Source organism: Mixophyes fleayi, chromosome 4 (genome assembly GCF_038048845.1).
Source record: "Mixophyes fleayi isolate aMixFle1 chromosome 4, aMixFle1.hap1, whole genome shotgun sequence".
Classification (NCBI taxonomy): Eukaryota; Metazoa; Chordata; class Amphibia; order Anura; family Limnodynastidae; genus Mixophyes; species Mixophyes fleayi.
In genome coordinates, this window is record NC_134405.1 from 50,245,552 (window position 1) to 50,457,412 (window position 211,861).

The 211,861-nt window shown below is 40.8% G+C and overlaps 5 protein-coding genes and 1 long non-coding RNA gene across 17 annotated transcripts; 2 read left to right on the plus strand and 4 right to left on the minus strand.

The window, feature by feature from the left end:
• Window positions 1–18,286: 18,286 nt before the first annotated feature.
• On the minus strand, window positions 18,287–73,727 carry LOC142151373 (lectin BRA-3-like). Of its 3 annotated transcripts, XM_075206942.1 has the most exons (11): window positions 73,632–73,726; window positions 72,746–72,827; window positions 71,677–71,766; window positions 64,748–64,852; window positions 62,133–62,201; window positions 60,086–60,196; window positions 48,923–48,964; window positions 47,019–47,042; window positions 36,820–36,962; window positions 27,628–27,734; window positions 18,287–18,628 (listed from the first exon to the last, which is right to left on the minus strand). In XM_075206942.1, exons 2-11 carry the CDS (start codon window positions 72,753–72,755, stop codon window positions 18,493–18,495), a joined length of 837 nt encoding a protein of 278 aa, XP_075063043.1. In that variant the 5' UTR covers window positions 72,756–72,827; window positions 73,632–73,726; the 3' UTR covers window positions 18,287–18,492. The 3 variants fall into 3 exon arrangements, with proteins under 3 accessions (XP_075063043.1, XP_075063046.1, XP_075063044.1); XM_075206945.1 differs by lacking the exon at window positions 64,748–64,852 and having other exon boundaries at window positions 73,632–73,727; XM_075206943.1 differs by lacking the exon at window positions 47,019–47,042.
• A 177-nt stretch (window positions 73,728–73,904) lies between these two features.
• Window positions 73,905–119,579, plus strand: LOC142151374 (CD209 antigen-like protein C). 4 transcript variants are annotated; one of them, XM_075206948.1, is made up of 10 exons: window positions 73,909–74,019; window positions 84,967–85,027; window positions 87,153–87,346; window positions 110,884–110,988; window positions 114,550–114,636; window positions 114,780–114,842; window positions 115,977–116,051; window positions 117,491–117,636; window positions 117,871–117,971; window positions 119,234–119,579. In XM_075206948.1, the coding sequence occupies exons 4-10, from the start codon at window positions 110,928–110,930 to the stop codon at window positions 119,355–119,357; spliced, it is 657 nt and encodes a 218-aa protein (XP_075063049.1). In that variant the 5' UTR covers window positions 73,909–74,019; window positions 84,967–85,027; window positions 87,153–87,346; window positions 110,884–110,927; the 3' UTR covers window positions 119,358–119,579. The 4 variants fall into 4 exon arrangements, with proteins under 4 accessions (XP_075063048.1, XP_075063049.1, XP_075063050.1 ...); XM_075206947.1 differs by lacking the exon at window positions 87,153–87,346 and having other exon boundaries at window positions 73,905–74,019; XM_075206949.1 differs by lacking the exon at window positions 84,967–85,027 and having other exon boundaries at window positions 73,909–74,015.
• Window positions 79,867–105,750, minus strand: LOC142151372 (uncharacterized). Of its 2 annotated transcripts, XM_075206940.1 has the most exons (6): window positions 105,592–105,750; window positions 98,473–98,625; window positions 87,919–88,017; window positions 85,733–85,795; window positions 81,326–81,388; window positions 79,867–81,233 (listed from the first exon to the last, which is right to left on the minus strand). In XM_075206940.1, exons 1-6 carry the CDS (start codon window positions 105,725–105,727, stop codon window positions 80,809–80,811), a joined length of 939 nt encoding a protein of 312 aa, XP_075063041.1. In that variant the 5' UTR covers window positions 105,728–105,750; the 3' UTR covers window positions 79,867–80,808. The 2 variants fall into 2 exon arrangements, with proteins under 2 accessions (XP_075063041.1, XP_075063042.1); XM_075206941.1 differs by lacking the exon at window positions 81,326–81,388.
• A 1,638-nt stretch (window positions 119,580–121,217) lies between the features above and the next one.
• LOC142151375 (patatin-like phospholipase domain-containing protein 6) lies at window positions 121,218–161,527 on the minus strand. 6 transcript variants are annotated; one of them, XM_075206950.1, is made up of 35 exons: window positions 161,289–161,518; window positions 160,361–160,408; window positions 158,508–158,607; window positions 155,583–155,635; window positions 154,951–154,991; window positions 154,743–154,877; window positions 153,595–153,754; window positions 151,336–151,416; window positions 148,081–148,209; window positions 147,233–147,313; window positions 147,009–147,081; window positions 146,839–146,928; window positions 145,505–145,578; window positions 145,234–145,320; window positions 145,077–145,154; window positions 144,680–144,882; window positions 143,715–143,846; window positions 133,649–133,772; window positions 133,290–133,403; window positions 130,286–130,361; window positions 129,584–129,694; window positions 129,431–129,494; window positions 129,112–129,280; window positions 128,376–128,558; window positions 127,884–128,002; window positions 127,616–127,772; window positions 127,286–127,402; window positions 127,145–127,214; window positions 126,946–127,062; window positions 125,934–126,082; window positions 124,253–124,405; window positions 122,329–122,439; window positions 122,080–122,173; window positions 121,755–121,816; window positions 121,218–121,664 (listed from the first exon to the last, which is right to left on the minus strand). In XM_075206950.1, the coding sequence occupies exons 2-35, from the start codon at window positions 160,397–160,399 to the stop codon at window positions 121,608–121,610; spliced, it is 3,603 nt and encodes a 1,200-aa protein (XP_075063051.1). In that variant the 5' UTR covers window positions 160,400–160,408; window positions 161,289–161,518; the 3' UTR covers window positions 121,218–121,607. The 6 variants fall into 6 exon arrangements, with proteins under 6 accessions (XP_075063051.1, XP_075063052.1, XP_075063053.1 ...); XM_075206951.1 differs by having other exon boundaries at window positions 161,270–161,518; XM_075206952.1 differs by lacking the exons at window positions 121,218–121,664; window positions 121,755–121,816 and having other exon boundaries at window positions 122,173–122,439; window positions 161,289–161,521.
• Window positions 135,409–143,444, plus strand: LOC142151376 (uncharacterized). The gene is made up of 2 exons (XR_012691185.1): window positions 135,409–137,495; window positions 141,843–143,444. It is a non-coding gene; the product is annotated as an uncharacterized LOC142151376 (long non-coding RNA).
• Window positions 161,528–163,524: 1,997 nt separating the features above from the next.
• Window positions 163,525–179,564, minus strand: MCOLN1 (mucolipin TRP cation channel 1). Its single transcript, XM_075206957.1, has 14 exons — window positions 179,351–179,564; window positions 175,445–175,641; window positions 172,682–172,849; window positions 172,026–172,176; window positions 171,383–171,452; window positions 170,842–170,938; window positions 170,525–170,624; window positions 170,024–170,130; window positions 169,690–169,839; window positions 169,283–169,384; window positions 166,851–166,973; window positions 166,519–166,725; window positions 166,308–166,441; window positions 163,525–164,752 (listed from the first exon to the last, which is right to left on the minus strand). Exons 1-14 carry the CDS (start codon window positions 179,406–179,408, stop codon window positions 164,707–164,709), a joined length of 1,710 nt encoding a protein of 569 aa, XP_075063058.1. The 5' UTR covers window positions 179,409–179,564; the 3' UTR covers window positions 163,525–164,706.
• Window positions 179,565–211,861: the final 32,297 nt, after the last annotated feature.

The window sequence follows — 211,861 nt, forward strand, 5'->3', positions numbered from 1 at the left end:
CACACTGCTCCCGTTAATCACATCACACTGCTTACATTACATACGTATGCATCACATTTCTATCTCTGTTGATAACATGACCATAAATCCCACCCCACAAGCTCGCTGCCTAGGTGTAATCCTTGATTCACGCCTATACTTTGTTCCCCACATTGACTCTATATCTAAATCATGTTACATACATCTAAAGAACATTTCCAGAATCCGCACATATCTCACACAAGACACTGCTAAAACCTTAATTCATGCACTAATCATCTCCCGCATTGACTATTGCAATTCCCTCCTTACTGGTCTTCCCAAAAACAGACTCAAACCCCTAAAATCTATTTTGCATGCTGCGGCAAGACTGATTTTCCTTGCAAATAGCTATTCCTCTGTTGAATCACTCTGTATGTCTCTACACTGGCTGCCTGTCTTCTACCGAATCCAATATAAAATACTTTTACTAACCTACAAGGCCATCAACAAAGCTGCACCAACATACATCTCCTCTCTTGTCTCAAAATATCTCCCAACTCGGCAACTCCGTTCTGCAAAAGATCTGCGTCTCTCATCCACCCTCATTACATCCTCCCATTCCCGGTTACAGGACTTTTTTCGGGTTGCACCCACTCTATGGAACTCTCTCCCTCGCACAATAAGACTCGCCTCTGGTCTACAAAATTTCAAGCGTTCTCTCCAAACCTACCTATTCAGACAAGCTTATAATATTCCTCAACCACCCTCTTAACCTCACTACCTTTAGCCTGTTACACAATTTCACACAAGACAACTACCCCTGACCAACATTGTTGTGTGACAGGATCATTTAGCTTATGAGTCACCTTGCCTTTGCAGTCTGGCTGGGCCAAGATGCAAAATGTATACTTAACCTCATGTGTCAATCTACCATTGTCCCATAGATTGTAAGCTTGCGAGCAGGGCCTTCTCACCTCTTTGTCTGTTTTACCCAGTTTGTTTATTAGTTTATTATGTTTATCCCCAATTGTAAAGCGCTACGGAATATGTTGGCGCTATATAAATAAATGATGATGATAAATGATGATGATGATCACCTCCAAGCTCTGCATTATCTATCACACCTATCAATATGAATCATTCAGAATCCATTACAATCCTTCCTATGCTTTCCATGTATATATATTCATTATGTTGAGTCATTGGTGACTTTTGGAATGCGGGGGAGGAGTAAGAGAGGGGGGAAGTCCATCAGGAAGAGAAACAGTTGTGTGTTTTTTCTGGATTACTTAGATGTCTGTGAAAGTATCCCTGTACAGGACATTGATATGTAAATTGAGAGAGTATGTGTCCAGGCAACATCTGGTATTTACAATGAGAGGCAATATAGAGGAATCCTCAACACATAACTTCCAAGATTTAGAATACCAAAGTAAGCACTGTCCTGTTCTGTCCAAACCCCACCCCTCATCCTCCCCAAACTCTGCCCTCAAATGTGTGTATGTGTGCAAACTCCACCCACTTTCCCATATTTCCCACCCCTTTGCGGTCCTGCAAATCGGGACAGTCCCGCCAAAATACGGACAGTTGGAAGGTATGTTAACAACCCTTAAAAAGAAAAATTGAACAGAATAAACTGCAGTTATGCACTTATGACTACCAGGTGGTCTGCAGAATGATAAACTGTAACTAATGCATTTCCAGTACATAAACTGTTTTTTATTAAAAAAAAAAAAAAAATCAATGCAATACATATATTCATTAGTGATGCTTGATGGCATTCCTGAAAAAAATAATAATAATTATCTTGATATTAAATTGATAATTACAGTCATGATGATTTGACACAATATCTGTTCTTTGAACTGCAACTACTAATATTTGTTCCAGAGATTTCAGCTGGCAAGAAGAGACGAGAGAAGATTATACTGCTCCTAGTAATTCTTCTAATCCCCTTGTTCCTTATTTTGATTGGATTCACAAGTCTACTATTTATTTATTTATAGTGAATGTTTCATTATACAGTTCAAATCCTCAAAATATGTTAATATATGTATAAACTCCTGTGAACAATGTCTGTGTAAGCAATGAGTTCTGATGTTCTCATCTCACTATTCATTAGCAAAACTTATGTATTATAAGGCCCTCCTTACTGTCATTTATTGGTGATATTAAAAGTCTATGGGCTAGATTTACTAAACTGCGGGTTTGAAAAAGTGGGGATGTTGCCTATAGCAACCAATCAGATTCTAGCTTTCATTTATTTAGTACCTTCTACAAAATGACAGATAGAACTGATTGGTTGCTATAGGCAACATTCCCACTTTTTCAAACCTGTAGCTTAGTAAATCTAACCCTAGGAGTTTTAAGACCTACAGAATCTCCTCCTTCCATTATGCGATCCTAAAACTTTTTGGCTGATTTATGACATCCTTATAATTAACAAAAGACAATACATATGCATTCAATTGCATTGATTGAGATAAGACAGAAACAACCATTAATAATGGTGTAAAACACACTATAGATAAAATTTCCCTACACAACAGACTTTTATGCACCATACACACAGATATGTCGCACTCCATGCACACATACACTCAGTGGTCAGTTTATTAGGTACCCCTTGCTAGTAATGGGTATGACTCCTCCGCATTAATTATTTGTGGCATGGATTGAACAAGTGCTGGAAACATTCCTTAGAGATCCTGGCCCTTATTGATAGCATCACGCAGTTGTTGCATATTTGCCAGCTGCACATTCATGCTGCAAATGTCCTGTTTCACCACATCTCAAAGGTGCTCTTTTGGACTGTGGAGCCATTGGAGCACACTAAACTCATTGTCATGTTCGTGGAACCAGCTTGAAATGACGTGTGCTTTGTGACATGACGTGTTATCCTGCTGGACGTAGCCATTAGAAGATGTGTAGACTTTGATCATAAAGGGATGCACATTGTCAGAAACAATACTCGGATACTCGCTTGGTATTAGAGGACCTACAGTGTTCCAAAAAACTTTCCTCACTCTATTACACCACCAATACCAGCCCGCACCATTGGCACAAGACATTATGGATTCATGGGTTCTTCTTCATGCCAAATTCTGACCCTACCATTTGCATGTTGCAGCAGAAATTAAGATTCATCAGACTAGGCAACTTTTTTCCAATCTTCAACTGTTCATCTTTCGTGAGCTTCTGACCACTGTAGCCTTTGGTTTCCTGTGCTTAGCTGACAGCAGGTTCACCTAGTGTGGTTTTCTGCTGCTGCAGCCCATCCATGTGCTGTATGTTCAGATATGCTCTTATGCGTGCCAGTGTTGTAACACGTGGTTATTAGAGTTACAGTAACCTTCCTGGCAGCTTGAACCAATCTGCCCATTCTCCTCTGACCTATCTCTGGCACCAACAATCATTCCATGGTCTAAGTCTCTTAGACCACATTTCTTCCTCATTCTGATGTTTGGTGAAAACAACACTGAACCTCTGGACTATGTCTACATCCTTTCATGTATTAAGTCTCGTATGATAATGGTTAATTTAATAACGTATTTTGTAATGTATTATGGATGTTTTATGGATATTTTTGTATTGTATACTACAATACAAAACCATTTGGTCCTGATTCATTAGCGGACGTATACTGTGCGCAACTTGCATAACGCGTTATACGCAAATAAACGCATGAAAGATCAGTTACGTTGCGAAAGCTAGTGTTGAGATTACTTTTTTAAACATTATTTTGTATATTTATTGTTCGTTTTCACATATAGATTATGATTATTATTAGTATTATTAATAATATCACTATCACAACACAATAGTGACACAGAAATCTAGTGCACAGTTTATTTTTTATAGTTTAGAAGTTTAGTAATATATATTTGTTAACTTTTTTAACATATTTAAAAATAATTTTTAGATGAATTTGCAGAGATGAATCTACCTGAGTTTCGTTTCTATCTGGATCACACTATCATGTAGAGGACCAATAATGAGTGTGTTATTTTTGTCCGGAAAAATAATATTTACACTTGTGTCTGTGTTGAATTTAAATGTGTCTTGGGGACATTACAGGTCCCACCATGGCTGTGCAGCCATGGAGTATGCTTGTGCTTTTAGTAATGCTCATACTTAATTAGTTAATGGCAACCTGGCCATTCTAGGACCTGTAGTGCACCATGAACACATTACTTTAATGTCTTTCAGGTACTTTCATCACACCTTAAAAATAGGTATTATACCCTAAAACAAAATAAGACAAAACATATCTTGAAAATGATATTTAAACAAAAGGCTGGGTAATATCCTGCAATAACAATTGTGTGGGGAGTTATAACAGACACAAGCAGCTTACCAAAATAAAGGTCATGAAAACAAATTTTACTAATATAAACAGATAAGAGATACACAGCCAAGCCACAAAACTTACATGCAATGAAGCATGTGAAAAATTATTCAACAGACACATAACATTTACAAATAGAGAAGCATTATTATCGCTTATAAAAGATTCAGTTAAGTTTAGACCTAAATAAAAAAAAAACCATAAGACAGAGCATAGCTCTCATAAACAACAAACATGTCAAATATTTGGATGATAACTATTATATATGATACATAATCAACCACAGTAATTTCCCAACATTTGAAAAAAAAATATTTTTTTTTTTTATTGTATTACATAACTAAAAAAAAAAGTAAAAAATGTTTTGCTCTGTGAGAAGTGTATGCAGGTGTATGGTCTATATAGTAATTTTGTGACCAGGGGACCAAGAGTGGAGTTTCACAGTAGCTTTTAAAGGCACTGCCGCTGTTAACTTTTGGGACTTAGACATGACCCCGAGCTTGTTCGCATGTTGCGCATGGATTGAATGAAAATGCTGTGCACAACAAAGTATTCTCACGTATCCTGAGGTAAACACCTACTTTAAATTGTTCACAGAGATATCCGACCATCATATGCCCCTTTTTACTTCACAGGACCTAGGGTGTCGTAAGTGGTGTTTACGCACGTATATGCTGTTCTTTTGAGTAATTGTTCTTTTCGTATCTTACTTTTTTCTAACTAAAGTCCCGTTTCTGGACAAGTGCAGTGTTGTCTTGCGTGCGATATGCAAGAGTTTGACAGATACGTTCCTTAATGAATCAGGCCCATTGTCAGTAAGCTTACTCTTTCACAAAATTCACTTCAAAAGCGACAAGCATGAACCTCAGTTGGTTTAGTCCTCAACATTCTGTTTTAAATCCACTTGAGATCAAACAAGGCCCTACGGAAATACTTTTATGGTGTACGCACAGGATACCTGTAACACTACACCAGGAAGTTACAAAACTAAAAATTCTTTGTATGAGTGCTCACTGATGTACATAGCAGCTGTCTTGAACCAGAACACAGATATAGTAAAGAGAAGTTTTACAATGTATGTGAGGTAGCCACAAACAAAAGTATTGATTTTATTAGCTCTTGTGGCTGCTGCCTGGCACTGAGTGCTGCTGTTTGGCTTTCTGTTTTTTTGCATTCCTAATTTTTTCCCCAGTGTTAATTAACTAGATGTATTTAATATATCAGTAGAATAACAATTATCATGACATAATTATTATACCTTACCATATCTGGTTAAAAGACATCTGCCATTCACCTTCCCAAATGATCAATTTGTGTAAAACTTTGTGTTGTGACTTTGTGTGTGGTATCCATACATGCTACAATATTACAGCCAGTATCAGGTAAAAGTGTGTGTCCAGTGTATTTAGGCTAAAAATGACCATAGTACCTAATATTGATCCTCTTGTAATCAAAAGAAATTGTGGTTGAAAGCTGACCCGTCCTGTCCTCTTCCAACTGCACTAACAGATTGCAAAGGAGCAAGAAGTGACCTGAATGCTGGGGCCAAATGGCCAAGCCTTGTCCAATTTGATCACTAACCGATGGCCTAATTGAATGATAATCCTGTCGCTCATCCAGTTACTCCTATGATTCGTGTCTATTACCTCATGTACTTTAACATTATCTGCACATATGGACTTACCTATCAGGACCCCACTGATAATTGTAGCCCGATCTGAATTCAGTTAATATTGACCCACTACTTCTTCCCCAGGTTCCAAAATGACTGAGGAACTGTCCCAATTGAATTATAATGGTAAGAACCCTCCATGACTGTATGTCAGGCAAATCAATATCTGGCTACTTCTTCAAATGCAGTTTAATCATTGATTATTGTGCATACAGGAGTTGAACGCCCTTGTACCTGATCACAATATTTAAGGCCATCAGCCGGCAGAGACTGAAGTAGTGAGCATATCTGGACAAAGAAGATATCACATTATTGATATGGATGCCACGGTATCAACTAACAAGAGTATCCCCTCTTTAGGTAGGATTGCCAGCTCCTTCAGTTTCTTCCAGCAACTGGAATACATGACACAATTGGATGAGGGGAGACCAATGTCTTTAAGTGATTTTGATTTTGTTTGCATCTGCACATATTATTGTATTGGGTATATAAAAAAGGGCTAGGAACCACTATATTCATATAACCAACTTTACAGTATTCAGTAAAAAAAGAGATGTAGGTAAACACAAGGGAGGTACAAAAAGATCTATCCAGGTTATTTAGGAGCTGCTATCAGTGTCTTCCTATAGACATCTTAGGGCATATTCAGTTAGCATACGCGCGGCTGCATAGGTCCCGATATCGCAAAATTGCGGATTTCCATCCACACCCCATAGGGTTGCGAGTGGAAATCCGCGATGTTGCGGTATCATAATGACACTTTACATGCGCAGTCGCATGTAAATGCGGGCGCGAATGCTAATTGAAAATGAGTCTCTTGCCTCACTACCAGCGAGATGACAGCATTTCTTCAGTGTCACACTTCTTTCAGCACACACCTCAACTGAATGCTTTCTGCATTCAGCAGCGGCTTTGTAGAGGTAATTATCACTGGCAGCAAGATTGAAGATACTGGTAGTGACCGGAGTGTGTATTGAATGCCTTCTTCCATTCATCTCCCTCTCTGATGCGGATGAGGTTGTATGCTCCACGGAGATCGATTTTGGTGAAGACGGTGGCACCTCTTAACTGATCGAATAGCACTGAGATGAGAGGGGGAGGATAGGTGTTCTTGACTGTAATTTGATTAAAGCCCCGGTAGTCAATGCAAGGCCGCAGTCCACCATCTTTTTTTGACACAAAGTAGCATCCTGCACCTACAGGAGATTTGGATGGCCTGATGAACCCATTCTCAAGATTTTCCTCAATAAAAACTTGCATGGCCTTGGTCTCGGGACCAGAGAGAGAGTACAAGCGCCCCTTAGGTAACTTGGAACCAGGAATCAGCTCGATAGCACAGTCGAAGTCTCGATGCGGTGGTAAAGTGTCAGCAGCCTTTTTAGAGAACACATCCCAGTACTCATGATATTGTGAGGGAAGTTACTCCGGAATAGACTGGATCACACGCAGAGGCAGAGTCAAGCAAGACTGTGTACAATAAGAGCTCCACTGGACAATTTCTCCTTTTGCCCAATCCACAACAGGATTATGACGGGAAAGCCACGGATGGCCCAGAATCAGCAGGACTGATGGACAGTCGATAAGGAAGAGGGTTATGGCCTCGGAATGGAGAGCTCCTATGTTCAGTTGTAGCGATGGAGTCTCCCAAACAATTTTACCTCCAGGCAATGGACTACCATCTAGGCCACAAACTGTAACTGCAGAACGAAGCTTCACCATAGGAATCCCAGCAGAACGGGCAAACCAGATGTCAAGGAAGTTGCCTGCAGCTCCACTATCAATGAAGGCTGAGAGGGCCACGGAACAAATACCGAAAGCAACTTGTGTGGGAATAAGGACAGCATTCTTTTGGGAAACAATTTGGGAGCCTAAGTGGACCTTTCCCAGACATGCTTCTTTTTCAGGTTTGTATGGACAAGAGCAGGAGCAGTGGCCTTTATTACCACAATAAAGACATAGACCTTGCGACCGTCTCTTGTCTCTTTTCTCAGGAGGGAGGCGAAACGCCCCTGACTGCGTAGGTTTCTCAACATCCGTGGAAGCTGGAATAAATGCAGATGAAAAAGAAGATGACTTTTTCTCTGTCCTCCTCTCCTTGATTCTCCTGTCAATTTTAATAGTGAAGTGCGTAAGACTCTCCAACGAGGAGGGGGAAGGATACTGCACAAGTGAATCCTTTATCTCCTCTGACAGTCCTAGTCGAAATTGGCAGCGCAATGCTGGGTCATTCCACTCACTGTCAGGCGACCATCTGCGGAATTCAGCGCAGTAGTCTTCTGCCAGACGCTGGCCTTGCTTTAAGGCCCGTAGATGAGCCTCAGCAGAGGCAACTCGATCTGGATCATCATAGAGGAGACCTAATGCGTTGAAGAAAGCTTCCAACGATTGCATGATAGGACTCGACTGTGGTAGGGTGAAAGCCCAGGACTGGGGGTCACCCTGCAGAAGGGAGATGACAATTCCAACTCTCTGCTGTTCTCAACCAGAAGACCGAGGTTTCAGCCGAAAATAGAGTTTGCAGCTCTCTTTAAAATTCCGGAACAGGGCTTTATCTCCGGAGAACCGGTCCGGCAAATTTAACTTGGGTTCATCAACAGACCCGGGAATGGGCAGTGTAGTCTGGGAGTCCTCCTCATGAGAGGACAACCGCTGGGACAATCCCCGGACCATTTGGTACAGGGTCTCAACATGACCCACTAGGGCTTGGAAAGGAGACAATTTGGTTCTGCTTTCTTCCATCCCAACTTCGTCTCCGGGACGTCTGTTTTTTGGCCGGTTATGATGTTAGGAACCCCTCTAGCCGGTACAGCACAACCCGGAGTCTGCTCTGCCAGTCAGGTGTTCACTGGAGCCCCAAGTGGTGGGGACAGACTTGGCCGCAGACTAGCAGAGGGTCGTGAAGTGCGTACCAACTAGGGAGAACCCAGGAAAGCGGAGTGAAGTCCAGGCAAGGGTCGAGGGCCGGCAGCAGACAGGGAATCCAATACACAAGCTGAGGTCAAGGGTCAAAGGCACGGTAGCAAGGTCTAGATACAGGCAGGAAGGTCAGGGTCACGAGCAAACAAACAGGCAGGGTCCAAATCCATGCAAGGGGTCATACACGGGAAATCCAATAGAGTGTCCACGGGACAGGGACAGGACCAAAAGCAGGTACCAGGATAAAGCAGGTCAGCAGGACTGTGGCAGAAAAGCTATAACCGGCAGGGAGGCTAAGCCCTCCCTGCCCTATATACTACCACTGACCAATGTCAAGCAGAGGAACTAGCAGCTGACCAGACCCAGGGGGAGAATAATTATAATACTGTGTTTCCTATACTCTGCGCACGCGCCCGACTGCCCCTAATGCCGGGACGCGGCGCTACCTCCACAGCGCATTCCGGTCGTTGCCTAGGCACGGCCGGGGAGAAACAGGAAGTGACATCCCGGTCATCATGGAGACGGCCGGGACACTTCCTGTCGGGCAGAGAGAGTCGCGGCTCATAACAGTAAGAAGTAGTTATGGTTAAAGCAATATTTAGTTTTTCTGCACTGTGCTCAGGGAAGGATTCTGTGGAACTGGGTATAAATAGCCAGATAACACCCAGGACTAAATTCACATATTCTTCTACCCTAGAGAAATTGTTCTATGTCACACCATACACCCACCCCTCCATTGCTGTAGGTCTCTGTGGACCTAGTTTCCACAACTTTCCATGTTTAAAAGTAAAGAATATGGAAATGCTTTCAAACTTATTCCACTTTAATGAAATGTAGTAATAAGAAAATAGTAAATTATTAATGCCCAACATAAAAATAATAATAATGGCATACAAAGTGAGTACAGTGCTGCCCTTGCAACACTAACGCCATTTGCGTGGGCTTATATGACTTTTCCATAAACCCATTCCTGCATATATCCTTCTCATACTTGGACTACTGCAATGCACTCTATTTGGGTCTCCTAGAAAATTAACTCCACCACTTGCAGCTGGTACAATATGCAATAGCCAGACTATTAACTAACCAGCCTCTTTCCTGAAACATAACAGCTGTTCTCTATTCCTATCACTGGCTCCCTGTAAGATGGCGAATCTGTTTCAAGATTGATTTATGGACATTCAAAGCCCTACAACTGGGTCCTATACAATTTTGGTCCTGGGTACTTGAAGCAGCTTCTGATTCCCTACACTCTCACTTGCTCATTTCGATTCATAGATGAAGGACTACCAACAATTCCTAGAATCCCCTATTATCCATTTGAAGCTCGAGCTTCTAGCCTTGCGGCTCCTAACTTCTGGAACTCACTGCCTTCTATAGTCCGCCAGGCCCCCAATCTAGAATTCTTCAAAAACCGACTAAAGACCTTACCTGTTTACTCAAGCATTTCACTAATGATCCCTCAGTTTTTAAAGACCCAAATGCCTACTTCTCTTTTCTGTGCTCTTCTTTATCCCTTATAGATTTATAATGTATTATGTGTTTTTTTAATCATCAAATGTAAAGTGTTGTCAGTCCTATTGGGAGAAAAACCCTCTATAAATGCAATTATCATTATTATTATTATTATTATTATTATTATTATTATTATTATCATTATTATTATTCTATTATTATTGCTTCCATTATTCTTTCACAAAGAAATGATTTAATGCAAACCGGTAAACTTCAGAAGCCATCGCTGCTTTACTTTCCATTAAGGGCTTTTTAGCTCAGATACCACAGCACCCATATCCCTCCCATAACCCTTCTTTTTAGAACTAGACAATTCCTCAGCTGAAATAGGAGCAATTTTATCTTAATGTAACAACTCTGAAAAATCATCCGTCTGGCTCTTTTTCTAAATAATGTATTTCTGCAGCGACAAATTATGCTATTGGTAAAGAGGAGCTTCCAGCTGTCAAACTCACATTAAAACAGTGGAGGCATCTGTTGGAAGGACACTTTATACGGACCACAAGAATGTGCAATACCTCCAATGCCCACAATGTCTGAACCATGAGAAACATGCTGGGCACCTTTCTCAGATTGGTTTTATTATGCACCTTCTTGTTCATTTTACACTCCCACGTTGTTGATCTTATGTCTACCTTTATGTTCTCTGTATGTATTAAACAAGGCATACCTTTGTGAATGATTAACTGTGAATTAAACTACTCTCTTGAAACCAAATTTCCAAATTTGCTGAACATTTGGAGATAAGGATGACCTTGAAAATTATGTGTCCTAATTATTGGTGGTCAGGTCTTTGAAAGGGAATTGTAAAATATGTTACAGCTTATTTCACCTGTGCATTAAACAAGGTCTCTCATCGGTCTCCTGCAGGACCGCTAATGACTCTACCTATTCCATGTGAAATCTAGGTGCACATCTTGGTGGACTTCATCACTAATCTATCACTTTCTAAAGACTTTTCAAATATGTGAGTCATAGCAGACATATTTTAAAATGTTTACTTATGCCCCTATGGAAGGTATTTTCTTTTGCCTACTAATAAATTCTGAGTTTCCCCTGTACCATCATCTTACCTCTAGTGCTGTGGTGGGTTGTCATGATACTGAGGAACCTTCAGGCTATTACCCACACTAACTAGTGAAATATATCTGGGTTAATTGAGCAATGACTAATTTATCTGAACTGTGCCTATTAGGTGACCTGTCAGTCTATCCCCCACACACATTATCATGTAATAGGTATTTTCATGCCCAAGCAACTATCTTATACTTGAAATATGATGATTTATTAAACAACAATGATCACCAAATGGATAAAGCACATTTGCAGAACTGGTCAAATTACAGTGTGCATCCTAAGACAGCATTCAGAGGAACAACACCAAACACAAAGAGCACAGAGTTTCCAAGCCACCCAGGATAATCGCTTGTTGGTCCAAGCTATTAGAGCAAGTTTGATTCTCCTGCTGCCAGCCTGGCAATGATCCCCTCAATAAGGGCCACAAATAAGGGGATATATCTATGGAGATTTGTAAAAGTTGCAGCGCTTCATTGGTCCAAGGTAATGGGCTCCAACACTAGCTTCAGATAGTCCATATCTTCCAACTAGTCCTGATTTCGTTCATCTTGAGGCCAACAGGCACTGCCTTCTCTGGATCCCATGGTATGAGTGCTGGGTAACCCATGGGAATCCAATTATTCAGTTGTCAGGATTGGTTAATCTTATGCAGTGCTATTTTCCTGCCTCACGTACTCCAGGACCCCCCTGCTTGGGGATGGTTCAGGATAATCTCATAAATCTCCTTTACTTTCAATCCTCTAAGTGTCTGAATATCAGACAGGCAAAAGGGTCACTCACTGTTTTTCAATGTACTACTCACCTACTAACCTGGCACCAAAAACGGCAAAGCTGACTCCTTAGATCCAAGTTGCATCTTAGCCATCATTCCCATCACTCCTATAAGTCTTCCCTGGGGGAAAACGAATATGTCGCCCAGTCGTGGTCTATATTGTTACTCTGGGCACATACATCATGATGCGCTAGACATGTGTTAGGAAAACCCTAAAGGTTATTTCTCTGAGTTACTGGTGGCCTTTACTTTGACAAGACATTAAGGACTTTGTTTCAGCATATGCCATCTATGCCCAGAATAAAGTTCCTCGTCAAAATGCTCTTGGTCCTCTAATACCATTACGTGTTCCAGACAAACCCTGGACCCACCTTTTGATGGACTTTATTACTGTTAGGACTCTGTCCTTATTCTGTATCAGGTCTGCAGTACCTCTGTGTCACCAGAGGTGCTGCTGTTATGACTTTGGACATTTTCTCCTCACCTGCAGGAGTTAATCTTATTCCCCTGTCGGATCACATGCTTCCCTATTTATTCCTGCCCCTCACCATGCACCTTGCTGGTCATTGTTCGTTGTTTGCTTTATTATGTGCCCTGGACATTCTGCTCACCATTGTTTGTTCCTGTCTAACTTTAGCTCTAGCTTCTATCATTATTCCAAACTCACACTTTACCTGGATTTCTTCAGCATCTTGTTTGCAGCATTTGCCTATATCTAGTAATCTATTGCATTGTAAATTTGTTCTTGCAAATTAGCTGTTATCCAGTTTATGTTCAGAGGCTATTTTTTCTATTCAGCCACACCCGGATTCTGTTATATTTGGACTGTGTTCTGATAATAATCTGTTATTTTTGGATTGTGTTGGTTTATTGCATTGCTCTATCATGTTCTGCAACTGAGTGTCTGTGCTTCGATATATCTTTCACCTATTCTGGACTACTTTGCCATCATTGCAAATACCCAGTTAATCATTACAATTACAGATCTCCACAAAGGGGGTGCAATACCATGTGAATGTAGGGGGAAGTTTTTCCAAGGTGGCTCATTTCATTCACATCAATGGCACATTGACTTATTTGTTAATTAAACTAAACTCAAATCTATTGTCAATTCTTACATTTTTTCAAATGTAATAAAGAATTCTACACTTTCACAGATCTCCAACCAGTGATGTAATTCCTAATAATCCTTAAAGAATGATCTGTCCATTGGAGAGATTCTGAGAGAGTATCAGTTCCTGAGCCCTTTGCAAGAGGTGAACTTTCTAACTTAATGTGTTCTCTATTTTCATGCAAATCTATTACAATACCTTACAGAAGAATGCAGAGTGATCTCCATGTTCACCAGGCTAAATGGTGATGCTCTTGAATAGTCCACTAGGCGTATTGATAAATACAGCTTAGTATTTTAAAGTGATGGGTCTTCTACGCAGGTATTAATTCAGAATTCTGGACATAGCCTGTAACTGCTGTCCATAGGAATATTCTATCCTGCTGCCCTCACTAGATGATGAGCGATTATCAAGAAGCAGACAAAGCTCTTGTAGTCTAACCCATTGCAGACTATTGTTGATGCCTTCTTTCTTGGGGGCTGCAGTCACTGCCCAGCCCAAAGTCTCTGAGACAACTACCCTGCCTGATGTCTCTGAGATAACTCCCCTGCCCAAAGTTCCTGGAAAGACTCCCCTGCCCAAGCTCTCTGAGAAGACTCCCCTTCATGAGGTCTCTGAGATGATTCATCTGACCAAGGTCTCTGAGACAACTCCGCTATGCGAGATCTCTGAGACCAATTCCCTGGTTTCTGAACCGACCGCCTTGCCCATGGTCTGAAACTACCACCTTGATTGAGGTATGCTGCCCCCCCCCCTGGTCTCTTTGCCTGAGGCCAAATTTGTTGCCCTGGTCTTGGCCTCAGAACAAATCAGCTGTCCTGGAATCTGGGCCTTAGGAGGCATTCATCTTTCCATGCTGTGCAGCGTTCCTGCACAGCTCTGTGGCATGATCCAGTTATTCTATCATCCCTGGCCCATCAGGGCCTCAGAGCTTTAGTTACATATCTCCACGATCAACACATTACCTTATCCAGAAGGAATTACATCCTATAGCTTTGTTTGTTCCTCTTTCCGCTATTCTTCTTTTGCATTTTTCCTCAATACATAGCTCCTCCCTATTTCACGATACCTATGTCTCAACAACCTTAGTCATATGTTCAGAACTCCCAGAACTGTGTATTATGGCCCCTGGCATTTGGGGTGCACTGTATCCTTGGTCCCAGCAGTCTGTGGACTTAGTAGTTGTAATACCTTACTCCAATCAAAGGTCCTGCTGTATTTTGAATTTCTGCTGTTCCAACAATGCAGCAGTTAATCAATTCTGCTGCATTCCTCTGCAATTAACAAGCAACACCAGTTGCCTGGCCAATTAATTCACCACACAAGAAAGCTTACTATACAATCCTACAGTCACCGAATCTAGTGTTTCTGACCCCATGGAGCACTATCTAAGTCACCAAGCCGCACTATTCACTCGTATGCCAGCTGAGCAGAGACCAAGTCGTCTAATGTCCCACAGCTTTTGGCAGGTTTACAAGGTAAGAATGTCCATTGAGACTTGACGATCCATACCGAGAAAAGACCACAGAAGCCATATTCCCAGTCAGTCTGTCCCTAAGAAGAATGCCTAGCAAATGGTTGAATTCCTTCTTTTAAACTCAACCTCATTCCCACAGTGGTCTGGCCTTGATGGGGCTGGTTGTAGATAATAATTTCCTACTGGATTGGTCACCGGCTTATCGGTGGATGGCCACTGAGCCTCCCTAGAGGGTCCTCAGGCTGGAGCAGGAACCCTTTGGAGAGTGGCTCTAGGAACTGTAGCTAATTTTGGAGAGCAAATAGCAACCATTTGCCAGTCAATAAAAGTTAATTCGATGAAGTCTCTGTCCAAATCTCAGTAAACCCTTGAGTATCATTTTGATTGAAAGTGGTCTAACTGCTTCTCAGCTCAACATTCTTCACCGCTAGCAGATGTAGCCCCACAAAGTCTTTAGCCAGTGGCTGGCGCAACTGCTCAGGGTGCCTCCGGGTAATTGGGTGCCCTGATAACCCCAGGTGAAAATAGCTCTCTTAAGGGACATGTTGAGGAACCTACTTAGCAACATTTAACACCATGTTTCCCAATACATATAAATTCAATTTCACAATACCTGGTAATTCATATGATTATATACACACTAGTTAATACAGGCCTGGCGGAGAGGGGATGCCAAGTGAGATTAACATTTATTTGTGATGCCCAGCCCTCTGCTTTTGCCACATTCCTCCCCCTTCTTAAATCCGGTAAGAGTCCAGTTTTCCTGCTGTTGGGCAAGCGGCAATATCTGAGCCAGGTTGTTATGACTGCCTTTGTTTTGTATCTGGCAGCAGTATCTATAATCCATCAGAGGTGCTGTTGCTGTCCTGCTCCTGAACACTGCAACATGCCTGAAGGAATTAATCTCCTTGTCTGATGCTAATTAGGACTGCACCTGTTGCACTGCTTTAAGTACCTGCCTCTAGTTGTGCTCTGAGCAGTTCAACCATTTGTTCCTGGCTGCTGCTAACCTGCTCCTGTGCTATTTGGTTTTTACCTGCTGGACTGAACTTCTGTGTATGACCCCTGCCTGTACCTTGGACCTTGCCTGCTTGCCTGAGACCCCGAATCATTTGCCTGTACCTTGGACCACGCTGTTTTGCCTGTTGCCCTGACTTTTTGGACAGACTTCTGGACCTCGCCTATTTGTTTGATCTCTGCCTGGCTATTTGGATTTGTTTGTCTGGTCTCTATTTGATCCCTGGACTCTGTCTGCTTTCCTGGACAGCCTTGTGCCTTCTGGACTGGGGTAAACGTATTATACTTGTTCCTGCCATTTTACTATAGTCTCTTTTGGAACCTGTTATCCGTGGATTTGAGTTATCTTTGTTAATATATTTATCTGAATAAAGACACTTTGCCTTACACTTCCGTTGCACTTTGTGAATGCACTGGGATTCATAACACAGGTGAGGTGCGTGGAGGGAGATACAAGTCTTCCATCGACATTGCCATGGTCTCAGTCATTTTGTTGGAGATAATAAATTTGTAATCTTGCAAAGCCAGGCTTAACTTTAGTAATAGTACTTTTTCTCCTGCGGTCTGGTGTAGCCAGTTTAGGGGATTATGATCTGTCACCACGTAAAACTCTCTCCTAAGTCTGGTTGGAGTGTATGGGATGGAACTTTCTTGATGGTAGCGATGGAGCTATAATGGGGCACAATAATGGGTATCAAACCTGTAGTAATACCCAGCCATCTCTAGAAAGTCTTGTACTTGTTTTTGGTTGGAGGAAAGAGGCCACAATACCAACAAGCCAAGTTGCTCCTGTTGTTTGACAGTGCAGCCAACTGTCCAGACACCTTGAACATCTATAATCTGAAGAACAAGGTCTCAGTAAAGAAAGTACTTCATTGCTTAAGCAATTGCTTAGGCCTATGACTCACTGTGTGGAGAATGCAGTACTGCAACCCAGAGTTCATGGTTCGAGTCTCTCAGTACCAGATTCCTCCTCCGTATTGGTAGCTGGTGTAGGAAACCTTGTACCCACAGCAGAAAAGTGAAAACAACATTTTGGCAAAATATTGGGACCTCAACCTGTGGCCCCTGCGTACACAGAGAGTGACTTTGATGCTTTGTGAGACACCTGGTAACCTTTAGACAAGCACACGAAAAGAGTTTCCCCAGCACAATGCTATATCCAGCAACTGATCTGCTATTTCTACTGTAGATAAAAATGCAAAAGTCTCAGTTACACACATTTGCAAATGTATGTTCAAGCCACCCACCTCTCCACGGTGCTTTTGCTAACAGGGTGGTCCTAACTCTAAACAATGAGAGTCCCATATATTTAGGCCATACATATGTGTTTTTAAATTTTAAAAATGACTTTTGTTCAAAGGGACATTTTCATATTTTAGCAGAGATTATGTTGGCAAAGTCGTTCCAAAACAATTTGGACATGTCTTCAATAAGATTTTGTAAATACACCGATATGTCATCTAAATAGGCCATTATGAACTGGTCATCTAAATAGACCATTATGAACTGATCAAGTAGATCACTAATTACATTTTTTTGAAGAACTGAAAGGTAGCAGGGGCACTGCAGAGTCCAAAAAGCATGACACAGTATAAGCTTAATTATTTGGGCTTGTGTGTGGGACCCCCGTTTTGTCACAGTTCATTAATTTTGCTCAACTTGTATTTTGAAGGACTTTGAATGGTTTCTGAAGTTCACCATATGCATTCAGGAGCTGAGAACATGTATGTAATTTGTCACAGCCTTTAGTATATCTCTAAAGATCTGCCAGGTCTCTTTTCTCCCTCAATTTACCATCATCTCAAACAAGAGGAAAATAGGCAATGTTCAAGGGAGGATGTTTATTAACACACTACACAATTCTCACAATATACTTAGAGTAACATTTTATTTTACAGTAATATAATTGCAATATTTTGGGCATTTTATAGAGAACCAGTTTGACTAGAAATATCTAAAATATTTAAATGCATTCAAAATTCAACTCTTGTAACAATTATTGTAAGCCTTGTAACAATTAATTTCAGTAAGGATTCAAGATCTCATTCAGTCTATGTAACATGGTAATTGTCAGTTTATTTTACCATGAATCAAATGGTACAATATTCCGAATGCCCCAAAGATTACTAAATGAAAACAGCTTGAAAAGAAAGAATGACCCCACTACTTTACCTTATGGACTTTTATCTAAGGACTAAAAAGATCTTTTTAACACTGGGTTATAGGATAACTCCTAAGATTAGGCAAGATTATGCAGTAACACTTCCCTCCCCAAAGTAGATGAAAGGTTGGTTGTTCGGAAACTCCACCGTTGATCAGAAACTCAAAGCTCCTCACTTCCGGTAAATGTGCTTCCAATACCTGAGGCTGTTGTTCAATCATTATTCTGAACACTTAGGTTTAGGGAGTAATTAAATTCCAAATTTTCCTGGATGAGTATCTAACAAATTGCAAGAGTACTGGACACTGAACCTGTCATTCAGATAGCTGAGGGCCGAAGGGTCTTACCATACTCATGGGTGAAGATGTTCTTTAACAAAAAAGAGCCATGTTGGTATTGCTATACCAAATCAATTAGGTTTTCAGAGTTGATAGTGGGTGTAAATCTGATATACATAAACATTAAGTGCCCAGTTTTTTCTCGCATATGGCAATAAGTTTCCAAGTGCAGGGTACATCATTCCATTGTCCAGAATTCTGCATGAGTCCACAGTTTTCATTTCCGTCATAATTATTTGGTTCATCCGTCATCCAGTAGCTGCAGGAAAAAAGACAAATCACTAATTTTATAATAACCATGTCAAATCCTTTGTCACTAATTTGTGGGGTTTGCCATTTCTCATCTGTATATTAGGGGTGTCATCAGGCACTTTTTTTGGGTATAATAGTGTCCACTTCTGTGGTATACAGACAATTACACTAACCAGCACTGGCACTACGTTAGCTAGAAAAACATTATTTTCAAATTTTTATCAAAATTTAAGCTCTCATTTGAACATAAAGAGCCTTCAGTTTTCATTAGTTCCCCCACACATCGCTGCTTCAAAAATCACTGAAACGCACTACTTAGGAGGCTAAAATAGACCTAAAGATCAGTTAAATTACATAAAAATAGGGGAAATCTATTAGATCAGTGATGGGCAACCTAATACACTTCAGTGGTCGCACAGTGCGGACCTCTAACCTTCAAAAAGGCCGCACATTACCCTTAATTTCAGTAATAAGTTATACATTTAATCATAGAAAGAGACACCTATCAGTTATAACAAATCAGCAGGCTTTTTTTTTTTTTTTAACTTAAAAGGTTTTTATTAAGTCTTTAGTAAAAGAATATGTAACAAACATGGCAGTTACAACAGAGTACAGTGCATAATGTAGATCCAATAAATCAGTCAGAACTGCCCATAAACAAACAATCAAAAAAGAAACAACAAACAATAACACAGGAAACATTCAAATACACATAAGACAATGGTTCAGATTTACTAAGCTGCGGGTTTGAAAAAGTGGGGATGTTGCCTATAGCAACCAATCAGATTCTAGCTTTCATTTATTTAGTACCTTCTGCAAAATGATAGCTAGAATCTGATTGGTTACTATAGGCAACATCCCCACTTTTTCAAACCCGCAGCTTAGTAAATCTAGCCCAAAGACATCAAGGGGGAGGGGGAGGGAGACAGACAGGGGGGCAAGAGTCGGAGACTGGCCGTATTAAACCCAATCAACCATAAAAATACATTTTGAAAACAGGACATCTACCCTCCAGCATGGGAGAGTTAGGTGGCAGACACAGGTCTATACCCTAAGAAAAATTCGTACCATGTGAACCATTTAACCAGGGGTGAGGAAGCCCTTGAGGTGAAGTTAAACCCTATGGTTTCCATCTCATAGCTGTGTTGTACTTTGCTGATGATTTTGGTAAGAGATGGAGCCAATGGGGATTTCCAGCTTTGAGCTTTTGCGGCTCTGGCTGAGATGAGAATGTGCCCAGCCACATAGTGATCATGATGCTGAAGAAGAGGGGGATATAGGTGTAAAAGCGCCATAGCCGGGGATGGGGATAAATCATCCTTAGTGACCTTAGTAATTAGTTGGAAAATTTCAACCCAAAGTGGTTGTAGCTTAGGACAGTTCCAAAAAACGTGTATAAGCGTACCAATTTCCCCACAATTTCTCCAACAGTATTTGGTTTCTGACGGCCAGATTTTATGTAGTTTGTCTGGCGTGAGATACACCCTGTGAACCATTTTAATAAGCATTTCTAAATGGTTAATACACTCTGACATTTTGTATATATTCTTATAGATTTTCGCCCAGACCTCTGGCGATATATCCAAGTCAAGATCTCTCTCCCAGATCCCCTGCACCGAGAGATCTGTTCTGTCCACAGGAACCATCAAGAGTCGGTACCAAACTGAGATGCCTCCCGCATGAGAAATGAGAGAGAGAGACGACACAATACCAGGGGGAGCCGGTTTCAAGGCTGGTGGGAATGAGGGGTGAGAGTGCGCCCAATGTCTAATTTGGAGGTACTTGTAAAAGTCGCGGGCTGGGACATCATATCTCTCCTGAATTTGGGAAAAAGAGAGAAGTGAACCTCCCTCCATAAGGTCCCGCACCCGACTAGCCCCCTGCCTATTCCAAAAGCCAAGGCGCAGGTCTGGAATCAGTTGAGACAGTGCAATTGTAGAAAGACTAGAGGAAGGGAGATTAAATTCTGGCAGAAGAGTCAGCATCTTATCCAAGACAGAGAGAGAGTCTCTAACACTTCTCAGGGCTTGGGAAGGGATTGGTCTACTTGGCTTATCTAACCATAGCAGGTCTAGTAGTGGGAATGGGGAAAAACTATGTTGCTCAAAGTCAACCCAAGGCTTCCTTAACTGGGGAGGGGCATGCCAATCCCTAAGCTGGTCTAGGATAGCCGCAGACTGATATATTTCTAGCTTAGGGGCAGCTAGTCCACCTTTTACTTTAGCTCTAAACATCTTATCTCTTGATAGTTTGGGACGTCTATTGCTCCAGATAAATTTAAACGCAATAGAATAAAAAAAATTAAGCAAAGACATAGGCACCAGATAAGGAATACAACGGAATAAGTATAGTATCTTTGGAAGGAGCATCATCTTTACGGCTGCTACTCTCCCCACCCAGGAAACCTCAAAGTTAATCCAGGATTCTGAGAGTTTATCGAACAAGCCTAACAGTTGTTTGGTAATTAAGTTGTATAGTCAGGTTATGGTCAGACGGTATACATATGCCTAAGTAAGTTATGGAGAGGGAACACCTATGAAATTTATATGTAGACTTAAGGAGCTTCAAAGCATCTTGTGTGAGGGCCTCCCCTAAAGCTTCCGATTTGGTAGTATTAAGCTTATAATAAGATACCGCTGCGTAGTCTTGTAAAATGCAGGATAGGGCGGGTAAGGAAGACTCAGGGTTTGAAACAAACAAAAGGACATCGTCAGCAAACAAACAGATTTTATGCTGTTGAGAACCAATGACTGTCCCCACCACATTTTGATCCATTCTAACTTTAGCCGCCAGGGGTTCCATAGCAAGAACAAAAATCAGGGGGGATAATGGACAGCCTTGCCTGGTACCATTGCTAATCTGAAAGGCAGAGGAGAGGAACCCATTACTGAAGACTCTAGCAGATGGAGTAGTTTACAAGGTAGCTATAGCTTGAAGAAAGGAGCCCCCAAAACCAAATTTATTGAGAACAGCTATCATATACTTCCAGTGGATTCTATCGAATGCTTTTTCAGCGTCCAAGGAGAGAAACAAGAGGGGAACAGAGCCAGCTGAGCGCGTCTCTATAATGTTCAGAACTCTCCTCGTATTGTCTGGAGCCTGTCTACCCGGAATGAAACCTACCTGATCCATATGGATTAATTGTGGGAGGATAGGGTTTAAACGGTTAGCAATCAGTTTAGCAAAAATTTTGAGATCTAAGTTAAGGAGCGCTATAGGCCGATAATTAGGACATTGTGTGGGGTCTTTCCCCGGCTTTGGGATGGTGATAATCTGCACCTCTAACATTTCTGCAGGTAGGAACGTATCCTTAGTAGCCGAGTTAAATAGGCTAGTTAGTACCGGGGACAGTTCAAACTGGAAAGAGGAGTAGAAGTCTAGTGTAAATCCATCGGGGCCTGGGGCCTTCCCTTTCTTCATGGATTTTATAGCAGAGTGGACTTCGTCCTCTGTCCAGTCCGAACATAGTGCCTCAGCCTCCTCCGGCGGCAAAGCTGGGAGCGAAATAGAGGCCAGAAAATCATTAATAGTCTCCTGGGAGGGCTGAGTCAAGGTTACATCCGTCTTTAGATTGTATAAACCTTCATAATAAGAAGCGAACCTATTAGCTATAGAAAGAGGATTAGATATTTGGGTACCCTGTGCATTACAAATGGATTTGATTCTATTTATAGCATTCTTCCCACGCAGTTTACGGGCAAGTAGTTTACTAGCTCTATTCCCCAAGGTGTAGAATTTTTGGTTGAGCTTAGCTATTGCATTGTTTATTTGGAGATCAGCAGGCATTTTAAACAAATGTTACAAGATATAATAAACAAATTTGACAATAAAGTAGGAAGGAGCTGGGGGCTGCAGGTGAAGCATCTGAGGGCTGCATCTGGCCCTAGAGCCACCTATTGCCCATCACTGTATTGGATTCTCTCTTGTCTCCTAAAAGTCTCTCCTGATTAAAAAATAGTGAAAAATCAAAGTAAACAAGAAAAATATCCCTATTTTTGTTCCTATAATTTCCTAAGACCTTTATTAAAAGTACAAATATTTAATATCACTATATTTTTAATAGCCAAATGAATACATATCGGGGTAATTTTATGTGATATGTAAATGTAACTCTGGGACAAAATAAGAAAATGTACTTCATTGTCATTTTGTTAGTTCCTCCTTAGATGCAGTAACAGACTTAAAACAAAATTGATCTATTTCAATAGGTTACTTAAATATCTATATGTCCTGGACAAAACTGACACAGAGTGAAAGTAGTCATAGAGCCATAAACCACCTTCAGTCTTGAAGGATAGACGTCTGGCCCCATTGTGTGGGTCTCCTTTATATTACTACAGTTAGCACACAGGCATGTTTTACATTTGAAAAATGTAATTTAATACATTGCAGCTTATATTAAGTTTTTTTTAGAGTTTTAGCCTGAGGAAAATACACAGTTAAAAGCTAACGTAAGATATCTTATAAGAATAATAAAAACAACAACCTGAAACAATGGAAAATAGTACATACCACTTTTGTTATAATTGTTATTAAATGGACTATCTCTCTTTCGTTGATGGTTGTTGGGAGTCTCTCCTGTTGAACCCCCTAGATGAGGACCACTGATGAAATATGACAAACACAGGGCAGGCCTGATCTGCAGTGTATTAGCCGGTGGTAGCCAGGTTCACGATACTGACTACCCCGACAGTGACTACAATGATGTGGGAAATACGAACACTGATAACCCGACATTAAACAAAAATCAATTTACCATTACACAGATGCACTCATTTCATGATCGGATCTGTTGCCGACTGTTGTAAATGACGTCAATTCAAAACGCGACTCTTCTTAAAGCGCCAATCCACAGTCCCAGCTGTCATTCATCTAATGTAAGTATTATTTTGTAGGGGTTAGGGAGAGGGATTAGGATTAGTGGTTAGGGTTGGGTGTTAGGGTTAGGGATTAGGGTTAGTGGTTATGGTCACCTCTGATGAAACCGCCCATATTGGAGGCAGAGAAACGCATCAGTTAGACGTGGAAGGGCTGTTTTGAATATACCAGCTGTTGCCGAGATCCTCCGTATATACACGCTACAAACATTTCACTGCAGTGATCGGAGTTTGGACAGTATGACTTTTTCCATGGCCGTGGGTTTCATCGCTCTATAGCAACATATGAAGATTTTTTGCATAGAACTATTTAGTTCCAGCAAGGTACCGTTTCTTACATCTATGGACTATGAAAATATTCTTTTTGCTCTTTATGTGCTAGGAGCATGACAGCTCCAATAGATTTTTCTTCCATTTGATGTTTGGATGCACACGGGATCTGGATTACGCTGAATACCAATTAAACTCTTGTGAGAGCAATACCGGTGGACTACTCTCTAGAAAGTGTTTATATCAGCTGATTTCTGATGATCTACCATTGTGGAACTTAAGTATAATTATACACTATATGTCGGTTCTGTACAGCGGTTTTTGGAGCACCTTTAACATCTCTTTGGGCTCTATTTTTTAGCTCTTTACCACGTTAATGTATTAATTTTACTTACAGTATTTTATGTTATGTTTTAATAAATTTGATATAATATACACACCAGCGCTGCCATTCTTTTATTTGCTGGTTATGGTTAGGGGTTAAGGTTATAGTTAACCATACCGTTACAAGCCGGGTTCATGTATTACCACTTTAATATCAGTTGCTTTTTTAATTGATGTCATTTACAACAGTCGGGAAGATATCCGGTCGTGAAATAAGTGCATCTGTGTAATGCTAAGTCAATGTCGGGTTATGAGTGTTCAGATTTCTCACATCGATCTACTCACTGTCGGGTTAGTCAGTGTCGTTAAAGCGCACTACACCCGTATTAGCATGTTACATATGCTGCATCATAACATAGCGTTATAACATCGCTTCAGCCAGACAACATAATGACATGAAAGCCCCAAAATGTAAATACAACTTGATGCTGGGACTTGTCAATCTATCAGCCTGTTAAAGTGGTACAGGGCTAAACCCTATATGCGGCGGCCTACTCTGCAGATCAGGGGGTAAATGTATCAAGCTGAGAGTTTTCCGGCGGGTTTGAAAAACCAATCAGATTCTAGCTATCATTTATTTAGTGCATTCTACAAAACGACAGCTAGAATCTGATTGGTTGCTACAGGCAACATCCCCACTTTTCAAACCCGCCGGAAAACTCTCAGCTTGATACATTTACCCCCAGGTCCTCAATTTCATCATGGATCCTGCAGTGCACAGGAAGTATGTCCCCATATACAGACTTCCACTAAAGACTTCCTGCTGAAGAAGATAAAGTCTATTTACTTTGCTGATTGAAAAAAAAAAAAAAAATATTACTAAAATAATAAAAAGAATTACAAGGTTAATGATATCACTGATAACCGCACAGAGCATTCAAACATTATATCAGTTATCACACATCGGCATCAACAATTACATCAGCAATCACAATGATTATGGCAATACACTAAATATAAAATGCACAATAAATAAAAACAATAGTTCAATATAAAAATATGTATTGTTACTGTAAGACATGGCAAGCAAAATACCAAATAATATAGTCTATATACCTTATGAGAAATTATTAAATCATTAGTGCATACTGCACAGAAATGAACCACCTGACAAACATAATAAGATACAGACTAAAAAAATGGAAACATGTACAGAATTTACTACATGAATAATACTTCATACATTCAGTACTCGAGGCGCACATTTTAACATCTCAATCTGCATCCATGTTAAGGTGAGTACCATCAGATTTATAAGATGTATTTTGGTGCAGCACACACTATGTATAATGATTATTTATTATTCAATTTACTGCTTGTAAATCTTTACAGTGACATAATGTACTATTTTGGGTGCACAGTACTGTATCAGTGGTAGGTATATTATTATTTACTGAACGTTATTGCATTCTAATACCATGTTTGATCAATGTTATAATCATTCATTTAATTTAGGACTTTATGTAATGTACAGTAGTTCAGGTTGTGTCCATCTTTAAACAGCAAAAAAAGCCTCTGATTGACATTAAGATGTTTCAAAGGTTTGTGATATTGAGACCACTTCTGATTGGCTGCCCATCTATCAAGTAGGTGGGCTTAATGGACATTAACTCATTTGGCAACGGGAGCTTCTCAGGAACAGTCCGCTTCCTGTACGTGGGTTTTTTCCATATGGATTACGTCAGATCCAGACAAGAAGATTCAAGGTAAGTATTTAACATTATATTATGGCCACAATAATATTATAAATAATAATGGGGCAGAAATAGTTATATATTTCTATTGGTAATTGGCACAGTACTACTGTTATATTACTAAGAGAGCACAGTATTGCTTTGATATTACTAAGGGGACACAGTATTACTTTTTTATTACTAAGGGGGCACAGTATTACTTTTATATTACTAAGAGGGCACAGTACTACTTCTATAATACTAAGGGGGCACAGTACTACTTCTATATCACTAAGGGAGCAGAGTACTACTGGGATACTACTAAGGGGGCACCAGAAATATTTTAAGGGATAAAATTGCCTTATTATCCTAAGGGAGACAAAACTTGTAGTGCCCATTCTTGTGGAACTACAAGGGAAGTATGCACTGGTGCACCAGTGCATGCTGGGGAGACAAGAATGGACACTACATCTTAACCTTTTTACCCAAGGGTATCAGTAGGGGCCCAGTGCTATTTAGCATTGGGCTGAACATCTCTAGGTGTGGGGGCCAGATCGGTTGGTCACCCAGCTCCTAAAGGACCAGACCTGATTCTGAATAACATAGGAAGGGGAGGGAGGGTTAAACAGCATGTGATTTGAGTTATCTCACCTTTCACAGCCACCTCGTTTTCGGTGGTTTTGCAAACTTCAGCATGATAAAATTCACTCTTTGGGGCATATTCAATTAGCTTTCCGGTTCGCGGTAACGCGCGTTACCGCGAAAAGAACGCGATTTTGCCGGTATTACGGTACCGCATTAACGCGGATTTTCATACGCAACCCTATGGGCTGCGAATGAAAATCCACGTTATTGCAGTAACGTGGATTAAGTTTCGCGGCTCTTCCGGCGCAATCCCGCGGACCGGAAAGCTAATTGAATATGCCCCTTTGTGTTTTTGAAATAGGTTTTACCTATAGTGAATCTGGTGGCCTAAAAACTGCCAAGAAAATCACTGAAAAACCTTACTTATTAAGTTCCACCTTAGTGTTCTTTTAACAATTTCCTGTGTCTTGTAGCCTCTGAGAAAACCTTAGTGTAACACAAATACAATATATAATATTAATATAACAAAACCTTGCTGAGGATCATAGTCACTGCATTAAAATGCATAATTTCATTTATTACACTGGCCATTTGGGATGGGTATTAGAGGTTTTGGATAGCACGGTGGCTAAGTGGTTAGCACTTCTGCCTTACAGCACTGAGGTCATGAGTTCAATTCCCGACCATGGTCTTATCTGTGAGAAGTTTGTATGCTCTCCCCATGTTTGCGTGGGTTTCCTCCAGGTGCATCGGTTTCCTCCCACACTCCAAAAACACACTGGTAGGTTAATTGGCTGCTAACAAAATTCACCCTAGTCTGTTTCTCTGTCTGCCTGTCTATGTGTTAGGGAATTTAGATTGTAAGCTCCAATGGGGCAGGGACTGATGTGAGTGAGTACAGTGCTGTGGAATTAGTGGCGCTATATAAATAAATGGTAATAATAATAAAATAATAATCAATATACTCAGGCATAGGGATGTTAGATTGATTTGGCTATGGACTTTACAACAGTAAAATAGGTCCATGTTATGAGGATTATATTGGTAGCTACCTTCTGGATTCAACATATTATGAACAATTTCAGATTGTCTATGTTAATTAGGTTTTGACATGTCGATTTTACATAAAGTTTTCTTATATTAAACCATATTTACCTCATGGAGCAAATTTCTGTAATATGTGAAAAAGTTTTAACTTTGCAGCAAAAAAAACTTACGTGTATGATAATGATGTTCCATCTGCCCATCTAAACACACCTTCTGTATCCTCATCAGTCAGACCAATCCAACAAGATGTGTCATTTCTTTTCATGTTCAAGAATTCCTATGAAAACATAATTAGCTGTGTTTATGGTAAAAGGTAATGTTGAAGAGGCATTGTCTGCAAGGATATGGATTAGTGTTGTCTACTCTTGCAGGAGACACGCCTACAGTAGTGGGGAGATATAGAAGAAACAAAGATGTCTAGCATTCTGGGGCCCAGTGTTCACATTCTCTCCTCAGAGGAAATTTGCCAAAATTTGGGAACATTTGATTACAATTTTAGTTACTATGGTTCCCTATTTGGCTCCTTGCAACTGGGGTCTTGCAACTGGGGCTTACATCATCCAGCCCCCAATCTGGCGCCGAGGAACGTGAGAAGATGACGAGTGAAGAGAAGGTGTTAGTGGGGGTTGAAGCAATGGAGACGGAGACACACTCAGAAATGGTGCTGGAAGGGCCAACAAATGTTGGAAAAGTTAACGTGGAGGATGGAGATGTTCAAGAAGAATGTACTGCAGTTAAAAGAGAAAAGTCAATGAGCCCAAGAGAGATGGAGATGATGGTAAAAGTACTGGACCAGTACGACTACGACTGTCAAAAGCGAAAGTACAGAAAAGTTTATAATAGAAAGGAAGTGATAATGCTAAAACTACTGCGATTACTGAAGTAAAAACTTGGAAAGAAAATAAATAAATTCCAAGTCCAGAAGAGGTGGTCGGACCTTAAAAATAAAGAGGCTAGGAGACTGGAGCGAATTCGTAGAAACATCAAAAAAAGTGAGTAGCACGTGTAGTCGTTTGGTGTACCTTAAAGGACTTTATGTATTTCATTCTACTGTCACATGAACCAATGCAAACGCATGATTATTGTTTTGTCAGAAGGAAGAATTAACGGTGAGAAGGCCACTGTAGATAACACTGATGTAATAACACCTGTTATCAAACAAGAAAAAACAAATGTGCCAGAGGGACCACAACACAAACTGATCTCGTGTAGTGTGCAAGGTGAGCACATTTCAGGTGTTGGATTAAAACTTTTAGTAACTTTATTACAGATATAGAAGTGAAATGGTAAACATTTTGTATTTTCTTGTTTCATAGATACCATCGTCATATCAGATGAAAGTTCGAAGGAAGAAAAAAATGTTGCCAAGTTCAACGAATATTTTAAAGAAATGAAAGGAAATATTGCCAACATCAAGATAAAAATTAAAAACCTTGATAATACTTTTGATGACATGTATATGCTGTTTGCAACTGTTGTGCCACAAACCAGTAGCACCCTTTAAGTGTAATACTATTTTTTTTTCACGTGTCATATTGTACTATACAAATTTTATCATTTATTTTTTTTACCTGCAATAAAACTGTTGCATTAACACTGTATGGTTTATTCAGGGTATTTGACAAATATTAGTTTATAAAGTTTATAAAGGTTAAATGTGAATAGATTGCCAACATAGATGCAAAGGGTAATAGCACACGAGCTTTATACACATGTAATGGTCTGCAGCCAGACAGGTGCAATACACATCTATACAAAACACAGGCCTGTGATGTGCGGATACCGTGGGACTGGGACAGACATAAAAAAGTTACATACACACGCCCCCCAGGTCGAGGAAGTATCGGAGGATTGTCGTGGATCGGACGGAAGTTTATACACACTACACAATGGAAACGAGATTGGAAGGAAAATATTTTACAGTACGACCAACCAAATGAGGCGACAATCGTCCATTTGGGCAGACTTTCGACCATCGTGTCACTACACACCCTGACCCGACTTTTGAATGAGTGGTCATATGTCGGCTGATTGAGCCGATTATTGGACGAAAACCGTGTAGTGTGCACCTACCTTAACTGTTTTCAGCATGTTACTAGTGCTGCCAACTGACTGCTGGTTGGATAACCAATATGCCAAATTCTGTCTCTTAATTTCTCAGAATGTGGACTTTCAAATTCAATTGCATTATCTTGTCAAGACAGATGTTTGGCAACCAAATCTGCATCAATGTGAGTTATACATACTTACTTGTGTGAGAAGGCCAATTATTGCCCAATCTGAACTGCCTGGTATACATATTACCTTGCCTAGAGGTTTCATCCTTTTAAAGCTATACAAGTATCTAAAAATATTTTTATATACTGTACATATTGATATACATGACATATATTATACATGACATATTTATATACTTGCAAATACATACATGTGATGTGTCCCATTGTTTGCGTCTATCTTCCACTCTCATCATATCCTCCCATTCCCGGTTACAGGATTTTTTTTAGGCTGCACCCACTTTGTGGAATTCCCTTCCTCGCAAAGTAAGACTTTCCTCTAGTCTTCAAACCTTCAAGTGCTCTCTGAAAACCCACCTCTTCAAACAAGCTTATGATATTCCGCAACCAGCATCTTAATCTCCCTAGGTTATACTATTATAACCGTCTGCACAGCTAACTCAAGACAACAACACTCTGACCAATATTGCGGTATGACTGATCACACTGCCCACTCAATACTTTTTACCTTTGCATTCTAGTTGGTCCAATGTGCAATATGATGTAACACGGGCCCTTGTATTTCAAACGCCCACTGTCCAATAGATTGTAAGCTTGCAAGCAGGGCCCTCTTACCTCTCTGTCTGTATGTCTTACCCAGTATTGTTTTATTAATGTTTGTTCCCAATTGTGAAGCGCTACGGAAGTTTCTGGCGCTATATAAATAAATGTTGATTATGATGCTGATGATGATGATGATGAAGAGCAACATTACGACACATACTAATTTGTATTCAGCCAGATCTACCTTACTCAAACTATAAAAAGCACTTATAGTAAAACAAGGTGTTTGAAAGCTCGACTCTTCAGGTGTATACTCTACCCAAAGATAAATGCATATAAAAGTCTAAGTAAGATTCTCATTTTGACAGCATTGATATAGACTATACAGGAGATATAGTGATACGACTACATAGTAAGGTCCAATTTAATTTGGGAGAAAGTTATCTTGGAAGAGATTTTCAGCCAGATCTACTTTACTCATTGTCAGGATCGTGAATTGGATGGAAGTACTAACTGGTATTGAGGCATCTGTACAAGGAGACGTGAAGTCTAACACACCCCCGGTATTAACCAGGGACCCCCACAAGGAGGGTGCGTAGGTCGCGGTTTTCCAGGACAATCACCAGTGTAGTAGTGATGTGGGGGGTCAGAATAGTCCGGGTCAAGCCAATCAGACAACACAGTACTGAGGGAGATTTAAAGGAATAGTCAGAGTGGCCGAAATCAAACCAGGAGATCAAGCAAACCAAATCAGGATCCAGGAGAATGGTCAAAGAACAAGCCTGGTCAAACAGGTCAATAGCAGGAGAACAACACATGGGACGCTGGAGGCAGGAAAAGACATGATACTCTGGCACCCTAATTGTGTCAGAGTCAGATTTAAATAAAGGTACAAAGCGAGTGATAGGTCGTCAGTCAGTGATGTCACAGACTGACGACAGGGAGAGAGAATAGCATCCTATTGCCTATCAACGGGGGCGTGCTATTGCACCTGCTCGGGGAGCATTCAAACGGCCTGGCAACAGAGCTCCCTTAGCCGTAAATGGCAGGCCACCTTCATCTATTTAGTTTTATCATTGTCTGTATTAACTGTATTAATTAACTGTATTACTTCTACCACTGTCCATCCAATGAACGCTGCCTGTTTCTGTAGCATAAGTGTCTATGAGGGATGCTCTGTTACGTTCTTTCTTGATTATGAAGTAGATCAGAGAGTAGAGAGGTATCACAAAAGTAATCTCCTCTTAATGAAAGTACTTATGATCTCTAAAGTGCGTTTTTGCAAGGCTGACAGATCATCTATTGTGTCCCTTAGTCTAGGGCTTGTATCTTTTATTAAATGAGAAAATAGACTGGAAAAGACTGGAAATAAATGTTAATGCTATAAATAGTAATATATGAGCAAAAACAGCTCAAGTAACATTATTTTACTTTTTTTTCTCAATTTTTAATCAAATCCAGATCCAAAATCAAAATCAAAACCTTTTGCGTTTGTTTGACAAAGCCGGTAGTAAAGCCGAAACACGATGTTGGTTTAGAACAATTGTTTCAAAACTGAAACACAAGTGTCAGCACACATCTCTAATAATCACACAACAATTTATAAGGTACCAGGTGCAAAAGTCTGGATATTGTCTGCTGGCACCCAGACAGAACGTAACAAAGGGGAAGTAGTGACTGCAGGGCTAGGACAAACCTATTATGTTTTGCTTAATGGTGAAACTAACCCTGTATATCTTCATGCTTCTAAATTGTATCCCAGAGAAGCATAGAACAGAGATGATGAATCTTCACAGTTCCTTATTCGCACCCAAGCCTGACAAGAAGCTATGGGCTTTGTTTGCTTACCTGTCCTAAGTGCTTTAATATTTTTAATTATTGAACTTTAGATAATTTCATTTATAATCCCAAGAATGATACTTTCAGAAAAAGAACTAGAGAACTGAGACGAGATTAAATCTAAAGTGGGATAATCCATTTATCCGAATGCATCATCGGCTGATGGAAGATACCAATTTAACAGATTGTTGGATCTGCACACATTCACCAATATCTGCAGAAACTTTACCTTACATAGCTACATCTGTAACTTGGGATGAATTATCATTACCCAAGTATGAGAATCAGATAATTCCAACACACTTGACATCAAATTGTTTTAATAATGTCAAAATGTCATAATATGTAGTTGGGTGGACAGCTTCTCCTTGGTGGAAAACAAACAGGGTAGCAATGAAAGATACAGTACAGATATGTAGTGCAGCATCTTCAACTAAGTGTATACAAGTAAATGTTACTGATATCGGATTAGGTATTATAGTGGACCATGTGAATCGCACCTTTTATCAGTAGATTCAGATTAGTAACAACTCTGTTAATTACTTGATGCATAATCCCACACAACCATATTGGCAACAGTTGCTTATCAAACTGAAATAGATGATAATGGTGTGGAGGGAATGTAACAGTAGCATGAGGAAGTACTGTATATGGGTGGTGCCCGTTTAGGAATGTTTTAAGGTTATTATAGTATGCACAAGAAATAGCAAATGGGGGACAATATAAGCTACCCAAAGAGTTTTATTATGTGTGTCGTCATCAGTTATACAAATTTTACTTACAGGAGGTACCAGGTACTTGTACTCTAGCTTGACTGTCCACTGCTACTTGAGTACAAGACTCCATTGATCTAAGAACTATGCCACACCATATGATGCAGAAAAGAGCTGTCAATAGACAACACAGTCAGGATTTAATTTAACAGACTTGGTATTGAAAGATGGGATTCTCTTTGTCCATATTTGGGGGTTCTGTGAAAAATATGCATAAATTAGAAGCTTTTGCTAAGTTATTTGATAATATAACTGATGAGATATTTTGTACATCACACAGGTTTTAAGTGACACTTTGCGATTTCATGTGTTAAATCAACACATTTTCGAACTGAACTACCTGACAGCAGCACAAGAAGGGTTATGTCAAACATAATATATATTATAAATACTGAGCAATTTGAGTGTTATAATGGAACATGTTAATTGTACATATGGCATTTAAAATCGTGTGTCACAGAAAAAAACCTACACATAGATATAGTATCAAGATTATGTTATTGAACATATGTTATATTTTATTATTATTATTATTATCATTTATTTTTATGGCACCACAAAGACAGGCAGAAAGTAATAGTTGGAGAGAAAGGCTAGGTCAAGAGACGGTGTCACACACCGGCCCCGCGGACAGGCACCAGCGGTGTTATCTTCCTCCTGTAAGCGGTGATTCCGGTATCCTAATCACACCTTTGGATGCATCTACCATCTGTTTTGCGCATGTGCAAGCCTAGTCCCCTCTCTCATAAACTTCTACTTGTTCCCCATTGGTCCTGGCATTTTGGAGCACTATTTAAACCTCCCACTTCCTCCTGTCCGATGCCTGTTCTTCGAGTTCATTCACTCTCTGTAAGGATCTGGCTCCCTTCGGTCTGACTCTCCTGCCGTGCTCTGAGTTACCATTTACGGACCAGCTATTCTACTCAACTACTGCCTCTATTTGAACTGCCGCTATACCAGTGACTCACCTGCTGTTGCTCTGAGTCACCATCTTCGGATCAGCTGAGTTCTACTCCGCTACTGCTTCTATTTGAACTGTCGCTGTACCAGTAATTCACCTGCTGTTGCTCTTGATTACCATCTTCGGATCAGCTAAGTTCCTCTCCACTACTGCCTCTATTTGAACTGTCGCTGTACCAGTAATTCACCGGCTTTTGCTCTGAGTTACCATCTTCGGATCAGCTACGGTCTACTCCGCTACTGCCTCCATTTGAACTACTGCTGAACCAGTAATTCACCTGCTGTTGCTCTGAGTTACCATCTTCGGATCAGGTAAGTTCTACTCTACTACCATCTCCACTTGAACTGCCGCTGTACCAGTGTCTCACCTGCTGTAGCTCTGGGTTACCATCTCCGGATCAGCAAAGTTCTACTCCGCTATCATCCCTACTTGCACTCCTGCTCCGCTCTACTATTATGCCAGCTTCTCTACCACTACTTTCAGTACTCCTCTGAGTTGCCGTCATCTCTCCTCCGTGTTAGGCTCCGCCTACTACTCTGCCAACACTCATCCAGGGGGCCGCAACCTGTGGGCTAGGGACAGCAAAGTCCATACCCTCTTGCGGGGGTCACTGGCGAACACCACCTACCATTAGACTCCGCACCCCTGAATGAGCAATATCATCTGGCAGCTACAAGGGATCCACTAAATATCCATATGATCTGTGACAGACGGTTTCTTTACAATTGGTGAATGTTTAAAGGGGGATGGAAATGTGCCAGTGGAGACAGTTTGAAGAGATGAGCTAGAGGTGGGCATGCAGTGGTGAAGAGGGATCGGAGAAGTCAGGAGGGAATACGGTTGAGGGGCTGTTGTAAACTGAGATAATGAGAAGTGTAGAGACATTGTCCTCATAACATAGTAACATAGTAACATATTTGATGAGGTTGAAAAAAGACACCAGTCCATCAAGTTCAACCTATTTTGGATCTCCTCAGTTACTGGAAAGAATGAACTGGGGTGGATTAGGGTATATAAGAGAAGATGGATGGGGAATGTAGCATAAAGCATGAAGAATTATCAAGTCAAATGGTGATTGATTTTGTCTTTGAAGTAGGTGACAAAATCATGGTTTGTAAGGGAGGAAGGGGGAGGCTATGCAGGTGAGCAGAAAAGCGAGTTCATCATGCCAATGAAGCATACTTAGTGGATAGCCCAACATGGGACCGGCCCAGGGGGCAGATGACCCCCCTGCTCAGCCAGCCCCTGCATTCTGGCACCTAGAATCTCAGGGGCATCATCGTTTGAAAGGGGGGAGTTGCCTCTTTCAAATAAGGTTTCCCTTAATAATTATTTACTAGTGATCATGGGACAATAATCAACTACACTACAGAAAGTGTTAAGAAGTGCAGAGAAGGGGGATTATAATGCCCACTTCTCCCCCATCCTGGTTTCAAAAAACTCAGGGGTACACTCATTTGATGTGGTAGTTTGTCTAGTAAGCTTTGTTTGGCTTCTTCAAATAGACTCCTACACATTTGATGACTTTCATTCAAACTGTGCAACTAGCAAATAACAATTAAAAAATGCTTTATCAGATTCAAGTGCATATTTTATTATGGAAAACTATGTTTAGAAATTCACCTTTTGTTGTTTTGGAAAGGTTTATTGCTGCCAAAGCAAGAAACACAAAATATGGTGTTTAGAAATAAAAAATAAACACATTTTGTTTTTATTTCTCTAAATGGAATTTTCTAAAAATTCAAAAAGTCTTCTTTAAAAAAACAAAAAAGGTAAAACAGGGTGTGGGAAAGTGACCAGTTCAAAAAGTGCTAAAATAGGCTAAGCAGCATAGGGGTTAAACTATGCTGCTTTTTATGGCTGCACAATTAAATTGAATATACTCAATATAAAAGTCAGATCAATCAATCTTTTAAGTAGAAATCATTATGGATAAAGTTTTAAATATTTTACACTTTTTAGCAATAAATGTTTTATATGATATAGTCAATATTGTATCTTTTTTAATCTGTGGCAGTTATTAAGTGGTTAATTACAATATGATGTACCAGGTGTAAGAAATGTGGTGGAAATAAATCCTAGAGTCATATAAAGTAGACACATATTTATAGATTCTTCCCTGATTGCTTCCAGATAAACCTGGATCTGATTTACTTTAATAAAAAGTCAGTTAAAATTATATTTTTCTATGAAATGGGTCACAGCATTATTATTCCTGTGATCATACATATTCTGTTTTATGGACCAGCACTTTAAATCCAAGTATGTCTCTCTCTTATTGCCTGGGTACAGGTCCAGCTTCTGGATCCTGGGTGAGATTACTCTTCAGACTGGTTTGCCCTGATTGCCTATTCCCCTGATGGCTGGGTTTTGGCCCTGGCTACATGTTAGACTACGTGTTTGAGATTTGGGGGTATCTGAGTTCAGTAGGTCTATGCTGCTATAATAAAAATGAAAAGCATGTACTAATGGTAGAAGACCACACCATGCTTTAGGACCGATTAAATTCTCAGCGATGAGCCGCCAAATATCACTGCAATGTTCGGCTGCATTAATTTCCGGGTACTACGGTACCCAAACATCGCGGATTTTCCTGCACACTATAACAGGGTGCGAAAAATATCTGCGATGTTGCATCGCTGCAGAGTGTCCTCACAACCATTCCAGAGGTACTTCGCAGAGAATTGAATCAGCCTCTTAGTGTCACAAGTGCTTTGGAAGGAGACTAGTGTAACTGACATCACAAAAGAAGATGTTGAGCTTTGAAAATGTCCTGCTTCTACCTGTAAAGTGGAGGTTGATCCCATGGGAATTCTTACATCTCGATAAATATGTTACATTATTCAGTCTGGATTAAGGCAGCAAGGAATCCTATCATAGTACAGCATGTCAATTCTGACTATCAACATGACAACAGGAAATAATTCTTATTCGGTTATTAGAATCTGGAATCGATGTACTGGGGCAGAGGTTATCTAGAAACAGAGAATAAGCTCTTATCCAGCTTACCTGCTCCTGCTCACTGGTAATTGAAGCCAGGCTACTTCCCTTGACTAGGCATGTAAGTAGAGAGGTTTGCCACGTTAATTGAATAGTAAGGAAGTAATAACAACTGCCCTCAAATTCTATCCAGTCACTGTCACAGGATTTATCTAGAAAAAGATAAAAGTGAGAAAAAGAGAAGGACAAATCACATATGTATTCTCACACCATCCTATTAATAGAATCTCTACACAGGATTAACTTTGATTTTGTTGGTGCCCTGTATAGAGGTCTAAGTGTAAACTCAAACAGCAACCAGCAGAGGTCTAAGTAATTGTTTATAACCCATTTCCCCATTTGCTGAGTGGCAGTCATGTGTGAACATTTTCTTAGAAGGCAACAAAAACAACATATTATTTTGTTTTATGTTATATAAAGTCCTCAAAACAATAACGTTGAATTGATTTTTTATTATCCATCTAAATTTTGACTTGTTTCATATTATATATGCTGACCAGAATCTTTTGCCATTTCTCTGGCCATAAATATAACATAGTAACATAGTTGATGAGGTTGAAAAAAGACACCAGTCCATCAAGTTCAACCTGTTTTGGATCTCCTGCGATCCTGCACTTATATTTGAAATTAATCCAGAGTAAGCAACCGCCAACCTGTTTCAATTCTAAAAATCCACGCAGACCCAATATTGCAGTCCTATTTTTATCCTATTTCCACTACTATCCTTCATTTTAAATTAACGGTCATATCCCTGGATACACCTTTCCGCTAAAAATTTGTCTAACCCTTTCTTAAACATATCTATTGAATCTGCCATCACAACCTTCCCTGGCAATGAATTCCATATCTTGACTGCCCTTACTGTAAAGAACCCCTTCCTTTGCTGGTTGTGAAATTTCCTCTCCTCTAACCTTAGAGGATGACCACGTGTCCATTGTATAGTCCTTGGGGTAAAAAGTTCCCATGAAAGTTCTCTGTATTGACCCCTAATGTATTTGTACATAGTAATCATATCTCCCCTTAGACGCCTCTTTTCTAAAGTAAACATGCCTAAACTGGCTAACCTTTCCTCATAACTTAATGACCTCATACCCTTTATCAATTTTGTCGCTCTTCTCTGAACCCTTTCTAGTTCCAAATGATCTTTTTTATAGAGTGGTGCCCAGAACTGTACTGCATATTCAAGATGAAGTCTTACCAATGATTTATACAGTGGCAAAATTACACTGTCTTCCCTTGCATCTATGCCCCTTTTTATGCATGCCAATACTTTGTTTGCCCTTGCAGCTGTTGCTTGACATTGAGCACTATTGCTTAGTCTACTGTCTACAAGCACTCCCAAATCCTTTTCCATTAAAGATTCTCCTAAATTAATTCCATTTAATTTATAGATTGCGTTCTTGTTTTTGATACCTGAATGCATAACCTTACATTTATCTGTGTTGAACCTCATATTCCATTTGGCCGCCCAATCCTCCAGTTTATTTAAGTCCCTCTGTAGAGAAGCTACATCTTGCTCTGATTTTATTACCTTACAGAGTTTAGTGTCATCTGCAAAAATAGAAACTTTACTCTCTAAACCATCACCAGGTCATTAATGAATATATTAAAAAGGAGTGGCCCCCCATTTTGCCCTATACCCCCCCTCTCACTCCCCCTTCTTTATCTTCTTCCTTTTATTTATATAAGTTAAAAACAAAATAACATCGTCATGGTACCATGCTCATAGGAAGCTGAATTTGTTTTGTAAAAGCACTGTGAGAGAGTGTCATACACATTGTTAAATTTGTACTTGCAATTATTGTCTCACTAATGTACCTTTCAAGAGTTTTATATTTTGTAATGCTGTTTAAGATCAGATGTTATTAATAAAACGTATTTAAAAAAAAAAAAAAAAAAAAGGAGTGGCCCCAGCACGGAACCTTGAGGTACTCCACTTAAGACTTTTGACCAATTAGAAAATGTTCCATTTATCACAACTCTCTGTTCCCTATTCTCTAACCAGTTTTCGATCCAAGTAAAAATGTTGATTCCTAGACCCAGTTCCCTAATTTTGTAAACCAACCTCTTGTGTGGCACTGTATCAAAGGCCTTTGCAAAATCTAAATAGACCACATCTACTGTGCTGCCCTGGTCTAAGTTTCCACTAACTTCATCGTAGAAACTAATTAGATTAGTTTGACATGACCTATCCCTCACAAATCCATGTTGATTGCCACTAATAATTTTATGGCGTACCAAGTAATCCTGAATACTATCCCTTAAAATACCTTCCAGTAGTTTCCCCACTATTGATGTCAGGCTTACAGGTCTATAATTCCCTGGTTGTGATCTCGTCCCCTTTTTAAACAACGGCACCACATCTGCTATTCGCCAATCCCTTGGTACTGAGCCTGATGAGATTGAATCTCTGAAAATTAAGAATAGCGGTCTAGCTATTTCCGAATTTAACTCCATAAGGACCCTTGGGTGTATGCCATCTGGACCTGGAGCTTTATTTATCTTAATATTCTTCAGTTGCCTTTGGACTTCTTCCTCTGTCAACCAAGTATTAATTAATGGCATGGTTTCATTTCCATTTTTATGTATTACTCCTACCATTTATTATTCTCTAGTAAATACTGAAGAAAAGAAAGTGTTTAATACCTCTGCTTTTTCCTTAGTATCATTTATCAATTCACCCATCTCACTTCTTAGGGGTCCTATATTATCTTTTTTAATCCTTTTGCAATTTATATACTTAAAAAACTTTTTGGGGTTTGTCTTACTTTCTTTTGCAACGTGCCTTTCATTTTCTAATTTAGCCAATCTAATTTCCTTTTTGCATGTTTTATTACATTCCTTGTACCTACGGAAGGACTCCTCTGACCCTTCAGACTTAAACAATTTAAATGCACGCTTCTTCCTTTGCATTTCTTCCCTTACCTTTTTATTTAGCCACATTGGTTTAGACTTAATTCTTTTAAATTTATTTCCCATAGGAATGAACTTATACGTGTATGTTTCCAACAACATTTTAAAGACAGCCCACTTTTCTTTCATATTTTTTCCTTTAAAGGCTTTGTCCCAGTCTATGCTCTTTATAGACTCCTTTAGCATATTAAAATTTGCCTTTCTAAAGTTTAAAGTCCTAGTTGATCCCTTATACCGTTGTTTCTGGAAACTAATTTCAAAAGAGACCATATTATGATCACTGTTTCCCAAGTGCTCCCTTACTTGAATATTTGATATTACGTCTACATTGTTTGTTATTACTAGGTCCAGTATAGTCCGGTTCCTAGTTGGTTCCTCTACTAATTGGGACATGTAATGGTCTTTTAGCGTGCTCAGAAACCTATTTCCCCTAGCTGTACCGCAGATCTCAGTACTCCAATCAATGTCCGGATAATTAAAATCCCCCATAATTAAAATTTGACCTAGTTGTGTAGCCTTTTCAATTTGCTGTAGAAGTTGGGCTTCCTCAATCGTACTAATATCTGACGGTTTATAGCATATCCCTATCAGCAACTTCTCTGAACTTCTTCCTCCGCTGGATATTTCCACCCACAATGCCTCTATATTATCACCAATTTTCTCATATATAACTTCCTGAATACTTGGTTTTAATTCTGGCTTAATATAAAGACATACTCCTCCTCCCCTTTTATTTACCCTATCCCTCCTGAAGAGAGAATAGCCTTCCAAGTTGACTGCCCAGTCATGTGTATCATCCCACCAGGTCTCCGTAATACCTATAATATCATACTGCTCATTCATTGCTACTAGCTCTAACTCCCTCATTTTACCTGTCAGGCTTCTTGCATTTGCAAGCATACACTTAAGTCTATTGCCTTCCTTAGGTATTTCTTTTTGCTTTAAAAAGGGCCTCTCCTTATCGGCTTATGCTTCCCTTTCCCCCCCCCTCTCCACCCCCTTGACTCTTGTTAAATTCCTCCTTACTACTCTCAATGTCTATCCCATAAATACTTACTTGCCCCTCCCCCCCAGAGCCTAGTTTAAAATCTCCTCCAACCTTCTAACCATCCTCTCCCCTAGCACTGCAGCCCCCTCCTCATTCAGGTGCAATCCATCACGACAATAAAGATGGCAACTGACCGAGAAATCAGCCCAGTGCTCTAAGAATCCAAAACCCTCCTTCCTACACCAATCTTTTAGCCATGCATTAACCTCCCTAATCTCCCGCTGCCTCCCTGGACTAGCGCGTGGCACAGGTAGTATTTCTGAAAATACTACCTTGGCTGTCCTTGTCTTAAGTTTGCGACCTATGTCCCTGAAATCATTCTTTAGGACACCCCTTCTTCCTCTAACTCGGTCATTGGTGTCAACATGCACCAAAACCGCTGGGTCATTCCCAGCCCCTCCCAACAATCTGTCCACCCGATCCGCAATATGCCGAGCCCGAGCACCCGGGACACAACACACTGTTCGACATGCACGGTCCCGTTAACAGATTTCCCTATCTACCTTCCTAATAATTGAATCCCCTACCACCACAATCTGCCTGGGTCCCTGAGTAACTTTGGTCCCCTCTATGCTGGAGAGACCATTCCCCTGGTTGCTAGAGAAAGCAGTCTCATCCAACTCCACCAATTCCGAACTGTCTTCCACAGTATCTTCATCCAATCTGGCAAATCTGCTGGGATTGCCTAGCTCAGAACTGGCCTGCCTCTTCCTCCCTCTGCTACCCCTAGTAACTGTTACCCAGCTACCTACCTGTGCATCCTCCTCTGTCTCTGCTCCACCCTGCTCAGCTAACGCATCCACGGTGAGCTGTAAACTTTGCTCCAGGTTGGCAATGTCTCTCAATGTTGCAATGGTCTGCTTTAGATCAGTTACCTGGGCTTCCAAAGAGACCAGTTGCTCACATTTCTCACAGAGGTATAAACCTTGGAACACTTGCTCCAAGTGTGCATACATATGACAAGATATGCATTGAGTGAGATCATCAAGCCTGCTACTACTCATCTTATTATGGCTAACTTAACTTCTTATAGCCTACAGTGAACTTGAGAGTACTAACCTTTGCTAGCCACTTACCAGATTCAACCCCTTCCTGGATTCAACTCCTTACTGGATCTAACTCCACACTTTAAACACACAGCACTTGAAATCAGATAGCAGTGAAATCACAAGCTCAATGAAATCGCTTACTACCTCCTGTTAAATAGAGCTGGCACTAACAAGCTGTATTTACTTATGCAATTAAACCACACCCACTAGCTCTAACAGAAAGAAGAAAAAAAAGAAAAAAGAGAAAAAATGAAAAAGTAAAAAGGGACACTTAATAACACACAGAAAAACTAATCCCCTTTAATAAACACACAGAATAATTCCCCAAACTATATCACTCTCTCAACACAGCACAGCAATCCTTACTGGATCTAACTCCACACTTTAAACACACAGCACTTGAAATCAGACAGCAGTGAAATCACAATATCCTCGTAAAATGCCTACAGAGCTTAGATGTCTAAAGTTGGCCATACCCTTTCATTCAGTATGTCCATCGAAAAACTGGATCTGTGACTAATATGGCAGTACAAATGTATAGCCAGTTTAGATCAATGTTCTCAATGCTCAGCTCGAATAGCAAGATGATTGAATGCATCCTCTTGGTTGATGACCACACTGTTCAGTTAAAATTATGACCAATGTAATCATATTATGAAAGAAACAAACCATGATTTTGAAGTGACTTAAGAACATCTTTAAAATTACTGGCCTTCTTTTGGATGTGTGACAGTGCCTCCCTTGAACCCAAATATTTATGACCCGTTTTCTTTCCAAATGGTAACCATTTGTTTTATTACAAATCATATGTATAGTAAAAAAAATTACTAGTTTGCTTCATCTACTATTTCAGCAAGAGGCAGTGAAGCTTCCCCTTTAAATTACCAGAATCCTCACATGCTCAATAAATCTGCTGAAAACAAAAAGGGATGTTTCACAGTCTATTATATTTTATTACAACAGCTTTAAAAAAGACAAAAATATGTCACATAAGAGTGTCTGTTAACATATGCCAGTAGCACCATTGAAACACATGCAGAGACAATCATAAAATCCAAGGTAGTCTGGTTTACTCCTGGGACTTTTAGTACAACGAGCCACACACTGACGCATTTTGCCACTAAGACTTCATCAGAGAGGTGGCTTGATGCTGTGTGCACTAGATGTAATATTTTTTTTTAAAAAAAAGACCCCAAAAAAACCTCTGCACATCAACATCACTCATTCCAAAATACCCCCACATGCCTCTCACTTAACTCACTTACAAACTTCTACCACATGCCACTCACTTGTAGACCTACAAGCACCAGCATACTCATGGCAGCCAGGGCATGCTGGTACTTGGAGAGTGCCAGCATGCCTTGACACCCAGGACCACAAAGTAAAATGTTAAATAAAACACAACACCTTCTTTCACACCACATCTCTTTATTAAAAATAATAAAACCCTAAATATTTACCATCAGATGTCTTCATCTGTATAGGATTCAACCTTGCAAGCTTTCAATCCAATAATGCTTGAAACCATACCCAAATAAAACCATAATACTCCCAAAGGTCCTGTAGCTGTCCAAAAAAAAAATTCAGGTCCAGGAGTAGTTCAAAAATAATAAAGCCCCCAAAAATTATATTACAAATGTCCATGACAAACATATTCTTTTCTTCAGTCCAAAGGACCCCATATTATTACAAATGTCCATGAAAACATCTTTTTGCTTCAGTCCAAAGGATCCCAATATACTCCAAAATGGCTTAAGTAATCTTCTTGTCTTCAGTTCCAAGAACCCCATAATAATTCCACTTGAACAGACTTGTCAAAAAAATAAACCATAAAGAACGAACAGACTTTGCTCCTCTATGGAGGAACACGTGACACTGAATGAAAGATAAACAGATGCAAAGTCTATTTATACTCTACAGGGTTTTCCTATGCTGTCATGGAATCTTGAAAATATGCTCCCAACACCACCCCAAAACAAAAGTTAATAATACAATTTACATTTTTATCTCAGTTTGGAAAATTAAAAAAAATGTATAAAATTATCTTTAAATACTGATTTAGAGTGGGAGTGGCTTGATTACCATTCAGTTGAGTTCCCTGGGCTCATTTTGCTCCCCCATTTCAATTCTATATCGATAGGGATTTTCAACTAAACTCATCATACACAGGAATGGAGCTTACACAGCAATTACTTCCCCGCCAAAAGGCCTGTCCGTCTTCAAAGATTGGAATATCCCCGTGGAGGAGCCGTCTCCTACTTCTGCCAATACAGTCCGTAGGGACTGATCGATGCCTGAAACCTGGCGGGCTCTCCTCCCTTCAGATTTAGATTGTTTAAATATATTTGTTCATATATTGCTTTTACACTGCTTGATTCTGTTGATATCCTGTGTAGGATTGTCCCCGTGTTCTTTATTATACTGTTTTTCATGTTATTGATAATTTTGCAATGTGCATTACTGTCCATTTAGTTATGGTTTATGGTTACAGCACTCATATTGATACTCCTATTACATCTATGTTTTGATGCTTAGTACTGGAATATGAATCCTTGAGCTACCTAATGTTTTTTTCTCTCCTATATCCTACACAATATATGTCAGTTAAGTTTATGTTCCCTTCTAATTTCCATATTTTTGTAACATAGCTGGATTTTTATGTGGTCAGGTTGCTTAGGCCCAGGCCCACGACCACACACATGTACCACACTTCTGCCACTCTTTTGTTCCCCCCTAAGACAAAAGCTTTAGTTTCCCATGGAAACTATTTCTGTTTACCCCTCCTATTAGTGTTTCCTTTGTTCTTCTGTTGCCCTTCCTCCCCTCCCTCTCCCACTGGAGATCACCTTGAGGAGTATCCTTAAATCTGACCTACCCCGACAACGGCTGGCCACGCATCCTCCAGTTTCTTCCTACAAATGCTAAGGGATTGAAGTCCCATAATAAACAATGGGCGGCCCTTAAATGTTTTGCAACCCATAACGTGGATATAGCCGCGTCCAGGACATCCATTTTTTTCACATTCCCCTCTGCAGTTTCATAATCATTCACACCCCACTTGCCACATGGCTTGTGGACCATTTGCTATCATAAATAAAACTAGCTGCCAATTTAAACTGGAGAAAGTTTCCAACAAAAACGTCCGTTTCTTAATTCTGGTGGTGTCAATAGGTCATCAGGCTGTCACTTTGGTTTCTCTATATGCCTCTAATTCTAGGCAGCTTCCATTCCTTAGGAAGACCCGCCAAGCTGTTCAAAAATAGGAGAGGGGTTGTATATTTTATGGGGACTTTAATGTTGATCCTGATCCTAGGCTAGATAGGACTTCTGCCCCTTCTAAACTCTCATCCGCTTCACCTTCGTCTCTCCCCTCTGCCTTTGTTCACCTCCTAGCAGAGTATGACCTTTATTATAAGTGGAGAGCTAAATATCCAGGGGAACTAACTATTTTTCTACCATGTACATACAGTCAAGTCCATAAATATTGGGACATCGACACAATTCTCATATTTTGGCTTCTATACACCACCACAATGGATTTGAAATGAAACAAACAAGATGTGCTTTAACTGCAAACTTTCAGCTAAAGTGTTTATTGGGGCAGCCGCAGAACATTCTTAATGCACAATACATAGAGGCAATCAATGCATAAGTCACGGTAAAAAAATTGCTAATGGTGATGTTACAGAACACAAGATAAATGGTCTGTTAATGTAGTATTATTTATTACTTATGGTTAATATGATGTACGAGTCCTGTTTTAATCGTGAGCGTCCTCAATTGAGAAATGCGCCATACAGTCTACTCAGAGGGGCGTAGTTTATGCTAAATGGACTTATAAGTTGTGGGTTCATTTGGTTGTAAATATATCTGATGCAGACCTGACGTAATGCTGACCCATATGCTACTGCTGTAGACCTGAACAATGCACCTGACCTGAGCATACGTATGTAAATACGTCTGTTTTACATATGTCTTTTTTAACGCATTTTTTATGCATATGCGCCCAATTCAGCATCAGCTAATTCTGCCCCAGCTCACAGGTGGTAGAGTCACATCTCTGAGATTATAATGGGATGTACTTTACAACTTCTATTTACACCTTCTGTGTATTTCTAGTTCCAGCTCAAGCTACATTATATAAAAACTTTCAGACATACAAAAGTGACACATGTAATTGAGAAAGTCCCAATGTCCCCTCACTTCCATGATTCATTTGAAGTGGATGAGGTCATCTGTTGTTTTGCATAAACAACTGTGTTTCTATGGATCCTGTTTGCCTGGGATAGAGCGTGTTACTCTGTTGCTGTACAATGTGAAGGAAGCCTGCACACGGCACATAATAACACAGGCACAAGCATGCCATTAATACCAAATGATGAACTGAATGCAGGTTCATCTGTTCAAAATCCCGAACCAGACAAATATCTGCTGCACAAATATCTATCATTGTGTCTGTACCTCTCATGTACATTATGGAGAAGTCTGCTTTGTACATGTTGTAACGAGTGAGACACAATAAAGTGTCACACAACCATATAGGTGCTACAGGATATAGGTGCTACAGGACCACCCCTCCTGCCGCCAATAACAGTCTTACCATGTAAGAGAAATGTCAAATATCCATTCAACTTTGACTTATTAGTTTGTACAGATGCTCCTGCAACTTTAACTAAACACATCAGTTATCTTTATGGCCTTTATTTAACCAAGACTTTCATATCTACCACATGAGTTATTTATTTCCATTGCCCTTGGATACAACACATTCAGTGCAATTTTATTCACAAAAGCAATGAAAAAAAAATAACCGATATAAAGTTTTTGGTAAATAAAAACACAGAAAGAAGTTTTAAAGCTAAAACAATTTTATATAGAAGCTGAAGGACAGGTAAAAAACAATAAATGAAGGTTTCTGAATGTATAGAACACCTTCAATATGCATGAGATCCATGTGCGTGATTCTTTGCCTGTGGCCCTGTAACTATTAAAAGTGCAGGAGATAGGAGGGCCTGACAGAGAATATCATCATCATCATCATCACCATTTATTTATAGAGCATCACCAATTCCGCAGCGCTGGATAGAGAATACGAATAAGAGAGCAGCTGTTCTGCTGTACAATGTACTGAATTATAAGGTATCATGTGTTGCAATATTTAAATCATATTCATTGCTGTACTCTATGGTTCTGCTTACCACATTTTTCCGTAAGTTTTGTAACTGAAAGAAGAAAACACAGATTACATTCAGACAGGGTACAATGTGGTACAAGTCACCGATAATGGATGGGAATTGACTCTGTAAAACACACTTGCAGTGAAGATGTTGTAAGAACTGCAGATATTTAGGACAATGTAAATTAATTTTGGGGACGAAATGTAATTTATTTATTGATCGTATTACATTTATTAGAAATAAAACTTTCCAAAAACATTTTATACAATCTAAATAATCCCACCCCATAAAATGGCATAAAAACTTCTAATAATTCTTACAATATTTATTTTTATGAACTTGATTTGGAAATGATTAATCATTTCCTTTTATGAACAGAAGATGTTTATGTTCTTATAAAACCTTATTTAAAAAACCCTCCACATTCCTCCCATCAGAAGCTAGAAGAACATAAATTAATACCCTTTATCATGTCACTTTAAATGATTTCAAACTTTACGATTATCTAACAAAATAAAACATGACAACCTCAATACAGTTGAGAGACAATCATAGCATTATCTAGGAACTAACGCTAATTTAATTATTTAATTAAGTTAATTTAATTGAGTTTATTGTTTTCTCACAAGCATGCTATGTCATGCATTCCTAATATTATTCAATTATTTTTACCATTTGTTTCACTTGAAATATTGTATTTCTTATTTCATTCTTAAATGTTCCATGTATAGAAATGTTGTGTGAGCTTCTTTCTGGCAAATCGGCACCAGCTCCAAGGATGGCGCTTCCAATCCATAAGAATGGGCTCATAAGAAACTGATTCTAATGAGATAAACGTTGAACAAAAATCAACCTCCTGATACTAGGTTGATCAACCACTATTGTTTCCCATATGCAAACCGCTTAGTCTGCAATGCTTATCTCTAGCCTCTGTGGAGAAATCCATGGGGCGCTGAATTGGGAGAATGGGAACAGAGGAGGCTATGAAAAGTGAGGACGATAGACAAATAGGGAGTTTGGATACTATTGGCTGGAGCTTAAGGATTCAAATGCACTGAGAACACTGCAGTTGGAACAGAGCGATACAAATCCGCTGTTGAATCCAGGAAGCCTTCATTTGAGGTGTGTGCCAATCAAAAGAGGATTGACACTGCAACAATTCTGTCACCTCACAGGTAGTGAGGCAGGAGATCTGATACGTCTGTAGGAAGACCCCCAATAACAGCTCCTAGATAACCTCACTAACTCTCCCTTGTGTCTCACTAGCTCTGCCATTGTTACTGAAAACTGTGAAGTCGGTTATTTGAAAATTGATAGTGATTGTAAGCCCTATTAGTGAAGCTAAACTTCACAGATGATCTCATGGATATCTCTGTCAGTGGAGATTCTCACTCACACAACAATACTGAGGAAGGGTACATAGACTATACATATCCAAGCAGGCAGGTGCAGCATTAGTAACATATACTGTATCAGTAAGCCTCAGGGTTACTTCATGGGTGGGCACAGAGTAAAAGAACCAAAGATTGACCCAGCTTTATGATACTTTTTCCCTACTCCATTTTTATGCACACATTACAATAATATGAGCGATACAAAGATAAAGGCATTTAAAGGGTTTGGACTCCCTCCATCTAATTGCATCATTAATATCCAATTGATGGGAAAAACTAAAGCACCAGGTACTCCTAGCCAAAGCGGGCATCACTTTATTTCATGTAAGTCGACCATATGGTACTTACATCAATAACTTGATGTCCTCTTTGACGAGAAATTCCAAAGATGCCAATCTTTGCCGGCTGGTGGCCTTAAACATTGTGAGTTGTTATGGGAAGTTCAACCCCTTAAGGAAAAAAATTTAATGAGTAAATTGCATTGGTAGCAAGATACAGTTTGCCTCATATACAGTGTTGGAGGGTTCTTACCATTATGCTTCAATCGGGACACTTCCTCAGTCATTCTGAAATCTGGGGAAGAAACAGCCTGAGAGTCAAATAATTTTGCATCCAAAACAATGCTAGGGACTTTTACTAAATGTAGGTTAACTGATTTAATTTACTTGGTTCAGAGACGTAGAAATGTCATAACAAATGCTAGAGCTATATATCAGCCATTGTTTTTGGTATTTTCATCATCTTCATGAGGTGCAAACTGTTACCCACCTTTTGTGATGTGTGTAATCTGTGGCATCTTGATACTAGGGCAGTAACCTTAAAGATCTGCCATTGGTTCTTACATGCTGTCCTGTGAGTCCTTGTGGCATGTGGCTGTTTCATTGACCTTTGTTCCTTCTCTCGACAGAGAGGCCTGGATTTGTGAAAGGCCACATAGGCTCATGGAATTCACTTATATATCTTTGCCCTATGCACCTGCTCTCAGCTAAGTAGCTTTTAATTTCACTTTTGTTTTTGTACTGCCCTATATGCTGTGTTCTGTTTTGTCCTTTAACTATGTACGGCACGGCGTACCCTTTGTGGGTACACCGTGCCGTACCTACAAATATAATAATAATAATGGAAGGGTTGCAGGGGAGACAATAATTTACTATTTATATAATGTTTTATATTATTTCCATATCCTTTACTTTTAAACATATAGAGCTGTGGAAGCTTGGACCACCCCATTCTCCCACCCCTTGTCACGTTTCAATGCAAAATCACAGCTAAAAAGCCCAGAATATGGTGGAATACACAATATTTATTGCAGATACGTTTCCAGAGAATGCAGTACAAGGTACAAACCGGATGATGTTGATATAGCACATGGATGGAAAGGAGATACTGAAGACAGGTAACAGGAACACGGCAGTTGCAGGTGAACAGGTAGTTAGTAGAGATCCCTGAGAACAGGTGCACTAGAAGCACTACAAGGAACATGTAGCAACAACAGGGAACAGCTCAGCACAGCAGCATGGAACATCAAAAACAGCAGAAATAACAATAACCAGCAATGTATGTTGGGAGTGACAGGTTTAAGTAGAGAACACCCAGGTGCTGGAGATAATTAATGAGTAGGTTAAGCGCTAGTACTAACAAGGAAGGAACAATAGCAGCACCTCCGGTGAATAGAGGTACTGCCACAATATATATATAACACAATAATAATGTCCAAAAGGCAGGAGCTGCCAGGCAAAGCAGCATGCAATGCAAAGGGCTTGCAGGCAGATCCTGGCAGTACCCCCTCCCCCTTGGGGCGGATTCCAGATGCCCGATTACCAAAAATGGTTAAATTCATCAGAATCATAGTCCAGGGGCCCGGCAGAAAAGTCCTCGTCCATGGGCGGGAAGGTGAAAGAAGTCATGCCAGAGCAAAGTTGAAGCACTGCAGACCCTCCTCTCTTCTTACGTCCTCCCCCTTTTTACGGGATTTCCTCAGAGTTGGAGTCTGAGTCAACTGGGAGGAGCACAAAGGTAGTTCTAGGACTGTTGTTTTGGGTAGTGTTACGGAATGCACAGGTGACCCACAATTTGGCACTGCAAGAGATGGTGAAAACTTGTTGATTACTGCCTCAACAAATAGTTGCAAGTCAGATAGGATGGTGTGATTAGTCTCAACCAAAGGGTTTGTCCATTCCATGGCCTCTCCTTTAAAATTTGCAAAGAAGAACAAAATCTGTCTCTTTGGGTCACTGACAAGGCCAGGTAACGGTAGATAAGAAGCACAAACCCTCAGTAGAGCACTAAATTGAGAAAGGTGCCCCTCAAAGGTAGGTGACGATTTGAACTGGAGACCCTCGGCAAGAGGCAGCTTGGACTGGGTACACTTGGAGGAAGACTCGGGCGTGGCACACTTGCAGGAGGACCCAGACTGGGCACACTTGGAGGAGGACCCGGACTGGGCAGTAGACTTGGCAGCAGGCCCTGACTGGGCGGCAGACTTGGCAGCAGGCCCGGACTGGACGGCAGACTTGGCAGCAGGCCCGGACTGGGCGGCAGACTTGGCAGCAGGCCCGGACTGGGTGGCAGAGTGAGAAGCCTCAGAGCGGAAAGCGCAGTTAAAAGTCTCAGAGCGGACAGTGCAGTGAGAAGCCTCAGAGCAGACAGCGCAGTGAGAAGCCTCAGAGCGGACAGCTCAATGAGCTTCCTCAGAGCGGACAGCTCAATGAGACGCCTCAGAGCGGACAGCACAGTGAGACGCCTCAGAGCGGACAGCACTAAGTGTCAACTAAGGCTGAACCGCAGCGAGTGTCAACTCGGGTTGAAAAGGATTAGGTGGCAACTCAGGCTGAACCAGATTAGGCGGCAACTCGGGCTGAACCGGACTAGATGGCAACTCGGGCTGAACCGGACTAGACGGAAACTCGGGCTGAACTGTCAGTAATGTCTCTGTAGAGGACTTAAGGGACAAGACCCTCTCTGGAGCGAGCCGTAAAAGAGAAGCCCTCTGGGAAGCATGCTGTAGCGGCTGGTTATACTGTCACATTTCAATGCAAAATCCAGCTAAGGAACCCAGAATATGGTGGAAAACACAATATTTATTGCATATACGTTTACAGAGAATGCAGTAAGGTACAAACCGGATGATGTTGATAAAGCACATGGATTGCAAGGAGATACTAAAGGCAGGTAACAGGAACACGGCAGTTGCAGGTGAACAGGTAGTTAGTAGAGATCTCTGAGAACAGGTGCACCAGGAGCACTAAAAGGAACATGTAGCAACAACAGGGAACAGCTCAGCACAGCAGCAAGGAACATCACCAAGAGAAGAAACAACAATAACCAGCAATGTATGCTGGGAGTGACAGGTTTAAGTAGAGAACACCCAGGTGCTGGAGATAATTAATGAGTAGGTTAAGCGCTAGTACTAACAAGGAAGGAACAATAGCAGCACCTCCGGTGAATAGAGGTACTGCCACAATATATATATAACACAATAATAATGTCCAAAAGGCAGGAGCTGCCAGGCAAAGCAGCATGCAATGCAAAGGGCTTGCAGGCAGATCCTGGCAGTACCCCCTCCCCCTTGGGGCGGATTCCAGATGCCCGATTACCAAAAATGGTTAAATTCATCAGAATCATAGTCCAGGGGCCCGGCAGAAAAGTCCTCGTCCATGGGCGGGAAGGTGAAAGAAGTCATGCCAGAGCAAAGTTGAAGCACTGCAGACCCTCCTCTCTTCTTACGTCCTCCCCCTTTTTACGGGATTTCCTCAGAGTTGGAGTCTGAGTCAACTGGGAGGAGCACAAAGGTAGTTCTAGGACTGTTGTTTTGGGTAGTGTTACGGAATGCACAGGTGACCCACAATTTGGCACTGCAAGAGATGGTGAAAACTTGTTGATTACTGCCTCAACAAATAGTTGCAAGTCAGATAGGATGGTGTGATTAGTCTCAACCAAAGGGTTTGTCCATTCCATGGCCTCTCCTTTAAAATTTGCAAAGAAGAACAAAATCTGTCTCTTTGGGTCACTGACAAGGCCAGGTAACGGTAGATAAGAAGCACAAACCCTCAGTAGAGCACTAAATTGAGAAAGGTGCCCCTCAAAGGTAGGTGACGATTTGAACTGGAGACCCTCGGCAAGAGGCAGCTTGGACTGGGTACACTTGGAGGAAGACTCGGGCGTGGCACACTTGCAGGAGGACCCAGACTGGGCACACTTGGAGGAGGACCCGGACTGGGCAGTAGACTTGGCAGCAGGCCCTGACTGGGCGGCAGACTTGGCAGCAGGCCCGGACTGGACGGCAGACTTGGCAGCAGGCCCGGACTGGGCGGCAGACTTGGCAGCAGGCCCGGACTGGGTGGCAGAGTGAGAAGCCTCAGAGCGGAAAGCGCAGTTAAAAGTCTCAGAGCGGACAGTGCAGTGAGAAGCCTCAGAGCAGACAGCGCAGTGAGAAGCCTCAGAGCGGACAGCTCAATGAGCTTCCTCAGAGCGGACAGCTCAATGAGACGCCTCAGAGCGGACAGCACAGTGAGACGCCTCAGAGCGGACAGCACTAAGTGTCAACTAAGGCTGAACCGCAGCGAGTGTCAACTCGGGTTGAAAAGGATTAGGTGGCAACTCAGGCTGAACCAGATTAGGCGGCAACTCGGGCTGAACCGGACTAGATGGCAACTCGGGCTGAACCGGACTAGACGGAAACTCGGGCTGAACTGTCAGTAATGTCTCTGTAGAGGACTTAAGGGACAAGACCCTCTCTGGAGCGAGCCGTAAAAGAGAAGCCCTCTGGGAAGCATGCTGTAGCGGCTGGTTATACTGTCACATTTCAATGCAAAATCCAGCTAAGGAACCCAGAATATGGTGGAAAACACAATATTTATTGCATATACGTTTACAGAGAATGCAGTAAGGTACAAACCGGATGATGTTGATAAAGCACATGGATTGCAAGGAGATACTAAAGGCAGGTAACAGGAACACGGCAGTTGCAGGTGAACAGGTAGTTAGTAGAGATCTCTGAGAACAGGTGCACCAGGAGCACTAAAAGGAACATGTAGCAACAACAGGGAACAGCTCAGCACAGCAGCAAGGAACATCACCAAGAGAAGAAACAACAATAACCAGCAATGTATGCTGGGAGTGACAGGTTTAAGTAGGGAACACCCAGGTGCTGGAGATAATTAATGAGGAGGTTAAACCCTAGTACTAACAAGGAAGGCACAGTAGCAGCACCTCTGATGAATAGAGGTACTACCACAATATATATATAACACAATAATAATGTCCAAAAGGCAGGAGCTGCCAGGCAAAGCAGCATGCAATGCAAAGGGCTTGCAGGCAGAACCTGACACCCCTCCATTGTTGTAGCCCTCCACATGGAGGTCTACAACAATGGACGGGTGGGAGAATGGGGCAACAGAGAAAGTGTCTATAGAGTGGCAGACTTTTTAGATTAAGGCCTGGGTGTTGTCTGACTATTTACACTCAGTTCCACAAAATTACTTAATGAACACAAAGCAAAACATTCCTTCCACCATTACCTATGTCATATACCTATGCTACCTGTTTTATGACTGTATCACTACTGCCTGCCCTGACATTTTGGCTAGTCACTATATATTGGTCCTCTATTAATGCAATACAGCATTTGTCTGTTATCAGCCTCCTGGCGAGACTCCTTCCGGTCTCCTTGCACTGAAACCAAAACACCCTTACAGAATACTGATGAAAACCAAGGGGGCCATTACCCAATGCAGCCATTGACACTCATCAATGGAAAAAGACTCTACATCTGATCTCGTCTTTACAACTACTAAACAGGTTATTCAGTCACCATTACTGAATCTTACTGCCAGCGATAATCACCAGTGTTAAACAAAAATACCTAACATAGCATTAATATATGTGACCAAAAAAATGCTATTTATATGTTAAGTCACCATAACCCAAATACACCATTAAACCATACTCAAAAGGAAATACAGTTACATTTAAACCACTTTAAAATTGATAAAATACAGAACCCAGATAGCAACCACCCATTGTGTTAATAATGTAAGGTTCAGTAACAGATAATTTTCTATTTACCATATTCATAAGTGCATTTATAATCTGATCTGTACTGCAAGAATGGTGAAAGCCAGATTAGTTAGTAATATTTAATACACAAGAACAAAATTACAAACAGGATTTTATAGACAAGAAATCCTGTTGTTTGTCGAAGCATCATAATTGAAGGGCTTGTGAAGATATTCAAAAATATACTATATAAAACAGACCATCATGCAATCATGGCAGACCAAGCTGATTAGTTTCTAATAGGGCATAACTTTGGGACAAGATGGCTATGCAGTTGATGTCATATATTTGGATATTTTGAAAGAGTTTGCTATGGTGCTACGGAGTAGAACATAAGATGACAATATCAGGACCTGGGGAAAGCAAAAGTACATAGTTAGAAATTTGTCTGAGAAATAAAAAGTATTGGGTCAATATTAATGTTATTCAGATCAGGCTAAAGTTGTCAATGAGGTAATAACATCTGTCAGTGGGGGCCTGAAAGGTAAGTCCATATGTGCCATGTGGAGATGAAATTAAATTATATGAGGTTATTGACACAGAGCAGAGAAGTAAACAGTCAAGCGACAGGATTAACATTCAATTTGGCCACATGATTATGACCAAATCTTTGTTCCTGTGAAAACGTACATCGGAGGAGACTAGCACTTTAGGTCCTCTGTGTCTCGTTTACTATACAATGAAGAAAAGCTCCCCTAAGGCTATCTGTAAATCAAACAAACAGTAGCAAAAAGGGGCTGTGACAATGATCAGAATAAGATGCTGCATATGCTGCATAGAAGTTTACTTTGTGAGATCATACAAACAAAGAACAGCCCCTATCAGCGCAATGTCAGTAATGACAAAAGCAGTACACGCACTAATATAACAAAAACTAACTAAAAAAGGCTACAGAGTATCATTCCAACTAGCAACACTAGACTTTCAGTGTTATATCATAACAATAAATATCAAACAGGGGCTGAAATCAGCTGTAATATTATACTGTGAATGTATGCAATACTTACTGGCACTTACATGTGTATACTGTAACAATTTGCTAATAGTAAAATGGAATATCTAGGTTAACAGGCAACTAGATAGAAGAATCTCTGTTGCTACATCATGAATAATTGGAATAGATAACCTAGAATGAACACTGTCATATAAAAGAAATATATTGATTTGTTATCACAATCAAAAATGTACTGAGATACATACAATCCCATTTTGGTTGTTTGAATAATAGGAATGTAATGTGTATGTGAGATCAATTAAATACATCTATGTATATGTACAGTCATACTAATACCACTACACACATTCTTGTTATATAAATAAAATTAAATAAATAAAATTAACAATACAAGAAAAAAGAAATAACCAATAGTGTGATTTATACCGAGACACAAAGCATATAGAGGACCTAATAGGGGGGTAATAACTTATTTCCCCTTATTTTAATCTATTTACATTGATTTCTTACTTCCTACATCAGTTACTTTAATCTTATATTTCACAATACTAAACCTAATTATTACCATGCAAAAAAAAGATACTATTTTAATAATGGACATAAAATGTAATATTTTATATAAAAATACAATAAACATATTGAAGGGGAGTTTGTTGTACTGGTATAGACAGTAATAGTGCCTCCAATATCAGAACTTTCTTTTTCTTTTGTTATTTAATACTTGTTCTGGGAGTGCATCCCCATGACAATGGAGAATGAGGGATATATACCAGTAGTCAATAAGTAATTAATAGACTCAAGTGGTGTGGATATCTTTGCTACTACATGTTAATGACAAAATTAGCCAAGATTCGATTTGGTCCCTCAGGTCACTTCCGACTCCACTGCAGGCAGTTAGTGACGTTGGCAGAGGACCGCACTAAAAGACTTACAGCGGCTTTCTTCCTGCGTAAATCATTCTCTCAACTTCAAAATGATCAGGTATTGTGGTAATTTTCAGCCCACAGACACTGGACACACACATGTACCTGACATCAACAGTGATACCTCAGCATGTTTGGGCACCTTACGGAAATATACAAAGCTTTGGACGAATTGATAAGTCAGGAAGGTGAATGGCAGATGTTTTTTAAATCACTATGGGAAAATTATCATACCTAGGTCACTGTAATAGTTATTCTACTAGTATATTAAATACAATAAGGAAATTAGGAATGGGAAATGATTTAGGAGTACTAGTAAACAGAAAGCTGAGTAGCAGTACTCAGTGCCAAGCTGCAGCTGCAAAAGCTAGTACAGTTATGTTATGCATAAAAAAGGATTGAGGAGCATGACACAAAACTTTGCTTTCAGGCTGTCTTACATTCATTGTAAAATATATATTTACAATATTTGTTTTCTGTTTCTTTACACGTGCCTTATACATGAGTGAAGTACTGCAACTGAGTCATCCAAGTCATCCAAAGACTTTAATATTTTATTTTGTCTGGTGAAGTGTTACATATATCCTCTATATAAAGCAAAATAGTTATTTCAGCAGGGACATGTTTGATCTCAAGATGATTTAGAACAGAATGTTTAGGACTAATCTAAATGTTGTTAATGCTTGCCCCTTTTGGAGTGAATTTTGTGAAAGAGTAAGCTCAAGTACAAATGTCTTATACTTAGCCCAGTATACACATTTTAATGGACAATTCAGTCATTACCTATACTGAAGCTTCAAGTAATTACCATGTTATTTAACAATACATGTCTTGACATGTCAAAAGCAATATTTTGGAGCTGACGCACCAAAACTTATATAGGATACACACACTGAGGAGAGCTCTATTGCTACATTGCTAATTGTCATTGCTGAAATACAAATACTAGGGCTGGCAGGCTTGGTCTTCTGAATTTGCAGTCAAAGTGTACGGTGTTATATAGGTTACACACCAAGAGGCGAGCTCCATTGCTCCATTGCTAATTGTCATTGCTGAAATACAAATACCAGCGCTGGCAGGCTTGGTCGTCGGAATTTGCAGTCAAATTGTACGGTGTTAAATAGGTTACACACAAAGAGGAGAGCTCCATTGCTAATTGTCATTGCTGAAATACAAATAAAAGGGCTGGCAGGCTTGGTGTAAATCTGCAGTCAGATTGTAGGGTGTTATATAGGTTACACACAAAGAGGAGAGCTCCATTGCTCCATTGCTAATTGTCATTGCTGAAATACAAATATTAGGGCTGGCAGGCTTGGTCTTCTGAATTTGCAGTCAAATTGTACAGTTACACACAGGTTACACACAAAGAGGAGAGCTCCATTGCTAATTGTCATTGCAGAAATACAAATACAAGGCCTGGCAGACTTGGTGTAAATCTGCAGTCACGTTGTACTGTATTATATAGGTAATACACAAAGAAGAGAGCTCCATTGCTAATTGTCATTGCTGAAATACAAATACTAGGGCTGGCAGGCTTGGTCTTCTGAATTTGATGTAAAATTGCACCATTGCTAATTGTCATTGCTGAAATACAAATACTAGGGCTGGCAGGCTTGGTGTAAATCTGCAGTCAAATTGTACGGTGTTATATAGGTTACACACAAAGAGGAGAGCTGGCAGGCTTGGTCTTCTGAATTTGCAGTCAAAGTGTACGGTGTTATCAAAATGGATTCACAGCAGTACGCAGAAGAGCAGGAGCACCAAGCAGCTGCTGGCACCAGTCATGATGATAGTAATCCCTCTACGTCATCTGATAAAGCCTATGCTAAAGTGCATAGTGTTTGTAAGTCAGGGAAACCAAAATGTAAAAAATCACCTTTCACCTTGGTGAAGAAAAAAAGAACTGTAATCCAGGCAAAGTTATCTGCAGAAAAAAAAAAATCTGCCAACATGCCATTCTACACATGCAGTGGCAAGGAAAGAATGAGGCCTTCCCCTTTCTCTTTGAGTGCTAGTTCTGCAACTATCACTGAGGCATTTTCTTGTCAGTGGTGGCCAAGCAAGACCTTGTCATTTGGACTCCAAAAGTGGTGTCCAAATATTTTTACGTGTAAAAGCCGAGCTGGAAGAAAACAGTAAGGCATTAGAGGAAAAGGTATGTTCAGATTCAGAAATGACACAAATCCCTGAGGAGAGTCTATCCACGAGTGCTATGTGTAATTCTGACCATTCTGATAGTGTACCCATAAAGAAGGCCCCTTTCAGCATTTCTGCAGATTTGTGCCTGAACAGCCCAAGTGTAGCCGGTGATACACAAATTGAGGATGCCACTTTGGAATTGCAACAGGATGAGCGGGATATTTGTGTAGCCGAAGAGGGCGCTAATGAGGATATTGATGACTATGATGTTATTTGTGTAAGTCCTACACCATTGGAAGCAGTTCTTGCACATGATAAAAAGGCCATTGTCCTGCCTGAACATAAGACCAAAAAATCCACCTCTTATGTGTGGAATTATTTTTAGCTAAATCCTGACAACAGTTGTCTATCCATTTGTAGCCTTTGTAAAGCCACAGTAATATAAGCATGAATGTCTAAACAGACGTGTATATGTATTACCTTCCACTTTGCTGCTGTTTCATCAGTATTGCACAAAGTGTATGTAATCTGCACTTTACATGAAAGGTACCTAACTATATTATATTTTTTGGGGAATTGGGGCTGATTCGAAGCTCAGTGATGAACCTCCTTTTTGCTGTGAATTACAATGGCTCTTTCCAGTGCATTGTCTGGCACCCTGGATTGGTCTGGGTCTGATAAAATCCCTCATCCCGGGGGGGTCAGCGCTCGTCGCAATTTATTTGCTGTAGAATTACCACAGTTATCCAAGGAATGGGTGGAGCGATCAAATGAACCATAACTGGTTTCATGATCCAAGGACAATTCCATCTTGCACCACTTTTCTTTTCTGCCACTGCTGTGTGCCAATATTTTCTAGGTGTGCTATGAACTCCCGTGTGTTTGTGTCATTGCTCTGTCGCTTAGCATTCAGCCAGGTCGCTGCAGTATTTGTAAGAAAGTGTATGAAAATAATATTGTGACCTGTGAGGTGGTCAAAATTGACTGCAAATGACTTGAAATTAGTGTTATTGAGGTTAATAATAATGTAGGAACAAAAAAAGAGCAAAATTATGTGATTTTAGCATATTTTATCAATTTTTCTAAAAAATACATATCCGAAACCAAAACCAAAACATGAAGTTAATCCAGATCCAAAACCAAAACCAAAACCAGAACACGGGGTTCAGTGAACATCTCTGATTTTGACAGATTGAAGCATCACAGAAACTGAATGTCTGTTTATGTTCCCATGAATTGTGAATATCTGTGTGTGTGTAATGTGCATAAATATATTTTCCAGTGGAATTTAACATTTATTGTTAATGATTGTTTCTTCCACCTCTCAATCCCTGCAACAGGTATGGGATAATGTGCCCCTTCAGTAAATTATAGGAGCTTTATGAACATAAAAGTCACAAAGCCACAAATGGTGTCATTTTATACAGGTCACAGATCTCCTAGGTGACTTTTAATATCAGTAATAATTGACAGTAGGGAGTGTCTTATAATATATACATTTTGCTAATGAATGTTGAAGTGAGGACATTAGAATTCATTGTTTGCAAATACATTATTTACAGGAATTAATACATATATTATCATCTTTTGTGTATTATAACTCTATCAAGAAACACTCACTGTATATAAACAGCAGACTTGTAAATCCAATCAAAATAAGTAACAAGAGGATTAAAAGAATTACTATGACCAGAATACACTTCTGTCGTCTATCCTTTCCAGCTGACATCTCTGAAATAAACATAAACAGTTACAGTTCATTAAAAACTGTGATCATCGTCAGCATCATCACCATCATAATCTCCACCAGTCTCATGGAATTTATTTGCAAAATAAGTCAAATAATGTTTTGCCTCATTAAGTAAAGTAAGGTTCACAGGCTAGCGAGAATGTAGAAGAGGCAACACAAACTAGCAGAGGAGAAAGTTCACCTGTATTATCAGATTGCGGTGTTAAAGAACACTAGACATGCACAATCACTGTCACACCAAATGACAAAAGAAACACAAAATTACAAAGCAGAAGATTTAGGCCATTTATTAGCAAAATTTAAATAAAACAAGGAGAAAATGTGCTCATGTAGTTGCTACATATCTGGCGTCTAGGAGGTGACACGTTTGTGTTATCAGCAGAAGGAGCGATTGGTTTAGGAAGTATTACCACAGTTCCTAGGGTATGTTGACACATAACAAAAATAAGGCAAATGCAAGGGGATGATGATGCTTTGTTGGCCATAGTGTGTTGCTAAAGTGTACTTCAGTCCCACTGAGCTCATGGACATAACTCCATGGAGTTCAGTTAGAGATGGTATACGGCGTGTAAGAGAATATGGGTGTGTGCATTAGCATTAAGGCTAAAGGACTTAACAGGTGAAATGATATGCATAATTTATTGAAATGGTATCGTCCTTATGATGCCATTTGATTCCACATCCAAACCTAAATAGCTGAAATATGCACCACCGCATCACAAGGAACCCTTGTTCCCTATGTTCAGTGATATGTGTACCACAGCACAGACACATGAGCCTGTTAAATCACTGATCCAATTAGTGGAACTGGAATAGGATATACATGTTGCAATTATGTTGGCAAACAAATGATACAAATGACAGGTATTAAGTGACGCTGAGGAAGTGGCAACACCTTCTGTCCCTCCTATGATCCAGCCCGACTCATATATTCAGACATGGGAGGTACCAGAACCTGTAGCATGGGAAATAGGCAGATCTTCAATTAACGTCCATGCCTTTAAGGCTGGAGGCCCACACCCCCATGATCTTGTTTCTCTTGTTTGGTATGGACAGACCCGCTCTTAGCATGCCACTACTGTGTAAGACACTGAAACTGAGAAAAGTATCTTTCATAGCCATAAGTCTTTTGCTAACAGTACTCACAGTTTACCAACTATTTAAACATGCTTACCAACCTTTGGCAAGCTAATTCCGGGAGATCCCAGGCAGGAGGGCGTGGTTGGAGGCCAGGAGGGTCGGGGTGCAGTAATTTGTGTCATTTTGGCTCCGCCCCGTGACAAAATGCAGTTTTTTCGCGGGGGGCAGGGCCAAAATGATGCGATTCACTGCGAATGGCGTCATTTTGAGGAGCATGTTGCCAAATGCAGGATATTTGCCTGCTCTCCCGGGAGACCAACCCAAATTTCGGGAGTCTCCCAGGAGAGTTAGCAAGTATATTCAAGTAATAAGGTTGGGAGGACATCATACAAGGAACATGCACACATGGCAGTGGGAAAGGGACACATATTCACTACAGACATACTAGTTACTAATACCAGTTAGTAACTACCTGATAACAGAGAGCAAACAATAAATACAAATCAGGAATATTTTCTCTTTGATACAAAACTTTCCATGATTCTGCATAAAAGCCTATTGTTTGTGGTAATTAAACATGCACCCCAGTGTATACCCCACCACATTCTCAGCCAGTTATTCTGAAGCAGTTGGAACATGCAACCAAAGTGCAACCAGCACTGACCTGTCAGTTGCTGAGTGAGTCAGTAGAAGAGTCAAACTACATGTACCAGAGTGGGACAAAAACAGACGTTACAGAAACCAATGGTACTTACAAGAAAGGGGACACATTGAAGAACCAGACCACCAAACAGTATCACAGCTACGCATGATGTGTTAAATTTAAGTCAATGTTACCTGAAGTACCAGTACTGCCTATATCCGAGTCCTCTATGACTGAATCTCCAATGTCGGATGAGATATAACCTGATGGAAGAAAGCAGAGTTGGTTAACTGATGGCTTTCCCACACTTTAAAAACAAAAATATAAACTTACACTACAATAAATGAACGTATCATAAATGTATCTAATTTATAATGTGGTGGTGCTCTCCTGAACACATGTAAATTCACAAAAGAAGAAAAAGAAAGGGATTCGTATTGGCGGCACTGAGTCATTAAGGAGCGTAACTGGCTTTCTTTTGAGTATCATCCACAAAATCTGTCTGCGCATGCACAGAACCGGATGATCTAGGAGCACAAACAGCACTTACTACAGCCTGTGATTTAGGGGAGTGAACGAGGTAGGGACTTGGCAGATTCAAGTAGCCAATGTACAGTAAAGGTGTTCCCATGCAGCGGCATCTGAGTCAATCTCCTGCGCACTGAAAAGTGCACTGGATTTCAGCCATATGTCCTGCTCCACCTAGGGGTCTAATTTATGTGCTTGCACCGGTCTGGTGGCACAATAAGGTGGAAAAAGAAATTAATTAATAAAAAAAAAACAGCATGCCCCCCCCCCCCCCCATCCAAAACAGATTAACCCTAGTGCTGCCAGCCTAGGCTGGTAGTAGTAAAATCAGGGGGACACCCGAATTTACTACAAGCAGCACTAGGTGGTACTAGTAGCAGGGGAACGGGCAGCATGAGGCCCCACTGCCATAATGACAAACCAGCCCGAGGCTGGTTAGGACAGGGGTGGATTCCCTAGAAAGTTGGGGTCCAAAAGCGGGCCCCCCTATGGGTACCCAGTAGTGGGTGTAGGGTAATAAAATAGATGTCAATAATAAAAACACCATTTTGTGTTGGTGCACTACAAGTCCCAGCAAGTCCAGGCTGCCATTAACAGTTTGGCATGCTGGTGCTTGTAGTACTACAAGCACCAGCATACCCATGGTTGCCAGGGCACATTGTCACCTGTAGTACAGTAACATAAAATTTACATAAACCACACACCTCGTAAAAAACATTTAATAAAAATAAATAAAACACCCCCACCCCTGTAATACTTACCAACATCCAGGTTCTTCATCTGTAAGGGATCCAATCTTGTAAGCTTTGTACGGGATCCAATCTTGTAAGCTTCAACCAAATACCCCAATAAAATATAATTACAATTATTCCAAATGCCATCAGAAATGCCATTTATTGTGATGTCACCTATTGTGAGATCATTATTGTCAGCTATTGTGAGGTCATCAGCGATGTCATCTAATGTGACAATAATTTTGATATCACCCATTTTTGTGCTACTCACTGTGATGTCACCCATTAGATGTTACCTATCTTGAGATCATATTCGATTTCACACATTGTTATGTCATCTGAGATGCCACTAATTGTGATGTCGGTGATGTCACCCCAAAACTGTTTGCAGGGCCTGATGAACCAATAGGCTGATCAGGCTGCAGGGGCGGTGCTGCTGGCATTGATTTATTTATATAATAAAACAATGTACTCTGTGGCTGTCTGGAATCATCAGGGCCACCTCTGATCCAAAGGGGGCGGCCCTGACTGTCACTGTGTAGACAGGCAGCTTGACAGCAAATCAGATGCTGTTAGCTGCCTCTCACTGCAGCCACAGAGCTCTTAGCCAAGTCTCGCGAGATTTCCACATCTCATGAGACTTGACTAAGCATGCTCTGCCCCCCGACTGACAGGCAAGCGGATTACCTGCACGGGGGAAGGGTTGGGGGGTGGTAGGTGAGAAAAATAGCTCCTGGCGGGATGTTTGAGGAAAATAGCTGGGGGGGAGTGTTGGTTAGGAAAATGGCTGCAAGGAGAAAGGTAAGGAAACTGGCAGCACTGGGGTTGGTGGATGCAGGGTGGGAGCTAAGGAAGATGGCTGTAGGGGGGCAGTAAGGAAAATGGCTGCAGGGGGCACAATGGGTGCAGGGGGTGGGGGAAATGGATGCAGGGTGGGAAAATGGTAAGGAGAATGGCTGCAGAGGGGGAGGTAAGGAAAATGGCTGCAGAGGGGACAATGATTGAAGGAGGGGGTAAGTAAAATGCCTGCAGGGGAGAGATAAGGAAAATGGCTGCAGCGGGTGAGTGGCTGCTGTGTGGGAGATAATGAAAAAATGAAAGAAATTGCACAAAAGAAAAAGACAGGTTTTTATATTTACACTCCTCCCACAGCAATCGCTTGATGGATTGATGAACAGCTGACACTCCCACCTCGCCTTTAAAAAGGAGCTCATCAGGTGCTCTGCTTGATTAGTCTAAATGTAGATACACCTATCAGCCTGCTGTGAACTGCGGAAAAATACATCTTCAAACTACTTCAAACATGTAAATTAAGGCGCCCCGATCAATAATGCTGCTGAGCACTTTCAAGGGCCCCCTGGATGCCCGAGGCCCCTGGGCTGTAGCCCAGTTAGACATCGGGTTAATCCGGCCCTGACTGCTCGCCAAATTCTTTAAGATGAATCCTGGCAGGTCTAGATGGTCACAACCGAAGTCTGCTCTTAAAGGTGTGGACACTGTGAGGATTCACAACACTATCTCTGTACCAAATTTTTACCCTCTCTCACCTTCTGGCTTCTTATCTGTCCTCTGCGTTGTAGATACTTTTTCTGGTGCTTTGAAATCACTCTCTCTGGCATTTACATTTTTCTTAGCTTCCTGGTTAGCTTTCCCTAAACAAAAATTGGAGACAGTAAGAGGATTTTTGTACTTATCGTAAAATACATTTCTCTGAATCTATTTAAGTGACACTGCTTAACCTTGGAGTATAGAGGGCGCTGGTGCTGGAGTATGACACTAATTCTAAACTTTTTTGAATTCTAGCCACATATCCCCTATACCCATCTACCAATAGCTCCTTAATTTTTCTAACTAACAAAGCCCATAAAATATGACAGAGATAACCAATGAAGTAAGAACAACACTCAACCAAAAAACAGAATGTACAAAGGGGTGGAAACATGTCCCACTAATGAAATCAGAGAAATTGATTGAATGGTAAATGCAAAAATCCTCTTTTCCCTTCAATCCTATTTGGGGAACATTGCTTAATACTGGGGATGATCCAAAGATGCCCCTAGGAGAGGGTCTGCTCAGACACAACTGTGTGCAAAACTTTTCGCCCAAAGCTAGTATCTCTGGAAACAAAGACAAAGAACCTGTAGCATTTGGTAAAGGTATGGACAGAGAGTCACGTTGCTGCCCAACATAACTGTTCAACTGAGGCTCCATGCTGCACTGCCCAGGAGACACTCTCCGGTCTGGTAGAGTGAGATGTAATGTTAGCCAGAACCGAAGTTCCCTCTGAAATATAAGCCTGAGGATTGTAGCTTTGATCCGTCTCACAACTGTTTGTTTTGTTGTTGGCTATCATCTGCATGTTATAAAGCATAAGGTGCCTATCTGTTCTATTCAAGGATAAATCCTTCAGATGAAATTTAGACACCACCTTGGACTTGAAAGAAGACTTGGGGCTAGATTTACTAAGCTGCGGGTTTGAAAAAGTGGGGATGTTGCCTATAGCAACCAATCAGATTCTACCTTTCATTTATTTAGTACCTTCTACAAAATGACAGCTAGAATCTGATTGGTTGCTATAGGCAACATCCCCACTTTTTCAAACCCGCAGCTTAGTAAATCTAGCCCTTGGTGTACAGAACAGCTCTGTTGTTGTGAAAAACAAGATATGGTGAAAGTCAATTCAGACATCCGTCTTGCTGAAGCAATAGCAAGTAATAGGCACACCTTCCAGATTACAAATTTAAGATCAACAGATTCTATAGGCTCGAATGACGGTTTTAGTGGCGCCGAAAGGACAAAGTTTAGGTTCCAAACAACTGCCAACGGAACATAAGGCTGTGAAGAACCCCTTGAAGAAAAATCTTGACCTTTGGAATAGTAGTTAATTTTCACTGTAAAAGCCGAGTGGTGGTTCCTTCTCCCACGGTGGAGGTTGAGGGCCAATCAAAAATATATAATTCAGTCGATAGACACTTATGATAACTGGTGTCAAAGGGCAGGCTCGGAAAAATCATGCACTGGTATGGGACAAGTCTGGCCGTTTGATTCCAGTATTTCCGCTGTAATCTGCAAATGGGTGTGGAGAAGATAGCCAGAGCTCACCTTTATGAATAGGCCGTCCAGGTGTGGTATGTAACTATTACTCCTGTCGACCATAAAAAACTAAACCGCCATAACTTATTCTGTGACTAGACCAAAAGGTAGCACTTTGAAGTGGTAATGGGATTTTTTCACCACAAACCTGAGAAGGCTGTAATGTTCCTCCCAGTTTGGGATGTGGAGATATGCACCCTTTATGCCCATGGAGGTGATAAACATATCTTGTTCCATGGCATTGACTGAACGCACTTCAACCTGAATTTGGCCACCTACATATGCAAGTTTAGGGACTTCAGGTTCAGGATGGGCTGAAAGATTAAGGGCCAGATTTACTAAGCTGTGGGTTTGAAAAAGTGGGAATGTTGCCTATAGCAACCAATCAGATTCTAGCTTTCATTTATTTAGTACCTTCTACAAAATGATAGCTAGAATCTGATTGGTTGCTATAGGCAACATCCCCACTTTTTCAAACCCGCCGTTTAGTAAATCTAGCCCTAAATCCGGTTTCAGTACAAATATACAGGTTTGAATAATAGTCAATCTCTCCTGCTTTTTTGGGACTGGGACAATCACTCCAAACAATAAAGACTGAATGGTCCCCTGAAGGACAAGTTTTCTGGTTTTGTCTCTCAGGTGGTGTGTGGAGAAGAACCACCTGGGTAGAGCCCCCGGGAGATCCATAATCTCTTTCTATAATGCCTCTGACCTACATGTGCAAAGAGGACCTGAACGACTGTCACCAAAAAGCAAGACACAGAACCCCACTACAAATCTTTCTGGGTGGGTAGGATTCCAGTCATGCAGTCTGTTTATTAGCTGGCTCAGAACCAGGACACCTGCATCACCAAGCCTGTTAACCCCTTTACTGATCACCCATGTGGCAAAAGAACTGGACGTACAGGAAGTTAATCTAATTTTCCTTGGGAAACAAAAGGACCAAACTCTCCTTTTGGAGAATTAACAGGGAGAAAATAGCTGTTTCCTCCTGTGACCCGAGAGATGATCCTGTCCAGTTATGTACCAAAGAGGACAATCCCCTCAAAAGTTAACACTTTTACAGTACTTTTACACTCATCATCTGTCCCTCGGCCAAAGAGATTGTCTGACTGCTTCTGTTAAAGATGAAGGAAAACAAACTGTCTCCCTATCTTCAATTTGAATAAGGAAACAACTAGAACCTCAGGTTCCTCTGCATCCTGAATATAGAGGGCTTGTCTAACAGCTAACACCAGTTCCTCAACCACCTGCTGCTTCATGAGTCATCCTCCCATCTTGTCAGGCTCTCATAGTGTGAGCCCCAGGAATATTACCTTCCTCCTGAGAGGAGAGTTCAGATTCAGAATCTCCTAGAAAATAGACCTTTGCGTCTCCCTGATGTTTACGAGGCGTATTTCATAAATCTCAAACAACCTCTCCATCATCATCATCATTTATTTATATAGCGCCACTAATTCCACAGCGATGTACAGAGAACTCACTCACATCAGTCCCTGCCCCATTGGAGCTTACAGTCTAAATTCACTAACATACACCCAAAGACAGACAGAGGGAGAGAGAGACTAGGGTAAATTTTTGATAGCAGCCAATTAACCTACTAGTATGTTTTTGGAGTGTGGAAGGAAACCGGAGGAAACCCATGCAGACACAGGGAGAACATACACACTCCTCACAGATAAGGCCCTGTGCTGCTCCAAAGAGGAGGATACTCGTCCCAACCACTGTACCAATGTTTCAAGGTTTCAGACTAAGGGAGGCTCCTAGACTGTTGCTATACTGCCTGGTACATGTGGAGGCAAGGCTTCCTAAGAAGGGGGCGTCCACCACTGGAGTCCCTAGGAGAAAATTGTGATGGATGTGTTCATTTACCCCAATAGGACACGCTTCACGCCTTGTCAGCTCTGCAATGGACTGAGCTGGTGCCTTAGACCAGGCCAGCTCCACCATTTTGGTTGCGTTGGTACAGGGATATAGAAGGGGAGGAGTTAAGGGTTTAAATAAATTTAAGTTTAGAATTAGTGCCTTACTCTAGCACTCTATACCCCAAGGTTAAGCACTGTGCCCTAAATAGGTTGAAAGAGAAAAAGGTAACTTACATTTGCACAAATGTGCCTAATCCCGTACAAAAAAGGGTCATAAGACAAATCCATAAAGCCGCCTAACCTGCAAACTGCATGGCGGTGTAAGGCCGTCCTGTCACATTGTTGTATTGTTAAACAGTTATAAAGGAATTTATTTTTAAAATGTCCAAGGGCACAAATACTTAAAACTAAAAAGGATGTAGCAATGTCACTCCTGACATTTAAGACATTATCAATGCATATCATACTTACTGTTTCTAATTAACAAATACATTTACTGTGTGTCATTAATTTATACTATCCACTATTATCCTCTGCACTCACTAAAGACACAATTAAATAATTATTCTAGCTACTTCAAGCTATGTTCTGCACTAAAAATAGCTCCATATATTGCAATACATACTAATCTGACACAACTCATGCCACAGTCTTGCAGCTTGTGTCAGGTGATTTCCTAGGTGTCTAATTGATGATATAACTTGAGGAGTACTATTTCAAAAACTGTGTCCATTTAAACGCTGTGTGTAGGTAACAATCAACCCAGTTAAAAAGCATAGAAATGATAGTGTTAAAATTCAGATTGAATTCTGAACACACGGTAAAAAATTCAAATGGCTAAATCAATCTTTTTATGAAAAAAAAAAGACAAGGCGAATAGAATTTTGGCCTCTAGACTGAGGGTAAAGATACAACATTTTGGCAACTAGAACTCCTAAAGGAAACATATCATATAAAACTAAAGTAATCAGACAAGAGTTTCAGTCCTACTATTCGAAATGATATCACCTAGATCAAAACATTCAAAATTAAAATATTGATAACTTCAAACGAAAAGCAAGACTCCCTAATTTAACTTCATTAACTGTCCAACAACTCAATGAAGAAATCTCTTTCGAAGAAATTACACAGGTTATTAAAGGTCAGAAGACTGCAAAATCCCCAGGCCAGATAGTTTCTTTACAGCCTATTATAAAAAATTCTCACACATTTTGGTCCTCTGCCTCCACTCTTTGTTTAATACTGTCCTTCCCAGATGTAAAGCTCTATTATCGGGCCTCACATCTAAGCCAAGTAGCTGCAATATTTGAGCCACCCAATGCTATTGCTTGGGTAAATATAGAAACTAAATATATCAATTTCCTTGCATCTGTATGAGGACAACCTAAAAATAATAGACCGTCCAAATTTAACTCTATATCCTCTCTCAAATTTTCCTTATCCTCCTGGGATAAAAGTAAACTCCAATTTAAATTGTGTTCTATAATCTCTCCTATGGCCCCAATCTGGGGAAATCCACAGTTTAAGATATGATGAGATGCAGGGATAAGAGGGGTTAATGACCTTAATATACAAAATATACAAAATAACTGGGAATCTGTACATGATATTCAACAAAAATACCCTATTTTCAGTTTTTCTAGGTTAGACACATTCTCATGTCTCTTCAACGGATGTTCTGAGGGAGCTCACTTTCTCTGAAAGCATATGCCTAAAAACCCAGACACAAAAAGGTATGATTTCTATAGCCTATAACTTACTCATTGATGTTACCCTTGACTCTCAAAGCCGTCATAAGAGAGAGTGGGAAAGGGATATGGGGTCAACCCCAGATGATACCTATTGGGAAGAGGTGAGGGAAGCTATAGCTACTAATTCTATATCCAAGAAACAACATATAAGATATATTATCGATGGTACTGTACTCCTGAGACGATATCTAAAAAGCTTCCAATCTCAAAACCGGATTGCTGGCGGTACTGTGGACATAGAGGCACATTTTTCCACATTTTGTGGATTTTTCCCTCATATAATCCTATTCTGGGAAAAAGTTCACTCAATTATTAACTTGATGTCTGAGCAACCTGTACCCAAAGGCCCATGGACCTTTTGCTCTTCTGACTCCCACAAGATTAGAGTAGTCAAACTAACAAACTGACTTCATACATACAGCCGCAAAATCATTAATAACTAAAAACTGGAAACAACAGGTACCCTCCTCTATTCCAGCTATCAAAGACTTTGGGCCATATTCAATTAGGATTCGCGGCCGCACAGAAATCCGCGATGTTGCGGTACTAGGACCCGTGCGGTCGCGTGTAATCGCCGCTGCGAATCCTAATTGAATATGCCCCTTTGTCTGACATATTGCATGCATGGAGGACATTACTTACTGCAGATGTGACAAATAACTAAATATGATGCTATATGGACCCATTGGTACTTTAAGGAGAGAAGGAGATGGCCACCTTCTGAAAGGACCCCAATTCCCTCTTGAGCTTTAAACACAAATACTATCTATTGAACATGCTTGTTGTCTTCTCTTGGCTTCCATTGGGTTCAATCTGGATATTATCCTTCAACCTATACAAACTTAACTTTGTCAAAGTGATTTATGAATTATTAATTGAATTAATTCTCAACGGGGATCCTGATGTTGCAAAATGCTATGTACCTACCCAACCTTGTCCCCCCTGTCTCTCCACCACCCCCCTTCCTTATTTTACAAAGTGAAAAAGTCCTTTTTTGCTGCTTTAAAATGTTTTATTGATTCTTATTTGTTGTTCCTTACGTTTCTTCAATAAATATAAAGATTAAAAATAAAAATAAAAATCTGAAAGAATTCATGTTTATATTTAGAGCAGGACTGACCAGAAAGGAAAAGACTTTGGTGAGAGTTGTCAGCTTAACATGTATTGCAATATGTGAAACTAACATTTCCTGTTTTATAATACAATTTGAGGTAGTTAGAACAGCATTAATGATGTATTTGGTGAGTACAGAGAATTAATGTTTTTTTTTCTACACAATTAGGCCACACCCTCTTGTAAACCACTTTTCATGTAATTTCTTTACATTCATTAAATATATATAAATATAACAAATAGTGACTATACAGATCTTAAAAACTGTGTACTTCTGAGCTCAATAACTGGAGTTCATATATGTCAGAAAATATTGTCATCATTTCTCTATTTCACCCCTTTACACCAGGGGGTAAATGTATCATCCTCCAATTTTTTCAACTCGCCGGAAATCGGCGACTTTGCAGATAAAATTTAAAGCGGTGATGGCTTGTAAAGGCAAGTTTGCCTTTACAAGCCATCGCCGCTTTAAATTTTCAATGCAAAGTCAACGATTTCCGGCGACTTGAAAAAATCGGAGGATGATACATTTACCCCCCAGGTTTTCATGTTAACAGGGGATATGTATCTCTATTACTACATGCTGAACCGGCGGTGTGTTAGGAATAGTAATGCAGACTGAGGGAACAAATCCATTCCCTTCTAGCTTCTTACCTGTCTTCTGCGTTGTGGATACTTTTTCTGGCACCTTGGAATCTCTTTCACTGGCCTTTACTTTTTCCTTAGCTTCCTGGTCAGCTTTCCCTAGACAACAATTGGAGATAATAAAGGTCATTTACAAATTGCCACAAAACTTACTGCTTGGTTCAGCCACATTTATGTCTTAAATTAATCATGAGACCGAGCGGTTATTGGAACTGACTTTATAATGTGTCGGCTTTGAATGTTTTAAAGTGTTCATCACATTGTTTGAATAACAGCAGAATGACAGCTGACATTGTCATAATAACGTGCCAACTCCATGTAGGCAGCATGATAAATGGACTATAACTGCCATCATTTTTAAATGAAAAAGTATTTGGCCACACCTGTTAATTATTGAATTGAGGTGTTTCAATCAGACCCGTTGCCAGAGGTGTATACAATGAAGCACCTAGCCATACACTCTCCATTTGCAAACATTTGTGATAAAATATGGATCATTCTGAAGAGCTTAGTGACTACAAGCGTGTTACTGTGATAGGATGCCACATTTGCAATAAAATGGTTCATGAAATTTCATCCCTGCTAGATATTTCATTGGTCAACTGTAAGTGATATTATTAGAAAGTGGAAGCGTTTATGAACAACTGCAACTTAGCCATGAAGCGGAAGACCACGTAAAATCACAGAGCGGGGCCAACGACTGCTAAGGTGCATGGTGCGTAAAAGTCGCCAACGCTCTGCTGATTCCATAGCTGAAGAGTTCCGAACTTCCACTGGCATTAATGTAAGCACAAAAACTGTGCGGCGAGAGCTTAATGGAATGGTTTTCCATGGCTGAACAACTGCATGCAAGCCTCACATCACCAAGACCAATGCCAAGCGTCGGATGGAGTGGTGTAAAGCACACCTACAATGGACTGTGGAGTAGTGGAAACGTGTTCAGTGGAGTGATGAAATTAGTTTTTTCTGTTCAGTTTATTATATTTACATTTCCTTTGTGTGCAGACCAAACCTCACTGTTTGCATTACTATTTGTTACAACATTATCACAATAACTAACAACAAATGTCATACTTACTCTTGCTCATTCTCTCCGGAGATGTGCTGCCAGTTTGTTAGTACTGTGTTGTATACTTTAGAAACTCTTTGTTCCCTGAAAACTAAAATGACAACAAAGAAAGGGGAAAAAAGGGGTTGTGAATTCCTTACATTTCCATAGATATAAATGAGTTGATCTGGTCTTTTTATTGATTTCATTTGACATTTTTATTAGTATTATTTATTCATTAATCTCCTTTACTTTTGCAATTTTCATTTTCTAATTTCCTTCTATATGTGTGGAGTTTGGGTTTGAGTGATTAAAATAGCATCTGAACATTGCGGCATAATATAGTGATGCTATATAAACAATAATAAATTTATTTTCTCCCCTTTTCTCCTTGCAATGACATCCAATAATTTATCTTCTATTAATTTACTTTTTTTCTCATTGCATTTATATCAGATTTTTGGTGACTTTATAATGAAGCACCCCTCCCTCCCCTCTTTAATGAAATATAGACGCCAGATCTCTGGTGGTTTTATAATGCACCCCCCCCCCCCCCCAACTCAGTTGGTAATAAAATATAGACCCCCAGATCAATTGTTTTAATTATGTGGGTAATAAAATATAGCCCAAAATCATTGGTGTCTTAACAATGCAGCCCCCTCCCTGAAATGCTGTTGGTAATAAAATACAGACCCCAGGTCACTGGTAGTGTTATACTGCTGCCCCTACCCCCAAATTCTGTTGGTAATAAAATGCAGGAAGATATGAGGTAGTTTTATAATGCATCTCCGCCGCCCCCGTCTCTGTTAATAATAATATAGTCCCTAGATCCCTGATGGAATATAATGCAGCCCCTCCCCCCGCGGTCTCTGTTGGGAATAACAGATCTCTGATGACGGAACCAATCACTTCTTACCGCTGCTGCCATCCCCAGCTGTCGCTAAGGCGATGGAGAAGACCTGTGACGTCGCCCTGAACTCTGATTGCTGGATAGCACCAAGCCAGCCACCAATCAGTGGTGTGGAGACTTCAGACCTTTCCGATTGGTGAACGGCCGGCGCCATCCTCCAATCAGTGTGTGGAGACTTCAGACCTTTCCGATTGGTAAACGGCCATCACCGTCCACCAATCAGCGTGTTTGTAGTCATCTGCTGGTAACTGGCAGGAGATCCTACCCGGCGGTTCCTCCAATCCCTCAGCCGCCCCTGCCAGCACATAGTGCAGAGTACAGCACCCCCTTCTGGTCACCCCGAGGGGGTGCGGCATTCCCTAGATGTCAGACCCGAGGTACATTTACTGGGTGAGTATTACAGTGACCACAGAACCCCCGGGCTGTTCTCTAGCTCATGAGACAACTGCATAATTATAATGTCTGACTAATGTAGGAGATTACTAGTGAGGCATTGTTCATGTGTAAATCAGTATTATAACTGGTGGGTTCTGATATCCTAACATCGATTTATAAGTTTGACAAAAACGTTTATAGTTATATTATTTTCCAATATGTTCTGTAGTAACTTATAGAAGTACAAGATATTCCAACTGTTCATGTGGTAAAATCTAATAACATGCAATGTCACATAATTCCCATGTATTGATCTATTTAGTGCATACACATACACTATATGGACAAAAGTATTTGGCCACACCTGTTAATTATTGAATTGAGGTGTTTCAGTCAGACCGATTGCCAGAGGTGTATAAAATCAAGCACCTAGACATGCAGTCTCCATTTTCAAACATTTGTGGTACAAAATGTGTTGTTTCCGGGACTCAGGGCTCAGGGACTTTAAGCTTGGTACTGTGATAGGATGATGACACATTTGCAATAAGATGGTTCGTGAAATTTCATCCCTGCTGGATATTCCATGGTCAACTGTAAGTGATATTATTAGAAAGTGGAAGCATTTAGGAACAACCACAACTCAGCCACAAAGCGGAACACCACGTAAAATTACAGAGCGGGGTCAACGGCTGCTAGGGCGTATGGTGCGTAAAAGTCGCCAACGTCTGCTGATTCCATAGCTGAAGAGTTCCGAACTTCCACTGGCATTAATGTAACCACAAAAACTGTGCGACGGGAGCATATGGAATGGTTTTCCATTGCCAAGCAGCTGCATGCAAGCCTCACATCACCAAGACCAATGCCAAGCGTTGGATGGACTGGTGTAAAACACACCCACACTGGACTGTGGAGCAGTGGAAAGTGTTCTGTGGAGTGACGAATCACGCTTCTCTGTTTGGCAGTCAGATGGGCGAGACTTGTTTGGCGGATGCCGGGAGAACGTTACCTGCCTGACTGCGTTATGCCAACTGTGAAGTGTGATGAAGGAGGGATAATGGTATGGGGCTGTTTTTCAGGTTTTGGGCTAGGCCCCTTATCTTCAGTGAAGGGCAATCTTAATGCTTCAGCATATCAAGTCATTTTGGACAATGCTATGCTTCCAGCTTTGTTGCAACAATTTGAGGAAGGCCCTTTTCTATCCCAACATGACTATGCCTCAGTACACAAAGCAAGGACTACAAATACATGGTTTCATGAGTTTGGGGTGGAAGAACTTGAGTGCGCGCACAGAGCCCTGACCTCAACCCCATCGAACACCTTTGGAATGAACTAGAACAGAGACTGTGAGCCAGGCCTTCTCGTCCAACATCAGTGCCTGACCCTTATAAATGTTCTAGAGAATGAATGGGCACAAATTAGCACAGAAACACTCCAACATCTTGTGGAAAGCTTTCCAAGAAGAGTGGAAGCTGTTATCACTTCAAGAGGGGGACCAACTCCTTATTAAAGTATATGTATTTGAATACAATGTCTTTACAGTCCCTGTTGGTGTAATGGTCAAGCCTCCGAATACTTTTGTCCATATAGTGTAGTTGATGCTACTTTGTACTGGATCCCACATAGACAGAATGTAAGCTCATCAGGAAAGTTCTAGTTAGGGCATCATACATTATACTTCTGCACTTTTCTCCTTGTCTGTAACTCGTAATTTTTAAAGCTCTGCATACACTGGTGTTACTATATAATAAAACTATACACACAAAATCTAGGAAATTAAGGGAGTGTTGCGCCATGTTGTTGTTGATAAGTGTTAAGCGGTAATAAATAGATGAAATACATTTATCAGAGTGAAGGTACCCTTGGTACTCTGTCCATTACAGAGTGGTAAGCTTACAGGGTAAAGCCCATTACAAAAATTTAGGAAAAGTGCAAATGGAAGGAATCCTTCTCAACTCATCAAAACTGCCTGTTCCATGTATATGCACAGTTCAAAAATCCAGTTCTATGATCATTACTCATCAACCTCAGATTGAATGAATGCAATAGGCACTGACTTCTTAAGGTAATGCTCATAATAATAAGTATCCCAATCCATAAGCAGCTGTTAGAAACGCTAAGAGAAAATAGGGCCACAGCACCAACATGGTAGCTCCAGAAAGAACTTAGGACTGGTATAATGGGCAAATGGTATGATGCGAGTTTGCAATTGATTGGCTGAAACTTAATCTCCTTGGTCTCTGATAGGTTGCTGATCTTAAGGTGCTTTCAAACAAGGCAATACAAATATGTAGTGCATCATTAGACCGTTTCATCAAAAGACTTCAGCCAAAAGTGAATAATCACAAATACTTAAGATGAATCAATACTAATTAACCAGTGGATTCTTTTTGTCACCATTTGTGCCGTTTATCAGGAAGCAGTGATATGGATTAAGCAGCAAAACCTACATCAAAACTATCAGGAGAAACTTTAAATCTTGGGTATTTTGGGGCTTAGCTTCTAGACGTTATTTAAAAATAATTACAATAACTAATCATACATTTAATACAATTTTGTGTATGCGTCTTCTTGAGCGATATTTAATTTTGTGTTTTAAATTAAGCACAGGCCTCCCCAACTTGCAGCTTCCACTCAAGGTTTTGCAATGTCCACAAACACCAGATACTGGTACCAAATATAGAATAACTATCCTTTTTGGGGTATTCCTACAGAGGGCTGGTTCTAAACCAAGTGCAGCCCAGAGCAAAGAGTGCCTTTGGCATCCCTCTCCCCCCAAAATACACAACTATCTCAGCGCTTTCTGCGTTTTTGTCATTATGTTTATTGTGCATTGTAGTCCTCAGTTCATACAATGATATCAGAATACATTATTCAAGTACATTACTTTATCCATGAACATTGCTAATGAGTTTAGCTGCTTTTCTTTTTCCTTTTTTCTTTTTTGTAATATTGAAGACTTTATTTATTAAATTTTGTCACAAGAAGTAATTTTGACCCCTTTGGCATTTTGCATAGATTTTTTTTAAAATCTTTTATATTTATAACAATAACAGCGATTACAGAAAGAAGAAAAATATGTCAAAATAGCATCGTTCTCAAATACATAACTGCCAATACTTTAAGTTGCTTAGACATTTTTTATAATTAAACAATTTTTAAGTGATTCTTTGCTTAAGTACCTAGGTAGATAAATGCAGAGGCGTAGCTATCGTATCACCCCCACCTCTGAGTCAACCGCTCACCTCCCTGTCACTGGGCACATGAGCTGGACTGCGCATGCTCAGAAGAGGGTCCCAGAACGGCATTGATGGGACTACGCAAATTTTGCTACAGGGCCTAATGATGTGCTAATGCTAGCGTTGCCCAGGAAGATGTATGTGCTAATAATATAGGTCCAGACACCATCATGGCCCCTGTACATTCTAGGTCCCTGCATCATCCTGGACTTTGCCCAAATACGTCTCTGCATCATCTGGACACGGGTGGACTGGGCGGGGGGCATATGTCCGGCCCCGGGCTGGACAGAAAAAAGTCTATTTTGGGCCGGTGCAGGACCATCATTATATCCCTTGTTCACCTCCTCACCCTTGTTATTTATCACCCCCTTAATTAGCTCACATCATCACCCCCATCCCCTGTTTTTCATTCCTTCATCATTCTTCCTGCCCTGTTTTCATAATCCACGTAATTATTTCATCACCACCTGCTCCTGTTATACATCACTCTCCCTTTATTGTCCCTGCATCCCCGTGTTTCATTACCCCCTTCATCATATCCATCCGTTATGCATCACCCCTCCTCAACTGGTATTCATCATTCCCCTTTATCACCTCACTATTTTGTTATCACTTCCCCATTCATCACGTTATTCATTATACTCCCTTTTGTAAACTTTATTCCTCATCCCCCAGCCTTGTATTTCATCAAACCCCCCTGTCCTGTGAGGATACTTGGTTAAAGTTTAATTCTTTAGCTACATCAAATGGCTGGTTTGCCTGGAGGCAGCCTTTGTACCAGCTTAGCACAGCGGGTCCTGTGCATGGTTGCTGGTTATAGATGCAGCTATGCTGTTCCGGAATGCCAGGCTGCTACTTGGTTTTGACCCTGCTCCTTGGCACAGTCTTTCTTGTCTGCCGCCTGTCCTGACCTTGGCTTTGGATACTGACCACATTTTCTATCTGCCAACTGCCTTGACCTTGGCTCTGCATACTGACCACACTTTCTGTCTGCCACCTTCCCTGTCATTGAATCTGGATAATGGCCCTGCCAACTGCCCATACCTTGTTTTTGGATACTATCCATGCTTCCTGTATGCTCCCTGCCCTTATAATGACTTTAGATATGGGCTGTGCTTCTTACTGCTCTCCATCTGCTGGGACCCTGACTAGGAACCACCTGCTGCGCTGCATCTGGACTACAGTCAGTGAGTCTGACATTTCTTTCCTTTCTAACTGTGTCTCCAATATACTTACTTCTGCTGCTGGTGTCATGAAGTCATTCTGCAGGTAAAATACTACTAATTCGTGTTGAAGTCCTGAGTAGAGCAGAGCCCCGGTGAGCATATTGAGCTCTAAAGGATAAGGGGCTGTTAGAGGTCAACACTACAATCAATTTGGATCTAGTACATTATCCCAGTTCAGCTCCCTGCCCTCACACATACTTTATAGTATAACAACTTACACTGTAGCATTACAGCACTTTACACAAATAAGTACTAGGGGATTCATCGCACAAAGACTCATTCACATCTATATCCTAACGGGGCTATAATCACTATTCCTGGATCACTGATCCTGCTGATGGAAGCAATCATTTTCACTCCTCCACCAGCAAGGTATGGGGGACTAACGCCGTTAGTCATACTCACAAAGTCTGCGGAGTTTTGCAGTTGCTATCTACAGTTCCTTCCAGCAATCTTAGACCAGTCTAGGTACCGAAACTCCTAGTCAGCACTGTCCAAAGTAGAAGACACTGTGACTAACATTCTGCTTGAAAAAAGTCTTACTGGAATTTATGTGGCTGGTGCCGATTGTGAGATTCTACTTACAGGACTGGAGAAGTATAAACAGTTTCTGCATATTTAAGTGGACTGAATATCCGAGCTGCGATCAGAATATTAAACACACTACTGGGTGCTGAACAGATTTGATACAGTATTTAATGTCTGTCCTCACAGGAAGTTATTTATGTGTTACCCCAACCAATGGTAGACATTGTGTCAGGATATTGATTATCATTTTATAGATGTTTAAGGTTTATAAATAAATGTATTAATTTTATTGTATTTATCTGCTTTGGTGATTATTTGAATTTTAGACTGCTTTCAGCTCTCACCTTTTTTCTTTGTTTGACTGCCTGTTTATGGTGGTCACTCCCCCTTGGTTGAGCAGCGAGAACAGCCTACTAATTTGAATATTTGTTCTACTACATTGGTTTTTGTGAGATATAATTTTGAGGATAAAAATTGAATGAATTTATTGGACATACAGAGCTAGATTTACTAAGCTGCGGGTTTGAAAAAGTAGGGATGTTGCCTATAGCAACTAATTAGATTCTAGCTTTCATTTATTTAGTACCTTCCACAAAATGACAGCTAGAATCTGATTGGTTGCCATAGGCAACATCCCCACTTTCTCAAACCCGCAGCTTAGTAAATCTAGCCCATAGTGCGCCATCAGGGAGGTGTGTGTGTTTAATACCTTTCTCCCAACACTGCCTGCATTGGGCCCTCCTCATTGAGATTGAGTTGCCGTCCCTCATACATACAAGTGTAAAAAGATATTGTGAAAGCTGGCAGGAAAAACTATCAATTTCAGGCAATTTCTGGCATTTTGGGGACATACAATACTACTCACACAGAACTTTACATTATGACACTTTATTGTGTTTTTTTTTGTAATGACTAGACTTTATTTTATAAAAATTCCTCAATGAGATAATGTTTTATAATTATTGGTACATGATTAAGGAAATTCACAAACCATTGAAGTTACTGTGTTTAAAACAAAGAATAGCATAATGGGTGATAAATACATGCATCTGAGAACTTGACAAGCAACACAGAAGATAAATATATTGTAACTCTATATAATTCAAGTGTTAAAGTAGATTATACAAGTATAGTTATACAGCTGATACTGACCTCCCAGTTAACCGAAAAGTACACTGAGGGGCTGATGCAGACCGGGAGATACACCAGTTTACGTAGCGTATCTAGTGTGAAATCGATCTGCGCACGCCTAGAAAGTCTACTCTTAGGCCTGACAGTAACAAGGGGAAGAGAGACGGGGAGGTAAGGGGCGTTCTAACGTTGGCAGTGTACAGTTTACATAAATGAGGCTCAAACAGTTCTGCAGAGACACATATACAGCTGTTTGGAGGCATATCTTCTGCACCTACTATAGGGTGCAAACACTCACCGATGGTGACGACTTGTCATAAACCCAGCGCATATTCTACTGATGCGGAAGAAGTCGTATCTCAGGGTGTGTACAACTCTGCATATGGGTGGAACGTTTTATTCTTTTTTTTATTTTTATTTTTAAGTAATTTACTCTCATTTTGCAACCAACTCTGCATCAGTCCCTAAATGTGAAGTTTTGATAGTTAGCAACCAACATAAGATGAAGACTACAGTAATGGAAAATGACTGCACCTTGCATTTTTTTTTTCAAATAATATATAATAAAAATGACCATTGCATGAAACAACACATATTTTAAAAATGACTAATATAAGATTAGTTTTGTGTAATATTTTGTGCATTTAAATTCAGGAAGGATATGTCATTTTGGTCTTGGTTTTTAGATTAAACACAGGACTGAGCACAGGCTCCCCCATCTTGCAGCTTCCCCTCAAGGCTTTTAGCTCTCCAGCGACTCCAGGTCCCTGTACCCCCATAAAGTGTAGCTCTCTTCCTTTGGCTATTCCCATAGTTGAAGTAGAGACTCTCTCCTTTAACGCCAAGTAAAGTCTCATTCGTGCATACCCAGCTCAGGGCCCCTTCAGTATCACACTGAAAAAGCAACAATGGTTTCATAGATAAAGGTTTCCCTTCCACCCCCACGCATTTTCCCTCATTTGTGCTCATGAGTCTGCCTCCTGGGAGCCAACGGAAGAACTGAGCATAGGAATCTGGAGAGCAATCAGAGGCAGTAAGTTCCAGATAGGAGGAGGAGGACGAGCACACCTCTACACACTTTTTGTGTTCCTCGTTAAATATGAAGAAGGATCCTGTAGTGATAAAGTAAAGAAGGTGTTTGGTAAGATAAAACATAGCTATAGAGTTTATATAGCAGTACTGGTAGAAATAATTACTTATATACCCATAAATGGTAAGTTCCTTTGCTCCTTTCTTAATGATGCTAATTCCAATCTCATTGCAGAATCTGCAAAAGATACACAAAGCTACTGTAGCACAACTTACAGGGGCACAAGCATAGAAATGATTAGAAGCGCAAAACATAACAACCTAAGTACTAGCACCATGCAGAACCTCATTGTTTTTTTACTGCTGGAAGTTCCGTTAGTTTTGTATTCATTTATTAATTCACATCATTAGTGGACTATCCCTAATTAGTGGGTTATGCCAGGAATTATCACCAGTATATTCTGAGTGGGCTATGCCTAATAGGTTGTGTTGTGAGTGGGATCTCACATTGACCAAAAGTATCTCCTAGAGCAGTGGTTGCCAAAACCGGTCCTCAAGAGCCACCAACAGTTCATGTTTTCAGGATTTCTTTAATCATGCATATGTGGGTTCATCTATTTGGGTGGTTCAGTATCTATGCCACCAGTTTCTACAAATCATGTTCATGTTGATGGCTCTTGAGGACTGGGTTTAAGTACCTCTCTCCTTGAGGGATGTCCCTAGTGGGTATTTAAGTGACACAAATGACCAACAGTATTTCCGAGATGGATATCATCTAGTGGGTAATGAGTATATGTAATAGTATACAGTTACTTTATGCTATTGTAACATTTATTCGACTGCTACTTCTTTATTAATACGCAACTTTGATACTGTTATACCTGCATGTATTTATCATTGTGATGTTATTAACATAATAAGAAAGATGTTTAGATGTCATAATCCACTGCCTTGTTTTGTGGAACTGTCAGCAATGTGTCCCCCACCACTATGATGATGAAGTAGGGGGAATCGCCCCTGCAGTGCTTTGTTACATGTGACAGAGGTTACAACCACTAGTGGCCAGTTGGATGCAGGTGGTGATGCTTCAGTACCAGTGGGAGCTGCAGGAGAAACAGAGCAGGAAATGCTGAAGTAAGTGATTTCTGGGGACATCCAGAGTATGTCACATCCAAGGCATATTGAATTATTACATCTTGTTTTTGCTTATCACTAATAAATATTGTTGCCCTTATTACTTCTTAGGCTTGTTACTTGGCATGTCACATTGAGCTTATTGCTTGATATCTTATATCATGTTGGAAATATGACTATTGGGCTGTATATGGTGGCATATGGATGGTCTATCATGGGCCTGAAGCTATTATTCTCAGTATTGATCTGTATATGTTAGGCGTTCATATTCTATGCATAACACTTCTTTCTTTAACCATATCATGTGTGCTATGTATTTACTCTTTCACTGCACACTGCATTGTAACACATAGAACAGATCAGGAGCATAATTAGAAATTTGCAGGCCCCATAGCAACATTTTTAAGGGCCACCCTAAGTGTATAGAGAGGGACATATCTTGCTGAGACGTCAGCTGCTTCCGCTGCCAAAGGAGGTGCATCTAGTGTTGCTATAGGGGCATCCAAGGGTCATATCTAGTATCACTTGTATAGTAATACTTCCCCCCACTTGTATAATGCTCTTCTTCCTCTCCCCCCTGCTTGTATGGTGATCCCCTTCCCCTACTTGAATTATGATCTCCTTCCACTCTCATGTATAATATGCTTCATTCTTTGCTTGTATTATATCAGGGCTATAATCAGATTGGATGCATCAGGTTGGCTGCTTTTGGCGTCTTCTAAGTTGGCTGCTCTGTGTCTGAACATGGCTGTCTCCATATGGCTTTTCTATTGCCTTGCTTCTATTATGCAGTCACTTGTATTATGCTCCTCTTGTCCTCCCCCTCTTGCATGATGCTCTCCCTACTCTACTCCGCTTGTATTATATTCCCCACCTCTCACTTGACTTTCACAGCTGCCTGCACCAGGTCTCCCTCTTTGGGATTGAGAAGCAAAACTTTCTACCTACAACATAATTAGTGGTAAATGCATCCGGCAGAAAACTTAATAAACTTTATAATAGATTTTGGATTTAGACACCTACAAACTATCAGGTTTTAGGATAATATTAATGTAGTCAAATGTATAAGTTTAAAATAAAAGCTTCTGAGTGTCTAGCGCTTCACTCTGGCATGCAGCCTCTCATATGTAAATGGAATACTACCATATATTCGTATATAGATAACAAAAATACAATGTGTTACATACATGAAGCGCTTCTTTGCTTTGCACTTGATATTTTCCCACAAAACATAGATGGTATCCAATTGTAGAAATCTCTATATGGAAAAATACAACCTCACATAGTGTATTACAGTATAAACCATATGGGAATCAATATGGGATAAGTGTGTAGTTATATAGGGATCCACCATCCAGACACCGTGTGAACACCGCTGCTGTCATTCTCACCGTCAAGTCCTCCACATAAAACCAACGCGTTTCAACTTCAAACTGAAGTCTTTATCAAGGTGTAATTACACCTTGATAAAGACTTCAGTTTGAAGTTGAAACGCGTTGGTTTAATGTGGAGGACTTGACGGTGAGATTGACAGCAGCGGGAGTTGTGAAGTTCGTGAGAGGGGCTTCTGTTTGTGATTACATGCTGTTTGACACGCTGTTTGACATCTGTTTTCCGGTAAAGTTCCTCTATTTTGTTGTTGAGATTCAGTTTATTAAAAGATAAAGCACCAGATCGTTTTTTCTTTTTATATATCTTCATTCCTGGTGACGAGGGAAATAGAGGTGACATCGGCGAACATATTCGCATTGGGATTACTGTGTTGATGGAGTTTTGTGATATGAGGAGGCCATCCTAGGATTTCAATACACAGCACTAATTGGAGTTACATCTTGTGAGTTTAAACCCCTAGGGGGCGATACGACGGTGTTCACACGGTGTCTGGATGGTGGATCCCTATATAACTACACACTTATCCCATATTGATTCCCATATGGTTTATACTGTAATACACTATGTGAGGCTGTATTTTTCCATATAGAGATTTCTACAATTGGATACCATCTATGTTTTGTGGGAAAATATCAAGTGCAAAGCAAGGAAGCGCTTCATGTATGTAACACATAGTATTTTTGAAATGTATAAGTTTGTTTAATAACTTTTAAAATATGTAGCGGGGATTGTTAATGCAAAGATGCATGTTTGTCCAGATGACCAGTCAACTATGTTTTATTGCACAGCTCCACATATTAGGTTTTAATTTGTAGATACAAAGGATAAAAGCTTTGGTACCTCCAAGGGCAGACCTGTCATTTATAGTGGAAATACATGAAAACAATACTCTTCATAATCCATTTTTCAGGAGACTTCTGCACAGATTTGTAACCAGTGGAATTAGGCATATGGTACGTGTCATCAATAGATACCAGTCTAATAAGAAGGCATGAAAATATTGTATAACCTCCCCCCCAGGGGACCCATATAACATATCCATGTTTATATGCATATCTGAGGATAATCATTTCCTGTTTAATGGACATATCATAAATCTACTATGTTTTAGGAGAGAGTTAAATTATGTATAGAACGTATTACTTTGAACAAAAGGGCAATAAAATCAGTTGTAAACTAGATTAGAATACCAACAATCCTCTGGTCTTGAAGTTACAAAAGACGAGGGCAAAGAAGAGAATGTTTAAAAACTAAGAAATTATTTTAAGAATTATCAGTTTTGCAGGTCAGTCTGCTATTTGAGGAACAGTACAGCTTATAACTTTCCCCCAAGCAGCAGATTACATGAATCGTAGGTTAATGTATGGTCTCTGTTTTTAATCCTGTTACACTTTAAGAAAATGTTTTTGCATTTATATTTTCTGTATGTCAATTTGTTATCATCATTTTTATTTAGTATGAATGGTGTCACTTTTTGACATAAAAACCTCCATTAAATAATGTTCTGTCTTTGTATTCTTAATAAGTCATGTGCTAGATAGGCTTGGTTTTTTGATGCTACATTTAAGGCAGTGGATTGTTTGGTTTACAGCAATTCTTAATAAATTAGGTTGTAATTCCAGTTTAGGATCAGACAGGGAGTAACTCGAGACTTTTTAAATGTGTTAGCTCTTGAATTTAATGGTGGAAGATCTTTGGGTTTAACAGTGAGTGTTAGTGTGAGATATAATTTAGGGGAATTTAGTCATTCTTAGACAGACCATGTGGTTTTGTTTTGATTAACCCTTTCACACCCACATGTCACTCATGCTCAGATGGGTCATTCTGTGACATGAGACATATCTACATAATAACTAACATAGGTAATCATTCATGTTTTTATACAATTTTGTGCATTAAAAATGCTGGAAGGCTACTCCATTTTGTTTCTTAGATTAAATATGAGGAATGAATTCATAGAAATAAAATGAAGAAGGTCTTTGATAAAATAGCATAATATTACCTATACATTTTATATAACAATGCTTGTAGAAAATAGAAATAATTATTCATATACCCAGAATTGTCCAATTTTTCTGCTCCTCTCTTAATGATGCAATTTCCATTTTTGTGGCAGAATCTGCAAAACATACAAGCGCTATTACATCACTACTTACAGGGACACAAGCATAAAAAATATTAAAGATGCACAATATATGTCAACCTAAAACTAGCTTAAGAACCTGATAGTTCTTCTACTGAAAGTTCCATTAGCTTTTGTATTAATTTATTAATTTGCTCCCCGAGTAAGAGAGAGCTGACAGCACATCCTTGGTGGATTATCATTAGTTAGTAATGAGTCTAGTATATCAGAAGCAATCATCAGTGTATTTTGGATAGGCTCTCCATAATGTGCAGTGACAGTGGTGCATCTGAGGTACTAGCCGAACATGCATAATGGGCTCCCACTCCGCAGGCAAGTCTACATGTCAAATATACGTGCTGCGGTCCTCCCACACAAACTTCTCCGTCAGCCCTGAGTCGCATTATGCCCCACACCACCTCTTGTCATATTTTGGGGCTCATTTAGAGGTTGATGAGCTCAAAATGTATATGGGGAAAAGACATACGGAAAAAAGTTTTATCGTGCATATGTTGAGTCGGACATGTCTCAGGATGCACCCAGCTCAAAATCAGTAGCCAACCAGGCATACATCAGGAGCAACAAGTGAGTTTACTTACGGAGAATGTTTTCAGTTTTTACATGCTCCAAATACAAATTCAATTAACACAAGTATATCAGTTTCCCCATTAAATATAAAATGTGAATCTTCTTTCCTGCAGTAGTCCAAGCTAGCGCTGTTGTTATTCATCATCATCACTGAATATTGTTATACTTACTGTACTTTGTCTATGCACACCTGTCCTGCCTGCCTGCCTTTATTCTGTCTCTCCGGCCATAATGAGATGTAAAGCAAAAGTCTATATATGTATACATATTTCTGGTGCACATGCACAACGCATATGTTTAACTATAAATGCGTCCAATTATGTCCCCAACCCGCCCTCCCATTGTCACATATTTCCCCCCACTCTCCCCTTATCAAATACATCCCCCACCCTCTCACCCCTTGTAATATATGACCTCCAATATCCCTTGCTTAGACACACAAACAGACATACATAGATAGATAAATAAATTATATACAGTATGTGTCTGTGACAATGGGAGGAAGGCTGGGGATCATATGTGACAATAGGAGAATTGTGAGGAGGATAAATGGACAGATGCCCTCCACACAGGGCCAGTGAAACATGGTAAGCGGGGTAAACAAATTATAAAAGAGGAGAGTGCAAACTTTTTTTTTTTCAGGGGGGAGCCAGACATGCTAGCACTGGCCCTGCCTCCACATTCTCCCTTTGTCACATATGCGTCCCCATCAATATCCCGTTTGTCACGTATGGCACAAACCTTCACTTCTCTCTGCCACACACAGGTTCCTACCTGCTGTTATGTGCTGTGGAGAAGGGCTCTGGTCTTTTTCACTACAACTGCTGCCTTTGGGAAAGAGCTCTGTTAGGAGAGCCGGTGACTCCGACTGATGTCAGCGGCGCTCTGCACAAACTTCCCCACAACTTGGATCAGCAGTGTTCTAATTAGTGCAGTGTACCCTGGACCCTCCTCTACAAGGTACTATTGCAGGGAAAAAGCTGGTGGAGGAGAGAAGACCGACGCCCCACCACCCACCATGCACACTACCCTAGCCAATTAAGCAGTGTCCCCCAATTTCACTGAGCCCACATTGATAATCTGCCACTGGGAGTCTAGTGCCGTCTCAGAAGTGACTACCAGTAGTTTTTGGGCAGGCTGTCCCTAGGTTGTGAGTGGAATCTTACTACGTCCGAAATTATTTCCAAGAGATGTATCTCTAGTTAGTATTTAGTCAGATCACGGACGTGACCATAAATATATCCTGGGAGGACAACCCCTAGTGGGTAATGAATATATGACATGGTATACAGTTATGCTATTGTAACATATGTACTGCTGATAACGCTTATTATACAACAGTTGGACTTTGCTTAACTATTATATCTGCATGAATTTATTATTGTTGTAATTTACTGTCCTGCTTGCTGGAATTGTCCATTTGTGGATCCTTCCACAAACATTGTCTCTTCTTGAACCTTGCCATTTTACAGCTTTGTCCTCCGTTTTGATTAGCAATGACTATTTCTGTACAGATAGAGATTTATACTCACATTTGGACATAAAATAACCGAAGACGCTGAGAATTAGGATCAGCACTAGAATAAACACAGCAGACACAGCAATCAAAACTTGGCGCCTCTGATGACAGCCTATAAGAGAAGACAGTATTGTTATTGATGGGTGACAATCTTTACGGCCAGTCCAGTGTTTATTATGATGGAACACAGTAATCAGAGTAGACTTGTGATAGGACCATTTCGCATTTGTTTGCGACATAAAGATGCACCTTGATGAACCGCACATGCGCACAACTTCCATGTTTGGAATTGCATATATCTTGCACTTGTGTGTCCTTGAATAAGCAAATCAGGGGCATAAATGGGCAAATGCACTATATAAAGATCATGCAAATACAAAATAAACACACCCTTTTGAGTTGCATCTTATTTTGAGTTACACAAATGTTGAAACCCGTTAAATATGAGACGTGAATTTTGCTACTATTTAAACTACGTGCACGTTTTAGAGTTAATGATTCTGATTGTTGTATATTTGCTCCAGATGCATTTATATGGTAGAGTTAAGGTTGTACGTATCGTAAGATGCGTGCAACTCAGCTCTAGTATAGTAATGCATGTTATATATCTTAATTTTAATATTAGATGTATTCTTTGTAAAACAAATAAAAAGGTAGGGCCTGATTTGTCTTCAAACGCAATGTGAATGCAACTTGCATGTAAAAAAACACATGTAAGAAGCAGATCTCAAGATACGTTTCCATTTGAATCTAGGTATAAGTACTTCTGCCTATACGTTATTTGCTGTATATTAACAGGCAGAACACAGTGCAGGACACACACATACATATGTGCAACATAAAGTCCCATCAGAACGCATGCAAAAAAAAATATTTTTCTCTAGATTTACAAATCTTAATACTAGTTAATGCGTACTATACATAACATGTATTTTTATAGTTCCTCTTATTTGCAAACACATGTTCTGGCACACACACATATACACATCACTATCAATCACCACTTACACCTGCCCTGTAGCTGGTGCAAGTGATATGAATAAAAAACACGTACTTAAGAGATGCCCTGAACTTGAATTGCGCGCATCTGCATTGGCACGCCCTTGGCATGCCCTTACTGTACATTGCCTACATCCATCCACCCATTCCCGCCTACGTTCGACCCTTCAAGGTGTAGACAGTTGGAGGTGTAAGTTGTGTTTGAACATGAATTGCAGGCACTTGCGTTCACTGGTGTTAGCCTTTTTCTGGCTCATGCACAGAGCTTTTTGACGCAAGATATGTCCTGCAGATGAATCATCCCATAGTCCAGTGGTTCCCAAACTTTTGCAGTTTACGGCACCCTTACAGTCTCCATAATTTTTTCAAAATAATTACAGAGCAGTTCCGTTTTATAACTAGTGGGGTCAAAATAGCGTAATAAGTATTTAGGTCAGGACAGAAATACTTAGTAAGTTGTTTGCAAAAATAATATACATAAATCCAAGGGAAAAGAATATTTTTATATATTGTTTTCAATTATATTTCTGTCAAAGAATAATTTACAGCTAATATTCAGAGGAATAAGATCAAACTAAATAAAATAACAACATGTACAATAATCATCACACTGTGTTTCCCTTCATCCTCACACTCTGTGCCCTTTCATCCACACACTCTGTGCCCTCCGTCATCCTCACAATGTGTGCCCCTTCATTAACACACTCTGTGCCCTTTCATCCACACACTCTGTGCCCTCCTTCATGCCCCCTTCATCCACACACTCTGTGCCTTCCTTCATCCACACACTCAGTGCCCTCCTTCATCCACACACTCAGTGCCCTCCTTCATCCACACACTCTGTGCCCTCCTTATCCTCACTCTGCCCCTCTTCATCCTCACTCTGCGCCTCTTCATCCTCACTCGGCGCCTCTTCATCCTCACTCGGCGCCTCTTCATCCTCCTCACTCTGCCCCCTCCTTCATTCTTTTGCCCCACCATTGCTGTTTTCTATCACTATTTTCCTTCGGTTTCTTTACCTACCAAACCTGGCCTTCTTTCTTCTATTTCTTCTGTCTTCTTACCAATCCGGCGGCGCCCGGGACCCAGCATCCTCTCTCCTGCTGTTTCTCACTGAATGTCGGGCGTGAGGATGTCACACCCGACATTCAGTGAGAAGCGAGGAGGGAGGAGGATGCTGGGTCCCGGGCGCTGCCGGATTAGTAAATTTTTTTTCCCTAGCCACGGCACGCTTGTGACAGCGACGCGGCACCCCTGGGAGCCACTGCGCACACTTTGGCAACTGCTGCCATAGTCTATTCTGATGCACAGCCACATGTCTTCCTCATCAAATATGTAGACACACACCTTGTAATATCTATTGAAAACTTGTAATGTGTAAAATTCTATTGCTAATGCTATGTGTTTGCTGAATTTGGCCTTTTGTTAATAGGTTATATGCCTTGACCATTATGGGGCTGAAACAGATTGGGACACATCAGTTTGCATAGCATATCTTGCGTGAAATCTCTCCTCGTATGCCCACAAAGTGAGCGCACACATATGCTCCTATGTATACTTGTGTACTTCTGGTACTCACACTTGTGCCTGGAGAGAAGGGACAGGGGGAAGCAAGGAGCATGCATACACAGGCCGAGTACATGAAAGGCATGTTCACACAACTACGATTCATGCAGATCTGCAGAAACACGCATATATGCCTCTTAGGAGGTGTATGTTTTGCACCTAGTATAGATGCAAGCATGTGCTGTTGATGATGATTTATCATATACCAGGTGCATATGCTGCTGATGCAGTGCTAGACGCATCTCAAGTATGTGTACGGCTCTGCACATTAGGGATGAGCGCACTCGGATTTCTGAAATCCGAGCCCACCCGAACGTTGCGGATCCGAGTCGGATCCGAGACAGATCCGGGTATTGGCGCCAAATTCAAAAGTGAAACTGAGGCTCTGACTCATAATCCCGTTGTCGGATCTCGCGATACTCGGATCCTATAAATTCCCCGCTAGTCGCCGCCATCTTCACTCGGGCATTGATCAGGGTAGAGGGAGGGTGTGTTAGGTGGTCCTCTGTGCTGTTTAGTTCTGTGCTGTTTAGTTCTGTGCTGTTTAGTTCTGTGCTGTTTAGTGCTGTGCTGTTTAGTGCTGTGCTGTGCTGTGCTGTGCTGTGCTGTGCTGTTTAGTGCTGTGCTGTGCTGTGCTGTGCTGTGCTGTGTTCTGCAGTATCAGTCCAGTGGTGCTGTGTGCTGTGCTCTGTCCTTCTGAGGTCAGTGGTGCTGCTGGGTCCTGTGCTGTGTCCTGTTCAGTCCAGTGGTGCTGTGTCCTGTGCTCTGTGCTTCTAAGGGCATAGTTATTTCCCCAATATTCCCCTGTGTTTAAAAAAATAAAAAAAAGTTTTTTTAAAAAATACCAAAAACTACTTTAATATTTTTTAATTACCACAAAATTTTCACAACCAATCCTGCAGTATAAGCCCATTGGTACTGCAATATTACCAAGTTCACACATTCAGCAGTAAAAGTCCAGTGGTACTGCAATATTACAAAGTTTACACATTCTGCAGTATCAGTCCAGTGGTGCTGTGTCCTGTGCTCTGTCCTGCTGAGTTCCGTAGTGCTGCTGGGTCCTGTGCCGTGTCCTGTTCAGTCCAGTGGTGCTGTGTCCTGTGCTCTGTGCTTCTAAGGGCATAGTTATTTCCCCATTATTCCCAAGTTTTTAAAAAATAAAAAAAAAGTAAAAAATAATAAAAAATTTAAAAAAAAAAAAATATATAATAATTATAACCAAATTTGCAAAACCAATCCAGCATTATAAGTCCATTGGTACTGCAATATTACCAAGTTCACACATTCTGCAGTATCAGTCCAGTGGTGCTGTGTCCTGTGCTCTGTCCTGCTGAGTTCCGTAGTGCTGCTGGGTCCTGTGCCGTGTCCTGTTCAGTCCAGTGGTGCTGTGTCCTGTGCTCTGTGCTTCTAAGGGCATAGTTATTTCCCCACTATTCCCAAGTTTTTTAAAAATAAAAAAAAAGTAAAAAAAAAAAAAAAATTAAAAAAAAAAAAAAATATAATAATTATAACCAAATTTGCAAAACCAATCCAGCAGTATAAGTCCATTGGTACTGCAATATTACCAAGTTCACACATTCTGCAGTATCTTGTGCTACATATAATGGAGACCAAAAATTTGGAGGATAAAGTAGGGAAAGATCAAGACCCACTTCCTCCTAATGCTGAAGCTGCTGCCACTAGTCATGACATAGACGATGAAATGCCATCAACGTCGTCTTCCAAGCCCGATGCCCAATCTCGTAGTACCGGGCATGTAAAATCCAAAAAGCCCAAGTTAAGAAAAAGTAGCAAAAAGAGAAACTTAAAATCATCTGAGAAACGTAAAGTTGCCAATATGCCATTTACGACACGGAGTGGCAAGGAACGGCTTAGGCCCTGGCCCGTGTTCATGACTAGTGGTTCAGCTTCACCCACGGATCTTAGCCCTCCTCCTCCTCCCCCCCCCTACAAAAAATTGAAGAGAGTTATGCTGTCAGCAACAAAACAGCAAACAACTCTGCCTTCTAAAGAGAAATGATCACAAATCCCCAAGGCGAGTCCAAGGGTGTTGGTGGTTGTCAAGCCTGACCTTCCCATCACTGTACGGGAAGAGGTGGCTCGGGAGGAGGCTATTGATGATGTAGCTGGCGCTGTGGAGGAACTTGATGATGAGGATGGTGATGTGGTTATTGTAAATGAGGCACCAGGGGGGGAAACAGCTGATGTCCATGGGATGAAAAAGCCCATCGTCATGCCTGGTCAGAAGACCAAAAAATGCACCTCTTCGGTCTGGAGTTATTTTTATCCAAATCCAGACAACCAATGTATGGCAATATGTAGCTTATGTAAAGCTCAAATAAGCAGGGGTAAGGATCTTGCCCACCTAGGAACATCCTCCCTTATACGTCACCTGAATAACCTTCATAGTTCAGTGGTTAGTTCAGGAACTGGGGCTAGGACCCTCATCGGTACAGGGACACCTAAATCCCGTGGTCCAGTTGGATACACACCAGCAACACCCTCCTCGTCAACTTCCTCCACAATCTCCATCAGATTCAGTCCTGCAGCCCAAGTCAGCAGCCAGACTGAGTCCTCCTCAATACGGGATTCATCCGAGGAATCCTGCAGCGGTACGCCTACTACTGCCACTGCTGCTGTTGCTGCTGTTAGTCGGTCATCTTCCCAGAGGGGAAGTCGTAAGACCGCTAAGTCTTTCACCAAACAATTGACCGTCCAACAGTCGTTTGCCATGACCACCAAATACGATAGTAGTCACCCTATTGCAAAGCGTATAACTGCGGCTGTAACTGCAATGTTGGTGTTAGACGTGCGCCCGGTGTCCGCCATCAGTGGAGTGGGATTTAGAGGGTTGATGGAGGTATTGTGTCCCCGGTACCAAATCCCCTCGAGATTCCACTTCACTAGGCAGGCGATACCAAAAATGTACAGAGAAGTACGATCAAGTGTCCTCAGTGCTCTTAAAAATGCGGTTGTACCCACTGTCCACTTAACCACGGACATGTGGACAAGTGGTTCTGGGCAAACGAAGGACTATATGACTGTGACAGCCCACTGGGTAGATGCATCCCCTTCCGCAGCAACAGCAACAGCTGCATCAGTAGCAGCATCTACAAAATGGCTGCTCATGCAAAGGCAGGCAACATTGTGCATTACAGGCTTTAATAAGAGGCACAACGCTGACAACATATTAGAGAAAATGAGGGAAATTATCTCCCAGTGGCTTACCCCACTTAGACTCTCATGGGGATTTGTGGTGTCAGACAATGCCAGTAACATTGTGCGGGCATTAAATATGGGCAATTTCCAGCACGTCCCATGTTTTGCCCACACCATTAATTTGGTGGTGCAGCATTACCTCAAGAGTGACAGGGGTGTGCAGGAGATGCTTGCGGTGGCCCGCAAAATTGCTGGACACTTTCGGCATTCAGCCAGTGCCTACCGCAGACTAGAGGCACATCAAAAAAGCTTGAACCTGCCCTGCCATCACCTCAAACAAGAGGTTGTGACGCGCTGGAACTCCACCCTCTATATGCTGCAGAGGATGGAGGAGCAGCAAAAGGCCATTCAGGCCTACACAGCCACCTACGACATAGGCAAAGGAGTGGGGATGCGCCTGAGTCAAGCGCAGTGGAGACTGATTTCCGTGTTGTGCAAGGTTCTGCAGCCATTTGAACTTGCCACACGAGAAGTCAGTTCCGACACTGCCAGCTTGAGTCAGGTCATTCCCCTGATCAGGCTGTTGCAGAAGCAGCTGGAGAAAGTGAGGGAGGAGCTGGTAAGCCATTGCGATTACAGCAAGCATGTAGCTCTTGTGGATGTAGCCCTTCGTACGCTTTGCCAGGATCCGAGGGTGGTCACTCTTTTAAAGTCAGAGGAATACATTCTGGCCACCGTGCTCGATCCTCGGTTTAAAGCGTATGTTGTGTCTCTGTTTCCGGCGGACACAAATCTACAGCGGTGCAAAGACCTGCTGGTCAGGAGATTGTCCTCTGAAGAGGACCGTGACATGCCAACAGCTCCACCCTCATTTTCTTCCACATCTATGGCTGCGAGGAAAAAGCTCAGTTTTCCCAAAAGAGGCACTGGCGGGGATGCTGATAACATCTGGTCCGGACTGAAGGACCTGCCAACCATTGCAGACATGTCTACTCTCGCTGCATTGGATGCTGTCACAATAGAAAAAATTGTGGATGATTACTTTGCTGACACCATCCAAGTAGACATGTCAGACAGTCCATATTGTTACTGGCAGGAAAAAAAGGCAGTTTGGAAGCCCCTGTACAAACTGGCTCTATTTTACCTGAGTTGTCCCCCCTCCAGTGTGTACTCGGAAAGAGTTTTTAGTGCAGCGGGGAACCTGGTCAGTGAGCGGCGAAGGAGGTTGCTTCCTCACAACGTTGAAAAAATGATGTTTATAAAAATGAATAATCAATTCCTCAATGAAGTACAGCACTGCCCTCCAGATACTACAGAGGGACCTGTGGTTGTGGAGTCCAGCGGGGACGAATTGATAATGTGTGATGAGGAGGAAGTAGACACTGTAGGGGGAGAGGAATCAGAGGTTGAGGATGAGGACGACATCTTGCCTCAGTAGAGCCTGTTTAGTCTGTACAGGGAGAGATGAATAGCTTTTTTGGTGTGGGGGCCCAAACAAACCAATCATTTCAGTCAAAGTTGTTTGGTAGGCCCTGTCGCTGAAATGATTGGTTTGTTAAAGTGTGCATGTCCTATTTCAACAACAGACCTCTCAACTGCAGCTCATCCCTCCTCTGCGGGGATAATGTCTCCTGTGCTCTGACACGTCACTCTGTGTACTCTCAGCCTCAGGATCTGACACTACAGCTACCATGCCTCTTGTAGCAGCCCTCACTCCAGGGCCTCTTCCATGTGCAGTGTCCCCCTCTCTCTTGGGTTCACTATAGTGGCATGGAGTTCTCCCCCTCATCCAGGGCACACATTCCTTGCCCTGGCTCAGTCACCATGCTCAGACTTCCAGGCAATGCTGGGGGAGCCTGGGAGCTTCCACCCCAGGTCCCCAGCTACAACTCTCCTCTCCTGTGTCTTCTCTCTCTTTCTGACACTTTAAAGATCGTGCCTTTAAATGAAAAAGTCAGTCTTCATTGCACGACTATGTGCAAGTGCAACAGGGACATTTTTTTGGGTTTACAAAGTCAAACAATAACACTACGACCCTGTCTGTCTGGGGTCTGTCAATGACGAATTGTCTGGAGCATGTTTGGAGGAGGTATTGTGGCCCCGGTATCAAATTGGGTACCGGGGCCACCCCACTATGCAGTCCAGATACTTGTTTGGTGGAATTCCGACACGTGGAGGGTTTTTAAATTATATTGTGGCCTCGGTACCAAATTGTGTACCGGGGCCACCACACTACGCAGTCAAGATAGATAGATGCGTATTGCGTATCATAGATAAAGTACATTCAGTGGTGTGGGGCAAATTGAAAAATATTCCAAATGCACTGACATTATCAAAAACAAGAGGTTGTCACACGCTAAAACTCCAACATGTATATGATGGAGAGGATGGAGGAGCAGCCGTATGTGTAGTGTAATGCAGATCTGTTGAAGGTTTTTTATATATTTTATTGTGGTGCCCAGTGCCCACTCCTCTACGCAGTCCAGATACATTTATTGGTGCGAATCATAAAAGTTCAGGGTTTTTAATATATATTGTGGTGACCCACTCCTCTACGCAGTCCAGGTACATTTATTGGTGCGAATCATAAAAGTTCAGGGTTTTTAATATATATTGTGGTGACCCACTCCTCTACGCAGTCCAGGTACATTTATTGGTGCGAATCATAAAAGTTCAGGGTTTTTAATAGATATTGTGGTGACCCACTCCTCTACGCAGTCCAGGTACATTTATTGGTGCGAATCATAAAAGTTCAGGGTTTTTAATATATATTGTGGTGACCCACTCCTCTACGCAGTCCAGGTACATTTATTGGTGCGATTCATAAAAGTTCAGGGTTTTTAATATATATTGTGGTGACCCACTCCTCTACGCAGTCCAGGTACATTTATTGGTGCGAATCATAAAAGTTCAGGGTTTTTAATAGATATTGTGGTGACCCACTCCTCTACGCAGTCCAGGTACAATTATTGGTGCGAATCATAAAAGTTCAGGGTTTTTAATATATATTGTGGTGACCCACTCCTCTACGCAGTCCAGGTACATTTATTGGTGCGAATCATAAAAGTTCAGGGTTTTTAATATATATTGTGGTGACCCACTCCTCTACGCAGTCCAGGTACATTTATTGGTGCGAATCATAAAAGTTCAGGGTTTTTAATAGATATTGTGGTGACCCACTCCTCTACGCAGTCCAGGTACATTTATTGGTGCGAATCATAAAAGTTCAGGGTTTTTAATATATATTGTGGTGACCCACTCCTCTACGCAGTCCAGGTACATTTATTGGTGCGATTCATAAAAGTTCAGGGTTTTTAATATATATTGTGGTGACCCACTCCTCTACGCAGTCCAGGTACATTTATTGGTGCGAATCATAAAAGTTCAGGGTTTTTAATAGATATTGTGGTGACCCACTCCTCTACGCAGTCCAGGTACATTTATTGGTGCGAATCATAAAAGTTCAGGGTTTTTAATATATATTGTGGTGACCCACTCCTCTACGCAGTCCAGAAAGATACCTTGTTGCAACGTTTTGGACTAATAACTATATTGTGAGGTGTTCACAATACACTGTAAATTAGTGGAAATGCTTGTTATTGAATGTTATTGAGGTTAATAATAGCCTAGGAGTGAAAATAAGCCCAAAAACTTGATTTTTAAACTTTTTATGTTTTTTTCAAAAAAAATCCGAATCCAATACCTTAAATCCGAACCGAGACCTTTCGTCAAGTGTTTTGCGAGACAAATCCGAACCTCAAAAATAACGAAAATCCGGATCCAAAACACGAGACCTCAAAAGTCGCCGGTGCACATCCCTACTGCACATGGGCAGAAAGTGCTCGTTTTCCAAGCTCTTTTTTTTTAGGTTACTCCCATTTTGTAACTCTGCATCAGCCCTGATACGTTACACCCTTAAAGTGGCTGATTTAACATTCTGTGTAAGGTTCAATAATATTGAGACTATAAAAACATAGCATTATTTCTTGGTTCAAATCAGGAAGAAAAAAAGGCCAGTTTTGGATATCACAGTAAGCCTGTGCTCTACACCATTTGCCTTGCTGTCACCTGTCTCAGGGAACAACGAAAGTCGGCAAAAGGGATTGTGTCTGACAGGCAAGATAGCTCAAACCGCATGACATAGGAAATAAATCACCTCCACTAAATTCCTTAAGAGTTCAGCCTACATCAGCATCGGACCCCAGCAACTAGAGAGGACCGACCCAATGCTGAATAGCACTGGACCTCTCTTGGTTCCCCTGGCCATTGGATACCAGAGTTAAATTGTCAAAATACAAAGCACCTTCTTATGTAAGTGCCAAAAACTTGCAGATTTGAATAGCCGCACTTGCATACATTGACTTTTTGAGTGTACGTGGTGTGTAAAAATGTAAAGATGCACTACGCAAACAAGCGTACATCTCACTCTAAATCAGGTCCACTGTAACTCCACACAAACTTAAAATTCAGTTTTGGGTAAAGTTCCATAATATATAATACTAGATGCAACTTTTGTTTAGGATGGACCAGTGATGCTCTCTGCTACTGACGCAGGTCTTTTTAAAACTGACAGTGGTGTTGCAATGCCCTCTCTCGTTTACATCCTATTTTCATGAGTCCACAGAGAAGAGGCATCAACAACACTGTTTGAATCAGGCAAACGGCAGTAAAAGTGAGGAGTGCATCGTATTACAGGCCTTTGGCTGGATCTGGAGAAATCCAGTTTTGTAGTACAACGTTTTGTGTTCTTCTTTAAACATATGTCTTGTAAGGCTCTATAGCTAAACTCAATGAAAACAACCGTTATGTAAAAATACAATAGACAAGAGAGACAAAGATGTACTTCTTTGTGGTGGCTCTCGGCTCCAGTGTAGGGTCGTCTCTTCCACGCTGCTACCAGTTGAGGACAATCTCCACCGGTTCTCAGAGTCCAACTTCTCACTGCCCCGCACCGGTTCATATATACTCTCCTCCTGCAGATATATGTTACTGTGTTCTGAGGAAACAAGAGGAACAGTTATTCAGAGCTACTTTGTTTTATGTAATCCCTTCATAAAATACTATCTACAAAAAAATAGGTAAGTACTTAGGTTGCAGATAGAAAATAAAAATGTTCTGAAGAGTAATTTCGCATGTGCACCAGATGCTATCAGGTATTTATTCCAATCAGTAAAGATTATTTTATTTATAAAATATTTAATCAGGAAGAAATATATTGTCACCTCTGGTTTTCAAATATGTCCTGGATACATCAAATACAATCGTGACCTGGTTACGGACAAAAGACATTACAGTGTTCTCCCCAGCACCTTTTTCCCGGGTGCTCCACCCAGCTGTTTTTACTTGCCACCCGGCTCTTGGAGCCCAACAAAGTCCTATTATAATATAATAAACCATTGATTCTCCTATTATAACAGGCACTATGTGAGCACTACAGACAGCAGTGTGTCCTGACAGGTGTGAGCAATAATCCCCAACATTTTATTTATTATTGCAAAGTATTACAACTACCCCCACCCGGCGACTTCTTAATGCCACCCGGCTGGCAAAACTTTCCGTGGAGAACACTGCATTACAACCTCAAACCTTATAGATCCAAGTGACAGATGTTTTGAAAAATCTTAGACAGGCAGTAGTTATAAGTGATTCAGATAGGTTGTTCCAGAAATGGGAAGCTTCATAGGAGAAGGCAGAACGGACAGATACGGTATTGAAATTAGCAACCATTAGCAGACTTCTGGAAGTAGATCTTAGTTGATAATTGCTGTATAGGTATTTGGGTAATTTGTTCAAACAGCTTTTGACTTATATCTGATAATAGTATAGCATTTGAATTTGTTCAAATAGAGCATCTGAATTGTGGGAACAGTTATGCGTCGCCAATAAAGAAGTATCACCCCACCCCCCCATTCCCCCACACACACAAAGCATGCATTGAATACACTGTCAATAGCATTGTTGTCAGAGAGCACTGTATTATTCTTATTGTTACTAGTGACTAGAGTGGGGTACTCAGCACAGTTAACAAAGGTTAAGCCTGTCTGGCATTCTTTCTCGTCTGGAAGAATGCCAGTTATTCCTGGGTTTATTGTAAAGCACCCTAGCAGGTACCTACAGTAGCTATTATACACTACAGAACTTTGAGTTATAGTGGTCAGCTACATCAGACCAGAGGTCCTAATCAAGCCGGATTCACCACTTGATGGAAAATCTATCCAGGGGTTATCATCAGGGGGATACCACCACTTAATGTCATGCACTGGGATTGAGCTCCTTTGTGAGAGTTTGCTTGTCACAGACTTTTGCGGAGCCCGAACATTAGCTACATGATTAATGTGGTTCCCACTACACCATTTTCAGAAAGATAAGTACCACAAATCCCGATCCTGGCGTGGGACAGCTTGGAGGCACTTCATTCCTCCAGGACTGTGGTAACCAGTGGATCTTTAGAACGACGACGTCTGGGGCAAGAAGACAGATAGTTGGCAGGTCTGTCTGGTGACCACATTACTGAATCGTGATTAGCAGAAGCACTGCCCCTACCTGTCTCCATATATCCATACCCAAGTGTGTACCTGCTATAACCGCATTGAAATTTGGAGTGGATGACTGCTAAACATAGAAAAAGAAAAATCATAATACCCTTTGAAATAGAACTAGCAAGACGGCAAACCAGGTGACCAATGCTCTCAACTCTCAGTTTTGTTTCCATTTGTGTTGTATTATGACATACTGTGTATGTCAAGTGCTTTGATAAAGCAAAATATAGCTACTTTGGTCATTGTAGGATTTCAATAAATGCTATTTTATTTACGAGATTTTTGCCTGAGTGAGGATACTTTCCCACGAGACTATACTTGGGCTGGTAGTGAGTAATATTATACCCAAATAAGTACCAAACAGGTGCCGAGTCGTGGTGCAAGCAAGAGGTGTGTCAGATCCCGTGTCGTGACACTAGCTGTAGAGGGTGAAATCCCATTTTGTTTTTATAGACACCAATTATACTTCATTTTTATATTTTTTTCTACTTTTACTTGAGTTATAAGATCATTACATGAAGGCTCTAGGTTGTGTGTGTGTGTGAGGAACTTCTGGTGGGAGGAATTGTCTGAGATAGTTATGCAGTGGAAACAAATAGTCTATTGACTTCAAAGATAAGCCAAAGACATATACATTGTATAAATAGTTGCTTAATCAATCATAACCCACCATAATTTTTTACTTATGTGTTGTGTTCACATCTTTACACAATAAACGTGGGGAATAAATGTGGGGTGAAACTACTCACACTATAATCATTGCACTGGGGCGCAGAGATTACATCACTTCCCCATCTGTGTTCAGCAATATAAGTGTGAGCCCTGCTAGCTCCTTATTGGACGCGAGCAATGACCAATGCCTACTGTGCAAATCTCATGACACAGGAATGCTAATAGGGAAATTGGTTGCGATTAATGAGGAAGCGGTGGATAGGGCAAAGAGGGAAGACACAGCCAAGCAAGAAGGAGGCTACAGGTGAGTATATATATTTTACTGCGCATTACCATTAGCGCTAGGTATATTACTATTACAGTAGTAATATGGCAGTAATAGGCATAGCACTAATAGTAATACCTAGTATGGGTAAAATATGTTCTCCTAGACTATTGCAGCAAGTGCTATGGTTGATTTTCTCTCCGCTGTTGCTTGTTTTGTTTATTTTGTGTCATTGTTCTCAGTGCTAATGTGCTCAGGTGTAGTGAGTTCCCAGCAAACTCCAGAAATATCTTAGTACACTAGAGGTTTTTGTAGCCTGGGCCATAACAAGGCTCAGAGCTAAGGGGGCACAACTCTTGCCAGCTTTATGAGGAATGACCAACCCCCCAGGTAAACAATAATGCAGTATGTGCCACAGAGCAGCACCGCATAGCTGTACTTGCCCAGTGACAGAGAGATGGTACTATGAGGAAGACACCTGACTCTTGGCTCCCTGCAGTGTTGCTAAAAAATTGCATCAAGACATTTTCAGCAGAGAGAAGCAAGCAAGCAAACAAGAAGAAGCAGGAGGATGGCACAGCAAGAAGAAGCAGGAGGATGGCACAGCAAGAAGAAGCAGGAGGATGGCACAGCAAGAAGAAGCAGGAGGATGGCACAGCAAGAAGAAGCAGTCAACAAGCAGAGAAAAGAGCTAATTAAATTAGTGCATGGACAGGAGATGGGGCTGGAGAGATCATAGGGGCAGGGGAGGAGGCCTAGATTGTTCATTTACTGCCTAAATTTCAAGGAGTTGAATAGTACCTATCGCTCTTGGCAAACAGGTCCCCATCAATCCAGGATCCAACCAAGAGATAATTGAGCTTAAGACACCATCAGCAACACTAGGCAGTCAAAGCTACAAGAACACGTAGGATAGTGAGAGTAAGCTCATCCCCTCCGCTGAGAGGAAGCATTTACTCCCACTAAGATGCACGGGGGAGGGGAGCACCATTGTTTTCTCTTGACTGGGGTGCTAAACTTTCTAGTTATGGCTCTGTCTGGAGCATTGTCCCTGTTTCCAGCTTTACTTTGGATTTTTGAATATATGTCTTGTCTAAAGCTTATTCTAGTTCTGGTCTGTGGCCTTTGAGCTCTCTGATTCTGTTTAGTATTTGTGTAGTCTGTGTTTGTCCACCTGTTAGTACTATCTGTCTTGTGTATCTTGTTTTACTTTCTCATTATTTACACTTTTTGCACTTTGTTCATGCATTGTTTCTACATTATCTTCTCTTGATCTGGGTCCTGTCATCCCCATCTTACCCTGCTATAGTCACAAAGTTTTCAATGCTATCCAAGTAAGGGGACATCTTAGTAGACAAGGATAGTCCCAAGGGAAGAGGTGGCTGCGATAGGCCCACAAGCGTTAGCCCAGGAACTTTGTTTTCCGGCAGTGGATTCATCATCATTTATTGTCAACTCCATTACTATCCCCATTATATTATACCTGTCTCATTTTTGTCTATTATTCTTTGTGTGGAATCTCTCCTATTTATATTGGCATCAACTCCTAGTGTTGAAACCTGCCTGACTGACTACTTGTTTCGATTTTGACAATATGCTTTATGACTGCCAGCTTCAGACTCCCGACTCTGCCCTGTCTGACTATTTTCTTGACCTCTACCCTTGTCTGCCTTTGCTGGGTCTAAAAGTCCTTTTTCAGAGGTGGAACTACAGACACTTCAGCATGTGCTGGTCCTGCTCATGCATCGGTTCCTGTTCTGCTCTTCTAAGAGATGAGCATAGGCCTTGGGAGGGTGGACCGTCCGCCATCATTGGGTTCTACCTCAGACTTTGCTATGAGGCCTGGCAATGCTATGTTCCACCCCTGTTAAAGGCATGGGCTATTTTCTATGTTCTGTACAGGGTGGGAGATGTTAACAAGATTCAAATAATTTGCACACAGACTCAAACAGTTTGTGCAAAACAGATTGTGCATGAAGGCCAGTGCCACAGTTTTTGTGCAAAACAGATTGTGCATGAAGGCCAGTGCCAATAGTACTATGAAGATAGAACTATAACTGTGGAGTGCTGAGACTCTTTATGTGCGTCTCAGGGAGATCACACATTCTAACCAGCTGCACAAAACAATAATGAAATAGAATATGGCATATTGCATTCATGGTTGGATATTTACACAAACTGATAGGGGCAGGTTACAACGGAAATAGATGCGCATTAATACCATTACGGTTATTTCAACACTGATTTTTGCTCGTAGCTCTGTGAGCCGCGAGCAGAAATCTGCGTTAAAATTACCATAGTAACGGTAATAATGCACACCTCACATTGTTCTAAAGAACAACACAGGGAATTAAATCTGCCCCATAGTGTTCATGCAATGTTTATGTACTGTTACCAATATAATATGGACCACTTATCACTAGATTGCATTTATTGACTATATATAAATGATTCAATATATGTCCTGAAGAGAAAATTATATGCCCGTTAAACATCTCCTTTTGAAGATAGTTCCTGCCATGCGATTCCATTTTCCCTGTTGTCCATTATCCCTATGTTTATGATCAGCTGATCGTTACACATTATTGGCATATTATCTGCATGGAGTTTGTATGTTCTCCCCATGTTTGAGTGTGTTTCCTCTCTGTATAGAGTTGCCTTTCATAAGGGGCAGATCGTATTTACAAAAGTTTGTGGGGTTGTTGTAACAAATCCATTTTTTCTATATGAGATTGTAAGTGGTTGTAGAAAGGTCCTCACTCCATTTGTTGAGTGAGTGGAGATATCACTTCATGTTATTACACCATCTTGTCTGTTTCCAATTGTGTTACTGGCATATATGATTTCCCTTCGCAACCCTATGGGGTGTGAGGGTAAATCTGGTTTAGCGGTATCTGGAAGGAGGCGGTCGCGCATATCCGTGATCCAGGAAGGTAACTGAATATGCCTCTGAGAGTTACATCCAGCAACGAGAAATAGGGAAGTGCTACTGTGCAGGTTTTCACACATACTGTATAGAGACTGATAATAAGAGTTATACACATTTTGATCTCAGTCTGATTTAACAGAATAATGGCATTTACAAATAGGTTTATTTGCACCAAAGTAGTGCAAATTAAATATGGCCTTTATGAAGTCTCTATCTCCGCTCTCTGTAACTCAATTCAATATCTTCTACGCATGATGAAAGCATTTTTTTGCAATTTGCACATCGAACCTTGCAGACAATTACAAGTAGATTGCTAAGACCTTGGGCAAAATGAGGCTGTGATTTCCCTTATTCAGCGATTTTCTCTGCGTGTTTGAACCCGCTGATGTATGAAAGTGCGAGTTGATAGTAAATCGGCAGTAAAGTGATGTAACCAAAGTTGACATGCTTCAAATCGCTGTCCCTATGTTTGGGCGCTCTATGAATACAAGTCGCCATATGTGTGAAGCATCGATTTTACAATCTCGCACAAAAATCGCCAGAATCAACACGCTGCTGGCCAATGTTAACATAACAGGAGGCACAATACAAGTTTTAATTATGAGGATAATCATGATTTCTTGTTTAGAGGAGCAAAAATGATTATTAATTGTCTTACGGGGGACAAATTATTTTATGCATAAAGTAGTGTGCCAAATTACATTAATAATTAGTGTAAGGGAATTTATTTTATTTTAATATATTATTGTGGCATACTATTTCATTACCAGTGGGGCAATCATTTTTTTTTTATGATGTGGAAACACTTAATATCTCCAGATGGGGATACCATTTAAAGTGAATACTTGTTGCACTACAAGTGGCAGCATGCACATGGGCACAAGGGATCTGTTTGCTACTCTCCTCTATCCAAAGCAGCGTGTTCATTCTGGTGATTTTCACAGTGTTCTTGGAAGAGTTTGACTAAACAGACGACGGGATAGATGTTTTAAAATCTGCAAAAATCGCCGGAGATTGGATTTTGGAATCTCAAAATCGCAGGTTAACATATATGGCGACTTTGCACATAAAATCGACGGCGATCTCGAACGTTTTGCAACCATTTAAAATTGTTGAAAAAATATTGCACTTTGATACATTTGCCCCCTGATCTACTTTTCATTCTGTGACCATATAAAAGCACACAGAAATCCGAGGTGTCTTCTAATATCTCTAATCATTTATAATTGACGGCGTTTCATTTCTTATACTACAAGTTTTCCTAATGAACTCTGAACTCACCGATTATAAACAGACACATCAGAGCTCACTGTTTATACAGATATTATTTACTGGCATTTATAACTATATTAACATCACTCGTGTATTATAGGCTGATAATGAAAACAAGTGATTGATTATTAGCTATGGTTATTCGCTGTGTAAATTTACATCAGTAATGCCAAATAAAAGTCCCCTAAGTCTTAGAGAAGTGACAAAGGCGATAATATATTACTATCTATATTAATGATAACCGCCTCCCCTCTTAATTGTGTTTTAGTCAAATTGTATAATTACCTGATGGGCTTCTTTTCAGGGGAAGTTCTCCATGTCGAGCTGGGACAACGTAATCCACATTACCATACATGTTACAGTACCGCCAATGTACATAGCAATGTGAGAGAGGATTAAGCACAGACAAATTACATTGCATACAAGAAATAGCTAGATGGTGTCTAAAATGCATGCTGTGTATGATTATACATTTGTTGATCATGTTTGTGTTATTGATAAGGTGCAGAGGAAGAGATAGGGACAATGTGCAGTAGCCGAGTAAGACATTGGCATTGTCACTCAGGAAACTGAGGGAGATAACAAACAATGTCATATATACTACTGTGAAGTATTATTACTACTAAACACAACTAAACTTTTTGCGTGTGTGCCCAGTTTTCTGGAATTGCATTGTGACTTGATTCATCAAGGTACGCATACTGAGACGAACGTGCGTTTGTTTGAAAGCGCACATAAATCAGCTCTGCGTACTCCCGAACTCAACAGGGACCGGATCTGAAGATACATGCGCTGATGAATTCAGGTGTAGGTCTGCTCTGCTCTACTGCACAGGACTCTGCAGGATACGTCAAAAGCCTATGTGCAATATACAGTCGCAAAATAATGCACAGAAAAAAATAACTATTGAATAAATGTCACCTGTTAATGATATAAGCATTATTGATAAAACAGTTAAAAACAAACAAAAAAATTAAATATATTTTTTCCATAAAATATATTTATTAGGACGTTCTTAATGTCTGCTGAACAGAAAATACATTTTTACAGTTGCTCCTGATCGCAGACCCATGTTATAGCATGTATACAAGGCTGTCGTCACTTGTAATCAGGATTTGCCATGTAGCTAGAGCAAGAGACACGGCAAAAAAACAAGTAACTGCACAAAGCTTGTATAGGGCGTAGCTGTGTACACCTGAGTTTGGCACGTCCTTACTGCACATTGACTACGAGCTAACGCCCCTTCCCTGCCCAGTTCACTCCTAGAGATTGTAGGTTGTAGTAAGTGTCCTTTGCGTATGTAGATGCAGTGAACATTGCTCCGTTTAGTTTCACATGGCCGGGTTCTGGGCATGCACAGAGTGATTTGCGTGCAATACGCACAAAATCAGCAGATGCGAGCCTTGATGAATCAGGCCTGATATGTTCCCTCAATCACAGTCCACCCTAGGTGACAACTTCCACACTTAAATGTAAGTATGGGGTTTTTTTGTGGTTTTTTTTTACCTTGACTTACTGTTTCATCACCAGTGGGGCAATATTTATATTTTTTAATGATCCTCTCATTTTGGAGCATGTCACATCACAGAATGCCTTCCAAAAGTGTCAAGTGAACTGAACGCCTCTGTCTGACACACTGTCTTTGGATATTTTTGGAGGGGGTACATATCTATGATCATCATCATCATTTATTTATGTGGTGCCACTGATTCCGCAGCGCTGTACAGAGAACTCATTCACATCAGTCCCTGCCCCATTGGGGCTTACAGTCTAAAGTTCCTAATATAGACAAACACACACAGAGACACAGACTAGGGTCAATTTTGATAGCAGCCAATTAACCTACTAGTATGTTTTTGGAGTGTGGGAGGAAACCGGAGCACCCGGAGGAAACACAGGGAGAACATACAAACTCACAGATAAGGGCATGGTCGGGAATTGAACTCATGACCCCAGTGCTGTGAGGCAGAAGTGCTAACCACTGAGCCACTGTGCTGCCCCATGATGAAAATCCATGCTGTCCACAATTACAAATATAGCATTACAACCAGATAAATGCGGTAGTTCCATAGAAATTGAGCTTCATAGCCTAGATGAAAGAGGTAATGGCTGCAGGAAGCCTGCTCCAGTTTCCCATGGGGCCATAGGACTAAAAGTAACTTTTTGCACATTCTTGTCCCCTGTAAGAAGTGAGGTACTTGGTGGTTGGGACAGCCTAAATATCTTGTTTGTGTTACATCGATATCTGATATCTCAGGCTATCCATCATATTCCTATTTGTTCTATTAAGGTACTAACAATGTGGATGGACAATTAGCGATATCTTATGGATTTTTAAAAAATTTATATGACCTGTATAACATTACAAAGTTTATTTTCCCTGCTGTCTGACTTGATTAATTGGGCCTGCAGGAGAAAGATGAACATAGAATTTAAGGGGAACTGTCACCAAGGCTGCAATTGTTTCTAAAATAATTTAGATGTAATGAAGTTCTTAACCCTTTGGTTTCCAGAAGAGTTGGCTAGTAGTCAGTAAGCTGGGCAGTCCTCAGTCTCCAGTACTGGAGCAGAGGGAGCAATGACACAGGACAGAGGGATGGCGCTGAAGAGATAGAATGTTGATCAATGAGCAATTATCATAATAGACAAGCTGATTATCATACTAGTCATGCTGACAATTGGAAAATGCCTCTGACAAGGCCAGCTTTACCTTCTGTTTCTTGTTATTGTGTGTCATTTGTTTGCATAATGATTCCCTGAATGTACAGTGCTGTTAGCTAGGATCCTTATTTGAACTGTAAAAAAATCTGAAAAAATCTCCCCCTTCCTACCTTGAGCCCTCATGATGATACTAAGATAAACGTTATATATTCATCAGCAAATTATTTTGTTTAGTTTCTTCAGTTAGTGAGGTCACTGAGGAAATGTTCCATTACTATACAGATAGGATCCCTGGCACTGATCTCCAGAGATATCTGTTCTTCTCTGTTTGCTTTCACTTCTCTTTTCCTGCCATTTACATTTTAGTGTAGTTTCTTCATGCTTCCAGCAAGAATCAAAAGATTGTGGTTGTATGGATTGATACATAAGGAGCAAACAGAACAACACTGCAGAAGGATAGTCGGTGTGATTATTATCATACTTACCATCATACTGGTGGGATTCAAATTAATTAACAACCAGTTCTCTGCCCTAAGGACTGTTTTAAGCAGATGTTTTAATATCTTATTTGACATGGATAGGCACGCGGACTACGATAATTAGTCCATAGGCTTCATCAGACTGGCCTCGATGTCTATGGCACACAAAGGGTTAAGAACTCCTGCTCTAAAAAGGTGAGCAGTGGCAGCAGGGTCCTGGCTGGCAAATTTTAGCCCAGGGGACAAGACTTGGCTCAGCAGCCTATTGGGAACATTTTAAAGGAAAAACAATGCAGGTAGCCCAGTGATGCAGTCAAAGTAGCCCACTATGGGATCGGCCCCGGGGGCAGATGCCCCACTGCCCCTAAGTGGCAGCCACCAAACCAGGGCCCTGAGGGACCCACTTTAGACCCAATATGCTACATGGGTGTAACAGATTCTGGATACTACTACTACTAATCTTGATTAGCGCTGGCTTACCTGAGGTGCGGAGTCTAACGATCTCCCCGGTGTTCACCAAGAACCGCCGCAAGGCGGGGTGGGCTTCGCTGCCAGGAGTCGCAGGTCGCGGTCCCCAGGTTCGCCCCAAGATGTAGTGGAGCAGAGGTAGCGGAGTCAAACAAGCCGGTTCGGTACACAGGAATGGAGTCAGGCAGAATCAGAAGGCAACTCGGAGTCAACAAGCCAGGTTCGGTACACGGGTCACAAGAATAGGAGAATGGTCAGCAAGCCGGGTCGGTACACAGGGATAGTAGAGCCAGGGAAGTCAAACAGGCAGAGATCAGCACACAGGAGACTGGAAGACACAGCAATCCACGAAGAACAGGAGCCAGGAACAGGTAAGTGTTGCTCTGACACTCAGCGAGTGTCAGAGTGAGGTTTTTATCCTGACAGGGATTCAAAATCCCCGCCTCTAGGTTGCGGTCATGTGACCGCCTCCGGGTGCGGTCACGTGGTGCTGGATGCGGAAGTGCGGCTTCCGGACGGCGGAGAAGGTAAGTCCGTTACAATGGGCTTAGAGCTACTTGATCTTAATACCATTTTTGCAACCATGGAAATGCAGCACAGCCAGTTTACCATTTATCGGGGGCTTCTTAAATTAAGGCACTGTGCAATGATGTCACTGCACATTGCTCCACAAGAATATCTACTGAACAGGCCACACTGGTGCTTCTGTAGTCACAGGTTCAGTGGATGAGATAGCTGTGATATATCAAGTGTTAAAGTGGGGGCAGGATGGCTCCAGCTCCGCTGAGGCACCAGAGCTGTTAGCTAGGACCCTGATTTGAACTGTACACATTCTCTGTGATATTCTCACATGCAGCGCCAGCTAGGTGAGTATAAAGGCACATCTTACTTCCAGATTTTTTTTGAGAGGGTGGCAAGTTGGCAAAAATACCTGCTTCCTCCTCAAAGTCTAAAGAACCCAAAATGTGGACAAAGAAAGGGGTGTAATAGTTTTTGCAAAACATTTCCCATCGGGAAAAGGTGAAAATGATCTTTTTAGCTGAAATTATTATTATTATTACCATTTATTTATATAGCACCACTAATTCCGCAGCGCTGTACAGAGAACTCACTCACATCAGTTCCTGCCCCATTGGGGCTTACAGTCTAAATTCCCTAACACACACACAGATTAGGGTCAATTTGTTAGCAACCAAGTAACCTACTAGTATGTTTTTGGAGTGTGGGAGGAAACTGGAGCACCCGGAGGAAACCCACGCAAACAAGGGGAGAACATACAAACTCCTCACAGATAAGGCCATGGTTTGGAATTGAACTCATGACACCAGTGTTGTAAGGCAGAAGTGCTAACCACTTAGCCACCGTGCTGCAATAAGCCACATTTGCTGATCTCCTATATAACTAACTGCTCTGTATTGCCACCAAGTCCACAGACCCCTGGAGGGTGATAAATTGTGTTCAGGAGCACATCTTTGCTTTGAGGTAGCACAAGGCACTAGAGTTAGAGGTGGGTTATTTATACTGTATGGTGCAAGCTTTAATTTATCCCTATTAACAATAAAACTTCTCTGGGAACTATTCCTACACCCTCATATGACGTCCACAAATCATTTTGTTTCGTTTCTCCAGTAAGTAAGGTATTATGGCGGTGTTATACACACTGTCGCCGACTCTAAACTCCAGCGATTTCAGTTCCTCTCTGTCCGCTTTTACTTCTCTTTTCCTGCCATTTAAGTTTCTGTTTCCTTTCTTCACGCTTCCAGCAGAAATTTGTAGAATTGTGGGCAGAGGGACTGAGAGTAGGATAAATAAGGGGCAATCACAGCAGTCCTGCTGAAGGACAGAGAAGAGCAGACGTGATGAGTGTGTATATGAATAAAGATGACAGTGGTAAGACAAATAGGTAACATTGTGGTGGGACAAAGAACCAACTGTACATTACTTCAGTTCTTTTTCTTCTTTCCTATAGAACAAGGCCCAGAGGATGATGATAGCATTTACACAAATGTGGACATGTTTAGAACGTTACCAACTCAGGATACAGAAGACACAGAAAGGATTAAGATATGGAAATGTAAAGTATAACTATTATCCACTATTATCTAAGAAACTGCAAATTCTTCATGTATATGTATGATTTTACCTGCAAGTGTATATCTGATCCCAAAACTCTAGAGCCTATGTGATAGTTTGAATGGGGATGGTTAGAAGGAATTGAGCTAAATGATGCAAATGCAAGGGGTTAGTGAGGTAATCAGTGTGTGTTGAACTAGAAGTTGATTGGTTCTAAAGTGTATTGGGTTATTTCCAATGGCATAATAATTTGGTGAATATGTGTTGAGCTAGTTGGTAGGATCAAGTGTGTATTAATGTACTGTGCCAGTTGGTAGGTTCTATCGTGTATTGGGTTGAGTAGCAAGTGCTGAGATTGTAAGTATGGTACAGTATGTGTTTATCTGATCAGTATGTCTTTAGCTAATAGTAGGCTTCAGTATGTACTGGACTGGGCGACTGTTAAGCTAATTTATAGGTTATATTGTGTATTGGGTTGGCCAGTATATATTTAGCTAGTTAGTAGATTCCAATATTTACTGGGTTTGGTCAGAAAGGGGGGTATTCAATTGTTCCTCCGGGCGCCGCCGGAACGAGCGCATTAAAACTATTACCGTTTATACGGTAATTACTCGCTCAATTTCAGCTCGCAGCTCCCTGAGCAGCGAGCTGAAATTGAGAGAGTAAATTACCGTATGAACGGTAATTACGCGCAATATTACCGTATAAACGGTAATAGTTTTAACGCGCTCGTTCCGGCGGCGCCCGGAGGAACAATTGAATACCCCCCTAAGTGTTGCAATACATGGTATGTTCCAGTATTTCCTGGGTTTGGTCAGTAAGTGTTGCACTACATGGTATGTTCCAGTATTTCCTGGGTTTGGTCAGTAAGTGGTGCACTACATGGTATGTTCCAGTATTTCCTGGGTTTGGTCAGTAAGTGTTGCAATACATGGTATGTTCCAGTATTTCCTGGGTTTGGTCAGTAAGTGTTGCACTACATGGTATGTTCCAGTATTTCCTGGGTTTGGTCAGTAAGTGGTGCACTACATGGTATGTTCCAGTATTTACTGGGTTTGGTCAGTAAGTGTTGCACTACATGGTATGTTCCAGTATTTACTGGGTTTGATCAGTAAGTGGTGCACTACATGGTATGTTCCAGTATTTACTGGGTTTAATCAGTAAGTGTTGCACTACATGGTATGTTCCAGTATATACTGGGTTTGGTCAGTAAGTGTTGCACTACATGGTATGTTCCGGTATATACTGGGTTTGGTCAGTAAGTGTTGCACTACATGGTATGTTCCGGTATTTACTGGGTTTGGTCAGTAAGTGTTGCACTACATGGTATGTTCCGGTATTTACTGGGTTTGGTCAGTAAGTGTTGCACTACATGGTATGTTCCGGTATTTACTGGGTTTGGTCAGTAAGTGTTGCACTACATGGTATGTTCCGGTATTTACTGGGTTTGGTCAGTAAGTGTTGCACTACATGGTATGTTCCGGTATTTACTGGGTTTGGTCAGTAAGTGTTGCACTACATGGTATGTTCCGGTATTTACTGGGTTTGGTCAGTAAGTGTTGCACTACATGGTATGTTCCGGTATTTACTGGGTTTGGTCAGTAAGTGTTGCACTACATGGTATGTTCCGGTATTTACTGGGTTTGGTCAGTAAGTGTTGCACTACATGGTATGTTCCGGTATTTACTGGGTTTGGTCAGTAAGTGTTGCACTACATGGTATGTTCCGGTATTTACTGGGTTTGGTCAGTAAGTGTTGCACTACATGGTATGTTCCAGTATATATTGAGTTTGGTCAGTAAGTGTTGCACTACATGGTATGTTCCGGTATTTACTGGGTTTGGTCAGTAAGTGTTGCACTACATGGTATGTTCCGGTATATACTGGGTTTGGTCAGTAAGTGTTGCACTACATGGTATGTTCCGGTATTTACTGGGTTTGGTCAGTAAGTGTTGCACTACATGGTATGTTCCGGTATTTACTGGGTTTAATCAGTAAGTGTTGCACTACATGGTATGTTCCGGTATATACTGGGTTTGATCAGTAAGTGTTGCACTACATGGTATGTTCCGGTATATACTGGGTTTGGTCAGTAAGTGTTGCACTACATGGTATGTTCCAGTATTTACTGGGTTTGGTCAGTAAGTGTTGCACTACATGGTATGTTCCAGTATATACTGGGTTTGGTCAGTAAGTGTTGCATTACATGGTATGTTCCAGTATTTCTCACTTCTGCTTTTTTCCTCTTGCCTAGGAACTTTCCGTCCATTTCTTTTTGGTATATGTCCAAAAAGTTAAAATACTATTTGGGACATTTCCTGGTCTTTTTTTGTTTGTTGTTTTGTTTTTTACATTACCCAGTCCACTGTCTTTCATTGAAAGGCTTAAGCTGGCCACATACGTGGCGATATCGTCATCAGTTTAGACTAAATTGGAATCAAATCATGTCTGTGTGTTTGTGTGTGGTTCTCCCCCGAACACTAATGATGGCTGAGGATGATTGAAATGTATCCAGATTTCATCAATTCCAGATCAGAAACATAGCGGTTCTATGACCACTATCATCATCATCATCAGCAGATATTTATATAGCGCCACTAATTCCGCAGCGCTGTACAGAGAACTCACTCACATCAGTCCCTGCCCCATTGGGGCTTACAGTCTAAATTCCCTACTATAGACACACACTCAGACAGACAGACAGAGAGACTATGGTCAATTTTGATAGCAGCCAATTAACCTACCACTATGTTTTTGGAGTGTGGGAGGAAACCGGAGCACCCGGAGGAAACCCAGGCAAACACAGGGAGAACATACAAACTCCACACAGATAAGGCCATGGTCGGGAATCGAACTCATGACCCCAGTGCTGTGAGGCAGAAGTGCTAACCACTAGGCCACTGTGCTGCCCTATCGCTATGTGTATATCATTGGCTGAGTGCATTAATGAGCCCCACGGGACCCGGCCATATATATATATATATATATATATATATATATATATATATATATATATATAATTATGTCCGGGTCCCGTGGGGCCCATTAATAAGGTCTTATTTCCAAACGGCTTGACCTGTCCAATTTAGCCGCCCATTTGAGTTACCAGGTTGGACACTAATCTGGATCATATTCATTCGGCTAAATTTACAGATCTTAATGTGTGTGGCCAGCTATCCACAACCGTTGCTCCATACACTCATATACTCAAAAATGATTAAAGGTTCCCTAACTCAAACACTAAAAGGTATTTCCTATTTCCCTTTGAAATTACAAGTGATTAATATAGATTTGTTAGCTTGCATGATGTATCCAGTCTATCCCAAGCTGCAGACTATGCTTATTTCTCTGTAATCCATATTCTCCTTCTCAAAGAAAAACAATGCACCGTACCCAAGTAATTCAGTAGGGTAGGGTGGGATAGAACAAATCTTAATTGTAAGGAGTCTTTTCAGATACCCATGTGTGTATGTATATATATGTATATATATATATATATATATATATATATATATATATATATATATATATATATATATATAAAAAAAAATTTTCTTTCTTAGATGGCTCCTACCGGCGGAAGGATTGGCTTGTGCTAGTGGCTCTTCTATGTCTCTGGATAATCCTGATGAGCATTGTATGTGCCTTCTGTGAGTATAAGGAACACCGAAGAAAGTGGTCAGACATGTAAGAGACAAAAGCCACAGTGAAGGAAGAGAGGAAATGATGCTTAACAGCTGCAGATATGTGGACGGTTATGCAACGATCTGATGATATACGTCTTTTTCTGCAGACTCAGCGATCTCTGGCCATCTGGAGGAAATGAAGCAGAGGAACAGAGAGATGAACTTGAAATGTAACTCGTTTTTTATTCCCTTTTTGTGCCAAATACCCACAATTACCTCTAATCATTTTTTAATATTAAACTTGAATTTGATTACAGTCAAACATAGGCTCTAGCTGTTGCTGTATTACAATTGTCAGCCTTACCATACATGTCAGTATAACAGTGCTAAGTGTGCTTTAGAGAAGGTTAAACACTACGGGCCTGACGCATCTTCGGACGCTAGTCCCTTTACGTACTATATCTTGCGTTGAATAGCTCTGCACATGCTCAGATACAGACATTATTCCAATGAACGCAGTTCAGATCTGAATGCAAATGACACTTATGGCTGAAGGGCTGGAAGGGAGAGGGAAGAGGAGGCTGAACGTAGACAATGTGCAATAAGGATGTGCCGAGGAAGTGCCAACGCAGGTGCGGCCCATTCAAGTCCTGGGTTTCTCTTCGGTACATGTTTTTTAGCAGTATCATTTGCGCCAACTACAGGGCAGGTATATGTGCTGACTGATGGTGATGACACTGACACATATGATTGTCACTAGATAGTACGGAACATGTGTATGCAAGGAAGAGGAACTAAAAAAACGGATTGTATGTACACATTAATAACATCCTGATTTATGCATTTACTTTAAATATATATATATATATTTTATGTTTTTAAAAAAAAAACATTTTTATTAATTATTATAGTATTCAACATTTCATTGCTTTTACCATACGTTCTGCTGGGACTTTATATTGCACATATACATGTACGTGTCCTGCACTCTATTCTGTCTGTTGACATACAACAAGCACTGGTTGGGCAGAGTGTACTTATACACAGAATTAAATAGAAACGTATCATAAGATCCACTTGGATTAGAATACGGGCACATGTACTTTCAAAGTTCTGTGCTCGTTTAATAAACAGGTTGCATTCGAAGATGAATCAGGCCCAGAATGATTAAACATTGATCGTGAGTGCTGGTAGATGAAATGAAACAGTAACTGGGGTAGTATGGGCCGCTGTATGTCTAGAGAAGAGTTGGCCTCACTCATTACAAAGAAGGCTGGTTGTCCTGTACATGTTTTCAGACACACAGGGAGGTATGGTGATCCTATTGCATTCCTGTATATTTTTTACCTTATTGTGTTCTCCAGTATCACAGGCTAATGAGACTGCTGAGAAAGCTCAAGAACAGCTAAGGGACAAAATAAAAGAAATCTACGACTTGGGTAAGTGTTCCAGAACAACCATCTTTGTTTCCATCCAGCGTTTGGGTTCTGGCATAAGTCTTCCTCATTATGTCACTCTGTGGTGTCTCTGATTCCGAACGCCTCTGTATTCTACTCTATGGGCCTAAATTACAATGTGCACTCAAGGCACAACAAACAGCCTTATTTTTGTACAGCTGCTTCTACATGGTCATTCCAATGTAGTTCAAGAAACCAGCACACCGTTATTAACTACACCAAGTGTCTGTGTTTATTTCAATGTTGTGGGTCACTTAATGTTCTTGTATCAAGCTACCATATCAAATCTTAAAGTGACATTCAATGTTCCAAAACATCGGATTACAAACAGATACTTGCTGGATAGTGTGACGGCTCTTCAGTCAACTATATTGTTTGGAGCAGGAGCAACAGTGGTGGAACATGTGTCACGAACTGACCCGTCCTCGCTCCAGCGCTGTGGCTCTCTGCATCGGAACTCTCACATCTGGGTATCGTCTATCACATGATCGCTAGTTCGGGGCAGGAAATTTGAATCCTTCAGCAGTACTTAAACCTCACTCTGACACTCTGTGTCAGAGCAACTTGTATACTTCCTGGCTTCTGGTTCTACGTGAATCCCTGCTACTCCTCTGTTCCAGATCTGATTCCTGTGTACCAGTTCCTGCTTGTGTGACCTTTCCTATTCTGCTGCGTTTAGTGTACTGACCCGGCTTGCTGACTATTCTCTGTATTCTTGTGCCCCTGACCTGGCTTGTCTGATGTGGTTCCTGCCTGCTGATTCTGTACTGCTAGTGTTCGTTTGTGTTCCAGTCCCGGCTCATTGACTAATCTCCTATCTGCTCACTCCCTCCGCCAGTACTACATAGCGAGGCGAACCAGGGGACCGCAACCTGCGGCTCCCGGCAGCTAAGCCCATCCCGCCTTGCGGTGGTTCTTGGTGAACACCGGGGAGTTCGTTAGACTCCGCACCTCTAGTAAGCCAGTGTTAATCGTACTAGATCCAGCTATCCTGTACAAAGAAACCTAAGGAGTGACAGCTGAACATATATGGTCTTCTTGGGGTGAATCAGGCTGCATATCTACCACTAGAAGTGCTTCTAGGTTTGTCAGGAGGCAAGATCTGTAGAGGCACATTGTGCAAAAAATGTAATGGTCCAAGCTAGTACCACTTTACAATGTGCCTTGTCCACCTTTTTATCTCATGTGCTCTGCAAAAATAGGAACACCAGCTGTCAATACTTGGCAAGGAACGCCTCCATTCTGCCTGCCTCCTTCCATTGGCTGCTTCTGCTTGTCCCGAAATGCCAGCTTATTCCGCAAGCCTATAAGTTTTGGCAGAAATCTGCAAAATTCAGCCTGACCTAAGTAGAATTTGCACTTCGATTCAGTTATTTTGCTTATCATAAATTACCTTCATTATGTGTTTTTCTTCTGTTCAGTGAGACCAAGATGTCCAACAGGATGGAAAGCAATAGGTCCCCAATGTTACTATTTATCTGTGAATACTATGACGTGGAAGGAGGCTGTGGACATTTGCGTTACACAGCAAGCCCAGCTTATAATTCTGAGAAGCAAGGCAGAAATGGTAAGTCTCCCAAGACAAGAACAGTAATTGAATTCCTATGTTCAGGGACAGAGACTTATACTCTGAACTAAAACCTCATAGGTATCAGTAGTCTGCACTGCTTGATTAATGAGAATACAAGGTGCTCACGAAGGGGTGACACTAGGCAGGTCTGGGCAACCTGTGGCACTCCAGGCATTGTGAAACAATAAGAACAGTTACTGCAGACTTTCTTTTTATTCTGCCCTCTCCCAGGATGCCTTGCTGCCATTATTCATGGGACAGTCCTTCTGGATCGGCTTGACATCATCCAACAACTCTTGGAGATGGATTGATGGTACAGATCTTGCTTTCAGGTAAGCAATATAAAAACCAGTGCCAGTGAAAAAGAAATTGCCCACAGCTCAAATTATGCTCTGTGATGTTGTGTGCCTGATGTTATGGGACGCACACAGATTTGCCGTTGAACATGGTGGTGTCTCTATAGGCAAAAAACTTGGCTCTACTGTTGGGAAGAACTACGTGGATTAGGGTATTCCTTGCTGGATTAGGGCTAGGGATACTTCTGCAGGACACAATTATTTTAATGAAGTTCATGGAGTACAGAAGGTGCAATTGGTGTGGGGGGGGGGGTATTCCCTGTTTAAAGAGGGGCCACAGACCATTTAGTGTTTAGAGTTCCTCTGCAGTGGAGGAAACTGGCCTAAATGTTCAATGAGACAATTAAATCCTTTGTAGGAGGAAAAAAGTTAAAGTGGAAATTAATGAAGGAGATAGTTCTAAAGTGTTAGTAGGCTCTGACTGGTCCTCCTGCTGCATTTTATAGTGACAGACAAGATTGATTTGTTGGTTCTGTATACTGAACCATTGGAGCTCTGTGAAAAAGGCTGCATACAGGGGCAGCCAAGGCTCCAGCTAGGGGGTCAGCAAGTTCTGAACATGCTATTAAATAGTACCTGCAACCCTTTCATCTCACAAGGCACTGGGTTTCTGCCGTGAAGTACATCAGGGTCAGCAAGAATCGATAGCCTGTACTTTAATGAATATTGGCTCATCCCATAAAGTGGCTGCCTCCATTGCCTGTAGGTGAGAAGTCCACTAAATCACGCCAAAGGTTTATAGAAAATGTGTAGGTTGCATTCTATTATCTGCGATGGCTTCTAGATTTCACAGCATTCATTGTAATGCATATTGGTTCCATAAACTGCCTGACTGCCCTGTGTCTAGGGGACAACTAGCTCGTAAAATGTCAACAATGTGCTCCTAAAATTAGCACTTTTGTGTTTGGGCCTTACAACTACATCAGACTTTAAATAAAGTAAATATATTTGATATCGCTTTACTCAGGAGAACCTCCTGATTAAACTCTGAGGTAAACATCTGCGAACAAAATAATTTTGGCAACAAATTTTTGTTTGAATTTTTTTCCCATTTGTTGCTAGATTTCCCCTTTATAGAGATTCTGAGATAAAAAGATACTTGTTCAAATTCACTACCAAAGTTTGTCACGGCTAAAACATTATAAAACTAGTTTGACAACATTCCAAAAAGTGGAATTTTCAAGGTCATGAATGGTGAAAACCCTCTGATCATTCAGTAGTTCGTGTTGTACTTTCAGCAATTGGAGTCCTGGAGAGCCAAATAATGTCAGCGGAAAAGAATTGTGTGCGGAGATTAAATCAAACGGCTGGAATGACGTAGACTGCGCTATGAGGAATAACTACATCTGTATGCGGGCTTGAATCTATGGTGTGGACCACGTTCCCCATCTCTGGCTATATGGGATGCAAAAGTTGTATAAACTGTTCTTATATGACAGAACATTCTGTGTCACTGACAAAACCTATGGGGGTTTCCGTATTGGTAACAGAATTTAGATAGGATCTATCACATTTATAAATGATATTTAAGCCGATTTTATAATGTTCAAAAATAAAGCGTTATTAAAAAAAAGTTTACACTAATACACAGATGTCTGTTCTGTTCCACCTATATGTTAAAGATTCCTCTATTACCTTGTGATTGTGACAGATCATATGAGCTGGTCTGTGTCTAAAAACTAAATAAGGTACAGGGTGTAACACTCAACAGTGATGTAATTCATAAAAGTATGACTCAGGAGGGGTTCAGATAACATTGATTTGCATCCTAAAAATGCATAATCTTAACAAAATGGACAAAAACTGTAGGAAGCTGGATTTTTAAAACCGTAAGAAAGTCTGTGTGTATTGTCATAGCTTTCATCATAGGATAACATCTGGGGAATTGGCTATAAGTGTAATAGAAACACAACATCCTAGCTGTAACTCTTAGCATACTGTTTTCATTATTAGCATCGACATGCTGTACAGCACTGCAGCCCACTATAAGGTCAGAAATAATCATCCTGGATGCTTACAGATAAAACTGCCCCGATGTCACACAAACAGGCATGGTACACTCAATTCCACAGGACCATAATACATATATAAATGATGTTACTGTTAGGAACCCCTCCAGCCCGCACAACACAACCCAGAGTCTACTCTGCCAATCAGGTGTTCACTGGAGCCCCTGATGGTGGGGACAGACTGGGCTGCAGACTGACAGAGGGTCGTGAAGTGTGTACCGGCTGGGGAGAACCCAGGCAAGCGGAGTGTGGTCCACAGCAGGTAGCAAGTCCAGTTAACAGGCTGGGGTCAAGGGTCACAGGCAAACAGGAGAAACGGTAAACAGGCCAAAGGTCAGGGTCACGGGATACACAAGCGAAGTTCAAAGCCAAGGGTCATACACGAGAGGTCAGCAGGATACAATACACCGAAACAGAAACAGGAACAAGCAGGTCAGCAGACTGTGAGACAGAAGCTATAACCGGCAGTGAGGTAGCAGACCTCATTGCCTTAAATACTAGCCCCAACCAATCAGAGCCTAGCTCTGCAAGAATACAGCCCATTGTATTAATTAGCCCACAGGCTATCTAGATGCGCACGCGCCCAGCAGTTCCCCTTGCTGGGACGCGGTGCTCTCACAATCAGCGTCCCGGCCGTTGCCCACAGGCCTAGGCAACGGCCGGGCCGAGCCCCCGGAAGTGACGTCCCGGTCGTCATAGCGACGGCCGGGACGGAGGTAAGGGAGTCGCGGCGGCTGGGCACCGCCGCGGCTCGTAACAGTTACATTACAGAAAATGTTTTTTTTTTTTAGATCCAATTATAATAGCGGAGATATGTTTTTCATAAAAAAAGTACTTACTTCATTTTACAGAACGTCTGGAAGCTTGAAGTAGCTGAGTGTAAGTGTGTTGTGTATAACCTAATAACTCATGACCCAACCAAACAAATGGAAAGTGTTCAGAAAACAAGTATAAAGCTGTATACTTGCACAGTAATCTCTACATTCACTAACCAAAAACATTTTTTAAAAGATTGGAAATTAATTATAGATGTAATTAATTATAGCCAGAAAATTTAGTTAATACACACTGATAAGCTCTTTCCACATACCTAAGAGAATAAGCCCCCTGTTGTGTTTGCTGGAATCCCCTATTGTCATTCCAGAAAGGGAGAGAAGTGGGCTCCAATATATATGTATGTATTAGCTGCATACGGCTGTAAGACGATAAAGCATCATTTAACCATGTTTTATTTTATTAGTTTGTTACACTCAGAATAAAATGTTACTTATTTACTACAACATATTAAATATTTATATTTATTTATACATTTATGGATCAATATTTATTCTTATGGCAGTCTAGCACGTAGCCATTTGAATTGAGAACAGTTGTGCGTATATAGCAACAAGAACATGTAGGTTACAGAACTCCAGACAAGCCTAAGAAGCAGTTGTGCCAATTACACAGCAACTACTACAATTGCTTTGTTACAGAATGGATTTGTGACTTTGTTTCCGGTTTATGGTTGTATCCAACTATTTAATAATGAAAAGAGAAAAATGTGCACGTAATCCACAATTGTGATATGCCTAAGACTTCACAGCAATAATGGTGGGTCTGTTCAATGGGGGTGACTGGAGCCGAAGTCAGGTTTTATTCTCTGTGTCTTCTCTTCATCCTGATCATTGAAAGAGAGAAAATACAATGAGTGGTGACACAAGGACATCCTTGTCTGGTGTCTCAGCAAACCTTAGATACATCCACTTACTGTTTCACAGGCCTCACTCCTGTAGCCTGTAGCAGCTTTGTCTCCAGTTAGAGAGTATTCCTCTGGAATGACAAATGTCCCTTCACTTTTATTTCATTCCATGACCCAGCAACACTGCACTATATATGTCCACATTTTGGAGGTGCTCAGCTCATTTGTAAGTTTCCTGACTCACAGCCTCAACTATCACAGGCAAAACACAATGTATAGTAGAGCAAGTACACTACCACTTTCTTCTCTGGACAGTAGGGGCAGTGTTCCAAAGGAATCTGCAGCCAATATTTTATTTTGATCATGATCTTGTTGGCTGCACTTGGTTACTCACCTGCCTGACGCTCTGGGAGAATAAGTCGGTTGCCGGCAGGCTCAATACGAGACACAATTTCTGCCAGATCAGTGAAGCCTGGGGCCATTCCAGTCTATATACAGGGAGAGAGAAGATTAATTACATAGATTTTATATTGTCTGACTATACTACAATTTCTTATTGTTGTCAGCAGTAAAAAATAAAAAATAAGATAGTGACCATATGATGTTGTGTGATTTTATGTGTTGATCTCTAACTTATACTTCCCTGATGGCGCTGGTCAAACTCTGGGCCGCTTCTGTCCTGCAGCATTTTCTTTATGACATCACCGCGATGCCACTCTGTGAATATAAGCTTCCCGTACTCATAGCCAACGTCCTGCAAAGGAAGCACAAGAGTGAGTGTCATAGACACAGATACACATTTATGGAATTAGGAAGAAGAGATGGTGTCAAATAACTTAAGAATGGCTCTGAAGGTTTACAAGGTTTTACCTCCTCTACAAACAAACATACAAAGGAAGTGGTTTAATTGAGTGCTACAAAGGATAACAAATTAAGATTTTAAACATTATAGACTACATCCCAGGTTAGGATTACTTTAAAAAGTGCATGCTGTCTTTAGAAGATACATCTGATTCCAGGTCTGTGATATACCTTCCAACTCACATGGGGCCACCAGGTGACCACTGAGGACGTTTCATCACACAGCGAACTCCCTCACCAGGAATAATCCAGTGACAGATGTCACTGCTACAGAGCTCCACTGTCACCACCTATACAAAACTCTTCCTAGTGAACAGCAGCCACTCAGAGGTCAGAGCAGCACATGAGTACTCTGGAGTATAGGGGCAGAATGGTATGAGCGCAGTATACATGGTAGCATAGGAAGCTGTATAAGGCTACTTGGAGCATTATTAGGCTACGTAACCATTATCATGCTTATTGATGGGCTATATGATGGTGATATGAGTTGACCATGTAACTGTATGTGGTCGGCATTAGGACCGCTGGACACATGAAGGGGGCTGGACATTTGGGTCTGATGTTCCTTTTTACCATATCACATATTCTAATTTAACTTTTTCACCACACTGCATGCCATGCAATGCATTCATATCATCACCATCATATATATACATCAGATTATATTTTTTATGGCACTGTGCATCGTTATGAGTGGCACTCTAAGTATAACTGTTTTGCAGTAGCGTGCTAGGCCATACTTTGCGCACTCATTAAACCTTCTGCAGGATTTCCTACAGCAGGGACAGGATAGTCTAATGGACCACACCATGAAAAATAAAGAAACAAGAATGCTATATCTCTAAGCTAGTTATTCTTGCAAGAAAAAGGACAACAGATGGAGCCCCTTAATCGACAGGAAATTATTTCCTATTCTAGACCTCTCAGATACTCTAAGAATGAATATCTATATTCTTCTCCAGATAACTGGGAAATCTAACAGGTTGTTGTTTTTTGTAAAGTGAACCTTGTTTTTGAGAATCGGAAGCAACAGAATAATAAAAAAAAATCACAGCGACCTGATTTTGAAAGAACCCAATTTGCAACGGTGGGGAAGGTTAGCTGCTGTTAAAATGTCCTAAGAGCCCTGCTGCTCAGCAGTATTTATACAGTCTCCTAGCAGGAAATCTCTATCGTAACACTGAGAGAGCATTACCATTGCTATGTCAGCATGTGACTAGGTCACAGAAGCCCGATGGAAGGCAATCTAAACAAGCCAATGTCAACGTGAACAGCATGCCCGCACTTCCTTTGATGACGTACCGATCGGTTGAATTATAGTCCCTTAAACTTGCACAGTATGGGGACATGTTCTACAGTGAGAAAACTTACTCTCAACTTGGCTCTTAAGTCGAGAATGAAGTTAGTATATTAAGGGAGAGATTCAGTTATCTGTGAGTTCAGTCAGAACCTTGTGGTTAATTGAATCTCCCCCTAAATCTCTAGAATCCTTATTGAAAAAGCAGTATTATTATGGTGATGCTCTTTAAGCAAGCTTTGCCTCTTTCTGGCACTGTCAGCGATCTGTGAAATAAGATATCCATGTCTGAAATGCATCTCTGAGATTATAAAATGAAAGCTGAGTACAAGAGCAACTTGACCTTGTATCAAGAACATTTACAGGGTAATAAATGCTAGCTGGGTGTCACTACATAAGGCCAACTTACATATACTTCCTGGAAGCGATGGAAATCTGTTGTGCTGAAGCGCTGCACGGGGGGACTGAGGTACTCACAGTACCCGCTGAGTTTTACCATCTGCAGCTGCCGGACACACGTGACATAGGACAAACGGGACTGCAGCTCTGCCATATCGGGGACCTAGGAGTGGATATTAATATTACGAGGGGCCATCATATAAACACATTAAATACAATGACATGAAACAGAAGGTAAACGAGCTCACACTCTAAGAAATTATTATGGAGCGCAGAGGAGAACCCAGCAATAAAAGCAATTTGTCACATAAATAATGTCCAGCAAAATGTCATTATTCCTTATAACAATAGGTCAGCCACAGCAAACTCATTACCGGGATTGTTTACTATTTCAATAATGGTTACAAAAGGTAAAGGAAACATCCTCAGGAACTCAATGGCTACATGATAAAAAGATCTACCGCTATTAAGAAGTTTAAAAGTAGAAAATATATTACACAAGCATATGCCATTGTGCTACAAGGAGGTGTCTCTGGTTGCATATATATTAAAATATAGAGAGCAGAACACACCAAGAAGAGCCAGATGCTAATGATGCTGAAGCAAATCAAATCTGCCTTCTTTCCAGTGTATATGAAAGGTAGGACTCGCAGCCAGCAATTGGTTGCCATTGAGCAGTTACATCAGCTGAAACAGTCCCAGAGTGACCTTCTATACTGAAATGCTGTCTCATAGTCCTACCCATGTTGGAGTTGGATCAATGTTCATCTACCAATGGACCGAATCTACCACAAGATGAAGTATCTACATAAGTGCATTTAACATAGTGGTCCTGATTCATTAACGCATACAAAACGAACAAATTGTGCGTTATTTTAAAAACACATGTAATTCAGGCATAAGCAACTACAAGCGGATCTGAAGAAACGTCTCTTGTTGAATACGACCAGGGTCCAGAACAGTGGATGTGTCTTAGCCTTTGTGAACAATCCTCTACATAACATTACAGCACTCATTTTCAGCATCTAGGGATGTCAATCATATTGTCATTACAGACAGTGTTGCTCTCACTTTGACATAACTATTGTAGTAACACAGAGGGATATACATTTATAGACTGTTTTCAGTGATAGTAAAAGGAGGTGGCAAATTTGTAGCAAACCCCTTAATATAAATAAAGTTACAACATTGAAGCATTTTAAGATACAAAACAAGCTCCAGAACGTTTCTAATGCTCATTAGTAGAGAAACTATAGAACACTAGGTTCCATTATGAAGAGAGTAGCAGAATAATAACCACTAGCCCCAAGAGCTAAGACCCAACTGAAGAGCAGACCTTGTAAGTGGTGATGTGTTACCATTATTATTAACACTTATGTATATAGCGCCAGCATACTGTGTACCGATTTATAATTAAGTCTGAGTACTAACAGAGAAAGAGGTAAGAGGGTATCAATATTATGGAAAGACTAATGTATATAACACACTGGTCTCAGTTACTCATAATAACTGCAGGTACACATGCAGCATTGTAAGTATATCAATGTAATTGTTAAAATATTTTTACCATTGTTGGTTACATTTCCATCACACCATATTTTATTTTATATTATTAGATATACTGGTAATATTTGTATGTTAGTTTTAAACAATCAATACATAGAAACTCTAGCACCCCCATATTAGGTTACCTTAACTTTTACCCCCCAAGGGTTGAGTCGATTCCACAGTAACCACCAGCCGGACAGACAGTCTCCGTAGTTATATGTATGCCATTCCTCCTGCTGGCCAACATCAACTGCAAGAACGGTGCGGGCCCCCAGAGAGCGGGCCACGTCCGCTGAGGTAAGAGCAGGGAGAGGATGAATGTCAGACAGAAGGACGATCACAAAAGTGTGCTATGTAATGTGGCCTGGTACATCTGATCTATAGGGGCGGATTAATATCATATCGGGTTAGAGAGACAAGCCGCCTCATTTAGAGATAACGAGTAAATCTAGTTAGTGCAATTATTGAACTTTATCTGTCTTTGCTTATAACTCTAAATGAAGCCCAGGAGGTGGAATGAGAACATTTGATGTCACAAGTATGTGTGTAATATATACAGTTGTATGCAAATGCTTGGACACCCTATATCAAATTACATGTTTCTTTATCTCGCCCAAAACCTGGGGCCCGGTGACATTCTGAAGGGGTGTATTTGACTTGCAGTTTTTATTAGCTCACATCCATCTCACCAGCTATTCAGAATGGTAACGGGAGGGAGCAGAACAGTGAAAATGTAACAAGAAACCAGGACTGCTGCCTTAAGGCCTAACCAATCAATCAAGTTTTGAGGTTTTAAATAAAAGTATTAATGAATCAAGTGGAAGGGAGACACAACTTGTACACATTCCGCATTCACTGTTTTATGTTTTTAAACTGTTAAATTCAGCAAATAAATAGTAACTGTTCAGGAACATGTCATGTTTATACCCTGCAGAGGTTGTGGTAATTGGTTTTTACTCAGATACAGTGAAACTAGCAATTTTACCAGGGGTGGCCAAACGTTTGCCTATAATTGTAGAGAAACAGGATGGAATATACAAAATATTTGCCTAAAACTGTAGAGAAACCGGATGGAATACAGAGAGGGTGTGAGAAAGATAAAACAGTGGCTTGAAGAGACAAGGTGGAAAGGTGCACAATACACTCCTGTCTGACCTGGAAGATTATTAACATAGCAGCCATCCAATAAGAGGTGAGCGTCCTCAGGGTCACAGAGTGGGGGCAGATAAGGAGTGTAGGAGGTACTAGCTCGAACATAACGCCACAGGACACCTGTAGAAGGATGTCTGTTAATAGGTAGCCCTACCTTTGGGACACATTATTTATCACACACATAAGTAGAACCATCTCTCACCTTCTCTGTGGACTCGCATTGAAGAAGAGCTGATATCTGTGGTAATGCAGAAATATGGCAGCCACAGGTCCTAGGAGAAACATCTGTGACAAACTGGAGCAAGAAGTAAAAGGAAGAGAATAGAATGATGGGTTACTTTACCTGGATTTGTCGCTGTCCAAAGAGGTTGAACAAATTGGAGTTGAACGCAGTGCCTGACAATAGGGAGGTGATGGGGTAGGTGAGATCCAGAGCTGTTCGCATCAGGGAGGACATCATCTAGTGGTAACAGAGGAGAAGAAAACTAGTGAATGAAATTAAAAGAGAAAGAGTTCTAGGTGAGTTGTACACATAAAATATGCTAAAATGCAGAAGAAGAAAAAAGAATAAAGATAGAAAAGATTAAAAATATAAATAAGTAGAAGAGAAATGAAGTGAGCAAAAAGAATAAACATAACACTCAGAATACTGCCCTGTAGAACGTAGACTCACCTGTGCCCATTTATTTGTTCTTTCTTTAGTTTCACTGCCACTACGTTCCTCAGCGTATACTCCCCCAACCAGTGCCCCCATGGATGTGCCCCCCACCATGTCCACAGGAATTCCTGCCTCCTCCAAGGCTTTAATCACTCCAACATGAGCAAACCCTCTGTACACAAAAAGGGGAACAAAGTATAAGTACAAGTATAAACAGTTATATCATCATCATCATCACCATTTATTTATATATTATATGAAAGCTCATGACGATTCCACTCACCTGGCTCCACCACCTCCTAACACCAAAGCAATAGTGTTGCCTGTCAGAGCTCGAGCAAGTCTGGAGAAGTCACTTTGAAGGTCAACCGCATTCTGCAGGATTCTAGAGTAGAACTCCAGCTGTTGCAGAGACAAGTGAAGGAGCAGAGAAATCGAATGTGAAACGTGTGAGAAGTGGAAGAACAAAGAAATAAAATACGAGCAAAACAGAAAAAAGAGTAAATAGGGTGAAATTTAATATGAGTCTTTAATTTTAAATCTTATTAAGATACAGAAGCTCCATATGAAGCGCTCCCAGGCTTTGTTACATTTGATGGGGCTTGTTAATTATCTAAAAATTCCATTGCAAAACATACCTTATAACACTAGTACTATCCACCATCTAAACCGCTCACATATGTAAGTAACCATGGACAGAAATTAATTTGTCCCCTTTTTTGTCCTTAGTCATCCAATACTCTTATTATGCTTAGTTTCACAATGTTGTAGTTACCATTCTGTTTGGAGGTCTCTTTGTGAATACCCGCTTCGGACCTCGGATATGAAAATGTCCTGAAACCCAGGTCCTTAACTTGAGCCATTCTAGTGTGCCTGATGGTGGGGGACCATCCATACGGTGGAGGAGAACGAGCTGCTTCAAAGCCCTGACCGGAGAATGCTCAAGGAACGTTTCTAACTGGCGAATTAAAAAGAGGAGATCTGTAACAGCAATAATACTCAAAGTGTTCTGGGACATGTTACAGCTGGACACAGGTTACACTGACTCAAATCATTTCCACAAATGTAAACAAACTATTGATTACATTTCTTTGTTTTAATGAAATGTGTTTCTTGACTTTTAAACAAAGAAAATAATAATATATCAATACAGAACAATTTACAATTTTAATATAAGACAACATACTTACACAATACATTTAAAGGACTAATAATAATAATAATAAAAAAAATAATGATAATAATAAAAAAAATAAAAAAATAATGGTAACATAATGGTCTCAAACAAACTAAACCCAAGTAATTAAATATAAAATTCCCTTATTTTTTTAAAACTTTTTTAATGCTGGATGTAGAAATGAATAAGCGATTTTATTTGTTTACTATGTTCTTTAATAAGCACTGTGTCGAAGTGTCAAGCCAACATATTTGTACCATTGTACAGAATAGATTTAAACAATGGCAATGTTTGTGTTTGCATTGTTCTGCTAAGCACATGAGAATTAGGTCACCTCCCCCAGCGCTGGCTCCTCTTCTCCTAACCCCACCACTAAGATACAGTCAGCCTGGCGGATGCAGCGTATGGTCCAGGGGGTCAGTGAGAACTCAGTCTGGTACAGGACAATGCGGTGAAGATCTTCTTGTTGGGCCAACCAGGTGGACAGCTGACATTCATGTGTGCTACAGAAAAAGGAAAATAGCTATTAACATGCTGTTCACAAAGCAAAAATCCAATTTTAACATAAATAGTTTTTTTGCACCAAGCAGCCAACCTTCTCGCACAGTGCTTTACTCTACGCTGGTCATTGCATCGGTAGGAGCCTTACAAACCTTTCTAAGGCATAGGCTCCAAGCCGTGCCCTGATGATGTCACTTGTAAGAACCAGAGTTGGGCCTGAAAAAGGCAAATCATCAATCTGTTAACCCCTCCAACATCACTCAGAGAAGTAGTCCTGCAAACCATAACCCCGGCGGGTGTCTTACCTATGGCGTCCAAAGCATGTTTAAGCTCCAGGGTAAATGCAGTGAGAGGGACATTATTACTGCAAGGTAACACGCACACAGTACAGAGATTGCTGGCAACATTACTGGGATCTGTGTGGGAAAAAGAAAAGGGAATCAAGGTATAGAAGATATCACTTTATAGTAAAGCTCTATATGTTACGTAGGATCTGTCAGCCACTGCCTCGGGCAGGTCTAGTGCAATACAAGTATTACATTACACAAAGATATTTTAGTAGTCCAGTCTGTCGTCCTGAAATGCATTATGTGTTCTTCTATGAGAGTCAGTTCTCATAAGTAAAGAAGCAAAATATTACTTTCATTTATAAATGTTTTGGGTGGCGTTTGATAAGTAAAACATAAATAAAACATATTATGTACCTGTTCTGCTGTGATCCACCCAATCTGAGGGATCCTCTGATGTCTGTTGGTGCTAATGGATGCTGCCCTTCTCATACAGGCAGTGTATTGGGCGCAAGGACGGCGTCTTCTGACCGCTATATAGATGGATTGGGCTAGTCACCGCAACACAGGTAAGTAATATTTAGCATTTATATTTTACTTATTGAATTGCACCCAAAAAAATTCAATATTTTCATATTTTTAGATGTGTTATGACTAGTGTTTGAGCCATGAGCGTCACCAACTTTTACTGGCAAAATCCATAATCCAAAATCATCTTACCGGTCACATCACCTTGTGGTTGCTGTAAGTTTCCCAGGATTTTTTGGCTTAAAATATGAATTAATCTTGTCACCACCTGCAGAAATGATTAATTAATACATTCAATAGATAGCTCATTTTCATTACTAATTACCTTCTTGTCTAGCCAGAAGCTATTAACTACGTGACTGTGCCGCCCATATGTACGTAGATCAGGTGACTGTGACGCCCATGTGTACGTAGATCAGGTGACTGTGACGCCCATGTGTACCTAATTTAGGTGACTGTGCCACCCATGTGCACATAGATCAGGTGACTGTGCCACCCATGTGTACATAGATCAGGTGACTGTGCCACCCATGTGTACATAGATCAGGTGACTGTGCCACCCATGTGCACATAGATCAGGTGACTGTGCCACCCATGTGCACATAGATCAGGTGACTGTGCCACCCATGTGTACATAGATCAGGTGACTGTGCCACCCATGTGCACATAGATAAGGTGACTGTGCCACCCATGTGCACATAGATCAGGTGACTGTGCCACCCATGTGCACATAGATCAGGTGACTGTGCCACCCATGTGCACATAGATCAGGTGACTGTGCCACCCATGTGTACATAGATCAGATGACTGTGCCACCCATGTGTACATAGATCAGGTGACTGTGGCGCCCATGTGTACATAGATCAGGTGACTGTGCCACCCATGTGTACATAGATCAGGTGACTGTGCCACCCATGTGTACATAGATCAGGTGACTGTGCCACCCATGTGTACATAGATCAGGTGACTGTGCCGCCCATGTGTACGTAGATCAGGTGACTGTGGCGCCCATGTGTACATAGATCAGGTGACTGTGCCGCCCATGTGTACGTAGATCAGGTGACTGTGACGCCCATGTGTGCGTAGATCAGGTGACTGTGCCGCCCATGTGTACGTAGATCAGGTGACTGTGCCACCCATGTGTACATAGATCAGGTGACTGTGCCACCCATGTGTACATAGATCAGATGACTGTGCCGCCCATGTGTACGTAGATCAGGTGACTGTGCCGCCCATGTGTACGTAGATCAGGTGACTGTGCCGCCCATGTGTACGTAGATCAGGTGACTGTGCCGCCCATGTGTACATAGATCAGGTGACTGTGCCGCCCATGTGTACGTAGATCAGGTGGCTGTGTCGCCCATGTGTACGTAGATCAGGTGGCTGTGTCGCCCATGTGTATGTAGATCAGGTGACCGTGCCACCCATGTGTATGTAGATCAGGTGACCGTGCCACCCATGTGTATGTAGATCAGGTGACCGTGCCACCCATGTGTACGTAGATCAGGTGGCTGTGTCGCCCATGTGTACGTAGATCAGGTGGCTGTGTCGCCCATGTGTACGTCGATCAGGTGGCTGTGTCGCCCATGTGTATGTAGATCAGGTGACCGTGCCACCCATGTGTACGTCGATCAGGTGGCTATGTCGGCCATGTGTACGCAGATCAGGTGGCTGTGTCGCCCATGTGTACCTAATTTAGGTGACTGTGCCACCCATGTGCACATAGATAAGGTGACTGTGCCACCCATGTGCACATAGATCAGGTGACTGTGCCACCCATGTGTACATAGATCAGGTGACTGTGCCACCCATGTGTACATAGATCAGGTGACTGTGCCACCCATGTGTACATAGATCAGGTGACTGTGCCGCCCATGTGCACATAGATCAGGTGACTGTGCCACCCATGTGCACATAGATCAGGTGACTGTGCCACCCATGTGTACATAGATCAGGTGACTGTGCCACCCATGTGCACATAGATAAGGTGACTGTGCCACCCATGTGCACATAGATCAGGTGACTGTGCCACCCATGTGCACATAGATCAGGTGACTGTGCCACCCATGTGCACATAGATCAGGTGACTGTGCCACCCATGTGCACATAGATCAGGTGACTGTGCCACCCATGTGTACATAGATCAGGTGACTGTGCCGCCCATGTGTACATAGATCAGGTGACTGTGGCGCCCATGTGTACATAGATCAGGTGACTGTGCCACCCATGTGTACATAGATCAGGTGACTGTGCCACCCATGTGTACATAGATCAGGTGACTGTGCCACCCATGTGTACATAGATCAGGTGACTGTGCCGCCCATGTGTACGTAGATCAGGTGACTGTGGCGCCCATGTGTACGTAGATCAGGTGACTGTGGCGCCCATGTGTACATAGATCAGGTGACTGTGCCGCCCATGTGTACGTAGATCAGGTGACTGTGACGCCCATGTGTGCGTAGATCAGGTGACTGTGCCGCCCATGTGTACGTAGATCAGGTGACTGTGCCACCCATGTGTACATAGATCAGGTGACTGTGCCGCCCATGTGTACATAGATCAGGTGACTGTGCCGCCCATGTGTACGTAGATCAGGTGACTGTGCCGCCCATGTGTACGTAGATCAGGTGACTGTGCCGCCCATGTGTACGTAGATCAGGTGACTGTGCCGCCCATGTGTACATAGATCAGGTGACTGTGCCGCCCATGTGTACGTAGATCAGGTGGCTGTGTCGCCCATGTGTACGTAGATCAGGTGGCTGTGTCGCCCATGTGTACGTCGATCAGGTGGCTGTGTCGCCCATGTGTATGTAGATCAGGTGACCGTGCCACCCATGTGTATGTAGATCAGGTGGCTATGTCGGCCATGTGTACGCAGATCAGGTGACCGTGCCACCCATGTGTATGTAGATCAGGTGACCGTGCCACCCATGTGTACGTAGATCAGGTGGCTGTGTCGCCCATGTGTACGTAGATCAGGTGGCTGTGTCGCCCATGTGTACGTCGATCAGGTGGCTGTGTCGCCCATGTGTATGTAGATCAGGTGACCGTGCCACCCATGTGTACGTCGATCAGGTGGCTATGTCGGCCATGTGTACGCAGATCAGGTGGCTGTGTCGCCCATGTGTATGTAGATCAGGTGACCGTGCCACCCATGTGAACGTAGATCTGGTGGCTGTGGCAGGCATGTAATCACCTGTGGGTATCTCCTCTTGATGTAAGACAATGCTCCATCAGGGACTTTGGCCAGCTCAGAGTCTCGCACTGCCTTGACTGATGTGGACCTTGGCTGGTGGGTTAAAGCCTCTACCTGTGATAATAGGTAATAGTATCATAAGAATTAGAATGGAAGCTAGTCATAAATAAAAATGATCGATAGTTTAGTATTATGTAGTTAACGCCCACACAACTAACAGATGATTTCACACGTCTCCTCACTATCTAACCAGCCAATCAGCACACATAACACCTCTGGTGCCACCATTGATGGTAATATGTTATCAGATGCATCCAGAGACACCGTATAAAACAGGAGACACAACCACTTGCTCTTACCATTCCTATCAGTTCCCCCCGGCCATGTTCCCCCACCACACACTTCTTCCCATCCGGGTGCTGGATTGCTGAACGGAGACGTCCATTTAAGGCAATATATGTACAGTCAGAAGGATCCCCCTTCCTACAGAAGATAGGTCCATCATAGGGGGGTAGGTACAAGGTAGGTGGGGGATGAAAAAGAGACTTTCAGAAAATGAGGTAGAAGAGGAAAGAGGGAGAAAGAAGGAGAGAGACAGGAGAGAAATAATGAGAGAATGAGGGGAGAGAGAGAAAGAGAAAGAAGAGAAAGAGAGAGAGAGAAAAAGAGAGTGGAGAGAGAGACAGTAGATAAATGGTGAGAGAATGAGGGGAGAGAGAGAGAGAGAGAGAGAAAGAGGAGAAAGAGAGAAAAAAAACGAGAGAGAGGAGAGAGAGACAGGAGAGAAATAGTGAGAGAATGAGGGGAGAGAGAGAAAGAGAAAGAGGAGAAAAAGAGAGAGGAGAGAGAGACAGGAGAGAAATTGTGAGAGAATGAGGGGAGAGAGAGAGAGAGAGAAAGAGGAGAGAGAGAGGAGAGAGAGAGAGAGAGAGAGAGAGGAGAGAAATAGCGAGAGAATGAGAATGAGGGGAGAGAGAGAGAGAAAAAGAGAGACAAGAGAGAGGGAGAGGGAGTGACAGGAGAGAAATAGTGAGAGAACAACAGGAGAGAGAGAGAGAAAAAGAGAGAGGAGAGAGAGAGAGAAAGAGAGAAGAGAGAAAGACAGGAGAGAAATAGTAAGAGAACAAGAGAGGTAAAGAGGAGAGAGAGAGAGAGAAAGAGAGAGGTGAGAGAGACAGGAGAGAAATAGTGAGAGAACAAGAGAAGTAAAGAGGAGAGAGAGAGAGAGAGAAAAAGAGGAGAGAGAGAGAGAGAGAGAGAGAGACAGATGAGAGAGAGAAAGAGGAGCATGACATGGGTTGGAAGTATGACATTAGTGTCTCTGGTGTCACTTATTAATTACAACAGTGATCCAATAAGAAGTAGACACATACATTGGTAAACATGGTAAATGTTTAAAATCAACAATGACAGAAAAAAAGACTGTAAGGTTATGTTATATTTATATCTCTATATATTTGCAGCGCATGAAATGCACACAGCTTTTCCTAGTGTACAAATACATGCAGCACCTTCCACTACAATCAGGGGATGTTAGAGTGGAATTGTATGAATTTTGATTTAATATCTATCATGTGCTAAGCTTTAGATGCTAATATGTTATGCTATGACTTTAAGAGAAATTAAGCAGATATTATTTTCAGTTTAAAAAGACAAATTATTCAAGGTTGGCCACGCAGCGCCATGTTCCCATCAACGAAAACATTCCAAGAACATGTCGCAACGTTCTTGATAAGATAAAACCCAAGGACTCAAAGATGGGGGCAGCACAAGGATATTGGCGAAAAGCCTGGAAAGAGATAACACACAAAGAAGAAAGAGTTGTTTGATCTTTGATGTAAAACTGAACTATATATATTGTTAATTGATTTTCTCTCATTATTTTACTGTCTTATAATTGGTTGTTCAGAATCTATACCCCTAGACTTACATGTATAAAAATAAGCGCTGAAGTGGTCTCAAATTGGAACAGAATAAAGCTGCTCAGCATTATATCATACAGGTGTTGAGTATTTTCTGTTCACCAGTCGACTGAAAACAAAGAAAGATCTGACTGACATTGAAGGTGCTTGATAGAAGTATCGGCGAACCCCGATACCCCAACATTTCTGGGGGCTAGATCCGGGATGCTCCAATATCTCCACACCTGACGCCAAACTCCACTGATGTCCAGAGAACTGCTGAACTAAATCCGGTGAGTAAGAAAAGTGTAGATTTCTACCTTCTTACTCTGTTCAGTATTTCTTTGTATGTCTAAGGAAAGTCAGTTGAGGTGATTAGAGGGTATTCTATGAACCCAATGTTCAGTCAGAGGAAAGGATAATGAAATGATAAATGTATGGATACTGTAGATTATGATGGATGTAGACAATTTGAGTTAGAAGATAATAAGAGAGGTGTATGTAAGAATTGTACCTGCTGCATTGTTCTGAGAAAATATTCAGGTTGCAAGGGACCTAGACTAGAGTGTGTTACAACTACAAATGCATATTACGGTTTTGTAAGTAATGAAAAAGAACTATATTTTACGTTAGGGTGCATTTGAATGAAGAAATACTACATATTGGCCACAAAATCATATGTTACCAGATTATAAACCTATATGTCCATACACTGACTTGAGGGGAAGAATCGGATCAGCCATAAGTGCCAGCCTTTTAATCTACAGCCGATAAAACTCACATCTGGTGTTCCTATGGCAGACTAGGAGGTAAAGGATTAAAGATACTTATAGTCTGTACAAAGGGGAAAATTGTATTACCTTATTTCACTTATAAGACATTGTATCCCAGATACTGACAGTACTGTGACCAGTAACCCAGTAAATGGGGGCACAGAACAGTAAGATGCCTACTATAGGCAAGCCTATGGATATAATGAAAAAGAGAGAAGGTAGTAAAGCTCTTAAAAGAATTCATAAAGTACTCAAGAGAGCAGGATTTCCCCCAGAAGGGACATTAGACTTACAGAAATGGTATGGGTTTTATTTGAATAATAAAGAATGGATAAAAAGGCTTGGCTATGAAGATCAGGTCAATGTGTGGATATGCTAAATGTATGTTTGATCCTGCGCAGCTGAATGAGTGAGATGTGCCCCTCCCTTATTCTGTGTAAAAGATTTCAGTGTGTTGAGATAAGAAGCACTCTGTTTTTTGTTATCTGACAATGTATGTAATGCTGATAAAATATGTCCGGAGTGCTGAGTGATAATAACATGTTGAGGCTAACTTGTATTTAGTCTAATGCTGGGACTTGTAGTTCCACAGCAGTAGGCTGGAAGGTATCAGCTGATTTTTCTTTCTCTGTATGTGAGTTTTGTCTCCGTCTTACTTCGTGTGAGGGAGATCTGTGTTTGTCTGTCTTGTCTGTTTATTTTTTTACAAGAGACATGTTTCAAGGTTAAAGAAGTTGTACATTTTGTAAATAATATAATGCCTGCCTGCTTAATTCTAAGCTTTTAAAGAGATGCATAACAAGTGTTGAAATGTTTTGGTCCGTCATTACACGATTCAGTGGACGGACAAGTTGGCTGGGGTCCAACAAGCCGTTTCTGTATTTGAACAAAATAATTTTGTTTCTGAAATTTGAGAAAAATAGCTTTCTCTTTAATGAAGTTGAGAATTGTGGGAGTGAGCTTTACATGAAGATATATATTACAAGCTGTTTTTATCTGTGTGAAAATGGCGCTGATGAATGTTCTCAGAAATAAGGAGGGTTTGTTATGCCCATAAAGAAATGTTACGAGATAAAATGTCGTCTGTGAGCGAGAATTGTGAATATATATTTGTACTTTAAACATGGAAATCACAGAATCTGGAAATATGTGTGAATATTTGGTTTACAAAGAGATGATGAGAAAGGAGTGGCTTTGAACACTCGCCCAGGTCTCGTCACTTTGACATTCCCTGTTTGTGAGATTAGGGACTGCCCTTTGAGGAAATCAGTTTTTCATTGCATGGAACGCATAGCGTCACAGTTAAGCTACAAAGAGAAACTTTTAAACAAGTGTCGTATTAGCAGCTGTTCAATGTGAATTAATAACAGTTACTGTAATTCCTAGTGAATAAATGTTAATCTCTATGCAAAAGTTTTTTCTTCACAGAAGCTCTCCAGCTACAAAGCACCCTTTCAATCCAGATTGAATTTATCCAACTTCCAATGAATAGAAGTTTGCAATGTTTTGATCCACAGCTACAACAAACATAAGTAAAAACTAATCAAGAATTTAAAAACCGTAGACTCTGCTGAGTAATGATTACCTTGTTTTGGAAAGAGATATTAGAGTTTATGTGCTATTCGCATAGCAAATGCATGAACCAGATGGTTTTTCTGTATGTGCAGAAAGCAAAAGGTTTTTATTTTTATCCTCATAACAATTTTGAGTCAATCAGTGTTGTAAACGCATTCACTGCCATTATTTACTGTGCTATAATAGTAGTATACTGCAAGTCCTTCTTTGTATCGTGGGTATGGTAATGCATTGATGGGAATTCAATATTTGTACGGAAATGAAAAAGATTTAAGACTTTATGAGCTATTATCTGTGTTTTTGCATTAGCATTTCTGGGTGATAGTAAGACATTTACACTCTCCACTGAGCAAAACCAAATGTTTAACCAATTTTGAGCTAAAGCAACTTCAGCACCAGCACTGGCTTTGCCAGATTGTGACAGAGCTACTCAAGCACACAAAGTTGAAGGCTTCACTCAAGATAATGCCCAACATCGCAGACTGTTTAAGACCAGATTCCTCAATGGCCTTTCTGAAACATATCGTCAACAGTTGTTCCTTATAAGACCAGAAGTAGTAACAATGGAAATGCAATCCATGCTCCAAGTTCTGGAAGGTATAGAAGACCGGGAAAAGGAGAAGCAAAGGAAAGCCAAAGACAAGTCTCAAACTCAGAAAATTACCATTCATGTGGTCCAAGATAATCAAGAATGGAAGGGTCGAACAGACATAAGAGGTGCATCAAAGCAACAAATAAATGAAAAAGAAAACATGACTTTGGAAGAAATGAAAAAGCAAGGCATTTGTTTCTTCTGCAAGAAGAGAGGGCACATGAAGAAAGATTGCAACAAGCATAAGAAATGGCTGGAAAGAAGAAATGAACAAGTTACAAACCAACAACTGGCATAGGAAATTGGCACTCCAACGTACCTCCCTCTCACAAATAACCAAACTCTGAAAAACGACTTGACTAAAGGCCTAGTGAATATCATATTACCTAATGGTCAAGAATGTGAGTGTCTAATTGATACTGGAGCAAGCCGCACTGTATTAAGAAAACAGGAGGTACATCAACAACTATTAACAGAAATTGATTTACCTGCTACAGGCCTAGCAGGAAAATAAGTAAAACTAACAGAAAGTAAACCAGTCACACTTTTAGTAGGTGAAGAGACAATTGAAGTACCAATACAATTTCTCACTTCCTCATCTTGTCCCTATAATCTGTTGGGAGCAGATGTACTTTCAAAGATACAAGCCAGCATCAAATACACCCCAACTGGAGTAAAACTCATAAGTCAACTCCCATCTCCAGTCCAAGAAGATCTTACAGCAGCAATCTAGATGCTAGAGCAGATGAGCACATGTCACAAGGCTAAGACTGTTAATCTACCAGATTGACTGAACATAGTACCAGACAAGTTATGGTCCAAAGGAAAACACGATGTGGGCACACTTAAAGTAAGTCCTGTAAAACTGACACTAAAGCCAGGAACACATCCTGTCTCAATTAAACAGTACCCACTTGCTGCAGCTCAAACCAAAGCGATATCAGAACAAATACAAGAATATCTACAAATAGGGGTGTTAAGAAAATGTCGCTCTCCTTATTCTACACCCCTAGTCCCAGTAAAGAAACAAGATGTTGGACAAGGGGGTGCAATACTAGATGGTTTATGACCTAAGAGAGGTCAACAAAAGACTTCTGATCAACACTCCCATTGTACCCAACCCCCACACTTTGCTTAATCAGATACCGCCAAATGCAAAATGGTTTTCAGTAATTGACTTGGCAAACGCTTTCTTCTCAGTCCCAATCACAGAAGATAGTCAATTCCTTCTAGCCTTCACCCATGATGGAAACCAATATTGTTGGACAAGACTCTCTCAAGGAGGAGCCACCAGCCCAATGCACTAATTCTACAAGGATGGAGGCCTATCAATCCAACTACTCAACTCATTCAATATGTAGATGATCTCATGGTGGCTGCGGAAGCTGAAGAAGAATGCAAAGCAGAAACACTGTCATTACTTTGTTTTCTGGCCGAACAAGACCGCAGAATATCACAAAGCAAGTTGCAACTAGTACAGGAAAAAGTAATATTCTTAGGACATTGTATCTCTGCAGGAACCAGACATCTTACAACTGAAAGAGTTAAAGTTATACGAGACATGAAGACACCAAAAACAGTCAAAGAAATTAGAGCCTTTTTGGGACTCCTCGGATATTGCAGAGAGTGGATTCCCTCAGCTTCAATTCTTATGCAACCACTGTATGAATGCTTGAGGAAACAACAGGGAACAGAACCACTCAATATAACTGAAATAGAGAATGCAGTACAAGCCCTGAAACATGCTATCTCTACTGCACCAGCACTTGGACTACCAGACTATCTGAAGCCTTTCACATTGTTCTGCTATGAGCAGTCAGGACATGCTCTAGGAGTCTTCACACAGAAACATGGAACGAAGCAAAGGCCACTGGCCTATTATTCTGCACAACTCGATCCAGTTATAAGAGGTTCTCCATCATGTATACAAGCAGTAGCAGCAGCAATACTGAAAGAAAAGGTAGCAGATATGGTATTGGACCATGCACTTATTATTCAAGTTCCACATGCAGTCACAGAAATTCTTAATCAAGCAAAAACAAGACATTTGTCTGCAGCTAGACTAACTAAATATCAGGTAGCCTTGCTCAGCGCCTCACATGTAACAATTACCAATTGCACAGTCCTCAATCCAGTAACCCTGCTCCCCATTGATGATTCAGAAGAGGGGAGTAAGGGGAGTCGCAAAGAAGATGAATCATCAGACAGGGGATATGAGGACCTGAGTGAAGCGTCTGAAGAAGAAACTGAAGAAACTGAAGAAATACACACACAAAAATTTTCACATGATTGTTTGGAACTTATGAAATTAGAGACTTCAGCTTTGCATAATGTTACTGACACACCACTTTCAGATGCAACCCTAACTCTTTATGTAGATGGATCTAGATACTATGTGGATGGAGTTCCATATACAGGTTATGCCATCACAACTGAGGAAGAGGTGCTTGACTCAGGAACACTGTCTAATGGAGCATCAGCACAAGAAGCAGAATTGATAGCTCTAACTAAAGCTTGTGTATATGCAGAAGGACAAAAAGCCAATATATATACAGATTCACGTTATGCCTGGGGAGTGGCGCATGACTTCGGTCCCATTTGGAAAAGCAGAGATTTCCAAGGATCAAATGGAAAACCCATCAAACATGCAAACTTGATTAATGAACTGTTTAGAGCATTGGAACTCCCTAAACAAGTGGGAATTATAAAGGTTCAAGCTCACACTAGAGAACAAACTCCAGAAGCAAGAGGAAATAACTTTGCAGATCAAGCAGCAAAAAAAGGCAGCCCTCCAACCAAAGAATACTACATTTCTTGTAGACTCAACAGAAGGTGACACAGACAAATTTCAATTCCCAGACCTACAAAGCAACAAACAAGCAACAAAGGAAGAAAATAATAAGTGGGAAAAAGAAGGTGCACAGCTTGATGAGCAAGGAATATGGTCAAAAGAAAATAAATGGTGCCTACCAAGAGCCTTATACCCAGTAATGACTCAGATTGCACATGGACAAGTACATCATTCCAAAGAGGCAATGACTAATAGGGTATGGAAAAATTGGATTGCCCCTGGATTTAACTGTGCGGACACAAACTATGTGGCAGCTTGCTGGATATGTGGAATACACAATCCAGGGCAAAGAGTAAAGGCCCCAAAGGCTTTCTATCCCTTTCAGGGACTTCAGATGGACTATTTACAACTTCCTAAATGTGGTACCTACGAGTATGTGTTAGAAGGAAAAGCTACTGCTAAAAATACAGCGAAGAAATTAATCTCAGAACTCATCTATAGATATGGCATACCTGAAGTTATTGAATCAGATAGAGGTACAACCTTTACAGAAGAGATAATGAAGCATGTAATGAAAAACTTGGGAGTATCACAAGCTTTTCACACTCCTTATAGGCCACCAGCAGGTGGGAGGGTAGAAAGGCTTAATGGTGACATTAAATTGAAACTACAGAAAATGATGCAAGAAACCAAAAAGACTTGGTTAGAATATTTACCAATAGTTCTGTTTAACATTAGAACTACACTTATGAAGAGACACAGGTTTAGCACCAAATGAGATACTGTTTGGCACAGCACACAGAACAGGCTGTTATTTTCCATAGCAACTACAGCATGTACGTAGAGATTTGTTGAATTATGTTGCTTTATTACAGAAACAACTAACTGAAATACATGGTCAAATGTTCTCCTTCATTCCAGACCCTAATTTTGATACAGGTACCCATAAACTGCTATCTGGGGACTGGGTGGTCATAAGAAAGCGCATCAGGAGACGTCTTGAACCCAGATATAAGGGTCCTTATCAAGTCCTGTTGATGACTCCCATGGCAGTGAAAGAACAGGAAAAAGACACCTGGATTCACGCATCACACTGCAAAGTCTTCAAATCAGGGGAGTCTTGTTCTGATAAATAGAAATGACTGTCTTATAGTATTGATATGTCTTACCAGAATATTTCTGCCGGAAGTAGGGGTCAAGGCCTCCCTAACCCAGTATGAAACAGACAGATAAGTGACAAATTGCCTATGTCACTGTGAGAAACAGAAGGGGAAGGAGTGCTCAACAATTTGCACTCATAGGAGAATAAACTTTGAAAATGCCTTTGTGAATACATAACCTCATTGGCAAAGTTGTCAGCAATGATTAATTTTGAATATTGGGAATATTGCCATTAGTAGCAAAGGGTTTGGCAATCCAGCTCATTGTATATGTGGTAGAGAAAATTGTTATATGGCTGATTAAGAAATTACTGACACTTGATTGTTGTTCCTGCAGGAAAAATAATGAGCTTCCAGAACCAGTAATGATCACAGAAATTTCTACAAGTTTAATGTCTGAGACAAACAGTGAACATTATGAACAATGGTCAACAATCAAACCAAAAACCTGCACAGTCTGCAACAAGAGATTCACAGTGACCATCGATAAACCAGAATGAAAATTGATGTCCTATTCATTAGTGGGACATATTTGTTAAAGAATCTTATTCCATATAGAAAGCAATGAATATCTTGATTCATCCATTGATACTAATTCTTCTTGTACTAACTATAATGATTATATGGAACTGCTACTTAAAATGTAATACAAGAAAGCTTTTGAATAGATATCAGCAAAGTATTCCCCTCTATGCACCGAGATAAAACATTAAGTAGGGAAAGAAAAGTTATGGTGATAAAGTACCAGAGATATGTGCTTAATGAATTCTTGTTCTAATCATATGGGGTCCTTATGATACCATATGTTTAAATGTAGGTACTAACTGTCTTCTGCTGAGTATCGCCATGACTGATAGGTAGAGGTTAATAGTTGATATTTAATCAAAGAGGGGAATGTTAGAGTGGAATTGTATGAATTTTGATTTAATATCTATCATGTGCTAAGCTTTAGATGCTAATATGTTATGCTATGACTTTAAGAGAAATTAAGCAGATATTATTTTCAGTTTAAAAAGACAAATTATTCAAGGTTGGCCACGCAGCGCCATGTTCCCATCAACGAAAACATTCCAAGAACATGTCGCAACGTTCTTGATAAGATAAAACCCAAGGACTCAAAGATGGGGGCAGCACAAGGATATTGGCGAAAAGCCTGGAAAGAGATAACACACAAAGAAGAAAGAGTTGTTTGATCTTTGATGTAAAACTGAACTATATATATTGTTAATTGATTTTCTCTCATTATTTTACTGTCTTATAATTGGTTGTTCAGAATCTATACCCCTAGACTTACATGTATAAAAATAAGCGCTGAAGTGGTCTCAAATTGGAACAGAATAAAGCTGCTCAGCATTATATCATACAGGTGTTGAGTATTTTCTGTTCACCAGTCGACTGAAAACAAAGAAAGATCTGACTGACATTGAAGGTGCTTGATAGAAGTATCGGCGAACCCCGATACCCCAACAGGGACATGAATTTCTACATCCTATAGACGTCATAATGTATAAATGAAATTACTAGAATGGAAGAAATATTACTTGATGATACTCCTACTTCTAGAGTTATTTCCCAGCCACCACCTCCCTGCCCAAGTACATGTATTTTTACATGCCCGTATCTGTGTCCTCACCTGTATAGCTCATTACCAGCCTCTACTCCTATCCAGTCAATGGCGAAATCCACCTGCCTTACAAAGGGGGAGACGTGGCGAGCGACCGAATGAGCCACAGCCAGAAGTACAGGGGGGTGAGAGCGGAGAATCCTAAATAAAGTGGGCAAAGAAATGATAACTGCAGAGGCAATGAAATGACCACAGAATGAAAGACATTATTTCATAAGGTGGCATTCTACAGAACAGGGACAAGTAAACAGATAGGGGAGAAAGAAGACATAAAATAATCAATTCAGGTGAAGTCCAAAAGAGGACATTACAATTTACTATACTTTTAGGTCAACCCTAGCTGCCGAAATATCTTCATCATTTAGAAAAAAAAATCAGTATGGTTAGGACTATGCCTTATACCTGTGTGTTTGTATTCAGTTTTTAAGAACCTTTTTAAATGAGTGATGTCATAAGTGGCCATGGATCTCATCATCAAACACACGGAACAGGCAGTACTTAGATGTTTGCTGTCTTCTACAAAGCAAACCTAAAGATGTACATGTAAATCCAGTACCGGAGTGTGAGGACACCTCACCAAGACACCCAGTCAATGAATTGCGGGTTGATCTGGAATGGGTTCATTGGTCTTTTCATGTGAATTTAGTGGGGAGTCGTCGTATACACAGTTGAAAGAGGATACAGGTGTAATAAGGAAATCAAAGGCCACATGTATGTCCCTTAAATTCTATACTACTCCCTTTATTGAAAAACCATTGGCACCAGAATTCAATAACGACAGTGCTGGTTGTACTTGAGAAAGAGGCATAATAGTGCTGTAAATGTAGTTCCTATAACAGAGGCCAAGTATAAAACAAAGTCACAATTGCAGAACATTACGTTTGCGTCCACATATTTTGCACATAGCAAATGACTCTTTAAAACACAAGACATACAAATAGTAGAAGAGTGGTAGAGAGTGTTAAGAGACTGACTGGTAGAAGTGAGTGCGGCTCAGGCAAAGGAATGAGCTGTCTCGCACGGCTTTTATAGTGAAGATCAGAGGCTCCCCGGTAAGAACTGTCAGCTGTCCAATCATCTCACCCGGGGATGTCTCAAAGACATAGGAATCCCCCCGGCCTGTGACCCCCTGATAGACATGGAGACGGCCAGAGAGTACAAAGTGCAGCCCGACATCCTGAAGTGGGAGACAGAGGAGAATGCGAGAGAGCTTGTGGGAAGCAGAGGACTTGTGGGACAAGAGGAATTGTTAGATAAAGACTCTAAGGGATGGGGTGGGATATAAATGAAGGAGAGATGCATGATGGGACCACTGACTGGAAATAAAGAATATAACTTATAAAGCTGAGCACGCCCTTTATTTTAACTCACTTGTTCCCCTTTCCGAGCAATAACTGTCTCAGCCTTTACGTGATGAAGGGAAACCCGGCTGTCCAGCAATGAATGATCCTAGAAGAGAGTTTGTCTGGGGTAAGACTGAGAAACTGAGAGACATAAAAATGATAAATGAGGTGAGGGCGGCTCTCACATCTAGGTCCATGAGTCTGGCCAGCTGTCGCTTTCCATTCTCCAACAGTCTTTCCATCCTCTCCTCGGACTCCCACTGAGCTGCATCCTACAAAACCAAACAATGGTAGTAAATGTATAGTCATATCCCATAGAATTACCCCAATATCCCATCACATCGGAGCCATAGAACATCCCAGACTTATTCTAAAGGAGAGGCTGGGATTTACTAATATTAGGCCACAGGTGTGTAATCCAGGGTATGAGCTCCCAGAAATGTCTCACAGCCTTACCACATCAGGGGCAGATACAGGACTCTGTCCCCCGTGACTCTGCTCCAGCTCACAATCCAGAGAGCGCCAGAACCCTGCACAAGACATAAACACTGCATTGGAAGAGATAGACAATCTGCATTGGTGCTAACAAAGGAGAAAACCTGCACTGAGACTACTGGATGTCCCCGGAACCTTGTCTGTATGACCAGATGCAGCCAATAAAACATACTGTGTGCCCTACAGTTATTGTAATAACAATAAATATGCATAGAGGCCCAGTCAATCAAGTAATACAAGTTTACCTATCTTGTTAATAAACTAAATATAAGGCATTGGGGGCATTTATGAAAAAACAGTCAGTATGTAACTTATGTGCAAAACAGAACACTCATTTGCACCCCTTGCATTGTAACATGGTTTTGCCCAGGAGACTGAAATAAGAAGTTTCTCAAGTTAAGATCCTTAATGAATCAGGCCCCTGGTCTGAAGTGAGTGAAAAATGCCTTCTCCTTCAGTATTGTTTCCAAAAAAAATAAATAATTTACAATCCCTTTAACATTTCTAAACGATAATAACCCTGCAAGCTTTCAAACACAAATAACTAGTTTAACAAATACATATTGATTTATTTCTGACTTTTACTCGATAATAAATCAAGACTTTAATATGAATAATTCTAAAAAATACAAAGCAGGAAGGTAATGTCTGGTGTATCACTCCACATTTCTGGAACACAGAAATAAAGGGTTCACCTTCCGTACCAATGCCAGCCAGGCTGCCAAAATGCTCCATTTACCATAAATAACTCCACACCAATTAAATAAAATAGACAACTAATTCAATTCATGTAAAAATTGCATTAAAAATGAAAAACATTTAAAATCAAAATAAAAACACAGGATGCCTGGTGCACATAGTCACAATTGTTCACTCCTTTAGTATAATACTATAGCATGTATATGTTATAAAATCCACTTCTATATTGCTGTGTGAATGGAACACCGGATACCCTTCTGTGATGGAGCCTTAGAGACAAGTTTCAACCCATACTGTTCATTTCCTTACTCAAACAGATGGCATGGGTGCAACGCCCATCAGCCTGGTGAGCAGTAAGAGTTCCGAGCAGAGTACCACCATGGGATCATTACAGACATCAGTGACTCCGGTAGATTGCGAATGAAACGTATCTGATAAGTACAACTTAGCTCTTATTATTTTACGTCAATTGTTTTCAGTGCTTTTTCTTTAATTGTATGTGTCCCTCAGATAGATAATACTTCTTCTCTAGATATAACAGGACAGATAACTAAGGCATAGACATAAAGCTTCATGGTCAATGCGATAATACCCACCTGCCTTCCCCACAGACTTGGATCTACAGCTCCCCAGCGGTGGGGCTCTCCGGTAGGCTGGGGAAACCTTTAGGACACTTGCAGCATCTCCTGAAAGGTAAGGAGCTGATTTATTTTATCGGAACGGAAATTCTTTTCAGCGAAAAGGAATAAAGGAAAATCAATCTCACCTTCATTGTGTGTTATACTTCTAGAAAGGGTGGGCCGCACAGCACGAGCCGAGCGTGAATCAGGCTGCAGGTCCTGTGTGGAGACAGTGTCCTCAGTGAATACAGGACACAATTAGAGCTATCAGTCCGTCCGTCCCCCCCCCCCCCCCCACAGTTGTGACTGACCACCTCGATGACACACATCCCTTCTCCCACCCTTAATGCTGAGAGATGATGGGCCTCACGTGCTGGAAGAGCTCAGTAGTCAGACCTAGATAATGGTGCAGAGCGAGGAAGGTGACTCTCTGCAGGCGAAGAGCAATGATCTGCAGAGAGAGGACGAGAGAAGGGGGATGACATAGGACACTTCCAGAGCGTTCACCAATCAGAAAAGATCTTGGGCCTGATTCATTAAGGATCTTAAATTAAAAAGTTTCTTATTTAAGTCTCCTGGACAAAACCATGTTACAATGCAAGGGGTGCAAATTAGTTTTCTGTTTTGCACATAAGTTAAATACTGACTTGTTTTTTATGTAGCACACAAATACTTGATAGCTTATTAGTACACTGAAATTTAAAGTTGATATTTGTGTGTTACATGAAAAAACAGTCATTATTTAACTTATGTGCAAAACAGAAAACTAATTTGCACCCCTTGCATTGTAACATGGTTTTGTCCAGGAGACTTAAATAAGAAACTTCTTAATTTAAGATCCTTAATGAATCAGGCCTCTTGTATTTATCTACTGCAAGTTAGTAAAAAGCAAATATGCTTTGGCTTGGTTACTATGGGTTACAGCACACTTTTTAGTATATACCCACCAGTGAAAATTTGCACAAAAACTGCGATCTGAAATCCACCCAGTGGTATTATTATAAACTTCAGTATATAGCAGACAAAACTGGCCAAGCGAAAACACCATCGATGCCTTCTCTGTATTTATTAAGCAGGTTTGCCTGCGTTACTACAAACGATGCATTCGGAAATAAAGAATGCTCGTGAGAAACTTTTCTGGGAAACTAGAGGATTACATCAACCAGGATGAACGTTTTTGTAACCTAAAAACATAGAAACACCACAGTTAGCGGGCACCTGGACAGTACGGATCAGGCTCTGTGGGTACATCTTGAAGACGGCACAAAATGCCTCAACGGGAAGACGTAGCACCGTGCTTTCCTCCATAGCCTTCGCGGTCACTGTGCGGTACGGTCTCTGGTGACCCTGCACGTGGAAAGAGCCGCTTAACTATAAGGACAGAACTAATGTACAAGCAATAGTTTATGTATGTTCACTACTGTGATATGCCCAATCATGTCTCACACACAGTATAAAGCTCAGTGGGCATACTCCTGGGCATCTTCTCATGTCCTAAAGCAGTGCTGTCCAGGGTATGGCGAGAGCAGGGATACAAGGCAGTATCAATAAAGGGTAAACCTGTCTGGGATCGCAACACCAATTGGGAAGAATGTAGCTATGCGGGCACTTTATTTTATTTTTTTGTATTATGTAAAAATGGTTAAATGTTCATGGAAAAACTATTGCCACCAGGTGCAATTTTGGACATTGTACGATCCTAGGGACTTTACCCATATGTCCACTGTCATAATAGACCAGGCCACCTCCACTGGTGTCCAAACACTGAAACGGAAACACCGGCCAGTCAGGACATTCATATTCATGTATTCAGGTTACAGATGTTATTGCCCAAATATGTGGAATTATATGTAAAATAATGGCAAATGGGCTAGAAGAGCCAGCACACACCAGCCCAGCTCTGTAAACTGATTAGGGCACAGTAACTCATGATTACAAGTCAGGTCTTAGACAGGTAGTGGCTCAGTGATGTTACTGGTCCCTAGCGCCTTGATAGGCTGGATGAGCACTGAATGTCAACAAACAACTCAAAGAGGTATATTTACTAAACTGCGGGTCTGAAAAAGTGGAGATGTTGCCTATAGCAACCAATCAGATTCTAGCTGTCCTTTATTTAGTACATTATGCAAATGACAGCTAGAATCTGATTGGTTGCTATAGGGAACATCTCCACATTTTCAAACCCGCAGTTTAGTAAATATACATCCAAGTGCCTACTATACTGATACACTCACCAATTATATCATACTGTCATTACTGTCATGTTATTTGTTTGTGATTACTCTTCTGGATTAGTATAAATAATGCTGGTGTAAGTGATACTTAAATATATAAGACTAGACAGAAAAATGTAAACATGTAATTTACCTGATTAGATCCAGAGGAATAAAAAGTTGTGCGCCCACACTAAGATGGTAGTAAGACCCTAATGTGTGGGCACCCTGCAAAGTCCAGTCTAAATACTATCTACCTGTGTCCTTTTAGTTGCACCCCACACATTAAATCACATAGTAACCAATCAGATTCTAGATATAAATGATCTACTATAATCGTGAAAATCACAGCTAGAAACTGATTGGTAACAACAAACCAAAACCTGGCGCAAGGAGAGATGATATAGAACGGAGACTAAGTGTAGAAAAGTATCTGCAGCTGTAGAGATCAATGAGATCTCAAACAAAGAAATAATAACTGAACACACAACAGCGCAATATACTGGTGTACACAATTAATGCACTAATAGATCCGTGAAGTGAAAATATACACTTTATTGATAAAAACATACCATCCAATATAAAATCATCACTGGCCAGTGGATACAGGACTAAACATGTAGAAATCAGGTATATCTGTATAAATGTTGGATACAAAACAAATCTTAAATAATCTGATTGGTCACTCAATGGTGGGTGACCGACTGTAAGTCCCACAATATAAAAATATCAATGTCCAATGACCCGGTGAAAAACACGAAGTGGAGCGAAGCTGAAAAATAAAGAAGTGTGGCCACACTATTGATATAAAGGTGATTGATGACGTGATTACAACAAACACCACTTCAGTGTTTTACATGCTTTCCTGAAAGTATATAAATGCCGTCTGTATCAATAGTAGAAGCACTCTATGAGGCAAATAAATGTCACTTATTGCATAAGCAGTTAGCGCTATATAGACCTGGTCTGCAGCTCAGTCCCGTGCTGAGGTCTGTAAGCACATAGTCTCATACCATGTAAAAACTCAGTGGAGATCGCGGTGAAGCCGTAGCTAAAAATGCTGGTTCAAATAGATGATATCAATCGCGGCTGGAACACTCGCAGCATAAGAGGCTGATAACAATTGGACGGCTAAAGGATAGCAACTTCCAGGGATTACTGAACAATAACGGGGTCAAGGAATAGTGTATCCCAACGGCTCAGTGAGGTCTCCTAGTAACCTGACGCGTTTCATGACTTGCCTGGTGATTTCTTCAGAGGAAGTCCTCAGCACGGGACTAAGCTGCGGACCAGGTCTGTATAGCGCTAACCGCTTATGCAGTAAGTGACATTTATTTGCCTCATAGAGTGCTTCTACTATTGATACAAATGGCATTTATATACTTTCGGGAAAGCATGTAAAACACTGAAGTGGTGTTTGTTGTAATCACGTCATCAATCACCTTTATATCAATAGTGTGGCCACACTTCTTTATTTTTCAGCTTCGCTCCACTTCGTGTTTTTCACCGGGTCATTGGACATTGATATTTTTATATTGTGGGACTTACAGTCGGTCACCCACCATTGAGTGACCAATCAGATTATTTACGATTTGTATCCAACATTTATACAGATATACCTGATTTCTACATGTTTAGTCCTGTATCCACTGGCCAGTGATGATTTTATATTGGATGGTATGTTTTTATCAATCAAGTGTATATTTTCACTTCACGGATCTATTAGTGCATTAATTGTGTACATTAGTATATTGCGCTGTTGTGTGTTCAGAAACTGATTGGTTGTTATGTGTTACACCTCCAACTTTACTTTTTTAGATGGTTAGAAAAATCTACCCTGAAGTGTCTCTGCCCCTCACGCATGAAACAACAGTCTCCTAATTTGCCCAGTTACAGACACTTATTTAAGAATTTAAATATAAGGCTCACAGAACCACAATTTAGTTTTTTTTACCAGACGCAATGATAGTAACACCTACTGCTCACCCTTGAGTCTTCCACTAATTTGCCATAAAAATGCCATCTTGTGCATACACCAAACACCAATACAGAACCAAAGACATCACAAACTGGCAATCTCGGCTTACACCGCGCTGCCCATTGTAAATAACTTTGTGTCACGAAGGTTAGAAATAAGTAAGCTGTATAGTAGCATCCAATTTTGTATGGTACAAAAATTATATATGGTTGAAATTATACTAAAGACTGCACCCATCGATAGAACAACAGTGGTACCGCTACACTGGTAATACCTACTCACCGTCAGCACGTCCAGTATACTGAGTAGACTGTGCACGTTGTCACCGGGAGCTACCGACTTCATGAAGTGCCGGGTACCGTCCTTTGAGGGAGAGAAAGATTTCTTAGAATATAATGTGGGTTGAACTCCAACCTGTAAGAATATCAGACTAACAGCCAAATGTTAGATCCGCTCTGTTGACAAGGAGAAGATACATAGATTAGATGCTGGGTTGTCCATGATTCCCCAGGATTCTCTCATATCAGTGATAAGATCCATACACCAGCATAGGTTCTTAGGGGGCAGCTCTACACTAATGGCTGCCAGAAATCTATGGTAGCACAAGGCTGTGTCAGCTGCCATCCATCATCAATCCATATAATAGGGGCAGTGTTTGCCGTTACTGAATTGCAGGATATCTAGATCAGGGTATCTAGATCCTAGGAATGACCGTAGACCTCTCACTATTCTGCCCTCCTTGGAAGATGCTCATAGAGTATATCTGCAGCGGTATTTGCATTGCCTGCAATCTGAACCCCAACTGCAAATGCTAGAACTTATAGTTCCACAATAGCAGGAGAGATACCAATTGCTCTAAAGGAAAATAAAAACTAAAACACAGTTGGCCTGATTCATACTCAGATGTAACCTCCATGCAACTTACATTTAAAAAATTTGAGCACCACCGAATGAAGATTCCCATCCCCCCTGTGCATTAACTTCAAATGGCGGCCCATGTACAGTAAACGGTGTCTCTTCCAACTTGCCCCCCCCTTCAGTACCTTTGCTCTTCTCCATACTGTTTGGTCCTAAGTTATCCACGTGGTTCTACTTTGTGGTCCCTCCCGCCGCACCACTGCTCCTACACACCTTCCTCTTATACAATCTCATTTTTGTTGATTTTGTTACTCTTGCGAATTATTAGCCTTTAAAAATTGGTCATCTGTTAATGTCTACTGGATCTCGTGAATTCCCTGTGATGTTTGTTTATATATTTGACCTAGACGCACTGTGGCACTTTCCCTGTGATTTGTGTGTTCTTTTATGTTTATGCCACAGTCCCGTTGTTCTGGTTTCTGTATCCTCAACTGACCATTCAAAATAAACAATTCTAAAAAAATAAAATAAGTGATCTCAAGATACTTTTCCATTTGAAGCTGGGTGTAGGTACTGTACACTCTACCTAAACGCTACTTGCCGAATGTTAACAGACAGAACAGAGTGCAGTACATACATATGTGTTTTATAAGGTCACATCAGGGCACATACAAAAAACCTTATATTAGAAAATAAATGAACAACACTAAACAGTATAATCAATAATAAAAATATGGTTGGTTCTTAATGCATACTGTACATACAATGTGTTTTTCTGGTCTATCTTAGTTGCAAACACATGTTCTGTGATAGCTAGTGGCACACATACAGCGGGTGAAATAACTGTTGAACACATCAACATTTTTCTCAGTAAATATATATTTAATGTGGCTATTGTAACAAAATTTACACCAAATGTGAGCAACAACCCTTGCAATCCACACATGCAAATTATCAAACCATGGATTTCCATAATTTAAGTATTGTGTAATAATGTGAAATGACACAGGGAAAAAGTATTACACAAAACTTTGATTTCTTTGCATGTGTGGATTGCATGGGCTGTTGCTGACATTTGGTGTAAATTTCAGTACAATAGCCACATTAAATATATATTTATTGAGAAAAATGTTGATGTGTTCAATACTTATTTCACCAGCCGTACATGTACTTTTCCAAACAAAGACGATTCCACGACAGTCATCACTATTAATCAGCAGTGACACCTGCCCTGCAGCTGGTACGAATGATACGGCCGAAACAATTGTACTCACGAGAAGCCCAGGACTTCATTTGTGCGCCTTTACTGTACATTGCCTACGTCCGCCCGCCCCGCTCTGCCCTTCAAGTCGTGGGCAGTCATGTCATTTGCATTCAAACATGAATCGCGTGCAATTGCACTCATTGATGCAAGGTCATTTTCGAAGCATGTTCAGAACTATTTCAGACAAGATACAGCAGCCAAACAGACTTACGTCCGAACATGAATCAGGCCCACTATACTTTAAACAAAAAACCTAAGAAAACCTGGCTATTCTTTGACAGAACATATAAGCAGTGCTGGTGCTGGTGTTGCTTTTGCTTCTTGCATAGAGCTCACATTGTTGTTAATATTTGATCTGTTTTACAGTTTGACAGTAGTCAATAATCAGGCAGAAGGGAGGGAGCTGAGGAATATCTTACAGGATCGGTCAGTGAAAGCTCCAGTCTTCCTTCCAGGACAATATAAATGCTGGAGTCAGGCTGTCCGGGGCAGAATACCAGACGTCCGGGGTTATAGTGCTCATACACCACGTGCCGACACAGCAACAGGAACAGAGGCCGCTCAAAGTGTCCCAGGACTCTATCCAAGACAAGGTTAAAGGTTATGTGAGAGACGGGTAAAGCTATGAATTTATTCTTCACATCATCAGTGTGATACTATGACTGCTGCCGATTACTGTAGGGAAACTACTTGAGAGTGGATTTTTTAAAGGGGTAACCTTCCAACTCTTCTCGGATTCGTGCTGTTGAGAAAGCTGTTTTATTTTTTTCCCGCAACCAACTGGACAGGATGGAGGTTAACATGGATCTGACAAACAGGCAATGAGTTCTCCCTTACCAAATCACCCGCATAATACTCTCCAGTAATGAGGAGGAACCTCACAACTAAATACAATCAAAACTAAGCAAGTTTTTGCCTGAGCAAATAAAACTGCAATATTCCATTATATCCATATTGTATTTTTATGACTGTTTTCTTAGAACTTACATAGGAACAATATGTTACCATTTATTCATGAAACCGGAATATAGTAATAACATTGTATTTTCTCCCCCATTAGAATGAAGGTATACTTGTTGCTTCTATACAGTCCAGGGAGACATGTTGTGGACTACACCAATATTCCACCAATCACTTTACAAGGAATTAATGACATTGCTCAGTCATGTGACTTCATGCCTCAGTACTGTCACTAGTTCCTACTGAACTGATAGACTGCATTCCTTTGAACATGGGTGTAGCCCACAGATTTCCTATATCTACCTTGGGTAGACTTATGAACATGCTAATGTATTTGTTAATGTAAATCTTACTTGTTTTACAGAATATTATAACATGGACAGTCCATGGGCGTGTACAATGACGCCCAGAACCAGGCTGTAATCTGTAATAGTATTGCTTTGATTTGCTAAAATGGCTATAAAAATTACAATTAGACATCATGACAGCAAGTGTTTTAGCACCGCTGATAAGAGGCTTTAATTAGGAGTTTAGATTACTTTTAGTCTGCAGTGACTGCTCCAGTGACCACCATTCATGTAGAAAGAAGAGACGTTCCAGGTCTTACCGGACACTCTGCAGCATGTACAGCACTTCTGGGGGCAGATTAGGGGGCTCCGGGTCAGATGGGGGGCTGAAGAGAGGACCTGGCACTGGATCTGCATGATGTGGCAGAGTAGGTTCCCATCTTCCCTTCCGAATGCTAAAAGATAGGATCTCACAGAGACTTATTTTATTAGTCGAGAAAGTTACATAACATGTCTAACCTTCCTCACCTTTGTTTTATACTCAGCACCTTCTTCTTCCTCTTCTTCATCTGCAAATAAATGGAGACGTTTCACCATATTCTATTAAACCTTTAGTTCCTGCTCAGCCACGTAGTATATACATTGGTGATTCCCCTAGCAGGAGCCCTGGGGACCTGCTCAGAGATGCGTTTTTCCCTGGTGTTTCAGGGTTCCACGCGCTCTTGAAATAACAAGCTTTCACACCAAAAGAACCCTGGTAAAATTCTTAATTCAAATTAAATATTAAAGGATGCTGTCACCCTCATTTTATGCCAAAGACAAATATAGAGAAGAGAAAAGATCAATAATATCAGCCCTGCTTTATGCTATAAGTGTTTGGATTGTGACAGCCTCTGTTTCTCCTGGTAGCACCACAGGACTTCTACTCCCCTTGTGCCTCATCTGTAGCTGCCCGTGTCACCTGGCTCCTCTACACCGTTCTGCTGTACACCCACTCACAAGACCGCGACCTGCAGGTTTGGTGCCGCAAAGTCCATACCTCCTTACAGTATTAACTACACAGACTCACGTTGCTGACAATAAAACAAATGGCAATGCTAGGATTGGTAGAAAATGACGGATATAGCTTTTCCTTATCAATAGCAAAGGAAATAAGTCACCTTATGTGAAATCTTCTGAGCTGGCTTCCTCTGAACATCATTGAATGGGGGATCTGTGGACAATTACATGGAACATCCCTAATGAGTACTAAAGGGTAATAATGTGCATGCAAGAAAGTAAGGCTACTAATGTAAAGATTGTTAAAACCCATCACTACAAACTGTACAATTTTATAAGATACTCTAGGACAGGAAGAGAGATAGCATCCATTGAAAGGACCGACGTTACCTAACATAATACTATAGCACCATCTAGTGGCTAACTCTATCATGTCAAGCAAACTTGAAAATTAAAGTTTATTCATCAATGCAATTAGCTCCCATATGGTATTGTTTTTAAAAACACACTTAATTAAATATGGAAGCAATCACCCACGTTACTTTTACATGGCTTTTTCTAACATCCACCACATTTACTGATTGAATTTTTGAAAATCTGAACATTGTGTGCGTGTGATTGTTGTTCTTATTTTGTTTCAGTAACTATGATTGTCCTTTTGTACTTGATGAATGTTCTTAAAGAGCACCCATCACCTACACACAGTGGAGGCGGCCATTTTGTGAGATGAACCAATATTCCTGAGAATGCATCAATTCAATAGGAACCAGCGAAATCACTGAGGTACTTCCTCATTTGTGTGTAAGTGACAGGTGCATATACACCGATCAGCGTTAGTTTAGTACTATGTTAATCAGAGGAGCTCCCCTGTGCAGTGTCTGGGCTCCTATACCAACATATACACCGATCAGCCACAACAATAAAACCACTGACAAATAAAGTGAATAACATTGATTATCTCATTATAATGGCACCTGTCAGAAGGTGTGATACAATAAGCAGCAAGCGAACAATCAGTTCTTGAAGTTGATGTGGAAAAATAAGCAAGTGTAAGGAAATGAGGGCCAAAAATTTTGATGGCTAGAAGACTGGGTCAGAGCATCTCCGAAGCGGCAGGTGTTGTGAGGTGTTCCCGGTATGCAGTGGTTAGTACCTACCAAAAGTGGTCCAAGGAAGGACAACCGGTGAACCGGCGACAGGGTCATGGGCGCCCAAGGCATATTCATGCGAGAGGGGAGTGAAGAATAGCCCGTCTGGTCCAATCTCACAGAAGAGCTACTGTAGCACAAATTGCTGAAAAAGTTAATGCTGATAGAAAGGTGTCAGAACACAGAGAGCATCTCCGTTTGCTGCGTATGGGGCTGCGTACCACATACCGGCCAGTGTGCACATGTTGACCCCTGTCCACCGTCAAAGGTGCCTATAATGGGCACGTGAGTGCCAGAACTGAAACAAGGCGCAATAGAAGAAGGTGGCCTGGTCTGATGAATCATGTTTTCTTTTACATCATTTGGACGGCTGGGTATGTGTGCATCATTTACCTGGGAAAGAGATGGCACCAGGATGCACTATGGGAGGGAGGCAAACTGGCGGTGGCAGTGTGATGCTCTGGGCAATGTCCTGCTGGGGAACTTTTGAGTCCTAGCCTTCATATGGATATTACTTTGACACGTTCCACCTACCTAAACATTGCTGCAGACCAAGTACATCCTTTTATGGCAACGCTATTCCCTGATGGGGATGGCCTCTTTCAGCAGGATAATGCACCCTGCCACACTGCAAAAATTGTTTAGGAATGGTTTGAGGAACATGAAAAAGAATTCAAGGTTTTGACCTGGCCTCCAAATTCCCCAGATCTCAATCCGATTGAGCATCTGTGGGGTGTGGTGGAAAAACAAGTCTGAGCCATGGAGGTCCCACCTCGCAACTTACAGGTCTTTGAAGGTATCTGGCACTAGGACATTGACAGCAGTCCCTTAGAGGTCTTGTGGAATCCATGCTTTGATGGGTCAGGGCTATTTTGGTTCAGGTGCTTTTAATGTTGTGGCTGGTGTGTGTGTGTGTGTGTATATATATGTATATATGTGTGTGTGTGTGTGTGTGTGTGTGTGTATATATATATATATATGCATTTCAATAGGGCTTTGGTTAGTGCTGGAACAAATATCCTTTTATTGTACTATTTTATAAGCACTATAGGGGAACACAACCCGACCGGTACGACATAGTTTTCCATGTTTCCTATTAACTTTCGTGGAGCCCCTGAATTTACAGTAATTGGCTAAGTGTACTGAATATGAATAGGTACATCCCTATGCAGTTTACCCCTTTAAGCAATAAACACATTACAAAGCCAAGCGTTTCAACAAATCGTATCGAAATTTCATAGACACATGTGTACCATAGAGCGGTACCAAAGTCCTGTACTTTATTCATATCTGATGTCGCTATATGGTCCAGGAAGAAATATACACATTTTAGCTCACAGCATTTTTTACATGTTCTTTTTCTGTGTTTATTTTGTTTATGAACCAGCTTTTATTTTTTTCACATCAAACTATATACACATATGACCGAGACCCAGAACCTCCCACTTCAGTAAGTGTGTTTTGCCAATGGAAAGAAAAACCTACTGCACTTGATAAATCCATCTGTTTGCCCAAATGTACTGAATAAACATGTTACTACAGTCTGAAAACGCCAGGATGCAATAAATAAGACAATATATGCTTCTTGTATTTTTCATGTATGACATACTGTAAAAGATAATTACATTAAAGGAACACAATCACTTTACATTATTAGCTAAGGTTTTGTTTGTAGTAACTCTACTGACCCCACAGAAGAGATCAGCGGTGTCAGGGATTTTCCCACTCTCCCTTAGGTAACAGTGAATGGAAATCATTTTACTCATGCCTGCCTATCTATAGCACTTTTGCACCAGCAACACCAGTAGGACGTGTTAAGCAATGCAGTGAGGAATCTTGTTACGCCATCAATGGCAGAAATGTGCAATAGCACAGAAGCAATTAATTTGTGTTGCTTGGGGGTGGTAATAAGGGATTTACTAAAAACATGCAACTAACCTGATTTGTGAGCATGTACCAACCACTGGATAAACCACAGTAAGCAGACTCCTCCCACAAGAAGCCCCGCCCCCATGGTGTAATGTATGATTGTATAGTCCTGGGGGAAAACACACAAATTACTGAATAAAAGAGACTGCCATACATACCCAGCCTACTGCACTATGGCTACTACAATACTATGTCACATACTGTGTATTAATGTAATGGAGGCACATTTATCTATGCATATATCATACAACTGAAATCAAGATGGCGGCTCACTGTAGAAAAGGAGTGGTACTTGTTTGTGTGAATATGAAAACAGACCACACATTGTCAGAGACGTCTCAGGAGATTATTAATTCCTATGGCCTCTTCCAGTACCAGGAGCATTTTCTATGGAAGCATTGTCCATCAATTACTTTCATATTATAAATTAGTTATAAACTTTCAATTTCTTCAAATAGAACAAGTTTTAAAATCTCCTGTAGAGCTAATGAAAAATATTGATGCAGGTCTGCATTCTACTCCTTATCTAAGACCAGTAAGTTATTGTCCCTCTTTTGGATATACTATAATAATTTTGAAGAATATTGTCCTCCACAGGCACCAATATGTTTAATCATTTCTACCTTTTTGGTTACTTTTAACTTTGCTGATTCCTGTTTTTTCTGTTGCAGGACATTGATGAAAATTGGTGCACATGAAAAGATGGTGTTGTAGATAGCAACCAATCAGATGTTTGCTTTCATTTAATAGATGTCACTAGAAAAATGACAGTATCATTGGTTTCTATGGTCTCACGCCACCTTTTTCTCTGTATTGGGGTTTTCATAAATGTAACCTGCTGTTTTCTATGTTAATTTATGTTCAGCAGACTGACAAAGTCTATGTGCCATTGTATATTAGCTCATAACAGTGCCAGAAACTAGGAGCCAGTTATATTGTAATTAAAAAAGTGTGAGCCACATTTTGACAATTTCCAGCTATCATTTGACAAGCACATGATTTCTGGTAATTATATTATATCCCTCAAATGACCAGCATATAATACACAGCCTATGCCCCCAAAAATGATTAGACTGGCCTGTGCTCTCACAAAACAATGACACAAACCCGTGACCTGATTATAATGGTCTTTTTCACCACAAAATTATAAATCAACCTGTTCCCCACAAAAAAAGAAGTACAAATCTGACCTTTATCCCCACACAAAAAAGTGGGTCCCAACATCTAGCACTTCCACAGTTTACAACATTTTTCTTAACAATTAGTAAAATGTGACATAATCTTGACTCTGTGTACATTTCCGAATGGTAAGCAACCATGTACAGGGCTGCTTGCACCCCTACTATAGCTATGAACTGTGTGCCCATAAAGGATTAGCTTTGTCAGGGTGCATCCAAAAGGCATCTAGTCCATGTTGCCTCTCCTCTTGAGCTCAGAGCTGTATAAAGTGGTCACTGATCTCTATGAGGATTGCCAGGGCTATTCACAAGCCACTTAAGGACACACAGGGTGAATGCTTGACAGAGCATAGATGCAGCTTGCAGTATTGTTTTCCATACATGTTCAGTCTAGCATCTACTTTATGGCTTTGTGCACGGTCCCCTGCGAACCTCATAGGGTCCAATAATCACTTTATAAAGTTAAATTTCAGCTGCACTCGGTTCTGTTCAATAGCAAATTAACAGAATGCAGCTTAAGTGAATGGCCAAAAAAGGCTTAATCTGTCATTGATATATTTTCATACTACTATTATGTGTTTAAACCTATTTAGAGACAGTCAGTGGATGAATGTATTAATCCACTGACTGCCATTCCTATACTAAGCAAAGGTGGTATTCAAAACAGCTCTACCCAATACTTACCATCTCAGTTCCTGCCAAGCTCCACCCCTCCTGCATCATGTGACAGTCCTGCACAAAGAAAGGAGTTCATCTCAACAAACTAGCTGACATTTTACCAATTTCCCAGTTATTAGACTAAATACTGTATACTGTTAAACAAATGCATTACATTTATCCAAGGCAGCTAACAATTGTGTTACCACTGTGCTCTACAGAATCTGTGGTCAACAAGATGAAATACAGCTTATCACAGTGAATTGTTAGGTGGCTGTCTGGTGCGAATATAATTTTATCTCAGCATGTCACACAATATAATGTAATGGTCAAGCAATGTGATAGAGCTTCACCATCCCCCACAATGTTTGCGTGCAAGGCTTAGGCAAAGAATATAATTGAATTCACCTCCCAAAGTATGTAACTTGTATTATCTTGCTGTAGAAAAATTTACTTCAACATTATAATAATAATAATATCCCCCATATGTTGCCTCAACACTCCCACAATAGAATAAATATCAGGGTCACTTAGTCTACAGCCTCTTATTCCATGGTTGTCAGTTACTTTTTTTTCCAGTTAATGACACTTATCCTATGTTTAAGAACACATTGTGATTTCTCATATAGTAAATATGATTGTAGGTATAATATTCTAAATATTTTCATGGTCAAATTGCTTGCAAAGTTACTAAACAAATACATTAAATTTTTCTGCAGGACATTAAACCTCACTATAAATAACCTTTTGCTATGCTGCAGACCAATAACCTCCATTAGTTACATTATGCCACTATTGATCATAGGGTATAATATTGTCTGCCTGCACTTAATGCCATGTAAATCCCTCTCTCAGAGTAACATTGCTCATTGTCCTACCATACAGACTATTGTGTAGCCTATTCCCAACATGTATGGGTGAGAAGAACTGTCATACAGAATATTTTACTTTCCACCTTTGTCCTCACTTGCTTGACCTTCTTGTGAGTTGTTGTCAAGTCTCAGCCACTATTTGTGACATCATCAGCCAGGGCAGGGCAGGGATTTCAGCCATATTAGGCATTGATAGTAAACACAGCACCATCTTGCTCCACCCGCTGTATATGAAAGGACGTGTGTGCGATCCTAGTCGGCCATCTTGCTCCACCCAGACGAAAATTTAACGTTTGTAAAGTACAAGTTAAAACTCCATCGTTCGCCAGTTATCAATGTAGTCTGTTAGCAAAATAGACATCTACACGTGTCAGCAGCGTCGGCTGCTCCGCTGTTGTACATCACACATGGACGTGAATGTATCTATATCTGTGCTATACGTTTGTCAATGAACCCTGCACTGGATTTACTAGGGTAGTATTACATGGACAGCAGTCTGCTGTACACACCCTGCCGGCAGTCTGAGCTATTGTTGGACCTATCGCTGCATCTCCCACATCGGATTTTATATATTATACACACACATTTTATATCCATCTATCTGCTTGAACTAAACATTTTGCCAAGCTTACAATAAATACTACATTTTTTTAATGCATTAATACTTCATGATATGCATTTATTTACTCTTAGTTAAAGGCTCCCAACAAATAAATGACCATATAATGTAATGATCCCTTATTTGCAATAATAAGGAGAGCGGTAGCAGACCCCATGGATTATGTTATAGCACCACTAAAACTTGTTTGTATTATTTATTTGTGTTTGATATATGACATTAATTATGAAACACCTGTTTTATTGTTTTGGCATTTTTGCCTTCTAGGTTTACACCTTACTAAAGGTGAGAGCCCAAGTCAAAGCATTTTATTTCAATATAAAAAAATAAATAGAAACCTTCTTCCTGGGGCCTGAATTCCAAGTATGGCCATGTTTTTTTTTTTTTTTTTTTTGAAAGATGTTGATTGATTTTATCACTGAGGGGTTAGTTCTTTGTGTAAAAACAGCCATCTGTCCCAACATTCTTTGAGCACAAAAAGTAATTCAGGGCACAGGAGCAATCAGATTAAGTGATACCTGCATGAAGTCTAACTGGTGAACACATACAACTGCTTTTCTCTATATGAAAATAGTCATCCGATTTCAAAATGATGGGAGTCGTTCTGTTAACATGGAGCTCTATGCTCCGTCTCCCATTTTGGTAGTGGTGCTCCCTAGGATCTAGTAGACAGGAAGTAGGGGAGCCTCCAGCCATCCACATCGCTCTACTGAGCATGCAGACAGGAAGTTAGGCTCTCAGCAGGTTCTTCCAGTGACAGTTGAACTGTAGAGACATTGATAACTGGAGCTGCACCCCTTTTGTGTTCTCTTACTTATATATAGATATATAAAGTGACCAGAAGCACAAAAGTATATATGAGCAACCTGATCTCTGACATTTTGCATAATCTAATCTTATAGTACAATAATTTATGCAGATGGTAATAAGTGTTAAGTACATTAAATGCATAAGCTTGTCATACTGCCTGTCTGTTACAGTCAGTACTAACTGTGAGCAACTATATATTTCATCCATTACAAGTTCTGAAATAAAACTAACAAATTGGTTAAGTCTAAAAGCTTCTTGTGGTTTAACAACTACCACCAACGCCGCTGACACCTATTACATATAACAGCACAAGTGACCTGATAATAGGTTTTCATGCCAATTCATTAGGGGTCCCAAGCAGGCAGCCACAGTAAAATAGGAAAGTATTTCTCCTGGCTGTACCTCTGTATGGAAGCCTGCACATATTACTCAGGTCACCTGGTTCTAAAAGTAGCTGGCCTCCCAATTACAAATAGATCAATGATTACATTGGATCTATGGGTGCCATTATTAGGGGAGTCTGAATGAAATCCCTTGTGACTACGGAATGTACTCTCCAGGCTAAAACAAACAAAAATTGCTTTGGGAGAGAAGAAAAAAAAAAAGTTACTTCTAGCGTGTCAGACACATCACAAGTACATGACATTATACAGTGCTAACAAAGGACTCCATTTACAGGGGTCCAGAACATACTGTACTGATAGAGAATTATCTGCACAGAACTCATTTTTAGGTGCCTGAGGCACAGAGACATTAGGCGAAGCAAAGAGATAAGAATCAAACACTTATTGTTACCAAAACAGTAAGTTCTCCTCTAGAACCAGAACATTATAATCTCATCAGGTTGCATTTTACAACTATGTATTATTCCTTTATTCAATCAATAGAGATCACATGCTCAGCCCATTTTATTGGTCATTTAGAAACATTTTATTTTTAATAAATATTGACACAACACGTGAAGGCTGCCCGAGGAACAGAAGTTCACAAGTCTACATATAATATTATAAAATGTTCTAGTACTAGCACGAGGTATACATTGAAGTAATGGAATCTGTCCTATACATGGACATCATAGGCCTACTGGTACATGGTGAAGTATAGACAGTTGAGCCTATGTTCTTAAACATAACTTTAAGGTAAGGTTCTCAAGTCAGTCCTCAGATATAAAGCAGCAGGAAGAGAAAAAAAAAAAAAAAAAAAGGAGATAATTGGATGTGGTAACAACCTGTAGTTATTCAGGTTTGGTGGGAGTGTACTTCTGCCGAAGTTGAAAAACAATTGCTGTCCTCCTCAGGCTCTAAAAACTTTTTACATTTTAAAGAAAAATACAAAACAAAACATTATGTAGCGACACTGTTTATTCTTATACAATAAAACATAAATTAAAAAAAAAGTGTCACATAAAGAACAAAAATTAATAAAAAAAAATCATAAAACAAAATGATTGGCTGCAATGTATAGACAGTGTCAGCTTGTGCGTTTGGCTCGGTCACATCTTCGCGCTCTCTTCTGACGCGCTTTACTTATTGTCTAGTAAGGGTTTCCCAAACCCAGTCCTCAAGGCTCCCCAACAGTGCAGGTTTTCCGGATCACATGTGACATAATTAGGACCACCTGTGGATCTGTTACAATGTGTCAGTCAGTAATGAATACACCTGTGCCCCAGCAAGGAGATATGGAAAACCTGCACTGTTGGGGAGCCCGGAGGACTGGGTTTGGGAAACCTTGGTCTAGTACAATATTTTTCTTCATGTCCAGCCCTCACACCAGCTCCGTTCTTACAGCTCACCCATTCGTACAGCATGCCGGGCCCTCCAGCACACCCTCTAAGGAAATATTAATCAGTCCTATACATAAAAACATTTGATAAAAACACCCATGGTGTGTTTTTTTAGCTTAACCCTGTTAGAAGCTTGACGCCGATAGAGATTCTTCACATGAGACACCGGAGGAGTTAAAACTTCTTCTTAAATATAACGGAAAATCGCTCTAAAAAGTCCTTAAAATTTTATTAAAATCCCCAAAGTCCAAGAGATCCAGGAATCCTTTGTCCTTGTTCACGATGAGAATCAGGTTGGGTCACTAATTGTGAGCCGCTCGTCAGTATCTTCAGCACTGAAAGTGAAGACCGAGAAGGTCAGGTATATTGGAAAGATGTTGGCAAATCTACGTGACAGATAAGTAGAAATAGTCTCAAGAGCTCGTCTCTGATGAGGAAGTTATCCTAGTCATTATAGTCCCTCTCACACCTTTCAAAGCTGCATTCAGCCATTAAAAAAACAAATCAAATCAATAGGTCATTGTACACAATCCATAGATTATGCTCTGCTAACCCAATAACTATTTAAATAGATAAATTAAATGTAAGTTTCTGAAGGAAGAAGGTCGCAATTTTACTTTTCTGTGACAATTGATAGGAAAAACTTTTCAGATTATATACAGAAATTTAGCTTTTTAATAGAAAATATAAAACCCCATAAAATGTAATGCAACAGTAATTTTTTGAAATCTTCTACTGCCGACATCATGGTTGTCCAACCCGCGGCCCGTGGGCCGCATGCGGCCCAGCATGCCTGTAAATGTGGCCCAGCAGGAGTTTTGGTTGTGGCAAGGGGGCAGCCTTGAAAAAAAATAAAAAATACTTACCTTGCGGTCACGTCAGCTGGCGCTCCGGCTCCCTCCCTGGTCTCCTCCTCCATGTGGCGCTCGCATTGAATGTCGGGGGTGACGTCATCACACCCGACATCCATTGCGTAGTGCAGCACAGAGGAGTCACCCGCGCGAACTATCAGCAGCAGTGAAAGATTATCCAGTATCTTATTGTTGTTACTCTAAATTTTGACTTTCTGCACCATGCAATTATGAACTAGCTGTGTTCTCTGTATGTATCTAATATAAATATTAAGAGATATTGTATTTTTAATATTTTAAACCATTTTAAATGTGCAGTGCTGAGTAGGGTGAAAATATCACCCACTGTTACCCTCATCGAAGGCTGCTCCATGAGCCATTTTTCCCGCCACCCTATCTTTAAATCTCTGTAGATTTCTATTAGTCCTCCTGATGCTACCTATATCAGTGACCATTTCAAACTGGTCAATAAAAAAAATGATTCATGGGTGCAGAAAAAGAGGGAAAAAAAGTTTTTGGCATTTAATTCCCCAAACCCCACTAAGGGGCAGATGCAGGTAAGTTAAATTGTAGCTGGTAATGGGACTACTGCTTTAATCATGATTCTGCAACAGGTTTCCTAACTCTTACTAACTTCATTTCCAAGTAAGTTTAATATGTTAACTATGTTTTCTATGTTTTTTTCGATGATCAGCTATCGTTAGTGCATTTTATGTGCGGCCCAAATCAACTCGTCGTCTTTCAATGTGCCCCAGGGAAGCTAAAAGGTTGGACACCCCTGGCCTACATCTTTAAAATATTTACTTCTGGGAAGAGGCTCACACCATTTGTAGGAGAACATTTCCATCACCACGCTCTCCTCTAATATAGGTATATTTATATCTATCAACCTGAATGTTCACCATGGTCTCTCCCACAACTGCACATGAACTTGGAATTTTAGACAAATTTCCAACATATTGTCACATCAACTAGTCAGGACAATTTGATAGGACGAAATGCACTATTTAGTATTGGACGGTTAATGCATAATACTCACGGGTTGGTACAGCAGCAGAACATGGAACAATTAGTGGTGCTGGCAGAACGGAATTTCCCGGAGCTGGGGCTGTCCTTACACTCCGGTATGTACCGATAAAGCGCCGACACATTGTCTCCACCTGCATTCTGGAACTGTGGAACACGGGAGATCAAGTCAAATTACAGACAAATGTCATCTGACAACTTGTCCCCCATTTTCAGATATTTACCTTTATGGTCTCGTAGGCTCCAGTGATCAAGGCAATGAAGAGACTGAGCACCATGTAGATAAACAGGCTGATAAAGGTGTATAAATACAGTTGACTGAACATCCACACAAGATAACTACTGTTCTGCATTTCCGAGAAGGTGACAAACATGTCATCACCATTAATGAGAGAGAAAAGGCACTCAGACACCATGGAGAGCGAGCGGAACTAAGAGGAGAGAAGACAACAAGGTTACCACAAAGGGAGTAGGAACAAGTAACTTTTGAAAACGCTGTGACTATGGAGGCCGGAGACACAGGCGTAGGGTAGACCGAGGAGAGACATCTGCTCACCTTGACATGATAGGGTCCAAGCACGATCCAGCCACAGAAGCAGTATCCCAGGTATATCACCGCAGCGCAACAACAAAAACGGATGACGTCAGGCAGAGCAACCCGGAGTGTGACAATAAGAATCTGCAGGGGACAACAAAACATAAAATGACACGAGTCACCAATGCAGAATGAGGAGAATCTAGGTAAAAATTAACGTTTTGTTTTTTTGTTTTTTTAATTTAAACAGATTTCTCGTACTTTAAGAATAAAAGTACAATGCATGCAAATGGTATGTTATAACCTTACGCTCATAGGGGTGAGGTGTGGAAGTCAATCTACACCAATATTGCCAATGGAGAGACATAAACAGACACTACCCGTTGTACAGATTCCATGGTTTGTGTATGATAGCCAGCATTTTGTAAACAGACTCAGGTAGCATCTGATTTATAGCCAACAATAACAAAATATTGCAATTTGTGTTTTTTTTTTGTTTGCTTTTTCTTCCCACTCAACTGAATCCACAAGTATGTATGTAAAAGTTTCTGAACACACACACACACGACTTCCTGTCTATAAGCCTATTAAAAGAACACAAGAGGCAGCCATTGGAGGTACATAGAACAGTAGTTTGCATCGATCTAGTCAATGATTGTACCGTTTAAAATAGTGTGTATATTTGGATCACAAGACACTTTCATATTAGATCTATGTTTGAGGGTTTTTGAGTCTAGTGCTCAGTAATCCTTTAAAAAGGGACTATCAAAATGTTACACAATTTATATTAATTCTTAAAAATAAGATTATGCTTAGTAATTAAAGACACAAAACAATTATGATCTGCAACTTTTCATTGTGATGCAAATGGGCAACTATACAATCAGCAACTGCGAGGTAGAGCTTCAGCCAGACTAACAAAGTGAATAGGGCAAGAGATAGCGGAAAGGCCTAGCTGCTGTGCAGTATATAGACAATGGACCTACACACAGACCAACACCAAGAACAATAAAAGGGGCAATCCAGCTACTAGACCCAGCTTCTCTCAGGTTGTACAGTCAAGTGGAAATCTTATGTACATCTTCTTTCAAATCGGTCAATCCTCCTCACAACACTGATTCCATTCACTAATGTTTGTGGACATTCATTTATGCACAGCTCTCACGATCCCAGCACAGCAGCTCTTTGGGGTTAAGGTGTTGGATTTTGACTTGGTCATTCAATTGATTATATTTGTTTTTCAAACAGATTAGCTGGTGTGCTTAGGACTACTGTCCTATTGCACAAGCCAATGTCAGCCAAGCATCAGTAGTCCGACAGATGGCCTTACATTTTCCTCTTCAACCGTTCTTGACTGTTGGTAGAAGATGTGGTGTTACGTTTGAACTTCACAAAGATGGAATTGTGCATGAAGACTAAAGCTACTCCATTTTAGACTTGTCAGTCCAGAGGATGTTATTCCAGAAGTCTTGCGCTTTGTTTAGATGTAATTTTGCAATCTAAATCCAGACAGGCTTTCTCCTGGTTACGTTTCCATGAAAGCCATGCTTGTTCAGTTGTTTTCCCGATGGTACAGACATGAACTGTAACAGTTATTGTGTCGACAAAGGCCTGTAGGTCCCTGGATGTAGCTATTGGGTTCTGTGTGATTTCTAGGATCATCATGTGGTCTAACCTTTTGATGAATTTGCTGGGATGCCCGCTCTTGGGAACATTGGCAACTGTCTTCATTTGTAAACCTCTCTCACCACAGAATGATGGGCTTCAAATTGTTTGGAAATGGCCTTAATTACCCGTTCCAGACTGATGACCAGCAATAATTGCTTCCAAGATCATTGTAGAGGTCTTTTCTCCTGGCATGGTGTTAGGACAAACATGAACGCCCCTGAGCAAACTACCAAAGGTTCTGTCTTTATATACAAGAGGTAGCACTCCCTGGTGGTCACATAATGAGGTGCACTTGATTAGCAGCACCTAGCACAAAAAAAAAAATGGGCTCTTCAGGTTGCCAAACACACACACACTCGAAAGGCAATGTATTTTCCTTTTGTACATATACCTGTGAGCAAATCAGACAAATCCCACAATAAACACTCAAAACAATGACTGTATGTATGGTCAGATGCGGTCATCATCCGACCATTTACCAATCAACATCCAATAGGTCCCGATCAGATCTTTATAGGTATCAGCAGTTTATTTTTGTGCTGTTGGTCGTTTTGTTTGTTAAACAATAAAAGTTCAGCAGTCTTTTTAAGCCAAGGGCACTGTAGTTTCTGGCCACCTAGGTCTAAAATAGCCTAACATCTGGGCAGGAGAATAGGAGCACGCATAAACACATTGTAAATACATAAACATTGTAAATTATAGCAAAACAAAATTGGTATTTTTTTTTTTTAAATAACAATGTTCCCCTTTAAGCACCTGTCACACAGACAGTTCCCCATACTCACATTATATTTCTGGAAGAAGCTGAGATATCGGATTACTCCAACCCAAACCAGCAAGGTTGAGGTGCCCAGGAGAATGCTGCACACATCATAACTGGCAAACGTCTGTAAAACACAAGTGGTGAAAGGTATTTATCCACAAAAACCTATTTTTATTGACATCCGGTTCTGGCTCTCAGGATGGTGTACAGCATTTGCCAGTCGTCAACTGAGTGATAAAGTTGATAAACATTTTGCTGTCTTTTGTGCATTCTGTAACCTCTTTTAGAGAAAGTCCAATTGTGCATATTTATGTTCTGTCTTATGGGCAAACCTTTAGTTATTTTTTCTTTGCATTTAATTGTTTCAATGCACAAAAATAATAATGATACATTCTTAATAAAGCAGCATTTGTGTTACATGCTAGATACCTTGGACTCTATTCCAATCTTCATGATTGTTCCAGACACTGTGAGAAAGTCACTAATGATGAGCAGCAGGTACCAGCCATTTACAAACTCCAGCCGCTCAGACAGGTTAACCGTCAGCCCGCGCTTGGCACGAACAAACCGGGCAAATTCCTGGAAAGAGAAACAGAGCAATCCCAAGTGATCAAACACGCCAACAGAGGCAAGCAAGGATATAAAAATCGTGTTTAATTACCCAGCATATTAGAATTGTACTATGCATCTCCCACACAAAGACAAGAGTGACACCAAGATTTTATACAGCACAGATATTGCATCATTTAATTTTAGCACTTACATGCTGCAGTTTCAGACCCCGTATGATGGATCGCCCACACAGAATAAAGGAGAGGATGCAGGAAATGATCACACACACGTCAAACACCAACCGGGAGTGGTTATCACCTATTGTGAGAAAGTGTGTGAATGACACAGGCTGATATAACTCCAGGGGGTATATTTACTAAACTACGGGTTTGGAAAAGGTGGAGATGTTGCCTATAGCAACCAGATTCTAGTTATCATTTATTTAGTGCATTCTATAAAATGACAGCTGGAATCTGATTGGTTGCTGTAGGCAACATCTTCACTCTTTCAAACCCGCAGTTTAATAAATATACCCACTGTACTGGATTAAAACCACCAAATCAGACAGAAAAGTACGATACATAGACAGGCGATTGTGCACAAATACATGGGTACACACCTCTGGGTGTACATCTCTCCACGTATGAGAGGAGAGAAAAAATAAATACAAATTCAAAATAAATAATATATATATATTTTAATAACAACTCACCTCGGCCGTACACACTCGGATCCTTGCATTGTTTAATGGTGGCATCGTTCTCTAGTTGTATTTTTACTCTCCCACTGTGCGCTTGGTTATCAAATATTATCTACATGGGACACAGTAAAGCAAGACAATGTCGTGACTAAACTCAAGAGTAGTAAATTAATGTCAGCAGAAAGGGTTATACTAGGAATACAATAGTTACCATCAGTCACTGCATGCTATATACTAAATATCACTTCACTATGATCATTATCGGGAAAAAAAAAAAAAATTGCACCCCACATCTTTATCCCAATAAACCTCGCCCCTGGGTTACTCACAGTGATCATAAAGGTGTAACAGTCAGGAATTTCATTATTAATGATGGTCTGGATGTTAATTGCTTTTAACTGAAATTGTACTGTGATGTTGATCAACCTGGAAGAGAGGCAAATAAAACAGTGTGCTGTATATTTGTAACAAGCTAAATGATCTGCATATTTGCTGAAAGAGACAGGGGTAATGCTACCCACACATCCAGATCAGTAAGCAGTGTGTCTACAGGAGTGTCCACAAGGGGGCAGGAGCAGTGCAGAATACAGCAGGTCTTCCTGCATTTCACAGGAGAACATTGACCAGAAAGGCCTGGATGGTGGAGATTGTTCCACGTTCCTTTCCACCACATGATATAACATTTGGATCAGGCATGCTGGCTGAGCCCATTAACAGTAAAGCGGACGGTCAATTTGGTGAACGGACCAACTAAAGCCTCGTGAGGTGTAGGCAGATGAGGAGAAGTTGGAGACCCGTTATTTATGAACATTAGATGGAGGAGATCAGCAGTCAGACATTAATGGAGTGAAGTCCTGTAGTATTACTTACTTGTGAAACTTAATAGTAAAGTTCTTGTAGTTCTGACTGGTGGTGTCATTGGGATCTATGTATATACAATCTGTAAAAAGAAAAACACAAATCTTGTCCTGTACGTGTCACTGGAAAATCAATGATACATATAAATATTTTTAATTTTATTTCATAAAAACACAATTAACATTAGATAAAAATGTCATCAAGTACTAAAGTACTCTTTTACCATATGGATAAAACCTTAATTTTCAATTGGCAATTGAGGTGTAAAAACAGCAAAACCACAACATTCCTCTTCCTCAAACGTAAGTGTTCTCTAGACCGCAGTGTGGCTGAGTATTTCTTACAGGTTCAATTGCAGATCTATAAAAACCTGAACTGCACAGCAGCTATGTATTACAGCCACTGGTACATCTGCACAGACCTGTAATAACAAGGTACAAGGCAGCCCGTTACTCAGTTCAAGGACATGGAATACACATGAGGAAGTTAGAATGTTGTGGAAGAGGGGATTTGACTTCTGAACAATCCACATAGCAAAGAAACTAGCATATTGAATGCATCACTTTACGACTGCCAGCCGTTCCCTGGTGCTTGCACACATGTAGGGACAAAACGCCCACTGACAGCCCTGTATAAAAGACATCTGCATGTTTACCTGTGACGACTTTGGGATCAATATTAAAGGTATCATTAGCAGGATCGATGTGGCCCTTTCGGTAGTACTGCTGGCACAGAGCGAGCGCCTTCTGGTTATTGAAGTGGACGTAGGCGTAGCGAGCCGTGGTTTGGTTGGGTAGCGAGATATACTGACAACGGAAGAGACAGATTTTATGAAACACAGAACTACTGAATTTTTATATTTTTTTTACTATCCCACCAAACGCGCCCAATAGCAGTTTTTTCTAATCATGTATTAAAGCTCAAGTAGTTCTCCAGAAAATCCCAATTTCAAATGCCAAAATAACAGGAGACATTGGGATGCATTGTGACTTTACACTCTGCAGTTGCTTGGTAGTTTGGATATATTCATTTTTATTGAAGGGGAGCACAAGAATGACGAGGCAGCTTTTTCAAATTTGACCAAAAGCCTAGATATGTCTTGTTATCCCCCATCTGCCGTTCATACACTATATACAAGTAGTTATATCTGTATCCCGGGAGATGGGGTATAACAACTACAATGTATAACTCATACACTCACACGTGGCGGGAGATTTTAATGACAAGTGTGGAGAACAAAGAAAAACTCCTATATTTCTATTGTACTGGATATATACACAGGTGAGGACACACCAACAACCCTTTCCTCACCTGCTCCACTGCATAGTAGAGGTGCTCATAAACATCATTCTGGGTGTAGACCGCAAAGGATTTGTCTGCATCATCGGTGTAATCTTTCAGAAAAAGGTGTTTAAATGCCACAGTGTTCTCCTCCCTGAACTGCACAACCATCTGATTGCTGAGGCCAAATAAGATCAGCTGCAATGGAAAGAACAGGTACGAGTCACAGGTGTAAATGTCAGGATTAATGTGTCGTTGTACGAAGCAGTTCCAGTAAGTGAGAATAATGTGCAATACACCATCACTATTAGACACAAGGGGCCTGATTCATTAAGGAAAGTAATGCAAAAACAAGGAGTAACTTTGCACCTTGGCAAAACCATGTTGTATTGATGGGGGAAGTAAACTTAAAATGTGATGGCAAGTTTACTGTTGGGCTAAGTATTTGGATGCTAAATAGAAAATAAAAAAAACAGACAGTATTTAACTTATGTGCAAAATAAAAAACTAATTTGCATCCCATGAAGTGTAAGGTTTGTCCAGGAGACAATGTACTCTCTTCTTTCTGCCTTACTTTCCTTAATGGATCAGGACCAAGATGATCAATGCCTTTGTATCTAGAGGTGTTGGATCTACATAATGGGTGGGTGCAGAGCATTATATAGCTGTTTCAGCTTATTGTGTGCAGACATCAAAGTATATGTGTATCTCCCTTTGAATACAAGGGATAGTGACACACATCTAGAGAGCACAGAGACACATAGCTTTAGATACAATCAAAGGCCTTCAAAGGAGTTTTCCACCTTCAGAAGACAATTATTGTCTTGTACACGTCTCCACACAGCTAGGAGTAAACAAATTCTATTTCTGGCTTCCATATGTGCTTTGCAGCCATGTATTTAGATCATCAGGCAGACTTGTTTATTATCCTACTCATGTGTGGAGTGAATAAAGAGCCCACACCTGCATCGTCACCACCCAATACTGCTCTGTCCATGTGTAAAACAGTGAATAAAAGAGGATGAGTAAAGGGTGGGGTTGCGGACTGGAGGTGGGCCCAGGGTGGAGAGCAGGGGCTGGCAGGAGGAGGAGATGTTTCATCTACTAACACAAAGCTGCCCAGGAAGCTACAGAATTCAGCGCAGAGAGAACAACACAGTCATGTCATATTCAGCAGCATAAACAACAGATAAAATCCAGATATGGTTGAAAAGTAAACGTTGCAGGATGAGAAGCATAAACCAGTAAATAAAAAAAAAAGTCACCTGAAGCTGACAACTGCTCTGAAAATACCTGTAATAAGCATTAAGATCAGTGAATGGAAGGGAGCAAATATTCCAAGTAACAATACAAATGTAAAGATCCAAAACGTATTATTTGAAAGTCGTCCATAGTGAAATTAAAATATATGCAGATATTAAATATAATGAATGATTTTGGGGCATTTTCTGCTAATCTAAATGAAACGATACACACACTTGCGCTTCCATCTCTGCACAATAGGATGAACACATAAATGAATCCCTCTTCACAGAGAATGTCTTGTTCTTATATGTTTTTTGTTCGATCTTCAGCCGAACTCATACATTCATGAAAAAAAACTGGACAACACCACATAGCGTATTATGTAATAATCAATCAATAACAGCGTCCACCACCACTGACAGCAATTCTGTCACTCTTAATAGTGATTATCAGCAATTCTGTCACTCTTAATAGTGATTATCAATGGTATAAACGGAAATCCACCCGTGTTCTTCTCCTTTCCAACCCTTTCGGGTATATGCTTACGAGTAAGAAATCCACAAAGCGCTTCTCAAACCCCCGATTCCTACTTGTGCTCCTCCTTCCAAATCATTGAACTTGGTATCCGAGATCAATCGTGTGGGCAAATGAATAGAGAAATAACACCAAAGGGAAAACTTTGTGCATGAACTCAATAATAAGTTTTTAATCATAAAATGAATAAAACACACTTCATAAAAAAGACTTTTGTATATGAGACCCGTACCAAACTTTCAAGCATATAACAGCATATATAGGATCCTTGATGGAATACCAATTCCCCGCTGCAGCTCCGATCCATGATATGATGTCACATGCACCTGGTCACTCGATCACCGGGTCCACCAACGTGTTTCAACCCTAAAAGTCTTTATCAACGTGGATCGGAGCTGCAGTGGGTGTTATTGATTGATTGTTACATATTACGCTATGTGCTATTGTTCATTTTTTTTTTCATGAATGTATGAGTTCGGCTGAAGATCAAACAAAAACCATATAAGAACAAGACATGCTCTGTGAAAAGGGATTCTTTTAGAGGCGGAAGCGCTAGTGTGGTTATCATTTCATTTAGATCACTGAATTTTTGGAATATTAATGGAATATTCAAATTTACATACATAGCTGCATGCCTTAGTGAAGAGCCTGATAGGACCAATATTACGATTATTTCAGCATTTTCTGCTAAATCAAACAAGGGGACCTCCAAAATTGGAAGTGATTTTAGTGAAAGATGTTTAAATGGTAAAATCTTCACCATGGAACAGTATGGACTGAACCACTATAAAACAAACTCACTAATAACCAGGGCCTCATGTGCTGTCATTGGTTCCTATTAAATCAGTTGTCTGCATGGAATAGTGCTACAGCCTAGAAAATGACTGTCTCTACTGTGTGAAGGGGACAAATGTTTTTTAGAACAACAATTCCTAGACGTAGAAGCACCAGGTGTAATAAAGTTATTATTTTAGCTACATGCATGCAAGTGTTATATTAAATATAATACGGTACCTGTATCGTGACCAGCATGATCTTGATTAGCTGTAGGGCTAGTTTATAGGGCTTCCTCCCCTTGGCTCTGAACTTATCACAAGGGCTCATGAAGAAATACTTCAGCCGGCGGCGGAGCTGCTCCTCCTCCGGGTTGTGCTCTTCACATATTCGGGACCCATAGCAAGGAGATGGCGTTAGGAGTCGCTGACGCTCGGCTACAAGAGAGGGAGAGAAATTTGCAATGAAGGAGACTAGTGAGAAAGTGTAAATGAGGGATTTTAAAAAAAAAAAAAATTAAAAAATGAAGCAGTAAAACAAAATAAACGTTTAACAGATATATGCTACATATTCAATTTATACAGGATGACAGATGCATAATGTTGCATTTTACCATGGCCAAGAAAGCAGTATCCTGCTCATTAGAAATGAATATGCAGAAAGCCTTTGGAACATACGATTTGAGGAGATGTGAAGACAAAGTGGGGACAAAACTCTAGAATCACATTGCAAATACAGGCGAAGAACTATAAATCAGTGTGTGGGGCGATCAGATAAGAGGACACAATAAAAATAGGTTATTCCAGAATTTCAACATGACAACGGATTGTAAGGGGCAGATTTATGAAGGTCTGTAGGTAAAAAAAAACTTGAAAATAATTCCATATAAGTGTAACCATAAGGCAGCAAAAGTGGTCACGTGACATCATAAAAAGAAAAACATTTGCACATTGTACGGTTGTAAGCCTTCTTTGTTGGAAGATATGTCCAATGCCAAGGTGGGACAAATCCTAGGACCTGGGTATATACGTTGCACCCAAAAGAGTTGACTTGACACTTCTAAATTCTGCATTATTTTGTCCATAAATAAGGTTTGAGGTAAAGGAGCAAGGAAGTTCCGGCTAGAAAATAAGCTTAATTTCTCCAGCACAGGAGATGCGGATTATCAGCCGTCCCTCTGTACATCAAGTGTGTTCTCTTCCTGTACATCCAACATACGTGTATTAGAAAAGGGGGAAGAGACAAAGACGGGATGAGTTGTGAAATACCCTATTGATCAGCATTAATGGTAGCACAGAAGAAACAGTGCAGACATAGCATACATCTGCAAGAAGATAAATATTCTCTGTACATTGCTGCGGAAATGGTGGCGCTATATAAATAAATGGTGATGAGTGTTTACACCTCCAACAATCTTAACAGATAATTAAATGACCCATATCAAAAAGTGAGTGGATGAAATATTGACTGAAAATTACTGGCGTGACAAGTGATGCGGCCGCATCACATGACATGTGTCATGTGGTGCGTTCCCCAGGCTGAAACTTCCAAGCCCGCGCCTGTGTATAGTCTTACACCTAGGGGTATACTTACTGAACTGTTGGTTTGAAAAAGTGGAGATGCTGCCTATAGCAACCAATCAGATTCAAGCTGCCATTTTGTAGAATGCACTAAATAAATGATAACTAGAATCTGACTTTTTCAACCCTGCAGTTTAGTAAATATACGCCCTAGAATTGATTACATTAATGGGTACACCCCAATCTCTAACTTGAGAACAGCAATGTCCCCTCAACCTTTGCCACCTGTAAGGAAGAAGCTTTGTGGTGGCTCCGGCTATTGTTTCTGAGCTGGCATCTTGAATGTACGGTGAATACCCAGTATCAGCTATGCCAGAAAAGAGGAAGTACTAGACTATAAACATGCCAAGCAGATGAGTATTAAGAACTCACTGATCAAACATCCTCATTGTATTTGCAGAACTGGTTCAGCCGGAAGTCCCTGCTCACAAAGCATAGACCTTAGCTGTAGGGAAACTACAAGATGCCAGCTGTATTGGGGTCGCATCATCACTTCACAACTTGCACAGAAGTCTTGTTTCTAGAAATATATGTATAAAATGGGGCATTGTACATTTCACATAGAAATATGTATACAGACATGTATGTGAGGAGATGTTTTGAGATGGTGACATATATACAAACTGCCATTAAGATTATATACTTCTAAGCTTGAGAGGGGTCGGAAAGCAGGACACAAAATGTCCCCAGGATATTCTTACTCCCCCACAAGTGATCTGTAGGTCAAAATGAGTTTTCCCATAAAGCCCTGTACTCTGTCCTCAATTTTAACAGAGCATTTAAAGTGTGTTCTAAGAAGCCTCCTTCAGCAGAGTACAATATACAATAACACGGACAGTGACCGAAAGCAGTGTGTGTACTGCTCCTTTTACATTATTTGTTGGACTATCTGCAGAAATGTTTATTTACCAGGCTAAGAATGAGATATTAACGCCTACGTGAACAAGCCCTAAGGAGTCAGGAAGTCCTCTCCCGGTGGCACAGTAAACTGCTCATCAAGATGGGGGTAGCAAGGCAACACAAACTAGGGACTGGCCTCCTAGTATCTGACCTTGCAGCTTGCTCTTCCACCACTGGGGAAGCACTGGTCATAGATTCAGGTCATTCTCTCTGAAAGAAACACAGTAGATGGTCCACTTTCCCTGTGCAAGACAGTATCTCAGTTTTCCTCATTTACTATAGTAACATGTTTACTTCTACTTTCCCACACACACACACAAACAGTATACATCTATCAATCTGCAATCCATAAATATTTCATTAGAAGACTTAACAGTAGTTCATTTCATGGATGGATATGGCAATTATCAGCACAAAGCAAGGAAAAATAACTTACAAAGAGTATTCTAAGTGGGGACGGTCACACTTTATTCCTTGTGCCTCAGGCACAATGAATAGGACTTATTTGAAGACTCTGCACCATGGTTAACAACAAATTAATCGAAGAATAATTCTAATGGTGTACATTAGGCATTCAAAAAGAACTGCAAACTAACAAGCATGCATAATTTACAATGCTAAACTAGAGAAGGATACAGGGGACTAGTATAAGACAATTTTATTGGCTAGCTGTTACAGTTTGCAAACAGAAACACAATCATCATCAGCATTTGTTTATATATCGCCACTATTTCCACAGCGCTGTACAGAGAACTCACTCGCCTCAGTAAATGCCCCATTGGGGCTTACAGTCTAAATTCCCTAACACACACTGACAGACAGACTATGGTCAATTTGTTAGCAGCCAATTAACCTACCACTATGTTTTTGGAGTGTGGGAGGAAACCGGAGCACCCGGAGGAAACCCACGCAAACATGCAAACTCCACACAGATAAGGCCATGGTCGGGAATTGAACTCATTACCCCAGGGCTGTAAGGCAGAAGTACTAACCACTAAGCCACTGTGCTTTTTCACTTTCACCCCATGGATTAAGAAAACTATCCTAACATAAAAACGACTGTTTCAAACCAGGCTCACTGTATTTCTAACATCCACCACAACCTCCGTCTAGTAAACATGAACTAAAACATTCACCTATCTGAACTATCTAAATCTAACAGTCATTGTATTCATTCATAGTAGGTAGCTACACTAGGAGAGAATAGATTTCTAGCAAAAAAAAAAAAAAAAAAGAGAATACAAGATTTTTTTCTGAGGAGAAACCCCCCCCCCCCCCCAAAAACAACTTATTGTAACAAATCTGGTGGGGGGGTGGGAGAAGCACTGTATCAGCAGTTGTGTCCTCTGTATACAGATCATTGATGCAACTTCCTTTTGGACCTACTGTTAATTACTCAGCAACTTGGGGTGTGCTGGAAAAAATATCAATAAGTATATTTACACACACATTCATAGGTAAATGTACACAAAAACAGTGCCAATCATTACACGTGCATTAACCCGAATGCAATTAAGAGCCAGACTATACACAAGAAACCTCATGCAGACAATAACGGTGACCTTGTAGTTTAGCGTCATAGATTATGCACCATCAGACTCAGTGCTGTTGAGGTGACGCTAATATACATAACGCAATGAGGATGCACTGAAATACACAGCACTACCTGCTGACGGCCTGTGGCTCTCACTCAGACTACGGCTCCTGTACAGTGAGCCCATCATACTCAGCGTGGCCAGTCACTCCTCTGAGTGTGAGTGTGCACTGCCTCTCTCATCTGCTGTAGCATTCGCTGTGTCTCCGGGACTCCGATCAGCCTCAGTTCCATAAGCATAGCAAGCTCTGTAAGCTCTATCTGAGTCAGCTGACCAGCTTCTGGCTAATCATATGATCGGACGCAAAGCACCGCCCACTTAGAATGTTATACCGGAGACTCCACCCACTCCTTAGAAGGGACCTCAGATGGCGTGACGTCATGTTGGAGGTACTGTAGGCCACGCCCCGTTAGTGTTATTAAGGCTGTAAATAATTATATTAATAGCTGTGTATTCCAGGTGAGCTAATTGTTGCATTCCTCTTACTGTTGATTAACTCAATCATTCCTATAATGACTAACCCCTTAACCAACAAAGGTACTTTTACAGTTTCCAGAATGGATCACAGCAACATGTTTGCTATATCCTTGTTAAACTGAGATTTGCCTGTTGTTTACACAAGAATATATTATACATTTATTTTAGTTTTTAATTTCAAGGTAGGGATTTTCTTTAGGTAATATTTTAATTTAATATAATTTTATTTGGATTTAATTATTAATAAATTAAATTGTACACTTTTTTTCCATGATTGGTTTCATTCAACTACTGTACCCCCAAAAAAAACTTATAAATGTTATTCAGGTATTTTTACATGTATTTTGTCATATCGTGTGGGCAAGTTGATATCCCATATGAGACCCAGGTATTTACATCTTCAGAGACTTTGCAAGGCTTATTTGTCTGATTGTTGTGGTACGGGTAACAGTGTTCCCTTTGGGGATGTGTGTTTTAATAAAATTGTTATACATTTTAACAGTTTTTCTTTATTCCATATTTTCCTCTCATTGAATGTGTATAGTTGGTAATTCCTACCTGATTTTAACAATATTTCACTCTGTAGTATTTTTATCATTTTCATAATTTGTCCATCTGGAGTAAGACAGGACAGCAAGAATTCTGTTTCATCTATAGAAGATCCTCTCAGCAGCTTACTGAGATTTGTGTGAAATTTCATCATATGATATCTGTGAAAGGCCTGCTTACATCATGTGAGTGGTTAGCACTTCTGCCTCACAGCGCTGGGGTCATGAGATCAATTCCCGACCATGGCCTTATCTGTGTGGAGTTTGTATGTTCTCCCCGTGTTTGCGTGGGTTTCCTCCAGCTGCTATCAAAAATTGACCCTAGTGTGTCTGTCTGTGTATGTGTGTTAGGGAATTTAGACTGTAAGCTCCAATGGGGCAGGGACGGATGTGAGTGAGTTCTCTGTACAGCGCTGCGGAATCAGTGGCGCTATATAAATAAATAGTGATGATGATGAGTGTGATACCACATGTTTTATATAAGAATGTTTCAACTGTAATACAGACCTTTACTATACACACTATGGTCTATTAATCCAAATCTTTCCTCATTACACCACTTCCTTAGCCACATATTGAAGTTTCTGCTGCAGTGATTTTGGTCTTCACTCCTGTGTACTGGCAATGCTGCTGAAAAAGTTACAGTGGTTGCCACTTGTTTTAGAGCAGTACCTCATTTTCTAAATTCATCTTTAACTGCCATGGCTTCAGCATTAACCAGGTAATTTGTCCCTAGGGGACAATGGCATCCACCTCCCCATCAATGACATACCTCCCAACATGCAAGTTACCGGCTGCAGAGCAGACCAGAGGGCGGCCTAGTGCTGTAAAGAGCTAGGCTGCCCATTAGGTATCTCCCTTCTCCCAACATTCCCACACACGGAACAAACATGTCCCCGGGTGGGATAGTAGGACAGAGTCCTAAATTCAGGACTTTCCCGCTGGAATCAGGACAGTTGACATAGGGCTGATTTGCTATACCCACTTATTTCTTATCGATAATTTATCAATACATTCTCACAGAGGCAGCTAGGCCATACTCAGCAGCCTCAGCAATATTGGCTCGGTGCAGTAAGAATTACCAATACTTGCCAACTCTCCCGGAATGTCCGGGAGACTCCCAAAATTCGGGTAGGTCTCCCTGGCTCTCGGGAGAGCAGGCAAATATCCCGCATATGGCAACATGCTCCTCAAAATGACGCAATTCGCGGTGAATCGCATGATTTTGGCCCCTGCGGGAAAAACTGCATTTTGTTGCGGGGGCGGAGCCAAAATGACGCAAATTACCGCGCCCCACCCCTTCCGTCCTCAAACCACGCCCCCCCGACTGGGATCTCCCGGAATTAGCTTGCCAAAGGTTGGCAAGTATGGAATTACCTCCTCCTTGGACTGTCTGAGGCAGTGGCGGATCGCCCCCCCCTTACCAGGGGCTTGTGTGTGTGTATGTTAGGGAATTTAGACTGTAAGCTCCAATGGGGCAGGGACTGATGTGAGTGAGTTCTCTGTACAGCACTGCGGAATCAGTGGCGCTATATAAATTAATGGTAATAATAAAATGTGTGTACTCATGAATAGGCATGCTGATTGGGACTTTTGTTTTTAATTGTTGGTAAAACCGTTAAGTATATTGCATCAGGAGAAATTTTGTATTGTGTGTACCCAGCTTAACTACACTGTTCACCTTCATATCATCTGACACTAGAACTCCAAGATCCCTTTACACAGTAGTTGTTAATATTACATCACCAATCACTCTACAATCTCTGTGGGAGCATCAGATAGAACACAGGGAGTGAAGGCTAGGGAGGGCATGTAAAGGTTAAGATTTAGCGATGGGGGTTGTGTTGGTGTATAAAGCAGTCAAAGCATTGTTTGGAAAATAATCCTACTGTAGTAATAGTGCTTGTTATCTCAGTTCTGCACAAGCTATCAGTTCCTGAAATTAAGCAGATTCAGCAAACTTGAGAGGCATCATTTCTAAAGCTATCATTGTTGCTAAGTGGATGTTTAGTGCTCTAGGAGGTGTCTTGCTTTACTTTTTCCCTTGGTCTAATGCTTTCATCAGTGATGGTGGCGATAGCCATGGCTGGTTTGGAACTATTATCACAGTGTTTGTAGTTTCCAAAAACGTCCAGCAGTCTGGGCAGGTCCTTTGTAGAAGTGCTTAAAAAAAATGCGGGTGTACAGCAAAAATGATGATTTGTTATGACATGTGCTTGAGTTTGCAGGAAAGAGGGCACTTCTTTATGTTTCTTCTGATGAGAAGTGCAAGACACCTTTTCAACTTTCCAGTTCCCCAGTACACAACAAAAACTTCCCTCGCTGCTTCTGCCCTAACCCCCACTTTAGTCACCGCACTCTAGCAGCTGGAGTCATTAATCCGCTTAACGGGTGACATCTTACCTTTACATTGTTACTGACAGAGTTAATATACCACTAAGAAATAAAGACACGGAGACTTGTTTTGGCTAAAATGAAAGGTCAGTAATTTATTGAGATTATCAATATATTGAGAAGAGGTGGCTAATATAAGCAGACCAATCAGCCCCCTAGGTCACACCTATGTGCTTTAATCTCTGCCCCAATGGATTGGGTACGGCTGAGGCACGCCCGCCTAAGCAGAGCCCCATAACACCGAAGGGTTATTCTCACTAATTGCCCAATCCCTTTAGGGGAGAGTCCAACCACGTCTTGAATGTGACCAATTGTCCGCTGACTGGGCTGCTTACCGCCACTATCAAACTTTATTTGTGAAAATTTCACTCAACTGACCCAACACTAAGAACCATAAAAAAGAAAAAAATAATATAGAAAACCAGAGCGAGAAACCAAAATAGGGCCTGGGTGGGTGGGAAAACTCTCCAGACAATGAAAGGGGAAGCTGACTGCTGGTATCTGTACCTTATCCTGCTTCCCCCACTACATTCCTGTAATCCTGCCCCCTATGTTCCTGCTGATTGGCTGACCCCTGCCCCCCAGTGGAGTTAACTCTTGCTATACTGGTACTTTCTTCTACCTGCCCCCTCAGCGTTTATGTTACCTCAGGCTAATCCCAGCCCTCTGTTATCTTAATAGCAGGGGAGGTGCTCAGTGTGACACCAATCAGCAGAGCTGTCTCGTGTTAGTTGTCCTGATTTTAGGTTATATTTGGCTATACTAAGGCTAGGTACACACTGGCCCAATGATTACGTGAAAAACCTCCACTCAGCCGACTTCCGACCGTTTGGTCAGATATCGTGTGAGTGTGTATAGTGACACGATGATCTTAAATTGTCTCAAAGTGCCGATCATCGTTTAATTTGGTTGGTCGTACTGTTTAATATTTTCCGACCAATCACCGACCGATCATGTAATTTGTGTGCACTCATGCTCACGATCTCCATAGAGTTTACAGGAGCTAACGAAATTCGTTAGGACATGTGGATGGCTATAACAAGGCGGTTTTAATCAGTGTGACAATGTGATAATAATGAATGAATGAATGATTGAATGAATATTGTGCTGTCATTCTCTGAAGACTAGAGGACCAGATGAAGAATCAGATGAAGAGCACAGATCTGAAGGTAAATCGTGTCAGTGTGTACACATGAATCGTCAGACTGATCGGACCTTTAGTCGTAGGTACAATCGTTTGAGATTACACGTGGGTCGGAAAATTCTTCAGTGTGTACCTAGCCTTACCCTGTAGTAGATCATTTACAGATAATTTAAAGTTAATTATATATGTACCATGTTTCTTAAATATTGCCATGTGGCTGTGGTATGTTGTAGAATTATTACATATATGATCTGTATGTAATCTGCAGTTGACAGTAATTATGTTCCTGATGATTGAAAGACATTGTCAGAACTCTTATCTCAATCCTGCGCAGAACCAAATCCACCAGTTGGTGCAGAGATCACGTTCCGGACTAACCCCAGTAGATAAAAGCCGCCAGCTGAGATTTGTTAATTATTTGAGAAACAAACAAAATACAACTAAATAGCGCCTTCTGTTGTACAGAGTAGGGTTGCGGCACAGAGTTCTGCAGCTAGAGCGGAGGGAAGAGTGCAGAGACCAGGTACTTAGATTAATCCAGGGACATAAGGATTGCCCATTGGGTGACTAGCTGTGATGGCTCCTTCCCTGTACCCAGAAACCACGACCGTGTGAGTCAGGGCCAGGTTAAAGGAGCTGACGCTGATCTAAATAGACTGGAAAGACAAGACTGGCTGAGGATTACGGTTCCCATAGAACTATTGTGGACTATTTTGGATCAAGGGACAGAAGACGACAACTAAAAATATTATGCAATGCCTACTTCAATCCCTTAAACTTTTATTATTTATTATTTACTATTGTTAATTTATATAGTGCCACCATATAGCTATATACAGCTCTCTACAGAGAATATTTCTCAGTCCCAGCACCTTTGGAGCTTACTGTGTAAATTCCCTGGCAGACAAACACCAGAGTCCATTTATTTAGCATTAGGCAATTAACACTGGAGGGTCCACTCACAAGGGGCCAATTGACCTTTTATGTCTTGTACTGGGGAATAATAATCCGGTGCCATCAGATTGTATTTATGTTGTGTGCTTACCCTATTTAATGTTATATTACATCGTTTAGTGAGTTGGTCTAATTGATCTTAAAAGAGTTATTGCTTTGCCGTTGAACGCCGTAACATAAACCCTTCGTTCTTTATTCAGTGGTGTAACATCCATTAACCACGTCCATGGTATTGGGGCAGGGTGATAGACTAATTAGGTAGCCTGATAAGAGCTGATCTTATATGGGAGTCATTGCCAATTAACGCCAGTGCCCTGGTATCACGAGAATACTCTTAGTGCATACACCTATATGTTTGGTTGTGTTGGTTCAATTCCACTGCAAAAAAGAAAATTATATTTTAAAACTTAATTTAAATCCTGTCACCCGCACACATTGGAAGCAGACAATTTTTGGGGTTGCATTAACATTCATAATAATGCAGCTTATCAATTAATTAGGATGCACAGACTTTGTGCCTCAATGATGTCGCTAGTTCCTAGTGATTTGATAGGCTGCATTCTCATTTATATAGGTTCATCCCATAAAACGGTCTGTCCTCAAGTTTTATTGACTATGAGAGAGTTTTCACTTTAAGAGCTGTATAACTGCTGTCTCTAATTCACATCTCTTTATTTACTCCAAAAATTACCATTCAGAAGGTTGGAGAGTGGACCGACAAGATTAGAATCAGTTTATCAGATGCCTTGTATTTATAAACACCTGCCTGTATTGTTTCAGTAGACTTGAGTGTTAATTAAATTACAGATCTAGGACCTGATTCATTAAGGATCTTAACTTAAGAAACTTCTTATTTCAGTCTCCTGGACAAAACCATGTTACAATGCAAGGTGTGCAAATTAGCATTCTGTTTTGCACATAAGTTAAATACTGACTGTTTTTTCATGTAACACACAAATACTACATAGCTTATTTGTACACTGAAATTTAAAGTTGATATTTGTGTGCTACATGAAAAAACGGCAGATAAGATCACTAATGAATCAGGCCCTAGGTGTTTAGGTGTTTAAGGTGGCTATGAAAACAATAGGACAATGGTGACCCTCTATCATCTTGTCACATTCAGCTGTTATGTGGAATTCTATAGCTCAGAGAGCTGTTAGGAAACCTTGACATATGCTGTGGTCTGTTCCATTGGTATAACTGCCAGACCTGTGGCAATTTGGCCTCATAGGTGGACGGCCAAAGTAGACATCCTAGCATGCTGTCAGCGAGACAAACAGATCACAGTAGGCTCAATGTTGTTTTATCATCTAATAAATGTAGACAGGCTGAGGTTGGTCATAAAATGACATATTTTGCTGCTAATCCTGATAATATTATGTCAGATAAGGTTTTGCAAGGATGGGCTCACATAATTAGCAGTGTCTTGTCAGTTTTGTCTAGAATGACAAAACTGGCCAGCGTTTATGGGCAGAAAATGTTCTGTATTGTTAGGTCTTGTACGTGCAGGGGCAGTCTGGGCTTGGTGGCAGGAGAGCATCTGCCCCCCGGTTCGGTCCCATAGTGGGCTACCTTGGGCTGGGTCACTACGCCACCAGCAGTGGCGGATCCGGGGCAATCGCCCCCCCCCTAGCAGGGGCTTACTGCCGGCGGCACACTATGTGCAGGTCCGTTCGGCAGGGACAGTGTGCTGCCCGGCTGCTCTGATTAAACAATCAGAGCAAACGTCACTGCCGAACGGACCTGCACATAGTGTGCAGCCGTAGGCAGCCTTAGGTATCAAAAGGGGCGGGGACTAAATCGCTAATTTCTCCCGATGCGATTTAGTTAACGATTTTACCAACGACAGAAAAAAAAAAGTCCCAATCAGCAGCCGATTCACCTGTACACACTAAACACATTTTATCTGATTTACCTTCAGATCTGTCCTCTTCATCTATCATAACTATTGGCTGAAATGATGTTGACTCTGCACACTCCATAGAGATCTATGGACACTGCCGGTCCTGAGTACATACACACTGCACAATTGGAAGAACATCGTTCCATCGATGAACAAGAGTTTTAGTGAGGTATAAAAAGCAAGTAAAACGATACGATGTACTTTGGAACAATAATAGTTAATCGTTGGAGCATACAAACTAATGCGATATAGGGTCGAAACGGTAGTTTAACGTATGATTGGCCAGATAATCATCTGAAAAACCTGTAGAGTGTACCCAGGCTTAGAATGAAAATAATATAAAAGCTTTTTAAAAACAAACAAAAACAAAAGCAAGTCTTTTATGTCTAAAATATAAGGCAGGTATAATATAAAAAATAAGATTTCTGATGCTATATTTTGTCTACTTTCACTCTATCTGTAAATAATATTTTTTTTCTTGGGGAAGGGCAAGTAATTTTGAATCCTTCTTAAATATTCCTCCCCATGCTTTGTATGAGGGTCGTTTTGCAGGAGGCGGCCAGTGATTACCAGCACTGGTGATTGCTAGGTATTGCCGGGTTTGAGGCCTTGTAAATAGGCAGAATCCCTATCTCCGGTGAAAATGCCAATTTAATGCTCTTCTCCCTATAAAGAATAGACTCCTTTGTTTTAAAGACATCCACATCCTGTGACTAGCCAGGAACAGTTTCCAAATTCTGCATCGCCTATATTTTATGATATTTAACTTTTTTAGTACAAACCGGAAAAAAAAAAAACATCCAACAGCCAAATGTGTGGAAAATTCCCCTCTTCAAAATTACGATAAAGTGCCGCAACATATAAGAATCATGAGAAGATGCAGGGAAGCCAGCCACAATCATCATCATCATCATTTATTTATATAGCGCCAACATATTCCGTAGCGCTTTACAATTGAGGACAAACATAGTAAACTGATAAACAAACTGGGTAAAACAGACAAAGAGCTGAGAAAGCCCTGCTCGCAAGCTTACAATCTATGGGACAATGGGAGATTGACACATGAGGTTAAGTCTACATTTTGCATTTCAGCCCAGCCAGACTGCAAAGGTAACAGTGACTCATAAGCTAAATGATCCTGTCACACAACAATGTTGGTCAAGGGGTAGGTGTCTTGTGTGAAATTGTGTAACGGGTAGTAATAGGGTAATGTAGTGAGGTTAAGAGGGTGGTTGAGGAATATTATAAGCTTGTCTGAAGAGGTGTGTTTTCAGAGAACGCTTGAAAGTTTGTAGACCAGAGGAGAGTCTTATTGTGTGAGGGAGAGAATTCCATAGAGTGGGTGCAGCCCGAAAAAAGTCCTGTAACCGGGAATGGGAGGATGCTGAGTATCTTCTGATTGTCATCACACACAACATGTACGTTCATGGAATGGAAATTTTTAGCCTAATTAAGTTTCTTCCATTGCTTACAACGGTTCGAGGTCTATGAGTGCAGTCTATAGCATGTAGGATATTTGTAATCCTAGTAGGGGATAATATGCCCTAAGTTTCCACACTCAGTCTCATTCCACGGGAAATGAACTCCTATTATGTTTTTTTTTTTTTATTTAAAGTGGAACTGGAAACCCAAGTCCAGGCTTCCAGTTTTACTGTACATGCTTCCAACCTTGCCAGGCGAAGCTGCAAGTTCAACCATACCGCTGCCAGCCGACATCACAGAGTTTCGCCAGCGATTTTTTTTTTTCCAATACAGAGACATGACTATTGGAAGTGTATAAACATCAGCGGAGGCTTAGGCTGACACCATCCATCTGCAAATTCAAACATAACTGTTTGAGTCTTCTATTTATGGTGAAAACATCTAAACTAACATCATATAACAGCCACATATTTTCCATTGTTAAACAATACAAAATAGAGTAGACATAATAATATGGTTTCTTAATAAGAGGTAGCTGCATTCTTATGGAATACAACTCAAAATATCTATGCACAAATTTATATAACAATAACAACAATAACTATACCAGCAACATTGGAGTCTATGTGAATGTGAGTAGTAGCTCCTATCCCCCGAGAGGGAGGTGTAAAGGTAAAGGGATTAGAATATTATAAGAGAGTGGTCTGCGAGAAGTTTAGGTCTAAGTTTAGGAAGGAATACCAAGTGGTGTGTTGGAAGGTTTTATGAATGGCCTGTTTGGCTGTCAGTGGTCTGAATGAAATTTACCCCAGCACCGATATTATGGGTAGTTCTTTACTAAATGTTGTCTCCAACCACTTCGTATTGAACAGAAAGAATAGCCATTTCTAGTGCTGGTCTGGCTCTATGTATCCATCCTTGCAGGATAGCTTTGCTCCCAACTGCAGCCAGAACTAGTAGCCATCTTTTGTCTGATCTTGGAATTCTGGGTTGGTCAGCCAAATGTCCAAAGATTGCCTATTGTGGTGTACTGGTAAAGGTATGCCCATTATATTATTACCACATCTAGTTATATCTTCCCAAAAAGATGGTATGTGCCAGCATTCCCATAAGCAATGAAAAAGATTAGTAGTGCATTCTGCCATCAGGGGTAGGCAATAATATGTCTTCTTTTTGGTGAGAGGTACGCATGATGAGTGATTTTATATGCCATCTCCTGATAGCTACTAGCCGGGATAATCTTTAACATAAGTTAGAGTGTATGTCATATATCCATAGTTGTTAAATTAGCAAAATGTATTTTGCACATCTGAATTCCATACGCATGCTGCGGACGAGAGTGGGACCGCACCCATTAATGGACAAGTATCATGGAGCCACTATATACTCAGGGGGTGCAGCCTTCTCCTGTGCACAGTGCACATGTGCACCCCTGACCTCTGCTCCTCCTCCATCAAGTGCTTGGATCCGGAGCACATCTGCTCCTTCCCTGCGCCCCCATTGTTATTCAGCCTGCATTCCGACCTCCCCAGCCCACCCCCAGTGTATATATCTCTATCACCCAATCTCTGTCTCACCATTTGTGTTTGCCTATCTGTCTCCAATTTTGTATGCATACCTATCTCCCCCATCTGTGCCTCTGCATTCCCCCTCCTTTGTGTATGTTTGTGCCTTTCTTTCCCCCTCTTTGTGTGTCTGTTACTAAATCTGAATGTTCACCTCTGTCAGTTCTATGGAAGGGATGGACAATCTTCAGTACTCTGTTCTAGCTGACCTCCAAGGTCTACAGTCCATGCAGGTTACCAACAACAAGAGTGCTAAATATTGGTAAATCTGTAGTATCGCACTCATGATTTGGTTCACAAATCCAGTGTACACGTTGACATTAAACCAAGCAAGGTCCACAAAATAGATGTTTGTTTTCGTTGGCATAAATTGTCCTTTTTGCGGCTTTCAAAGGAAAGGTGACAAGTGCTGTCTTTATATAAGTCGTTTCTACAGGCACGTGTGTAGGATAAAAGTATTTATTTTCTCAAAAACACATGATTCATTATAGATTGTTTTCCCAATAAATAGTTAATTTAAAAAGATAAAAAGTTCCAAGTCTATTTTAAATCGCCAAATTTGATCCTTGCAGAAAGTGTGAACATTGAAAAAAAAGGGAGTTAAGGGAATGGAGCGAGGGTCCAGCCTCACTGCAACAGCTGAGTGTTCTACTTATATCTCTCCATCATTATCCGTCTCTCTTTGCCCACTCTGCTGGCCGCTGCTCAGAAGCCATGTGGATGCCCCTGAGGATCGCAGGTAAGTACAATCTTCAGAATTTAATTAGTTTTGCCCTATCACCGGCAGTAACCCTGGCGGAGGTAATACAATTATTGCGCAAGTATTATGGTGGTACTTGTATCTATTCTTTTAACTATTAATATATTAAAATAATTTAATAAATGCATTATTTCTTGAATTTATAAAGTTTCTTAAATATTTTTTCATATTTTTTTTAATAAATGTTATCTATTTTTAAATATTTTTTCCCCACTTTAGTGGGAATAAAAGCTTAAATCTGTCAAGCTGGCACAGCAAAGTAATAGGGTAACCCTTAGAGCCTCGGGCCAGTATCTCTGGGGCAGCTGTTTGATAAATTGTGGTGATATCACCACAAAGGGGCTGTTCATGATAAGATCCCTATAATTTTTTCTGTATCTTGGGTTCATCAAGCTAAATATGCCTGAACCATTATACGTATACATGAATATATATTTGTAAAATATATACAAGTAAATATATGAATGCCCATTTATAGATTGCCGTACAAATAGCAAGAGCTGTGTGTATAGATAGGAATATTTTAGCTGTTTCATAGTCATACACTTAAAATTCAAACTAAAAAAAAACCCACTGTGCAGGGTCCATAATAGAAGTACAGATTCAACAAGTTCATAGAATAGAACTAACCAGCACCAGCGTTTATAGCGTTTCAATCCAAAGAATTAACAGCCCAACAAACATTTCTGTCAGTGTCTCTGACGTTCTTCAGGGGAGAGACTCGGACTGACTTTGAAATGATGATGAAATCAGCGCAAGGTGGTGCAGTTGGATCCTGGCCAGGTTTTCAGGGGGGGAGGGGTTAGGGTCCCAGTCGAACCTCCCGTTGGTGTACGCTGGGCACAACTTTGACCCAGGGATCCTGTTTCTGAGTCTTTCATTGGATGAATTTGGATGACATTTAATATAAAAGTAAAAACAACACTGGGCAGCCACCTCTTGGGTGTGTTGGAAGAGCTGCTAATTATTTTTAGGGGCATATTCAATTACGTTTCCGGTCTGCGGGATCGCGCCGAAACGGGCCGCAAAGTTAATTCATGGTACCGCAATAACGTGGATTTTCGTTCGCACCTCAAAGGTTGCGTACGCGAAAATCCACGTTATTGCGGTACCGTATTACCGGCAATACTGCGCACTGTCCGCGGTAATGCGCGTTACAGCGTACCGGAATTCTAATTGAATATGCCCCTTAAAATTTTGACAGTTACATCCGACTCTTTGATACACACGAGTGAACTTACCTGTTCTCCGGTCCCTCAGCTCTTAACTTCCGCAGTGGAACGCATGTGCGTTCCACTGACAGGAAGTTCGGCATTTGGAATGCAAACTTGCATTCCAAATGCCGAACTTCCTGTCAGTGGAACGCGCAGGTAAGTAAAAGGCTGGTCTCTCTCTCTCTCTCAGCTTAAGGATGATATACAACACTGCAACCCTAAAATCAATACAAAGATATATATACGATTGGAGAGTAAATTTGTAAATTATACTTTAGTAGATATATTATAAAAATAAACTAGAAGAATAAAAAAAAATACTGTCACCTAGTATTGAAGAACATAAATCTAATATACAGTTCAACAATAGTATATTACAACTGTATAATTAACAGCTCACACATATACATAGGAATCCAATGCATAGAGCAAGATATATTCTATATAGTACAGAAAAGAAAAACAACCCACCAAAACCGCAAAAGGCCCTTTATCTCTTGGGAGGAGAGCAGCAGCTGTTGTAAGGAGATTGCTAGCTCTTTTTCCTAGAGGAATACAAGCACACAGCACTGAAATGAAAAGCGGGCAGATCATATTCCTACATTTTTAAAGAATAACTTTCTAGTTTGTCTATCAGTAACCAGACTGTGGGTACATTGGTATCCTGTGGATATGTTCCTCATTAGACACAGGTAATAGCGTGCAAAGTGCACTTAACAGGAACAGGAATTATATGAACATTTATTTATTTCTAAAGCTCCAGCATATTCTGTAGCACAGGTATTGCCGCATTGACACACAAACTCATGTGCATCCTATAAATATGGACGCATTTACACCGGTGGGACAGTGGGCTGATGTGGGTATTTAATGATTTTTGGTACATTTGGAGTCATTCTGGGAGCCTGAGTTGGACTGTACTTTCAGGGAATATGCGCTTATCAATACGCACAGTTATGGTACTAGCTGTATATGTATTTATCTAATGTATAGAAGCCCCCCCCCCCCCCCCCAATATTTTTATTTTGGAAATTTACCAGTAGCTGCTGCATTTCCCACCCTAGGCTTATGCTCGAGTTAACAAGTTTTCCCAATTTTCTGTGGTAAAATTAGGTGCCTCGGCTTATATTCGGGTCAGCTTATACTCGAGTATATACGGTATATAAATGCATAGACATCTACATAATTATTAATGATTGTGTTGAAGACATAAATCTGGTAGTAGTTGCCAGTGTCATATTGCCCATATTCCTCTCTCTCATCGGCAGAAGCCTCCGTGTCTGCTTCCTGGTGTAAATTGTCTATTATATCCGTGGGTGACTGTCCCTCTGTGTTGTGACTCTCATTGGTTCTGTATCCATGCTCCAGTTTTTCAACATAGTCTGTGGAAAGAAACACGCAAACTGCACTCAGAGAAATCATATATTTTACACTACTTGAAGTTCATTTTATTTGAAAGAAAAAGCAGCAAATGGCCCACATATATTTTGTAGTTTAGTATCTGAGTAAGCAACTGAAGTTTTTTAGCAAGACTTATTGGTCTGGAGAGAACTTGTAGTCATTGGATTAGTAGTTATTTAATTATCTATATTACTAAAAGAAGCTGAATACAAAAAGCCAGCAAAGCTGATGCCCAGTATGTAAATCAGTGACTTGGCAGCAGTGGCGGATCCAGGGGGGGCCCCCCCTAGCAGGGGCTTGCTGCCGGCGGCTGCACAATATGTGTGCTGCCCGGCTGCTCTGATTGTGTTTAAAACACAATCAGAGCAGCCGGACAGCACATTGTCACTGCCGAGCGGACTTGCACATTTTGTGCAGCCGCCGGCAGCCTTGAAGTCAAAAAGGGGGTGGGGCCTAAATCGCCCCCCCTAAATCGCCCCGTTAGGATACTTTTCTAGATCCGCCCATGCTGGGCAGTGCACTGATGCCCCGCCCCTCTGCTATATGCCAGTGCTCTCAGCGCTCTACAGTGGTCTGAGAACAGGGAACAGAACAGAATTTCACCAATATGTAATTTAGCAACAGGCCAAGCTAACCCAGAACAAAGCACCCTAGGTAGCTACCTGTAACAAAAATTGTTCTTGTAGCCCAGATCCAGCCTACAGGACTGGAAATTACCTTGCAAAGAAGGACAATTTAATTAAGGACTGCTGCAAATTTTGTTATAATTGGCTGACAAGTCTCATATCACAGTCTATAACAATCAGCAAACTAATAATAATACAGTAAAGTAATAATATAATGTAGTCTAATAAGTGGGAATAAAACAGGTAGGGGGAATTAAAGGTTATGAGATTGAATGGGAGAGCCTACAATATGATGTAATTAAAAAAAATAAAACAAATGACTTCATAAAAAAACTAGAGCAATACTACCATCTACTGGATATTATGAGGCGCTGTCCATCGTACCTAAAAGGATTAGCCCTGCGGCACAACAATACCTACACCTTGGGCTTTGGATTGCCCAATTTTTGGTGTCCATCCTAGACTGTGCGCGCAGCCTTGGCAGAAACTGATGCTGCAAGCGAAGCCTAGGAGGGTTTGGGCCACATTGACCAATAGAAATCTAATGTCTGCACAGTGACTTTCTCCCATGCACAATCCACCATCATCATCATTGAGCCTCCAGGGGAAGCATGGGTAATTTGTACCGGCCCCACCCCTCTGCTTTTATCACATACACCACATAATAGGAGTAGATGGTACACTGGGCATTTGTGTAATTGGATTCTCTAGTTATAGCTATTTCCTCTTGTCTCTATGCTGATGCCAAGCACCTCAGTATTATGAAAAGAAGAGGAGATGACAGACTGGCAGTGTATGTACTACATATGCAGATTTCTTTTCATATATATAATAATGATGATAATCTTCAGTTGCACCTATACAACAGGTTATCATGTTAATAGAAATAAGGTTCTGTTGGGGTATCGGGGTTCACCGATACTTCTATCAATCACCTTCAATGTCAGTCAGATCTATCTTTATTTTCAGTCGACTGGTGAACAGAAAAGTACTCAACACCTGTATGATATTATGCTGAGCAGCTTTTATTCTGTTCGGATTTGAGACCACTTCAGGGTGTATTTTTATACATGTAAGTCTAGGGGTATAGATGCTGAACAACCAATAATAAGACAGTAAATTATGAAAGAAAGTCAATCAACAATTATATATATTGCAGTTTTCCAACAAAGTTCAAACAATTCTTTCTTCTTTATGCGTTATCTCTTTCCAGGTTTTATGCCAATATTCTTGTGCTGCTCTGTGCAGAACGTTTCGCTTTGTTGCGCGTCCTTGGTCTGTTTCTGTTCATGAGAACTTCCTGCTATGTAGTTTCACAACCTTGAATAATTTGTCTTTTAAACTGAACATAATATCTGCTAATTTATCTTAAGGTTATAGCATAACATATTAGTTTCTAAAGCTTAGCACATGATAGATATTAAATCAATAATCATACAATTTCACTCTAACAGTTCCCTAAAAGAGCAGACACAGAGTGGCTGACAGTTTTATAGACTTGCTTGGAAGAAATGTAAAAGTAGTATCATGTTACTAAATGTAAATTTTAGCTATCATACAAGGTGTGATGAAGGGATACAAACAAAACCAAAAATCAAATACAATCCCATTGAGTATCAGTTTTTGTGCCCCCAGAAAACTAGACACCCATGGGTGCCAGGACAAATAATGGACCTGTGCCCCCTCCCTTCTTCACTAAATGTCCTTCTAATTTGTATATATTTATTTACATAACATCTATTTATTACTTTATTTATATTTTTAATGAGGGAAGACCATATAGACTGCAGCACTTCTAATGGGCTTTGATTGTGCTGTGCAGCTCACCTTTAGCAAGCGGAACGTGGGCGTGTACCTACATATGTACAAGGCAAGCAAATAGCTGCAGGTGTGCAAAACTAGAAGCGCTGTGTCCACATATTTGTTCTGTTTGGTAAACAATCTCTTTATAATCTCCCAAAAAAAGATCTAAAGACAGAACATAAAAATAGAACATGAACGTGCTAATTTACCATCGGTTTCACCATAGTACGTGTATATGTGGTCTCCAGCCGCCTCTTCCTGTTGTGGGATGGATGGGTTTTTATCCAGGCTCATCGCTATATTGCACCTAAAAGGAAAGACGTCATGATCGTACATGGATGGCGCATGCTTGAGGCTTGGAAGAAGGAATACGTCCTCCTCCAATACATTTATTTTATAAAACAAACACTTTAACACATTTATCTGCAGTAAACAGTCTACATAAGCACGTTGCTGCTATTAGAATTCTGGAAGGTACAATAAATCGATAGCAATAGGGGTAAATAATAAAATAAAGTACAATAGATAGTAAATAATTTCTGTTGTATTTCCAGGTGCAGGTCATGTTTCAGAGTCTGGACCTGGTCTTCAACCGATCCGTGTTTCGGCCACTGTTCCCTGTTTTTGTGCATTTTGCCAGCAAGACAACGCTTTTCATTCCTGTATGTTAAGGTGGATTCTCAGCAGGTTGTTGTCCTCATCGCTTTCATAATCTCTTGTGGGTTAACATTCTTACAAATACAAAGCAAGTATTGTAACTTGAACTACGTGCAAATGTACAGAAGCCCATAGCGACCAATCCAGCATTTGCTTTCATTATGTTTCTTGCATTCGGTGGTTGCTGAGTGGTTGTTTGTGCACATTTGTACTTTATTAGTAAGTAATCTTTCAGATACTGAGCATTGTATTTATTATCTGTACCTCTAACATGAAGAAGATCCCTCAATGTTGATGATTGTAATATATCCGGTTTTACCCCCGGGTCTTGCTCAGTTTGGGATGTTTGTGTTTGCAGCAAGAACTTACCTGCACCACCTGGATCCCATTCATGTAAAAGGTCATCATCATCATCATCAACATTTATTTATATAGCGCCAGCAAATTCCGTAGCGCTTTACAATTGGGAACAAACATTAATAAGACAATACTGGGTAATACATACAGATAGAGAGGTAAGAGAACCCTGCTCGCAAGCTTACAATCTAAAGGTGAAGCTAAACGGAAAACCTCGGTGCCGCCTGGAGACTACACTAAACCTCTCTGAAACAGAACAAGAACAATTGTCAGTAAATGTGGAAGTAATAAGAGATACATATTGTGACTGGATCCCTGATAAATAACTTATGGTATCAATTTATTTAAGGGAAATAGCACAGGGCACATATTTATATAATTGCATATGCACTTTTTTTTTTTTATTGTATATATTCTGAGATAGGAAATCGTTATTTCTGAGACCAGGGTAGAAACTGTTTATTCCTGTTTTCACCTTACTAAAGGATATGCCTTATTTCTGATGCATATATCTGATACAATAGACCTTTGTGTATGGAGGTCTTGTGTGTATTGGGATGTGTTTAGTATGGAAGTGTCATTGTTTAGGATTTGTAAGGTTGCTAGTGGAAACCTCCAATTAGGCATATGTGCAAGGGAGTCTGATAGCAGGAAGTGCTAACGAAGTTTTGTGATGAAGTGTCATGCCTGCTCTGGCCAAAGGACCAGCAGGGGGTCATTGCTGTGTGGCTTTTTGTCCAGAGTGAATTTCATAGACAAGCGCACATTTTGTTAGCTTTGCAATGCATGTAAATCCATGTCTGTGTAAATAAAGTATATCCTGATGCTAAAAATAGCATGTGTCTGAAATAAATGCACTGACTTGTACACTGAAATGTGTTCTGCTGATTTTCATCTGACCTGATCACTGGTACCTCAAACCAGTGTGAGCAAATAAACAGCTTGCTTCAAGACCTGCTTGAAAACATCTTCAATATTGCTGTATTCCTGTGATCTGCAGATTAGACCAAAAATCTAATCCGTTCTCCTGCTGTCTCTGAGGTTTGCACCCAAGCGTTTCCAGTACCACCATTCTGCCTGCTACCCAGCAACCCTGGTCAGTGTGATAGGCCAGGGGGGGATCCATTCACAGCAACCCGGATCCATAGTAAGAGGTCTGGAGTTACCAGCCCAGGTACACCAGCAACGAGACACACTAGCAGCGTCAGTTACCCAGAAGGAACATGGTTCTGAGCGCCATAGAAGAAGCTCAGTAGTAGCAGAATTGTAAGCCCCTCCTACTGCAGCAAGAGGGCGCATTTGGGATAACGAAAGGGAAAGGTGGCAAAGTAAGCCCAGCCGGTTCCCAGCAACAACAGACAGGGTGGCATAGGCATTATTCAAATTATTTCCATTGTTGCAGCAGTACAATAGTCCCTGAATTCATGTCAGACTAGCTATCGAATTAGTAGCAGAAAATTCAATTCAAAATAATTATTAATAAAAGCAAATAACTAGATCATTTATAAATACCAAGCCAAAGGAATCTAATCACAAACTTACATCTTAACTGCCAGACTTTGGCCCAGTAAATATATTATTATATTATTGTGTCACAGCACAAAAAATTAGAATCTTCTGACCAAAGCAACAATCTTTCTAGGGATACAAAACAGATTGCTAGAGAGTATTATCAGGCAGGAGATCATCAAAAACAAAATGGACAAACAAGATTGTGTCAGACGGAATCTCAACTCAATGCTCACGCTCTTTGAATTCTAACACACAGCCAAATAATCTGGGCACCAAAGTTGATAACGGGATTTTAATTGACTAAACTGTGCCAAAATAGAGTACAAACTTGGTGCTACAGGCTTACCTTCATTACTGCTCCACAAACCTGTGTGGTCTGGTTCACATTCTCACTGCTGCCAGCTAGAGGCGTCCTGTGGAGAACATTTTTTTGCATAGAGATTAGTATTTACTAATTAGGGATTACAGTAACTGTCATTATTTCACATTTTTGTTCTTTTAACACTTTTTCTACTGCCGACTTTGCTACTTTGTCAGCTCTGTTATTACCTTAGGAAACCACATCCGTGTTTGGTATCTCATGATGCCTATTGCTTTTGGTAGCATTAATGTTAAGTGAAGCCATTAAGCTGAGGACACTTAAAAGCATTGGTTTATGAATTTCAGGCACTTACCCATTCGGGGTTAAAGTTTTCTGATATCCAGCCAATAGATTCCATGGGGAGTGGCATAGTCTCTTCATATTACTTCCCACGGAATGCTGGGCCTTTTCTTCCCGCACTTTCTCGGATGCCTTCCCTCCCACCCAGCTAGATGTGGTATTGTTATTGTTTAACAATCTTTTATTACAGAAGAGGCGCAGTTAGTGGAAGAGCAATGCAGTCAGCGACTAATCACAACGGTGCTTATGTTATTTGGCCGCCCCTTTCGAAGTTACATCACTCTAGATCAGGGGTGTCCAACCTTTTAGCTTCCCTGGGCCACATTGGCTAACAACGAGTTGGTTTGGGCCGCACATAAGATACACTAACAATAACGATAGCTGATCATCCAAAAAACCATAGAAAACATAGTTAACATATATATATATATATGAGAAAAAAAGTAATATCTATCTATATATATATATATATTATAATGTAAGCTGACTCGTGTTCCTGTTGCTAGACGTTCATTTGATACAATTGGATGTTTGATTATACACGCATGACTACAGCCATATCTGGTACGAATTTATACATTACCTTTTTATACATGTTTTTATCTGTTTAGCATGACATGCTGGTTATGCAATAAACATGTTTTTTAAAAGTTAATGCACCAGATTGTGTTTATTATTCCTCTACATTATTCAATCGGTGGAACCTACTTTGAGACGGGATATGAAGGAGAGTCCTCTGAGTGTATATATACACGAGATGCCTGATACCATCTGCATTTTTGTAAGCATAACGGCACTGGGGGGAGTTTGACATGAACAACACAGAAGTTTTGTTTGGTGTCGTTTCCATTCCCTGCACAAAGTGAATGAATATAGAAGATCTATCTTTTGGGATTCTTTTTGGGACTATCTTTACTAAGTTGTGTACATATTGCATTATTATTGTCCCTGTTTTGTATTGTTTGAGTTTGCTGTAGGTTGGGTGTATCTACCTACAAACAAGGATATCATTTATCATCAAGTGGGAGGAACCTATCTCCACATTGAACATCTTCTATGTGTTTGAAAGTCTGCGCTTGAATGTACGTGGTTTTTGATTTTATAATACTGTATTTTGGAGGGAGGTGGACTCTCCGTTCCACGTATCAGGCTGCAATTCTAGTGAAGTGCCACATCATCCTATATTGTGTATAATATATATATATATATATATATATATATATATATATAGATATCACTTTTTTTTCGAATCCCCCTATACTTACCTTTCAATCGCCCTGTTCAAAAAATCCTCTCTAGTTATTATACTATAATCACTTTTTGTATTGTTTCGATGCAATATCATTTAAGCCAGGCATTGTATATCAGGGTGCCCTGACCAGGCCTGCGGTACCTGACATATACACCACTGTGACCCCAAATTGTGACCTGTTTTGATAATTACACCACTATGTTAGTTAAGGGATAACAACTTATAATGGGCCAAAGAGAATAATATATAATGCCCCATTAGTAATACAAGTAGAAGTATGTAGCAGTGAGATAAGGTCCATGATAAGGTCCATGATGCTCCAGGACCAGGTGACTTTTATTCACTTGTTAGCGTCCCTTAAAATAAAATAAAAAATCCCCCTTAACTTACCTTTTAATCGGCTTGTTCTCCTGTCCTCTTCTCTTCTTTTCTCCAATTTCTGCTGATTGTTCTTCTCGTGCGGGTGTCTCCTCTGTGCTGCGCTCCGCAATGGATGTTGGGCGTGATGACATCACGCCCGACATTCACTGCAAACGCCGCACGGAGGAGGAGACAAGGGAGGAAGCCGGAGTACCAGCTGACATGACCGCGTGACTGCAAGGTAAGTAGTTTCTTTTCTTTTTTTTTTGCAGGATTTTTTTTTTCCATTAAGAGCGCTGCCCCCTTGCCACAGCGAAAACTCCTTCTGGGCCACATTTACGCGGCCCGCGGGTTGGACAACCCTGCTCTAGATCCTTCTGCGTGGAGGATCCCTTGGTGTGCTTTGTGTGGCCGTCAATGTCGAGTCCAGGAGGGAGAAGATGATGTCTTTTTCAGCACTGGCCAATGCTAAGGGATTATTCCTTGGTTTAGTTTTAATGCCATCTTGGCATTGCACTATTTGGTTAAATGATTGGTTGTTAGCTGACTGCGTTTTGCTCTCGCCACCACCATTCGTAATTTTGAAATAATTTGTTATTAATAAAACTGCGACCTTTTTCCAAAAGTTAATACGTGTCCGTGAGTTTATTTGGTTTATTAAAGTTACAATTATAGAATACGAAGGTTGGTAAGGTGCGTGAAGGAAAAGACATTAACCAAATGCATTTTATACATTCTATAGTTCTTGTACAATGGGTGTGCCATTTGTTGTGAGGAAGTTCCTCATTTACATAACAACCCAAAATCATGGGGTACACCAAATGCGTTGTTCCTGCTAGATAGATGTTGTGGAACAGTGTGGTACAGGCCTTTATCGTACTTGGACAAGATCCGACACTGGGGATTGTTGGGGTATCGGGGTTCACCGATACTTCTATCAATTCCCTTCAATGTCAGTCGACTGGTGAACAGAAAAACACACAACACCTGTATGATATAATGCTGAGTAATTCTGATTCTGTTCCAATCAGAGTTTCCTTCAGACTCTTTATTTATACAGTAAAATAATAGGGGTATAGTAGTTCAACTACCAATTATAATGCAGTAAATGATTAGAGGTATAGAAGCGTAATAACCAATCATAAAACAGTAAATTATTAGAGGTATAGAAGTGTAATAACCAATTAGAAGTTTTAGAGGCATAGAGGCATAACAATCAATTAGAAAACAGTAAATTATGAATACAATAAGCTAATGATACATTATGCGTATTCTGCAATTTGTAAATTTTAAACAAATCTTTCTTATGTTTTTATCTTCTCAGGCATTTTCCCACCAGTCTAAATGTTACTTGGCTTGTCCATATTCTCTGAGAACATCTTTTGCAACATTTTTAAAACTTCAATCTTTGTCTTTTCTCATTCTAAGTAAAATATCTGCTCATTTCTTTTAAAGCTATAGCACATTATTTTCTAAAGCTTAGCACATGATAGATATTAAATCAATAATCATACAATTTCACTCTAACAGGATCTGAGTTTCGCGCGCCAATTTCGGATCTCAAAATCAGGCAAAATGTCATTTACATGAAAAATTTTCATGCAAAACTCACGATATGTATATAGCTCTCCCTCGTTTTCTCAAGTTTAGAACAGACAGCGTGTAGTGAGGATGTTAGCTGCAGTGCTCTGCACTGAAAATAGTGTTCAGAGTGAAAGATGGACATAAAAAGCATAGAATCGTGTCATTATTGTAAAGTAGTTCTGTAGAGATCAGTCAACTAGAATAGTTTGCTGATAAATTGTTTTTAATTTCAATCTTTCATAGAGTTTAGTAGACTATTGGCTACTGGTTGTTATTAATGCATATATAATAGTACTAGTATATAGATTGAGTTAGATATCATTCTGAAGTAGTATATTTAGTGGAGGAAAACAGTCTGCTTTTGCTGCATGCCTATTAGCAGCACAATCCAAAAAAATGGATTTATTTATTTTAAAAATTTAAGTTTTTCTAGTGAAAGTAATCTTGTGTGGGGCAGTGACACCTGAATTCATTTTGAAAAAAACTGGTTGTTTGCATGTGAGTGTCAATGCAACTGCACACCCCCCAAAAACACTATATTTTCTAAACTTCTTTAAATTTGTCAATACTTGTCAATTTTCAAAGAGTCATTCAGTGACATCTATATTAAAAAAGGGTATTTGTGTGTGAGTGTCAATTCAGCTGCACACCCCAAAAAAACGCTATGTATTCTAAACTTTTCTATTTTTCAATACTTCTCAATTTTCAGTCATTCAGTGAGATCTAAATTTAAAAAAGGGTGTTTGTATGTAGGGTTTTTTTTGTCAGTTTTTTAGGACAACGGGCAGAACGCTCTTATAGTCAGCGCATCTGGGGCAGCCAGGCATGTACGCAAATACGTTAATTAATTAAGTGGCCTCCTGGGACTTATTAGGTACATGGCCCCTTTCTTTATAGAAGAAAGTAAATGTTATGCGCAATGAAAGCCTCTTTGGATGCATTATATTGATGATGTATTTTCCTAGGAAGGAAGGACCCAACTAATAACACATAACTGATTATACGTTTTGAAGTCTTTATTGAACGCACTTTGCAAACATTCACAGTGCAGGGTGCAAAAAGTATATGAACCCTTAAATTTAAAAAACTGGTTGCCCCTCATTTGTCAGCAGTAACCTCAACCAAACGTTTTCCTGTAACTGCGGATCAGACCTGCACAACGGTCAGGTGGAATGTTGGACCTTTCCTCCTTACAAAACAGTTTAAGTTCAGCAATATTCTTGGGATGCTGGTGTGAACCACTTTCTTCAAGTCATACACAGCATCTTAATCAGGTTGAAGTCAAGACTGGGCTGCTCCAAAAGTTTCTTCTTTTTAAGTCATTCGGTTGTTGATTTACTGTGTTTTGGGTCATTGTCCTGTTGTCACCAAATTCTGTTGAGCTTCAATTGGTGAACAACATTCTCCTGCAAAATGTCTTGATAAACTTTGGAATTAATTTTTCCATCTATGAGAGCAAGCGGTCCATGCAGCAAAGCAGCCCCAAAACCATGATGCTCCCTCTACCATCCTTTACAGTTGGGATGAGGTTTTGATGTCGGTGTACTGTGCCTTTTTCTGTTCACTCATAATGTTGTGTGTTCTTTCCAAACAAGTCAACTGTCGCTTCATCTAACCATAGAACATTTTAGCAGTAGAGCTGTGGAATATCCAGATGCTCTTCAGTGAACTTCAGACGTGTAGCAAGATATTTTTTGGACAGCAGTGGCCAGTGGCTTCTTCCGTGGTGCCCTCCCATGGACTCCATTCATGTTCAGTGTTTTAACCAGGCCCGGCACTCCCATTAGGCAGCGTTAGGCAGCTGCCTAGGGCGCGGGCTCTGGAGGGCGCCACTGAAATATTCCATGTTGTATAATGCTGTGCAGTGGCCACGGAGTTTACTTTCCATGGCCGCCGCCCAGCTGCATGTCCATGGTGGGGGTGGGGTGATTGATTGCCGCCCCCACCAATGATAGGACGCACGGTGCCTCCCGCCCCTCACCCCTCACTGACTGTCGGGAGTGACATCATCTTCACGTCCCGACAGTCAGTGAGCAGCCGGCAGAGAAGAGCAGCTGCAGCATGAAGGTCCAGAAGGTAAGTAAAAAAGTATGGCAGAGCATTTGTGACCACAGCTGACTGGGACCCCATTGAAAGTACCCGCTGAGGGCTATAAGATCTTTTACACTCCGGTAGGCGGCTCTTCTTCATAACACAGAGAGACATGTGATTTCTGTGTTTTTAATGAGGTGTTTTTAAATAAATAAATATGAGTTATTTGAGGTAACGCACCATCTTCTGCTATTCCTCTCTTTTTCTTTAACCATATTGTGATGCACTAACTTATAAGCATCTTGGAGTGGAGACAGTACAGTGAGAGAGAACCCAGGTGGGTTTGATATGCGATAAAGACCAAAAGCTTCAATTAAACATATTAATAAAGGAGGTTGGATCTCTCCAAAAGATATACACACATAGGGTGTTTCATAGTATAACAAATAAAGAAAACACCTATATTTGCTTAATGATAGATATATTTATCTAATATACAGAAAATATCCTGAGCTTATTACACTATATTCATTCCTATTATTTTCCTTTTTTTTATCTTTATGGTTTGATCGGTTGGAGTGCTATCATTGTGGAAGCCAAATAATATTAGTTTAACATTAGAAGAGGATTGGTCTCTATGAACTGATTACTGTTTGTTTTTATATTTCTATGGTAAATTGTAACAGGAAATCATATTCTTTTACATTGTTTAGGTAGCGCCAATGGTTGTATATATGTTACATATTGATATCCACTTTTTGTTGTGTTTTGGTGATCACATCGATATACTCTCTAGGCAGCAACTTTAATAAAGTAGCGCCCTCAGCTGTATACATAATCGTTTGTTGTCATAGAGAATAAGATGACCTAAAACAATGCGCAGATTGTATTTAACACAGACTGTGAAGGTGGTCTGCACCTTGAGATGTGAGGACATGTGGGTTCACTAGAGCAAATTAAAAAGCATTTTGCAGGAGGGAGGGGGGGGGGGGAGGCGGTGGTGTGAAACTTTGCCTAGGGCGCTGAGACACCTAGCACCGGCCCTGGTTTTACTTATTGTAGACTCCTGACCAGATATGTTTGCAAGTTGCAGAGATTTCTGTAAGTCTTTATCTGACACTCTAGGATTATTTTTAACCTCTTGGAGCATTCTGCACTGTGCTCTTGCAGCCATCTTAGCAGGATGGCGACTCCGAGTAAGAGTGGTAACAATGCTGAACTTTCTCCATTTACAGACAATTTGTCTTACCGTGAAAGCTTTTAGAGATACTTTTGTAACCCTTTCCAGCTTTATGCAAGTCGAGAATTCTTAATCTTAAATCATCTGAGATCTCATTTGTTTGAGGCATGATTCACATCAGGTGATGATTTCTCCCAAGTCGGTGAGAGGTTTTATAGGGCAGAGCAATTCTTCTAACCCACACCTACAACCTCATCTCATTGATTGGACTCCAGGTTAGTTAACTCCTGACGCTGAATTAGCTATTTAACAAGTCATTAGCCTAGAGGTTCACATATATTTTCCAACCTATACCTTGAATTTTATGACCAATTTATGGAGAAATCCAGGTCATTCCAAAGAGTTCAAATATTTTTTTTATGAGTATATATTCACATACGTATGTGTGTTTGTGTGTGTGTGTGTGTGTGTGTGTGTGTGTGTGTGTGTGTGTATAGATAGATAGATAGATAGATAGATAGATAGATAGATAGATAGATAGATAGATAGATAGATAGATAGATTAGGGTATGTTGTAACAGTAACTTATGTTAAGATCACTGATGATTATCTGCTGATATCCAAACTAATTAAAATAGATTTTGACCAGCCATTCTGTCTGGACATAAAAGAGATCATATAGAATCTGAAATATAGGTGTGGAAAATGTTTGTGTACATGCGGATATCAGAATCTCAAGCTTATAATACATATGGTAATTGGAACTGGCTTTGATTGTGTATTGTTCAACAAAAGGGTCATTCAAATAGAAGGTACATGTTGTTGACAAGAAGATGTTACTAAAGGCCATAATGGCATTGAGTGGTGCTGACAGGAGAGAACTGGCTGGTGGACATGTTCATTTTTCCCCCTACCGTATAATAGAGCACCGGGGTCGTGCAGAAATAACAGCAAGATCAGGACTGCCCCCATTCCTGTTAACAATCAGCATGTGGACATTGTTTGCCCAGGGTGCGCAGCCTCTGACTGTGCACAGTGTACCCTGACCTCTGCTCCTCCCCTGCTGCCCTCATTGATATTCTGTCTGCATTCTTCTCTGCCCAGCCCACCCCAGTGTGTATGTCTCTATCACCCCATCTCTGTCTCCCCCTTTCTTACCTCTGTGTCTCCCATTTTGTATGTGTACATAGCTCCCACATGAATGTCTCTGTTCACGCTTTGTGCTTTGTGTGTGTATGCTTCTATGTCTTCTCTCTGTGGGCTCTATTTATTAAGCTTTAAACCCATGTGAAAACGGCTTTTATCTGCATGGTTTTGGCATTTTTAAATAACATATTTATTTATCAAAAGCCTAACGCAGGCAATATCATAGATATTATAGATATCTCCTGCTTTAGGCGAAGTTTCGCATTAAACCGGAGCCCCCATAATTCTCAAAGGTGACTACAGTCTGGGCTAATTTAACAAACTCTAAATAGGCCTAGCTGTAGGCTGTGGGCCCCGGTTCCCTCTCCCCACTTCCCTGGACCCGGGGCCCACAGGTCGCTAGTTTCGCCTCTGCCCCTGTGTGTTATTTTTTCTTTCTTTACAAATCTTTGAGTGTTTGTCTCTACTTCTCTAGGTTCACTTCTGTCTTCCCATCTGTCTCTCTTTGGTCACTTTGTTGTTTCGTTGTTTCTGCCGTGGCACAACCTGGGGTGCTTATAGCGGGGAGAAGAAAGGTGTGGGAGAAGGAGAAAGGAAAAAATGGGAGTGGGGGGTAGCAGTAGAAGCGGTACAGACAATATATTTAAGTGCTAGTTATTTAGCAGATGATTATAGCTCGTTTTGCAGTTTTCAATGTTACAGCTCTTTTGCATTGTGTCTATAGCTCTTATGCGGTGTATATTGTGTAGGGATGTGCACTGGCCACTTTTGGTGTCTCGTGTTTTGTGTTTTGGATTCGGATTTGCTTGAGGTTTTGGGTTCGGATTTGTTTCGCAAAACACTTGACGAAAGATTTTGGTTCGGATTTAAGGTTTTGGATTCGGATTTTTTTTGAAAAAAACATAAAAAGTGTTAAAAACAAGTTTCTGGGCTTATTTTCACTCCTACGCTATTATTAACCTCAATAACATTCAATAACAATCATTTCCACTAATTCCCAGTCTATTCTGAACACCTCACACCTCACAATATTGTTTTTAGTCCAAAACGTTTCACCGAGGTAGATTTCTGGACTGCATAGTGCAGTGGTCCCGGTACACAATTTGGTACCGGGGCCACAATACCTCCGCCTTCAAATGGTCTGAATTCCACTGCACAGCTGCCTGCTCCTACATCCTCTGCAGCATATACAGGGTGTAGTTCGAGCGTGTCAATACCTCTTGTTTTTGACGATGACAGGTCATTTTCATTAATTTATGATTTGGCAGCAACAGTCAACGTTGTTTAATATCTGATACGCCTCTATCTGGACTGCATAGTGGAGTGGCCCCGGTACCCAATTTGGTACCGGGCCACAATACCTCCTCCAACTTTCAAGTGTAGTGTTTATAATTTATAAAAACTACAGTAGTTATAGCACGTCAATAACTCTTGTTTTAGACGACCATGGTACAGAGCATTCATTATTGAGATCCCATCAAGTATGTGAAAGACAGACAGGGTCGAAGTGTTATTTGTTGACTTTGTTAACCCAAAAATTGTCGCTGTTGCAAATATTCGTGCAATGAAGAGTGACTTTTTCTATTAAAGGCTCAAGCTTTCAAGTGTAGTGTTTCTAACTTATAAACACTACAGTAGTTCAAGCACGTCAATACCTCTTGTTTTAGACGACCATGGTACAGAGCATTCATCATTGAGATCCCATCAAGTATGTGAAAGACAGACAGGGTCGAAGTGTTATTTTTTGACTTTGTTAACCAAAAAATTGTCGCTGTTGCAAATATTCGTGCAATGAAGAGTGACTTTTCTATTAAAGGCTCAAGCTTTCAAGTGTAGTGTTTATAACTTATAAACACTACAGTAGTTCAAGCACGTCAATACCTCTTGTTTTTGATTATGACAGGGCATTTTACTTTTGGTTTAATTTGTTGAATTTGTTTTAATTTTGTTTTACTTTGTGCTCAAGGCAAACAACTGTTGAATGGTCACATAATGGCAATAAAAGAATTGCAAGATGGAATTGTCCTTGGGCCCTCCCACCCACCCTTATGTTGTTGAAATAGGACATGCACACTTTAACAAACCAATCATTTCAGCGACAGGGCCTACCAAACAACTGTGCCTGAAATGATTGGTTTGTTTGGGCCCCCACACCAAAAAAGCTATTCATCTCTCCCTGTACAAAATAAACAGGCTCTACTGAGGCAAGATGTCGTCCTCATCCTCAACCTCTGATTCCTCTCCCCCTACAGTGTGTACTTCCTCCTCCTCACACATTATCAATTCGTCCCCGCTGGACTCCACAACCACAGGTCCCTCTGTACTATCTGGAGGGCAGTGCTGTACTTGATTGAGGAATTGATAATTCATTTATGAACATCATTTTTTCAACGTTCTGAGGAAGCAACCTCCTTCGCCGCTCACTGACCAGGTTCCCCGCTGCACTAAAAACTCTTTCCGAGTACACACTGGAGGGGGGACAACTCAGGTAAAATAGAGCCAGTTTGTGCAGGGGCTTCCAAACTGCCTTTTTTTCCTGCCAGTAACAATATGGACTGTCTGACATGTCTATTTGGATGGTGTCAGCAAAATAATCCTCCACCATTTTTTCTATTGTGACAGCATCCAATGCAGCGACAGTAGACATGTCTGCAATGGTTGGCAGGTCCTTCAGTCCGGCCCAGATGTTATCAGCATCCCCGCCAGCGGCTCTTTTAGGAAAACTGAGCTTTTTCCTCGCAGCCACAGATGTGGAAGGAAATGAGGGTGGAGCTGTTGGCATGTCACGGTCCTCTTCAGAGGACAATCTCCTGACCAGCAGGTCTTTGCACCGCTGCAGACTTGTGTCCACCGGAAACAGAGACAAAACATACGCTTTAAACTGAGGATCGAGAACGGTGGCCAGAATGTATTCCTCTGCCTTTAAAATAGTGACCACCCGCGGATCCTGGCAAAGCATACGAAGGGCTTCATCCACAAGAGCTACATGCTTGGTGGAATCTCAATGGTTTACCAGCTTCTCCCTCACTTTCTCCAGCTGCTTCTGCAACAGCCTGATCAGGGGAATCACCTGACTCAAGCTGGCAGTGTCGGAACTGAATCAGTGAACTTTGTAATATATCAGTACCACTGGACTTATACTGCTGAATCAGTGAACTTTGTAATATAGCAGTACCACTGGACTTATACTGCTGAATCAGTGAACTTTGTAATAAAGCAGTACCACTGGACTTATACTGCTAAATCAGTGAACTTTGTAATATAGCAGTACCACTGGACTTATACTGCTGAATCAGTGAACTTTGTAATATAGCAGTACCACTGGACTTATACTGCTGAATCAGTGAACTTTGTAATATAGCAGTACCACTGGACTTATACTGCTGAATCAGTGAACTTTGTAATAAAGCAGTACCACTGGACTTATACTGCTGAATCAGTGAACTTTGTAATATAGCAGTACCACTGGACTTATACTGCTGAATCAGTGAACTTTGTAATATAGCAGTACCACTGGACTTATACTGCTGAATCAGTGAACTTTGTAATATAGCAGTACCACTGGACTTATACTGCTGAATCAGTGAACTTTGTAATATTGCATTACCACTGGACTTATACTGCTGAATCAGTGAACTTTGTAATATAGCAGTACCACTGGACTTATACTGCTGAATCAGTGAACTTTGTAATAAAGCAGTACCACTGGACTTATACTGCTGAATCAGTGAACTTTGTAATATAGCAGTACCACTGGACTTATACTGCTGAATCAGTGAACTTTGTAATATAGCAGTACCACTGGACTTATACTGCTGAATCAGTGAACTTTGTAATATAGCAGTACCACTGGACTTATACTGCTGAATCAGTGAACTTTGTAATATTGCATTACCAATGGACTTATACTGCAGGATTGTTTTTGGATATTTTTTTTTAATTTCTTTTTTTTATAATTATTATTTTATTTATTTTTTATAACTTTTTTTACATTTTTTTTTAACTTGGGAATAATGGGGATATAACACAATGCCCTTAGAAGGACAGAGCACAGGACACAGCACCACTGGACTGAACAGGACACAGCACAGGACCCAGCAGCACCACTGAACTCAGAAGGACAGAGCACAGGACACAGCACCACTGGACTGAGCAGAACACAGCACAGCACAGCACAGCACAGCACACCACAGCACGAGATATAGCAGGACAGAGGACCACCTAACACAACCTCCCTCAACCCTGATCAATGCCCGAGTGAAGATGGCGGCGACTAGCGGGGAATTTATAGGATCCGAGTATCGGGAGATCCGACAGCGGGATTATGACTCAGAGCCTCGCTTTCAGTTTTGCAATTGGCGGGAATACCCGGATCTGTCTCGGATCCGGCTCGGATCGGCAACGTTCAGGTGGGCTTGGATTTCAGATATCCGAGCCCGCTCATCTCTAATATTGTGCGTGGATTTTTGTACCGCTGACTGCTAATCAGGAGTTTATAGCAAATTGCTTTGTATCAGGTTTTTACAATAAGCAATAAATCAATGATTATCCTATGATGGTAGACATGCAAATGTAAATGTGTGGTTTCCTTTAACAGTTTCTGCACACGTCTGTGCATGCTGCAGTGTGCATAAGTTTGCCTGATATTTCCATGTGAGCTGAGATGGAATAATAGTGTATTTGGAAGCCCAGTCTGTGCATGTTCTATATGCAGTTAAGTACTTATTGAGTGCAAATGTGCAAATCTAGTAACTGCATGTTGCTTTGATTCAACCTCCTCATTAAAACAACTTGACTGTGATACTGACATTTAACTTGCTATTTATCTTCATTTTATTATTAACCAATGTAAAAATACAAGAGAACATGTATAATTTATATATTTGATTTGTCAGTTTTAATATCTTACTAGAGAAGTGGACGCAGGGCCTGATCAACCACTAGGCTGACCAGGCTGCAGCGCGACACACTAGCAAGCTGTTTTTTTTTTTTTGTTTGTTTTTTTTTCAAATGCCGGCGATCGGCTTCTTTCTCCTCTGATGGGGCCGCCCCTGTCCACAAGGGGGTGGTCCCGCATGTTCCTATACCCAATCACGCAGCTAACAGCATCTCATGCTGTTAGCTGTTAGCTTCTGCTGTTAGTCAGTGTATTGCTTAGTGTGGTCACGTGAGATCTCACATCTCACGTGACCACACTAATCACAGAGAGCGCGCCCGCAGTGACAGTGCAGCTAACAGCGTCAGAGGCTGTTAGCTGCGTGTAAAGATGACAGAAGCGCCGGCTGGTGAGAGGAGGAACAGAAGACAGCAAGGTAAGTGCAGCTTGTTAAATATCAGGGAGGGGGGGAGACACATCGGATGTGAAGGGGGGGAGATGACTGGGACGACTAATGAACTGGCTAATGTGGCTAACGAGGGGGGTCTTATAAATTGGATATGGGGGGGATTAATGAACTGGCTAGTATGGATTGGATAGGGGGATTAATGGAGTGAAAATGGGGAGGTAATGAACTGGTTACAGGGGGTGCTTATGAATTGGATGGGGGGATTAATGGAATGGCTAGGGGGGATTAATGAAGTGCAAATGGGGATTAATGAACTGGCTAGAGGGGGGGTGCTTATGAATTG

What these genes read in the sequence shown, in the direction of transcription:
- LOC142151373 (XM_075206942.1), bottom strand. An exon ending in AGGCAGTACTGGTACTTCAG is followed by an intron (nt 60,197 to 62,132) that starts GTAACATTGACT and finishes TGTTTATTTCAG; the next exon opens with AGATGTCAGCTGGAAAGGAT. An exon ending in TTACCAGTGAGCAGGAGCAG is followed by an intron (nt 27,735 to 36,819) that starts GTAAGCTGGATA and finishes ATGTTTTCATAG; the next exon opens with GAATTCTTGAACATGAAAAG.
- LOC142151372 (XM_075206940.1), bottom strand. Translation starts at nt 105,727, where the DNA reads ATGCAATGTAATTTGTCTGTGCTTAATCCTCTCTCACATTGCTATGTA. An exon ending in CCTGAAAAGAAGCCCATCAG is followed by an intron (nt 98,626 to 105,591) that starts GTAATTATACAA and finishes TTGTTTCCTCAG; the next exon opens with AACACAGTAACATATATCTG. An exon ending in CCGAGAGCCACCACAAAGAA is followed by an intron (nt 88,018 to 98,472) that starts GTACATCTTTGT and finishes CTTCTCTTATAG; the next exon opens with GCTGTCATCAGAGGCGCCAA.
- LOC142151374 (XM_075206946.1), top strand. Translation starts at nt 110,774, where the DNA reads ATGAGTGTGTATATGAATAAAGATGACAGTG. An exon ending in CAGAGAGATGAACTTGAAAT is followed by an intron (nt 114,843 to 115,976) that starts GTAACTCGTTTT and finishes TGTGTTCTCCAG; the next exon opens with TATCACAGGCTAATGAGACT. An exon ending in GGTACAGATCTTGCTTTCAG is followed by an intron (nt 117,972 to 119,233) that starts GTAAGCAATATA and finishes TTGTACTTTCAG; the next exon opens with CAATTGGAGTCCTGGAGAGC.
- LOC142151375 (XM_075206950.1), bottom strand. Translation starts at nt 160,399, where the DNA reads ATGATGCAGGAGGGGTGGAGCTTGGCAGGAACTGAGATG. An exon ending in TACATGCTGCAGAGTGTCCG is followed by an intron (nt 153,755 to 154,742) that starts GTAAGACCTGGA and finishes TGTCTTGGATAG; the next exon opens with AGTCCTGGGACACTTTGAGC. An exon ending in ATCGCTTCCAGGAAGTATAT is followed by an intron (nt 122,440 to 124,252) that starts GTAAGTTGGCCT and finishes CTTCCTTTGCAG; the next exon opens with GACGTTGGCTATGAGTACGG.
- MCOLN1 (XM_075206957.1), bottom strand. Translation starts at nt 179,408, where the DNA reads ATGATGGGCTCACTGTACAGGAGCCGTAGTCTGAGTGAGAGCCACAGG. An exon ending in TTTACTATTAAGTTTCACAA is followed by an intron (nt 170,939 to 171,382) that starts GTAAGTAATACT and finishes CCTCTCTTCCAG; the next exon opens with GTTGATCAACATCACAGTAC. An exon ending in GAGCCTACGAGACCATAAAG is followed by an intron (nt 166,442 to 166,518) that starts GTAAATATCTGA and finishes CGTGTTCCACAG; the next exon opens with TTCCAGAATGCAGGTGGAGA.